At 51.2% G+C, this 269,416-nt stretch overlaps 9 protein-coding genes, 3 long non-coding RNA genes and 2 pseudogenes across 41 annotated transcripts; 10 read left to right on the plus strand and 4 right to left on the minus strand.

The window, feature by feature from the left end:
- Nucleotides 1–5,204: 5,204 nt before the first annotated feature.
- Nucleotides 5,205–9,798, plus strand: LOC105497396 (derlin 3). 3 transcript variants are annotated; one of them, XM_071080163.1, is made up of 7 exons: nt 5,205–5,440; nt 5,558–5,623; nt 5,735–5,808; nt 5,922–6,015; nt 6,515–6,710; nt 7,226–7,316; nt 9,357–9,798. In XM_071080163.1, the coding sequence occupies exons 1-7, from the start codon at nt 5,348–5,350 to the stop codon at nt 9,442–9,444; spliced, it is 702 nt and encodes a 233-aa protein (XP_070936264.1). In that variant the 5' UTR covers nt 5,205–5,347; the 3' UTR covers nt 9,445–9,798. The 3 variants fall into 3 exon arrangements, with proteins under 3 accessions (XP_070936264.1, XP_011766740.1, XP_011766739.1); XM_011768438.3 differs by lacking the exon at nt 9,357–9,798 and adding an exon at nt 7,405–7,636 and having other exon boundaries at nt 5,207–5,440; nt 5,561–5,623; XM_011768437.3 differs by lacking the exon at nt 9,357–9,798 and adding an exon at nt 7,405–7,636 and having other exon boundaries at nt 5,209–5,440.
- LOC105497395 (SWI/SNF related BAF chromatin remodeling complex subunit B1) lies at nt 9,794–52,589 on the minus strand. 3 transcript variants are annotated; one of them, XM_011768436.3, is made up of 9 exons: nt 52,316–52,587; nt 47,505–47,616; nt 45,695–45,824; nt 38,730–38,867; nt 36,379–36,506; nt 25,663–25,829; nt 18,909–19,099; nt 10,587–10,718; nt 9,794–10,154 (listed from the first exon to the last, which is right to left on the minus strand). In XM_011768436.3, the coding sequence occupies exons 1-9, from the start codon at nt 52,406–52,408 to the stop codon at nt 10,115–10,117; spliced, it is 1,131 nt and encodes a 376-aa protein (XP_011766738.1). In that variant the 5' UTR covers nt 52,409–52,587; the 3' UTR covers nt 9,794–10,114. The 3 variants fall into 3 exon arrangements, with proteins under 3 accessions (XP_011766738.1, XP_011766735.1, XP_011766736.1); XM_011768433.3 differs by having other exon boundaries at nt 47,478–47,616; nt 52,316–52,584; XM_011768434.3 differs by lacking the exons at nt 9,794–10,154; nt 10,587–10,718 and adding an exon at nt 14,181–17,819 and having other exon boundaries at nt 47,478–47,616; nt 52,316–52,589.
- Nucleotides 52,590–55,361: 2,772 nt separating this feature from the next.
- Nucleotides 55,362–67,175, minus strand: LOC105497394 (matrix metallopeptidase 11). Its single transcript, XM_011768432.3, has 8 exons — nt 67,046–67,175; nt 60,252–60,481; nt 59,166–59,309; nt 58,953–59,086; nt 58,568–58,809; nt 58,259–58,475; nt 57,196–57,453; nt 55,362–56,274 (listed from the first exon to the last, which is right to left on the minus strand). Exons 1-8 carry the CDS (start codon nt 67,151–67,153, stop codon nt 56,141–56,143), a joined length of 1,467 nt encoding a protein of 488 aa, XP_011766734.1. The 5' UTR covers nt 67,154–67,175; the 3' UTR covers nt 55,362–56,140.
- Nucleotides 67,176–72,340: 5,165 nt separating this feature from the next.
- Nucleotides 72,341–74,510, plus strand: LOC105497393 (coiled-coil-helix-coiled-coil-helix domain containing 10). Its single transcript, XM_011768431.2, has 4 exons — nt 72,341–72,489; nt 72,731–72,950; nt 74,069–74,216; nt 74,318–74,510. Exons 1-4 carry the CDS (start codon nt 72,449–72,451, stop codon nt 74,335–74,337), a joined length of 429 nt encoding a protein of 142 aa, XP_011766733.1. The 5' UTR covers nt 72,341–72,448; the 3' UTR covers nt 74,338–74,510.
- Nucleotides 74,483–77,355, minus strand: C15H22orf15 (chromosome 15 C22orf15 homolog). Of its 21 annotated transcripts, none has more exons than XM_071080175.1 (8): nt 77,015–77,278; nt 76,663–76,779; nt 76,172–76,258; nt 75,943–76,085; nt 75,632–75,706; nt 75,443–75,552; nt 74,888–75,056; nt 74,483–74,623 (listed from the first exon to the last, which is right to left on the minus strand). In XM_071080175.1, the coding sequence occupies exons 4-8, from the start codon at nt 76,000–76,002 to the stop codon at nt 74,612–74,614; spliced, it is 426 nt and encodes a 141-aa protein (XP_070936276.1). In that variant the 5' UTR covers nt 76,003–76,085; nt 76,172–76,258; nt 76,663–76,779; nt 77,015–77,278; the 3' UTR covers nt 74,483–74,611. The 21 variants fall into 21 exon arrangements, 19 of the variants coding, with proteins under 19 accessions (XP_070936276.1, XP_070936277.1, XP_070936268.1 ...); XM_071080176.1 differs by having other exon boundaries at nt 75,943–76,106; XR_011613951.1 differs by lacking the exon at nt 76,663–76,779 and having other exon boundaries at nt 75,948–76,106.
- Nucleotides 77,356–86,148: 8,793 nt separating this feature from the next.
- On the plus strand, nt 86,149–87,859 carry LOC105497390 (V-set pre-B cell surrogate light chain 3). The gene is made up of 2 exons (XM_011768404.2): nt 86,149–86,274; nt 87,404–87,859. Exons 1-2 carry the CDS (start codon nt 86,226–86,228, stop codon nt 87,724–87,726), a joined length of 372 nt encoding a protein of 123 aa, XP_011766706.1. The 5' UTR covers nt 86,149–86,225; the 3' UTR covers nt 87,727–87,859.
- Nucleotides 87,860–87,993: 134 nt separating this feature from the next.
- On the plus strand, nt 87,994–103,510 carry LOC105497388 (zinc finger protein 70). Of its 2 annotated transcripts, none has more exons than XM_071080181.1 (2): nt 87,994–88,127; nt 95,150–103,510. In XM_071080181.1, the coding sequence occupies exon 2, from the start codon at nt 95,229–95,231 to the stop codon at nt 96,567–96,569; it is 1,341 nt and encodes a 446-aa protein (XP_070936282.1). In that variant the 5' UTR covers nt 87,994–88,127; nt 95,150–95,228; the 3' UTR covers nt 96,570–103,510. The 2 variants fall into 2 exon arrangements, with proteins under 2 accessions (XP_070936282.1, XP_011766703.1); XM_011768401.3 differs by lacking the exon at nt 87,994–88,127 and adding an exon at nt 89,513–89,638.
- Nucleotides 103,511–107,434: 3,924 nt separating this feature from the next.
- On the plus strand, nt 107,435–128,384 carry LOC105497387 (immunoglobulin lambda constant 6-like; annotated as a pseudogene).
- A 2,767-nt stretch (nt 128,385–131,151) lies between these two features.
- Nucleotides 131,152–224,116, plus strand: LOC105497385 (aspartate rich 1). 2 transcript variants are annotated; one of them, XM_071080179.1, is made up of 26 exons: nt 131,152–131,298; nt 131,393–131,508; nt 134,608–134,730; nt 135,524–135,675; nt 140,771–140,838; nt 142,895–142,916; nt 145,538–145,623; nt 147,030–147,051; nt 150,367–150,461; nt 152,535–152,556; nt 154,334–154,449; nt 154,924–154,945; nt 155,248–155,289; nt 157,596–157,699; nt 158,171–158,192; nt 158,494–158,535; nt 213,583–213,674; nt 214,147–214,168; nt 214,471–214,512; nt 215,771–215,865; nt 216,333–216,354; nt 216,988–217,029; nt 218,290–218,384; nt 218,856–218,877; nt 219,506–219,547; nt 223,326–224,116. In XM_071080179.1, the coding sequence occupies exons 3-26, from the start codon at nt 134,642–134,644 to the stop codon at nt 223,328–223,330; spliced, it is 1,383 nt and encodes a 460-aa protein (XP_070936280.1). In that variant the 5' UTR covers nt 131,152–131,298; nt 131,393–131,508; nt 134,608–134,641; the 3' UTR covers nt 223,331–224,116. The 2 variants fall into 2 exon arrangements, with proteins under 2 accessions (XP_070936280.1, XP_070936281.1); XM_071080180.1 differs by lacking the exon at nt 131,393–131,508 and having other exon boundaries at nt 135,291–135,675.
- LOC139358689 (uncharacterized) lies at nt 158,542–162,979 on the plus strand. Its single transcript, XR_011613952.1, has 2 exons — nt 158,542–161,506; nt 162,200–162,979. It is a non-coding gene; the product is annotated as an uncharacterized lncRNA (long non-coding RNA).
- Nucleotides 172,312–179,066, plus strand: LOC105497384 (beta-glucuronidase-like; annotated as a pseudogene).
- LOC139358690 (uncharacterized) lies at nt 190,132–197,482 on the minus strand. The gene is made up of 3 exons (XR_011613955.1): nt 197,390–197,482; nt 195,656–195,756; nt 190,132–190,254 (listed from the first exon to the last, which is right to left on the minus strand). It is a non-coding gene; the product is annotated as an uncharacterized lncRNA (long non-coding RNA).
- A 6,459-nt stretch (nt 224,117–230,575) lies between the features above and the next one.
- LOC105497382 (uncharacterized) lies at nt 230,576–233,916 on the plus strand. Of its 2 annotated transcripts, XR_011613954.1 has the most exons (5): nt 230,576–231,713; nt 232,078–232,161; nt 232,334–232,486; nt 233,467–233,523; nt 233,663–233,916. It is a non-coding gene; the product is annotated as an uncharacterized lncRNA (long non-coding RNA). The 2 variants fall into 2 exon arrangements; XR_011613953.1 differs by having other exon boundaries at nt 230,576–232,486.
- A 13,570-nt stretch (nt 233,917–247,486) lies between these two features.
- Nucleotides 247,487–252,527, plus strand: LOC105497381 (immunoglobulin lambda like polypeptide 1). Of its 3 annotated transcripts, none has more exons than XM_011768388.2 (3): nt 247,487–248,181; nt 250,508–250,626; nt 251,982–252,520. In XM_011768388.2, exons 1-3 carry the CDS (start codon nt 247,976–247,978, stop codon nt 252,299–252,301), a joined length of 645 nt encoding a protein of 214 aa, XP_011766690.2. In that variant the 5' UTR covers nt 247,487–247,975; the 3' UTR covers nt 252,302–252,520. The 3 variants fall into 3 exon arrangements, with proteins under 3 accessions (XP_011766690.2, XP_011766691.2, XP_024653588.1); XM_011768389.2 differs by having other exon boundaries at nt 250,511–250,626; nt 251,982–252,519; XM_024797820.2 differs by lacking the exon at nt 250,508–250,626 and having other exon boundaries at nt 251,982–252,527.
- The last annotated feature ends 16,889 nt before the right edge of the window (nt 252,528–269,416 follow it).

The raw sequence follows: 269,416 nt of genomic DNA on the forward strand, positions 1-269,416 counted from the left end.
TGATTTTGCTTTTTAAAAAACATTTATTTTATTATTTTATTATTTTTATTATTTTTGAGACAGAGTCTGTTCTATCGCCCAGGCTGGAGTGCAGTGGCACGATCTTGGCTCACCGCAACCTCCGCCCCCGGGGTTCAGGTGATTCTCCTGCCTCAGCCTCCTGAGTAGCTGGGATTACAGGTGAGTGCCACTTCACTCAGCTAATTTTTGTATCTTTAATAGAGACGGGGTTTTACCATGTTGGCCAGGCCGGTCTCCAACTCCTTACCTCAGGTGATCTGCCTATCTTGGCCTCCCAAACTGCTGGGATTATAGGCATGAGCCAATGCACCCAGCCAGGAAACATATTTTTTTTTAAATGTATTTTTAAGAGTCAGGGTCTCAGTCTGTCACCCAGGCTGGAGTGCAGTGGTGCAATCTCTGCTCACTGCAGCCTCGACCTCCCTGGCTCAAGGATCCTCTCGCCTCAGCCCCCTGGCTCTCCCTGCCTTCCCAGTTGGGGCTACAGGCATGCACCACCACGTCTGGCTAATTTTTGTATTTTTTGTAGAGATGGGGTTTCTGTATGTTGCCCAGGCTAGTCTTGAACTCCTGAGCTCAGGCAATCCGCCTTCCTCAGCTTTCCAAAGTGCTAGGACTATAGGCATGAGCCATCACACCCAGCCTTCCTCCATTTTTTTTTTTTTTTTGTAACAGAATGAATAGTTCGGAGAGTTGGGACAGTATTAGAGGAGAGAACCAGAGGCCTGAATAAGAGTTAGTGGTGGTGATGAGGCATAGGAGAGAAGGGAAAGGCCTAGAGAGTTCCGTGGGAGTGTCAGGTGTGACATAGGGGGCCGGGCGTGGTGGCTCACGCCTGTAATCCCAGCGCTTTGGGAGTCCAAGGGACGATTGTTTGAGGACAGGGGTTTGAGACCAGCCTAAGCAACACAGTGAGACGCCATCTCTATAAAAAAAATTTAAAAATTAGCGGGACATGGTGGCATATGCCTGTTGTCCCAGCTACTCGGGAGGTTGAGGTGGGAGGATCACTTGAGAGCAGGAGGTTGAGGCTGCAGTGAGCTGTGATCACACCACCACTCTCCAGTCTGGGCAATAGAGCAAAGACCCTGTCTCTAGAAAAACAAAAAACAAAAAACAAAAAAACAAAAAAACATGCAACATGGGGCTTTGGGTACAGAGCTGACTCCAGGCTTGGGGGCTGAGGACGGCCCCTCCTAGTGTGTGAGGCCAGTGAGGGGGGAAGCTGGGTGGGGTGAGTATACAGAGGGCGCTCTCCTGTCTACAGACACTGAGAGGGCCTGGATAGGAGATCTAGGTGTCCTATGGGAGTCAGCAGGAAGGGTCACAATGCCAGGGAGGTGGCATGGGGAGCAGAGCCCATTGTTACCTTACCCCACAGGTCCCCAACCCATCCACCGTCCTCAGCACAGGAGAAAGAAGGCTGGCCCAGCCGGCAGGTCTGCCACCGTGATATTAGTGTAAGGCACTTCCTCACTAGGACCCTGGGAACTTGGGATACCCAGGGCTTCTCTCCATAAAGAATTATCTGGAGGGGCTCAAGGGTCCAAGGAGAAGTGGACCAAGTGTTTCCAGAGTGGCCTGTTCTGGGCGTCAGACTGGACAAAAAAGAATGGAGGTCTGCCCCAGGCCCTGTTCTGCTTCCTTATATGCCTTAGTTTCCCCATCTGAGGATATCCTGGGGCTCTGGAAAGGAAGCCTCTTCAGTGGACCCAGCCGCTGCTCCCTGGATGTCCTGCCATGCTCCCTCCCAGCCCTGGCTGGCCTCCCCCACCCACCCCAGGCTCCTGGCCTCCCAGGAATGTGCTTCTCAGCCCCCAATCTGGGCGCCTGTCTTATCGGCCCCCAATCGAAGGGGAGACAGACGCCCCGGTCGACAATGACGGCCCCTCCTGTTAGCCCCAGCCTGACCCTGAGTTGAGGGCCAGCCAGCGCCTGCTAAGTGCCTGGAGGAGGAATACCTCCCCTTCCCCACACTGACATGAAACCCGACCTGTACCGGCTCCTTTGTGCCCGCTGGGCGCCCGCGCCGGCGTCAGAGGCCCTGGGTCCCCACCCTGCCGCACACTGTGGCTGCCAGGGTGGGATTTGCTCTGCCTGGTATGCTTCCAACATGACCTTAGCCTGCTTTGCTGGAAAACCAAGGTTGTCTGCGGGGGTCCCCTCACCCTGCTCCCAGTCCCCAACCCCTCAGAGTCTTGGTTCAACCCCTGCTGTATGAGGCCAGACCTTCTCACATCCCTCCAGCAAATGCACATCCCTCCAGCACTCCAGGCCCTCCCCCTCCCCTCCAGAGCAGGGAGGAAGGCTCCTGAACCCACTCTCATCAGGCACTGGTCTCAGCCCACTCCCCAGGGAACCCCCCTCAGGGCGCTCGTGGGACCCTCATGCTCTTGGGATCCACCTGAGAACCTTCTCAGCCGGTTCTCCCTCTTGGCCAGTTCCAGTCTCATCGGGGGACCTCACAGCCCTGTCCAGAGCATCCCTCGTCTTCCACACTTCCCTCCAAGGCTGCACTCCCCTTGTTTGTGAAGGCACATCCATTTGTGTGCCTCCCTCTCCCTCCTGCCTGCCATTATCCTGGTTACCAGGAGCCTTAGCATGGCTGCAACTCAGTCCCTTCCCAGGCCACGTCTCCCTGGATTATCACTGCCTGGCTCCTGAAGCCCTTTCCTGGCTCAGCCTCCCTCGGCCTCCCAAGCTGGGGCTGCCTTCCCTCCCTCGCTACTGCAGGTCAGGCTACCCAGGCCTGGCCTCTTTTCTCCATCGACCCTTGCCCCTTGAGCATCTCACACATGCCCAAAGCTACACATACCATTGATCTACTACTGGATGACAGCACCCACATTAGGACTGTCTGCTCCAACCCCCACCCCAACACCACACTCAGATTGTTCCAAGCGATGTCACACAGAGGCCTCAAATTTGATGAGGCCAGAACAGGACCCTCTATCCCCCTCACCTTCTCCCCACGAGCCCTCCATCTCAACAAAGACGACCACCATCCATCCACTCTGCAGCTCAGGCCTCTGAATCCACCTGGACTCCCCTCTCTCAGCCCTGTCCCATCTGTGGACAAACCCGTATCCCACCCCGCCTCGTCCTCCAGATTCCACCCCCTCAAATAATCACTGTCCCTTAAAGCCTCCCCCTGCTCACGGATTCCTCTGGCAGTCCACTACCCTAAGAGCAAACACAGAGGGTTTTGTTTTGTTTTGTTTGTTTTAAGTTTAGTAACATATACATAACATAAAATTTGTCCAAACTATTTTTAAGTGTTCAGTTCAGTGGTATTAAACATTCTTATGCAACCATCCCCACCATCCATCTCCAGAACTTTTTCATTTTCCCAAACTGAAACTGCACTCATTAAACAATAACTCCCTGATCCTTCTCATATAAGTGGAACCATACAGTATTTGTCTTTTTGTGACTGCCTTTTTTTTTTTTTTTCCTGAGACAGAGTCTCACTCTGTTGCCCAGGCTGGAGTGCAGTGGCATAATCTTGGCTCACCGAAACCTCCATCTCCCGGGTTCAAGCGATTCTCCTGCCTCAGCCTCCCGAGTAGCTGGGATTACAGGCGCCTGCCACCACGCCCGGCTAATTTTTGTATTTTTAGTAGAGATGGGGTTTCACCGTGTTGGCCAGGCTGGTCTCAAACTCCTGACCTCAGGTGATCCACCTGCCTCGGCCTCCCAAGTGCTGGGATTACAGGTGTGAGCCACTGTGCCCAGGATTGTGACTGGTTTACGTTACTGAGCGTAATGTCTTCAAGGGTCATCCATGTTGCATCATGTGTCAGAATTTCATTCCTTTAAGGTTGAATGGTATTGTTTTGCATGTAGACACCACACTTCGTCTGTCTCATCGCTGGGTGAACCAATGTGAACCATTGTGAATAATGGGGCTATGAACATGGGTGTATGAATATCTGTTTAAGTCCCTGCTTTTGATTCTCTTGGATATGTACCCACAGGTAGCATTGCTGGATCATACGATAATTCTATTTTTAGTTTTTTGAGTCATGGTCATGTTGTTTTTCACAGCGGATGCACCATTTTATATTCCCACCAATGGTGCCCAAGGGTTCCAATTTCCCCATATCCTAGACAACACTTTATTGTTTTGCTTTTCACAGTTACCATCCTAATGGCCACAGGGATCCTTGTAAAGTGACAAACTTCACATCTTCCCAGAGGCATCCTAGGTTACCCCACCTAGCACTGCGGACCCCCACGTGTCCCCACCCCTCAGTTGGCAATACTCTCATCAAGTGTCAGCCCTAGCTTATTGTATTGACTGCCTCCTGGCTGGACATTAAGAGACAGTGTCTTTTACTGGATGCTGTATCCCCAGCATACAGTTGTTTAGTAAACGGAGGAAGGAAGGAAGGGAGGAAGGGAGGGAGGGAGGAAGGGAGGGAGGGAGGGAGGGGAAGGGAGGGAGGGAGGGAGGGAGGGAGGGAGGGAGGGGAAGGGAGGGAGGGAGGGAGGGGAAGGGAGGGAGGGAGGGAGGGAGGGAGGGAGGGAGGGGAAGGGAAAAAGGAAAGGAGGGAATGAGGGAGGAAATTTCTATTTTCCACCAAAATATTGAGGCTATCTCCTGCCTGTCCATTTGCTCTGGTGCGCCTCTCAACCCTCGGGCCCCACCTGGACTCAATCCCCCTGTCCAGCCTCTCCTTCCGTGGCCCCCGGGAAGAACTCCGACAGGGGCCAGCACATTTGAGTGGGGCCCTGGAGGTTTGGACACATTCCCGAATGCCTCCCTGCTGTGGATCCGGTGGGCCTGTCTCGGGTTCGCAGCGAGGAGAACGTTGTGGCTAGGTTGTCAGTGAGCTGGAAGTGAGCCAGCACTGTCTGAGCCGCCACACTCCCTGCGCCCCCCAAGCGCCCCGCTACGCGCCCGCCCCCACGCGCCCCGCCCCTTCCTGTTTTGCCTCGCCTGCTCGGGTCTTCGCTCCTCTAATCCTACGATCTTAGCCCCGCCCCCGTGGTGTCGTGGGTCCTCGCTACTGGTCCTCTCCTAGAAAGCCGCGAAGTGACCAGTTCCTCATTGGCCACACGTTCTCCCGCGCCACCACCGCAGCCACAACAACCGCCACGTGCTCAACCTTGGCGCCTGCCCATTGGCCACCAGCCTCTACCCGCCCACTCTCCCTTTCCGCCCCTAATTGCCCTCTTCCTCCTTCCATTGGCTGCCGGGCTCAGGGGCTCTCTTTTCAGCCGGGGCGCGCAGCGCCTCGGATGCGGATTGGTAGAAGGCGGGGCTGGGAGGCGGGTTAAAGAGCGCCTTGCTGGCTGGGCCACGCGTGCTTGAGAAGGTTCAATGGCGTGGCAGGGACTAGCGGCCGAGTTCCTGCAGGTGCCGGCGGTGACGCGGGCTTACACCGCAGCCTGTGTCCTCACCACTGCGGCGGTGGTAAGCGGCCGGGCGGACCGGACGTCGCCTTGGTTACAGCCTCTGGCGGGAGGGTGAGGGTCGCCATGGTTACGGCGTGGCTCCCTGGCAGCTCTTGACTGGCCCCTGGTTCTACAGCAGCTGGAGCTCCTCAGCCCGTTTCAACTCTACTTCAACCCGCACCTTGTGTTCCGGAAGTTCCAGGTGAGGCCGCCCCGCCCCGCGCACCTGTGGGCCCGGCCCGCCCACCCCGCACCTGACAGCCCACCCCGCACCTGACCGCCCACCCTGCACCTGACCACCCGTACTCCGCAGGTCTGGAGACTCGTCACCAACTTCCTCTTTTTCGGGCCCCTGGGATTCAGCTTCTTCTTCAACATACTCTTCGTGTATCCTGCGCCCTGCGGACATAGGCTGGGTGGAGGGCAGGCCCGCCGGGCTGGGAGAAACTGAGGGGAAACTGAGGCCCCACCTGGTGGCACTTCCTATACCGACGCCATAGGTTCCGCTATTGCCGCATGCTGGAAGAGGGCTCCTTCCGCGGCCGCACGGCCGACTTCGTCTTCATGTTTCTCTTCGGGGGCGTCCTTATGACCGTATCCTTCCCGCAGGCTCTGGAACCTCGGGCTAGGGCGCCTCGGGGTCCGGCCTGTGTTGGTCCTGGGGCTTGACGTGAACAGCCGTACCAGAAAGGGACACAGTCGCTCTCTCCAGCTTAGTGTGTTGAGGGTCGACTTTGTGCTCAGCTGCAGGGGCCAGGGCTAGATCTTCAGTGCTCTATGCAAAATACAAGGCGATGCACAAAAGAGCCAGGTGGGGTGTCAGGGCCACTAGCTGAGCCCTGAATGCGAGTAGCCGGGAGAAACTGGGGCAGGGACAGGCAGTGGTTGGACCCTGGGATGAGGCTGTAGGTGTGCAGGGCAGATCTCATGGGACCTGAAGCGGACTGTCTGTCGCCTTTATTGGACGGGCTCATCTTGATGAGGGAATAGCACAGAGGGGAGATGAAGGGAAGAATTCCGGGGGCTTGAGAAGTCAGAGGGGCCCTGAGCTTGGGCTGAGGCCTGCCACCGGAGCACCTTGACTCTGGCCCAGCTGCTGGGATTCCTGGGCAGCCTGTTCTTCCTGGGCCAGGCCCTCATGGCCATGTTGGTGTACGTGTGGAGCCGCCGCAGCCCTCGGGTGAGGGTCAACTTCTTCGGCCTGTTCACTTTCCAGGCGCCGTTCCTGCCTTGGGCACTCATGGGCTTCTCGCTGCTGCTGGGCAACTCCATCCTCGTGGACCTGCTGGGTGAGCCTCCTGGTACATCCAGTCCACCCCAGGCTGGCCACTCCCCTCAGGACACGCTGCTTGTGCCCTGAGGCCCCTCTCCCATCCGTGCTGGAGCTCTGCTCACATCTGGACCTCTCATCTGGCTCCATCCCCATCTTCCTGCCCTCCCCGCTGCTGTGCTCTTACAGCCCCTCAAGCCACCCGGCCCACATAATTTGCATCTTCAGGGCTGATCTGCTGATGCTTGCGTGGTCCTGATGGGGGTGGGGTTGGGCGGGTCAGGGTTCCTGCCCCATGGCTCCCACTCCTCCACTATTCTCAGGCCCTCCCCTCCCTGTGTCCTGTCTGCTTCTGGGCCCTTTAAGCTTGTCCTTCAGGGCCCACCCTGGGCTGACACTCTGCAAGATTTTGGGGAACTCATGCTCTGGGGCCTGCAGGGCCACCAGGCTGTGGATGGGGGCCTGGGGCAGGTTCTGCTGGTCTAGGACTCTGGGCTGTGGAGGGTGACCCTGCAGTCCGTGGCTGTCTCACAGGGATTGCCGTGGGCCACATCTACTACTTCCTGGAGGATGTCTTCCCCAACCAGCCTGGAGGCAAGAGGCTCCTGCTGACCCCTGGCTTCCTGTGAGTGTTGAGAGTCCTCCCTCCCTCTCCCTGCCCTCAGATGGAGGACCTGTGCTGGCCTCTGCTCAACACGGGCCCCTCCCCACAGAAAGCTGCTCCTGGATGCCCCTGCAGAAGACCCCAATTACCTGCCCCTTCCTGAGGAACAGCCAGGACCCCGTCTGCCACCCCCGCAGCAGTGACCCCCACTGAGGGCCAGGCCTAAGAGGCTTCTGGCAGCTTCCATCCTACCTGTGATCCCTACTTGGGGCAGAAAAAACCCATCCTAAAGGCTGGGTCCATGCAAGGGCCCACCCGAATAAACAGAATGACCTGCAGTCTCTCGGCCCACAGCACTGGCTTCCCCACCTCACCCAGCCACATCCTTCTCTGCCTGCCCCGTCCTCACTCAGTGTGGCCTCTCAGCCCAACTGTAGGTGGTAGGATAGGGGTGCCCATAGAGGCAAAGAAACTGCCCATGGTTGCCCGGCAGAGCTTTGAGCTCACAGGTGACAGGCTCAGGGTTTTCATCCTGGCCCTACCAGGGCTTTTGGGCAAGTCCCGCCCACCATAGGCCTCCGCTCCATGCCAGTCAGTGGGGAATTTCACCAGATTTCGGCTGCTGGGGCCAGGACAGGCCTCTCCTAGACTGTGCCGAGCCAGCCTACAGATAGATGTTCTGGCCAGTGGTGCCTTCAGGCTGATGCCGATCTAGCCTCTCCTGTTCCTCATCAGCCACCCTGACAGGTGGGCCTATAACTCATTTATCATCTGGTGACACCAAAGCCCCATGGAGTCAGGTGCAAAAGAGGGCCAGGACTGGGTCTTTCTTCTGCCCTTTCTATGACCCCAGAGCCTTAGTTTTCACCTTAGCAGAGTCCTGAGACTAGGTGAGGGAGGGACTTCTGGAAGGTTCTGTTCCTGCTCTTTTTAGCTGAGGACCTGTGTGAGCCTTATCTGACCCCTACGGCTCACTTTTCTCTTCTGACCTGGCAGCTTTCCTTGTTGCTCTAGGCCTGTCCATGTTGTGGTTTATTTCTGGATGCTCAGTGGCACGGGGCCTCCTCCAGCTACAGGTTGTCATTTTCATGGTAACAACACTGTTCTCTGTTGAATCTGCCCTCCATGTTGTAGCCAGACCTTGTGGAGCTGGCTCTGCGGCGGTGTGAACTGGCAGTCAGGAGGGAGGGCCCGGCCTCCCCCGGCACCTCCCAGCCAGGTGGCCCTGCCCGACCTGTGGGGTGAGGCAGCCAAGGTTCCTTCCATCCCACCAGTTGTGGAGGCACAGGGCTGCCTCACCCTTTCATTGCCAAGGTTCCTGCCTCATGGATGGAACAAACACCTCAGCAATGAAACCTGTTCATGTCCAAGAGCAGCTGGGCTGGGAATCTTCCCTTTTGTTCAAGGCCTTCCAGTAAGGCCCAGCTGTCCCCTTGCTGTGCGTGGGGCTCTGGGGAGTTCCACTCTTTGATGGAGGGCAGAGGCCCTGAGTGCAAACTTCCTCGGTAGAGTCTCATGCTAACATGTGCTCAAAGAAGCCCCCATCTCACATCCCAGCGACCAAGAACCTCAATCCCTAATCGGAGCTCTGCCTCTGCCCACATGGGGCCCTACCCCACTTCCAGGGAGCACGGCAATCTCTGACCCTAGCCCTGCCCTGGCAGCAAGGGACTTGCCAACAGCTGAGGGTGGCAGCAGTCTGTGCTGGGATCTGTGCCCACTCCCTTCAGTGAGGCTGGAGCTGTGAGCCAGTTTGCTGCCCTCCCAGATCCTATGTCCATTCTAAAGAGTGGGGACCCCTCCCTATTACAGATGAGAACACAGAGGGGACATGAACTCCTTGGAGGCAGGGCTGGGAAGGGACCTCGGGCTATGTCTCCTCCCTGCACCGTGTCAACCCCAAGAGCTGGCACCAGGCCGGGAGGGCTATTCCCATACTCCTCACAGCTGGCCTGTGAGGCAGGAACTGGCCCAGGCCACAGCACCTGCTGGGGTGGGAAAGGGCCCCAGTTGACCTGGCTATGGGTGCCACTGGAGCTAGAACAGCCCTCCTGCACCCAGGCTGGCGACAGCCCAGCAGTGCCCACACAGGACTGGGCCCTCCGCAGGGGACTTCAGAGCAGCAAGGCCCCAGCTGGCAGTAGCCTGACCATCTGAACACAGCAGAGCCAGGGCGGCCCAGGGACAGCAGGAGAGCTCACGGCACCTTTCTGAGGCCAAGCAAGCGGAGCAGAGTTAGGGCTGTTGCTGAAAGGCAGAGAACTCTGCCCTGAGCCTCGCAGCCACTCTTCTCAGCTCTCTGGGTCTGGAAGGAGAACAGGCTGAGGGGAGCTGAGGTGCTACCAGAAGCCCCATTCACCCTCACTCGCCCACCTGGGAATCTGAGGCAGAGGAGGGCGAGGCCTGTGTGCCAGCCTTGTTCACATGCCACCTTTGTCCCCCCAAGCCCCAGCCCCACTTCTGGCTCTCATTATTTTTATGCTAAAACTTTGAAGAAATTGAACATGACCTGTTGCCTTTTATTTAAAAACTGTTACTAGCCCTGCCTGGGGCTCCTATACAAAAACAAAACACAACCTAAAATAAGGTTTCTTCCTGACCCCAGAGACTGGGGAGGGGCGGGGAGGGTGGGGGGCAGGACTGGGACTCAGCAAATGGAATGTGTGCCGGGAAGGCACCCGGAAGCCCCCACTCCACCCCCACCCCGATCCTCAGGATGGCGCTGGGCTGTCCCCTCGCCTCTGTCCTTGCCAGAAGATGGAGGAGAGGCGGCCCAATCTTCTGAGATGCTCCGTGGGAGCCGCGTGCTGATGGGCTGGTTACCAGGCTGGGGCTGTGTTGGCGAGACGCCTCATCCGCCTGGAAGAGGAGTGGGGAGGGCAATGAGTCGGGAGGCCAGTTCCCAGCCTGGGTGCTGCCCTTCCCAAGGCTCCACAGGGCAGCCAGGTGTGGGGGTGGGAACAGAGGCAGGATATGGCCCCCAGCAGGTCTGGACCCAGCCTTCTCTCAGCCTCACCTGTCTGCCACTCAAGCCCTGCTCATCACTCCAGGGACCCCAAAACCTGAATCTGGGCTGTGGTCAGACCCTCAGCCTGAGGAATTGTGTTTGTTCCCTGCAGGGAAACATACTTTGGGGCTTGGATGGGGCCTCATCACCCAGAAGCCTGCCTGCCTCTAGCAACACTAGAGGTTCCCAAAGACCATGGGAGACTGGGAAAGGCAATGGCCCTGCCCCTGCCTGGAAAGCCAGGTGCCTGTAGGCAGAGCCCAGGACCACAGGGCCAGGGGTACCTCGTGTTCCTGTCCTGGTCGCGGATCTTCTTCTCCATCTCGGCGTCTGTCAGCGTCTCCAGCAGCGGGCACCACTGGTCCGCATCGCCCGTGTTCCGGATGGCAATCTCCACTGTGGGCAGAGGGTTCTCACTACGAGGAGGGGAGGCAGTGAAAGGAATGACTTTTCCAGCTACAGATGGAGAGTCCTCAGAAAGCTCTGGCCCCTGTCTGTGCCCTGTTCCTCCCAGCAGCACTGTTGGCAGGCAGGGGATGCTCCAGTCACCTGAACCCCAAGGGAGCTGCTGGAGGCGCCAGCGCCTCTCCAGAACAACAGTGTTGTCACCATGACCCCATGGGCTTCCCTTCAAAGTGAACTTTCAACAGGCCCTTTGCGCCCAGCATCTCTCTGTCTCTGAGATGGAGGAGGGGGCCATTGGCTGTGGAGGTGGTCGTCCTTGACAGGACAGCACAGGCTGGGCCACGCTGATGCCACAGTGCCACAGTCAGGAGGTGGAACCCATAGGAGCAGGAGGACTGTATGCTCCACCCAGTGTCCAGAGCCAGGGCCCACTGATCAGGGAAAAGGGATGGATGGTGAATGGGAGCAAAGGAGTCTCCCAGAAGTCCCCAGCGCCCCACTACTGAGGGCCACTGCACAGCCTGTTCCCTGCATGTTCTACACACTTGCCCCTCAGCCCACCTCCTGGCCAAACAAAACCCCCCGAGAGGCTGGTCTGTGCTTAGGATCAGACAGCTGGCTGGCAGGGAGCTGGACTGAAGCCATATCCCTGGACCACACTTTGCCCTGGGTCTCGTAAGGACCACCCGACTCTGCCCCAAGGTACCCTCCTCTTGCCAAGGGGATACAGCAGAGGAGGGGGCAGCAAGGGCACAGGCTACACAGGCATGGGGTGGACACAGGAGTGCTGGGGGAGGTGGGAGGGTGGCTGGCTGCCCCCTTTCTGGGCCTTGATTTGCAAGTCTGTGATAGGACGCTAAGGAGACCATAGCTGTGGATGCCACAGGGCCCGTGTGCCTCCCACATGCAGTGGCCCCTGTCACCCCCACCTCTGAGACAGCAGCTTTGGGTGCTGACAATGTTTCCCGGTTGAGTGACACCAGACCCCTGGCTTGGCAGAAGGCCTCAGACTGCGGTCCTAACCATGACTCTCCCACTTCCCCTCCCCTCTCCACGGTCCTTTCCTTTCTCCTCTACTTGGGCACCTCCACTTGGCTCTCCCTAGACTCAGCCTTGGGAGAAGGACACCCTGCCAGCCTGCAGCTCTGCAAAACACAGTGAGTTCTGGGAGGAGCAAGGACAGGCCGGGCTCAGGGGAAGCGCCAGGCGGACACTGATAGAGTAAGAGAGGACAGGTCCCTGCAAACCTCATCTGGAATATGGAAACATTTATTGCTGTGAAGGGCTTTTGAAAGATGACTGTTATTAAAGCAGCCAACACACATCCATTGAGGGAGCTTCCTAGGGGCCAGGGACCTTCTCACGGCCTCCCTGTAGCCGGCGCTCAAGGTTGTGGGACTGGTCCGCCTGCAGAGCGAGCCCCGGCTCCCTATATCCACACCAGTGAGCGTACACCCAGCACCGGGAGCCACGAGCCCGTTCCAGGTTGGGCTCGGTGCTGCTCTCCTCAGCCTGGGGTCTCAGGGACTGTGAGCACACAAGGCACAGCACAGGGCACTGGCTGCGGCTGGCTCTCCCTGCAGCAGGCCTGACCCCTCACAGCTGACGCTCAGCCCACCAGGTCCATGCCCATGAGTCCCAGAAGCTCGAGCTCATGCTGGTGACGCAGAGGCAGGGCCAGAGGCAGTGTCGGCACCCCCACCTGTGTGGGCCTCGGGCTAACCCATCCTCAGCAGCTCCTGACAGCTGGTCCCCGGCCAGCACGGGGGAGGAGGGCATTAGCAGTCTAGGGACCGCCCCAGCCCCAGCCCCAGACCCCAAACAGCATTCCTCACCGTGAGGGCTCCCAGCAGCCTTCCTTGGAGGGCAGACATGAAAGGCACCGAGCCCACACCGAGGGGAGCAAAACATGTTTTTCTCTTAAATAAGAGCTGATGAGTGGGTCCCAGAGACTCCTTTGTTTACCTCCCCTTGACACTGGGAAGATTCCACTCCAGTGGGTTTGTTCTAAAATAAATGCTCGCACCAACCACGTAAGAATGGGCCTAGAGCCAGCACTAGCCTGCCTTGGGTTTTGGGGGGCATATGGGCAGGGAGATGCTGTCCTGAGTTCCAAACAGTGCTGGGGACCCTGGAAGCCACCCTGCTCCCCACTCCTTCCGGGGAATTCTGGTTCATGGGCTTCGAAGCCACCAGGGACCCTAGACCTTCCTACCACCCAGAGTGTCCAGGTGGGACCAAGAGACCCAGGCAGGGATGGTCACGTCTGAGTTGACAGAGAGAGGCAGGACTGATGCCGGTCAAGTATCTTGAAGTTTACTTCCAATGTGATCTCACTTTCATGACCTCACGTGATGCAACAGACAAGTATTATCCCCACATTACAAATTACAAAATATAGATAGACTTCAAGGAAAACGACCTGCCCACAGCCACTCGACCAGGAAGGGGAGATGCCAAAACTTGGTGTCGCCCTTATGTTTGCAATCAACACCTCCGAGGCCACCAGGAGCCTCAGTTGATTTTTCCAAGGGTGTCAAGTCCACGCAATGAAGGAAGAGTAGTTTTTCAACATGGTGCTGGGGCAGCATGACTCTGCATTGACAATGGATTCTCAGATATGAAACCAAAAGCACTAGCAACAAACTACAAAAATAGATAAATTACCGGCCGGGCGCAGCGGCTCACACCTGTAATCCTAGCACTTTGGGAGGCTGAGGCAAGTGGATTATGAGGTCAAGGGATGGAGACCATCCTGGCCAACATGGTGAAACCCCGTCTCTACTAAAAATAAAAAATTAGCTAGGTATGGTGGCATACGCTGGTAATCCCAGCTACTTGGGAGGCTGAGGCAGGAGAACTGCTTGAACCCAGAAGGCGGAGGATGCAGTGAGCCGAGATCACAGCACTACACTCCAGCCTGGTGACAGAGCGAGACTCCATCTCAAAAAAAAAAAAAAAAAAAAAAAAAAAGATAAATTGGACTACATCAAAATGAAAACTTTTGTGCTTCAAAGAACACTATCAAGAAAGTGAAAAGGCAATCCCCCAAATGAGAGAAAATATCTGCAAATCATGCATCTGATGAGGGACTTGTATCTAGAACATATAAAGAACAATTATAACTCAACAATAAAAAGACACCCCAATTAAGAAACTAGCAAATCACTTTCTCCAAAGAAGATACACAAATGGGCCGGGCGCGGTGGCTCACGCCTGTAATCCCAGCACTTTGGGAGGCCGAGGCGGGCGGATCACAAGGTCAGGAGATCGAGACCACGGTGAAACCCCGTCTCTACTAAAAATACAAAAAATTAGCCGGCGCGGTTGTGGGCGCCTGTAGTCCCAGCTACTCGGGAGGCTGAGGCAGGAGAAATGGCGTGAACCCGGGAGGCGGAGCTTGCAGTGAGCCGAGATCGCGCCACTGCACTCCAGCCTGGGCGACAGAGCGAGACTCCGTCTCAAAAAAAAAAAAAAAAAAAGAGAGAAGATACACAAATGGCCAGAAATACAGGCAAAGATGCTCAATATCATCAGTCATTAGAAAAATGCAAATCAAAACCACAATTACTTCACACCTACTCAGATGGCTGTGATCAAAAAGAGAACAGCAAATGAATCGGCGGGATGCAGAGAAAACAGGAATCGCACACTTCTGGTGGGAATGCAAAATGGTGCAGCCACTTTGGAAAACAGTCTAGAAATTCTTCAAAATGCTAACCATTGAGTTGTCACGTGACCCAGCAATTGTACTCCTGGGTATATAGCCAAGAAAATTGAAAACAGATGTTCACACAAAAACTCGTACACCAAAGTTCTCAGCAGCAATACTCACAATAGCCGAAAAATGGAAACAACCCAAAAGTCAGTCCGCTGATGAATGAATAAAATGTGGTCTATCCACGCAATGAGATAATATTCAATCATAAAACAGAATGAAGTCCTGATAAAAGATGCTACAACATGGATAATCCTTGAAAACATTATGCTAAGAAGCCAGTCATAAAAGACCACCTATTAGATGGTTCCATTTCTATGAAGTACCCGGAATAGGCAAATCTACAGATAGAAAGTGGATGAGTGGACACCTATGGCTGAGAGACGGTGGGGAGGAACGGGACTGCCTGCTGCAGGGTGTGGCACTTCCTTTTGGGGTGATGAAAAAGTCCTAAAATTGACGGTGGTGATAGTTACACAGCTCTGTGCATATATCAAAAACCACTGCACTATATACTTTAAATTTGTGAATTGTATGATTTATGAATATCACAATAAAGCTGTTAAGAAAACAAATAAAACCTGACATCAGGCCAGGGCTGGTGGGCAGAGCTTCGGGAGGAACCTCTGAGGCTCACACTCAACCAGCACAACATGTCCCTGACATCCCCCAGCCTAATTCCTGATGCTGTGCCATCAGAGGGACACTGCCTCTCTGTCCCTCATGCAGGCCCAGCTACCAAGTTCCCTGACCCTTAGTCTCTCTTCATCCCCACCCTGTACGTGTAGGACTGCTAGTGTGCAGAGCCCCCTGGGGCAGACGCCCTGCCTGATCCACAGGGCCCACCTTCCTTCTCAAGCACCTGCCTGTCCCTGGCCTCCTCTCGATCCTTCCTCCTGCAGTCCCCCGTCAGCACCTGCCCTGGCCATCCTCACCCCAGGTTCTATGCCCTCCATTGCCCTTCCTCATGCCCACAGCCTCCAGTGCTTTCAGTGGCCATGGCACACTGATGGCCATGCACGTGAATCTGTCTCCTCTGCCAGACAAGGCACTGTCTCCTCCAGTCCCTGGCCAGGAACACAGGGCTGGCCCAGGGGAGGTGCCGGTAACTTTGCAGGATCAGCTCTCCTCAGAGGCTCTGCCTAGCCCAGCCTCCTTCCCCTTGAGCCCTGTCTCCTTCTGTCACTGGCCCTTCATCCTACTCCACTGGCTCTATGACGTCTGTGTCACTCTGGTCCCAGTCTGTCCTCTAGGAGCCTAGCGCTTCTGACCAGTTTGTCACATGCCCGTTTCCCCTTCATGCTTGTCTCCTGTCTGTCCCACTGCCAAAGGAAGCAGGCTGTACTGTCCCGGTTCCCCCAAGGTGTGGGCATAGTGGCCTTGCGCACACATGTCCTGTGGCCGGCAGTCGCCCCACTGTACCGTGGATCCAATGTCCCCATTGCCGAGGAGGGTATGGAAGCCAGGCACTGAACTCTGGCTGGGAGAGATGGAGGGATTGGCTCTAGGGGAATCAGCGAGTGCTTCCATTATGGGGTGACCTAGGCCCAGAGCTGAAAACCCTTTTTTTTTTTTTGAGATGGGGTCTAGCTCTGTTGCCCAGGCTGGAGCACAATGGCGCAATCTCAACTCACTACAATCTCCGCCTCCCGGATTCAAGCAATTCTCCCGCCTCAGCCTCCTGAGTAGCTGGGATTACAGGTGCCCACCACCACACCTGGCTAATTTTTCTACTTCTAGTAGAGACGGGGTTTTGCCACGTTGGCCAGGCTGGTCTCCAACTCCTGACCTCAGGTGATCTGCCCCCCTCGGCCTCCCAAAGTGCTGGATTATAAGCGTGAGCCACCACGCCCAGCCTGAAAACCCTTTTTAAGAAGTCATGTGACACAGCAGTTGCCAAGCTTTCTGCGTGGCAAAGACCAGGCCAGGACTCCTGGTCTAGCTCTCTGTGGGCTGACTGGTCCCTGGACCTGGGGACTCAGCAGCCCATCCTCCTTTCCCCAGGCAGGGCCAGGCAGGACTGACACTGGTCTCCCTGGGGACAGAGTTAAACAAAGTCCCTCCTAAGATCCCATGGGGTGGGGTGGTGCAGTGGGGGGAACGCGGGTTGGAGTCAGGGATGACAGTCCAACCCTAAGGCCCTGTCCTGTCATTGAGGCTGTCTTCTAGTATGGGAAGTGGGAAGACACACGCAGCCCTCCTGATGCTAAAAGGCCACTCAGGACACTTCCCAGGTCCCCAGGCAGGCCGCCCCTACCGCCTGGCTGCTGTGATAGGGACCTGTGCTCACCCTGGTCCCCCCTGCGGGATGGCCTTGCCTTTAACCCTAAAGATTTGAAACCTGCACACTCAGCATAAGAGACAGCAGGGGGTGGGGGGTCTGTGACGCCCCCAGGCCCCACAACTGGAATGCATTAAGTGGTCACTGAGATAAAGAGGGGATCCGTCTCTAAGTCCTGACCTGCCACCACCAGGGACTCCCCAGGGGGCCTGCTCTGGAGCCACTCTGCAAACTGCAGAGGGCCCAGAGTTTGGCAAGGAATTCAGGCTCAGGTCACCTTCGGGTCAGAGCAGGAGGGATGGTGCTGTGGTGGCTGAAAGAAAGGATGCTGCGAGGACCTGTCAAGAGGCCCCGGGGACTTCACCTCCTGAGCCCGGACTGTGGGCACGGTGGCTGCAGGGCTAGGTGAAGGTCAACACCGTAGGGGCCGGATGCTGGGGGCAGCTAGTCTGCCACCCATACCTGCGAGCCCAGAATGAGGGTTCTGACTGGATCAGCCTCTGGGGGAGGAGGTGCTCAGTGTTGATGCTTGCAACATCACTGCCTCCCGGGTCCTCGGACCCAGCTCTGGTGGAGTGAGGCCACCCTTGACTGACTCTCTGGCCATAGGGCTTGGCTCTGTGCAGGGTGAATGCACACTACAGCTGCACTCCCAGGCAACACCCCGCGGGAACAGGGAGGCATCAGACGCCAGACCCCCAGCCTCCTCTCTGAGCTGCCCTGTCTGAAGCAGAATCATGTGACTAGCAGGGCTGCTGGGGGGCAGGTCACAGGATCTCAGCACCACTGCGCTCAGGCAGGGGCTCAGCTGTTTCCCAGGCCCGGGGCCCCCGAGCCCCGTGGGTGGCTCTCATTCCTTCTTCCTTGCTCAGATTTACGGGAAGTCGTAGAAGCTGTCTCTTGGGATGTCTGGGAAAACAAGTTAGACACAAACCTAACGAGCTCCATTAATTGTCATGGCTTTGCAAAACAGACCTTCCTATTTGCTCCTCATGTAGCATTTTAAGCTGTCCTCCCTGAGTGATGACTGTAGATGTGGAAGATGATAGTCTGATGAGCAGATGAAAGCCAAACATCCTGTTTTGATGTAGGGATGCTTGCCGCACCCCCACCCTGTCCCAACACAGAAACCACAGGGCTTCCCAGTCCCAGAGTCCCGCTGAGCCGGGAGAGCTCGACCTCGCTATTTTTTTTTTTGGAGATGGGGTCTCACTCTGTCACCCAAGCTGGAGTGCTGTGGCATGATCTTGGCTCACTGCAGCCTCGACCTCCTGAGCTCAGGTGATCCTCCCACCTCAGCTTCCTGAGTAGCTGAAACTACAGGTGTGCACCAACATGCCTGGCTCATTCTGGTATTTTTTGTAGAGATGGGGTCTCCCCATGTTTTTCCCAGGCTGGTCTTGAACTACTGGGTTCTGGCGATCCACCTCAGCTCCCCGAAGTGCTGGGACTGCAGGTGTAAGCCACTGTGCTGGGCCCTGACCTCGCTTTTAACTCTAAGTCCTACCTCCTGCCAGGAACAGGAGGGCCTCTCCCAGGTCCATCCCCATCCCTAGCACAGAGGACACTGGACTGGAATATTCTGTTCACACCTCCACCACCATCTCAGCCAGCCCAAATGCTGCAGGCAGGGATCAAGGTGACCTGTCTCTATCTTCCAGGGCAGCCAGGATGGGTTCCAGCCCAGCATGGTACTCATCAAATGCTCTCTGACTGACCAAAGGCAGAGTTACTACAGTAAGAAGGAACTGCCAGGGACCCCTGACTCTTGAAAGCTGGGCGGGCCTTTGTGTTTCAGACAGAATTCAAGTTCAACAGATGAAGAACCCTGGGCAGGGGCCACCCTGACCAAAATAACAGTCTGGGCAAGAGCAGAGAGAGAAGGTGTGGGGCAGGATGACTGAATGGTGGATGGCGGGGGGCAGGCCCAGGGCTCCGTGGAGGTAAGGACTTGAGGTTCCTGACGGAACTCAAGTCTTTGCCAGCTATTGTGTTAAGTGCTTCTAACCCTACCTGGTACAGCGGAGCCCCGGTGAGACACACAGGGCAGGAGGGGGACACAGCAAACACACAGACCCCAGCCAGATGGTGCTGCGAAGCTTGAGAAAGCCTCAAAGGTATCACCACTCACACAGAGAAGTCTTTTTCTCAAAACAGTTTTGCAGGGAGATGAGGGAGGGAGAGACTCGTGCGCGATCCTACCTGAAGGCGTAGGTCTTCTGATGCCAGCTCAGCTGTCCCCGGATGCTGTATGCGATGGTGGTGACAAACTCCCCGCCCAACCCCAGCTCTGAGCACAGCTTCAGGGCAAACTTCTCTGGCGAGTTCTCCTTCTCTGACATGTCCCACTCAAACTGGTCCACCAGGGAAATGTTTCCCACGTGGATGTTCAGCTGTGACGACAACCAAAGGACATGAGTTAGAGCCTTTGGGACTGCCCCCAGCCCAGGGAGGCCGCGAGGAGCGGGGGCCTGCCAGGCCTGCGGCGCACCCTGCCCACCAGGGTCCACCGGCTGAGAACTGCAGGTGGCCCTTGTCCTTCCAGTTTCCCATCCCCAAAACAAGGCTGACCCCACAACCCTCCTGTCTGCCATGAGGGGCTCTGGCTCAGGGCCCAGCACAGTCACCCTCAAGAGGCCCTGAAGTGACCCCGGGGGCACCTGAGTCCCATCTTACCTTCATCCCATCCCCGCTGTGCCCTGTGCTGGTGGAGACCTTCCTTTCTGACCTTCGCTCCTGCTGCCATCGGTCTTACGTGACTACATCGGCCAGGCAGGCCTCAGCTAAGGCATCCCTAAGTCCTGTCTTAAGCCAATGTCTATGCCTTTACAGAGCTTGCCCCTCTCAGAAAACCCTGCCTAGCACATTCACAGATGCACCCCACTCTAGGCCAACACAGCGAGGCGACAGGGAAGCCTGTGGGGAGCACAGTGCTGGGCCAGCTCCTCCCACACTCCCCAGAGGACTCCCTGCAGCGCATGACTCACAGCCAGAGGGCCCAGGCCCTGGGTGTGCTGTCAGGGGGTTTTAACCAGTGGACACCTGGGAAGCCAGCACCCAGCCGGAGAAAACACAGACTGTACCCCAGGAGCTCCCACCTATGCCCGCCCCGCCTGGGGAAGCACCATTTTGACTTCTCACTCCTTGAGTAGGTATGGCTCTTCTGAATAAGATGGACCCTTCGGGGTCCAGTTTCATTCACTCTGCGTCATGCTTGCAAGACTCCTCCCACTAGAGTGTGGGGCTGGGGTCATCCCTCATTGCTGTCCAGTGCTCCACGGGGCAAGCAGGCCACAGGGCACCTGCCCATTCACCTTAGATTTTTTTTTTTTTTGGCGGAGTCTTGCTCCGTCGCCCAGGCTGGAGTGCAGTGGCGCGATCTCGGCTCACTGCAAGCTCTGCCTCCCGGGTTCATGCCATTCTCCTGCCTCAGCCTCCCGAGTAGCTGGGAATACAGGTGCCTGCCAACACGCCCAGCTAATTTTTTTGTATTTTTAGTAGAGACGGGGTTTCACCGTGTTAGCCAGGATGGTCTCGATCTTCTGACCTCGTGATCTGCCCGTCTCGGCCTCCCAAAGTGCTGGGATTACAGGCGTGAGCCACCGCGCCCGCCTGTCCTTAGGTTTTAAGTCAAGGATCAGGGTGGGCAGTTGCAGGAAGAACTCACCACTGCCTTGCAGCCCAGCCCTTCCGGGGACTTCTGCCCCCTTTTAGAGATGAGGGCACCCCAATCCCCAATCATGTTCATAAAGCCCTGTGCCTCAGAGCCCTGCACACCACCACCCACTTGCTAGCATGGTCTTCCCCTCACCTGGCAGGGCCAGCCTCTTCTTAGCATCCTGGTCTAAGCTAAAGTGCCAGCTCCTGAGAGCTCCCCTTCCCATCAGCCCCTTTCCACACCCTTCTCTCCATTTTCTCCCCCTTGGGAGACAGGATGTCACTCTGTCACTCAGGTTGGAGTGCAATGACATGATCATGACTCACTACAGCTTTGAACTGCTGGGCTCAAGGGACCCTCCTGCCTCAGCCTCCTGAGAAGCTGGGACTACGGACAGGCACTACCATGTCTGGCTAATTTGTTTTGTAGAGCCAAGGTCTCTACAAGGCCCAGGCAATATATCAAGTGTTTTGGGCAGAGAAGAGACCCTATGGTTGAGCCCTCTGCTCCCCGAGGCTTCCCTGCTGCCTCTCTGTGTTGGCCCAGGCTGGCCTCAAAAGATCCTCCCCCAACAGTCTCCTGAGTAGCTGGGACTATACATGCAGGCCACCATGCTGGCACCTCTCCTATTTTCTTCACAGCACTTAGGACTGTCTGAAACAATCTGAATCATTTGCCTCCAGGAATCCTAGCATAGGCAGGGTGTATTTGTTCTGGGAATGAAGGAATCCTCACGCAGAGGGAGGAAGCCAAGGGGCAGAGCTGCACCATCCTGTACATGGCATGCAGCCAGGCAATGGGGGCTGCAGTCAGGCCCCCATGTCCTTTGCTATCTCCACATATGCCTATGCCTGATGATGACCGGAACAGGAGGTACTAGCCCTTCCCAACTGGAATCTAATGCCAAGCAAACCATGTGGGTGCTGGGTCCGAAAAGAGCATGCAGCAGCAGACAGCCCAGGGAACCACCCAACAGGACTCCCTAGGACCGTGGGCACATGGCTCCCACCCAGCAAGCCCTCCCTGCCCTGGGCTCATGGATGGAGCTGCCTGTCCCCTGCCATTCAGTCACTAACACATTCATTTATTCCAAAGTCTAGACTGTGTGTCTACCAAGGAGAGGCACAAGAGAGACAAACATTCCAAAGGCTGCTCTGAGAAAGGTGAGGTGGTGCATGTCTGTCGTCTCAGTTACTCGGGAGGCTGAGGTGGGAAGATCACTGGAGCTCAGGTGTTCGAGTCCAGCCTGGACAACACAATGAGACTCTGTGTCAAAAACAAACAAACAAACAACAACAACAAAAAAAGCCATGCTGGTGGGGGCACTGACAGACACAAAGTAGGTGAAGTGAGCATGTGGTGTGCCAGACGGCACGGGAGTGCCAGGGAGAAAAGGGAGGGAGGGGCAGAAAGTCCGGGCTGGCCTCAGAAGTCAGGAGGCCAGGAAGGCTTCTAGGAGAGAGGCCTTTAGGAAGAAGTGAATGTACCCCAGGAGCAGGAATGTGGCTCCCTGGGGTAGAACAGTCCCAGGTGGGGAACACAGTGATGTAAAAGCCTGGGGAGCCAAGGTCTGGCACCCGGGTCGGCCCAGTGAGGGGAAAAGGGAGGAGATGAGGGTGGCGAGGGACTGGAGCAGAGGGCAGTTAGGGCCCTGAGGCCTTTGGAAGCGTTTGGCTTCCACAGAGGGATGTGGGACGCTTCTGCGGTATTTTGGGCAGAAAAGAGATACGGGCTGAGTTGCCATGCTGAGACCTCTACTGGAAGGCAGGGAAGGAGGGAGGGAGCCATCTGGCAGTGGCCTTGGTGGGGTAGTGAGGAGCGCTGGACTCCAGGTGGACTCACAGAGCCAAGGCAGGGCAAGGACTCCCAAGCAGGTGCATAGCAGGGCCAGGTCCCTGCCCACCTTCCCCAGCCCTGACTCACATCTTACCCCATGCACTCTCCTGACAGGGCCTGGACAGTGCCACTGGGTCTGATGGCTCAAATTTCAGCAGCACCATGTCCCCAGCTTCCTCCCCTACCCGCCAACCCCTGCTGGAACTGGGCAAAGCCGACCTGGGCCAAGTGCCCTGACAAGGGCAGCCAGGCCTGGGCTTTGGTCCCAGCATTGCCAAGAATATCTGTAAGAGGCCGCTCCAACCTAAGGCACTCTTTCTGAGGAGACAGATGGTCCTCACGTGCCATGGCTCCAAAGATCCCTCTTTTCCTTCAGTCATGTTCCAGGATCAAGACAAAGAAGGATGTCCTTACAGAAACACCCAGCTCTGGCCAGGCACGGTGGTTCATGTCTGTAATCCCAGCAGTTTGGGAGGCCAAGGTGGAAGGGCTTCTTGAGCCCAGGAGTTCAAGACCAGCTTGGGCAACCCAGTGAGACTCCATTTTCTTTTCTTTTTTTTTTTTTTTTTTTGAGACAGAGTCAGTGGGATGGGAAGAGCCTGTCGCCCAGGCTGGAGTGCAGTGGTGCAATCTTGGCTTACTGCAACCTCCACCTCCCGGGTTCAAGAAATTCTCATGCCTCAGCCTCCAGAGTAGCTGGGATTACAGGCGTGTGCCACCACACCCAGCTAATCTTTTGTATTTTTAGTAGAGACGGGGTTTCACCATGTTGGCCAGGCTGGTCTTGAACTCCTGAGCTCAGGCAATCTGCCCACCTCGGCTCTCCAAAGTCTTAGGATTACAGGTGTGAGCCACGGTGCCCAGCCGAGACTCCATTTTCTACAGAAAATTTAAAAATTAGTCAGGCATGGTGGTACGTGCTTACAGTTCCAAGTACTCAGGAGGCCAAGATGGGAGGATAACTTGAGCCCAGGAGGTCAAGGCCGCAGTGAGTCATGAAAAAAAAGGACGGAAGAAAGAAAGAAAGACCCAGCTCTTCTGAGTCCAAGTTATAGATGGGAAACCCTGGGTGTGACCTTCTATTCCTCTTAAGACAGGTCACTGTTCCCAGGGTCACGGTGCCCAGGAGGCCTCTGGCCTGAAAAACACAGTCTGTCCCACATAACACAGGCTTCCCCGGGCCAGCTGTGTCCACCCTGTGACATCCCGTCTGACCCAAAGGGCAGAGCAGGAAATCTGGCTGAGGGCGGTCTCTCAACCTGCCAGCTACCACCATCCTCCAGGTGGGAATCACAGGTAAGTCAGAGGGTCAATGGGGAAGCCTCTTCTGGTGGGGCAGGGGACAGTCCCAGGAGGATTACAGCTGCTGGGCAACTTTCTGTATGGCTCCTCCTCAGGCCCTGTCAGGATAACAACAACGAAAATGGGCTCAATTCTGAGAAAAACTAAGGGAAGCTGCCAGTCAGGCTTCATGAGGACCCTGTGTGTGACCAATCCCAGTCATCTGGAACCACACGGCTGGGTGGGTTAGCCTACATGGTCTCATCCTCAACATGTTTACAAGACAAAGAGGAGCACAGAGTGGAGCCCTCAGGGCTGTCCTCCAGAGCCAGCAGACCATACTCAGGACACAGGCCAGGTGCTTGCTGCCGCTCCCATCCTCACCCCACTTCTCTCCTACCATTGTCCCTTCTTTTCCTCCTAGCTGGCTATAATGTGAAACTGAAACAGGTTATGGGAAACAAATTTGTATTCTTCTCAAAAAGGTATTAACAAGTAAAGAGACTGAATCAATAACCCAAAACCTCCTGACAAAGAAAAGCCTTAGACCTGATTGCTTCATTGGTGAATTCTACCAAACATTGATTGATTGACTGAGTCACAGTCTCACTCTGTCGGCCAGGCTGGAGTGTAGTGGCACCATCTCGGCTCACTGCAACCTCTGCCTCCCGGGCTCAAGCAATTCTCTTGCCTCAGCCTCCCGAGTAGCTGGGATTACAGGCGTGTGCCACCACAACCGGCTAATTTTTGGATTTTTAGTAGAGACGGGGTTTCACCATGTTGGTCAGGCTGGTCTCTAACTCCTGACCAGAAGAGGCTGAGGTGATCCACCCGCCTCGGCCTCCCAAAGTGCTGGAATTACAGACGAGAGCCACCGCACCCAGTCATCTACCAAACATTTAAATAGGAGCTAATACCAATCCTTCTCAAACTATTCTTTAACTCATTGCCCTGATACTTAAATCAGACAAAAAATACTACAAGAAAGAAAAACTACAGACCAACACCCTTTATGAATGTTGATGCAAAAATCCTCAAAAAAATACTGGCAAACCAGCCGGGCACGGTGGCTCACGCCTGTAATCCTTTGGGAGGCCGAGGCGGGCAGATCACTTGTGGTCAGAAGTTCGAGACCAGCCTGGTCAATATGGTGAGACCCTGTCTCTACTAAAAATACAAAATTTAGCCAGGCTTGGTGGCATGTGCCTGTAGTTCCAGCTCTTCCTCGAGAGGCTTAATTAAGCAGGAGAATTGCTTGAACCCAGGAGGTGGAAGTTGCGGTGAGCCAAGATCATGCCACTGCACTCCAGCCTGGGTAACAGAGCGAGACTGTCTTAAAAAAAGAAAAGAAAAGGAAAACTAACAAGTGTCAGTGAGGATGTGGAGAAATTGGAACCCTTGTGCATTGCTGGTAGGAATATAAAAGGGTGCAGCCACTGAGAAAGGCAGTGCAGCGGTTCCGCAAAAAACTAAACACCGTACGATCCAGGAATTCCATTTCTAGGTATACACCCAAAAGAAATGAAAACTTTCATGTTTTTCTAAAATGGAAGCCAAAGGCACAGCATCAAATCAAACCAAACCACTGACCTTTTTAGAGTCATCACATGTGCCAGTTTCACCTACTTCTTATATCTTCCTATTTTCAAAGCTCCCCTCACCCTCAAGGCATAGTCTGGCAGTGGTGCCTCAGCACAGCAAGGACTATGCTATAGGCTCTGCAGGGTGCAGGCCTGCGTCCGATTGCCAGCCCCACCACTTCTCAGCTGACCAAACTTCCACAGGTGATCTCAGCTCTCCATGTACCTACCTCTTCACCTGTAATATGGCCACTAAGGCAGCATCTTATTGGGTTACTAGGTCGCCCTGAAGCGCTCAGCCTGGCCCAGCCAATCAGCTGCCTTCACCTTCTTTAGACCTCCCAGCTTTGCTCAGAGCCTGGCAGTGCCTCAGAGGCACCCGCTGAATGTGTCCAGAATGTAACACTTTACTATGAGAACTCAGCCTATGTCCTTCCTGGGGGATTGCAGGGATCTAAGCCAGGTGCTATGACTTTCCAGATGACATGGAACCCAAAAACGGGCTTCTGCTGAGGGAGGCCTTGTTGTACCCTCAGTGTTCTATGATGACACCCACCCTGAGGGCCAGGAAGGCTCCAGTGCTGGGTGAGAAGTCACCCACCTTGATGATGACGCGCTGGTCTGACTGGTCCTCCAGGATGCTGTCCGTGGGGTAGGACTCAATCTGCTGTCTGATGGCGGAGGCGATAGCTGGCACAAACGTCAGTGGGTTCAAATCCAGATCGTCACAGAGGATTTCTGAAAACATCTCAGGTGTCATCAACTTCTCTGAAATCAGGAGAGGGAAGGGATGCCAACAAATTGTACCATGCTTGGGCATGGACCGGCCTCCCTCACCCCTTCCTCTTCGAAGTCAAACATCTCAGGATGCAGAAGAGGAAAACCAGGGCACTGAGGGTGGCCTTCCTGGAAACTGGGAGTGGAAGGAGGAAGCACATGACTAGCTGGCCCCCAGCCCTCATGCTGCACAGACCTCCTGCTCCATACCCTGGGGATGGTCATGGCCATAAACACTCCCCCCATTCTGCTCATAGCTGGGTGGGCGCATGAGATTATCCTAACTAATGAGATGCTCCAGGCAAGGCCAGCAAAGGCACATCGAAGCTTGCGTGCCACCTCTCTACTCCCCTCTGTGCTGAACTGGTGACAGACGTGATGGCACAGAGGCTGGCCCAATACCAGGCCTCATGTGAGCAAAACACACTGTGCCAAGCCATAGCAATTTCCAGGCCTGTGACTGCAGTAGCAGCAGCAGGGCCTCAACAAGGTCACAAGTGTGGAGGTCCCCACAGATCCCGGATCGTGGAAAAGTAATTGTATCAGATGGGAGCTCACAGGGACCATCTGTGGCCAGCCAGACCTTAGCAATGTCCCCTCAGTCAACGTTCTCTCCCTGCTCCGCCCAGATCTTACTGACAAGACACCTTGCAGGGATAAGCTGAAAAGCCAGGAAAAATTCCCTCAGAGCAGACAGCAGGATTCCATCAAGAAGCAGGTCTGCCACAACCCCACTATTTCCTCCCTGCCCTAAAGACCCACTGGGGACTAGCATCCTAACAGCCCGCGGGGCAGCAACAGCAGGAACCTCAGGTGCACTGGGTAAACACCCAGTGAATACACTGCCCAGGGCATTTTAAAATTAAACTTTTTATTTTTAAGTAATTGCAGATGCAAGAAACAACACAGAGAAATTCCATGCACACTGTGCCCAGTTTTCTCCAAAAAAGTCAAGATATAGGACTGTATCTGTATCCAGTGATTCATCCAGGTTGTCATTTCCTTTTACTGCCAAGTGACGTTCTGTGGTATGAAGGGGCCACATTTTATTCACTCACTGAAGGCTGTCTAGGTCATTTCCAGTTTCTGGCTATTACAAATAAAGCTGCTATGAACATCCATGCGTAGGCTATTGTGTAAACATGTCTTCATTTTTCCAGGATAAATGCTTAGGTACACTGGTTGCGTGTTTAGTTTTTAACAGAAACTGCCAAACTGTTTTCCAGGGCAGTTTTCCAGCCACTTGACATTCCCACCAGCAGCTTATGAGTGACCCAGTTCCTCCACATCCTCACCAGCATCTGATGCTGTCACCACTTTTTATAGATGTGAAAAAATAGTGTAGTTTTAATCGGCATTTCCCTAAGGCTAAAAATGTGGAAAAGCTTTTCAAGGTATATTTGCCACCTGTATAACTTCTTTAATGTCTTTTGCCCTTTTTTTTTTTTTTTTTTTGAGATGGAGTTTCGCTCTTATTGCCCAGGCTGGAGTGCAGTGGTGTGATCTTGGCTCAGAGCAACCTCAGCCTCCCGGGTTTGAATGATTCTCCTGCCTCAGCCTCCCGAGTAGCTGGAGTTACAGGTATGCACCACCACGCCGAGCTAATTTTGTATTTTTAGTAGAGATGAGGTTTCTCCATGTTGGTCAAACTGGTCTCGAACTCCTGACCTCAGGTGATCCGCCCGCCTTGGCCTCCCAAAGTGCTGGGATTATAGGCGTGAGCACCACCCATGGCCTTTGTTTTGTTGCTTTGTGGGGACAGAGTTTTGCTCTTATTGCCCAGGTTGGAGTGCAGTGGTGTGATCTTGGCTCACGGCAACCTCCACCTACCAGGTTCAAGCGATTCTCCTGCCTCAGCCTCCCAAGTAGTTAGGATTACAGGCGTGCGCCACCACGCCCAGCTAATTGTGTATTTTTAGTAGAGACAGTTTCTTCTCTGTGTTGGTCAGGCTGGTCTCGAACTCACGACCTCAGGTGATCCGCCCGCCTTGGCCTCCCAAAGTGCTAGGATTACAGGCATAAGCCACTGCACCTAGCCTATTTGCCTATAATTGTCTAATTGCTACAGCGCCATTTTGTTGAATGAGCTGTCTTCCTCCATTGAATTACATTTGCATCTTTATAAAAATCAGGAGGGCACGTTTGTGTGGGTCTGTTCCATCACGGTATGTCACTCCACCAACACCACACAGTCTTGATTATCACAGCTATATAGTAAGCCTTGAGATTGGGTAGAATGATAACTCCCATTTTACTCTTTTTCAAAATTGCTATAATCCCAGCACTTTGGGAGGCCGAGACGGGTGGATTGCCTGAGTTCAGGAGTTCGAGACCAGCCTGGCCAACATGGTGAAACCCTGTCTCTACTAAAAACACAAAAATTAGCCGGGTATGGTGGCGGGCGCCTGTAATCCCACCTATTCGGGAGGCTGAGGCAGGAGAATCGCTTGAAACCGGAAGGCGGATGTTACAGTGAGCTGAGATCACGCCAGTGCACCTCAGCCTGGGCAAAAGAGCAAAACTCCGTCTCAAAAAAAAAAAAAAAAAAAAAAAATTGCTTTATCTATTATCTATTTTAGTTTCTTTGCCTTTCCATATAAATCTTAGAACAATCTTGTCTATATCTACAAAAAAAAGTCTTGCTGAGATTTTTCATAGAAATTGCATTAAATTTGTATCTCAATTTGGGGAAAACTGACATCATCTAGAGTCTTTTAATCCATGAATATGATATGTCTACTTATTTAGGTCTTCTTTAATTACTTTTATCAGTGTCTTACAGTTTTTGGTATGTAAGTCCTGTACATGTTTTATTAGATTAATACCGAAGTATTCCTTTTTTTATTGAGTGATGATACATGGTAATGTATTTTTAATTTGTGTCTAGGTACTCATTAATAGTATATAGAAATAAAATGGATTTCTGTATGTTTACCTTGTATCCCTTGCATCTTGTGACCTTGGGAACTGTTATTAGTTCTCCAAGTTTTCTGTAGAGCCCTGGGGATTTTCCATAAGGACAATCATGTCATCTGCAAATAGGATTTTATTTCTTCCTTTCCCATCTACATGTCTTTTATTTCCTTTTCTCGGCTTATTGGATTAGCTAGAACTTCCACTATGTTGAATAAGAATAGTGACAGCAGACATATTTCGCTTGTTCCTGATCTCTGGCAGAAAGCATGCAACCTTTCACTATTAAATGTTAGCGACAGAAGGCCGGGCGCGGTGGCTCACCCCTGTAATCCCAGCACTTTGGGAGGGCGAGGCGGGTGGATCACGTGGTCAGGAGATCGAGACCATCCTGGCTAACATGGTGAAATACAAAAAGTTTTAGCTACTAAAAATACAAAAAGTTAGCCGGGCGAGGTGGCGGACACCTGTAGTCCCAGCTACTAGGGAGGCTGAGGCAGGAGAAAGGCGTGAACCCAGGAGGCGGAGCTTGCAGTGAGCTGAGATCATGCCACTGCACTCCAGCCTGGGTGACAGAGCGATACTCTGTCTCAAAAAAAAAAAAAAAATTAGCGACAGGATTTTTGTACTAAATAGATGCTTTTATTAAATGGAGGAAGTTTCCTGCTATTACTTTTCTGAGCATTTTTATCATCAGGTGTTGAGCTCTACAAAATGCTTTTTCTGTATCAACTGATCTGATCCTGTGATTTTTCTTCATTAGTGTGTTAATACGGTGGATTACATTGATTGAGCTTCAAGTATTGACCCAGCCTTCCATCCTTGCAATAAATCCCACTTGGTCACAGTATATAATTATTTCTATATATTGCTGAATCCTATTTCCCAATATTTTGATAAGGAATTTGCATCTATAGTCATAAAGGATATTGGTTTGTATTTTTCTTTTTTTGGTACTGTCTTTAGGTTTGAGGAAGTACGCTCTCGTCTTCCATTTTCTGGAAGAAATTGTGTAGAATTTGTGTTAATTCATTTTTCAATATTTGATAGATAGAATTCTCCAGTGAAATCATATGGGCCCAGAGATTTTTTTGGGGGGAGAATTTTTTTCCTTTTTAAAAATAATGTTTTATATTTTAAAATTTAATTAGAGATGGGATCCTGCTAGCCCAGGCTGGTCTTGAACTCCTGGCCTCAAGGAATCCTCCCACCTCAGCCTCCCAAAGAGCTGGGATTACAGGTAAGAGCCACTGTGCCTGGCCATTTTTGGGGATTTTAAAATTACAAATTCTGTTTTCTTAATAGTTACAGGGCAACTCAAATTATCTATTTGATATTGGATGAGTTGTGCTAATTTGTGTTTTGCAAGGAATTTATCCATTTTGTGTAAGTTGTCAAACTTATAGAATTGTTTGCAGTATTGATATCTGCAGGGTCTGTGGTGACATCCCATTTCATTCCTGATATTGGTAAGTTACGTTCTTTTTGTCAGCCTTGCTAGAGGCAAAGATTAAGAAAACATCAGTTTTATTAATCTTTCAAAGACCCAGCTAGGTGTCATTAATTTTCTCTATCGTTTGATTTCTGTTTTCAATGTCATTGATTTCTGCTCTTCAAATGTCCTTCCTTCTGCTTAGTTTGGTTTTGTTTCTCTTTCTCTTGGTTCTTGAGATGACAGCTTAGATTATCAATTTGAGGAAAGCTTTTCCTGTCTTCTAATGTACGCACTGGTGCTACAGATAATCTGCATTGTTGTATTTAGCTTTATCCCACAAATTTTGATACGCTGCATTTTCATTTAGGTCCGTGTATTTTTTTTTTTTTTTTTTTTTTGAGACAGAGTCTCGCTCATCGCCCAGGCTGGAGTGCAGTGGCGTGATCTCTGCTCACTGCAACCTCCGCCTCCCAGGTTCAAGTGATTCTCCTGCCTCAGCCTCCCGAGTAGCTGGGATTGCAGGCACACACCACCACGCCCAGCTAATTGTTTTTGTATTTTTAGTAGAGACGGGGTTTCACCATGTTGGTCAGGCTGGCCTCCAACTCCTGACCTCGTGATCCGCCTGCCTCAGCCTCCAAAGTGCTGGGAATACAGGTGTCAGCTGCTGCACCCAGCACTTAGTTTTCTTTCATCTAAGAATGTGTTGACTAAGAATGTCCAATATCGCTCATTCCTGAACAATATTGTCACTGGGTACAGGATTCTAGATTAATAGTTCTTTTCTTTCAGTACTTGAAAAATATCATGCCACTTCCTCTAGCCTCCAGTTTCACATGAGAAATCTACCATCATTTGGCTGGGCGCAGTGGCTCATGCCTGTAATCCCAGCACTTTGGGAACCCGAGGTGGGCGGATCACGAGGTCAGGAGATCAAGACCATCTGGCTAACAAGGTGAAACCCCATCTCTACTAAAAAATACAAAAAAAATCAGCCAGACGTGGTGGCAGGCGCCTGTAGTCCCGGCTACTCGAAAGGCTGAGACAGGAGAATGGCGTGAACCCGGAAGGCGGAGCTTGCGGTGAGCCAAGATAGCGCCACTGCACTCCAGCCTGGGCAACACAGTGAGACTTCGTCTCAAAAAAAAAAAAAAAAAAAAAAGGAAATCTACCATTATTCTTACGGTCTTTTCCCTACAGGTAAGTTGTCCTTTTCTCTGATTGCTCTCAAGATTTTTTTCTTTGTGTTGAGTTTCCAGAAGTTTAATTATGATGTGTCTTTGCATGGATTGCTTTGGGTTAATCATAATGGGCTTCACTTGGCTTCTTGAATCTATCATTTGATTTTTTTTTAACTTAAAAAAAATGTTTTTGAGTCAGGGTCTCACTCCGTTGCCCAGGCTGGAGTGCAGTGGCTCAATCACGGCTCACTGAAGCCACAACCTCCTGGGCTCAAGCAATCCTCCCACCTCAGCCTCCCAAGTAGCTGAGATCACAGGCATGTGCCACCACATCTGGGGAATTTTTGTAGAAATGGGATTTCAATATGTCACCCAGGCTGGTCTTGAACTCCCGGGCAAAGTGATCTGCCCGCCTCAGTCTCAGGTGTGAGCAACTGTGCTCAGCCTCATTTAATTTTTTAGAGTCCAAAACAAGCATATGGATATAAATCCCTAAAAACTTGCCTTCTAGGCCGGGCGCGGTGGCTCACGCCTGTAATCCCAGCACTTTGGGAGGCCGAGGCGGGTGGATCATGAGGTCAGGAGATCAAGACCACAGTGAAACCCCGTCTCTACTAAAAATACAAAAAAATTAGCTGGGCGTGATGGTGGGCGCCTGTAGTCCCAGCTACTCGGGAGGCTGAGGCAGGAGAGTGGCGTGAACCTGGGAGGCAGAGCTTGCAGTGAGCCGAGACAGCGCCACTGCACTCCAGCCTGGGCAACAGAGCGAGACTCCGTCTCAAAAAAAAAAACCAAAAACAAACAAACAAAAAAAACAAAAAAACTTGCCTTCTATAGCCAAGTGTAGACACTCAGGACCCTAATCACTCCTTTGCCTGTGTGCCAAGACAGATTCCAAACCTCTTCCTGAGGTGATTCCCTTGTTCCCCTTCTGGGTGAAGATGGCATCTATGTCTGCATGTGTTCTGGTTAGGCAGCTCATCTTTTCTTTTTCTTTTTCTTTTTTTTTTTTTTTTTTTGAGGCGGAGTCTCGCTCTGTCGCCCAGGCTGGAGTGCAGTGGCGCGATCTCGGCTCACTGCAAGCTCCGCCTCCCGGGTTCCCGCCATTCTCCTGCTTCAGCCTCCCGAGTAGCTGGGACTACAGGCGCCCACCACCACGCCCGGCTAATTTTTTTGTATTTTTAGTGGAGACGGGGTTTCATTGTGTTAGCCAGGATGGTCTCGATCTCCTGACCTCGTGATCCGCCCGTCTCGGCCTCCCAAAGTGCTGGGATTACAGGCTTGAGCCACCGCGCCCGGCCGCAGCTCATCTTTTCTGGAGGATTTTAATGCTTCCCTTCTTCAGCAGACTGTTAAGGCAGGTGACACCATACTTCACCAGTGCTTCAGAGAAGCCCTACTTCAAGTCCTTTTCAGAGAAGATAACCTCAAACGCATCACAACACCTACCAGAAACCTGAGAAAACCCTGATTCCTTTTTTTGTTTTTTTTTTTTTTTTGAGACAGAGTCTCACTCTGTCGCCTGGGCTGAAGTGCAACGCCATGATCTCAGCTAACTGCAACCTCTGCCTCCGGGGTTCTAGCGATTCTTGTGCCTCAGCCTCCCAACTTGCTGGGACCACAGGCATGCACCACCACACCAGACTAATTTTTATATTTTTAGTACAAATGGGGTTTCGCCATCATGGCCAGGCTGGTCTCAAACTCCTGGCCTCAAGTGATCCTCCCACCTCACCCTCCCAAAGTGCTGGGATTACAGGTGTGAGCCACCACGCCTGGCCAATCCTGATTCTGAAGGTGGCCTGAAGAACATACACTTCATTCATGCTACTCCGGTAATGCTACTTTACATATTTAATCCCTCTGTGATAAAGACTCTCATGCCCACCTTTAAGATGATGTGAAATTTCAAAGCAAATCAGTAACAATTTTGGCACGGCCTTCTAACCACCAGTTAAGAATCACAGCTCTTCCAAACGCCAAATACCACCCAGAGCTGAGGAAGAGTTCACAGAACAACACTATTTTGGTTCTCCACCAGTTAAGACTGTGTTCTAAATTACTTTCAGTGGACATCGTATTTTACATGAGGACTCTTAGGAGGAACAGCCCAGTGAAACTCACTGTGGAGTTCATGGATGATCCTGGTCTTCCTTACTATACCGTGCCCTCTTCCTGAGGGCTGCAGGAAACCTCAGATTCCAGGACCACGTGTGATTCTACTTCTTCAGAGCCACAGGCTGCTGCTAACATTGACCACACTGAGTGTGCAAATGATCCTCACGTCTCACTCTGCCTGGTTCTAAAAAGGCCCAGAGCCACGCCCAATTCCCAGCAATGTTCACCAAACAAAATCTGAGTGCAAGCTCCCTCTTCAACTTGAACATTTCTTCTTTATCCAGTTTTTCCTAACCACTCCATTTGCATTTGCTTTAGTCATTTGGGCCCAGTGTACTTACGGTAAGCTTCCTTACATGCTTTTTGGAACAGGGTGGGGGTATAAACAAACTGGAACTTTCTATGTGTTGCCCAAAGAAACGTAACGAGACAGAGCATGGACTGATCCAATGTGAACAACTAAATTCCTATGCTGGGCTAGATGATATGTTAAGAGAAACAGCAGCCGGGCACAGTGGCTCACACCTGTAATCCTAGCACTCTGGGAGGCTGAGGCGGGCGGATCACCTGAGGTCAGGAGTTCAAGACCACTTTGACCAACATGGTGAAACCCCATCTCTACTAAAAATACAAGATTAGCCAGGCATGGTGGCACATGCCTGTAATCCCAGCTACTCGGGAGGCTGAGGCAGGAGAATCACTTGAACCTGGGAGGTGGAGGTTGTGGTGAGCTGAGATCGTGCCACTGCACTCCAGCCTGGGCAATAAGAGCGAAACTCCATCTCAAAAGAAAACGGCAATGAAAAACAAGGCCCCTGACCTTAAAAGGTTGAAATGGAGAGGGAGAGACAAGAATTAACAAATAACTCTGATGCGGGCCAGCAGAGATAAGCAGGCAGCTTGGCAGAGATAACAGGCATTGTGCAGCGCTGGTGGCCTGGTGCCCATGGGCTGTCCTGTCCCTGTTCTGGGGCATGACCAGTGAACTGTACCTGTCCCCATCTACACTCAATACAACCTCCTGGAGTCTCTTGCCAGTGTCCTCCCTCACCCATGTCTCCTCTCCCTGGCGTCCCCGCTCACCAGCTAACCTGTGGGACCTAGGGGACAGGCACCCGGCAGATGGCTCTCAGGCATTCTTCTCAGGGCTAAGCAGAAGCCTTTGGACTCAGGCCTGGCACTAGTGTGAGCAAGTGGTAGTCCTAGCACTCAGGCCTAGCATGCCGAGTGCCTGGGGATGACCAAAGGAAGCAGCCTAATCCTTCCAGAAAGCTCAAGGCAGCCACAACCACTCATACTCTCCTCCCTTAGGAAATCCCTTCGGAGAGAAAAATGTTGCAACTATGTTATCTGCCGTGCAGACGTCTACAGCAGAGGGTGTTTTAGCAAACAAAGGTACCTCGACCCAGTAGAAAATGCTGCACTGTTTGAAGATTAAAGAAATCAGAAAGAGGCTGGGTACAGTGGCTGACGCCTGTAATCCCAGCAGTGTGGGAGGCCATGGCAGGCGGATCACCTCAGGTCAGTTCAAGACCAGCCTGGCTAACATGGTGAAACGCCATCTCTACTAAAAATACAAAAATTAGCCAGGCATGGTGGCGGGTGCCTGTAGTTCCAGCTACTCAGGAGGCTGAGGCAGGAGAATCGCTTGAACTTAGGAGGTAGAGGTTGCAGTGAGCTGAGATCGTGCCACTGCACTCCAGCCTGGGCGACAGAGTGAGACTCCATCTCCTCCCACAAAAAAAGAGAAACCAGAAAGATACTTAGGACAAGTGAAGAAAAATAAAACAAGACTTGCTCTATAGTGACAACTGTGTTAAATATGTTTGCATGTGGAATTGACAGAGAGAAAAGGTAAAACTGAAAATATTATTCGGGTGGTGAGATTCTGATGATTTTAAACATTCACCCATTTAAAAATAACGCTCGGCACAGTGGAACATGCCTGTATTCCTAGCTGTTTGGCAGGCTGTGGCAGGAGGAATGCTTGAGCCCAGCAGTTCAAGATTACAGCGAGATATGAGAGTATCACTGCACTCCAGCCTGGGCAACAGAGTGAGACTCTGTCTCTTAAAAAAAAACAAAATAAAATAGGTAAAATAAAGATGATATTCACTGCATTTTGTCTTAATATAAAGAGTATGTTCATTATAAAAATTCAGCAGGATACAGACACTAAGTTAAAAAACAAAAAACAAAAAAACCTGGTATTCAACAAGATCTAAAAAAACAGTAATAATAAAATAAAATAACAAAAATACATTCTAACAGACTTAGAAAAAAATAGCAAAATAAATGCATGCATGATCCTCGCTCCCAGATGGGATAAGCAGTCTAGACACTTGGGATGCATACCCTTCTAACCTTTCTGTCTACATCTGCACAAAGACTGAGTTCTGTTCAGGCTTTGGAAGCCCAGGAAGAGCCAGAAGAGATGGCACCTGACCCAGGACTTACAGAGTGAGGATATCTAAAGAGATGACCAGTTAGGGGAGGAGAGAGGCACGGGGCACACATGCAGCCTCACACAGCAGAAACAGGGTGGTGGACAGGACCCAAGGCAGGTGTGTGCAGGGCTCGGGGGCTGAACTAGGTCTAAGTGGCATTGTCATCATCATCCATGCTATGCACACCAGCCACCTCCCATGCCAGGCCCCTTGGGCCCCCCAACCTCAGTATGGGGAAAGGAGTCCGAAGTTCACATGCCCAACCCACAGTGAACAGCAACAGAACCAGGGCTGAACCCAGAGCCCACACCCTCCAAAACTATGCCCCGATGTCACGCATGTCAGGTCCAGAATCTGCCTGACAGGCAGCTGGTAGGAAAGGGGACTGTTCCCACGTAACACACAGGGGCTGGGGCCAGGCCCAGCCAAGCCCGACTGCCTTGTACCATTCATGTTCCAGGTGAAGGCGTCTCGCAGTTTCTGCCCATCGATCTCCATGTCCAGCCGGATGGGGACCAGCACCTCGGGCTGAGATGCATTCTCGTGGATCACAGCTGGGTCGTGGTCATCAAAGCTGAAAGTGAAATGGAAGCAACAGTCAGTGAGGGTGCCAGGGCCCTAGGCATGCAAATTTTCAGCCTCCCTCTCTGCACAGCAGGCCTCTGCAAACCCATCTGGGGAACATGGTCACTTATCAGCTAACAGCTGAGGCAGCAGGGGTCCCAGGGCCATGGTCTAATGGGGACAGGTGGGTCCATAAATGACAAGCACCAGTCTGTCTGCAATAGGATCGACCCGGGCAGTGCTGGAACAAAACCCAGATGTCCTGTGAAGGGATATTTAAGCCTGAAATTTGGCAGGACTTTCACAGAAGGCTGTAGGCAAGCAGAATAGCATTTCTAGAAGAGGATATATTCCAGTAAGGCCAAAGCAGGTGAATGGAGGAACTGCTGAGGACGCACAAACAGACCACAGAGCACAGATTCCATGGGGGGCAGTGGTCAGGGATGCTGCAAAGCTAGCGGGTGTCGAAGCACCCACAGTTCTCCTCTCAGGCTACGCAAACTGGCCACTGCCCTGAGGGAGTCCCAGGAGGATTCCAAGCAATGGAGTTGAGTATTTTGGGAAGATAAAGAGGGAAGAGTTGGGCAGGCAGGTTGGTGAGATGGAGCTGGAGGACAGAGGACACCTAAGGGCGTCTGGGAGCATGGAGAGGGCTGAGAAGGGCCCCAGCGATCTTGGGAGGCAGATGGAAGAGAGAGAGAAATGAGCTGAGTGCCAGGCATGAATGCGCTGGGAAACAGACAGGGAAAGGGGTAGGGGTGCTGGAGGAAAGGGGTGGCCACTCTAAGGGAGAAGGGGACAGTCAACTAGGGATGGGAAGAGGAGATGGAGGGAAGGAAGAGAGAAGGAAAAGGAGGAGGGGGAAGGATGGGAAGGAGGGAAGGAGAAATGATGGAAGGAAAGAAAGAAGAAAGGAAAGAGGGGAGGAAGGAGAACGGGCTAAACCTTAGCAGAGGCAACTGCTGGGCAGAAGCTCTGGGAGGTCTGACAGCAGTGAGGGCGATCTCAGGTCTGAGGCAGAGTGAGTGGGGCAGAGTGTGGCAGTGGCAGCACCAGGCCAGGTTGGGCCTGGCACCCCAGTGAGAACTCCTCCTTCTGCTCCGAGGGTGATGGGGAGCCTGGAGGATTTTGCGTGGAGAGGTGACACGATATGCCTGGAGCAGAGGACACACCAGCTGCAGAGCTGAGAAGGCAACAGGGAGGGGAGGCAAGGGCTGCTAGAGACCCCAGGGAGAGCAGTGCGGGGCTGGCCAAGGCAGTCCCGGGTGGGACCTTGGAGAGACTGGACTTGCTGTGTGAGGAAAAGGCAGGCCTTGGGAAAGAAAGCTACAGCCTGAGCAAGGAGACGGCTGGATCTCCATGCGCCGAGATGGAGAAGTCTTCAGGCAGCATGAGGCTGAGGGGGTGAGGGCAGCTGAGGAAGTCTGGGCTGCAGAGGTAAAAAACAGACCCCGAAGACATCTACAGCCTAATCCCCAAAACCTATAACTGTCACCTCATATGGCCAAAAAAGGAGACTTTGCAGATGCGATTAAGTGAAAGATCCTGAGAGATTAACCAGAAGGGCCCTAAATTACATCACCAAGTGTCCTTCTAAGAGAGAGACAGGGAGATTTCACGCAGAGAAGGCCACATGACCACAGAGGCCGAGACTGAAGTGAGGCAGCCACAAGCCCAGGAATGTGGCAGCCCCCAAAGCCGGAAGCAGCAAGGACCGAATCGCCCCGAGGGCCTCTGGAGGGAGCACGGCCCTGTCTACACATGCATCTGGTCTAGTGAAACCAAATCTGGGCTCCTGGGCCCCCGAACTGTGAGGGAAGAACTGTGCACTGCTGGCAGCCACCAGTTTGTGGTGGTTTATTCCAGCAGCCTCTGGGAAGTGGTGGCGCAGTGGGAGTCACGTGGATGGCATGTGAACCGTCAGACTGGCTATGACCCACTCGTGTGAAACTGAGGGCAGAGAAAGGGCACAAGGACCGCGCCCCGAGTAACTCCACTTGAGGGGCCAGAGAGGTGAGGAGGACACGGCAAGGTGACAGCAGACAGAGCCAAAGAGGCTACAGACATGTTCTGGAGGTCAGGGAAACACAGTGGTTCAAAGAGGAGGAGGTACTGTAGCATTGTGGGGAGCACAAGGTCAAAGCAGTGTTTTTCTGGGGAGGAGGGGACTGAAATGTGCTGGAGAACTAAGGGAGAATCAGGGCAGAGGGTGAGCACAGCGACACATCCGCACCAAAGGGGGAAGGTTCTCTTCTTGTCCCGGCCCATGCGGTTCCTGTTGATGGTCGTGGAGCATGGCACGGCATCCAGGTGGTGGGAGCTGTTGGGCAGGGTGGGTACCCACTGGCTGTTCCTCTTGGCCTTCTGTTCCCTGGGGAGATACAAGAAAAGTCCCCCCAGTCAGTCTAGGAGCCTGATCCTGCCCACCAGGAATCAACTCATGCTCAGGGGATGCCCACTGTACCTCTGTCAGGCTCGAGGCTCCGGTGGGAGTTGTCTGTGCACCTGATTTTGCAGAAGCCTGCTCCCCAGGCTGTCATCAGATGCTAGAGGCACCTGAGCAAGGGCAAGGGTATGGAGGGGCACCAGACACAGCCCAGCACGCAGGTCAGTTGCTAACCCATGGCCATGGTGTACTGCACTATGAGCCAGGCATGGCTCCACAGAAGCACTTCCTGGAGATGCGGGAAGTGGTACAAGGGGGAGGCTTGTACAAGGGGTGGACAATAGAGCAGAGCCTTAGACACCAAGTCAGGGTTCACTGTGGGGAGGGGCACAGGCAGCAGCAGGGAGGAGAGACTGAGGGGCAGTCCAGGGAGGGGGCCCCCAGGGAGGGGACTGATCACAGGTCTCACATGCTCCGTGAGAAGATGACTTTACTCAGCAGATGGCTGGGAGTCCCCAGGGTTTTGAAGGAAGAGACGTGATCAGACTGTCATTTTAGACATACTAGCCATCCTGAGATGGACTAGGCAAGGCCTCTGGCCTCCAAGCTTCCAGAGCAGTAGAAGTCAGAAGATAGGTTGATAAACACCTTCCAGAGGTGACATCCAAAGTAATTTAAATAACCCATGTCCCGTGAAGAGTTTGATCTTCTCTCCCAAATTCCAGGTTACTTTTACCAAAAGCGCCAGGCGCAGCAGCTCATGCCTGTAACTCTGGCACTTTGGGAGGTCAAGGTGGGCAGACTACCTGAGGTCAAGAGTTCGAAACCAGGCCAGGCGCGGTGGCTCATACCTGTAATCCCAGCACTTTGGGAGGCCAAGGCGGGTGGATCACCTGAGCTCAGGAGATCGAGACCAGCCTGGCCAACATGGTGAAACCCTGTCTCTACTAAAATTACTAAAATTAGCCAGGTGTGGTAGCAGGCACCTGTAATCTCAGCTACTCAGGAGGCTGAGGCAGGAGAATCGCTTGAACCTGGGAGGCAGAAGTTGCAGTGAGCCGAGATCACGCCACTGCAGTCCAGCCTGGGCAACAAGAGCGAAACTCTGTCTCAAAAAAAAAAAAAAGGTGAGTTCAAAACCAGCCTGGCCAACATGGTGAAACCTCAACCCTACCCAAAATACAAAAATTAGCCAGGCATGTGGTGGCACACGTCTATAATTCAGCTACTCAGGAGGCTGAAGCATAAGAATCACTTGAACCCAGGAGGCGGAGGTTGCAGTGAGCCGAGATCAGCCACTGCACTCCAGCCTGGGTGAGATGGCAACACCCTATCTTTAATTTAAAAAAAAAAAAATAATAATACACACACACACACACACACACACACACACACACACACACTGAGATGGCAACACCCTATCTTTAATTTAAAAAAAAAATAATAATACACACACACACACACACACACACACACACACACACACACACACACACACCAAAAGCTATTTTAAACAAAGGCAAAGGCTCCAGGGCTGGGTGAGACAGATGAGAGCATTTGGGTGCCTGCTGTACTCTATGCGTTCCCATTTTCCCTGGCAAGGCTGTGAGCAGGAGCAGGCAGTGACTGCGTCACTTCCCTGTGTAACCCCAACACCTGCGCAACCACTTCCGCAATAACTATTCAACAGTTCAGAGCAAGTCATGACGAAGGTTTCTTTCTTTTTTCTTTTTTTTTTTGAGACGGAGTCGCGCTCTGTCACCCAGGCTGGAGCGCAGTGGCGCCATCTCGGCTCACTGCAAGGTCTGCCTCTCGGGTTCACGCCATTCTCCTGCCTCAGCCTCCTGAGTAGCTGGGACTACAGGCGCCTGCCACCTCGCCCGGCTAATTTTTTTGTATTTTTAGTAGAGACGGGGTTTCACCATGTTAGCCAGGATGGTCTCGATCTCCTGACCTCGTGATCCGCCTGCCTTGGTCTCCCAAAGTGCTGGGATTACAGGCATGAGCCGCTGCGCCCGGCCGACAAACATTTGACAGTGCCCTCTAAGGAGGGACCCGGGAAGACAGCACAAAGGTCCTTCTCCTTTCCAGAGGGTGGGGGGACAGAAGCAATATCCAAGACCTGCCTGGACTGTGGGCCCTTTAACTCTTTTCCCTTCTAAAGCGGAAGTCACTTACACGTCTGATGCTGAGACTAGGACTACCCCTTGATCGCTGGTAGGGGTAGGGAGGATTTTGTAGTACCCATTTTGGGGAACATGAAATCCGCTTGGGCAGGGACTAAGAGAGGGGACAGCAAGACAGGGGTCCCCTCTACAGCCTATCTGGGTCATGGTTCCTAATCCTGGCCGCTCGGACTCAGAGTGCAATTTTATTTTATTTTTTTTTAATAGAGATGGGGGTCTCACTATGTTGCCCAGTCTGGTCTCAAACTCCTGGGCTCAAGCAATCCTCCCACCTTGGCCTCCCAAAGTGCGGAGAGTACAGGTGTCAGCCACCACACCCGACCCCAGAATGCAAAATTTTAAGTAGCACATTCCTGAGCCCCACCCAGGTGAAGTGACTTCCCACCTCTGAGGAAGGGCCCAAGAAGATGGGTTCTTTGCAGCTTCCATGGATGATTCCCAGGCAGCTGAGCCTGTATTTGGAAACCACAGCTCTTGACCACCTCCTCCTTTCTGAATGGATATGTTAGAGCCTGGGCTGAGCCCCTGCCCCCTCATCCTGCCCTATCTCAGTAGCAAGTTCTCATTTCCAGGTCTAGCTACCAACCCAAGTGGATAATGCAAGTGTCACCAGACACAGTGAATGTGACTAACATGCTCAGCCATACACAGAATCTGCAAATCTAAGTTATTTTTTATTTTTTATTTTTTTTTGAGACGGAGTCTCACTCTGTCCCCCTTGCTGGAGTGCAGTGGCCGGATCTCAGCTCACTGCAAGCTCCGCCTCCCGGGTTCACGCCATTCTCCTGCCTCAGCCTCCCGAGTAGCTGGGACTACAGGCGCCCACCACCTCACCCGGCTAGTTTTTTTGTATTTTTTAGTAGAGACGGGGTTTCACTGTGTTAGCCAGGATGGTCTCGATCTCCTGACCTCGTGATCCACCCGTCTCGGCCTCCCAAAGTGCTGGGATTACAGGCTTGAGCCACCACGCCCGGCCTGAAATCTAAGTTATAAAAGTCAATCTTCCAGCCAGGTGTGGTGGCTCACATCTGTAATCCCAGCACTTTGGGAGGCCGAGGTGGACAGATCACCTGAGGTCAGGAGTTTGAGACCAGCCTGGCCAACATGGTGAAAGCCCTTCTCTACTAAAACTATGAAAATTTAGCTGGGTGTGGTGCCAGGTGCCTGTAATCCCAGCTACTAGGGAGGCTGAGGAAGGAGAATAACTTGAACCCAGGAGGTGGAGGTTGCAGTGAGCTGAGATCCCGCCACTTCACTCCAGCCTGGGTGACAAGCGAAACTCCATCTCAAAAACAAAACAAAACAAAAAAACACCCTTCCTTCTATTGCAATCCCAGGATCCGTGAGAGAGGGCACCCAGCCTCTGCTCAAATTGTCCAATGACAGGATGGGTAGGGTGCCCGTCCCCCTATTGGGCTGACTGAGTAATGTGGAGTCAGCCAAAGCTATTTCCTTCAAACCTCTGCCAACCCCCACCCCTAAAGACTTGACCTCCAGGGCAATGGAATTCCACTCCTGCAGCTGTTCCTCACGTCATGATCACCAAGAAACTGTTTTATCGCCCCATAAAAGATTCCCAGCTGACGTGTGCAGAATTAAAGTGCCATCCATATGCACACAATTTCCTTCTGCAACTTCCCTGGGAAGGCCAAGCCATCCTTATGTTCTTACCACATCCCTTGGGGGAAAAGAATCTGCAAAGCACACGCCTGTAACACTGGCCAGCCTGGAGGCGTGCCACCTTTCTTTGGGGGGAATCATAAAAAAGATTTTCCATAACCACATCACTCTGAACAATAATCCTTTTTCTTCCTTAATGCTCCTTGGGCTTTGTGCAGAGAAATGCATACTTTCTCGAGAGCTGAATGCACAAGGTAGATGGGTACAATCTTATATTCTGCACGTCTCACCCACAGGACCCGTCTCGGGTCACTGCAGAATCTACTTAATTACACCACATATGGGTCACATCTTTGTCTATTCAAGTAGCTGACCCGTCAGTAACCTAGGCTTTCCTTGAGGCTGGGTACTTAAATGACTCCATATTCTCCAGTATTATTCACAATGCTACAAAGAATCTCTGTACATATAGTGGGTTTATTGATTCATTTTGTTCTTTGAAAATATTTCTTTGGGACAAATTCCTAGGGGTGGTATTAGTGGGCCAGAGAACAAAAAAGTTTGATGTCAGGATGCTTTACAAAAAGGGCACTCCTGGCTGGGCACGGTGGCTCACACCTGTAATCCCAGCACCTCCAGCACACATGAGCGCAGCTCCATCACACCTTCCCCAATTCCTTACATTGCCAGTTTTTTGTTTTATGCTTGGAATTTTTATATTTATTTTATTTATTTATTTATTTATGAGACGGAGTCTCACTCTGTCGCCCAGGCTGGAGTGCAGTGGCGCAATCTTGACTCACTGCAAGCTCCGCCTCCCAGGTTCATGCCATTCTCCTGCCTCAGCCTCCTGAGTAGCTGGGACTATAGGCGCCCGCCACCACGCCCGGCTAATTTTTTTGTATTTTTAGTAGAAACAGGGTTTCACCATGTTAGTCAGGATGGTCTCGACCTCCTGACCTCGTGATCCACCCACCTCGGCCTCCCAAAGTGCTGGAATTACAAGTGTGAGCCACTGCGCCCAGCCTTATTTATTTATTTTTTTGAGATAGAGTTTCACTCTTGTTCCCCAGGCTGGAGAGCAATGGTGCGATCTCGGCTCACCGCAACCTCTGCCTCCTGGGTTCAAGCGATTCTCCTGCCTCAGCCTTCCTGAGTAGCTGGGATTACAGGCATGCGCCACCATGCCCGGCCAATTTTGTATGTTCAGTAGAGATGGGGCTTCACTGTGTTGGTCAGGCTGGTCTCAAACTCCTGACCTCAGGTGATCTGCCCGCCTCAGCCTCCCAAAGTGCTGGGATTACAGGCGTGAGCCACCATGCCTAGCCTTTTTTTTTTTTTTTTAAGAGACAGGGTATCGTTCTGTTACCCAGGCTAGAGGAGAGTGGTGTGATCACCACACCCAGCTAATTTTTTTAACCTTCAGTAGTGATAAGGTCTCACTATGTTGCTCAGGCTGGTCTCCTGGGCAACAGAGTCAAATCCTGGACTCAGGTGATCCTCCTGCCTTGACTTCCCAAAGTGCTGAGATTACAGGCATAAGCCACCATGCTCAGTCTTATGGTTGGAATTTTTGAAATTACACGAGGGCAAATTCTTTCCATGTTTGTTTACTCCCTTGTACTTCAAGGTATGGACCATCTTTTATCTATTTGTTGAGGTATCCAAGTTCGTTGTATAAATCTAGATGTATAGATTCTAGATATAACATTGTAACTTTCTAATTACTTGCTTTTTTAATTGTTACTATAAATACTCTTCTAAAGGTTCTAAGTTTTGTTTTGTTTTGTTTTGTTTGAGATGGAGTTTTGCTCTTGTTGCCCAGGCTGGAGTGCAATGGTGCGATCTTGGCTCACTGCAATCTCCACCTCTCGGGTTCAAGCAATTCTCCTGCCTCAGGCTCCTGAGTAGCTTAGATTACAGGCATGCGCCACCACACCTGGCTAATTCTGTATTTTTAGTAGAGACAGGGTTTCTCCATGTTGGTCAGGCTGGTCTCGAACTCCCGACCTCAGGTGATCTGCCCGCCTCCGTCTACCAAAGTGCTGGGATTATAGGCGTGAACCACCACTCCCAACCAGGTTCTAAGTTTTTATACATTCAAATCTATTGTTGTTTCTTTTGTGAGTTTATGTGAGTCACTAATTTTTCTGACAAATTGGTCCCACTTATTTGTTTTTTAAGAGATGAGGTCTTGCTGTGTTGCCCCAGGCTGGTTTTGAACTCCTGGCCTCAAGCAATGCCTCGGCCTCCCAAAGTGCTGGGATTACATGCGTAAGCCACTGTGCCTCGCAGAGTCCCGCTTTCCAAGCATTCATAACTGTTCCCTGGAATCCAGGACTTGGCTTACGTTTCTTACAAATTTCAATGATACAGAAGAAACTTAGAAATCTGGCTAAGAAAATGTATAAAAACAGAGGGAACGGTTAAAAAGTGTTTCAATCCAAAAATTAGGACCAGGCGTGGTGGCTCACACCTGTAATCCTAGCACTTTGGGAGGCCGAGGCGGGCGGATCACCTGAGGTCGGGTTCGAGAACAGCCTGACCAACATGGAGAGACCCCCATCTCTACCAAAAATACAAAATTAGCTGGGCATGGTGGCGTATGCTTATAATCTCAGCTATTCGGGAGGCTGAGGCAGGAGAATCGCTTCAACCCGGGAGGTGGAGGTTGCAGTGAGCTGAGATCATGCCACTGCACTCCAGCCTGGGCAACAAGAGTGAAACTCCATCTCAAAAAAAAAAAAATTAGCCAGGTGTGGTGGCAGGTACCTGTAATCCCAGCTACTCGGGAGGCTGAAGCAGGAGAATCATTTGAACCTGGGAGGCAGAGGTTGCAGTGAGCCGAGATCGTGCCACTGCACTCCAGCCTGGGCAACAAGAACAAGACTCCATTTCAAAAAAAAAAAAAAAGTGTTTCAATTTAACTTCAACCCAACCAGTTCTTGAGTCTGAGAAAAGACCCCACAGATGTCCCCAGAGATGCCTTGGCCAGGAACGCATTACCTGAGGTAGGTGGGGGGCTCTGTGCTGATGGACACAGCCTTGTACTTCTCATCGTTGCCGTCCAGAATCTCTTCCACTTCCGAGGCTTTTAACAGGGTCACACTGGTGGCTAGAGTTGTGTATCCGTGATCTGTAACAGACAGACATCACTGGGTCACTCTGCTGGTGGCGGTGGCACACAGCAGCCAGCCAAGTGGATGCAGCACATCAAGGTCCTCGCATGCGGGAGGTGGGAAAAGCAAGGTGTCAAACTCACTACTACCGAATGCTGGCCTCTTCCAAAAGGGCAATCTGGACTGAGTGCTTTACTTACAAGTCCTGCTGGGTAGAGCCTCCAAAGGGACTGATTTAGACTAATCTGCCCCAGGCGCATTGGCTCAGGGGCAGAGAGTAGTGCTCAGGGCAGCACCAGCAACTACAATACAGCACGACCAGCGGGGACACCTTGGTCCTCACTCGGGAAAAGAAAGGCCCCAGAGTAACACCCCAGTGGGAAGAGGTCTGACACCACCACAATCCACAACACGATGCGAGGTGGGGAGATGGAATGAGAGATGAAGAATGCTTTTCTTTTAAAACAAGAGCCCAGAGAGTTGGAAAGAGCTGCTTCACACCAAACCCGAATTTCTATCCCCGAGCCGGTCCAGATGGGCTGCCTGGAAAGCAGGACAGATTCTAGGCAGCTCGACCCCTCGCTCTTCCGGGGAACCTCCGTCAAGAGCTACCTGTCTGTGGGCCCAGTCTGGCTTCTCCTGGAGAAATCAATCACTTATGGGGAAGGTATCTCCCAAGACTTAGCCCAGGGACTTGCGGAGGGGGAAGCAAAGCTGGGGACTCACTGTGTTAGCGACTGATGCTCTGCTGGGGGAGGAGGGGGAACAAAAAGGAAACTGTTTTAAGCAAGTGAGTAGAAATGTCATAGCAGCGGATCAAAAAGAAGCTCCGGCTCCTGCATTAAAAGAACCACTACTTTCCCGCAGTGGACAAAACCACAGCAGCACCTACAGACACAAACAAACAGCGCAGACTACGAAGCATCGCGCACGTGCTCACAGACACACCCAGGCCCAGGGCAGCTCTCTACAAGGCGCCATTGCCACGTGGGAAGCAGTTTCACCACCTGCCAAAGGACATGCTGTGACCATACCCAAATGTCTCCATGGGAGTGTTTCCTGCAGAGCCCCCAGAGTGTCTGAAGAGCAACCTTTCACCCTGCACAGAGCTGCCGTGACCCAAAGCCCACTAGTTTCACTAGTGTTGGGCGGCTCAACTAGCAAGCCCCAGGCACACGCAGGCCACCAGGAGCAGGGACATGCACATGAGCTCTAGCACACTGGCTGCCAGGATGAAGTGCTATGGGATGGATGTGCTCTGGGAAGCAAGCGGTGAAAGCCCCAGAGGGGAGTGGGAGCTGGGACCACCACCCGCCACTCGGGCTGCATGGAAGATGATTATGGCGACACACCCACGGCAGATGGCAGAGCATCGCAGCATTCCTAAAACGTTTTGAGACCAACATGTCTTCACAGCACCTGCTAGTGTCCCGGCCCCGGCCCGCTCACGTACCCACTGGCCCTGCTGGAATACCTGACAGTGGACCACCAATGGCTCCCTGGAGCCGCTTCCTCGCCTGGAGTGCTCACAGGGCGGCCCACCCCTGGGATGCTCCCTGCCCGACTAAGGCCAAGGCTGCAGTGAAGACACTCTGGAGTGAAAACGTTTTATCTTCATGACATAAGCGAGTGGTTTCGAAACAGGTTTACAAACCCTCGTGAAGACGCACCCTTAGTGTTAGGTTTTGTTTTTTTACCATGTGACGATGCAACTATTTTCTTCCTCTCTTCCACAGTGGCTAGTCGCCTCCAGAGTGAGGGGTATCTCTTGTACAGAGAACCTCGGAACATACGGAGGTAGTTTCCCACCTATGAGTAAAGCAAGAAGGCTCATTATGAGGGTCGCAGCACCACAGGGAAGGGGAGGGTCCTGGTGCAGACTGCATCAAGCAACAGACAAACAGGCCTCGAGGTGGCCCCCAGGCGCCAGGCTTTCCGCAGCATTAAAACACATTCTGCTGATACGAAGGGTTCACCAGCAGTGCACATCTGGCCTGCATGTGTGCATCCTGACAACAGAACCAAGTTCCGAAACGCCTGGGCAGATGCCTGAGTGGGAGGCCCCCAGAGCTTAGCAAGCAACTTGTGGTGATTTTGATTTTGGACTAAGGATCTCTGGCACTTTCCAGAAATGCAAGGCCTCCTTGACCTTCTTTTATCTTAAGGACAAGACTTTGATATTTTTACGATGCAATAAACACCAAAAAGGTCTTTTAATTTTAGACAGATGCCAGATAATTTCCCCCATGGCCTGTGCTGCTTTGTTTAGTAACAAAACCCCAACCAGGGATACCAAAGGAATTTTCCAAAAGGTTTACAAGGCAATCACCAGATTATTGGCAATCACCAGACTGCTATATAAATCATCACTGACTCAAACAATGGCTTCAGTTTGCTTGTACCAAGTACTGAGAGTGTGACTTCCTTAAGGAAAATAAATCTAGTCCTAAAGATTTTATGAGGGTACCCTATTGTCTCACTAACTTTTCAAGTATGATCGCTTCGGAGTCACATTGCAGGGGATGGGCAGTAGACTGTGTGCTAGGTGCTGGCTCCATCTGTAACCTGGGATCACTTCCCATTTTCTGGGTCTCTTTACTCATCTGCCAAATGCTCAGCAACTCTGAACTTCACCCTATGAAGGACCACTTCCATTATTTTTCCCATTTTATCTACCCAACATAGTATATATTTTTAATTTTAAAATTTATTTTTAATTTTTATTATTATTTTTGAGACAGTGTCTCACTCTGTCACCCAGGCTCAAGTGCAGTGGTGTGATCATAGCTCACTACGGCCTCGAACTTCCGGGCTCAAGCGATCCTCCTGCCTCAGCCTCCTGAGAAGCTGGGACTATAGTTGCGCGCCACTACAACCGGCGAATTTTTGTATTTTTTGTAGAGACGGGGTTTCACCATGTTGCCCAGGCTGGTCTCAAACTCCTGGGCTCAAGCGATCTGCCCACCTCGGTCTCCCAAAGTGCTGGGATTATAGGTGTGAGCCACATACCTGGCCTAATTAAAAAAAATTAAAATAAAAATTTGTAGAGACAAGAGTCTCACTATGTTGCCCAGGCTGGTCTTAAACTCCTGGGCTCAAGTGATTCTCCTGCCTTGGCCTCCCAAAGTGCTGGGATCATAGGTATGAGACCCAGGCATAGTATTAAATGTTTCTCTATTTTCAGCAGTGACTATAATCAACAACCAGGGCTACTGAACACTGTGAGAGAAGAGCAGCCACAGCAACTCACTCGTTTTCCACACAGAAGGCACAGACCCCTCTGTGTTATTTGGCTTGTGTGTCAGTATCATCCAGTATCATGGTAAATGTACAGTTTCCATTCGGTTTTTTAAAAGAAATTGACAATACTCCCCACTATGACTATCTTGCAGGCCCTGCAGGGCTCTGAGACTCCTAGATGCCCCCCAAAGCCCCTTCAGAACTTAGGAAACTGGGCTGGCCTTCCTGGCTTTTCTCTGAACCAGCCTTCACCGTCTTGGGACCCAGGTTTCCTGAATATAAAATGAAGGTGCTGGATTGGGGATCTGTTACGGTCCTCAAAGCTTCGTGACTCTGGTTTGGTAAATACAGCTGTTAATGGCAGAACAGTGACACACACTCATAGTAAATGCAGATGCCCTCCCAAGACAGCATCACAGATGGCACATGGAGGCACTGAGGATGTTGCTCTGGCTGGCCCACCTCTCTGAATACAGTGCCTGTTTTCCACAGGGCAGTGTGCTGGGACCATCCATCCACCACTGTCACTGGAGCTACTGAATTTCAATAGACCTCTGACCTTGAACCCTTCCCTAAACTCTGAAGCTCTGCTGATTAAGTCAGGTCCAAAAAAACAAACTGCCTGTCCATCTGAGTCTCTTACAGGCTGGGTCTCAGGAAGATCATTCTTACTGGGAGGCCCAGGAGTGAACGGGCTGAAAGACAAGACTGTAATTAGCTTTCTAAAAACTACAATGTGTTTTGGGGAAGATCTTGGAGACCATCTAGTCTAAGCATTCACATTATACACGTGAGAAACGTGACACCAAGGCAGAGCAGGGCTGGAACCAGGCCTCCCAAGGTTCTTCCCACTTGGCCATGCCCAGCTTCTCAATTTGCTCCAACTAATAAATGAAAGCTTTCTTTTGAAGTGTCACCCACTCAGAGCCAAACTGATTACTTTTTTTTTAATTATTATACTTTAAGTTCTAGGGTACATGTGCACAACGTGCAGGTTTGTTACATATGTATACTTGTGCCATGTTGGTGTGCTGCACCCATCAACTCCTCATTTACATGAGGTATAACTCCCAATGCAATCCCTCCCCTCTCCCCTCCAAACTGATTACTTTTACACCCATTAGATTAGGTAAACAATTCGCCTAGTATTGAAATTCAACAGCCTTTTGCATTCTGCAGTTAGGCAGGTGCCTACCAGCCAATGAGGACCATTCTGAACTGTGGCAGATGGACAGGCACTGGCTCCACCTCCCCAGCACTGACATCTTTGAACAGCTGTAGTTTAAGTGACAACGTGAAAATTTTATTGCATCCTGCATTTTTTGTTTTACAAAAATTGATGGAGGCCAGGCACAGTGGCTCATGCCTATAATCCCAGCACTTTGGGAGGCCGAAGCAGCCAGATCACTTGAGCTCACAAGTTTAAGACCAGCCTGGACAATATGGTAAAACCCCATCTTTACTAAAAATACAAAAATTAGCCGGGTGTGGTGGTGTGAGCCTGTAGTCCCAGCTACTTGGGAGACTGAGGTGGGAGGAGGGCCTGCGCCTGGGAGGCAGAGGTTGCAGTGAGCCAAGATTGCACCACTACACTCCAGCCTGGGTGATAGAGTCAGACCTTGTCCGGAAAAAAAAAAAAAAAAAAAAAAAAAAAGGGTGGAAAATGCTAACACTAAAGTTCTGATGCTATTGACCTTAGTCTCAATCCATGGGACTCAGTGTGACCATCTTGAGGCTTCATTCATTCATGCTATGCTCAATTGTGAAAGAAAAAAAAACCCACAAGTTTAAAAAGTATGAATGCGCTGAGTGTGAGTGTGGTGGCTCACACCTGTAATTCCAGTACTTTCAGAGGCTGAGGTGCAAGGATCACTTGAGCCCAGGAATTCAAGACCAGCCTGGGTAACATGGCAAAACCCCGTCTCTACAAAAAATACAAAAATTAGTCGGGCATGGTGGTGCAAACCTCTAGTCCCAGCTACTTGGGAGGCTGAGGCAAGAGGATCGCTTGAGCCCAGGAGGTCAAGGCTGCAGTGAGCTGCGATCACACGACTGCACCAAAGCCTGGATAACAAAGTGAGACCTTTTTTCAAAAATAAAAATAAAACAAAATAAAGCATGAATACAATGCTGGAATATGATTCTAAAAACTGCTACAAGGAGAAGAAACTCATTGCATTTCATGACAGCTTTAATTCTCCAGGATTGGCACTTACTTCCTTACATGAGACTCCACTGCTTGACATTTGTACATCTGAACTGCATATCCATAATTTTTTTAAAAAGGTAACATATACTAGCTGGGGACTGCCTTTGGAGCAAAAAAGGCTAGTTTGAGACAATCTGGAAAAACCTAATATATGGCCGGGCGTGGTGGCTCATGCCTGTAATCCCAGCACTTTGGGAGACCCAGGCAGGCAGACTGCTTGAGCCCAGGAGTTGGACACCACCCTGGGCAACATAGCAAGACCCCGTCTTTATAAAAAACGAAAAACAAGAACCTAATATACTGGGAACAAACACCCATTAAAGGCCAGTTGTAGGGTTTTCCTAAAGTCAGTCATCCAGTTGATGCAACAAAATGCAGCCTCTCTAGTTAAGGGTTAAACATTTTTAGGCTCTTTCCGCTGTAACAATTCAGAATCAGTTCACAGATATGGAAAAAGTGTCAATTGCTTCAGAATTGCTGAAAGATCTGGCTTAGGCATGGGGCCCTTATTCACCCAAAAGCAAACACCCTCCAGTCTGTTTCTTCACTGGTAAAAAGGTCAAAACACCTCCAATGCCCACCTTAGAGGCAACAAACACAATGGGGATGAGCCCTCACTAAGTCCGGGGTTTCCAGTCTGCCATTTCAGGTTCCCACAAGTAGCAATAGGAGGAGGGGCGCATGTGAAATTTACAACATCTAAAAAGGGTCAAAGGCAGCAGTGCGGTCCCCCAAGCAACGCAGGAGCTAACTCAATATCTCGTTAATTTGCGTCTGGCTGGAAACCAACCCAGCGCGGAACCACTGGGGACCCTCTCGGCGCCAAAATCCTGGTAGCACTACAGATCGCGCACCTCGGCGAAATGGGTAAGGAAATCCCAGGTCGATGAGGGGGCGGGGGCCATGCCCGACACGCCCACTAGGCCACGCCCTGCAGCCCCGAGCGCGCGCGCGCCCGCCCGCCCCGATGAATGGAGACGCGCGCTCTCGGCGCATGGGCCTGCCCCAGGGCTTCCGCGGGGCCGAGCCCGGGGAGGGCGAGGACGCGCCGCGGGCTACCTCGGAGCCGATCATGTAGAACTCGCCGTCGTCCTCCAGCTGGAACTTCACGGGCTTCTGCCCGAAGGTCTTGCTCAGCGCCATCATCATCATTGCGGCGGCAGAGGCGGGCGGCTGGAGCCGGGCTGCGAGAGATCGGGAGGGCTGGGGCGGGGCCGGGGCGTGCCGGGCCGAGGGAAACCGAAGCCGGAAGGCAAAATGTGGACCGGGCCGGGTACTGGCGCCTCAGCCGGGCTCCTCAGCCGCAGCCGCCGCCGCAGACGACGACCAGGCCGCCCTCAGTGCGCAGGCGCTGGCGTTGACGCTGACGCGCGCGCCGCCGCTCAAACAAAAGGCCGGGCGCGCCTCCGCGGACCCCTTAAAGGAGCCACGACTAATTTCTCTTTCTCCCAGGCTGCTTCCCAAGTCGTGGTGTAGAGGACTTCTCCCGGACAAAAATAGCCACTGAGGTCCTGAGTCAAGCAGTGGCTTTCCAAGTCTTACAGCCAGGACTGGAACTGGCCCAGGGGAAAAGAAATGAAGTGAGACCTGAAGGAGGAGGACCTAGTATCTGGAAGCCTGAGTGGTCTTGGCATGCTTTGGGACCCCAGGCTCCTGCCTTAGCTTCCCCACCCCTAAAACGCAGTGCAGCTGAGCAGATAGGCAGGCCCCTAGGAACAGATATCCCAGTTCCGGGCCTATGGCTGTCCCTGCAGTTGTGGAGGTGGGCAAAATGACAACAGCAGATGAGGCTTGGCAATGTTCAAAGGCCCAGGTGGTATTTGGTTTGGCTGGTGCGTCAGATGAGCGAGAGTTGGAAGGGAGGGACACCTTCCACCTTCTCCATTCCCCTCTTAGCTTCACACTCTGCTTAACCCAGCCCTATGGTGGGGAGCGAAACCAGGCAGCCCAGTCCTTCGGCTCTGCCTCTTGGCTCTTACAGCCTGAAGCTAGTGAAACTAATGAAAGTCTCAAAGCAATCATGTAACTGATTGAATAATGCAGGGAGTAAAACAGTGGCCCACTACTGATGATTTCATACGGTTCAGTCTAATGAAATTGCAGCTGTGGCTGGGCTCAGCGGCTCATGCCTATAATCCCAACTCTTTAGGAGGCCAAAGCAGGGAGGATCACTTGAAGCCAGGAGTTTGAGACCAGACTGGACAAGACAGCAAGACCCTGTCTCTACAAAAATTTTAAAATAAATAAGCTGGTAGGCCGGGCGCGGTGGCTCACGCCTGTAATCCCAGCACTTTGGGAGGCCGAGGCGGGCGGATCACAAGGTCAGGAGATCGAGACCACGGTGAAACCCCGTCTCTACTAAAAATACAAAAAATTAGCCGGGCGCGGTTGTGGGCGCCTGTAGTCCCAGCTACTCAGGAGGCTGAGGCAGGAGAATGGCGTGAACCCGGGAGGCGGAGCTTGCAGTGAGCCGAGATCGCGCCACTGCACTCCAGCCTGGGCGACAGAGCGAGACTCCGTCTCAAAATAAATAAATAAATAAATAAATAAATAAATAAATAAATAAGCTGGGTGTAGCATGGTGGTGTGCACCTGTAGCCCCAGCTACTTGGGAAGTGGAGTGGGAAAGATCCCTTAAGCCCAGGAGTTCAAGGTTATAGTGAGCTGATTGCACCACTGCACTGCAGCCTGGGCAACAAAGGGAGACCCTGTCTCTTTTACAAAAAAAAAAAAAAAAAAATGCAACTATGATAAATGCTATTACAAAAACACACATGGGGCTGGAAGGTAGGGCAAGGAGACACTGGAGAGTTGGGAAGGGCAGTGACTGAAGTTGCTTTGTTCAGTATCCTCACAGTGGTGGGAAACCAAAGTACAGTAATCCCTCAGTATCCATGGGAATTGGTTCCAGGACCCCCTGCAGATAATAAAGTCCATAGATGCTCAAGTCCATTATATAAAATGGTGTCATACTTGCATATAACCTACACACATTTTCCTGTATACCTTAAATCACCTCTAGATTCCTTATACTACCTAATACAATGCAAATGATATATAAATAGTTGTTATACTATATTGTTAGGGAACAACGACAAGGAAAAAAGTCCATACATGTTCAGTACGGAGGTAACCATCCTTTATTTATTTATTTATTTATTTATTTATTTATTTATTTTTTGAGATGGAGTTTTGCTCTTATCACTCAGGCTGGAGTGCAATGTCACTATCTCGGCTCACTGTAACTTCCATCTCCCATGTTTAAGTGATTCTCCTGCCTCAGCCTCCCAAGTATCTGGGATTACAGGCTCCTGCCACCACACCCAGCTAATTTTTGTATTTTTAGTAGAATGGAGTTTCACCATGTTGGCCAGACTGGTCTTGAACTCCTGACCTCAGGTGATCCACCCACCTCAGCCTCCCAAAGAACTGGGATTACAGGCACGAGCCACTGCGCCCAGCCGTATCCTTTTTTTATTTTTTATTTTTTTGAGATGGAGTCTCACTCTGTCACCCAGGCTGGAGTGCAGTGGCGCAGTCTCGGCTCACTGCAAGCTCTGCCTTCCGGGTTCACGCCATTCTCCTGTCTCAGCCTCCCAAGTAGCTGGGACTACAGGTGCACACCACCATGCCCACCTAATTTTTTATATTTTTAGTAGAGATGGAGTTTCATCATGTTAGCCAGGATGGTCTCGATCTCCTGACTTCGTGATCCACCCACCTTGGCCTCCCAAAATGCTGGGATTACGGGTGTGAGCCACCACGCCCGGCCTTGCATCCTTTTTTTAAACATTTTTTTTCCTACCTGAGGTTAGTTAAGCCTATGGATGCAGAAACCACAGCTATGTATGGAAGGCTGGACTGTGGCATGAGCAGATAAAATGATCACCACCCTGGAGGATGAACAGAGGGGACAAGTAGGAAAGTGGGGAGCCAGTTAAGAAGTCACTATAACAAAATGTGATGTAGAAATGGAGCAGAAGGAGCCCTGAGCACTGTGCCCAGCCCCAAGGTTGGCGGACTTTGACCCTGGCTCCCAGGACAGGGCTGAACAGCGGCCAGGCCTCCCCATCTTAGCTGAACATTCACAAAAAGAGACCAAGCAGGCAGGTAGAAAACAACTGTGTTTAATGACAATCCTCAGTTTAAAAAAAAAAGAAAGAAGAAGCAGCTTTATACACACTGTACACACATTTACAATGGCTTTGGAGGATAGCAGTGCTGCAAAAAGGGCTTCAGGAGGATCCGGCCTGGGAAAGGATTGAGGTATGTTGCAGCCTCCAGGGCCCAGGGTCTCCTGCATGAAGAATCCCCCTCCCCAGTTGACTGTGAACTTTTTGGCCTGGATTCTGCAGAACAGATTTCCGGGATTGTCAGCCAGAAGGCAGACAGATGCAGGCACCTACCAAGACCTGACCTCAGGAAGTAGTCCTGCCCTACAGCCCAGTTGCTCAGCCAGGGCTGAAGGCCACGGGGCCCCAGCACCCTTGCTTCAGTGCCAGCCCCTGGAAGGAACCTCACAACAGGGATAGAGCAAGGACACTTCAGTTCCCCCAGCCCTGCCATGGTGCTACCCTGAGGGACAGGGATGGAGACAGGGCAGCCAGGTTTGCCAGGACCTGCATAGCTGGCCCAAGACTGCCCTTCCTCTTAAGTCATGCCAAAGCCTCCCTTCCCAGTCTGAGACAGTTGCTGGCAGGTGACCACGACCTGCGTGGCCCTCCCTGCAGTTGTCATGGTGGTTGTACCCCACCCCATCCCCCTGAGGAGACATGGGCTTAGTCCCATGCCTGGTGCCCACAGCCACAAAGATGACCATGGGTCTCTAGCCTGATATTCGTGGCCTGGCAGGGGTCAGCACCCCTGAGGGCATCCAAGCCATGGTCAGAGGAAAGTGTTGGCAGGCTCGGCACAGCCGAAGAAGTCGGGACCCACGAGACGGGGGAAGCCTTCCAGAGCCTTCACCTTCACAGGGTCAAACTTCCAGTAGAGGCGGCCGCGCAGGAAGTAGGCATAACCTGAGAAGAGAAGGTGGTCAAGCCTAGGCAAGTGGACACTGGGCCCTACTCCTGCCTGTCAGGCTATGCCCAGGGATGGGCACTAAGGGAGGGCTGGGTGAGCAGCCCTTGGCCACTGTTGAGTTCCTCGAGTCCTGCAGGATCCAGGGCCAGCCTTTTGGAACCTCTCTTCCCTCTAGGGAGCCCTTCTGCCTGCCGCGGAATCTGGGCTGGGCTAATACCCAGCCTGACAGGTACCCATAGCCTCAGAGGCCTGAGTCCCACCTCTCAGGAAAGCAAGTCCCGTTGCCCCTACCACCCTCCACATCACTCTCTCCTGCACCCATTAACCAGGCTGTTGACGGGCATCCGGAGTCCTGGAGCTGGAGGCTATCCTAGGATAGCTGTCCCAGTGGGTCCTGATGTGGGAGAAAGAACACAGAAGAGGAGCCCAGCAGGGGAGGGAGCACTGGACTGGCTCTAGCCCTCTGTGGTTGTGGGAGGCTGGGTGGGTCAGTGGTTAGGAGCAGGGACCATCAGGGTAGAGGTTGAGGTTAGGGGCCTCATTGCCTGAGCCTCTGTTTGCTCCTCTGGAAACTGGGTTCATAACAGGTGTTACATCAGGGGGCTGTTCTGAGAACTGGATGAGACCAGTAAGGAGCTTAGAGCATTGTTGGCCCTCAGTGTACGGCAGATTATTGTTCTACTGGCTGTGGCTGAGGAACCAGGGTAAGACCTTGCACTTCTCTGACCCTCAGTCTGCTCATCTGCAACATGGAATGCAGCACTAGCTGGCCACCGAGAGGAGGGCAGATGGCGCTGGGCAAAGGTCCTGTGAAGAGCCAGGCTTCCTGTTGCAGGCATGTAGGAGCCCAGCCACCACCAGGTTGGAGATGCGGCTGCTGTGCCCACCTCCTACCAGCTACCCCACCCCCAACGCACCATCAGCATCCTGGAAGGCAGCGTCGATCTCAGAGGGCACCCCTCGCCAGTCAGTGGCCCTGCGGGGCACGGGACTGTCTACACGCCGGGTGCTGGGGTGGAAACGCCAGTAGTCCCTGCCTCGGAAGAAGTAGATCTTGTTCTTCTCAGGACCCCAGACCAAGGCGGCATGGACCGGGAACCTCACCAGGCCCAGCTCAGTGAGGGGTGCGGGGCCCAGGACTGGCTTTTCACCGTCATACACCCAGTACTGAGCACCTGCCGGAGAGGGAAGAGGCTGCAAGGACCTGCCCAGCCACCACTGCCATGCCCAGCCACCGTGGACCTGCTTGACTCCCACCACAGACTCTCCCAGCCACAGTTTCCTCATTAGTAAAACATGCAGGCCAATAATGCCTGCTCAGCACCCCACCCGCAGAGAGAAGTGGGAGGCCTGGGATAAGCTGGGGCAGTGAATGCTCTGTAAACTAGCGCATGGGCGAGGTTACTCTCATCAGTGGAGGGCTGTCTGGGTGCCTGCTCCTTCCACTGGCATTTGGCCATGACAAATGCCTGCTGACCACTCCCTGGGCCCCTGCAGGGTGGGCTGCCCTGGAACCCATGCAGGTTTCCCATGCTGTGCCTTCATTTGTGAAGTCCCTGGCATCTGCAATGCTCCAGGCTCTCATCTCTGCCAGTTGAAGATGGAAATCCCAGCTCTAGGATGACAGACCTGTATCAATTCCCTGCCCTGCCTCTTCCCAGCTACACTCTTGGTGAGTCACTTCACTGCCTGGGAGCCCCAGAGGCCGCATCTCTAGAACCCTGCCCCATGGGGTGGCTATGAGAGTTGAATGCCCCACCGTGCAATCCCTTCCATGCTGCTCCTATCTCAAGAGCCATCTCCGGGAGCCTCCTACCTGTGCCTGAGGAGCAAACCACACTCTCTTCCTTGGCCCCCAGGCTTTGGGGCACCTCTCCCTGTCCACTGTGTCCCTGAGGATCCGTCTGTCTGTTCCTGCCTTTGGCCATAACATTCCTGGCTCTGGGAAGTCTCTTGAGCATATCCCCAACCCCCACTCACCTTGGAAGAACCAAATGTGGCCCCGGGCATCCTCAAAGGCAGCGTCCACAGGGCTGGGCAGTCCCTGCCAGTGGCGAGAGGCCAATGCTGGGTAGCCGGGTTGCAGCTGGCCCCCACGCAGGCGCCACACAAAGCCCGCTTTGAAGAAAAAGAGCTCGCCTCGGATGGTGGAGACCGCGTCAAAGGAGGCCTCGCAGGCATCTGGTGGGGCATCCGGCTGTGGGGGGAGAGAGGGACACATGCCGAGGGCATACGTTGCAGCCACAGCGGCCAGCAGAGGAGCAGGGGGACTGGCGGGCAGGGCCTCACCTCCAGCGATGCAATCTCATTGGTGTCTATCCCAGCCTGGGGGCCCAGGGCTGGGGTCCTGGAGGTAACAGTGGGCCGGGGCTGGCCATATAGGTGTTGAATGCCCCTGCGGTCATCTGGGCTGAGACTCAGCGGGTAGCGGAAGGTGTAGAAGGCAGACATCAGGGCCTTGGCGGCTGTTGTGTGCTGCAGCCCCAGTACGTGGCCAAATTCATGGGCTGCCACCTGCAGCAGGTCTGTGCCTGGAAAAGGGAGGTGGCTCAGCAACCCCCGAACCTCCTGCCCAGGACATCCAGCTCCAGACCCCAGCTCAGTGACCTTGGCGAGTCCCCATTCTTTATGATCTTCAGTTGCCCCATCTGGAAAATGGGTCCCCAGCCCATACCCTGGTCATCCCCGATAGTCCAGGTCTCATCATAGTCGAAGTGGACATCCCCTTCTCGGTGAGTCTTAGGGAAGAAGGCATGGGCCAGGATGCCCCCAGGCCCATCAAACGGCAGGTCGTCCCCATGCCAGTACCTACAGATGGGTGGGGGCGGGGTCAGTGGCTGCTGGCAGGTGAGGCTGTTCCCGGAGGGGTCCCAGGCCACCCATTCACCTGGCGAAGTCGATCATGATGTCAGCATGGCCCTCGTGCACCTCAGTGAAGGTGAGTGGCGTCACATCACTCCATACCTTTAAGGCCTCTGCCATCGTCTGCCGCACCTGCTCCTGCACCAGCTGCCATGGGAACCGAAGGATCCTGGAGGGAGAGGGAGGGGCCTGGGCCTCAGGGAAGGGCCAGCCCCCGATGGCTGCGGCACCAGGAGTTGCCCCTGGATGCTTGGTGGGTGTGTGAACACTGAGGACACAGGCCAGGTGTGCTCTGGGCCTCAGCTTCAGCGCACTGGTCTCCCTGGCCACACAGGCACATGTGTATGTGGTTTGCTCATACTTAGGCAAACACAAGTGTCTGCATTCAGTGGAAAGAACCAGGACTAGGGGTCCCGAGACCCCCATCCTAGACCTGACAGTGCCACTCACTGTGGGGAGATCTTTGTTCCTTGAGCCCCTGTTGGTTCCCAGACCCCCACTTAGGAAATTCTGAAGACCCCAGTCTCAGCTCCAATGCTGTGTGACACCAGCCCATTCTTCATTCCCAGGCTGGGTCCCCGCCCGCAGGATGTGTGAGTCCCAGCTTCCCCATCACCTGCCAAGGGTCCTCCCAGGTCACCCAGTGAGATGCCCACTATTGCCTCTCCCTGCTTACCACTGTCTCCACCTGCTCAAAGCCCAAGTTGTGATGGTAGAGTTGGACAATGACATGGCTGACACCCACCTCAGACTGAGGATGGGGCTATGTCTGCCTCATTCACCATGCAGTCCCAGAGCCTGGTCCTCACAGGTCTCTAGTAAAGGCTGTCTGAGTGACTGAACACCTGTCCGCAGGCATGTGCTGGGACTCTTTGCATGATGACAGAGGCACTGCCCCTCTGCTGAGGGAGGGTCTCCATATGTGTGTGTGTCTAAGTCGGGGTTTCAGGGTGTTTGCCCATAGATGGCCCCCTGGGGTTCAGCGGGCACACAGGGCTGTTAGACACAAAGATCTACCCCTGGCCTGTGTCTCAAGCCGCAGCTGTGAGGGAGGCTGGCTTACCCACGGACACACAGGTGGCTTTCTAGTGTCCTGCTCCCAGGCCCCTACCTGTAGGTGAGATCCGTCTTCTCCCAGCGCCCGCCAGACAGCACGAACCTCTTCTGTCGGTTGCGGGCACTCAGCCCATCAGGTGGGTCAGGCACGCCACAGCGGGGAGGCCTAAGGCCACTGGCAGGCCGGGGGGCCTCCTGCGTGGCAGGGGCAGGCGCCGGGCTACTGAGCAGGGCTGCACGCCAGGGCTGTGGCCCCCTCCTCTCGGCATGGCGGTGGTGGGTGTCCTAGGCAGGAGAGATGACACGAGGGTCTGGTCAGGCCTAAGGTCCACATGGCCCACAGTTAGAGGCGTGGCCCATCAGCAAACCCACATGCAACCCCAGCCCACTGTGTGGCAGGGCAAATGGGAGGAAAAGGGCACCAGCACGTGGCCAGGCCCTTTGGCATCGGCCTGGCTCTCTGGTTTCCTGACACCTTGTTCCAAGGCATCAAGCTGTCCCCCACAGCGTAGAGGGCCCTGGGCTGCCTGTCACCCACTCCAGCTACTTAGGCCAATGAGGTCTGGGGGTGGGGGCACACTGGGACTGGCTATGAGCCATACACTCCAGGAATGGACCCCAAAAATCTTCCTCCAAGGGAACACGAGGCAACCTCCGCCTGCTCCCCACAGAAATTCACTTCCACCTCCCTTTCTTTTTTTTTTTTTTTTTTTTTTTTTTTTTTGAGACGGAGTCTCACGCTGTTGCCCAGGCTGGAGTGCAGTGGCGCGATCTCGGCTCACTGCAAGCTCCGCCTCCGGGGTTCACGCCATTCTCCTGCCTCAGCCTCCTGAGTAGCTGGGACTACAGGCGCCCGCCACCGCGCCCGGCTAATTTTTTGTATTTTTAGTAGAGACGGGGTTTCACTGTGGTCTCGATCTCCTGACCTTGTGATCCGCCCACCTCGGCCTCCCAAAGTGCTGGGATTACAGGCCTGAGCCACCGCGCCCGGCCTTCCACCTCCCTTTCTTCCTGTGTCCACTAAGTTCAGACACACCTGGGTCACCCCCCATGCTGTCCCTGTCCTGTGAGCAGGCTCTGCCCTCTCTCCTGCCCAGGATTTCCCCCACCTCCTCCCCAGTGTGGAGCAGCTGTAGCCCTGTAGTGTGGCCTCAGTCAGTGTAATCTGACTGCTGGGGGTGACACTGATTTGTGGACTGGACAAGGTGAGGTACGTACAGCACCTAGCACAGGCCCAGCACACGGGAGGGCACCTGGCCACTGAGGCCTGGCTTCTAGCAGAGGCAGTTTTGGTCACACCCCACCAGGGCTAGGAGTAAGGTGGGAGCTGATCTGTGATCTGCCTGCCTTCTTCAAGCGGGGAGGGTGGGGACAGTTAATTACCAGGGGCCCAGCCCCACTCGCCAAAGCCCCAGGACCACAGATGGCTATTCAGACCTGAGCTACATCCTGCTACCCGTCTATAAGTCTCCAGGGCAGACGTTACAGTTCTTGTGCATGAGAAAAACAGAAGCTCAGAGAGGTTGGGGACCATGCAAAGTCACCCAGCAAGGGCAAGGCAAGGCCAGGCCAGGACCCTGGCAGCCCAGGGCTAAGGCTAAGGCCTGGTTCTGGATACCGCACAGAAGCCAAGTCTCCTTCCTGCACTGAAGGAGAGGGATGGAGCTGTGCTGTTTGCTGAGAGACTCAGCACCTGTCTGGTCCCGGCAACTGCAGCCTCTTCACAGCCATATTTGGGGCAGGAGCTCAGCCACTCAGGCCCCACCTCACCCTCAGCCTTTGGCAGCTCTCCCAGGCTCCAGACACCCCAGGGATCTGATCAGCGTCCCAACGCTCCCTGCTCCTGATCCCAGAGCTGAGGAGTCAAGAACACCCCACCATGAAGGGGGGCCTTCTGAACACAGAGGCTATGGAATGGTGTGAGGCTGTGCAGCAGCTTCCTCCCGTTTCCGAGCTTGCTTATTGCATGGTTACCTGGCACAGCGCAGCCTCACTGGGTTGTGGGTTCTGGCCGATTCTGGGCTTATTGGTTTTTTGTTTTGTTTTCTTGAGACGGAGTCTCGCTCTGTTGCCCAGGCTGGAGTGCAGTGGCGCAATCTCGGCTCACTACAACCTCCACCTCCCGGGTTCAAGCAGTTCTCTGCCTCAGCCTTCCGAGTAGCTGGGATTACAGGTGCCCACCACCACGCCTGGCTAATTTTTTTTTTTTTTGAGACAGAGTCTCACTCTGTTGCCCAGGCTGGAGTGCAGTGGCATGATCTTGGCTCACCACAAGCTCCGTCTCCCAGGTTCACTCCATTCTCCTGCCTCAGCCTCTCGAGTAGCTGGGACTACAGGCACATGCTGCCACGCCTGGCTAATTTTTTTGTATTTTCAGTAGAGACGGGGTTTCACCTTGTTAGCCAGGATGGTCTCGATCTCCTGACCTCGTGATCCGCCTGCCTCGGCCTCCCAAAGTGCTGGGATTACAGGCGTGAGCCACCGCACCTGGCCTCACACCTGGCTAATTTTTGTATTTTTTTTTTTTTGAGACGGAGTCTCGCTCTGTCGCCCAGGCTGGAGTGCAGTGGCCAGATCTCAGCTCACTGCAAGCTCCGCCTCCCGGGTTCACGCCATTCTCCTGCCTCAGCCTCCCGAGTAGCTGGGACTACAGGCGCCCGCCACCTCGCCCGGCTAGTTTTTTGTATATTTTTAGTAGAGACGGGGTTTCACCGGGTTAGCCAGGATGGTCTCAATCTCCTGACCTCGTGATCCGCCCGTCTCGGCCTCCCAAAGTGCTGGGATTACAGGCTTGAGCCACCATGCCCGGCCCAATTTTTGTATTTTTAATAGAGATAACGTTTCACCATCTTGGCCAGGCTGGTCTTGAACTCCTGACCTCATGATCCACCCTCCTCGGCCTCCCAAAGTACTGGGATTGCAGGCGTGAGCCACCGCACCCAGCCTGGGCTTACTGTTAATAAGTACTTATCACTGGTTGCAGGTTAGGACCTTGGCAACACTCCATGGACTTGCTCTTAGCCCCTGATGGAACCTCTCACCAACTCCACCATCATCACCCTCATTTCCAAGATGAGGAAATGCGCCCTGGAGGAGTTAAGCGGCTTGCTCAGATAAGAGCTGGCAGGCAGCGGACTGTCTGTGCTCACAGCCCACCCAGCTCCCTGCTACCTCTGTTCTGCAGGGGTTGAGTCACCCTTCCCCTGAAGGAGGGACCCAGGCTGGCCTCACCTTGGTGACAGAAGAGAAGGAACTCAAATTATTCAGCGCCTGCTATTTCCCGGGCATTTTGCAGGCAGGTTCGTTGGGCTTCCAATACCCACCAGGAAGGTGGAGATGCTACATGTCCAAGTTCTCCCATGGAGGATGTGGGCTGCCAGAGGGGCCTGCCTCCTCCTCCTGGCCACACTGCCTCCTTGACCTACAGGAGAAACAGATTCCTTTCCCCAGCCTGGCAGGGGTATGAAGACCCTCTCTGGAAAGGGCAGAGCTGTGCTGTCCCCTGGGAGCTCCAAACAACCCAGAGCCTAGCCTGCCAGCTCTATCTATGCCCATGGCCAGAAATCTCTTCCTCTGCCCTCCAGTGAGTCCTGGTGCAGACAGCCACAGAGGGAGAGCCATGGGCATGCCCCACCCCTTCCACTGTCCTTTCCTGTCCTTCTCTTATGAGGCACCCAGTCCATGCCCAAACCCCTGGATCATGACAATCTTAGTGTAGCAAAAAAAGCCAGTCATTGAGGTTCAGAAGGTCTAGTTCTATGACATGGAGACTCTAGACAAGTCATCTTCCTCTCTTAGCCTTAACTTTTCTATCTGTCAAATGGGGATGGTGCCACAGCAAAGGGCTACATGACATCCTTCTGTAATGCCTGCTGTAGCCTCTGGCACAGAGAAGCACCTCTTACCTGGCCCTGTTCCTTGTCCCTGTAGGCCCTCCCCTCCCTTGGGAATCTGCCCTTGCCAGTCCCTACAGCTCCCATCACCCACCTCCCCTCTAGCTTCCCAACCAAATCTCCAGGCTTCAAATGGTAAAATAGAAGCCACAGCTAGAAGGCAACTTTCAGACCTAGAAAAGAGAAGCGCCTTGTGCGGGGTCTTCCGGCATATCAAGGTCTCTTCTCCCTGTCCATGTCTCATTCATTGAATTCTTAGAAAGTGAGTGAGCAGGAGATGCTAGAAATGAGGCCTCCAGCTAGTGAGGTTGTTTTTAGAGCCCATGATTTTTTTAGAGCCCATGAGCTCTTGGCCTCAGTTTCCCCATGGCTGGGATAGGACACACACTCTCTGCCTCACTGTCCTCCCACACTTCATCTTTCCGAGTCCTTTCTGGCCTGGGGCCAGATGCCCTAACTACAAGGCGTGGCATCAAGCAGCTTGCTACTTGTGAGACAGGTGGGCTTGGCCTTCCCGGGACTCTTGGGATTCAGTGAGGTGAGGTGATAGACACAGGCTACCCCTGGCCTCAACTACACCCCTGGGGAATTTGAGGAACAAACAGCTCCCCCATTTCCCAGAGGATGAGATGAGACAGAGCCCAGAGAGGTTAAGGACTTTGCCTGGGATCACACAGCAAGTCATGCAAGAGCTGGGCCTAGACCTGGGGCTCAAGCCTCCCACATCCAGGGCTTCCCCCTGTCTCTCCATCTCTTGGCTTTTCTCCAAAACCTACTTTCCCAAGAAGCATTCCTGCTTCCAGTGCATTCCCTCTGTCTTGGCCAGTAGCCTCCCTTGGCCTGCCCTGTGGTGGGTTCTTAGCTCACTTAGCCCCACCCTCCTCTGGCAGGCACCAAACCTCAGCCTCAGACACATTCAAGGAATTTCTCAGCTGATCTAGTGTCCTGGCAGAGCTTACAGACTCAGAGTCACCCCCGCCCCGGAGTCAACTTGCAATCCAGAAAATGGGAGGCACCAGATAGAGGGGAGAAAGGGAGGACCCCAGGGTGCCAGGAAACCACTGCGGAAGATCGGGCTCATTGTGCCCCTTTCTGGGCCTCAGTTTGCAGTCGGTCTAGTGGGTATAATTAATTATAGCTATGCCTTCTGATGTCAGTGGGAGGTGAGCCTTCGAGGAAGGCACTTGTTAGGCTATGGAGGAAGACGGGAGCATCACCATGCAGGTATCATCATGACCCTCTGAGGCTCAGAGAGGTCAAGCAACCTGCCCAACCCGCACAGCCAGTTGGCAAGCAGGGATATCTTCTCCCTCAAGCCTTCACCTAATTTTCCTATTCTCACCCCTCTGCTGCTGGCTCTAGGAAGGACGGTAGCTTCATCCCGTCCATCGGACTGCAGGGCTTCCATCAACCCTGAAAACTGGGAACTGGGCTGGATAAATATTTACAGAGTTCTCCCAGCCCTGCTGAAGGCAGCCTAGGGATAAACACATCACAGGTGACCCCAAATGCTCCCTGCGTGTTTGCAGAATGACAGACCACAGTCCAGCTCAGACCCCACCCCAAGCTGGCCCCCAGCTCCAGCATTGACCATGCACAAGTGTCAAAGTGGCAGCTACAGGTAACAGTGTTTCTAGTGAGCCTGGCATCACCTCATTGCTCAGCAGTGGGCACAGCAGTAGGCACCATTGCCCCCTCCCACCCCCTAGAGATAGAGTAGGTAAGATTCTGAGGCATGGCAGGATTCACCCAGGGTTGCATGGTTCAAACCCAGATCTCTCCAGTTTCCAGACCTGTGGGTTCAATGGCTACCCACAGTGATTCCTGACTCTGTCCCAAGTCCTAGGGACCAAGAGGGGCTGGGAAGGAGGCAAGACTCCAGACTGAGATGCCCCCTGTGCGCTCTACCGCTCCCATCCCATCCCTTTCTGCTCCCATAGCCAGCACAGGACAAGGCTGCCCAGGGCAGAGCCAGAGTGGCTGGACAGAGGTTCCTAGCCTGGCCAGGCCTCCCTCCTCACCAAGCCAGTCCTGAGACTCCTGCCTGTCACCCTCTCCTGCTCCCTTCCCTGCCCGAGCTGTCTGGATGCCTCCGCTGTGGAGTGGAGTGGCCCACGCACCCAAGGAGCTGTGGACCCACAGTGGCCCAGGCTCTGGCCCCAGGCCGTGTGACTGGTGCCTGGAAGTGCCCCAGGGAAGGGTCAGTTTTTGGGACACATGCAAGCTGTCACACACACTTCCATGACAGTCCCTCCTCTCCTCACTCTGCCGTCCTCTCTTACCTGGGCTTTCTTCTCCTTTCCTAAGCACATAAATTCTCCCTTTCCTTTCTCTCCCTGCTTCTTTCTGACAGCCACCTCTCAGTCACACACACTGCACTCACACTATTTCATACTCATGTTCTCCTGGCTCCAAGCCTCCCGAAGCTGCTGCCGGCAGGTGCCCGCGAGGGACATCTCCAGGCTCAGACCCCATTTCCCGCAGCACAGCGCTGCCCTCCCCAGCTCTCCCTTTATCCTCATCGCACCGCACACCTGGAGGTGTACTAACTGCGGCCACACACCTGCAGGCTGACACCTGCCTGGGATCTGCTCGGCTTTGTCCCTGCGATGAACAGGGGGCCCTGTAACCACTCCCTCTGCTACTTCCTTCAACGCACACTCCAGCACCCGCTGCTGGAGCGCGAGAGGCAGGTCCCCACGCTGGGAGCAAGCCTGAGTCCAGCGTGGAGTCCCGTCCCACCAGCACGAGCGATGCCGGCGCCGGCTCCCCTTCACGCCCGCAGGGACTGGAAGCTCGCTGTCTATCACGCCTAGAGGGAACCAGAAACCGTTTCGGGTACCAGGCGCAGGAGGCCACCCGGGGCGCCCCCTTGGGTCCGGATCTGCCGCTGGGCCCAGCCAGCATGCCCGGAGACCCTTCGGCGAGGAGCGCCCGGCGAGTGGCGGGCACTCACCGGCGGCAGAGCCCGGGCCAGCAGCGGCGGCGGCTGGAGCAGCAGCAGCAGCATCGGGAGCAGGAGGGCGCGCGGGGCCGCGCTGCGGAGCCAGGCGGCCGGAGCCATCCGCCCCGGGGCTGCTGGGCTTGCTGGGCCGCGCCGGGCCGCCGCCCCTTATAGCTTCCGCCCCACCCCCGGCCCGCCCCGGCCCCGCCCCCCACCGCCTTTTGTTCTGAACTCTCCTAGCCAGCGCGGCCCGGGTGGGGGAGGTGAACGGGGAGGGGACGGCCCAGCGGGGTCGAGGGTCGGAGACAGGGTCTTTCCTCGGGGCTGGCCAAGTCCCTGTCTGGTGCTGGGTGACCCTGGCCAACCCGTGCCGCTCTGAGCCTCAGTTTCTCCGCTGGGTGGTGGCCGTCCAAAGTCTTAGACTTGGCTAGAGTCTGAGAGGAGTCGGGTTTCATGGGTCCCATCCGTACCCCCACCTTTGGAAGGCGATCCCACTGGGTATCCTTGGTGGCCTGACCTCTGACCTCTGCTAGCTTGTGACAGGTGGTCCTACCCACAAGCAAGTTCCCCCACCCCTCAGAGCCTCAATGGATCCTTCTAGAAGATGACACAATAGCCCCTCTGAGGAAAGGGATATTATTTTATTTATTATTATTATTTTCTTTTGAGACACAGTGTTTCTCTCTCTCCCAGGCAGGAGTGCAGGGACTTGATCTCCACTCACTGCAACCTCCGCCTCCCAGGTTCAAACGATTCTCCTGCCTCAGCCTCCCAAGTAACTGGGACCACAGACGTGTGCCACCGTGCTTGGCTAATTTTCGTATTTTTAGTAGAGATGGGGTTTCTCCATGTTTGCCAGGCTGGTCTCGAACTCCTGACCTCAAGTGATCTGCCCGCCTTGGCCTCCCAAAGTGCTTGGGATTACATGAGTGAGCCATTGCACCTGGTCAGGAATGGGATATTAAAATGTGTCCCAGGGGAAAGTGAGGCAAATGGCAGGGACTGGCCAGTCCTTCAGCTTGGGATAGACCAAAGCTTACAGATAGGGAAACTGAGGCTCTAAGAGGGAGGGGCCGGGCTTTTCCATGCCAGCAGACAAGTGGAGGGGTCAGGAGGTCCTCTAGCTGGTCAGCTGGGGGGAGGGTGCTGTCAGAAGGATGTGGGAGGTGTATGAGTGTAGTACTGGGCCCCCAGGGTGTCCCCTGGTCAAGGCCCAACAAGCCCCTGGGGACTTCTCCAGGCTAGCCACCTGAGACTTGAAAGAAAGGAGGTGAGAGGCCGGGGCACAGTGAGTCACACCTGTAATCCCAGCACTTTGGGAGGCTGAGGCAGGTGGATCACAAGGTCAGGAGTTGGAGACCAGCCTGACTAACGTGGTGAAACCCTATCTCTACTAAAAATACGAAAATTAGCCAGCCATGGTGGCACATGCCTGTAAACCCAGCTATTCAGGAGGCTGAGGCAGGAGAATCACTTGAACCCGGGAGGCGGAGGTTGCAGTAAGCCGAGATTGTGCCATTGCACTCCAGCGTGGGCAACAGAGTGAAACTCCATCTCAAAAAAAAAAAAAAAAAAAAGAAAGGAGGTTAGACTTAAAGAAGGGGGTGTGTCCACATTCTGGAAGGGATCCTCCAGTCTTATCCCTGATTTTTGGGGTTACCCAATCCTGCTGTACACCCCCTGAAATGATGAAGGGCCTCACCACCTCACCAGGCGACCTGTTCCATCATGGGTGGCCCTGCAGAGCCACAATCCAGGCAGTGGCTCCCATCCTGGCAGGCAGCGCTCTGAGCTGCTCTAAGGTGAAGCTGTGGTCAGGAAGCCTGGGCCAAGAAAGGGAAGCGGGTGGGGAAACGTTTCACAGCTTATTCAAGAAGACTCCACAGAGACTCCTAGAGGGCAAGGAGAAGTAAGACAGCAGTGATTTTTACAACCTAGACAGTTCATAATCTTTTCTTTTCTTTTTTTTTTTTTTTTTTTGAGACGGAGTCTCGCTCTGTCGCCCAGGCTGGAGTGCAGTGATGCAACCTGATGCAACCTCCGCCTCCTGGGTTCACGCCATTCTCCTGCCTTAGCCTCCTGAGTAGCTGGGACTACAGGCGCCCACCACCATGCCCGGCTAATAGTAGAGAGGGGGTTTCACCATGTTAGCCAGCGTGGTCTCGGTCTCCTAACTTCGTGATCCACCCGCCTCGGCCTCCCAAAGTGCTGGGATTACAGGTGTGAGCCTCCGCACCCAGTCTTTTTTTTTTTTTGAGACCGAGTTTCATTCTAGTAACCCAGGCTGAAGTGCAATGGTGCGGTCTCAGCTCACTGCAAGCTCCGCCTCCTGGGTTCAAGTGATTCTCTAGCCTCAGCCTCCCGTGTAGCTGAGATTACAGGTGCCCACCATCACACCCAGCTAATTTTTGTATTTTTAGTAGAGATGGGGTTTCACCATGTTGGCCAGGCTGGTCTTGAATTCTTGACCTCAGGTGATCCACACGCCTCAGCCTCCCAAAGTGCTGGGATTACAGGCATGAGCCACCACACCTGGCAGACAATCTTTTCTTTAAAGTCATTCACTTTTATTTATTTTTATTGTTTTGAGACAGGGTCTTGCTCAATGGTGTGATCTTGGCTCACTGAAACCTCCACCTTCCAGGCTCAAACGATCCTCCTGCCTCAGCCTCCCAAGTAGTTGGGACTACAGGTGTGCATCACTATGCCCTGCTAATTTTTGAATTTTTTGTAGAGACAGGGTTTCACCATGTTGGCCAGGCTGGTCTTGAACTCCTGGACTCAAGCAATCTGCCTGCCTGGGCCTCACAAAGTTCTGGGATATAGACATGAGCCACTGTTCCCCGCTAAAGTGCCTTATTTTTAAAAAGTAGGCATTTCAGGCCGGGCGTGGTGGCTCACGCCTGTAATCCTAGCACTTTGGGAGGCTGAGGCAGGTGGATTATGAGGTCAAGAGATCGAGACCATCCTAGTCAACATGGTGAAACCCCATCTCTACTAAAAATACAAAAAAATTAGCTGGGCGTGGTGGCATTCACCTGTAGTTCCAGCTACTTGGGAGGCTGAGGCAGGAGAATCACTTGAACCTGGGAGGTGGAGGTTGCAGTGAGCCGAGATCACACCACTGCACTCCAGCCTGGCAACAGAATGAGACTCCGTCTCAAACAAAACAAAACAAAACAACAACAAAACAAAAAATTAGCCGGGCATGGTGGCGTGCGCCTGTGGTCCCAGCTACTTGGGAGGCTGAAGCAGGAGAATCGCTTGAACCCAGGAGGCGGAAGTTGCAGTGAGTGGAGATCGCACCACAGCACTCCAGCCTGAGGGACAGAGCAAGACTCCGTCTCAAAAAAAAAAAAAAAAAAAAAAAGTTGGCATTTCAATGCCTGCTTCGATGTTATCCTTTTAGCCTCATTTTCATTTGTGTAACCCACTTAAGTGGTCTTGGGTGCCTCCGAGGTGCAAGGCCATGCCTTGTGGAACCTGCAGTCCATCAGCCATGGGAGCTGAAGGAACAACTCTACAGTTTAGGCCCAGGGGACCACCATGAGAAGTGTGCAGTTTGTTTGGTTTGACAAACAGGAACCAGGTGGCAGGGACTGCACGAGCAAGGGAGTAGCGGCTGGACCAGGCCTGGTGAGTCTGCCAGGAAAGAATGGCCCACCCTTTGTGTGCTCACCTCACTGGGAGGCCACCCTCAAAGTGGGTGGTCACCCCCCTTCAGAGAGGAGAAACTGAAGACGGGGTGGGGAAGGGCCCTGTTCACAGGCTGGCTGAAAGGACTGCAGTGTGTGAGAACACAGGGCTGCACCTGACTTCCATGGAGAGCATGCATGGCCGGGGACAACTGTGCACACACAGAACTGAGCAGGCCAGGCAGGGCCAAACGCCCCAGCCACCGCTCCCCTCGCCCCTCGACCTCCTCCTTCCTTACAGAGGGGCCCCCTCTCTTACTTGGTGACCCACACCCCTAATTCTGGGTGCTTTTGTTCTTGGTGTTGCACCCTGCCCACAATCCCGGTGCCAGGAGTCCTCTGTGGGCACAGCGAACAGTGATGAGGGACAGTCCCTGCCTTCCCCCACCTAGGAGTAATAATAACAACCACGGCAAAGTCACCCAGAAAAGACCATAAAAACCTCAAGTTCAGCCGGGCGCGATGGCTCATGCCTGTAATCCCAGCACTTTGGGAGGCTGAGGCGGGCGAATCACGAGGTCAGGAGTTCCAGACCAGCTTGGCCAACATGGTGAAACCCCGTCTCTACTAAAAATACAAAAATAGCCAGGTGTGGTGGCATGAGCCTGTAGTCCCACCTACTCAGGAGGCTGAGACAGGAGAATTGCTTGATTCTGGGAGGCAGAGGATGCAGTGAGCCGAGATCGCCACTGCACTCTAGCCTGGGCGACAGAGCAAGGCTCCATGTCATAAATAAATAAATAAATAAACCTCACGTTCCCGAAGAGCAGGAAAACGTTCTAAATCCGCGCTCCAGCTCACCTGGCCTGGAACCAAGCTGCTAAAATTGCGAGGCTACAGGCTTCAACTTGCGCTAGATTTGACTGAGCTGGGCAAATGCTCCTAGGCCTTTGGGATAGACACGCTGCCTGGATGTCGCGTAAAGGCCGTCAGTGTCGGAGACTGCACCCGCGGAGCCGGGGACTAGGTGGCGGGGCCGGCCCGGGGAATCCGGTGGGGTTGAGGACCGCGCTGGGGGCCTCATCTCATCCCCCGCGGGCGCTGCCTAAGGCTGCCGGCGTTGGCAGCGCATTTTGGCCCAGGCAGTCGAAGACGGGTTGGGACGCCCCCTCGTGGGAGTTCTGGGGATGGGTTGCTCTAAGCCTTCCCCAGGGTCGCGCTTCACTGCCCTAGGCCACCCGAGACCCCGAGGCCACGCGGTGGTCAGCAGACCCTGTCTGGTGGGAGGGGGCAGACAGCCGAGCCCGGAAGGGGGCAAAGAGCAGAGCCAGGCCTGGAACCTCGCGTCCCCTTCCCGGTTGGCCCCAGCCCGTCGCCTCCCCGTCTCCTCTCCCCTACAGGGCTCGCAACAACCCCCAACTCCGCTCCCTGCCCTCTGCGATGCTCCTAACAGAAGGAACCGTCCCCCTCCTTAAGCCCTCGGCGTTTTGCCACGCAGGCCCGTGTCCCCAGAACCCGCACAGCCTGCCAAGCCTAGGGAGGGAGCAAGGTCCCATTTCCAGCCGAGACCCGGAGCTGCTGGAAGGGAGAGGTCCAGAGGACGGGTGAAGGGGGACAGGCTTGGAGGGCAGTGCCACCTCCCCCTGGGGGCGTGTCCCTGAGGCCCCGCCCGGGGCCCCGCCTTTTTTGCGCCGGCTGTGACAAGCGCTGCGGCATTTGTCCCCGCGACAGAACCGCTGCCGCCGTCTCTTAAGGTCGCCCGGGTCCCGCCGCCGCCACCATGCCTCGGGGAAGCCGCAGCATGGCCTCCCGGCCAGCCAGGTGTGAGGGGGACAAGGGGCCTGTGGGGAGGGGGTTAGGGAAGCGTAGGTACTCCCCCAAGGGCGTCCGCAGAGTGACCTTGGCTGCTGCTGCGCCATCTTGGCGGGGGGAGGGGCAGGGGTGCAGCACCCACGTGTGGAGACAGGGGTCGTCCACCTCTATGGGGGTCGTTTCCAGGAGCTGCAGCACCCCCAGCCTGGGGTCTGGCCAGGATTAACCCTGCTTCCTCCCACCTCCGCAGCCGCCCCGCCGCGCCCTCTGCCCACCCGCCCGCGCACCCACCGCCCTCAGCAGCCGCCCCAGCACCCGCCCCTTCGGGCCAGCCGGGGCTCATGGCTCAGATGGCGACCACGGCCGCAGGGGTAGCCGTGGGCTCCGCTGTGGGACACGTCATGGGCAGCGCCCTGACCGGAGCCTTCAGCGGGGGGAGCTCGGAGCCTTCCCAGCCTGCTGCCCAGCAGGTGAGCATCGGGTCCAAGAGAAACTGAGGCAGGATTCTCTCAAGGCCACACAGGGAGCTGCCCAAGTGTCCAGTGAGGAGTGCCTGCGTGTACTCACCATTGCTTCAGCCCAGGATTCTTTGCCCAGGAAGGGTCCTAGTCCACTGGTCTTGAGTTCAGTGTCACTTAGAGGCAGGCTTCCCAGCCCCTCCCTTGAGGCCAGGGTCCCTAAGCTCCCAGGGAGAGACACCAACCAACCCTTTAAAGATGGGAAACCCAGGCCCTGAGGGCTCAGAGACTTGTCCAAGGTCAGCTCACCCTAGCAGAGTGGAGGGATGGTGGATTTCCTGAGCCCCTGTTCTCCCCGCACCCAGGTCTGCACATTGTGGCCGCTGGGCCCAAGGGTGAAGGGGAGCCACTTCCCTGATGACCTTTCCCCTGCTGGGGACCCCACTAGCCCTAAGCCAAATGTGGCTTTGTGGCTAGGTCAGGGGTCATGAGGATTAGTGTAGCTGAGCCAGGAAGGTGCTAAAACTTGTGGGGGTGGGGCTCATACTCTGAGAGTCCAGGCAGAGTACTGGGCTCTTCTAGAGCCTTCTCCTCCCTCCCCTGCACCCGCCCAAAGTGCCCATTAGAAGGCAGCAGAGGCCAGGCGCAGTGGCTCACGCCTGTAATCCCAGCACTTTGGGAGGCCAAGGCAGGTGGATCATGAGGTCAGGAGTTCAAGACCAGCCTGGCCAACATAGTGAAACCCCGTTTCTACTAAAAATACAAACATTTGTTGGGCATGGTGGCAGGCACCTGTAGTCCCAGCTACTTGGGAGGCTGAGGCAGGACAACCGCTTGAACCCAGGAGGCGGAGGTTGCAGTGAGCCGAGACTATGCCACTGCACTCCGCTCTAGGTGACAGAGTGAGACTCCATCTCAAAAAAAAAAAAAAAAAAAAAAAGGAAAGAAAAAGAAGGCAGCAGAAACACGCTGTCTGTAGCCGCCTCCACTGCTGGGTCACTCAGCCTGCCTAGGACCCTTGGGGCACCCAGGCTGGGGATGTGGGGAGGGGCAGGTGGCCCCAGCTTTGAAACGCACCTCCAGGTACCAACTCCAAGCTGATCCTGCAGCCTCTTGCACTGTACCCCCAGGTCCCCACCCCCACTGCCCCCCAGCACCTGGAGATGGGGCCCTGCGCCTATGAGATCAGGCAGTTCCTGGACTGTTCGACCACTCAGAGTGACCTGTCCCTGTGTGAGGGCTTCAGCGAGGCCCTGAAGCAGTGCAAGTACAACCATGGTGAGTGGGTGGACCCCGACCCAGGTGGGGATGGGGAGAGGCCTACCCTCCTCTTGCACCTGCAGGCTGACCACCAGCCTGTGCTGCTCCTCCCTTCACAGGTCTGAGCTCACTGCCCTGAAGAGGTTGGTGCAAACTTGGGGGCCAGTCCTGCACCCACCTCTACCCCTCGCCGACAGCCAGACCACAACACCAGATTGTACCCGGATAGCTGGGATTGGAAGTGAGGAGGTTTCTCACCCCACAGATAACCTAAGACACAAATGTGCAATTAAAAGTTTATTTTAGACCACAGCCTGTTGTGTGCCTCTCTCGATGGCCTGTCTTCAGGGAGCTCCCTGGCTGATGAGGTGGGGTCAGGATGGATGTCTCACTACAGTGTGCAATCCATCACCTTAATCAGGGCCCTGGGTGGGGAGGAGGAGCCCTGTTGCAATCTGCACTGTGGTTAGCACAGGACAGATACCTTGGGCAGTCTAGAGTGTGGTGGAGAGGCATTAGTAGGTGATCCCAAGGGCATCTGACTCTGAGGGTGGAATGCCAGGATGAACTCATGGTTCTCCCCCTTCTCAGGGATACCTGCCACCTCTACCCTTCTTGTCTCTGCCTCCGCATCCCATTCTCTGCACCCACAGCTTAGGTGCCCCCAGCAGCCTTAAATCCTGTCTGACCTTGCCCCTCTTGCTGATGCAACTTCTCAGCAATTCCAGATTCTGCAAGAGGAGTCGTGCTGGGTTGCTGTCTGTTTGCACCTGATCACACAAGGCAGAGGTCATGGCTAACCCCCTTGGGTCTGAGTCCAACTTGGCTAGTTGGCAGTAGTGTGCCAGGTCCCCGGGCCTGCCAGAATGGAAGAACAAGCCCTTCGAACCCAGTGTGGGCTGTGCCATCACACAACATGCTGCCGCCTTCGTTGAGTTCGTCCAGCAGTTGTGCACTGAGCTGCTACTGTGTGCCAGCCCCTATGCCACATCTGTGAAGCCTGAGGACATTCCAGCCCTTAGTGAGCTGGCATTCCAGTGGGGTGGTAGGGACCTGTCTCAGGGTACAGTGTGTTCCGTCTGGGGGTATAGGTGCGTGGAGTTGCTGTTGAGGGTCTGCCTCTCATCGTATGTGTCCCTCCCACAGGAAGGGGTCCCACTCTGGGTGTCTCCCTGGGTGTCCATATCTCCTCCGTACCTGGCTCCCGGTCCCAGCTAGCAACTCCTGGGTGGCAGGGAGCTCACCTTTCTGGGCCTCGAAGTGGGGCTTTGCTCATGGCGGCCACGCCGGGTGCCCATGCGCTTCCTCCAGTTGTGGCCCGCAGAGGAGAGGCCTGACAGCCTGCGCAGTTCCTCTGGAAGGCCCGGGAAGTCCTGCTGGTAGGGGCTAGGGAGAAGGTGTGCCCTCCCCCTGGGCTGTACCCTGACACTCACCTGCCAGCTCTGGGTAATGGTCATCCAGGTTCTCCAGTAGGGACTCATAGCGGGTGGGGACCATGTCCTCTCCCTCTGTGGCATGTGGAGAGAGGATGAAGGACACCTGACTGGCCTGATGGTCCCTACTCTGCCTCTCACTCTGGAACTGTTTGCTAGTCCAGGCTGGGGGCAGAGCATGGGGTAGGGATGGAATGGGGCTAGGTCCCCAGCTGAGGTGGGAGGCTGGACAGGGCCTTGGGTGGTCTATGGTCTGCTACGCTCCCCTCTTACATTCTAACATAGCTGCAGGGGAGAGAAGCTTGGGCCACCTTACTGATGGTTCGAACGAGGACATATATGGCTCGCTCCTTCAGCAGGGAGTTGCCCATGGTTTGGGTCCATGCAGCCCCTTCCTTCAGGTCCTCCTCCAGGCTCACTAGGTTGCCGTCCTCCGCCAGGAGAGCAATGGTCGCTGAGAGGACATGGAGAGAGGCTGGGCAGGGCTGGCACCCCTGCCTGGGACCCCTCAGCCCCTCCTTCTCCTCCCTGTCTCCTCACCATCTGGGGGCAACCCTGCTTTCTGCCTCAGGTGGGCGGTGAGGTTCACCAGCCTGCAAGAGGTGTTCACCAGCACGGAGCAGCCGGCTGTGGAGGAAGGGCAAAGGTGAGCATGTGGGATCTCTTACCTTCCTCCACATCTGGGGTCCTCTGTCTCTCCTTCCCATCTTTCCCTTTCCCAGAGCTGCGACTGGGCCTAGGGGGCTAGGACTGTGCCCCAGGCAAAACAGCTCCGACATCTGTTGCTTAAACTTCCTTGGAGACCCCTCCATCCATCTCCCGTGTGTGTTGACTTTTCTCCCATATAGGGTGACCCAAGTGTTGGTCTCTTGAGTCCTGCAAAGCATGAAGTGCGCGCCAGCCCAGCCTCCTCCCGGGCCGCCCCCCCTACGGGACCCAGCCCGTCCCCGCACTCCCTCCCCTACCAACTCCCCTCTTCCCCTCCACCACCGCACAGGGCCGACCCGCCTCCAGCCGGACGGACGGGGAACCTGCAACTGTGGCTAGAGTTTCAGGTGTCTGATGCACGCTGAAGCTTGAGGATCACGGATTGAATGGCGAAGAGATTGTGCGGTTTAAAAACCTGCTCCAGGGTGATGCGGCGGACGCTGGCCGAGAGGAGTCCTCGTGAATGAGCAGGACTCAGCTCGGGTTTTCCCTTTAAGGGACTTGCTCCAGGTGCTCGCTTTGCCTCCTCACAGAGCCGCTTCCCCGACCCCTGCCATCTGCACCACTCCCATCTTTCCCGCCATTACCTCCCCACCCTCCCCAAGGGCGGATGGAAGCAGCTTCTGAGTGTGCTCATCCCCCCACCCGCCTGCCAAGACAGGGGACCCCACTTACCCCCAAACATCACCTTGATAAACATAGCTGCAGCGGGGGAGGGAGATATGGGGGACTTTGATCCTCCAACTCCCGATTCCCCAACTAAGGAAAGGCCTGGAGCAGAGACCTGCTTCAGGGCAGGGCTCTGGAGGGAGAAGTGGGTGTGTGAGTGTGGCTGGGTGGCCCCAGGGCCAGACCCCTGCTCAGCCACCTCTGTGGTTCTGCTGCTTCAGCCTAGTTCAAACCCTGCAGCTAGTCCAAGACTCCTGGCCTCCTAGTCCTCCCCACTGAGCCCTGGGCCACAGCAGCTCCCCTAAGCTTCCAAGCTGGTCTCCATGGCAGTGGGGGCGGAGACATCTAGGCAGGAAATGCCTTCCTCCCTGTATCCGTTAACGGGACCCATGGGGGAGGGGTGGCAGAAGAAGTGGGCGCTGGCATTCCCTGAGGCGGGGAATGCCATCATTGGGACTGATTGTTTTTTTTTAGAGAGAGTCTCCCTATGTTGCCCAGGCTGGTCTCGAACTTCTGGGCTCAAGCAATTCTCCTGCCCCAGCTTCCCACAAGTGCTGGGATTGCAGTTGTGAACCACCTCCGCTGGATGAAGTGTCATTTACATACAGTACAGTAAAGTTCACCCTTTCTGGTGTTTTCAAATTTCGCCAACTCTCATATAACCACCACCACAGTGAAGATACAGAACATTTCCATTACCCCCAAATTCCAGGTCCATAGCAGGTCACAAGCACCTCCTTGTTAGCACTCGCCATTAGCTAGTCCCTCACACAGGCTCTCACCGTCATTTCCTGTCTTTTATTTATTTATTATGCTCATTAATTATTATTATTATTGTTTTGTTTTTTTTTTTTTTTTTGAGATGGAATCTCCCTCTGTCACCCAGGCTATAGTGCAGTGGCACGGTCTCGGCTCACTGCAACCTCCGCCTCCCGAGTTCAAGTGATTCTCCTGCCTCAGCCTCCCGAGTAACTGGGACTACAGGTGTGCACCACTACACCTGGCTAGTTTTTTGTTTGTTTGTTTGTTTTGAGACGGACTCTCACTCTGTCACCCAGGCTGGAATGCAGTGGTGCGATCTCGGCTCACTGCAAGCTCTGCCTCCTGGGTTCATGCCATTCTCCTGCCTCAGTCTCCTGAGTAGCTGAGACTACAGTTGCCCGCCACCATGGCCAGCTAATTTTTTTTGTATTTTCAGTAGAGATGGGGTTTCACCATGTTAGCCAGGATGGTCTCGATCTCCTGACCTCGTGATCCACCTGCCTCGGCCTCCCAAAGTGCTGGGATTACAGACATGAGCCACCGCGCCCGGCCTTTTTTTGTATTTTTAATAAAGATGGGGTTTCGCCATGTTGGTCAGGTTGGTCTCGAACTCCTGACCTCAAATAATCTGCCCACCTTGGCCTTCCAAAGTGCTGAGCCACCAAGCCTGACCTATTTATTTTTATTTTTTTGAGAAGGAGTCTCGCTCTGTCAGCCATGCTGGAGTGCAGTGGTGCAATCTTGGCTCACTGCAACCTCTGCCTTTTGGGTTCAAGCGATTCTCCTGCCTCAGCCTCCCGAGTAGCTGGTATTACAGGTGCCAGCCACCACGCCTGGCTAATTTTTATATTTTTAGTAGAGATGAGGAAGGTCAGGCTGGTCACGATATCCTGACCTCAGGTGATCCGCATGCCTTGGCCTCCCACAGTACTGAGATTATAGGAATGAGCCACCGCGCCCAGCCATTTCATGTATTTTGCATTTGTCTGCTTCTCCCAGTCTCTCCCCTTCTTGTTCCCCTCCTCTCTGTCTTCTTTTTCTTTCTGTCTAGATTTCACATTCTCTCTCCTCTCCCCTCCTCTCCCCCCGCCCCTTTCCCTTTCTTCCTTTTTTCCTTTCTCTTCCTCCCTCCCTCCCTTCCTTCCTTCCTTTCTTTTTTTGACGGAGTTTTGCTCTTGTTGCCCAGGCTGGAGTACAATGGTGCAATCTTGGCTCACCGCAACCTCCGCCTCCCCGGTTCAAGCGATTCTCCTGCCCTAGCCTCCCAAGCAGCTGGGATTACAGGCATGTGCCACCACACACAACTAATTTTGTATTTTTAGTAGAGACAGGGTTTCTCCATGTTGGTCAGGCTGGTCTCGAACTCCTGACCTCAGGTCATCCGCCCCCCTCGGCCTCCCAAAGTGCTGGGATTACAGGTGTGAGCCACTGCGCCTGGCTGGCTGGCTTGCTTTCCCTTCCTTTCTCTCTCTCTCTCTCTCTTTCTTTCTTTTCTTTCTTTCTTTCTTTCTTTCTTTCTTTCTTTCTTTCTTTCTTTCTTTCTTTCTTTCTTTCTTTCCTTCTCTTTCTTTTTTCTTTCTCTCTTTTTCTTTCTTTTCCTTCCTTCCTTTCTTCTTTTCTGTTCTCTTTTTTTTTTGAAACAGGGTCTTACTCTGTTGCCCAGGCTGCAGTGCAGTGGCACAATCACAGCTCACTGTAGCTTTGGCCTCCCTGGCTCAAGCAATCCTCCCACTTCAGCTTCCTGAGTAGCTGGGACTACAGGTGCATGCCACCATGCCTGTTGAAATTTTTTTTTTTAATTTTGTAGAGACGGAGTCTCCTTATGTTGCCTAGACTGGTCTTGAACTCCTGGGGTCAAGCGATCCTCTTGCCTTGGCCTCCCAAAGTGGTGGGATTATAGGTGCAAGCCACTGCTCCCGGCCTCACATTGTTTTTTTTGCCTCTCCGTGTTCATCCTTTCTTTGACTTTTTTTCTCCATGTCTCTTTTCATTATCCTTTCTCTTTCCATCCTGCTTACTGCCTCCCCTCTGTCTCTGTCTCTCCACTTCTGTCTCCTGCCCCCACCCCATGACCCTCCACCAGACCTCTCTAGCCAGGGCACCAGGTGGATGCCTGGAACAGCGCCTCCCTTTTCCCAGCTGCCTTACCCCAAAGTTTTAGAAGTGCTCCCAGCCCCCATGATTCAGCTGTGTCCTGCCCTTTGCAGGCAGAGTTCTGGACAGTGAGGGTGGAGGAAAACTGAGTCTTTCATGAAGCCTGCCATTGTCAGACTCTGGCTCTGGATAAGCGCTTTCCTTTGGACTGCCTTGGTGTTTCCATCTGTAAAAGAGGGGTGTGACCCATGACTTAGCAGGGCTGTGGTGAGGATTAAGTGTGATACATTTCAAAGAGCTGTCTCTGTGCTCAGCACCTTGATGTAATAAGCACTCCAATCAGTATTGCAGAAACAGGCAGCACTTCCCAAACTTATTTAAACATGGGGTGGCCAGGCGCAGTGGCTCATGCCTGTAATCCCAACACTTTGGGAGGCCGAGGCGGGCAGATCACTGGAAGTTGGGATCTCCCCAGCCTGGGCCAACATAGCAAGGCCTCATCTCTGTAAAAATAAAAACATTAGGCCGGGCGCGGTGGCTCACGCCTGTAATCCCAGCACTTTGGGAGGCTGAGGCGGATGGATCACAAGGTCAGGAGATCAAGACCATCCTGGCTAACACGGTGAAACCCTGTCTCTACTAAACAAATAAAAAAAATTAGCCGGGCGTGGTGGTGGGCGCCTGTAGTCCCAGCTACTCAGGAGGCTGAGGCAGGAGAATGGCGTGAACCCGGGAGGCAGAGGTTGCAGTGAGCCGAGATTGCGCCACTGCACTCCAGCCTGGGTGACATAGCGAGACTCCATCTCCAAAAAAAAAATAAAAAATAAAAAATAAAAACATTAGCTGGGCGTGGTGGCTCACACTTGTAGTCCCAGCTCCTCGGGGAGGCTGAGGTGGGAGGATCACTTGAGCCCAGTTGAAGGCAGAAATTAATTAAAATCATACCACTACGCTTCAGCCTGGGCGACACAGTGAGACTCTGACTAAAAAAAAAAGACAAAAAACAGTGCCCTCTTTTTAACTCACAGCCTCCAGAATTCCCTTGGGGAGGCTATATAGCCCCTTCCCAGGTCCCACTCCATTCTTGACACCTCCTCAGGGTATCTCCATGACAGTCAAGATAGAGTCTCTTGATTCACTTCTTGGTGGCGATGAAGAGGAGATCCTTGGATGGCAGATGGTGACTATCAGAGCTGAGGCTCCAGGCCTGGAGTGGCCTTTCCTTCCAGATTCGGGCTCCAGGCACTGGAGGATCCACACTTACAGTCTCCTGAGCTGTATTCTGCGGGATGTGGGTCCCCAGATATGGTTCTGTCCTGGGGAAAAGTGCCCCATGTTTGTTTGTTTGTTTGTTTTGAGACAGAGTCTCATTCTCGTCACCCAGACTGGAGTGCAATGGCACGATCTTGGCTCACTGCAACCTCCGCCTCCCGGGTTCAAGTGATTCTCCTGCCTCAGCCTCCTGAGTAGCTGGGATTACAGGCGCCCACTACCATGCCCAGCTAATTTTGTTTGTATTTTTAGTAGAGACAGGGTTTCACCATGTTGGCCAGGCTGGTCTTGAACTCCTGACCTTGTGATCCACCCACCTCAGCCTCCCAAAGTGCTGGGATTACAGGCACGGGCCACCTAGCCCCTCCCATGTTTTGTTTGTTTGTTTGTTTGTTTGTTTGTTTTGAGACGGAGTCTCACTCTGTCGCCCAGGTTGTAGTGCAACCTCAGCTCACTGCAGCCTCCGCCTCCCAGGTTCAAGCGATTCTTCCGCCTCAGCTTCCCTAGTAGCTGTGATTACAGGAGCACACCACCAAGCCTGGCTAATTTTTTGTGTTTTTCATAAAGACGGGCTATCATCATGTTGACCAGGCTGGTCTCGAATTCCTGAGCTCAAGTGATCCCCCCACCTCTGCCTCCCAAAGTGCTGAGATTATAAGCATGAGCCACTGCACCCAGCCTTATTATTATTTTTTGAGACAGAATCTCACTCTGTCACCCAGGCTGGAGTGCACTGGCACAAACATGGCTCACAGCAGCCTCAAACTCCTGTGCTCAAGTGATCCTCCCACCTCAGGCTCCTGAGTAGCTAAAACTACAGGTGTGAGCCACCACGCCTGGCCAATTAAAAAATTTTTTTTGTAGAGACAGGGTCTTGCTCTGTTGTTCAGGCTGGTCTCAAACTGCTGGCCTCAAACGATTTTCCTGCTTTGGCCTCTCAAAGTGCTAGGATAACAGGCATGAGCCACCATGCCCAGTGTCACAATTATTTTCTGATGTTAGCCTTACCTTACCTGAATAATAACAAAACCAATTAAAATGGTGCACTCTTGTAAGGCGTGGTGGCTTATGCCTGTTATCCTAGCACTTTGGGAGGCTGAAGCAGGAGGATCGTTTGAGGCTGGGAATTCAAGACCAGACTGGGCAATATAGTAAGACATATAAAAAATTTTTTTTTTTTTTTAAGACGGAGTCTCGCTCTGTCTCCCAGGCTGGAGTGCAGTGGCGCGATCTCAGCTCACTGCAAGCTCCGCCTCCTGGGTTCACACCATTCTCCTGCCTCAGCCTCCTGAGTAGCTGGGACTACTGGGACTACAGGCGCCTGCCACAACGCCCAGCTAATTTTTTGGTGTTTTTAGTAGAGACAGGGTTTCACCGTATTAGCCAGGATGGTCTCGATCTCCTGACTTTGTGATCCGCCCGCCTCGGCCTCCCAAAGTGCTGGGATTACAGGTATGAGCCACTGCGCCTGGCCTACAAAAAAATTTTTAAAATAATTAGCTGGACATGGTGGCTCACACCTGTAGTCCTAGCTTCTTGGGAGCCTGAGGTGGGAGGATCACTTGAGCACAGAAGTTTGCAGCTACAAATGAGCTAGGATCACACCATTCTACTCCAGCCTGGGCAACAGAGCAAGACTCTGTCTCAAAATAAGTACATCAATTAAATAAAAACAAAAGAATTAGTCAGGCATGGTGGCATGCACCTGTAGTCCTAGCTATTCGGGAGGCTAAGGCGAGAGGACTGCTTGAGCCCAGGAGTTCATGGCTGCAGTGAACTATGATCAGGCTGCTGTACTTCAGCTTGGGTGACAGAATGAGACCTTGTCTCAAAGAAAAAAGAAAAAGAAGGCTGGCCACGGTGGCTCACGCCTGTAATTCCAGCACTTTGGGAGATGGAGGCAGGAGGATCACGAGGTCAACATAGTGAAACTGCATCTCTACTAAAAATACAAAAATTAGCTGAGCATGGCGGTACGTGTCTGTAGTCCCAGGTACTCGGGAGGCTGAGGCAGGAGAATCGCATGAACCCAGGAGGCGGAGGTTGTGAGCCAAGCATTGCACCACTGCACTCCAGCCTGGGCAACAGAGCGAGACTCCGTCTCAAGAAAAACAAAAAGAAAAGAGAAAAGAAGAAAAGGAAAGGAAAGGAAAGGAGAGGAGAGGAGAGGAGAGGGAAGGGGAGGGGAGGGGAGGGGAGGGGAGAGGAGGGGGGAAAAGTGCCATTGACATAGTTTGTGGCCGGGCACGGTGGCTCACGCCTTTAATCCCAGCACTTTGGGAGACCCAGGCAGGTGGATGACAAGGTCAGGAGTTTGAGACCAGCCTGGCCAACATAGTGAAACTCCGTCCCTACTAAAAATACAAAAATTAGCTGGGCATGGCAGTGCATGCCTATAGTCCCAGGTACTCGGGAGGCTGAGGCAGGAGAATCACTTGAACCCAGGAGGCGAAGGTTGTGGTGAGCTGAGCATCGTGCCATTGTACTCCAGCCTGGGCAACAGAGCGAGACTGTCTCAAGAGAAACGAAAAGAAAAGAGAAGACAAGAAAGGCAAGGGAAGGGAAGGGGAGGGGTAGAGCAGGGGGAAAGTGCCATTGAAACATAGTTTGTGATCGGTCGCCTTCAATCCCAGCACTTTGGGAGGCAGAGCAGATCATGAGGTCGGGAGATCCAGACCAGCCTGACCAACATAGTGAAACTGACCAACGTGGTGAAACCCCGTCTCTACTAAAAAAAATACCAGCTACTTGGGAGGCTGAGGCAGGAGAATCACTTTGAACCTGGGAAGCGGAGGTTGCAGTGAACTGAGATCACACCACTGCACTCCAGCCTGGGCAACAAAGAGCTAAACTCCGAAACTCTGTCTCAAAAAAAAAAAAAAGAAAGAAAGAAAGAAAAGATAGTTTGTTACTCAAAGTTCCCCTAAAAAAGGGAGTACACCAAGGTGTGCCACACAGGAAGCAGAAGGAGTGGGAGGAACTGTGGGCAAGGGCCTCTATTGTGGTTTCCAAGGCTGGGCCGGCAGGTTTAGGACTGAATAATTAAAGTGGATTCTGGAGCATGGGCTGTCCCTAGTTGTCTGGTGCATAGACCTGGAGAGATTAGGGCAGGTGGAGTATAAGAGCAGATTAAGGAGGGAGTTGAGGGGGTTGGGATTAGTTGACTTGCGTTTGAAAAGCATGCTTTCAGAAGAGTTATTTACTCTCATGGCTGGGTGAGGTGGCTCATGCTTGTAATCCCAGCACGTTGAGAGCCCAAAGTAGGAGGAGACTGAGAGGAGACATCAGGAGACTGAGATCAGCTTGGCCAATGTGGTGAAATCCCATCTTTACTAAAAATACAAAAAGAATTAGCTGGGCTTGGTGGCGTATGCCTGTAATCCCAGGTACTTGGGAGGCTGAGGCAGGAAAATCGCTTGAACCCGGGAGGCAGAGGTTGCAGTTAGTGGAGATAGCGCCATTGCACTCCAGCCTGGGCGACAGAATGAGACTCTGTCTGACAAAAAAGAAAAAGAGTTATTTACTACCTATAGAGACTGGGTAACCCTGGGAGGGTCAGTCCCACAATGGTCAGCAAGGCTCCAGATTACAGAGCATTGTAATACAGAAAATAAATGACATGGTTAATCCACCCCCTGTGGCCAGCACTTAGCAAATAGGTCCCATCTTTGCATTTTCACAATCCTCAGGCTGGCATTATGCTTGACTTCATGTTCCAGATGAGAAAACTGAGGAACAGTGGGGGGAAGTAACTTGGCCGAAGTCATGCAGTTAAGAAGAGCAGGAGCTAGGATTCAAACCCAAGTTCAAAACCACCTCAGCTACTTGGAATCCTAGCAAATTAAAGGTTGTGATAATGTCAAGTGCTGGTGAGGATGCCAAGTCACTGTAAACTCTCTTACTCTGCTGGTGGAAGACCAGATTGGTACAAACACATGGGGAACCCTGGCAGACCTAGTAAAGCTAAATGTATTCTTTCCTTGCCGTCTGGCAGCTCCATTCCTGGGTGTGTCTCCGGCACAAATGAGTGCACCAAAAGACATGGACAGAGACATTCACAGAATTTTTATCTGTAACGGCCAAAGACTGGAGAGCATCCAAATGTCTAACAATAGGAGAATGGAGAAACTGATTACGGTGCATTCACACAATGGATTACACACAGCTATGGGCATGAATTAAATATTGCCGCACACACATGGATCACTCCCATCCTGTTCAACAAAAGAAGCGGCATAAAAGAGGGCACACTATCATTCCACTTATAGTTGAAGCTCTAGAGCAGGCAAAAACTAAAGTGATAGAAGTCAGAATGGTGATTCCCTTGAGGGTGCAGGTCATCATTAACTGAGGGGGCCTCAGGGGAGATGGAGATGTTCTTTTTTTCTTTTTGAGACAGAGTCTCGCTCTGTTACCCAGGCTGAAGTGCAGTGGTGCGATCTTGGCTCACTGCAACCTCCGTCTCCCGGGTTCAAGCGATTTTCCTGCCTCAGCCTCTGCAGTGGTTGGGACTACAGGCACCCGCCACCATGCCCAGCTAATTTTAGTATTTTTAGTAGAGATGGGATTTCACCATGTTGGCCAGGCTGGTCTTGAACTCCTGACCTCAAGTGATCCGCCTTCCTCTGCCTCCCAAAGTGCTGGGATTATAGGCGTAAGCCACCGCCCTCAACTGAGATTTTCTAAATCTTGATCTGGGTGGAGGTTGCAGGAGTGTGTGTGTGTGTGCACGCGTGTGTGTGCGCGCATACATACATATACATAAAATCATCAAGCTATACACTTAAGATTTATGCACTTTACTGTATGCTAGTTGTACCTCAATAAAAAAGTAGATTTCTACCTGCTATAACTGCACATGAGGACTTCTGGGCTCCTGTTCTTGGAAGGCCTCGTGGTGCCAGGACCCTGGCATTTGGGAAGATGGGGCTTGGCCATTGGGCTCCAGTCACCACCCCTCCTTCCTCAGTCAATAGGCTGATTTGCATGCTCTGTTGTGGTCCAGTGGCCTTCCCAGCCCTGTGCCCCAAAGCACCTGGAGCATATAGCCTTGCAGAACTTCTCCTTGCCTGCCTCCCTGTCTCTGGCCATGGCCTGCTGGTGCCTCAGCTTCCTTCTGATGGGGACCTTCCTGTCAGGTGAATCCTCCCTGGGCCTCACTCACCTGGGTGTGGGGTGGGGAACAGTACTGGCCCCAGAAGGCCCCTGCAAGGAGGCAAATTGATGGGGACAGTAAAGCAGGTCCTGGGAGGGTTTTTTTTTTTTTTTTTCTTTTTGAGACACAATTTTGCTCTTGTTGCCCAGGCTGGAGTGCAATGGTACAATCTCGGCTCAATGCACCTCCACCTCCCGGGTTCAAGTGATTCCCCTGCTTCAGCCTCCTGAGTAGCTGGGATTACAGGCATGCGCCAACACACCCGGCTAATTTTGTATTATTAGTAGAGACAGGGTTTCTCCATGTTGGTCAGGCTGGTCTCAAACTCCTGACCTCAGGTGATCTGCCCACCTCAGCCTCTCAAAGTGCTAGGATTACGGGCTTGAGCCACCGCGCCTGGTTGGGAGGGGTATTGAGGTAGAGGGGTGACCTGGCTTCAGGCAGCTCTGCCCTTGACCTGGGGCAAATCACTTTCCTGTGTGGGTCTTGATTTTCCCATTTGTGAACAACCAGATCACTAGAGCCCCGGACTCTGACTTTGGGTCTCCTTCTTAGTTTTTCACAGGGGAAGCTATTGTGGGCTGGTCCCTACCCCACAGGGCCTGAGGCAATCTAACCTCCCTGAGAGGGTCCCTGCAGCCAGTTGCTGGAGGCTGAGTAGATGTGTGGGACAGCCCAGGAGGTTCCTGGGGTTGGTTAGTCTGTATTCAGGGTTTGGAAGAGCTGAAGTGAAGTGGGCGGGGAAGTGGGGGAGGAGGGGTGCAGTTCTGCAGAGAAACGTGGATGGGTAGCAGAGGGACCTAGAGGCTGCTAGTCCAACCTTCTGAGCTCTGGGCCTTTAACTGAACACAGGTCCTTTAGGGGATGGCACTAATGGGGACTTGGGGGCTAACTCCAAATCCCTCACTCAAAAAGGGAGATGGAGGTCCAGAGAGGGCACCCTAAGTCACACAGAACCAGGCCTCCTGCACCCCATTCATTGCTAATCCCATAGCACTGGGCTATGAGCCCTTTGGAACTGGGAGTCTCCATGGAGTCCAACCAAGCTTTCACAGGGCAGGGGTGGGAGAGAAGGAGCTCAGGCTGGGCCTGAGTGTGTTTGTGTCTCTCAGTCTCCCAGACAGTCCTGGCCCAGCCGGATGCACTGCTGGTCTTCCCAGGCCAAGTGGCTCAACTCTCCTGCACGCTCAGCCCCCAGCACGTCACCATCAGGGACTATGGTGTGTCCTGGTACCAGCAGCGGGCAGGCAGTGCCCCTCGATATCTCCTCTACTACCGCTCGGAGGAGGATCACCACCGGCCCGCTGACATCCCTGATCGATTCTCCGCAGCCAAGGATGAGGCCCACAATGCCTGTGTCCTCACCATCAGTCCCGTGCAGCCTGAAGATGACGCAGATTACTACTGCTCAGTTGGCTACAGCTTTGGTCCCTAGGGGTGGGGTGTGAGAGGGGTGCCTCCCCTCTGCCTCCCGTTTCTGCCCCTGATCTTGGGTCCATTTTTAACTTTCTCTGAGCCTTGCTTCCCCTCTGTAAAATGGGTTAATAATATTCAACATGTCAACAACAGCTATTGTGAGGGTCATGAGATCCTGGCTGAAAAATGTTACTGTGGTGGGTTTGGGAGTTGAAGACCCACTCTCGGGATGGGGTGCAGTGTGCGGGGAAATGGGGATTCTGGGGACTGTTGTCAAAGAGGAAGCACCTGAGACTTGGGGCATGGCCCAGACTCCCCCCTGGCCCCCTGGGGACTCAAACTGGTAGCCTGACCTTCCTGTGACCTGAGGAGCTGGAGGGAGAAAAAGGAACCAGCCCTTGACGCCCCCAACTCTGCATGGTTGGTTATGGTCCAAGGGTTATGGCTCTAGGGTGGCTGGTCCCCATGAAGCTCAGGCTGTTGGCTTGGGGAGGGGCAGCCACTGCCTACCCCTTGGAGTCTGTGCCCAAGGCCTGACAGAGCACTGATGGGGCAGGAAGGCAGGTGTGTGTAGGTAGCATGGCCGGGGGGTGGGGGCACTCGAGCGCCATGGCTGAGGGTGCTGAAGGCAGGTGGGCAGATGGCTGGGGCAGAATCTCTTTTCTCAGGACAGTGTGTTCTCCTGATGTCCTGTGATTGGGCCAAGGTCTGCGGAGGGAAGCTCTCCCACAAGCTGGGCAGCTGCACCTGAGCTGGGGCAGGCATGGGCAGAACACCGGGTGGAGGAGTCAGTCTTGCCATTAGCAGCAAGGAGCGGGTGGAGATTTTTTTTTTTTTGAGATGAGTCTCGCTCTGTCGCCCAGCCTGGAGTGCAATGGCACTATCTTGGCTCACTGCAACCTCCGCCTTTCAGGGTCAAACGATTCTCCTGCCTCAGTAGCTGGGATTACAAGCGCGTGTCACCACTCCCGGCTAATTTTTAGTAGAGACAGGGTTTCACCATGTTGGTCAGGCTGAGTCTCGAACTCCTGACCTCGTGATCCAACCGCCTCGGCCTCCCAAAATGCTGGGATTAAAGGCGTGAGCCACTGCGCCCGGCCAGCGGGGCGGAGATTTCAATAACACATTCCTCTTCCCTCCCGGTGCGCCTGAGAGGCGGCGCTTCAGGTCGAAGTCAGCCCTGGGAAGCAGAGAGTTGCAGGGCTTAGGGTCCTGGGATGGTCCCGCAGACACTCCTAGCTCTTCGCCTGCCCCTTCTCATCTCTGTTTCTGTTGGGGGCGGGGAGGGCAGGCAGGACCAGGGCTACCCTTGAAACAGGTTGAGGGAAGGGGATCCTAACAGGACCCTGGTGCCTGTGTAGAGTGACAGGGTCGACAGCTCTGGGGCTCCACTCTCCTTTCCCTGAAGACCCCAGCTGCTTCAGTAGCTTCTGGCTTGCACCCAGCCCCAGCGCAGATGTCCCGAGTGCCCGGGGCTCGATGTCCGCCCGCCCGTCCCGACCTGTTTCCTCCTCTACTCTCCTGCCAACGCCTGCCCATCTCTTGTCTCCCGGACGGCCAGAGCCACCATGCCGACCGGAGAGGCTCTCCTGACTCGGGTCCTTATGTCCCAGGGCCTGGGGGCTACCTGCGGCGAACCCCGGCGCGGTGGGACCACCGAGACGCCGGGACCTCCGCGCGGCCTAGAGTGGTCCCGGAAGTGCCCGCGGGCCGGGGGCGGGGCTCTGGGCGCTCGGGCGGCCGCGGGCACCGCGTCAGCAGCTGCCGCGGAGCAAGGCAGCGTCGGCCGCGTCGGCCGCGGGTTGGAGCAGCTCTGGTGCGGCCCCGCCCCGCCCGCCTGCGGCCCCGCCCCGGCCCAGGTGAGCTGCCCCGCCCCGGCCCAGGTGAGCTGCCCCGCCCCGGCCCAGGTGAGCTGCCCCGCCCCGGACCAGGTGAGTGGCCCCGCGTCCGTCGGTGTGACCCGAGTCCGCCTGACCACCTGTCCCTCCGGTGGCCCTGGGTGCGCGTGTCCCCAATAGCGGGGAAGCCTGTAGGGGCGCCACGTCGCCGCCTGGGCAGCGTGTGCGGGTCCGTGGCCACTCTTGGGCCCCCAGCCAGGAAACCTTGACTGCACTAAGGGTTTGCAGGGTGCCCAGGCCCTAGGGAGTCTCTGGAGGATGGGATGACAGATGCAGAAGGACCCGGAGAAGGCCCCGACAGAGGTGGGAAGCATGGAGTTCCAGACCTTTGTATTTTCGGTCCAAAAACACTTAACATGTTGTGGGAGACAGATAAAGGGTTGCCAACTTTTTATCCTGAGTGGAGACTTCAGCGTGTAAGGGCCACATAGTGGGAATGGAAAACCTCTACGGAGGGAAGTTTGAGAACACCAGGATTTAACAGGTGGGCGGAGGAAGAGTTGCAATCTAAAGATATCAAGAAAGAGAATTTGGAAGGCATGAAAATTGGGAAGAGAGCGTTCAGAAGCCAAGGGAAGAAAGCGAGGGTGGGGATGGGGTTGGGGGGTAGCTCAAAGCTTTCATGCACCCAGGTAGGCAATGTAGGCGGGTGAAGGGGTATTGTCACATCTTCGTTTTTCAAGAGAAAGCCAGAAACCTAGTGAGTTTTAAATATTGGCAACTAAGGAAAATGAACAGGAAAAGCCGAACTCTTCGAGAGCCAAACATAACGTAGCAGGATCTCCAGGCTGCCAATTTGCAACCCCTGAAATGAAGGGTTTTGAGAAGGAGGTATTGGAGAGCAGTGCCAGATGGGGTGGGAAGGTGAGGACTGAGAAGAGAGGGACTTGGCAATGAGGAGGTCATCGGATGCCAGAGCTGAGGTTCCAGCTGAAATTGGAAACTCGAAATTTGTCGTGGTGCCATACATAGTTGTATGATTTTTCTTGGCAACATTTAACAACTTAGGAGGAACTGGTAGAGAAGGCTGGGACTTAGCCGCTAGTTGCAGCCGGACGAGGAGGTGAGGAGCATGGTGCTGGAGCGTGAGAGTTAAGTGACGCGCATAGCATAGAGAGAGTCTAAGCTGGATGGAGAAGGGGTGGAACTGGCAAAGGAGAACTAGAGTAAAAATGGCTTGGATTTCATGAGGTCGAAGAGCACAAATTGAGTGAGAGAGCTGGAAGGGTTGGAGATTGTGGGTTGCTGAAGAGGAGGGGGAGGGGGAGAGGAGTTGAAATGATCTAAGAATTTTTGAAAATACTTTAGGTCTGGGAGAGGGGGCTCATGCCTGTAATACCAGCACTTTAGGAGGCCGAGATGGGTGGATCGCGTGAGCTCAGGAATTCCAGACCAGCCTGCGGCAACATGGAGAAAACCCGTCTCTACAAAAAGTACAAAAATTAGACAGGTGTGGCACGTGCCTGTAGTCCCAGCTACTTTTCTTTTCTTTTTATTTTTATTTTTATTTTTTTAATTATTTTTTATTTTTTATTTTTTTTTTTTTTGAGACGGAGTCTCGCTCTGTCGCCCAGGCTGGAGTGCAGTGGCCGCATCTCAGCTCACTGCAAGCTCCGCCTCCCGGGTCTACGCCGTTCTCCTGCCTCAGCCTCCCGAGTAGCTGGGACTACAGGCGCCCGCCACCTCGCCCGGCTAGTTTTTTGTATTTTTTAGTAGAGACGGGGTTTCACCGTATTAGCCAGGCTGGTCTCGATCTCCTGACCTTGTGATCCGCCCGTCTCGGCCTCCCAAAGTGCTGGGATTACAGGCTTGAGCCACCGCGCCCGGCCCTATTTTTATTTTTATTTTTGAGACAGAGTCTCGTACTGTCGCCCAGGCTGGAGTGCAGTGGCGCGATCTCGGCTCACTGCAAGCTCCGCCTCCTGGGTTCACGCCATTTTCCTGCCTCAGCCTCCCAAGTGGCTGGGACTACAGGTGCCCGCCACCCAGCCCGGCTAATTTTTTTGTATTTTTAGTAGAGACGGGGTTCACTGTGTTAGCCAGGATAGTGTCCCAGCTACTTAGGAGGCTGAGATAGGAGAATCACTTGTGCCCGGGAGCCAGAGGTTCCAGTGAGCTGTAATCACACCCCTGCACTCTGTCCTGGAGAAAGAAAATACTTTAGTTCAGTCCTTTTTAAAAAATATATCCAGTCTTTATATTGGCTGAAAAATCTTTTTAAAAAATCATTTCTGGGCCGGGCGTGGTGGCTCACGCCTGTAATCCCCGCACTTTGGGATGCCAAGGCGGGTGGATCACCTGAGGTCAGGAGTTTGAGACCAGCCTGGCCAACATGGTAAAACCCCGTCTCTACTAAAAATACACAAATTATCCGGGCCTGGTGGCGAGTGCCTGTAATCCCAGCTATTCAGGAGGCTGAGGCAGGAGAATTGCTTGAACTCAGGAGGCGGAGGTTGCAGTGAGCCGAGATTGCGCCATTGCACTCCAGGCTGGGCAACAAGAGTGAGACTCCATCTCAAAAAAAAAAAAATCATTTCTGCTGGGCATGGTGGCTCATGCCTGAAATCCAGCACTTTGGGAGGCGGAGGTGGGAGGATTGCTTGAGCCCAGGAGTTCAAGACTAGCCTGGGCAACATAATATTATCTCATCTCTACAGAAAAATTTAAAAATTAGCTGGGTGTGGTGACATGCCCCTGTAGTCCCAGCTACTTGAGAGGCTGAGGTGGGAGAATCAGTTGAGCCTGGGAGGTCAAGGCTGCAGTGAGCGGTGATTCCACTCCTGCACTCCAGCCTGGGTGACAGAGTGAGACCCTGTCTCAACAACAACAAAAAATTTTTTTCAAGTAGAAATGAGTTCGGACTATTCTGGTTAATTTAGTATATATGTATTTTTAAGGCAGTTACTCCCTAGATTCAGTATAAGGATAATAGTACCTTCGTATAGAGTTGTGAAGATTAAATGAGGTGCCATGAAGGACCTATTAATGCCTAGCACATAGTAGGTGCTCAGTGAATATGAGCTGTTGCTATCGATATTGTGTCACCTGAAGACTTTGCCTTTATCTAGCACAGAATTTTCTGAATAGAGCTCTTTGGGGCTTCTTCAGGGGCCACAGCTGGGAGGGGGAGTGCTGAGTGGGCTGTTCTAGCTTCCTTCATTGTTCCTGCTAAGGCGTCCTCCTTCAACTGGAGCAGCTCTGCTTTTGTCTGTTTTATTTACTTATATCTCCTAGACCAGTGATCCCCAACGTTTTTGGCATCAGGGACCAGTTTTGCGGAAGACAATTTTTCCCTGAATGGGTGGGGGACATGGGGGATGGTTTTGAGATGAAACTGTTCCACCTCAGATCATCAGGTGTTAGATTCTCACAAGGAGTGCACAACCTAGATACCTCATATGCACAGTTCACAATAGGGTACGAGTTCCTATGAGAATCTAATGCTGCTGCTGATCTGATAGGAGGCAGAGCTCAGGCTGTAATGCTCGCTCACCTTCCGCTCACCTTCTGCTATGCGGCCCGGTTCCTAACAGGCCACAGACCGGTGCCTGTCCCCCACCCTGGGAGTTGGGGACCCCTGTCCTAGACAGTTGGCTTATTTGACTAAAGTGTTCTTTGACCCAAAAAAATGACAGTTCTAGCACAAAAACAAATGGCTTTTCCTCCATTTGATCAGTTATTCAACAACTGTGTACATTGGAATTGTGCTTTTGTGCTGGGGGCTGGAGCTTCTGAAATGAAGGAGCGCGGTATTTGCCCTTAGAGAATTTTCAAGCTAATGGTGGGGGCCTGAGATGGTGAACAACCTGAGGGTGCAAAGAAAAGGGGACGTTTGGACAAGTCCTGAAGGATGAGCAAGTGGCAGTCTGAGAATAGTCCTTACCTGTTAGGACCAGACAACAGGAGTGCAAATTAGTCATCGAGCTGGAAAATTGGAATTGTTGGAGGGACCAGCCTGGGCAGTACAGTGAGACCTCATCTCTACAAAAAGAAATAATTTAAAAAATTAGCAGAGTGTGGTGGCTTACACCTGTAGTCCCAGCTATTCAGGAGGCTGAGGTGGGAGGATCACTTGAGCCTGGGAGGCAGAGGTTTCAGTGAGCCAAGATCACACCACTATACCCCAGCCTGGGCAATAGGGCGAGAGCCTATCTCAAATAAAAAAGAAGAAGTGTATAGGAGAGACAGGCAGGAGGTGGATTGGAAGGGCCAGGTGTGAAGGAGTTGGGCTGTCACAAGATCCTAAGAAGAGAACCACCAGGCCGGGCACGGTGGCTCACACCTGTAATCCCAGTACTTTGGGAGGCGGAGGCAGGCAGATCACTTGAGGTCAGAAGTTTGAGACCAGCCTGGCCAACATGGTGAAACCCAGTCTCTACTAAAAATACAAAAATTAGCCAGGCATGGTGGCGGGCACCTGTAATCCCAGCTACTTGGGAGGCTAAGGCAGGAGAATCACTTGAAATTGGAAGGCAGAGGTTGCAGTGAGCCAAGATCGCGCCACTGTACTCCAGCCTGGGCGAAAGAGTGAAACTCCATCTCAAAAAAAACAAAGAAAAGAAGGGAACCACCATAATCCATAATCAGGCTTGCATTTTAGATATTTGACTCTATTCTTAGCGTAGGGCATGCACCAGAGGGAGAGGTGGAAACCGGAGGTCAGCAGCTAGTTTGGAGGTGAGCACTAAAAAGATCCCAGGAGGTAGCACTGAAGCCTGAGCTGCAGAGTGGCAGTGAGGACTGAGAGACAGAGATGCTGCTCGTGCAGCCTCAGGAAGTAGATAGGAGGGGACCAGTTGGGTGAGAATAACAGCAGCTATGCTGACTCCTAGGCTGGGGCACTTGGCTGGAGGGAGTGCAGCTGAACTAGGGTAGGGGAAGAGCTCTCTTTCTCTTTCCCAGTAAAACCTGCCCCCAATGTCACCCAGTAGCTGGAGTCTTGCTCCTTTTCTGCAGTGGCCCCACTTCCTGGTTGTTGTTGTTGTTGTTGTTGTTTGAGACAGAGTCTCATTTTGTCACCCACGTTGGAGTGCAGTGGGGTGATCTCCGCTCACTGCAGTCTTTGCCTCCCAGGTTCAAGTGAGTCTCCTGCCTCACCCTCCCTAGTAGCTGGGATTACAGGCATCCACCACCACACCCGGCTAATTGTTTTGTGTTTTTAGCGGAGATGAGGGTTTCACCATGTGACCAGGCTGGTCACTCCTAACCTCTAGTGATCTGCCAGCCACGGCCTCCCAAAGTGTTAGGATTATAGGTGTGAGCCACCGCGCCCAGCCCCCACTTCCTGTTTTAGCTCACCTTTCTGAACACCTTCAGCCCGTAGAGTCTAGACACCATGATGTGGCACTTGATTGTGTCTGTCTGTCTGCCTTCAATTGTCTGTGGTAAGCAAAACTTGCCTCTAACTCATTTGGGATCATCTTCAGGGCAAGATTGTGTCTTATGCATATTTGGTTATTTCTAGATTCTAGGACAGGAAGCAGGCATTCTAGGACATGAGCTGCTTGACTTGTCGACTTGACAGCGTTCCTGTTTTCTTTTCAGATTGTCAGAACAGTAAGTGTGGCCCAAAGAAGAACATTTTTAAAGAAATACAACCATTGGGGATGATAGCAGATTCACAATGGAGGTTCCTCCAGCAACCAAGTTTGGCGAGACCTTTGCATTTGAGAACAGGTTAGAGTCACAACGAGGACTTTTCCCAGGGGAGGACCTGGGGGACCCTTTTCTTCAGGAAAGAGGTTTGGAGCAAATGGCTGTGATCTACAAGGAGATCCCTCTTGGTGAGCAAGATGAAGAACATGATGATTATGAGGGGAATTTCAGTTTGTGCTCAAGCCCTGTTCAGCATCACAGTATCCCCCCAGGAACCAGACCCCAGGATGATGAGCTCTTCGGACAAACCTTCCTCCAGAAATCCGACCTCAGCGTGTGTCAGATAATCCACAGTGAAGAACCCAGTCCATGCGATTGTGCAGAAACAGACAGAGGGGACTCAGGACCTAACACGCTTCACAGAACCCCACAACCAGCCAAGCCCTATGCGTGTCGAGAATGTGGGAAGGCCTTCAGCCAGAGCTCGCACCTGCTCCGACACCTGGTGATCCACACCGGGGAGAAGCCCTATGAGTGCTGTGAGTGCGGGAAGGCCTTCAGCCAGAGCTCCCACCTGCTCAGGCACCAGATCATCCACACCGGGGAGAAGCCCTATGAGTGCCGGGAGTGTGGGAAGGCCTTCCGCCAGAGCTCAGCCCTCACGCAGCACCAAAAGATCCACACGGGAAAGAGGCCCTACGAATGCAGGGAATGCGGGAAGGATTTCAGCCGGAGCTCCAGCCTCAGGAAACACGAGAGGATTCATACAGGAGAGAGACCTTATCAGTGTAAGGAATGTGGGAAATCCTTCAACCAGAGCTCAGGCCTGAGCCAGCATCGGAAGATCCACACCCTAAAGAAGCCTCATGAGTGCGATCTCTGTGGGAAAGCCTTTTGTCACAGGTCACACCTCATCCGACACCAGCGGATCCACACTGGGAAGAAACCATACAAATGCGATGAGTGTGGGAAGGCCTTCAGCCAGAGCTCCAACCTCATTGAGCACCGCAAGACCCACACCGGCGAGAAGCCCTACAAATGCCAGAAGTGCGGGAAGGCCTTCAGCCAGAGCTCCTCCCTCATCGAGCACCAGCGCATCCACACCGGTGAGAAGCCCTACGAGTGCTGTCAGTGTGGCAAGGCCTTTTGCCACAGCTCTGCGCTGATCCAGCACCAGAGGATCCACACTGGCAAGAAGCCCTACACCTGCGAGTGTGGCAAAGCCTTCCGACACCGGTCCGCCCTCATCGAGCACTATAAAACCCACACCAGAGAGAAGCCCTACGTGTGCAATCTGTGCGGCAAGTCCTTCCGGGGGAGCTCGCACCTGATTCGCCATCAGAAGATTCATTCTGGGGAGAAGCTATAGAAAGAGGAGCCCACACAAAGCTTGAAAGCCTGTGCTAGATGGAGCCCTTATTCCACGTCGCATGGTCTCCAAGACCCTACCTACCTCCCTGATGCTGAATGGAAACCCTCCAACCCAAGCGCTCTTGAACATCCCACTAGCAGGAAGGCCCCACGTGGCCCCCGGCCAAGCATGCCAGCTCTCAGCAGGTTTTCTGCATGGAAGGGAAGGCGGGGCGATAGGGAGGGCAGCTGGAAAAGAGAGCTGGCCTTCAGTTTCTCCTTCTTGCATTTGACTCCCAAGCCTACAGGATTTCATTTTACCCTGTCTTCGCTTTTCCCAGAATCCAGAAGAAGAATAAATGCCAAGAGGGAGAAAGTTGAGTTAAACCCAGGAAAATATCAAATGAACTCTTTAAATCAGGCTGCAGTCTGGCACTTTTAGAAGACAGAAACCACACTCACAGTCCAAATCAGTGGAAGAAAAATGAATTCAAAAGTAGAAGTGTCAGCAGCAAAGTGTAATTTTCTCGCTGGGTTGGGCATTGGTGGGGACAACCAAAACAGGTCTGCAGGACAAAGGCAGGTCTGAAGGGTGGGTCTTGGGATTGGGGGTACGGGTGGTGAGCCCCTGGGCATGGTCTCTTAACCCTCTCCTTAGCCCTAGGGCAGTTTGCCTCAGAGAACTCTGTTATAGGAGGATAGAGATTTGATCCTGTTGGCCGGAGGATGTTTGACACCCGGCTGTGACTCAGCCTGGGCACTGGATGTGACTGCCCTCCAGGAATAAGCCCTCCCTGAGACAGTGTCCCCAAGACCACAGTGTGCCTTGGACATTAGCAGGGCCTGGGTCTGGTCTGGTCTGACAATGACGCAGCCCTCCTGCCCCAGCGTCAGGGGACCTGGGAAGCTGGGTGGCTTGTTGGAGGAGGCCGTGTTCTAATCAGAAGGTCTGGGTTCAAGTCCTAGTTCCACCCCCTCCTACCTGTGTGAACTTGAACAGGTTCTGTAACCTCCCCAGGCTCCATTTCCCCATCCAAGAGTTGGGGTAATGGGAACTGGCCACGTGCCTCTAAGGGTTGGTGCCAGGCTGCCATTCAGAATGCGGCCATGGTGAAAGTGCTTTGGCAACTGTGAGCAGTCATGGTGACTGAGGACTGATTCCCAGAGTGACCCCTGCCCCACCCCTGTGCATTTCCGCGGACTGGAGAGATGTTCCCATCTGGTTTGTGAGCGGTGGGACCTCTTATTGAAGAGAGCTTTCCCTCCCTCCGCCCCTTGCAGCCTGGGCTGTGTATGCCTGCGGATGCACTGTCCCACACAAGGACACTTCCTCTTGGACGCCATCCTGAGCCTCCTGTAGCAGCAGTGTCATTCCGCACTTCCATATTCTGTCTTCCCCGCCTGCCAACTGGGAGTTCACGTGGGGCTTGTTTAAACACTACCATTGCCTGTGTCCCACCCGGCCCAGTTCAATCAGCCCCAGTGGTGGCAGGTTTTAAAGCTCCCCAGGTGATTATAACTTCCTAGTGTGCAGCCAGGCTGTGGGCCCTGTGCTGGGCTTTTTTTTGTTTTTTTGAGATGGAGTTTTGCTGTGTCTCCAGGCTAGAGTATAGTGGCGTGATCTCTGCTCACTGCAATCTCCGACTCCTGGGTTCAAGCGATTCCCCTGCCTCAGCCTCCTGAGTAGCTGGGACTACAGGCGCGTGCCACCATGCCTGGGTAATTTTTTGTATTTTTAGAACAGACGGGGTTTCGCCATGTTGGCCAGGATGGTCTTGATTTCCTGACCTCATGATCTGCCTGCCTGGGCCTCCCAAAGTGCTGGGATTACAGGCATGAGCCACCGCGCCCGGCCTGTGCTGGGCTTTTATGCATCGCTTGAGAGCTTCCAATGTCAGCCTGCTGGCTTTGGCTGAGCAGAGCTTGAAGGCCATTCTGTCTCAGTGCCCCCACTCCCTGTTCCCTGTACCCGGAGCCTCAGGGATGGGCTCAGGCAGTGATGGTCAGTTGAGCGCTTGGAAAGTATTTGTCTGGAGCCTCGAGGATCTCTTTAGTTCTGACTTCCCTCGGGCTCCTCAGAGCTAGTGGGGAAGGAGGCAGTCTAGGCTGTTTTGAAGTTTCCTAAACATTTATGGCTGGGCTAACATAACTTCGTCATGGTAACACTGGCTATTTCAGCTGATCAGAAGCTCAGCATGGCCATTATGCCTAGTTTTGATGAATAAACATGGGAAAGCCATAATTAAGTTGGGCTTGATAGGCCAGAGATTTCCAAATGACAGATATGATGGGCTGGAGAGGTCATGGTGGGAGTTCCGGTCATGCCTCTGTCCAGCCCCTGTCTTTGCTACGTATGTGAAACATTTAACATTTAACCAGCACTCCATCGTCCACCAGAACCGTCTGTGTGACCAGTTGGACCAACTGGGTGGTGCCCTGGGCATTGCCTGCAAGTGGCCTCATTTCAGGTGTGTCTCTATCAAGAGTGAAGAGAGAATGCTAGGATGCAGTTGGGACAGCATGACATTAAGCAGGGGCCCCGAAAGATCTACCTCCTCTTTACCCCGCCCCTCTCCCCCACCGTTATCATCTGGCAAATGTCTGTTACCTACCTTTGGTCTCTCCCTCCCCATCCTTCCTGCACACCCCAGCCAAACTGATTTTTTTTTTTTTTTTTTTTTTTTGTTGAGACGGAGTCTCACGCTGTTGCCCAGGCTGGAGTGCAGTGGCGCGATCTCGGCTCACTGCAAGCTCCGCCTCCCGGGTTCCCGCCATTCTCCTGCCTCAGCCTCCTGAGTAGCTGGGACTACAGGCGCCCGCCACCGCGCCCGGCTATTTTTTTTGTATTTTTGGTAGAGACGGGGTTTCACTGTGGTCTCGATCTCCTGACCTTGTGATCCGCCCGCCTCGGCCTCCCAAAGTGCTGGGATTACAGGCTTGAGCCACCGCGCCCGGCCCAAACTGATTTTTAAAGCATCACTTTGCACAAGTCACCACTCTCCTTAAAACCAACTTTCAGGAGCTTTTCGGCACATAAAGCCTCGTTTCGGCCAACCTGCTTTACCCACTCTGAGCAAGCCACATGGAGTTCAGGCCGCCCCTGCTCACCTCAGCATCACTCCCAGCTCATAATTCTGTGCTGTTCTTGCATTTTGAAATATGCACTTTCTCCTCCTCTCCCTCCCTCTCTTTTTCTAATTTTTGTGTAACATGGAGATGAAGATCCCCCTCTCCCCCAGGGGTCAACAGATAAACATGATAAGACCAGGTACTTTTCTTTTTTGGAAGTATGACCAGAGCCCCAGAGGCTCATTCCCTCTGTTCAAATTCTTTCCTTGTTTTACAGGTTTTTTTTTTTTTTTTTTTTTTAGACAGAGTCTCACTGTCGCCTAGGCTGGAGTACAGTGGTGCTGTCTCAGCTCACTGCAACTTCTGCCTCCTGGGTTCAAGTGATTCTCCTTCCTCAGCTTCCTGAGTAGCTGGGATTACAGGCATGCACCACCATGCCTGGCTAACTTTTGTGTTTTTAGTAGAGATGGGGTTTCACCATGTTGGTCAGGCTGGTCTCAAACTCCTGACCTCCTGATCTGCCTGCCTTGGCCTCCTAAAGTGTTGGGATTACAGGCGTGAGCCATGGCGCCTGGCCGGCTTATTAGATATTTATTTAAAACCCTCTCATTCTATTTAGATTCTCAAACAGTGTGAAGTTATAAAAGATCATCCCTGGCAATATTTTAATCAGTTATCTTTTAATTTAGTTGTTCTTTGTTTTTGTTTTTGTTTTCCTTTTTTTTTCTTTTTGTGGCAGTGGTTTACTTAGATGTTGTTGAGTAGTACAAAACTCCAACTCTTGCTTTTATTTACTACTCTCTTTGTTTTGTCAGCATATATGTGTTCTCTCTCCTTTTTGTTTGTTTTTTTCTTTATAATTCCAAGATTACTTGGATATAATTAATCATATTTTAAATATTTGTAGTAAATGTAGGTACTTTGGTCTATGATTTTTGTTTTGTTTTATTTTTAGAGGGAGTCTCGCTCTGTTGCCCAGGCTGCAGTGCAGTGGCATGATCTCAGCTCACTGCAAGCTCTGCCTCCTGGGTTCACGCCATTCTCCTGCCTCAGCCTCCCGAGTAGCTGGTACTACAGGCGCCCACCACCATGCCCAGCTAATTTTTTGTAGTAGAGACGGGGTTTCACCGTGTTAGCCAGGATGGTCTCGCTTTCCTGACCTTGTGATCCGCCCATCTTGGCCTCCGAAAGTGCTGGGATTACAGGCGTGAGCCTCCGCCCCCGGCCATTTTTTTTTTCCTTCTTCTTAGACAGCTTTGTCCGCACTCATTAAGTTTTGATATGTGGTGTTTTTTGTTAGAGTATTAAGAATTTCCTTTTGCCCAAGTGTTATTATTTAAAAATATTTCTAAGTGGGCCGGGCGTGGTGACTCACACCTGTAATCCCAGAGGCTATAACTTGAGGAATGGGCTCAGAGCAGATCCTGGCACCAAACCCAACTGTGACAAGAAAAGAGACAAGTGGGCCCAATGACAGACCTATAGTCTATCCAGAAATGACACTCCACATATGGTTAATAACTCGTAGAGATGGGAAAAATACAAAAAATTAGCTGGGCATGGTGGTGTGTGCCTGTAATCCCACTTTGGGAGGCTGAGGTGGGTGGATCACGAGGTCAGGAGTTTGAGACCGGCCTGGCCAACATGGTGAAACCCTATCTCTACTAAAAATACAAAAATTAGCTGGGCACAGTGGCAGGCGCCTGTAATCCCAGCTACTGGGGAGGCTGAGGCAGGAGAATCGCTTGAACCTGGGAGGCAGAGGTTGCAGTGAGCCGAGATTGTGCTATTGCCCTCCAGCCCGGGTGACAGAGCAAGACTCCATCTCTGGGAAAACAACAACAAAAACAAAAAATAGCCAGGCGCGGTGGCTCACGCCTGTAATCTCAGCACTTTGGGAGGCTGAGGCGGGTGGATCACGAGGTCAGGAGATCATCCTGGCTAACACGGTGAAACCCCGTCTCTACTAAAAATGCAAAAAATTAGCTGGGCGTGGTGGCGGGCACCTGTAATCCCAGCTACTCTGGAGGCTGAAGCAGGAAAATGGTGTGAATCCCGGAGGCAGAGCTTGCAGTGAGCCGAGATCACGCCACTGCACTCCAGCCTGGGCGAAAGAGCGAGACTCTGTCTCCATAAATATATATATATTTCTAAGTGATGAATGCTTAGGGTATTGCTGCTTATCTCTTATTGTATGTGGTGTCAACATTTCTAAGTGTCCATAGACTTCTTTGGGCCTGGATATATTATCAATTTTTATAAAAGCATTTGTGTAATCTCAAAATGTTTCTGTTCTACCATTTCTTTTTTTTTTTTTTTTTTTTTTTTGAGACGGAGTCTCACTCTGTCGCCCAGGCTGGAGTGCAGTGGCCGGATCTCAGCTCACTGCAAGCTCCGCCTCCCGGGTTCACGCCATTCTCCTGCCTCAGCCTCCCGAGTAGCTGGGACTACAGGCGCCCGCCACCTCGCCCGGCTAGTTTTTTGTACTTTTTAGTAGAGACGGGGTTTCACCGTGTTAGCCAGGATGGTCTCGATCTCCCGACCTCGTGATCCGCCCGTCTCGGCCTCCCAAAGTGCTGGGATTACAGGCTTGAGCCACCGCGCCCGGCCTGTTCTACCATTTCTATTTGTTAACTCCATTTTTTCATTGTTTTGTTCAAATCCATACTTTTCTCTGACTTTCATTTGCTTTAGAGTTCTTAACCTGGGGTCCATGGCCTGCCTAGGAGTCTTTAGCATGTAGGGGTTTATTGGTTGTAGACCCCTAGGAATTGAACAAAGCTGGATATGTGCATGAAGGAATTTTGCTGGAACAAAGATCTGTAGTATTTACTATATTTTTAAATGCCTCTGTGACACCAAAATAGTTCAGAACACTCATTTACCTGATCTAATCATAGTTTGATTTTTGTGTGTTATATCTTTATGTATTCCTGTTTCACTTTTAATTTCTGTATGTGTATTGTCGCTATGTTGTGCTGTTTTTCTCAAGTCATTTTTGAGAAATAGGCAGGGTATAAATTATCAATAAATAAGTATCATGTTTGGGGCATATATATTTAATAGTGATATATTGAAAAACTCGGCCGGGCACAGTGGCTCGCGCCTGTAATCCTAGCACTTTGGGAGGCCAAGGTGGGCGGATCACTTGAGGTCAGGAGTTCTTTTTTTTTTTTTTTTTTTTTTTGAGACGGAGTCTCACGCTGTTGCCCAGGCTGGAGTGCAGTGTCGCGATCTCGGCTCACTGCAAGCTCCGCCTCCCGGGTTCCCGCCATTCTCCTGCCTCAGCCTCCTGAGTAGCTGGGACTACAGGCGCCCACCACCGCGCCCGGCTAATTTTTTGTATTTTTAGTAGAGACGGGGTTTCACTGTGGTCTCGATCTCCTGACCTTGTGATCCGCCCGCCTCGGCCTCCCAAAGTGCTGGGATTACAGGCTTGAGCCACCGCGCCCGGCCGAGGTCAGGAGTTCTAAATGAGCTTGGCCATAATGGTGAAACCCCATCTCTAGTAAAAATACAAAAAATTAGCTGGGCATGGTGGTGTGTGCCTGTAATCCCAGCTACTTGGGAGGCTGGGGCAGGAGAATCACTTGAACCCGGGAGGCAGAAGTTGCAGTGAGCCGAGATTGTGCTACCACTCTCCAGCCTGGGTGACAGAGCAAGACTCTGTCTCAAAAAAAAAAAAAAAAAAAAAAAACGAGAAAAACGATGCCTTTTAGTACCCTCTTTGCCTCTTTTAATATTTCTAGCTTAAACTTGTCTTTTCCGAATATTATAATTGAAGCCCTTTGCTTTTCTTGAATTTGCATGGTAGAGTTTAGCTCAGCATTTTATTTTTTAAATTTGTGTATATATTTTGCTATACCTCTGTACATAAATAACAAATCTTTAGAGTTTGTTTTCTGGTTCTTTCTGTAATTTCTTTTTATACAAGAAATTCTATCATTAATACTATTGAGCAAGGCATAATTTATTTTCATCTTAATATTTTAATATATATTAACTAATCTAACCTCAAAAGGCCATGCTCACCCCTCACTCCCATCTCTAGGAGTTATTAACCATATGTGGAGTGTCATTTCTGGATAGACTATAGGTCTGCCATTGGGCCCACCTGTCTCTCTTCTTATCACATTTGGGTTTGGTGCCGGGATCTGCCCTGAGCCCATTCGTCAAGTTACAGCCTCTGACCTCAGGGTCCTCAGCTGTAACGGGGGAATGATGCCACTCACAGCCTTGGAGGGCTCAGAGGTATAAGGAATGCAAACGTGCTTAGCAAACTATGAGGTGCAGTTGATTATTACACTATTAGTATTTTGAAGTATTTTTTTCTTTTTCTTTTTTTTTTTTTTTTTTTAGATGAAGTCTCACTCTGTAGCCCAGGCTGGAGTGCAGTGGTGCGATCTCAGCTCACTGCAACCAGGATCAAGTGACTCTCCTGCCTCAGCCTCCCGAGTACCTGAGATTACAGGTGCACGCCATTGCACCTGGCTAATTTTTTTGGGGGGACGGAGTCTTACTCTGTTGCCAGGCTAGAGTGCAGTGGCGTGATCTTGGCTCGCTGCAACCTCCACCTCCCAGGTTCAAGCGATTCTCCTGCCTTGGCCTCCTGAGTAGCTGGGCTAACAGGTGTGTACCACCACGCCCAGCTAATCTAATTTTTGTATTTTTAGTAGAGGCATGGTTTCCCCACGTTTGCCAGGCCAGTCTCGATCTCCTGACCTCAGGTGATCCACCTGCCTTGGCCTCCCAAAGTGCTGGGATTACAGGCATGAGCCACTGTGCCTGGGACTCTTATGAGTCTTTAATACCAAGGATGCTTCCTCAAGATAAAGGCTCAAGTCCATTTCAGTGTCGACTGTCAGGGACTCAGCTGCAGACTCTTTTGATTTGTCTGCTTTTTGTTTGTTTTTGATTTTTTTGTTTTTTGCAAGCCTTTATGCTGCTTTCCTGTCTTTCTCCTCTTCCTGAGTTCCCTTCCGCATACCTACAGCGTGACCTCCACCAAGCTTGCAAGCTTGCTGTTTGCTGCAAAGAAACCTGGACTGACAATCTCTCTTCTGTCATCTGGGCAGCCAGACTGAGTGTCCCCTTCTACCTGTGTACATGTCCTCTAACACCTAACCCTTTGCAGCTTCTGTTTTTTTTTTTCTTTTGGAGACAGAGTTTTGCTGTTGTTGTCCAGGCTGGAGTGCAATGGCAAGATCTCGGCTCACCACAACCTCTGCCTCCTGAGTTCAAGTGATTCTCTTGCCTCGGCCTCCTGAGTAGCTGGGGTTATAGGCATGCGCCATCACACCTGGCTTATTTTGTATTTTTATTAGAGACGGGGTTTCTCTGTGTTGGTCAGGCTGGTCTCAAACTCCCTACCTCAGGTGATCCACCTGCCTCGGCCTCCCAAAGTGCTGGGATTACAGGTATGAGTCACTATGCCCGGCCGGCTTCTGTTTCTTTATCTATAAACAGTACTGTCATGAAGATGCAATCAGATGGATTTTAGCTCAGAGCCTGCCACCTGGTGACTTACCCATATTAGGTATTGTGGTTACAGCCCTGCTGTCAAACCACTTCTCCGACTCTCTAGCCTCAATTCATTTGTCAAAGCGTATGGCCCCGGTATTTTGCTGCATATTCAGAAGTATGACCTCACGTCTGCAGAATGCCACTGGCTTTCACAGGAAGCCTCCCAGAAAGGGATGCCAGGCCTCAACACTGGCTGGTGGATCTCAGGACTTGCCACTCCATTTTCGCATTTTTCAGGACCACATGGCATACAGTTGGTCTCACAGTCTTTCCTGTCTTCCCAGTGGTCAGCTGCAGCCCAGTTCTAGGGCTTCTGTGGGGGAAGACAGGAGAGGGCTGGGAGTCAGGGCACTAAAATGTGTCAGATGAAGCTTTGCTTGCAAGGAGCTTACCACTTGGATGGTGGAGAAGGCCCAGAAGGCACTACTACAGTGCTTCCAAATCAGGAAAATGTTGCTAAATGCCCATACTACTCATGATCACATGGGAGCCCAGAGTTGGACACCTGGATCGACCTGACATTGATGATGTTTGGCTAGAATACTGATGGATGAATGGGAGATAGCAAGACCGACACTGAGGGAAGGGCATCCCAGGCACAGGGAAGAGCATTTAGGAAGACTTGAAACAGTCGGATATATTCTGAGAATTCCAAATAATTCCACTCTTAAGTTGAGCCAGGGCATAAAGTCTTTAAACTATAACACATTCCAGCCATTGGTCTCTTTTTCTCCCTCTATTCCATCCCATATAGCTCAATACTATAGCTAGATTTATCTTTCTTCCTTCCTTTCTTTCTTTTTTAAGATGGGGTTTTGACTGGGAGCAGTGGCTCACACCTGTAATCCCAGCACTTTAGGAGGCTGAGGGGGGGTAGATCACCTGAGGTCAGGAGTTCGAGACCAGCCTGAACAACATTGAGAAACCTCATCTTTACTAAAAATACAAAATTAGCCGGGCATGGTGTTGCATGCCTGTAATCCCAGCTACTTGGGAGGCTGAGACAGGAGAATCGCTTGAACCTGGGAGGCAGAAGTTGTGGTGAGCCGGGACCATGCCATTGCACTCCAGCCTGGGCAACAAGAGCGAAACTCCATCTCAAAAAATAAATAAAAATAAAACAAAATAAAATAAATTTGGCTCCTCTGATTTTAAAATTGATTGGGGCTCCCTATGACCTAAAGAACCAAGATCAAACTCCCTGTTTTGACCTTCAAAACTCTTCACAGCCTTCCTCCAAACTCCTTCATGTCTCCTCCCTACCTTTTCTTTTTCTTTCTTTTTTTTTTTTTTTTTTTTTTTTTTTTTTTTTTTTTTTTTTTTTTTTTTTGAGACGGAGTCTCGCTCTGTCGCCCAGCCCAGGCTGGAGTGCAGTGGCGCGATCTCGGCTCACTGCAAGCTCCGCCTCCCGGGTTCACGCCATTCTCCTGCCTCAGCCTCCCGAGTAGCTGGGACTACAGGCGCCCACAGTCGCGCCCGGCTAATTTTTTGTATTTTTAGTAGAGACGGGGTTTCACCGTGGTCTCGATCTCCTGACCTTGTGATCCGCCCGCCTCGGCCTCCCAAAGTGCTGGGATTACAGGCGTGAGCCACCGCGCCCGGCCAACCTACCTTTTCTTATAGCCACTTGGATGACTTCCTGTTCTCCAAGCAGGCCAGTCACCCTTTTTGTCCAGACTTCTCCCTCTGCCTGGAATGTTCTTCTCCCCTTCTTCCTTGGGCAAATTCCCCCTATCTTCCAAGACCCAATGCAGAGGACGGTTTACTGGAAGCCCCTTCAGGGTACTCCCAGTGCCTAGAATCCAGCCTGTCATTTTGGTTGAATCAGATCAAGGACATCTTCCCTGAGTACCCAACAGAGACGCCCCCCTACACCCACCCCCTTGTGCTCCCTGCACTCCTGCTCCATGCTATGTTGGAACTTCTTGAAGTCAGGCTTCATTTCTTTTCTGTTTCATTTCTTTCTTTCTTTCTTTTTTTTTTTGAAACAGAGTCTCACTCTGTCGCCCAGGCTGGAGTGCAGTGGCGCGATCTCGGCTCACTGCAACCTCTGCTTCCCAGGTTCAAGCCATTCTCCTGCCTCAGCCTCCTGAGTAGCTGGGACTACAGGCGCTCACCACCACACCCAGTTAATAGAGACGGAGTTTCATCATGTTAGCCAGGCTGGTCTCAAATTCCTGACCTCAGGTGATCCGCCCACCTCAGCCTCCCAAAATGCTGGGATTACAGGCATGAGCCACCGTGCCCAGCCTCATTTCTTTTCTTTTTTAGAGGAGTCAGGCTGGAGTGCAGTGGCACAATAGCTCACTGTAGCCTCCAACTCTTGGGCTCAAGTTCTCCTGCCTCAGCCTCCTGAGTAGCTAGGGGACTGCAGGGGTGCACCACCACGCCCGGCTATTTTCTTTTTTTAATTAAATTTTTGTAGAGATGAGGTCTTGTTATATTGCCCAGGCTGGTCTCCAACTCATAGCCTCAAGCGATCCTCCCACCTCTGCTTCCCAAAGTGCTGGGATTACAGCTGTGAGCCTCCGCGCCTGGCACAGGCTTTATTTCTTATGCTCCTTCCTTTTTCCTGGATGCCTTTCTAACTCTGTATCTGGCACATAGAGGTGCTCCCTACGTGTTTGTTGAATGAATGAATGAATGAATGAGCGAACATGCCATTTCATCTTATGTATCTCTTGAACCCGCCAGGCCCAGGCCTGATGTCATAGCCTCTACCCATGGCCAGAGTCTCCAGTCCCCTGCATGTCTGCTGGCCACAGCGCGAACGCCGAGGCACCACCCTTCCCAACCCCAGCTCCGTCCCCTTCCCTGCCGGGGTGCCCCTGACCCTTTCCCCGCCGGCTTCGCGGTCCCGGGACCGCCAGTCTACAGCTCAGCCGGGGGTGTCCCCACCCACAGCCAGGATTGGAGGACGGAGGCAACGCCCACCCCGCCAGGCGGCCTCCTATTGGCACGGCTGCCTCCAGGGGCGGGGACAGGGCCGGGCGCCAGCAGATGCCATCCAGGCCCGAAAAGCTCAGGCCAGTGGCGGGCGCGACACTGTCCGCGCGGCCAGGCGGAGGTGAGTGCGCCGCGGCCGGAGGGGCGGGACGGGCGCGGAGGACGCCAAGAACCGTGGCGCGCGCTCAGTCCTCAACGCCCTGAGCTCGTAGTCGGTCCGGCCCGGGGACCTTGCTGGCCGAGGAGGTCGTCAGTCAACTCTTGTCTTCCAGACGTGGAGGACCCAAGCTTCCGGACGACGAGGACCCGCCCAACATGGCCTCGGAGGTGAGTGGGACCTCGGGGACGCCGGTCCTCCCAGCCTCGAAAAGAGAGGGTGGGGGCGCCAGACCTGCCTCGGCCACCCTGCTGGGAATCCGCCTTCAGGAAGCCTTCACCCCCAGCACTCCCAGGCGCATCTTCTGGAGCTCAGCAGTCACCTTTACGGGGACTAATCACTGTCCCCAGGCAGCCCTTATGGCAAACCCACCAACCCACGCTACTAGGGGTAGAGTGGCTCTGCGCTGACCTCACAGTGATGCCTGCCTGGCCAGGAAAACTGCTCCCACGTCTTCAGACCCCCACCTCTTCATTCCTTCTTCCCACATGTCCTGTCAGGTCCCACCCCGTACCACACCCTTTCTGCTACAGCAATTGTCCCTGTTTGTAGAATAAGTCTCAGCCCCTAAAGTATTATTGTCCTGAACTGTGGCATGTGGAAAGAGCCAGGAAAAAGGGGACGTCGCCCCGTGGCTCCAGCAACCCCGGTGCCTGATCCCTTCCTGTCTCACTGGACGCTGCTCCTTAGGATCAGCGACTCCTGGCTTCTCTTCCCGACCACTGAGATGTGGGAGTCCCAGGCACAGGTTTCCTTCCTTGGGCCTCAGTTGATTTATCTGGCAGTGGGGGGTAATAATAGCTGTCGGCCTCCCTCCGAAAGGCACTAGATTATGAGGCCATTGCTTTGGACCCTTCAGGTTAAAGAAGCTGTTTGATGCTTGATGAAGGGAACTCCGGGAAGCAGGAGCTCTGGGTTCCAGCACTTTCTGGCCCTCATTAGCTAGCAATTCATTTCCTCTTTCTCAGTGCCCTTCAAGCTTCTGGGTCATGGGAGAGGGCAGGGGGGCAGGGCCTGGACTTTGGAGCCAAACAGACTCGGTTTCTGTACCAGTAACTTGAGCCCTCTGAACCTCTTTCCTCATTTGTGAAATAGGCGTGATATTGTGATATTGCTCACTTCATAGAAGGCTGTAATAACATACATCGAATCCCTAGCACAGGACTGAGCAACAGTAGGCGCTCAATAAATGGTGGCTAATCACAACAGTACTGATATTTCTACTTTGGGAGGCTGAGGCGGGAAGGTTGCTGAAACCCAGGAATTCCAGGTCAGCCTGGGCAACATAGTGAGACCCTGTTTCTACAAAAATATTTGAGGCTGGGTGCGGTGGCTCACGCCTGTAATCCCAGCACTTTGGGAGGCCAAGGTGGGCAGATCACGAGGTCAGGAGATCAAGACTATCCTGGCTATCCCGGTGAAACCCCATCTCTACTAAAAGTACAATAAAATTAGCCAGGCACCGTGGCGGGTGCCTGTAGTCCCAGCTACTCAGGAGGCTGAGCCAGGAGAATGGCGTGAACCGGGGAGGCAGAACTTGCAGTGAGCCGAGATGGCGCCACTGCACTCCAGCCTGGGCAACAGAGCAAGACTCCGTCTCAAAAAAAAAAAAAAAATTGAAAATTACCCAGGTGTGGTCATGTACACCTAGAGGCCTCTAGAGGCAGGAGGATCGCTTGAGCCGAGGAGTTTGAGACTGCAGTGTGCATGATCTCACTACTGCACTCCAGCCCAGGCAATCTCAAAAAACAAAAAACAAAAAACAAAAAAACCCGCCAGGTGTGGTGGGTCATGCCTATAATCCCAGCACTTTGGGATGCCAAGGTGGGTGGACCACCTAAGGTCAGGAGTTTGAGACCAGCCTGGCCAACATGGTGAAACTCCATCTCTACTAAAAATAGAAAAATTAGCCGGGCGTGGTGGGGCATGCCTGTATTCCCATCTACTCGGGATGCTGAGGCAGAAGAATCACTTGAATCTAGGAGGTGGAGGTTGCACTGAGCTGAGATTGCGCCACTGCACTCCAGCCTGGGTGACGGAGTGAGACTGTTCCAAAAAACAAAACAAAACAACAACAATAAAACCACAGTGATCTCCTAAAAAACAGAAAAGAAAAAAGCATGGTGTGATGGTGCATGCCTATAATCCCAGCTACTCAGGAGGCTAAGCCAGGATTGCTTGAGGCTAGGAGTTCAAGACCTACCTGGGCAACATCGTGAGTCTCTGTCTCATTGGGGGGTGGGGGAAAATGACCTCCTGCCTTGGGTGTCATTGGCAGGACGGGTGGGACCTGATGGGCATGGGTGGTCCTGTCAGTCGCTGTCCATCTCCCTTCCTTCCCAGCGTCCCCTGGGCTCCCCCTGCCCTCATTCACCCCTTGCTGAACCTACCTTTTCCTGGACCATTCAGGCACCATCACGGGGTATTACTCAGCTGAGGCCTGTACCAGTGCTGCAAGGGTGACCTATGCCCTCCTAAGGGGCATGGTGTATGGAGTGATAAAGTCAGTCACCCAGCTAGTATGTGATGCCAGGCACTGGGTTAGATACCTCCTCCACCCTAGAGAGTGACGTACAGATAAATTCCCCCACACTGACCTTGAGGGGAGGGTGACTGGGATGTAGGGCCTGGAGGGGACCTGCCCTGTGCTGCAGTCAAGGGAGGCATGGCCACACCAAGCCTGCAGAAGGCCGTGAGGCCAGGCTGGGCACACAGCGAGTGTTTAGTAGAGAGCCCGTGGTAACACAGAGACCTCTCCTACATAAATCTCACCAAACTCCTGACAAGAGGGGTCTGACATTAAAGGCCAAGTACGGTGGTTTACGCATGTAATCCCAACACTTGGGAGGCCAAGGTAGGAGGATCACTTGAAGCCAGGAGTCAGTTCAAAACCAACCTGGGCAACATAGCAAGATCCCAGCTACCACATTAAAAAAAAAAAAAGAAAAAGAAACAAGCCAAGCCGGGTGCAGTGGCTCACACCTGTAATCCCAGCACTGTGGGAGGCTGAGGCGAGTGGATCACTTGACGCCAGGAGTTTGAGACCAGCCTGGCCAACATGGTGGAACTCCATCTCTAATAAAAATACAAAAATTAGCCAGGTATGGTGGCACATGCCTGTAATGCAGCTACTCGGGAGGCTGAGGCAGGAAAATCGCTTGAACCTGGCAGGTGGAGGTTGCCGTGAGCTGAGAGGGTGCTGCCGCACTCCAACCTGGGCGACAGAGCAGGACTCTATCTAAAAAACAAGCAAAAAACTAGCCGGTTGTAGTGGTGTGTGCCTATAGTCCCAGCTACTTGGAAGGCTGATGCGGGAGGATCGCTTGAGCCCAGCAGCGGGAGGCTGCAGTGAGCTGTGGTGGCACCACTGCACTCCAACCTGGGTAAAAGCAAGACCCTGTCCCTAAAAGAAAAACGAAATGTTTGAAACTTACATTTTAATAACAACAAGGATAAAGAAGCTCAACTCAAGGAAGAATGAATAAGCCCTACGAGGTGATTTGGGAGCAATGACAGATTTTGTTAACTAAAGAAGCAAACTCCTGCAGTGAGGACGTGACACCAAATCCCCAAAAGGGTCAAAGCTCTGGGTCACAGATAAAATCTTCCAGAGTAGTTGTTCCCAGACTGCCATTCTTGGCCATCATAATTATTGCCCAGGAACTTGCTGGAAATGGAAACTTTTGGCTGGTCGCGGTGGCTGACACCTGTAATCCCAGCACTTTGCGATGCCGAGGCGGGCGGATCATCTGAGGTCAGGAGTTTGAGACCAGCCTGACCTACATGAAGAAACCCCCGTCTCTACTAAAAATACAAAAAATTAGCTGGGCGTGGTGGCAGACACCTATAGTCCCAGCTACTTGGGTGACCGGAGGCAGGAGAATTGCCGACCACAGGCATTCAGAGAAATAAACAAAGTAATTTCTTTCTTTCTTTTTTCTTTTTATTTTGAGACAGAGTCTCACTCGGGCGCCCAGGCTGGAGTGCAGTGATGTGATCTCGGCTTACTGCAGCCTCAATCTGGGCGCAAGATCCTTGTGCCTCAGTCTCTTAAGTAGCTGGGACCACAGGTGTGTACCAGCACTCTTGGCTGGTTTTTGTATTTTTTTTTTTTTGTAGAGATGGGATCTTGCTATGCTGCCCAGGCTACAGTTAGAAATTTATATCAGGGGCCGGGCGCGGTGGCTCACGCCTGTAATCCCAGCACTTTGGGAGGCCGAGGCGGGCGGATCACAAGGTCAGGAGATCGAGACCACGGTGAAACCACGTCTCTACTAAAAATACAAAAAATTAGCCGGGTGCGGTGGCGGGCGCCTGTAGTCCCAGCTACTCAGGAGGCTGAGGCAGGAGAATGGCGTAAACCCAGGAGGCGGAGCCTGCAGTGAGCCGAGATCGCGCCACTGCACTCCAGCCTGGGCGACAGAGCGAGACTCCGTCTCAAAAAACAAAAAAACAAACAAACAAACAAAAAAAAAAAAAAAAAGAAATTTATATCAGGCAGAACCAAGAAACACATTATATGTCCCTCATTCCACCTGTTTAAAATTCCCTTCTTGCCTTTTCCCTTTTCATATGTTAGGTTTTGAGCTCCTTGGCCTTCTTTTTCTTTTTCTTTTTGCAGCTTATGGAAAATTGATACTGAGCTTGATAATGTTGTGAGAGAAAAGGAATTTCAGGAAAACAAGAAAGGCCAGGTGTGGTGACTCACACCTGTAATCCCAGCACTCTGGGAGGCTGAGGCGGGTGGATCACCTGAGATCAGGAATTTGAGATCAGCCTGGTCAACATGGTGAAAACCTGTCTCTACTAGAAATACAAAAATTATCCAGCAGGCATGGTGGGGCACACCTGTAGTCCCAGCTACTCAGGAGGCTGTGGCAGTAGAATCGCTTGAATCCAGGAAGTGGAGGTTGTGGTGAGCCGAGATCGTCCCATTGCACGTGAGGATGTGTCTCTTCTTTTCAGCAGCTGCAAAGTGGTAGACACCATTTCATGTCATAAAATTGATTCAAAGATTCTTGCCCGAATAAGGAGTGTAATTGATATACTCATGAAATTTGTTCTGTTTCCTGTTGCTAAAAGTGATACTTGGGAACAAGATACTAAAACATGCAGAAAATGGATGAATCTCAAAAACATGCTGTGTGGAAGAAGCTAGACCCAAAAGAGCATCCCATATAATTCTATTGATGTGAAATTCTGGAAACACCAGATCTAATCCATAGTGACACAGAGCAGATCAGTGGTTGCCTGGGTCAGGGCTGGAAGGTGGATTGCCTGGAAGGGGTCAGAGGGAACTCCCTGGAGTAATGAGAAAGTTCTTTTTTTTTTTTTTTGAGACAGGGTCTCACTTTATCACCCAGGCTGGAGTGCAGTGGCTCGATTTCGGCTCACTACAACCTCTGCCTCCCAGGTTCAACCAATTCTCCTGCCTCAGCCTCCCGAATAGCTGGGATTACAGGCATGCACCGTGACACCGAACTGGTTTTTATATTTTTAGTAGAGACAGGGTTTCACCATGTAGTACAGGCTGGTCTTGAACTCCTGACCTCAGGTGATCAGCCTGCCTTGGCCTCCCAAAGTGCTGGGATTACAGGCATGAGCCACCGCACCGACCTAGGGAAAGTTCTTTTTTGTTGATTTGTTTTTGTTTTGAGACAGGTTCTCACTGTGTTGCTCAGGCTGGAGTGCAGTGGTGCTGCCTCAACTCACAACAGCCTTCCTGACCTGAACCTAGGTGATCCTTCCACCTCAGCCTCCCACGTAGCCGGGACCACAGGCCTTTGCCAACACGCTTGGCTAAATTTTTAAATATTCTTTGTAGAGATGATATATCACTATATTGCCCAGGCTGGTCTGGAACTCCTGGGGTCAAGCAATGCTCCTACCTTGGCTTCTCAAAGTGTTGGGAATACAGACATGAGCCATCGCACCTGGCCTTAATTTTTTTTTTTTTTTTTTTTTTTTGTGTGTGACAGCGTCTTGCTCTGTCACCCAGGCTGGAGTGCAGTATTGTGGTCATAGCTCACTGCTGCCTCCAATTCCTGGCTCAAGTGATCCTCCTGCCTCAGCCTCCTAAGAAGCTGGGACCACAGGTGCATGCCACTATGCCCGGCTAATTTAAAAAAAAAAATTGTAGCCAGGTATCTCCTATGTTGCTGAGGCTGTCCTGGAAGTACTGGCCTCAAGCAATTCTCCCGGTTCAGCCTCCCAAAGTTGGGACTACAGGCATGAGCCACTGCACCCAGCAGAAAGTTCTATATCTTTTTTTTTTTTTTTTTTGAGACAGAGTCTCGCTCTGTTGCCCGGGCTGGAGCGCAGTGGCCGGATCTCAGCTCACAGCAAGCTCCGCCTCCCGGGTTCACGCCATTCTCCTGCCTCAGCCTCCCGAGTAGCTGGGACTACAGGCGCCCGCCACCTCACCCGGCTAGTTTTTTGTATTTTTTTAGTAGAGACGGGGTTTCACCGTGTTAGCCAGGATGGTCTCCATCTCTTGACCTCATGATCCGCCCGTCTCGGCCTCCCAAAGTGCTGGGATTACAGGTTTGAGCCACCGCGCCCAGCCGGAAAGTTCTATATCTTGATAGTGGCAGTGAGTATTCAGATATATCCATTTGCTAAGCCTCATCAAACTGTACAGTTAAAGCAAGACCCTGTCTCAAAAAAACCTATACACTTAAAATAAGTGCATTGTATTGTATGCAAACTATACTTAAATAAAGTTTATTTTAGGTAATAAAACAACTGTCTATGAAAGTATTTATGCAAAGGGGAGGGAGTCTTTGAAGACACTCAGAATTCAGAGATTATTTTTAGGTCTTGTCAAAAAAAAAACAAAACAAAACCCAAAAACAAAAACCTTTAACCTCAAAAACCACACAAGAGGGCGGCTGAGGTGGGAGATCAGAAATGCCTGTTATTCTAATTGGATGTTGTATTTGATAATTGTTGTCATGATATTGATATTAAAATATTAAAGTAACAATTAAAATATCAAGTGACATCTCTGTAGACATAAAGATACAAACACTTGTATTTATTTACATATGGGCTGAGCATGGTGCCTCACACCTGTCATCCTAGCACTTTGAGAGGCAGAGACGAGAGGATCACTTCAGGCCAGGAGTTCGAGACCAGCCTGGTCAATATAGCAACATCCCATCTCTATTAAAAAAAAAAAAAATCTGATGGGGAGCAGTGGCTCACACCTGTAATCCTAGCACTTTGGGAGGCTGAGGAGGGTGGATCATGAGGTCAGGAGTTCGAGACCAGCCTGGCCAACATGGTGATATCCTGTCTCTACTAAAAATACAAAAATTGGCTGGGCATGGTGGCTGCCGCCTGTAATCCCAGATACTTGGGAGGCTGAGGCAGAATTGCTTGAACCCAGGAGGTGAAGGTTGCAGTGAGCCGAGATCGCACCACTGCACTCCAGCGTGGGCAACAGAGCGAGACTCTACATCAAAAATAAAATAAAATAAAATGGAGGAGGAAGAGGAGGAAAAAGAAGAAGAAACAGCTAGGAGTGGTGGCTCATGCCTGTAATCCCAGCAATTTGAGAGGTGGAGGAGGAGAGGAAGAGGAAAGGAGGAGGAAAGGGAAACAGCCAGGCCAGTCGTGGTGGCTCGTGCCTGTGAGGAGGAGGAAGAGGGGGAAAAAATGGAGGAGGAGAAAAAGAAATGGAGGAGGAGGAGGAGCAAAAAGAAACAGAGGAGATGGAGGAAAAAGAAATGGAGGAGGAGGAGTTGGAGGAGGTGGAGGAGGAGAAGAAAAAGAAATGGAGGAGCACGAGGAGGAAAAAGAAACAGGAGGAGGAGGAAGAAATTGAGGAGCAGGAAAAAGAAATGGAGGAGGATAAAAAGAAACGGAGGAGGAGGAAAAAGAAATGGAGGAGGAGGAAAAAGAAATGGAGGAGGAGGAGGAAAAACGGAGGAGGAGAAAGAAACAGAGGAGGAGGAGGAAAAAATGGAGGAGAAGGAGTTGGAGGAGAAGGAGTTGGAGGAGAAGGAGTTGGAGGAGGAGGAGTTGGAGGAGGAGGTGGAGCAGGAGGAGGTGTTGGAGGAGGAGAAGGAGGTGTTGGAGGAGGAGGAGGTGTTGGAGGAGGAGGAGGTGGAGGTGTTGGAGGAGGAGGAGGTGGAGGTGTTGGAGGAGAAGGAGTGGAGGTGGAGGTGGAGGAAGAGGAGAAGGAGGTGGAGGAAGAGGTGAAGGAGGTGGAGGTGGAGGTGGAGGAGGAGAAGGAGGTAGAGGAGGAGGAGAAAGAGGTGGAGGAGGAGGGAAGGAGGAGGTGGAGGAGGTGGAGGTGGTGGAGGAGGAGGAGGTGGAGGTGGAGGAGGAAGTGGAGGGAGGTGTGAGGTGGAGGAGGAGGTGGAGAGGAGGTGGAGGAGGAGGTGGAGGAGGAGGTGGAGGAGGTGGAGGAGGAGGAGGTGGAGGTGGAGGAGGAAGTGGAGGAGGTGGAGGTGGAGGAGGAGGTGGAGGTGGAGGAGGAGGTGGAGGAGGAGGTGGAGGAGGAGGTGGAGGAGGAAGAGGAGGAGGTGGAGGTGGTGGAGGTGGAGGAGGAGGAGGTGGAGGTGGAGGAGGAGGAGGAGGTGGAGGAGGAGGTGGAGGTGAGGTAGAGGAGGTGTTTGAGGAGAAAGAGGAGGTGTTGGAGGAGGAGGAGGAGGTGTTGGAGGAGGAGGAGGAGGTGGAGATGGAGGAGGATGTGGAGGAGGAGAAAGAAACAGCTAGGCTGGTGCGAGGTCTTATGCCTGTGAGGAGGAGGAGTAGGAAAAAAAGATGCAGGGGAGGGGGAGGAGGAAAAGAAATAGAGGAGAAGGAGGAGGAGGAGGAAGAAAAAGAAAGTAAGGAGGAAAAAGAAACAACCAGGCCAGCAAGGTGGCTGATGCCCGTGAGGAGGAGAAGGAGGAAAAGGAAATGGAGGAGGAGGAAGAAACAGCCAGGCCAGGTGAGGTGGCTCATGCCTGTGAGGAAGAGGAGGGGGAAAAAGAAACAGGAGGAAGAGGAGGAGGAGGACAAAGAAACTGCCGGCTCACACCTGTAGTCCCAGCTACTGGGGAGGCTGAGGTAGAAGAATCGTTTCAACCCAGGAGGCAGAGGTTGCAGTGGGCTGAGATCGTGGCACTGCATTCTAGCCTGGAGACAGAGGGAGACTCCATCTCATCTCAGAAAAAAAAAAAAAAAAAAAATTAACCGCCAGGTGCGGTGGCTCAGGCCTGTAATTCCAGCAATTTGGGAGGCAATGAGAATTACTGAAATGCAATAAGAATTACCAAGAATGAACCAAGACAGGAAGTGAGCATGTGCCGTTGGAAAAATGGCACAAATACACTAGCTCAACACAGGGTTGCCACAATCCTGTAATATGTCAAAAAAAAAAAAAAAAATTGGACCAGGCAAGGGGCCGGGAGGAGTGACTCACATCTGTAACTTCAGCACTTTGGGAGGCCGAGGCAGGCGGATCACCTGAGGTCAGGAGTTCCACACCAGCCTGGCCAACGTGGTAAAACCCCGTCTCTACCAAAAATACAAAAATTGGCTGGGGGTGGTGGCAGGTGCCTGTAATCCCAGCTACTAGGTAGGCTGAGGCAGGAGAATCACTTGAACCCGGCAGGTGGAGGTTACAGGGAGCCAAGATTGTGCCATGGCACTCCAGCCTGGGTCACAAGAGCAAAACTTCGTCTCAAAAGAAAAAAGAAAAGAAAAGAAAAGAAAAGAAAAGAAAAAACGGGCCAGATGGGCTGGGTGCAGTGGCTCATTCCTGTAATTCCAGCACCTTTGGGAGGCCGAGGTGGGCGGATCATGAGGTCAGAAGTTTGAGACCAGCCTGGTCGACATGGTGAAACTGCGTCTCTACTAAAAATAGAAAAATTATCCTGGCATGTTGGCAAGAGCTTGTAATCCCAACTACTAGGGAGGTTGAGGCTGGAGAATCACTTGAACCTGGGAGGTGGAGGTTGTAGTGAGTGAAGATTGTGCCATTGCACTCCAGCCTGGGCGATAGCCAGACTCCATCTCAAAAAAAAAACAACAAAACAAACAAAAACCCCAAAACCAAAATTGATATTTCCCATGTACATTCGACCTTGACTGTTGCTCATTCAACCCAGCCCAGCTCAGTGCCCCACCCCTGGCCCTGAAGAGACCATTCTGGCCCAGATATGTCCTGGTTCGGAGTAGCACCTTCTGCTACCACACTGGGCCTCCCCTCTCAGTGCCCAAGGGGAGGCACCTCACTCTGATTTCCCCATGGGATCCTATTATGCCTGCCAGTAAGGATAGGCACTTGGTCCTAGAGCAGAGTGATCTGCAGTCGGACCAGCCCAGCACTCCAGGTGACCTCAGCCTGCCCCAGGCTTTCCTCTAGGTTGGTACTAATTGGTTTGGCTGCAGTCCCATGTATTAAGCAGTTGTTTTTATTACTAACAACCCAGGCAGGGTGGCCCGGGAGCCCGCTGGGGGAGGTGGTGCCAGGCTCCCAGCTGAGGGGCAGGCTGGGTCCAATTCTGACTGGCTGGCCCTAGTGATCAGATCCAGGGCCCCACCTGGTGCTGTGCGGGAGATCTAGGCTTGGTGGGGCAGCTGGGGCGTGATGAGCAGGACCAGTTCAAAAGATGGGGTGGGGGCGGAGGCTCTCTCTGCAGGGCAAAGTCCTTTGGCAGCTGGGGCTGTTGGGCATGGAGGGGTCAGCTCACAGCTCGGGGCCAGAGCATGGTAGAGGTCTCTGGGGTGCACATAGGAACCAGGAGTGGAGCTAAAGCATGTCCTATCCCCTGCGAGCCCTCCCTTGGTAACCGCTGGATTTCCAATTCCTTCCTGAGCACCAGGAATATGTATTATGCATATTATGTATGCAATTTGCAAATATTTTATCTGACTGAATGCTCAAAACAAGGGTATCACAGGTACTGTATTATTTTTAAGGAGTCTTGCTGTGTCCCCGGGGCTAGAGTGCAGTGGCACCATCTCTGTTCACTGCAACGTCCTCCTCCAGGGTTCAAGTGAATCTCCTGCTTCAGACTTTCAAGTAGCTGGGACTACAGCTGCCTGCCACTGCGCCTGGCTAATTTTTGTATTTTCAGTAAATACGGGGTTTCCCCATGTTGGCCGGACTGGTCTCAAACTCCTGACCTCAAGGGATCCACCCACCTGGGCTTCCCAACCCTGGGTTTTTATAATAGGCCCCAGGCTAGGTGGTTAACAGAGGTCTGGGGCATTGCAGGGGGACAGAGGAAGACATATGTCCCCATTGGCCATTGTAGAGTCGCATCCACAAAAAGGACATCAGTGAAGTGATGTGCCCACCTCCACCCCACCCTCCTCCCAGTCCTGGGCACTAGGGCTGCTTCTCAGGTACTCTGTACCCCTCCCCGATCTGTCCCGTTCCCTGGCCTCTGCCTGCTTTTAAAACATAGATGTGGCCGGCCCCTTGGCTCATGCGTATAATCCCAGCACTTTCAGAAGCTGTAGGATTGCTTGAGCCCAGGAGTTCAAGACCAGCCTGGGCAACATAGATCCTGTCTCAACATATTTTCTACAATTTTTTTTTTTTTTTTCTGAGACAGAGTCTTCCTCTGTCACCCAGGCTGGAGTGCAGTGGCACTGTCTTGGCTCACTGCAACCTCTGCCTCTCGGGTTCAAGTGGTTCTCCTGTCAAGCCTCCTGAGTAGCTGGGACTACAGGCGAGCACCACCATGCCCAGCTAATTTTTGTGTTTTTAGTAGAGACAGGATTTCACCATGTTGGCCAGCATGGTCTTGATCTCCCCACCTCGTGATCCATCTGTCTCGGCCTCCCAAAGTGCTGGGATTACAGGTGTGAGCCACTGCGCCCAGCCCTACAAAATGTTTCAGAAATGTCTAGGTGTGGTGGCACATGCTTGTAGTCCCAACTACTGGGGAGGCTGAGACAGGAGGATTGGTTGAGCCCAGGAGTTTGAGGCGGCAGTGAACTATGATGGTATCTCTGCACTCCAGCCTGGGTAACAGAGTGAGACCCTGTCTCTAAAAAAGAATTTAAAAAAAGTTTTTTAAATGACAAAATGGGCTGGGCTCGGTGGCTCATGCCTGTAATCCCACCACTTTAGGAGGCTGAGGTGTGTGGATCATCTGAGGACAGGAGTTCGAGACCAGTCTGGCCAACATGGTGAAACCCCATCTCTACTAAAAATACAAAGCTCAGCCAGGTGTGGTGGCACATGCCTGTAATTCCAGCTACTTGGGAGGCTGAGACAGGAGAATCAGGCTTGAACCTAGGACACGGAGGTTGCAGTGAGCCAAGATCGTGCCACTGCACTCCAGCCTGGGTGACAGAGTGAGACTCTGTCTCAAAAATAAGAACAAAATGTGGATGCTACGTGCCATCTCTCTGCCCTTGGCTCCTGGGAGTAAGGGGTCACCCAGTGACCTCCTAGAAGGCCAGGGACAATGGGGGGTGTCAGGGTGCTCTTCAGAGCCAAGGGAGCAGTAGGAATTGGGATCTTAGTCTGACTCCAAGCTGTGAGGGAGAGAGTTGCAGGGCACTTAGGGTTGGTGGAGACCGTCAGTGCCTCTTTGCCTGCCCCTGCAGCAGAAGTTCAGGACACCAGAGCCAAGACCAGAGGCCCTGGTGGAACAGCAGTGAAGAGCATGGGTTCTGACTTCAGACTGCTGGGCTGCAGCCCTGGCTCTCCCACCCCAGGTAAGGACAGGCTGCATGCCTCCCTGTGCCTCAGTTTCCCCTTCTGCATAGTGGAGTTGTATTGATGCCTACCCCAGAGGGTTGTGTCATCAATTAGGATGGCACCTGGCACCTTGGTCAGTGGCAGGAAAGGTTCTAGAAGCTCGGCTCTGGTCCCGGGGTGCCTGAGGCCCTGCCACCATCTCCTTGGGGTGGTGCCATGTGGTGGGAAAGACCCCAACTTCAAGCCCAGACTCAGTCACTCATGCCTGTAATACAAACACTCTCAGAGGCCGAGGCGGGAGGATCACCTGAGGTCAGGAATTCAAGACCAGCCTGGCCCACATGGTCAAACCCCTCTCTACTAATGATCCAAAAATTACCCGGGTGTGGTGGTGCGTGTCTGTAATCCCAGCTACTTGGGATGCTGAGGCAGGAGAATCTCATGAACCCAGGAGGCGGAGGTTGCAGTGAGCCGAGGTCACGCCACTGTACTCCAGCCTGGCTCTGTCTTGGTGTTCAGCCACGTGGCCGTGCTCACTCCCAGGGTGACTCTGGGAAGGTCTGAGCCTCCTTGTCTTCCCAGTTAGAATGATCTGATGCCCCTGCAGCCATCAGACTTGGTGAGTTTCCCGAGGACTCTGCAAGAGGCGCTGTTCTGGAGGGTGGAGGTGAGACTAATTGTTCCTGCTCTCCTGGCCAGAGTGACCCAGCAGGGCTTCTCACCAAGGCCGAGATGGACGGTTTTACATTGAACTAATTATATACACAAGTGCTGTTTAACTGTGTGCCTTGATGGCCACCTCACTCCTTTAATGACCCTGTGGCCCACATGGCTCATGGGTAAAGGTGTGCTGGGCCCGAGATGCCCCCTCCCAGGGTGTACTTCCAGGACTCATCTCCTGGACAGGGACAGTCAGTCATCAGGGATAGGATGGGACCGGGGCAGGGGCTCTCGGCTGCTGATGCCTGCTCACCTGACCCCTGGCATTGCTGCTACCTGCTCTAGGTGGCTGAGGAGTGGGCCCAGGGCACCTTCAAACTCAACCCCAATGATGAGGATATCTACACAGCCAATGAGCGCCACCTGAAGATATAACCTCCTGGCCTCCCCCTCCACCTTGTCCGGGGCCACTTTGAGCATTAGCACCGTCATTCTGTGATCATTGGTGAAACCTCAGGGAAGCCACACACACGAGACAGAGCCGGAATGGCCAGGTGTCTCTAGCCCCTCCGCCCCTCTTCAGGCCTAGGTCCTCCCGCACCTGCCCCCAAATAAAATGAGTGTGAGAGGAGGCTGCTGCGTGTTTCCTGCCCCAGCCTGGCTCCCTCGTTGCTGGGCTTTCTGGGCCTGGCCTGTGGGGACGGTCAGGGACTGGAGAGGCAGAGCAGGGTCACCTGTAATCCCAGCACTTTGGAAGCGCAAGGTGTGAGGATGCTTGAGGCCAGGAGTTCGAGACAAGCCTGGTCAACAGGAGACCCTGTCTCTACCCAATAATAAATAACTAGCACAGCGTGGTGGCCCATGCACATCATCTCAGTTGCTTGTAAGGCTGAGGCGAGAAGATCACTTGTGCCTAGGAATGGAGGCTGCAGTGAGCTATGATCATACCACTGTATTCCAGCCTGGACAACAGAGCGAGACTCTGTCTCTAAGAAACTAAAAAAATTTAAATAACTGGAATTGGAGAAAACTGGGCAAGGGCAGTGACAGTCATAGATGGGAAGGGAAGAGGGGGCTCCCATCACAGCCTCTGCCCTGTCCAGGCCCCATCCCCTTCAAACAGGGTATCACAGTGACCTCCTAGGCCAGGAACGGAGTGGTGGCTCATACCTGTAATCCTAGCACTTTGGGAGGCCTGGACAGCATAGCAAGACCCCAGCTACTGCATTAAAAAAACAAAAACAAAAAAAACTAGCCAAGCTGGGCAGATGGCTCACACCTGTAATCCAGCACTTTGGGAGGCTGAGGTGGGTGGATGACCTGAGGCCAGCAGTTTTGAGACCAGCCCGGTGAAACCCCATCTCAAACTCCGTCCCCCCCGGCCAAAAAAAAAAAAAAAAAAAAAAGCAGTGTGTGGTGGCACACACCTGTAATCCCAGCTACTTGGGAGGCTGAGGCAGGAGAATTGTTTGAACCCAGGAGGCAGAGGTTACAGTGAGCCAAAATTGCCCCACTGCACTCCAGCCTGGGCGACAGAGGGAGACTCCCTCTCAAAACAAAACAAAACACAACAAAAAAACACACACAAAAAAACAAACAAATTAGCTGGGCATGGTGGCAGGTGCCTGTAATCCCAGCAACTTGGGAGGCTGAGGCAGGAGAATCGCTTGAACTCAGTGGTCGGAGGTTGCAGTGAGCCGAGATGGAGTCACTGCACTCCAGCAATCCTGAGGAGACTTAAGAACTAAACATAGTATGGTCCCCTGGATGAGATCCTGGGACAGGAAAAGGACATTAGGGGAAATAGTAAAGAAATCTGAATCAAGTTGAACCTTAGTTAATAACAGTGTATCAGTATTGGTTTATTGGGGCTGGGCATGGTGGCTCACATCCTAGCACTTTGGGAGGCTAAGGTGGGGAGATCCTGAGGTCAGGAGTTCGGGACTAGCCTGGGCAACATAGCGAGACCACATCTTTCTAAAATTTTTTTTTTTTTTTTTTTAGTTAGCATGGTGGTATACACTTATAGTCCCAGCTGCTAGGAAGGCTGAGGAGGGAGAATTGCTTGAGCCCTGGAGTTTGAGGCTGCAGTGAGCTGTGACTATGCCACTGTGCTCCCACCTGGTCAATAGGGCAAGACCCCATCTCTCCAAAATTTTTTTCATTAAAAAAAATTTGTTTTTTTGAGATGGAGTTTTGCTCTTGATGCCCAGGCTGGAGTGCAATGGTGATATCTTGGCTCACCACAACCTCTGCCTCCTGGTTTCAAGCGATTCTCCTGCATCGGCCTCCCGAGTAGCTGGGATTACAGGCATGAGCCACCACATCTGGCTAATTTTGTATTTTTTTTTTTTTTTTTTTTTTTTTGAGACGGAGTCTCACGCTGTTGCCCAGGCTGGAGTGCAGTGGCGCGATCTCGGCTCACTGCAAGCTCCGCCTCCCGGGTTCCCGCCATTCTCCTGCCTCAGCCTCCTGAGTAGCTGGGACTACAGGCGCCCACCACCGCGCCCGGCTAATTTTTTTTTTGTATTTTTAGTAGAGACGGGGTTTCACTGTGGTCTCGATCTCCTGACCTTGTGATCCGCCCGCCTCGGCCTCCCAAAGTGCTGGGATTACAGGCTTGAGCCACCGCGCCCGGCCTAATTTTGTATTTTTAATAGAGATGGGGTTTCTCCATGTTGGTCAGGCTGGTGTTGAACTCCCAACCTCAGGTGATCGGCCTGCCTTGGCCTCCCAAAGTGCTGGGATCATAGGTGTGAGCCACCATGCCTGGCCTTAAATGTTTTTTTAACTGAAACATGGTTTCACTATATTGCCCAGGCTAGTCTTGAACTCCAAGACTCAAGTAATCCTCCCACTTTGGCTTTCCGAAGTGCTGGGATCATAGGCGTGAGGTACCATGCCCAGCCAGGTTTTTACCTGTAGCAATTTACCATACTAATTTAAGATGTTCATAAGAAGGAAGCCAGGTACAAGGGTATGTGTGAACTCTCTGCTGTCTTGGCAATTTGTCTGTAATTCTAAAACTTTCAAAATTAAAAGTGTACTCAACTTCTCAATGTGCTGCTAAAGAAAAAAGTAATTAAAAAATTAGAAGTGTTTTATTTTAAAAATCTTTCTTATTTATTTTTTTGAGACAGGGTCTCGCTCTGTCACCCAGGCTGGAGTGCAGTGGCACGATCTTGGCTCACTGCAACCTCTGCCTCCCAGGTTCAAGCAATTCTTCCACCTCAGCCTACCGAGCAGCTGGGATTACAGGCATGCGCCACCACACCCGGCTGACTTTTTAATTTTTAGTAGGGTTGGAGTTTCACCATGTTGGTCAGACTGGTCTTGAACTGGCTTCAAGTGGTCCACCCGCCTTGGCCTCCAATGTGCTGGGAATACAGGCGTGAGCCACCCTGCCCGGACTTTTTTTTTTTTTTGAGATGGAATCTCGCTCTGTCACCCAGGCTGGAGTGCAGTGGCGAGATCTCAGCTTACTGCAAGCTCCACCTCCCAGGTTCACACCATTCTTCTGCCTCAGCCTCCTGAGTAGCTGGGACTACAGGCATCCTCCACCACACCTGGTTAATTTTTTGTATGTTTAGTAGAGACAGAGTTTCACCGTGTTAGCCAGGATGATCTCAATTTCCTGACCTCGTGATCCACCCGCCTTGGCCTCCCAACGTGCTGGGATTACAGGCGTGAACCACCGTGCCCGGCCTATTTTTTAAATCTTTTTTAGAACCAAGGTCTTGTTATGCTGCTCAGGCTAGATTCTAACTCCTGAGCTCAAGCAATTCTCCTGCCTCAACCTCCTGAGCAACTGAGACTACAGCACGTGCCACCACACCCAGCCAAAAAGTTTATATATTTTTTTAAAAAAGAGAGGGCTTAGGAATTCCTGGAGCACAGACGTCAAATAGCAGCCGAGTCCACAATTGTGCTCCCTTCCCTCTGGATCTTTCTTCCTGAGTGCCTGTGAAAAGCAAGCTTTGGCCCTGCCTGTGTGGCTCCAGCCCGCCGGTGATTGTCGTTTCCTGACGGCCAGTTCTGCGGGCTCTGGGCTTGCTTAGCCAACCTCACAAATGCAGAAGCCAAGCTTTTACCAGTACATCTATCTGTGTAGATGTATGTCTCTATATAGCTTGTTTGTTTGTTCGTTCGTTTGAGACGGAGTCTAGCTTTGTTATCCAGGCTGGAGTGCAGTGGCACAATCTTGGCTCACTGCAACCTCTGCCTCCCAGGTTCCAGCGATTCTCCTGCCTCAGCCTCCCGAGTTGCTGGAACTACAGACATGCACCACCACGCCTGGCTAATTTTTGTATTTTTAGTAGAGACAGAGTTTCATCATGTTGGCCAGGCTGGTCTCAAACTCCTGACCTCAGGTGTGAGCCACTGTGCCTGGCCAGAAGCCAACCTTTTATTAATAAATCTATCTATGCAGATGTGTGTCTCTATATGTTAATCTATATCTGAATCTGTGTATCCTACTGGTTCTGCTTCTCTGGTTTGAAACCTAACACAACTAGTTTTTTTTTTTTTTTTTTTTTTTTTTGAGTTGGAGTCTTGCTCTGTCACCCAGGCTGGAGTGCCGTGGTGTGATCTCTGCCCATTGCAACCTCCACCTCCTGGGCACAACTAGTATTTTATAATCTGTTAGGAATTCATATGTTTTTCAAAAGATCAAACTAAATATTTAAATACATTTCAAATACAAATTTTTAAAATCATATTATGAAGCATTCAGTAAGATTCTACATTATTAGGCCAGGGACAGTGGTTTATGCCTATAATCCCAGCACTTTGGGAAACCAAGGCGGGCAGATTGCTTGAGCTCAGGAGTTTGAGACCAGCCTGGGCAACATAGCAAGACCCTGTCTCTACAAAAAATAGAAAAATTAGCTGGGCATGGTGGTGTGTGCCTGTAGTCCCAGCTGCTCAGGAGGCTGAGGTGGGAGGATCACTTGAACTCAGGAATTTGAGGCTGCAGGGAAACGTGATTGAGCCATTGCACCCCAGCCTGGGTGACAGAGTGAGACCCTGTCCCACCCCCCCCCAAAAAAGTGCATTATATAATTCTATTGTAAACTATTAGCAAATAAAATGAAAGAAAATTATTATTTAAAAATGGGCCAGGTGCAGCACTTTGGGAGGGCACAGCAGGTGGATCACTTAAGACCAGGTATTTGACACCAGCCTGGCCAACATCGTGAAACCCCATTTCTACTAAAAATGCAAAAGTTCGCGGTGTGATGACACGTGCTTGTAATCCCAGCTACTCAGAAGGCTGAGGCAGGACGATCTCTTGAACCCGGGGGTGGGAGGTTGCAGTGAGCTAAGATGGCGCCACTGCACTGCAGCTGGGGCAAAGGGGCGAGACTGTCTCAAATAAATAAATAAATAAATAAATAGCTAAACAATGGGTTCGAATGGACATAAAGATGGAAATAACAGACACTGGGAACTCCACAGGTGGGGAGGGCAGGAGGGAAAATGTTGAAAAACTACCTGTTGGGTACTATGGTCAGTGTTTGGGTGATGGGTTCACTAGAAGCCCACACCTTAGCATTTTGCAGTGTACTCATGGAACACACCTGCACATGTACCTCATGAACCTAAAGTTTAATAAAATAAAAATAATAAACTTAGTGCAATAAACAATTATAGACGTTTACTCATAAGACACTGAAGATAAAATAGCACTGATGGTCTCAAAAAAAAAAAAAAAAATCTCATTCTGTCACCCAAGCTGGAGTGCAGTGGTGAGATCTCAGCTCACTGCAACCTGTGTCTCTTTGAAAAGCAATTCTCGTGCCTCAGCCTCCCCAGTAACTGGGATTACAGGCGCACACTCTCCGCCTCCTGGGTTCAAGAGATTCTCTTGCCTCAGTCTCCTGAGTAGTTGCGATTACAGGCACCCGCCACCATGCCTGGCTAATTTTTGTATGGTTAGTGGAGACAGGGTTTCATCATGTTGGCCAGGCTAGTCTTGAACTCCTGACCTCGGGTGATCCACCAGCCTCGGCCTCCCAAAGTGCTGAAATTGCAAGCATGAATCACTGTGCCAGGCCAAATATTTTTGTTTGGAAGGAGGGAGCACAGCCTGCCCTGGGTACACATGGGGAAACTGAGACTGCAGAGGAAAGAGCTGGACCAGGACGCCTGGGAAAGGTGACTTGGGAAGGCCCCTAGGAAGGTGCAGGGCTGTCTGCTCTCCAGAGGGCTCCAGTGGAAAAGAGGGGAATGAGGTGGGAAGGAGAGGCCTTGGGTGGACCAGACGGCCACACCATGAACCCTCCCAGAGACTAGACAGAGAGAGGCGCTCCACAACACCCCACTCTCCCTCTGCCATCTCTCACCCCCTCCTCTGTCCACACAGGTCGGCCCAAGGACAACCCCTCGGTCACTCTGTTCCTGTTGTCCTCTGAGGAGCTCCAAGCCAACAAGGCCACACTGGTGTGTCTCATGAGTGACTTCTATCCAGGAATCTTGACGGTGACCTGGAAGGCAGATGGTACCTCCATCACCCAGGGCATGGAGATGACCACGCCCTCCAAACAGAGAACAACAAGTACGCGGCCAGCAGCTACCTGAGCCTGACACCTGAGCAGTGGAGGTCCCACAGAAGCTATGGCTACCAGGTCACCCATGAAGGGAACACCGTGGTTAAGACAGTGTCCCCTGCAGAATGTTCATAGGTTCCCAACCCTCACCCCACCCACAGGGTCCTGGAGCTGCACGATCCCAGGGGAGGGGTCTCTCTTTGGATCCGAAGCCATCTAGCCCTTCTCCCTGTACCCAGTAAACCCTCAATAAATATCCTCTTGGTCAACCAGAAATCCTGTTCCCTCTCTTCATTTCTTATCTCTCATATGATTTGATGCTTCTCCTGGGCTCTCAGTGTGGCGTTGGGGGAATCCTGACACCAGTGGGAAAGTAACCTGGAGGAGAGGATCACAGTCTCCCAGGTGTGTCCCCTGGGGAAATAGGCCAGGATAGGAGGAGTCGGCTCACTGAACACCGGTCCATCCATTCTCTCCCTCCTCCCCTTCCTTCTTGTAGCTCACCCCCCACTCACTGCCTGCTTTCTGGAGGGAGCTATTTGTGGCTGAACCTCCAAATACACCCTCTGTCCCTGTCCTGGTCTGGATCCTCTACCCACCCACGGCCTGTCTTTCCTCAGCCTGGAAATCCTACTCTGGGCCTGGAGTCCCTCTGCTTCTGGCCCTGGCTCCTGGAATGCCCTCCTTCCTCTCTGCCCAACTCCCCACCCCCAAGGGCTGGATTGTCCAGGACACTCCCACACCATCAAATTCATGAGCTCTTAAATTTTGGGCCCGTCTCGATTTTTCACCTGACAGCAGGTTCAGAGGTGTGAGAAAAATAGGAGGAAGCCAGGAAGGAAACACACATGAAAGGCCTGCAAGAGGCTCAGGACACTTGCAAAAGATAGGCTCTGAGCTCCCCAGGAACCAGTGCAAGAGGGGTGATAGCTCCATCATTTCTTTCTTTCCTTTTTTTTTTTTCTTTCAGATGGAGTCTCGCTCTGTCACCCAGGCTGGAGTGCAATGGCATGATCTCAACTCGCTGTAACCTCTGCTTCCCGGGTTCAACCGATTCTCCTGCCTCAGCCTCCTGAGTAGCTGGGATTACAGGTAGTGCCACAATGCCCGGCCAATTTTTGTATTTTTATTAGAGACAGGGTTTCACCATGTTGTTCAGGCTGGTGTGCTCCATCATTTCTAAGAGACTAAACAAGTCTTTGCTTGAGGGAAGTTGGTGTTTTCAATGCTGAGGCCAGGCATCTCATCATAATTAAAAGTGGGGATGTGTTTTTTTGTTTTGTTTTGTTTTTTTGAGACGGAGTCTTGCTCTGTCGCCCAGGCTGGAGTGCAGTGGCCGGATCTCAGCTCACTGCAAGCTCCGCCTCCGGGTTTTACGCCATTCTCCTGCCTCAGCCTCCCAAGTAGCTGGGACTACAGGCGCCCGCCACCTCACCCGGCTAGTTTTTTGTATTTTTTAGTAGAGACAGGGTTTCACCGTGTTGGCCAGGATGGTCTCGATCTCCTGAGCTCATGATCCGCCCGTCTCGGCCTCCCAAAGTGCTGGGATTACAGGCTTGAGCCACCACGCCTGGCCAGTGGGGATGTGTTTTACTCAAGGCCTCACTATTGATGGGATTTGGGCTCCGACATGTGCACAGGTGACTGCCTGGCAGCCCTAGGACATGGAGATTTTCTCAGATGTTTGGCACAGAAAGTCACTGGCCATCTTTGGAGCAAGCATCATTTTTGGGAAACACTTCTCCATTGGATCCTGAGCCTCAGGTGGAAAACCACGTCCTGTGTTGGGAATTTCTCTGGGAGGCTCCCTGGGTCTGGGGCTCCAGCTGCTCTCTGAGAAGAAGGTGTGAGGGGAGAGAACATGGCCCAGCCACACTCAGCCCCTCCTGCATGGTTCCTGCTGAGCGGGGTGTTAGAGGGGTGGGGGCACCAGCAGTGGTCAGGCCTGTGTTTCTGCGGGTGGGGCCAGGGAGGGACCCTCGGGGCATCCTAGGGAGTCTCTCCCATGGCTCCCGTTTGACTTTGCTGTGGCTGCTGCTGTCACAAATGACCCCTAATTTAGAGGCTTAAAAAATCGCACTTTGATTCCCTGGTCTGGAGTCAGACGTCCAAAATGAATCCTAGAGTGCTAAAATTAGGGTGCCAGCCCAGCCAGGCTCCTTTTGAGGGCTCTGGGGAGAATAGATTTCCAGGATTTTTCCAGCTTTTAGAGGACACCCTGGGCTCCTGTCCCCGTCCTCCTACTTTAAAGTCAGAGCTCAGCATCTTCAAATCTCTCTCCCACTCTTCTTTCTCTCTCCCCACCCCCCACCGTCTTCTCTCACCCTCCCTCCTTCTCTTCTTTTCTTTTTCTCCAGCCCTACACCTGCTCTCACTCTGACCCTCCTGCCTTTCTTTCCCTTATAAGGACCCCACCTTGGACCCACCCAGATAACCCAGGATCATCTTCCACCTCAAGCTCCTTCACATCCTCACATCTGTAAAGTCCCTGTGGCCACACAACACAGCACATGGACAGGTCCCGGGACTGGGACACAGCCATCCCTGGGCCCTAATTCAGCCACCCACAGCTCCTTTCCCTCCTTCCTCTCTCCTCCGGGTATAAGAAGGGAATGCAGAGAGGTTGGTTAATGAATACACACAGTTAGATGCAAGGGATGTGTTCTAATGTTGGATCGCAGAGTAGGGTGACTATGGTTAGCAATAACGTATTGTATATTTTAAAATAGCTACTAGAGAGAACTTGAAATACACTCAACACATGTAAATGATAAATACTCAAGGCCATACCCCAAATATCCTGACTTGATGATGACATGTTGGATGCACGGAACCAAACAGCACATGCACCTCATAGAAATGTCCAATATTATGTATCAGTATAATATTTTCTATGAATAAGAAAGGCAAAAAAAGAAGTTAAGCATAAATTAGGCATTTGACTTAGCAATTCCAGCCCTAGGAATTTATCTAGAAGAAATGAAAGCATGTGTTCCAAAACGAGGTGTACATAAATGTTCTCAGCAGCCTCATTCACTACAGGCAACAACTGGAAACAACCCAAGTATCCGTCAGCTAGAGAATGGATAGACCCATGTGGTCTGTGCATACAGCGGAGTGCTGCTCAGTTATACAAAGAAAAGAAACTATGGATACAGGCCACAGGAGGGATGAACTTCAAAACATTACAGTAAGTGAAAGAAGTAAAACTCCATGAGGGAAGTTGGTGGGTATGGACATATTTTTGAACTGGCTGAATTTTACTGTGTTCATTGGGGTATTAGGTATTGAGTCCCTGTTGACCAGGTGCTGTGGTAGGTACGGCCATTAGAGAAATGAGAAGCAGACGCCATCTCCATTGTGATGAGACTCACCCCATCAGCCGTTTCTGAACACTCAGGTACCTCAACTCTCACTGCTCACATTTGCAGGCTTTACTTAATGCCACTTAAATCTCCCTATTCCCCAAGTCTTCTTTCTTTTTTTCTTTTTTTTGAGACGGAGTCTTGCTCTGTCGCCCAGGCTGGAGTGCAGTGGCCGGATCTCAGCTCACTGCAAGCTCCGCCTCCCAGCTTTATGCCATTCTCCTGCCTCAGCCTCCTGAGTAGCTGGGACTACAGGGGCCCGCCACCACGCCCAGCTAGTTTTTTGTATTTTTTTAGTAGAGATGGGGTTTCACCATGTTAGCCAGGATGGTCTCGATCTCCTGACCTCGTGATCCACCCGTCTCGGCCTCCCAAAGTGCTGGGATTACAGGCTTGAGCCACTGCGCCCGGCCTCTTTTTTTTCTTTTTTTTTGTTTTAGACAGAGTCTTGCTCTGTCACCCAGGCTCCAGTACAGTGGCACCATCTCGGCTCATTGCAACATCCGTGTCCTGGGTTCAAGCAATTCTCCTGCCTCAGCCTCCCAAATAGCTTGGATTACAAGTGCCCACCACCAAGCCTGGCTTATTTTTGTATTTTTAGTAGAGACAGGGTTTTGCCATGTTGACCAGGCTGGTCTCGAACTCCTCCGGACCTCAAGTGATCTGCCCGCTTAGTCCTCCCAAAGCATTGGGATTACAGGCAAGAGCCACCACGCCCGGCCCCCAAGTCTCCTTTCTTTCCAACTCCCCTTATAAGGCACATCTTTTTAAAGCAATCCCTGCCATATCCATGCCTTCAATTGTTTTTTATGTGCTCTGATGACAGACAATAAAATTTAAATGTTGTTTTTATATAACAGCTTTATTTTACATGACACCTCATTCACGACGATCGTAAATTCAAAGTTACTCTAAGAAAGTAGTAACTAATAGGTTGTCATAAGAAAATGATGACTAAAATTTAGTATGTAAATTTTAGGAAATTTCATAAATGGTGTGTATTTTTTAAAACATGAGTTGTGATGTCACAGAATGGACTTAGCCTATAGAAGTTTCTATCCAACTTTCTACCAGAGAACTCCATTTCAATGTAATACTTAAGAGTCCAAAACTATCTTTTTTTTTTTTTTTGAGATGGAATCTTGTGCTTTCGGCCAGGCTAGAGTGCAGTGGCACGATCTCGCTCACTGCAAACTCCACCCCCCAGGTTTAAGTGATTTTCCTGCATCAGTCTCCCGAGTAGTTGAGATTACAGGCGCCCGTCATTGCCCCCAGCTAATTTTTTATAATTTTAGTACAGATGGGGGTTCACCATGTTGGCCAGGCTGGTCTCAAATTCCTGACCTCATAATCCACCCAGCTCGGCCTCCCAAAGTGCTGGGATTACAGGCATAAGTCATTGTGCCCAGCTGAAAACTATCTTATTCCCCATATCGCTTCCTCTTCCTACATTCTCTGTGTAGGAGAAAGTCGCTGTTATTTACCCAGTCCTTCCAACTAGAGCCTTAGCAGCCTGTTTTTCCTTTTACTTCCCCTGTTCTTCCACATCTAATCAGCTAACACTTCCTGTTCTGTCTCCCAAATGATCACAAAACTTTTCCATCCACTTCAGTCACTTCCACTGCCTTTAGCCTTATCTGTTCTCCCAGATGAACATAATGTCTCTCTTTTTTTTTTGAGACAGAATCTCTCTCTGTTGCCCAGGCTGGAGTTCAATGGTGTGATCTTGGCTCACTGCAACCTCCACCTCCTGGGTTCAAGTGATTCTCCTGCCTTAGCCTCTCGAGTAGATGGGACTACAGGCACCCGCCACCACGCCAGGCTAATTTTTGTATTTTTAGTAGAGATGGGGTTTCACCATGTTGGCCAGGCTGGTCTCGAACTCCTGACCTCAAATGATCCAGCCACCTTGGCCTCCCAACATAATGTCTCTTAATTGGTCCCATTGCTTCCATCAGTCCTTCTCTATTGTGCAGAGACTTCACTGCAAACACGTCTGATAGAGACTCCTCACTTCTGTGTGGTACAGTGACTCTCATGTTTCCGGAACAAAATTTAAACTCTATTTAAACTCTAGTGCTGGACAGTGAATGAGCCTTTGTATTCCAGGTTCATCCACTGTCCAGCAGTGTAGCCTCAGACAACTGAATTCTAAGCCTTTGTTTGCTCATCTGCCTGAACTCACTGAGCGGTTGTGGGACCTTGGGGAAGTTACTTGACTTTTCCAAAATGTGTACAATGGGACTGTTTCTGAGGGTTAAATGAGTATGCCACAGTTGGAACACTGTCAGGTACATAATACTTGCCAGATGTTGACTGTTCATCTTTATCCTATGAGGCCAATGGTACCCCACTGTGGGGTTCTCAATTTTGCATAAGAAAATAAAACTTTATGATTTGTTAGTGAAAGAAATATCTGAGGCCAGAGGTGGTGGCTCATGCCTATAATCCCAGCACTTTGGGAGGCCACGGTGGGCCGGTCATCTGAGGTCAGGAGATCAAGACTAACCTGATCAACATGATGAAACCCTCATCTCTACTGAAAATACAAAAATCAGCCAGATGTGATGGCATGCACCTGTAGTCCCAGCTACTCGGGAGGCTGGTGCTGGAGAATCGTTTGAACCTGGGAGGTGGAGGTTGCAATGAGCTGAGATCATGCCACTGCACTCTAGCCTGGTGGACAGTGCAACACTCCATCTCAAAAAATAAATAAGTAAATAAAAGAAATATCTGAGTACCCCTGTCATGGAAAGAAGAAGCAGAGGGAGAAAAGGGAGTTGGTAGGTCCTAGCATTACAGAGCTGGGAAGGATGTGTTCAGTCCCTATTTTATAGACCAGGAGGGGAAAGTGTGATGTGTCCCAGGCTTTCATTCAGGATACACAGCCATGACTCTCTATTGAGAGTGGGACCAGGGCCCTGGGGGTAGCTATGATCAAGTTGCAGACAAGAACTAACACTTGTAGGATGGAAGAGAAGCATTTAATTAGAAAAGCAGTCAAAAATTTGTGTATAACTGCATTTGGTACAAATGAAAGCTGTCAAACTCAGAAAAACAGAAATGCTGGTGGAACTGACTTTAGTAACTGAGGTTTTCTTTATTTTGTTTTTTTGTTTTGTTTTGTTTTTCAGACAGTTTCACCTTTGTCACCCAGGCTGGAGTGCAATGGTGCGATCTTGGCTCACTGTACAACCTCCACCTCCTGGATTCAAGCAATTCTCCTGCCTCAGCCTCCTGAGTAGCTGGGATTACAGGTGCCCACCACCAAACTGAGCTAATGTTTTGTATTTTTAGTAGAGATGGGGCTTCACCATGTTGGCCAGGCTGGTCTCGAATTCCTGACCTCAGGTGATCCACCCCCCTCAGCCTCCCAAAGTACTAGGATTATAGGCGTGAGCCACCACTCCTGGCTGTACCAGGGTTTTCTATTGAGTTTATTGCTAAGGGTGACTTCCAATAGCAACCCCCCTGCACTTTTCTCAGGACTGGAAAGCTCAGGCAGCCCAGGGTGAATAAAAGCCTGAGTAGTGCAGTCAGCACAGAGGGGCAGGGTGGCCACAAGATGGGCAGCAGCAGGGATGAGCATTGTGAGGCCTTGGGTGGGGCTGTGGGGCTGGACATTGTGAGTCACTAGCCTGGCCTGGCTGTTTCCTGGTAACCAGGTGACATAGGAAGCTTTGTGGGTTATAGGCATCAGCCAGGGCCAGCAGCCCTCAGTCGGAAGCGGGTAGTAGTAGTAGTAGGAGGAGCTCCGACCGTGCTGTGTTCCAGCAGTTTTTGTGCCTCTCGGCACTTGTGTTCATTTATTTTTCAGAGAAGATAGTAGGTCCCTGACCTCGTAGACCAGGCAGTTTGGGAGGTCGTGACTGAGGCCCCAGATCTGCCTGGAGTCAGGCTGCTTCTACAAGTGCTGTGCCAGCCTCAGTACTGTGGCTCCTCGGGCAGCACCGTTTCAGTTTCATCAAAGGCTCCGGCAGGAGTGGAGTGTGGGTGCCCGATGGGGTGTATACTGACCTGTTGCATCGAATCCACCTGTGGCTGCTGCAGGGGGGAGGAGGAAACCTGTTATGGATCTGATACTTATGAGGCTGTGGCTGCTGCAACATCAGAATCCACTACTGTAGAGCCTGGCAAGCTGGATGTGGGAGCCACGGAGGGCCACGACCTGCAGCACATCAGCAACCAAAAGATGCTCACAGGTAAAAAAGCCATGGGTGCCATTTACTCTCTGGCACACTGTGGCTACCCTCACCCCCTTCCCATACCGTTATCCCCAGAGACATCCTCAGCTTCCAGCTCCCTCCTGCCCATAGCCAGCTCTCCCAGACCTGGGACATGGGGGCAAAGGCTGACTCTGCCTCTTGTCTTTGTCGTTGAGGCTTTTTGATCTAGAAAAGGGAGAGCCCTTTTCTCAATGAAAATTCAAATACCCCAATCCCCATCCCATTCTCTAGCCGACCTATCCAGCCAGTTTGGTACCTAAATGAAGGAACCAGGTAAGGGTCAGATTGTTTCTTTTCTTCCATCCCTTAAGGTAGCTTATTTTTATTTTATTTATTTATTTAATTAATTTATTTAGATGGAGTCTCGCTCTGTTGCCCAAGCTGTAGTGCAGTGGTGCGATCTCAGCTCACTGCAACCTCTGCCTCCTGGGATCAAGCGATTCTCCTGCCTCAGCCTCCGCAGTAGGGACGACAGGCGCCCGCCACCACGCCTGGCTAATTTTTTATATTTTTAGTAGAGACGGGGTTTCACCATGTTAGCCAGGGCAGTCTCTATCTCCTAGCCTCGTGATCCACCTGCCTCAGCCTCCCAAAGTGCTGGGATTACAGGCACGAGCCACCGCACCCAGCCCCTAATTTAATTTTTTTTTTTTTTAAGTTCTGAGATACATGTGAGGATGTACAGTTTTGTTACATGGGTAAAAGTATGTCATGGTGGTTTGCTGCACCTGTCAACCCTTCACCTAGGTATGAAGCCCTGCGTGCATTAGCTGTTTATCCAGATGCTCTCCCTTCCCCTGGCTCCTGACAGGCCCCAGTGTGTGTTGTTCTCCTCTCTAACGCTATTCATATTCTAAGACCACTCCCTTGCTGATGACAAATCTAAGTGATAGGTCGCGGGGGAGTCTCTTGCCTGTTTTTGTCTGGAGAGCCTGCCTGGCTTCTGGTTCCTGATAAGAGTGAGGACCTGGAGTGCAGTGTGAGGAACAGATGGCTCAGTGAAGAACTGTGATCATCCACTGGAGACCCTGGAAACAGCCGTATCATTTAGATGGTGTGGGTTTGTGTGCAGGAGGGTTGGGAGGTAGCTAGGGGTGAATCCATGCGTAGTGAGTGTGAGTGTGTTTGTAAATGTGTGTTTTCCCCAAAAAATGTGGCCCCCATGCCCAGCACAGTACAAGTGTCACTTTTCTTGAATTCCTGGCCTATGTGGTCCTCTCACCTCAGCCTTCAGAGTCATGTTTTCTAATAAAAAGGAAGAAAAACTTCAGCACCACCATACACTTTACATAAATGACCTCTTTCCTCCCTCACCACAGCTGTACCTGAAGGTCAGTTTAATATCCCTACTCCTTAGATGGAGAGAGTGCAGAAAGGAGTGAACCCAGATTCTGACCTCCTGAATGGAGGAGGCAAAAGTGAACCCAGAAATGGGTCCCAGTGTTGATGGTCTGTATTACTCAACTGTGTCATCACTCAGGCTTGGTGACAGGACCCCACACCAGGGAGTTCCAGCACCTATGTGTGCCCCTGGAACTGTGTAGCCTATAAGCTGCCAAACTTTGCCCATCATCAAATGGGGCCCCAGTGGTCACAAAACCCAGGGTAGCAAAAGGTACACGGAACAACAGACGTTGGCATGGACATTAGTGTGAAATACACATAGAAAGCCCACAGGCTTCTGGTCAGTTCACAGATTCTGAGAAGTGTAAGGGTTCACATAGAACAGTGCAGGTCAACATCTGTCAGTGCTGGGCTCATTCCTCAGCACTTGGTCAAAGCAGGGAAGGATCAGGAAGATACTGCATTGTATTTAATAACAGGACTACCTCAAGCCTTAGAAATGCTCCAATCCATGGCCGGGTGCGGTGGCTCATGCCTGTAATCCCAGCACTTTGGGAGGTCGAGGTGGGTGGATTGCCTGAGGTTAGGAGTTCGAGACCAGCCTGACCAACCTGGTGAAACGTTGTCTCTACTTAAAATACAAAAATTAGCTGGGTGTGGTGGCAGGTTCCTGTAATCCCAGCTACTTGGGAGGCTGAGAGGAGAATCTCTTGAACCCAAGAGGCGGAAGTTGCAGTGAGCCGAGATCGAGCCATTGCACTCCTGCCTGAATGACTGAGTGAGACTCCATCTCAAAAAGAAGAATAAAAGAGAAGAGCAGAGGAGAAATAGCTAACAAGGTTAGTACTCATATCTCTGAGAACCCTTCTGAGTAGGAGTGAGCAGGATCTGGCCTTCCTGTCTGCCGAGAGCATGGTGTGGACGTCATCCTGAATGCCTCAAGAATGGAGTTTCATTGCTTTCTCTTGTCTCCTCCATCTCTGTGTGACGATGGCAGTGACACCAGCAGAAATTGGTGAGGAGGCAGAACAGGAATCAGGTCCCCACTTCTCTGACACAGAGCAGACAGGACACAAGTCAGGACAGACACAGACAGGTCCCAGGCCTGATCTTTCTGGGCATAGGACAGATGAGTTTTTCCTTTTCACCTCTCCTGGAAGTCACTTGAGGAATGGTCCTTGAGGAGACAGTATTGGCCAAGGGTTGTCTGGCCTAGAAATGTGTTTTTTTTTGTTTTTTTTTTTTTTGAGAGGGACCCTCACTGTGTTACCCAGGCTGGAGTGCAGTGGTGCGATCTCAGCTCACTGTAACGTCCACCTCCCAAGTTCAAGTGATTCTCCTGCCTCAGCCTGTCGAGTAGCTGGAATTACAGGCATGCACCACCATGCCCAGCTAATTTTTGTATTTGCAGTAGAGATGGGGTTTCTCCATGTTGGCTAGGCTGGTCTCAAACTCCTGACATCAGGCGATCTGCCCACCTCGGCCTCCCAAAGTGCTGGGATTACCGGCGTGAGCCCCCATGCCTGGCTGACATGTGTTTCAACTGGACAAAGCCCCTTAGCACTAGTACCAGGGGAGGTGGGGAGGGACATGAGTTCCAGTGCACCAGGAGCCAGCAAAGGGATGGGGACTGATTCCAGAGTCCAGCTCATCCTTGCAACTCTTCTGTGGAATCCAGAACACGTCAATTTCCACTTATTTTATAGAAGGTTTGGAATCTTCAGTGTCAAACTCTATCTGTGTTGTGTCTTCCCACAGGGTGGATAGAGGAACCCTGGCTACGGGTGTTTCCTGCCAGGGCAGTGACTGTGTCTTCCTCATTAGTCCTTACCCCAGAGCTCAGTCCTGGGGAGAACATGTTAGGCCCCATGGGCATTGTAGTGAACACATCCCTGGGATGAGTTCTAGGTCAGCCCTGGGCTGGGATCTAGCGCACATGTGGAAATGTTCCCTTCTCAGCCTGTCCAGCCTGTTGAGCCCTACACCAACCCTGGAGCCTGCCCCAGCTTCTGAGTCAGGGTCCCTGGAGATGAGGTTGAGCTCCTGAGGACAGTGAGGTGCCCCTGCCCCTCGGCTCCTGCTGCTCTGATCCGGTCTAGACAGGGAGTGCAGGGCCACGGTCTTCCCCTGTGTGCACATGCGCCCCCTGCTGGAATCCCTCTGGACCTGGATGTTGTCCTCATTGTTGTCATATCCTCAGCCCCACACAGTGACTGGGCCTTGTGCACAGGCCCAGGAAGTTACCATAAATGTATGGTGGGAGCACAGCTGTAAACCATTTCGCAAGGAAACACCAGGGGAGGGGGTCATGTCTTCCTCATGTCTGGATTTCCTGTGTCATTTATTGTGGTTGTCAGTCATATATGTGCCTCCTCATATTTCAATACATTTAAATATTTACAAGTAAAAGTTCAGGGCCTGGCATGGTGGCTCACACCTGTAATTCCAGCACTTTAGGAGGCCGGGGCGGGTGGATCACCTGAGGTCAGGAGTTAGAGACCAGGCTGGCCATCATGGTGAAACCCCATCTCTACTAAAAATGCAAAAATTAGCCGTGTATGGTGTTGCATGTCTGTCATCCCAGCTACTCAGGAGACTGAGGCAGGAGAATCGCCTGAACCCGGGAGGCAGAGGTTGCAGTGAGCTGAGTTCATGCCATTGTACTCCAGCCTGGGCAGCAAGAGTGAACCTTTGTCTCAAAAAATTAAAAAAAAAAAAAAAAAAAAAAAGAACCTCATCGCGACAGCCACCGTGCAATGGCCCAACAGAATGCTCTTTCACATCTGCTGTGAGCCTGGCTGAGGGGCTGATTGTTGAACTCCTGTAACTCAAAGCGTGCACATCAAAGTGGGAATCTCAGGGCTGTGAGATTGGAGGTGAGACCTATAATGGGCCAGTGGAAGGAAAAAGTTGAAACATGGTTCCTTCAGTTCTTCTTTCTCAGTTAAAGGCTGGCAAGTGTGAGCGATGCCTTTCTAGAGACCTCTGACTCCCCAGAGCCCAGGGAGAGTCTGACAACACCGAGGGAGGGGCAGAGTGATCTCGTGTAACCCAGTGTGGCCTCACCTGGAGTAGGAGGGTGGGCGAGTTGCTCTCTGGAATAATTTCTTGTGGAGTTTTTGTCTCTAAAGATTGGCCAATGGACACCGTCCATGAGGGCAGCTGCAGTGAGGCAGATCTGCAGGTAGAGAATGATACTCTAGGAGGATCTCTGGGAGCAGTTGGGTGACACCTGTTTCTTTGGAACCTAGGAAAAGGGCGAGAAAGTCAGAACCAAAGGAGATATGTGTAGAAGTCTGACTTATTCCTTTTGTATTTTAATAAGATAGAGAGGAGACGATTAGTGTCCATGGGCTTTGTGTGCTGTAACCATTTTTTTTAACCATTTTGTAACCATTTTTTTCCTTGCTCTGATTTTAGTAATTACCTTTTCCAGAAGACCAGTTTTTCCTTTCTATGTTACAGCAAACATCAAAGCCTTGAGTTTTGATTGGTTAATATCTTCTGGGACTTGGGAATGCAAGAGTCTTATTAGGTCCAGGCACTGACTAAGATGCGAGGTATCTGGTGAGACTCCCTCATGCTCACTACTTGAACATATTTGTTTCTCTGAGATGGTCTCAGAATCTTCAGTCCCACGCTCCATATGCCGCATCCAGCAAAGCTCCCTGAGGGACTCACAGTCTCCAACCACCAGGGCACTGACATTAACTCTGTGTCCTTTCAGGTCCCCCTGAGGACAGCCTGAATTTAAAATCTCTACCACCAAGTGAGGAAGACAATCATGATGCCCAGGTAAGACCCCCTTTCTTTTCCTTCTGAGGAAATGTTGCTTTCCTGATGTGAGAAACAAACTCACCCATCCACACCCAAAGAATGGACTCAGAGGCCCGCAGAACAGAGAAAGTGAGACTTTTAATGATAGTCTTGCAAGATCGGGTGTCTGATGGGCAGACACACCCAGCACAGTTTCTTTGTTTTTTTGTTTTTTGTTTTTTTTTTTTTTTTTTTTTTTTTGAGACAGAGTTTTGCTCTTCCGCTCAGGCTGGAATTCAGTGGCATGATCCTGGCTCACCACAACCTCTACCTCTTGGGTTCAAGCAGTTCTCCTGCCTCAGCCTCCTGAGTGGCTGAGATTACAGGCGCTTGCCACCACACCCAGCTAATTTTTTTATAGTTTTAGTAGACATGAGGGTTTTACCATGTTGACCAGGCTGGTTTTGAACTCCTGACCTCAAGTGATCTGCCTGCCTCGGCCTCCCAAAGTGCTAGGATTACATGCGTGAGCTACCATGCCCGGTCCCACCCAGAAGAGTTTCAACAACCAATTTATCCCCTAGTGTGCAGGTCCCTCCCCTGGTTCCTCATAGGCTGAGTACTATGAGGTCACAATCTTCCCAGGTGTCACATATTGATTGACGTGTAGGGGCTTTAGGTATTTTTTTTTATGGTTGTCTTACTGCATTTTGTTGAAGCCCACAATGCATTGCCATCCTAGTCAGCTCAGGGGCTCTTCAAGTATTTGACTTATGACCTAAGTAGCTGGGCAGGCTGATAAGAACAAACAAAGTGAGCTATTTTGCAGGCTAGTGAACTTTCAACTTAGACTAAACTTATTTGTTAAAGTGAGGACAACTAAGCAGGGTGGAAGGGGGACCCAACAAGCAGGCATTGCCTATCCAACCAGGAGCCTAGGATTTCTTCTGTCCTTTGCTGACCTAAACAGGTTCAAGGCACTTTCTCTTAAAAATGAACCGCTGTGTGGCCGGCCACGGTGGCTCACGCTTGTAATCCCAGCATTTTGGGAAGCCGAGGCGGGCGGATCACGAGGTCAGGAGATCGAGACCATCCTGGCTAACACGGTGAAACCCTGTCTCTACTAAAAATACAAAAAATTAGCCGGGTGTGGTGGTGGGCGCCTGTAGTACCAGCTACTCGGGAGGCTAAGGCAGGAGAATGGCGTGAACCCGGGAGGTGGAGCTTGCAGTGAACCGAGATCGTGCCACTGCACTCCAGCCTGGGCAACAAAGCGAGACTCCGTCTCAAAAAAAAAAAAAAAAACACAACAATGGACTGCTGTGGTCCAGTGCGGTGGCTCATGCCTGTAATCCCAGCACTTTGGGAGGCCAAGGTGGGCAGATCACAAGGTCAGGAGGAGATCGAGACCATCCTGGCCAACATGGTGAAACCCCATCTCTACTAAAAATACAAAAATTAGCTAGGTGTGGTGGCGCATGCCTGTAATCCCAGCTCCTCAGGAGGCTGAGGCAGGAGAATAGCTTGAACCTGGGAGGTGGAGGTTGCAGTGAGCTGAGATTGCACCACTGCACTCCAGCCTGGCGATAAAGCTAGACTCCATCTCAAAAAATAAAAATAAAAAATAAAAAGACCACTGTATGTATTATTTCCTTCACCTGATTTCTTTCCTTCTCAATTAATTTTGATGTAAGAATATGACGAGGCACATTATGTACAACATACACAATAGTCCTTCTTGGGGTAGAGTTCAGTGGGAACGTCTTCCCATCTAATACATGACACGCTAGGATGTTTTTAATCACAGCATCCATCGTCAACTGTAATGCAGAGGGATTTTCCTCCACGCCAGTTTTCCTCTTTGAATTACGCATTGTGAGTTTACCAATCTAAATCAACTTCAAAGAAACTCCGTGGGAAAATCTCTTGTCTTTTCCACACATGTCCTCTATGCTAGAGTGTTTTGTCTTTGACATGGACTCAACCACTGTTTCAAAAATAGTTTTGTGAAGTCATCAAGAGACTAACAGATCTGTGTAAGGGGTGCAGCAGAATTGATCTAATCCTCATGGCATCTTCTTTTGTCTCGTTGCAGATTTTACCATCACCTGTGCAGGGTACGTACCTTGAACTAACTCACTTTCTGAGAAACAACCTTGCTGGCTTTAATATATAGAAACCTTAATCTGGGTTCCTGTTAAGAATATTGGGGATCTGGTGAGAGCAAATGATTTTGCAAGTGTATAGCTCTGACCAGAGGGGCTGTAGAAATGTATGTGAACTCAGAGGACCAACCAGGAGATTTTGTGTGAGCCAGTGTGTCTTCACCTGGAGTAGGAGAAGTGAGTGCACCTCTCACTGACTTATCCTGATGTTAGTGGTTCTAAAGTGTGGATTCTGGAGAATCTCAGCAGGGAAGAGGATACCTTTCCAGGTAGGCAACAAGACATCAGATGGGGTCTAATAAAACAGCATTTCCAGGAACATTCATGTTATACCCGCTGCTTGGGAGGCTGAGGGATGGTGTAGAAAGAGAAAAAGAAAAAGTAAATATAAGCCGAGTTTGTTATTTTCCGAGTTTAATGTCTTCATGGTGAGAAGTACTATGTTTATGGGCTTTTGAGTATCCTGTGTTTTCGATCATCTCTTCTTGCTTTATTATTTAAAGATTATTTTTCTGAGAACATCTGCTCTTTTCTGTCTGTGCCACTGCAAAATATCAGAGCCTTTGGTTTGGGACACAGTTCTGTCACAGGCAGTTACTTAATCCTGGAGACAGAATTCTTCTGTGATGTGCCCAGATGCATAGGGGAAGTAGATCCTCACCTTATGAACTGTTAGGTTTCATGTCAGCACAGACACATGACATTCATTTGTCTGTCCTTGCCTTTTACCTCTGGTGTCAAGAGCTCTTCCTGGGTGTGGAGGATAGAATGAAAATTCACTCTGGGTTCACTGCAGAAGCTCCAATGTCTTGGAAATGGAGGGAGAAGCACAACCTTGAGCACACTGTCAGCATTCCATTTCTTCATTTGAATGAGAATATGCAGTTTTACCGTCATTTGTGGAAGAGACTTTCCTTTCCCCATTGTGTATTCTTGGTACCTTTGTGAAGATCAGCTGACTCTGTATGTGTGCATTTAATTCTGGGCTCTCAATTGTATATCTGTGATACTTATGTGTGCCCCCATGCTAGAAGCATGCTGTCTGAATTTCTCTGTTTTTTTTGTAGATTTCAATCTCATGAATGTGCGTCCTCCAACACTATTCTTTTTCAATGTTACCATGGTTATTTGAGGCACACAAAAGTTCACTAAAGTCTTAGGATTAACTTTTCCATTTCTGCACAGATGGCTGTTGCCAGTTTGATAGCAGTTGTTGTGGGTCTGTAGATCATGTGTGTAGTATTGTGTGTTAGTCATGCTTAGTCTTCCTATCCATGAATACAGGATGCCTTTCCACTTATTTGCATGTTCTTTACTTTCTAGAATCTTTATGTTGACAGCTGATTAGTTAGATTTAAAATGACCGATAGAAATTTGTGATTTCTTTTTTTTTTTTTTTTTTTGAGACAGAGTCTCACTCTGTCACCATACTGGGGTGCAGTGATGTGATTTCTCCTCACTGCCGCCTTCGCTTCCCGGATTCAAGTGATTCTCCTGCCTTATCCTCCCAAGTAGCTTGGAATACAGGCATGTACCACCACACCCAGCTAATTTTTATATTTTTGGTAGAGTCATGGTTTTACCATGTTGGCCAGGATGGTCATGATCTCTTGACCTCATGATCCGCCCACCTCGGCCTCCCAAAGTGCTGGGATTACAGGCGTGAGCCACCGCGCCTGGCCAAATTTGTGATTTCTTATACCAATATTTTGTATTTCTGAATGAATAGGCATCAAATTAAAAAAAAATTATGTAAAGTAGTTAACCAAAAAATCACCCTTGTCCTCACGGACATTTTTTCATGAATTTGTTCATTAGTATACATTTCCTCATTTCAGTAGATCATGTATATTTGAACCTGGAAACTTATCCTCATGTGAGCTTGGCCTGTATGAATGAAGCCTGACCTTTAGGGACTCTCCTCAGGGAGAGTGACATAGGAGCTGATGAAGCCCCTGATCACAGGAGCCCAAAAGGTTGTGTGCACACACCCTTATTCCAGAAGACTTACAAAGAGGAAATCATGATTGTTTTTAATTGTAGTATTTTAGTATTACTTTTTAAATGATCTGTGTGAAAAAGAATGTGTGATTAATAGAATAGAGTAATTTGGGTAAAATTGAGTCCATTTCACCAATAAAACAGGCTTTTACTTCAGTAATAAATCCTTTGAAATAGATGTTAGAGGTAGTACCAGCATAATTGGGTCCTAGTGTGCTTACACGGTCTTGAATACGTTAAGCAAATGCTGTTTGTTTTGAAGAATTTCAAAACATGTGAGAGGGAGGAAGGCACTCTTCCGTTGACCCTTAGTGTGTGCTTTAGTTCCATTTGGGATTGACTGTTTTGTGTTACTGCATGATGCCTCTAGTACAAGGCCAAGGCCTCCATGTCTCATGTCTTTCCTGCTCCCCTTCTCTGCCATCCCTCTTCCACTCAGGGGAATAGCCCAGCATCAACGCAGTCCATGCTTGTTAATCAACCACCTCCATACACCACATCCAGCAAAGCTCCCTGAATGACTCACAGTCACAAACACCCAGGGCACTGATCTTTCCTCTGTGTCCTTCCAGGTTCTGAGGACAACCTGAGTTTATTAAGCCTACCACGAAGTGAAGATTATGATGGTGATCATGATGATGATGATGATGATGCCCAGGTAAGACCACCATTCTTTGTCTTCTAAGGAGGTGCTGGTTTTCTGATGTGAGAAACAAAGTCACCAGTCCAAACCCGAGGAATGGACTCAGGGAGCTTAAAAATAGCAGAAGTGAGATTTTCTTTCCTTTTTTTTTTTTTTTTCTTTTTTTCTTTTTGAGACAGAGTCTCGCTCAGTTGGCCAGGCTGGAGTGCAGTGGTGCAATCTTGGCTCCCTGTAACCTCCATCTGCTGGGCTCAATGAATTCTCCTGCCTCAGCCTCCTGAGTAGCTGGGATTACAGGCATGTGTCCCCATGCCCAGCTAATTTTTGTATTCTTAGTAGAGACGGGGTTTCACCATGTTGACCAGGCTGGTCTCAAACTCCTGACCTCAGGTAATCCACTCACCTCAGCCTCCCAAAGTGCTGGGATTACAGGCATGAGCCACCCCACCTGGCTGAAAGTGAAACTTTTAATGACAGTGTTGCAAGATCCGGTGTCTGATGGGCAGGCACACCCAGCACAGTTTCAATAAGCAATTTATCCCCTAGTGTGCAGGTCCCTCTCCTGGTTCCTCATAGGCTGAGTACTGTGGAGTCACAATCTTCCCAGGTGTTGCCTATTGATTTTGGGGAGGGGGTTTTAGGTATTTTTCTAGGGTTGTCTTACTACATTGTGTTGCAGCCCACAATGCATTACCATCCTAGTCAGCTCAGAGGCTCTTCAAGTATTTGACTTATGACCTAAGTAGCTGGGCAGGCTGATAAGAACAGACAAAATGAGCTATTTTTCAGGCTACTAAACTTTCATCTTAGACTAATCTTCTTTGGTTGAAGTGAGGGCAACTAAGAGGGGAAGAGGGGGGCCCAAGAAGCAGGCATTGCCCATCCAAGCAGGAGCTTGGCATATCCTACTTCTTCTGTCCTTTGCTGACCTAAACTGGTTCAAGGCACTTTGTTAAAAATGGACCACTGTATACATTATTTTCTTCACCTGATTTCTTTCCTTCTCAATTAATTTTGATATAAAAATATGACAAGGCACATTATGTACAACATATACAATTCTCTTTGTGAGGGTGGAGTTCAGTCTGAGTTTCTTTTCATCTCATACATGACACACTAGGGTGGTTTTGAAGGACAGCATCCATCACCAGCTGTAATGCAGAGGCGTTTTCCTCCACACCAGTTTTTCTCCTTGGATGAGGCATTGTGCATTTACCAATCTAAATCAACCTCAAAGATTAATTCTGTGGGAAAAGCTCTTGTCTTTTCCACAGGTGTCCTCTATGCTAGAATGTTTGGCCTTTGACTCACCACTGTTTCACAAGTAGTTTTGTGAAGTCATCAGGAGACTAACAGATCTGTGTAAGGGGTGCAGCAGAGTTGATCTAATCCTCATGGCATCTTCTTTTGTTTCATTGCAGATTTCACCGTCATCTGTCCTGGGTATGTACCTTGAACTAACTCACTTTCTGAGAAACAACCTTGCTGGCTTTAATATATAGAAACCTTAATCTGGGTTCCTGTTAAAAATATTGAGGGTGTGGTGAGAGGAAATGATTTTGCAAGTGTATAACTGTGACCAGCGGGGCTGTAGAAATGTGTGTGAACTCAGAGGACCAACCAGGAGCTTTTGTGTGAGCCAGTGTGTCTTCACCTGGAGTAGAAGTGAGTGCACCTCTCACTGACTTATCCTGATGTTGGTGGTTCTAAAGAGTGGATTCTGGAGAATCTCAGCAGGGAAGAGGATGCCTTTCCAGGTAGGCAACAAGATTTCAGATGGGATCTAATAAAACAGCATTTCCAGGAACCTTCATGTTATACCTGCTGCTTGGGAGGCTGAGGGAGGGTGTAGAAAGAGAAAAATAAAAAGTAAATATAAGCTGAGTTTGTTATTTTCCGAGTTTAACGTCATCTTGGTGAGAAGTACTATGTTTATGGGCTTTTGAGTATCCTGTGTTTTCGATCATCTCTTCTTGCTTTATTATTTAAAGATGATTTTTCTGAGAACACCTGCTCTTTTCTGCCTGTGTCACTGCAAAATATCAGAGCCTTTGGTTTGGGACACAGTTCTGTCACAGGCAGTTACTTAATCCTGGATATAAAATTCTGCGGTGTGCCCAGATGCATAGGAAAAATGGATATTCACCTTTATGAACTGTTAGCTTTCATGGCAGCACATTCATTTGTCTGTCCTTGCTGTTTACCTCTGGTATGAAGACATCTCCCTGGGCATGGAGGACAGAATGAAAATTCACTCTGGGCTCATTGCAAAAGCTCCAGTGTCTTGGAAATGGAAGGAGTAGCACAGCCTTGAGCACACTGTCAGCATTCAATTTTTCCTTTGAATGAGCATGTGCAGTTTAACCATCATTTGCGGAAGAGGCTTTCCTTCCCCGTTGTGTATTCTTGGCACCTCTGTTGAAGATCAGCTGACTCTGTATGTGTGCATTTAATTCTGGGCTCTCGATTCTATATCTGTGATACTTATGGGTGCCCTCATGCTAGAAGCATGCTGTCTGAATTTCTCTGTTTTTTGTAGATTTCAGTCCATGAATGTGCTTCCTCTAACACTATTCTTTTTCAATGTTACCATGGCTATTTGAGGCACATAAAAATCCATTAAAGTCTTAGGATTATCTTTTCCATTTCTGCACAGATGGCTGCTGCCAGTTTAATAGCAGTTGTTGTGAGTCTGCAGATCATTTGTGTAGTATTGTGTGTTAGTCATGCTTAGTCTTTCTATCCACGAATACGGCATACCTTTCAAGTTATTTGTAAGTTCTTTACTTTCTAGAATCTTTATGTTGACAGCTGATTAGTTAGATTTAACATGACTGATATACATTTGTGATTTTTTTTTTTTTTTTTTTGAGTAGAGTCTCACTCTGTCACCATACTGGGTGCAATGATGTGATCTCCGCTCACTGCCACCTCTGCCTTCCGGGTTCAAGTGATTCTCTTGCCTTAGCCTCCCGAGTAACTGGGACTACAGGTGCATGCCACCACATCCAGCTAATTTTTGTATTTTTAGTAGAGATGTGGTTTCACCATGTTGACTGGGATGGTCTCGATCTCTTGACCTTGTGATCCACCCACCTCGGACTCCCAAAGTGCTGGAATTACAGGGATGAGCCACCATGCCTGGCCAAACTTGTGACATCTTATACCAATATTTTGTATGTCTGAATGAATAGGCCTCAAATGAAAAATGTTATATAAGCTAGTTAACCAAAAATCACCCCCATACTCATGGACATTTGTTCATGGATGTGTTCATTTGTGTTGGTATACATTTCCTCATTTCAGTAGATCATGTATATTTGAACCTGGAAATTTATCCTAATGGCAGAAAGTATTGAGAGTCACGACTCTCAACTTCACTGGTGTAGGTTGCGCAGGCTGTGTGAGTTTGGCCTGTTAGAATGAAGCCTGATTTTTAGGGAATCTCCTCAGGGAGAGTGACACAGAGCTGCTGAAGCCCCTGATCACAGGGGCCCAAAAGGTTGTGTGCACACACCCTGGTTCCAGAAGAAGACTTACAAGGAGGAAATCATGACTATTTTTAATTGTAGCATTTTAATATTTCATTTTTTATTTTTTATTTTTATTTATTTATTTATTTATTTTTTTTTTTGAGACGGAGTCTCGCTCTGTCGCCCAGGCTGGAGTGCAGTGGCCGGATCTCAGCTCACTGCAAGCTCCGCCTCCCGGGTTCACGCCATTCTCCTGCCTCAGCCTCCCGAGTAGCTGGGACTACAGGCGCCGCCACCTCGCCCGGCTAGTTTTTTGTATTTTTTAAAGTAGAGACGGGGTTTCACCGTGTCAGCCAGGATGGTCTCGATCTCCTGACCTCGTGATCCGCCCGTCTCGGCCTCCCAAAGTGCTGGGATTACAGGCTTGAGCCACCGCGCCCGGCCTATTTCATTTTTTAAATGACCTCTATGAAAAAGAAATTGTGATCAGCCTGGTGCGGTGGCTCATGCCTGTAATCCCATCACTTTGGGAGGCCGAAGTGGGCGAATCAGGAGGTCAGGAGATCCAGACCATCCTGGCTAATATGGTGAAACCCTGTCTCTACTAAAAATACAAAAAAATTAGCCGAGTGTGGCAGTGGGTGACTGTAGTCCCAGTTACTCGGGAGGCTGAGGCAGGAGAATGGTGTGAACACAGAAGGTGGAGCTTGCAGTGAGCCAAGATCATGCCACTGCACTCCAGCCTGGGGAACAGAGGGAGACTCTGTCTCAAAAAAAAAAAAGAAAAAAAAATTATATATATATATATATATGTGATCAGTAGAATAGAGTAATTTGGGTAAAATTGAATCCATTTCACTATTAATTAAGTAATTAATCCTTTAAAATAGATGTTAGATGTAGTACCAGCATAATTGGGTCCTAGTGTACTTGCACGGTCTTGAATACGTTAAGAAAATGCTGTGTGTTTTGAAGAGTTTTAAAACATTTGAGAGGGAGGAAGGCACTCTTCCATTGACCCTTAGTGTGTGCTTTAGTTCCATTTTGGATTGACTGTTTTGTGTTACTGCATGATGCCTCTAGTACAAGGCCAAGGCCTCCATGTCTCATGTCTTTCCTGCTCCCCTTCTCTGCCATCCCTCTTCCACTCAGGGGAATAGCCCAGGATCAACTCAGTCCAGGCTTGTTAATCAACCACTTCCACATGGCACATCCAGCAGAGCTCCCTGAGTGACTCACAGTCACAAACACCCAGGGCACTGATCTTTCTTCTGTGTCCTTCCAGGTTCTTCTGAGGACAACCTGAGTTTAGTAAGCCTACCACGAAGTGAAATTAATGATTGGGATGATGATGATGACAATGATGATGATGATTTCCGGGTAAGACCACCTTTCTTTGTCTTCTAAGGAAATGTTGGTTTTCTGATATGAGAAACAAACTCACCCATTGAAACCCAAAGAATGGACTCAGGGAGCTGAAAAACAGCAAAAGTGAGATTTTCCCTTACCTCCCCTCCCCCCCCCTCCCCTCCCCTCCCCCTCCCTCCCCTCCCCTCTCCTTTCCTTTCTTTTTTTTTTTTTTTTTTTTTTTTTTTTTGAGACGGAGTCTCGCTCTGTCGCCCAGGCTGGAGTGCAGTGGCGCAATCTCGGCTCACTGCAAGCTCCGCCTCCCGGGTTCACGCCATTCTCCTGCCTCAGCCTCCCGAGGAGCTGGGACTACAGGCGCCCGCCCCTGCGCCCGGCTAATTTTTTCTATTTTTAGTAGAGACGGGGTTTCACCATGGTCTTGATCTCCTGACCTTGTGATCCGCCCACCTCGGCCTCCCAAAGTGCTGGGATTACAGGCGTGAGCCACCACGCCCGGCCTCCTTTCTTTTTTTTTGAGACAGAGTCTCGCTCAGTTGCCCAGGCTGGAGTGCAGTGGTACAGTCTTGGCTCCATCTCCTGGGCTCAGTGTATTATCCTGCCTCAGCCTCCCGAGTAGCTGGGATTACAGGCATGTGTCCCCATGCCCAGCTAATTTTTGTATTCTTAGTAGAGACAGTGTTTCAGCATGTTGGCCAGGCTAGTCTTGAACTCCTGACCTCAGGTAATCCACCCACCTCAGCCTCCCAAAGTGCTGGGATTACAGGCATGAGCCACCCCACCTGGCTGAAAGTGAGACTTTTCATGACAATGTTGCAAGATCGGGTGTCTGATGGGCAGACACACCCAGCACAGTTTCAATAAGCAATTCATCCCCTAGTGTGCAGGTCCCTCTCGTGGTTCCTCATAGGCTGAGTACTGTGGAGTCACAATCTTCCCAGGTGTTGCCTATTGATTTTGGGGGAGGAGTTTAGGTATTTTTCTAGGGTTGTCTTACTGCATTTTGTTGCAGCCCATAATGCATTGCCATCCTAGTCAGTTCAGGGGCTCTTCAAGTATTTGACTTATGACCTAAGTAGCTGGGCAGGCTGATAAGAACAGACAAAGTGAGCTATTTTTCAGGCTACTAAACTTTCATCTTAGACTAATCTTCTTTGGTTGAAGTGAGGGCAACTAAGTGGGGAGGAGGGGGGCCCAAGAAGCAGGCATTGCCCATCCAAGCAGGAGTCTGGCATATCCTATTTCTTCTGTCCTTTGCTGACCTAGACTGGTTCAAAGCACTTTGTGTTAAAAATGGACCACTGTATACATTATTTCCTTCACCTGATTTCTTTCCTTCTCAATTAATTTTGACATAAAAATATGACAAGGCAGATTATATACAACATACACAATTCTCTTTTTTTTTTTTTTTTTTTGAGACGGAGTCTCGCTCTGTCGCCCAGGCTGGAGTGCAGTGGCCGGATCTCAGCTCACTGCAAGCTCCGCCTCCAGGGTTCACGCCATTCTCCTGCCTCAGCCTCCCGAGTAGCTGGGACTACAGGCGCCCGCCACCTCGCCCGGCTAGTTTTTTTTTTTTTTTGTATTTTTTTTTAGTAGAGACGGAGTTTCACCGTGTTAGCCAGGATGGTCTCGATCTCCTGACCTCGTGATCCGCCCGTCTCGGCCTCCCAAAGTGCTGGGATTACAGGCTTGAGCCACCGCGCCCGGCCTCATACACAATTCTCTTTGTGAGGATGGAGTTCAGTGGGAGTTTCTTTTCATCTCATACATGACACACTAGGATGGTTTTGAAGGACAGCATCCATCATCAGCTGTAATGCAGAGGCGTTTTCCTCCACACCAGTTTTTCTCCTTGGATTGGGCATTATGCATTTACCAATCTAAATCAATCTCAAAGAAATTCTGTGGGAAAAGCTCTTGTCTTTTCCACACGTGTCCTCTATGCTAGAATGTTTGGCCTTTGATCTTGACTCACCACTGTTTCACAAGTAGTTCTGTGAAGTCATCAGGAGACTAACAGATCTGTGTAAGGGGTGCAGCAGAGTTGATCTAATCCTCATGGCATCTTCTTTTGTCTCGTTGCAGATTTTACCATTGCCTGACCAGGGTACGTACCTTGAACTAACTCACTTTCTGAGAAACAACCTTGCTGGCTTTAATATATAGAAACCTTAATCTGGGTTCCTGTTAAAAATATTGAGGGTGTGGTGAGAACAAATGATTTTGTAAGTGTATAACTATGACCAGAGGGGCTGTAGAAATGTGTGTGAACCCAGAGGACCAACCAGGAGCTTTTGTGTGAGCCAGTGTGTCTTCACCTGGAGTAGGAGAAGTGAGTGCACCTCTCACTGACTTATCCTGATGTTGGTGGTTCTAAAGAGTGGATTCTGGAGAATCTCAGCAGGGAAGAGGATGCCTTTCCAGGTAGGCAACAAGACATCAGATGGGGTCTAATAAAACAGCATTTCCAGGAACCTTCATGTTATACCTGCTGCTTGGGAGGCTGAGGGATGGTGTAGAAATAGAAAAAGAAAAGGTAAATATAAGTGAAGTTTGTTCTTTTTAGAGTTTAATGTCATCTTGGTGAGAAGTACTATGTTTATGGGCTTTTGAGTATCCTGTGTTTTCAATCACCTCTTCTTATTTATTATTTAAAGATGATCTTTCTAGAACACCTGCTCTTTTCTGCCTCTGCCACTGCAAAATCTCAAAGTCTTTTGTTTGGGATGCAATTCTGTCACAGGCAGTTACTTACTCTGGAGACAGAATTCTTCTGTGATGTGCCCAGATGCATAGGAGAGATTAATCCTCACCTTATGAACTGTTAGGTTTCCTGGCAGCACACTCATTTGTCTGTTTTTCCTGCTTACTTCTGGTGTCAAGAGCTCTTCCTGGGTGTGGAGGACAGAATGAAAATTCACTCTGGGCTCCCTGCAAAAGCTCCAGTGTCTTGGAAATGGAGGGAGAAGTATAACCTTGAGCACATTGTCAGCATTCTGTCTTTATTTGAATGAGAATATGGAGTTTTACCATCATTTGTTGAAGAGGCTGTCCTTTCCCCATTGTGTGTTTTTGACACCTTTGTTGAAGATCAGTTTACTGTATATGTATGCATTCAATTCTGGGCTCTCTATACTTGTGAAACTTATGCGTGCTGGAACCATGCTGTCTGAATTTTTGTATTTTGTGTGTGTGTGGATTTTAATCTCGTGAATGTGTATTCTCTAACACTGTTTTTTTGACATCATCATGGTTACTTGAAGCACATAAAATTCATTAAAATAGTAGGATTATCTTTTCCATTTCTGCACAGATAGCTGTTACCAGTTTGACAGTAATTGTTGTGAGTGTGTAGATCATTATGTAGTATTGTGTGTTAGTCAGGTTTGGTCTTCCTATCCATGAATACAGGATGCCTTTCCACTTATTTGTACCTTCTTTACTTCCTAGGATCTTCATGTTGACAGCTGATAAGTTAGATCTAACATGACTGACAGAAATTTTTGATTTTTTACACCAATATTTTGTATGTCTGAAAAAATAGGCATCAAATATATATATATATAGGTATATATACACACACAAATATGAGAGGGAGGAAGGCACTCTTCCATTGACCCTCAGTGTGCATTTTAGTTCCATTTTGGATTGACTGTTTTGTGTTGCTGCCTGATGCCTCTAGTACAAGACCAAGGCCTCCATGTCTCATGTCTTTCCTGCTCCCCTTCTCTGCCATCCCTCTTCCACTCAGGGGTACAGCCCAGCATCAACTCAGTCCATACTTGTTAATCAACCACCTCCATACACCACATCCAGCAAAGCTCTCTGAGTGACTCACAGTCACTACCCACCGGTGCACTGACCTTTCCTCTGTGTCCTTCCAGCTCGTCCTGAACACGACCTGTTTTTAAGTTGCTCACCACAATACAAAGACGAAGATGATGATGATGATGACGTTGATTGTGATGTTGATTGTGATGATGATGATGATGATGTCCAGGTAAGACCCACTGTTTTTGTCTTCTACAGCAATGTTGCTTTCCTGATTGCTTTACTTCTCAATTAATTTTGATATGAAAATCTGGCAGTGCACATTATGTACACTGTACACTATTCTCTTTGTGGGGCTGGAATTCAGTAGGCGTGTCTTCCCAACTGATACATGGTCCGCTAGTGTGCTTTTCAATGACGGCATCCAGTATGCCTGGAATGCTGAGACATTTTCCACAATACCACTTTTCCTCCTTAGATTAAGCATTGTGCATTTGCATATAAAATTAAATTTAAAGGTAAATTCTGCTAATAAAGGTCTTGTTTTTCTATAGCTATCCTCTGTGCTAGGCTTTGGGGACTTTGACCTATGGCTCAATCACTGTACCGCCTTCTGGTTTTTTATTGTTGTCCAGAGAATAACAGATCTGTGTGAAGCGCACAGCAGAATCTGATTCTCATGTTTTCTTTTATATAATTGCAGATAACAGCTTGGAAAGAAAACGGTATGTACCATGAAATAACTCACTTCCTGAGGGAAAAACTTGCTAGCATCAGTGTATAGAAACCTGATTCTGGGTTCCTGCTGGGAAAGAGGCTTGGGGTTCTCATGAAAGTGATTTTGCCAGTATAGAACTCTGGTCCAAGAAGCTGTAGGAAGGTTTGCCAACCCAGAAGAAAGATGAGGGGATCATGTATGAAGCAGCGTGGGGTGGGAGAATAGCTCATCATTCAGCTTCAGCTAAAGTGGGAGGAGTGGGTGAGTCACTCTGTCTAATGACTTATCCTGGTGTTTTTCTTTCTAAAGACTTGATGCTGGAGAGTCTAAGTGAAGAGGAGATTCATCCAGGTAGGGAACTACGTGCCAGGAAAAACCCAATGGGAAAAGGTTCCCAGGAGCCTCCAGGTTATCCCTGCTGCTTGTGAGGAGGGGCTGAAGGAGGGGGTATGAAATCAGAAAGATAATGGAAATATGTGTGAGGTCTGGCTTATTGTTTTCAGTTTTTTGGCATCATGGTAAGAACTGTCTCTATGGGTTTTGGGGGTGCCACGTTCATGAGAGATTCTCTTTGCAGTCCACCTGCTCTTTTCTGCCTATGGAACATCAGAGCCTTTGGTTTGGATTAGTCAGCACTCCTAGGGATTGTGCACAAGGGTGTAGGCTTAAGCACTGGGTGTCATCTGTGATGAAGGGAATCTGGGGGACACAGCTCTCTCACAGGCATTTCCTGGAACCTAGAGAAACAGTTCTTCTGCTGTGTGCCAAGGGGAAATCGAGAATCACCCTCTGAACTTTCAGGACTTGTTAGTGCATATTCATGTTTCTGTCCTCACTGTGCGCTCCTGGTTTAAAGGGATCTCCTGGGGTGGATGGCAGACTGAATATTCACGCTGGGCTCACTGGTAAAACTCCAGTCTCCTTTGAAGGGAGGAGGAATGTTTGACCTTGAGCATATTTCCAGCCTCCAGTTCCAACCCAGTCACAGATTCTGAGATGAGGTTTCTTTCTCCCCAGTTCTCTAATTTTTGGAGAAGCCAATAGTTCCTTCCCACAAAAGATAGTATCACACTATTTCCTATCTTCAAAACTTTGGCTTCAATTTTGTTCCCTAAGTTGATATTCATCACTTAAGTTCTAGACTTTTTCTTTTTTTATTTTTTTTTCTGAGACAAAGTCTCGCTCTCTCGCCCAGGCTGGAGTGCAGTGGTATGATCTCAGCTCACTGCAAGCTCTGCCTCCCGGGTTCGCGCCATTCTTCTGCCTCAGCCTCCCGAGTAGCTGGGACTACGGGCGCCCACCACCACGCTTGGCTAATTTTTTTGTGTTTTTGATAGAGACAGGGTTTCACCATGTTGGCCAGGCTGGTCGTGAACTGTTGACATCAGGTCATCCGCCCACCTCAGCCTCCCAAAGTGCTGGAATTACAGGTGTGAGCCAGAGTGCTCAGCCAAAAAAATAATTTTTACGTAAGCTAGTTAACCAAAAATCACCCCCGTACTCATGAACATTTTTTCATGAATTCATTCATTTCTATTGGTATACATTTCCTCATTTCAGTAGATAAGGTGTATTTGAACCTGGAAGCTTATCCTCATGGCAGAAAGTGTTCAGAGTCATGTCTCTCAGCTTCACTGGTGTAGGTAGAGCAGGCTGTGTGAGATTGGCCTGTTTGAAGGAAGCCTGATTTTTAGGGAATCTCCTCAGGGAGAGTCGTCACACAGGAGCTGCTGGAGCGCCTGATCACAGGGGTCCAAAAGGGTGTGTAGAAGTGGTTCCAGAAGAAGACTTACAAAGAGGAAATCATGACTATTTTTTTTTTTTTTTTGAGACGGAGTCTCGCTGTGTCTCCCAGGCTGGAGTGCAGTGGTGTGATCTCGGCTCACTGCAAGCTCCGCCTCCCGGGTTCACGCCATTCTCCCGCCTCAGCCTCCCAAGTAGCTGAGACTACAGGCGCCCGCCACCGCGCCCGGCTAGTTTTTTGTGTTTTTAGTAGAGACGGGGTTTCACCATGTTAGCCAGGATAGTCTCGATCTCCTGACCTCGTGATCCACCCGCCTCGGCCTCCCAAAGTGCTGGGATTACAGGCTTGAGCCACCGCGCCCGGCCATCATGACTATTTTTAATTGCAGCATTTTAACATTGAATTTTTAAATGATCTCTATGAAAAAGAATGTGCGATTAATAGAATAGAGTAATTTGGGTAAAATTGAGTCCATTTTACCATAAAATTGGCTTTTAATCAAGTAATAAATCCTTTAAAACAGATGCTAAATGTGGTATCAGCATAATTAGATCCTAGTGTACTGAAGTGGTCTTGAATACGTTAAGAAAATGCTGTTTGTTTTGAAGAGTTTCAAAACATTTGAGAGGGAGAAAGGACTCTTCCACTGACCCTCAGTATGCATTTTAGATCCATTTGGGGTTGTATGTTTTGTGTTGCTGCCTGATGCCTCTAGTACTTGGCCAACACCTTCATGTCTCGTGTCTTTCCTGCTCCCCTTCTCTGCCATCCCTCTCCCACTCAGGGGAATAGCCCAGCATCAACTCAGTTCACGCTTGTCAACCACCTCCATACACCACATCCAGCAAAGCTCCCTGAGTGACTCACAGTCACCAACCACCAGTGCACTGATCTTTCCTCTGTGTCCTTCCAGTTTGTCCTGAGGATGGCCTGTTTTTAAGAGGCTCACCACAACGCAAAGATGAAGAACAAAAAGATGATGATGATGATGATGATGATGATGATGTTGATGTCCAGGTAAGATCCCCCTTTTTTGTCTTTTACAGCAGTGCTGCTTTCCTGATTCTTTACTTCTCAGTTAATTTTGATATGAAAATCTGGCAGTGCACTTTATGTACACTGTACACTATTCTCTTTGTGGGGCTGGAATTCAGTAGGCGTGTCTTCCCAACTGATACATGGTCCACTAGGGTGCTTTTCAATGACAGCGTCCAGTATCAACTGGAATACCGAGGCATTTTCCACAATACCACTTTTCCTCCTTGGATTAAGCATTGTGCATTTGAATATAAAATTAAAGGTAAATTCTGTGAATTAAGGTATTATTTTTCTATAGCTATCCTCTGTGCTAGGCTTTGGGGACTTTGACCTATGGTTCAATCACTGTACTGCCTTCTGGTTTTTTATCGTTGTCCAGAGAATAACAGATCTGTGTGAAGCGCACAGCAGAATCTGATTCTCATGATGTTTTCTTTTATATAATTGCAGATAACAGCTTGGAAAGACAGTGGTATGTACCATGAAATAACTCACTTCCCCGGGGAAAATCTTGCTAGCTTCAGTGTATAGAAACCAATTCTGGGTTCCTGCTGGGAAAGAGGCTTAGGGTTCTCATGAAAGTGCATCTGCCAGTATAGAACTCTGGCCCAAGAAGCTGTAGGGAGGTTTGTCAACCCAGAAGAAAGATGAGGGGATCATGTATGAAGCAGCGTGGGGTGGGAGAATAGCTCATCATTCAGCTTCAGCTAAAGTGGGAGGAGTGGGTGAGTCACTCTGTCTAATGACTTATCCTGGTGTTTTTCTTTCTAAAGACTTGATGCTGGAGAGTCTAAGTGATGAGGAGACTTATCCAGGTAGGGAACTACGTGCCAGGAAAAACCCAATGGGAAAAGGTTCCCAGGAGCCTCCAGGTTATCCCTGCTGCTTGTGAGGAGGGGCTGAAGGAGGGGGTATGAAATCAGAAAGATAATGGAAATATGTGTGAGGTCTGGCTTATTGTTTTCAGTTTTTTGGCATCATGGTAAGAACTGTCTCTATGGGTTTTGGGGGTGCCACGTTCATGAGAGATTCTCTTTGCAGTCCACCTGCTCTTTTCTGCCTATGGAACATCAGAGCCTTTGGTTTGGATTAGTCAGCACTCCTAGGGATTGTGCACAAGGGTGTAGGCTTAAGCACTGGGTGTCATCTGTGATGAAGGGAATCTGGGGGACACAGCTCTCTCACAGGCATTTCCTGGAACCTAGAGAAACAGTTCTTCTGCTGTGTGCCAAGGGGAAATCGAGAATCACCCTGTGAACTTTCAGGACTTGTTAGTGCACTTTCATGTTTCTGTCCTTGCTCTGCGCTCCTGGTTTAAAGGGATCTCCCGGGGTGGATGGCGGGGTGAATATTGACTCTGGGCTCACTGGTAACACTCCAGTCTCCTTTGAAAGGAGGAAGAAAGTTTAACCTTGAGCACATTTCCAGCCTCCACTTCCCAACCCAATCACAGATTCTGAGATGATGCTTCTTTCTCCCTGGTTCTCTAATTTTTGGGGAAGCCAAGAGTTCCTTCCCACAAAAGATAGTAGTACACTATTTCCTCTCTTCAAACTTTGGCTTCAATTTTGTTCTTTAAGTTGATATTCATCTCTTAAGGGCTAGATTTCTTTTTTTTTTTTTTTTTTGACGGAGTCTCACCCTGTCGCTAGACCAGAGTGCAGTGGCATGATTTCTGCTCACTGCAACCTCCCCCTCCCGCGTTCAAGCGATTCTCCTGCCTCAGCCTCCTGAGTAGCTAGGATTACAGGCGCCTACCAGCACATCCGGCTAAGTTTTGTATTTTTAGTAGAGACTGGGTTTCACTATGTTGACCAGGCTGGTCACGAACTCCTGACTTCAGGTGATTTGCCTGCCTCAGCCTCCCAAAATGCTGGGATTACAGGTGTGAGCCACCACGCCTGGCCAGGGTTATTTTTAATATGATTGTGTCTATCTCAAGTAATGGCGCTTTAAGTGTTTTTGTCAATGGTTTTGGAATAGCACCAGCACTCACTTCTGTGGAGCAGACTATTAGAAGGAGGCATATCTTTCATTGTCATAACTAATGCCAAACTTTTTCCAAAATGATGACACCAATTCATGCTCCTCTAACAGCATATGTGAATAGCCGTTTCTCCAAATCCTCATAGACTCTTAGTTTTATCTCTTTCTAAAAATTCCATCACTGTGGTTAGTCTTTCATTTGTATAACGTATTACTTAAAATCTTTACCAAAAAGAAATGTTGTTCGACTCTAATGATGCAGCACAGTAGATTTGTTTACACCGCCTCACCACAGACACGTAAGTAACGCACTGCGCTGACATTCCAACAGTTACGACTTTACTAGGCAAAGGGAAATTTTCAGCTTTGTTATAATCTTATGGGAGCACTGTCATACATGTGGTCTGTCATTGACCAAAATGTCATTCTGCCACATATGACTGTAGTTAATAAGCAGGTGCTTAAGTTATAAGAATGAACATAATAACAGATATAAATTGAGTATCAGATACTATATGGGCACTTCTCTATGTTGCCTCCTTCAAGTATCACAATCACTTTGAGACAGAATTAGTTTTGTTATAGTCATTATACAGTTGAGGAATGTGAGTCTCAGTTAAGTAAATTACTCATGAGACACACCAAGAGCGGGATCTCTTTAACACCAAAGGCTAATCTAGAAACTAACATGCTACACCGCCTGTAGTGGCAAAGTAGACTTACCATAAAATGAAATGTGCTTCCACAGCTGGGTGTGTGAGCTTAGTGAGGCTGGCGTTACCCATTGCTCCATGGCTCAGAAATTGGTCTTGCTGAAACTCGGATGGAGAAGCTCTTGGCTCAGGGAGTGAAAAGTTACTGACAGGTTGTATGAGTGCAATTGAAGGATTATGCTTCCATAGAGCATGTGGTTGTTCTCATGGAATGAGAACAGAGACAATCAAAGAGAATCACCTAGAGCGAGACTCTGTCTCAAAAAAAAAAAAAAAAAAAAATTGCCCATGTAATAGGTTAAACATTAGATACAGTCAATCAAACTGGGTCTTACCATATTAAAAAAAAATGTGTTTTTAGACAGTGATAGGAAAGAAGAAAAAAATTAAAATAGTTGATGTGGGGTCAGACACAGTGCTCATGCCTACAATCCCGGCACTTTGGGAGGCCCAGGTGGGCAGATCATGAGGTCAGGAGATCCAGACCATCCTGGCTCACATGGTGAAACCCCGTCTCTACTAAAAATACAAAAAATCAGCCAGGCATGGTGGCGGGCCCCTGTACTCCCAGCTACTTGGGAGGTGGAGGCAGGAGAATGGCGTGAACCCGGGAGGTGGAGCTTGCAGTGAGCCAAGATCATGCCACTGCACTCCAGCCTGGGTGACAGAGCAAGACTCTGTCTAAAAAAAAAAAAAAAAAGTTGATGTTTTCTGTGTGGGACTGTGAGTAAACTGGTTTTAAATAGAATTTTGTATGAAGTTCTTTAGGCAATAAGTAAAAATGGAAGGGTAACCTGATGGCAGAGAGCAGCCAGGACCACAGTTGCCTGTGGATGCAGAGACTGTGGTGGAGCCTGGAATGCACCAAAGACCATGAGTGCCCCCGCGCAGTCAGTTCAGTGACAGCACCGCTCATTATCTGATCTGCAGGCACCCCAGTAGCACATGGAGAGAACAGGGAGGCCTAAGATGAGTCCGGGCCATGGCAGATCTCCAGTGAGGGGATTGTGGAAGATGTGAAAAGCATCCTGGTGGGGAAGGTAGCCCTGCAGTTTAGCGGTCCAGTTTCCCTCACTGGTCTGACATGGTATGGCATAGACAGGCTCACACAGCAGCCCCCAGTATCCTCCCACTTCCCTAAAGGCTTAAACATACCATGGTGTGTATCAGTTTCTTAAAGAGCACAATAACACGTTACTGAACAACCAAAATTGCAGAGAAGTGGCCTTGTTTCCTGGAAGTGTTTCAGGGAGGAGAGGTGGTGAGGCTCCACTGGGGAAATGCTCATGACCGAAGAAAGATGAGGCCTGAGGTCAGATAGTTGGGCTCAGCCAAATGGAGACCACCTTGTGCCCTACCAAAACAATCTGGTGGTATGTCCAGCCTCAGCTGTCTGGGGTGGCAGTTTGTGCCTTTGGGCTACAGTTGAAGACCAGTTGCCTCATCTAGGCTGGCTCCCATACCTCTCCTGGCAACAGCTTCTTAAATCCCGGAAGCTGATAATGGTGTGGTAAATGGGCCTTGGAGAATGGAGGCAAGGGTGTGGTGCTCAGGACTTCTAGGTCCTAACATAGGCTGTGTTCCTGGCCCTCCCCTTGTAACAGAGGCACCTCTGTCCCTGGCTGATGAGTTCCCACATCTCTAATTTCTCCTCAGCCTGGACTGCAGAGGCGGGAGCCCAGGAGATGCTGGCGTGGAGGCTGCTTAGTGGGATGATGTCATAGTGCACAAAGCTGGGAGCCTGCTCTCACTGAAAAGGGGTTGTCTCTTCTTCATCCAGGGTGAAGGCCTTCCGAGGAGCTGACCAGGGTGCTGACCCAGAGGGCAGGCCAGCGCATGCTACAGGGACATCTGAGGGAGGCTCAAGTTCTGCAGTCAGGCGTTTTCCCAGGCTTGGCGTAAAGAAGTGATGGAGACTTTCGTGTGATTCCTAGGCTCCCCTCCTGGACAGCACCAGGAATGTGCCTTCGAGGTGGCTGGGCTTCAGGCCAGCCTGGGGGCGTGCTTGGGTGACTGAAGAATGCAGCTATTTGCTGGGAAGATCTTAAGGAGGAAACCAGAACCTCTCCCTCTCCCAAGCTCTCATCCTTGGGGGAGCTTGTCATCCTCAGTCAAAAGACAGAGTCATCCTCAGTCAAAAGAACCTGCATCGGGTTTCACCTTTTGCCTTCCTTTCTGCCACCCAGGGTGGTGAGGGGGCAGACCTGGCTGAGCAGAGCCACACCCAGCCACACACCCCATGGGTCAATCACTGGAGCTTCTGAAACCTGCAGCTGGGTTCCTTCCTTCCCCCAGCCCAAGTTCCTGCCCCCAGCTTTGTCCCCGGAAGTCTCAATCCTGCTCTCTACATTCTGAGGGGAACTCTTGGCCCCAGCAGACAGTAAAACTCCAAGGCCACCTCCCATCCACCCCCAGCACTGGGTTTGGCCTTTACCACCCAGGACCTGGTGCTTCTAGGCCTGGCATTTCCCCTTTGGCAAGAGAGTGGGAAGAGACATAACTGTGCTCCAGGAACAAAAAGTGCCATTCCGACTTGAAATAAAGAGTCTGAGCGCATTGATTCAGGTGCGGAGGTGGCTGATCAGATCTGACCCAATGAGGGGCTCAGGGCTTCCACTCAATGACATCGATGGCGATCTGGGTCGCCTGTCATAAGGTCTTGCCCTCGTAAGCCTTGTTGTAAGAGTCCTCCTCAGGGACATGGAAGGTGTGCATGTGGGCCTGCCTGCAGGACCTTGCAGTCCTCGGGGGCCTCTGGCAGCATGGTGAGGGCCTTGGTGGCCTTCAGGCACACACTGCCCATGGGTGAGTACAGCAGCTCCAGGAGCAGGCTAATGGCTTGTGCGTCCAGGGCCACGTACTTCCCAGCAGGCCACCAACACAGGGCATTCCTAACAGCCTGAGTGGGCCTCTTTTCACCCCCTCACAACCTAGCCCTCAAGGGGAGGTGCCACCCTGTCCCCACCCTGCAGTGATTCACTGATTCATTCACACAGCAAGACGCTGAGGCAAGAGCTGGGCTTTCCCATCTCAGCACTCTTTTGGGCCAGGTGATTTTCAACTTGGAGCCAAAGCTCTCCTACTGCGACCTTTGGGTCTGGAGCAGCAAACAGAGCAAAGCTTTGTCCTCTGGAGCTCCCCTTGGGGATGACAGAAAGTGATGGCAAGGATGGTGGTCACAGTGGACACAGGAGGATGCGGGGAGGCTGGGGAGGCCACAGTTTCAGAGAGAAAGCTCTCTCCTGGAAAGCCACTCTCCAGGTCCCACGGAAAGGGACCTCTGTGCAAACCTAAGATGACGGGGCAGGGGTGGGGCCTGGGAACCTGCATTTCCACAGACCACCCAGGGTCTGGTTCAGGGGCCACACTTGGAGAAATACCCGGGCCTCTAATGAGACTCTCAGAAGAAAGAGAAACCAGGACTTAGGGAAGGCAAGAGGTACACCCCAGCAAAGGGACGTGACCACAGCCAAGGCAGGGACTCTGTGTGTTGGTGACCGGCCCATCCTCACAATGAAGGGCCCAGTGTAGGAACACCCCCCAACCACCACAAGCTCTGAGTGTTTGTGCTCCCCCAGTTTTGAGGCCAGGATGTAAACTGTGATCCTGTGTGGCCTGGGGTGAGAGACAAGACACTGCGCCTCCGTTTCCTCACCTGTGGAGGCAGACATCGCCTCGCTGGAGGGTTTTCTAAATGTGAGGTTTGGAGACAATGCCTGGCACACAGGAGGCTCAGTGACCACTGGGTGTCAGGATCATCATCAGTGCTTCTCCTGTTCTCACCTTCCTCATGGGGAGGAGGTGCCAGACCCTCTCCTGCATCCTCCTGCAGGCAGGGGCCAGCGGGTCCAGGATGAGCTCCCGGAGCTGCTCCTTCCTCTGCAGCTTCCACATCAGTGAGTGGATCAGACCCTTGCCTTTTTTTTTTTTTTTTTTTTTTTTTTGAGACGGAGTCTCACTCTGTCGCCGGGCTGGAGTGCAGTGGCCGGACCTCAGCTCACTGCAAGCTCCGCCTCCCGGGTTCCCGCCATTCTCCTGCCTCAGCCTCCCAAGTAGCTGGGACCACAGGCGCCCGCCACCTCGCCCGGCTAGTTTTTTTTTTTGTATTTTTTTTTTTAGTAGAGACGGGGTTTCACCGTATTAGCCAGGATGGTCTCGATCTCCTGACCTCGTGATCCGCCCGTCTCGGCCTCCCAAAGTGCTGGGATTACAGGCTTGAGCCACCGCGCCCGGCCCATCAGACCCTTGCTGATGACACCGTGGGACCCTACATGACAGGAAAGGGCACTGAGGGTGGACTGGCCACTCCCCCTCCCGTGCTGGTTGGCCTCAGGGCTCAGGAAGGATTTTGCAGAGCAACTGGGTGGGTTTGAAAAGAGAACTTGCAGCCAGGCACGGTGGCTCACACCTGTAATCCCAGCTCTACTGGGAGGCCGAGGCAGGTGGATAACGAGGTCAGGAGATCGAGACCATCCTGGCTAACACAGTGAAACCCCATCTCTACTAAAAAATACAAAAAATTAGCTGGGCGTAGTGGTGGGCGCCTGTAGTGCCAGCTACTCAGGAGGCTGAGGCAGGAGAATGGCGTGAACCCAGGAGGCGGAATTTGCAGTGAGCTGAGATTCAGCCACTGCACTCCATCACTCCAGCCTGGGCGACACAGCGAGACTCTATCTCAAAAAAACAAAACAAAACAAAACAAAAAAACGAAAAAGAAAAGAGAACTTGCAAGTTCCCCATCACCCCCTGAACCTGCCTGGCCAGGAGCCTGAGAAGCCAGCAGGAGGCTATGGGTGAAGCCATGTGAGGGGCTGAGAGGGCAGGTGCAGAGGACCCAGGAAGGGCCAGTCTTTGGTCACTGGCATCTCAGGGAGCATCTGCCATAGCAGCGCACACTGGCCTGAGAGGCAGCAGCCGCCCCTGGGAGATCTGGCAGCTCACTGCTGCGGGGCCAAGGCACACCAGGAGACCCTCCACTCTTCCCTACCACCGCCCCAGAGTAGGGGAGCCAACAAAGCTCGCCCTTCCCATCCTAAATATTTCAAAGGGGTTGGAGACTCACGCCTGCTAAGACCAGCCCTTGAGAAGAGCTTGGGTTCGACTCTGAGATGGAAGACCTAGAGTGTAGGCCGGTGTCTCACACACCAAAAAGAGCTGTGCCCCAACTAAGGGCGACAGGAAGCCATAGGCTCTGGCCAAGGGGTCTTGAAGGGACCTGGGGCTTTGTGGGAAGGGGGCTCCACATGGCACAGCTGGGGTGCAAGTACTGGGAGAAGTACAATGAGGCAAGCCTCCACCATAAACAGACCCCACCTGGCTCCTCCCAGCTGGAGCTGGAAGCCTGGGAGGGAAGTGGTCGGTCCAGCCCCAAGAGCCTGTGGGGCAGGTAAGGGGCGAGAGCTTTTGTGGGATGTGGAGGCCTGTGGAGGAGACAAGCCAGAGGGGTGAGGAGTTACATTGTCCCAGCCTGAGCAAAGGACAATTCCGAGCTCGGGGGCACAGGAGTGTGCTCAGCAGGACTGGGCGGACAGGCCCTTTGTTGGGAAGGTGAAGAGTACAGCCTTCCAGGAGCAGGTGCCTGAGGCTTCCAGACAGGCTTCTTTGGGAGGTGATCAGAGGAGATGCCTGTTTTCCGGGGCAGGAATTGGAGGGCGCGCCCAGGCTGGAGAGGTTGAGCCAGGCTGTCACAAGGTTTTGAAACTTCCCATATGAAAGCCTGGCTGTTGGAGAGCGTGGGTTTGGAACTTGAGGCTAGGGGGTTCTGTTCAGTCCGGTGCCAGGCACAGCCTTCGGATGGGCAGAGCAATGATCAGGTGAGGGTGTAAAAGAAAAGTACTGAGGAAAGAGAAGAGGAAACCCGGCTTTAACAACAGTCTAGGCTGGGTGTGGTGGCTCACACCTGTAATCCCAGCACTTTGGGAGGCCGAGGTGGGTGGATCACCTGAGCTCAGGGGTTTGAGACCAGCCTGGTCAACAGATGGTGAAACCCTGTCTCTACTAAAAATACAAAAATTAGCCGTGCGTGGTGGTGGATGCCTGTAATCCCAGCCACTTGAGAGGCTGAGGCAGTAGAATTGCCTCAGGCGAAGCGGGAGGCAGAGGTTGCAGTGAGCTGAGATAACACCACTGCACTCCAGCCTGGGCTACAGAGTGAGACTCCGTCTCTTAAAAAAACAAATACAATCTGTACCGTGGAGGCCTTGGGCAGGTGTCATGAGCTCTGAGCACAGACTGTTCCCTCTGTTGGGAGCTTCTTCCCTTCATCCCTCCTGGTTAACTGGACTCGGCATAAAGGCCGTTTCTTCTAAGAGCCTGTCCCTGACTCTCCAATCCAGGATATGTTTATTGTCTGAGAGCGCCCGATTCCTGCTACCAATTGTCATTTCTATTCACAACATTTCTTTCATTGTTTTTTTTTTCAGAGTTGGGGTCTCACTCTGTCGCCCAGGCTGGAGTGCAGTGGTGCAATCACAGCTCGTTGCCACCTCCACCTCCTGGGCATAAGCGATCCTCCCCACTCAGCCTCCCAAATAGCTGGGACCACAGACATGCACTGCCATGCCAGGCTAACTTTTAATTTTTTTTTCCCCCGATTCGGAGTCTTGCTCTGTCGCCCGGGCTGGAGAGCAGTGGTGTGATCTTGGCTCACTGCAACCTCTGTCTCCTGGGTTCCAGCAATTCTCCTGCCTCATCCTCCTGAGTAGCTGGGATTACAGGCACACACCACCATGCCCGGCTAGTCTTTTTCTTCATTTTTCGTTAAGATGGGGTTTCAGTATGTTGGCCAGGCTGGTCTCGAACTCTTGACCTCATGATTCACCCGCTTCGGCCTCCCAAAGTGCTGACAGGCTCTGTGATTTTTTGTTTGTTTGTTTGTTTTGAAACAGGGTCTTGGTCTGTGGCCCAGGCTGGAGTGCAGTGGTGCAGTCTTGGCTCACTGCAGCCTCCACCTCCCAGGTTCAAGTGATTCTTGTACATCAGACTCCGTAGTAGCTGGAGTTACAGATGTGTGCTACCATACTCAGCTAATTTTTGTATTTTTAGTAGAGATGGGGTTTCGCCATGTTGGACAGGCTGTTCTTGAACTCCTGATCTCAGTGATCTGCCCACTTCAGCCTCCCAAAGTGCTGGTGTGAGCCATCGTGCCTGGTCCCAGTTGTGTTCTTGCGGGGGAGATGGGACAGAGAGGATGAGAGGGTGTCTGAGCCTTTCCCGCACTGATGGAGCCTGTGTCATCTGCCTTTTGTGGACAGGAGGTGATCTCTCACACCAAAGCCTCAGACCCCTCCCACCCTGTGACCTTTGTGACCAGCTCCACCTATGGAGCAGACAAGGGGGTGAGCCTGCGGGTCCCCACCCATTTCTCCCCGCCTTTGCCTGGGCTTGTCCTGAAGCCTGCTCATGTTAACAGCTAGAAAGAACCATGCACTGCCAGTCTGAGTTTATTTTGTTTTTTTACTTAGAAAGATAGAGACTGGGTGTTGTCATGTTGCCCAGACTGGTCTCGAACTCCTGGGCTCAAGGGATCCTCCTGCCTCGGCCTCCCAAAATGCTGGGGTTACAGGCATGCACCACCACATCTGGCCGCAGCTAGTCTGTCTTCAGAGATGGTCTTTGGGTTAATGACAATTCTCTCTCTGCTTAGTTGCCAGGCAGTGTGGCTTTCTGAATCCAAGGAGGCTGGGCTGAGGGAGATGGGATTTGTTTGCTCAGTTTGGACTCAGCATTTGTTGCACTCGATTTAATAGACTCATAAAATGTCAAAGGTTTAAGGGACCTTAGAGTTCATCTGGCCCAAACCTGGCTGATCAGAATCTCCAGGGGAAGTTTTTATGAAATGCCAGATTTCTGCGTTCTGAGATCCTGATTTAGTAACTCCAGGATTGGAATCTGAGTTTTTCTTTTTTTCCTTTTTTTTTATAGAGGCAAGGTCTTGCTCTGTTGCTCTGGCTGGGGTACAGTGGTGCGATCACAGCTCACTGCAGCCTTGAATTCCTGGGTAGAAGTGATCCTTCTGCCTCAGCCTTCCAAGTAGTTGGGACTCCAAGTGTGCACAACTGTGCCCGGCTAATTTTAAATTTTTTTGTAGAGATGGGATCTCACTATGTTGCCCAGGCCGATCTCAAACTCTTGAGCTCAAGTGATCCTCCTGCCTTGGCCTCCCAAAGTGCTGGGATTACAGGCATGAACCGCTGTGCCTGGCTGACACTAGCATTTTTTTTTTTTTTGAGATAGAGTCTTGCTCTGTTGCCCAGGCTGGAGTGCAATGGCCCAATCTCGGCTCACTGCAACCTCCACCTCATGGGTTCATGCAATTCTCCTGCCTCAGCCTCCCAATTAGCTGGGATTACAGGCGCTCACCACTACACCTGGCTAATTTTTGTCATTTTTTGTAGAGACAGGGTTTTGCCATGTTGGTCAGGCTGGTCGCAAACATCTGACCTCAGGTGATTTGCCCACACCAGCCTCCCAAAGTGCTGGGATTAGAAGCATGAGCCACCATGTCCGGCCAGCATTCTTACTAGAAAGAAGTGTGTTCAGGAGGCATTAGAAACTAGCCAGTTGGACACAGAAGCCTTTGCTGCTCAGGTCTCAGCACCGCTTTGCTGAAGTTTGGGGCGGTCCTATGCAGTCATCTCTGCCCTCCTCCTAGGAAGGACTCTTCCAGACCCTCTTCAGCCCACAGTGCTGCCTCGTGAAAGCTGCCTCAAGATTCTCTGTGACGGCTGGGCATGGTGGCTGATGCCTGTAATCCCAGCACTTTGGGAGGCCAAGGTGGGTGGGTCACGAAGTCAAGAGTTCAAGTCCAGCCTGACCAACATGGTGAAACCTCATCTCTACTTAAAAAAAAAAAAAAAAAAAATTAGGTGAAACATGGTGAAACCTCATCTCTACTAAGAAAACACAAAAATTAGCTGGATGTGGTGGCATGTGCCTGTAATCCTAGCTTCTTAGGAAGCTGAAGCAGGAGAATTGCTTGAACTGGGGAGGCGGAGGTTGCAGTGAGCCAAGATCATGCCATTGCACTCAAACCTGGGTGACAGGGTGAGACTCCGTCTCAAAAAAATAAGAAAAATAAAAAAGTGAAATTAGTTGGTTATGGTTGTGTTTGCCCGTAGTCCCAGCTACTTGGGAGGCTGAGGTGGGAGGATTGTTTGAGTCCAGTAGGTCAAAGCTGCAGTCCTCGTTGATTGTACCACTGTACGCCCACCTGGGGGACAGAGTGAGACCTTGTTTCAAAAAAGAACCCTTGCAGTGATGGAAATGCCCCATATCTGCACTGTCTGCAATGGTAGCCATTAGCTACATGTGGCTATTGAGGTCTTGATATATGACTAGGATAACTTAATAAATGTATTTAGTTTAATTAAGTAAAATAACTAAATAAATTTATTTTGTTTAATTAAAAAAAAATTTTTTTGAGACAGCCTCACTCTGTTGCCCAGGCTGGAGTGCAGTGGCGTAATCACAGCTCACTGCTCAACCTCCTGGGCTCAAATGATCCTCCCTCCTCAGCCCCCCAAATAGCTGGAACCACAGGTATGCGCCACCACACCTGGCTAATATTTAGACTTTTTGTAGAGACTGGGTCTCACTGTGTTGTCTAGGCTGGTCTTGAACTCTTGGGCTCATCCTCCTGCTTTGACCTCCCAAAGTGCTGGGATTACAGACCTGAGCTGCCATGCCCAGCCTGGTTTAATTTCACTTTACATACATACACACATGTATTTATTTATTTATTTAAGATAGGGTCTCGCTCTGTCACCCAGGCTGGAGTGCAGTGAAATTCTTTCTTCTGAGGAGGCAAGAATTGAGGTTGTTATAGATGTGTATGGATTCACCACCGGGTACTCGGATACCTTCTACCGGTAACAGGTCGAGGATGCTAGGTGAAAATCTATGGAAGCCGCATGCTTTTTACAAATGTAGTGGTTCTCATGTCCAGCCACAGCCACTGCACCTGTGTGAACGTCCCCTCAATAAACCTATGTCTTTTTTACTGTCTCCAGATCTCTTCCTCTACCCTTCCACACGGTGCCTTCCCTACTGCAGTAAAGTGGGGTCCCGCAGGGCACCCTTTCCCTGAAAAAAAATTTTTTTTTTTAGATAGAGTCTTGCTCTGTTGCCCAGGCTGGAAGGCATTGGTGTGACCTTGGCTCATTGCAACCTTTGCCTCCCAGATTCAAGCGATTCTCCAGCCTCAGCCTCCCGAGTAGCTGGGATTACAGGCGTCTGCTACCATGTCCGGGTCCTTTTTTTTTTTTTGTATTTTTAGTAGAGATGGGGTTTCGCCATGTTGGCCAGGCTGGTCTCGAACTCCTGGCCTCAAGTGATCCACCCACCTCAAGCGTCCCAAAGTGCTGGGATTACAGGCTTGAACCATTGAACTTGGCCTCTCTGCGTCTTCATGTGTCTTCAACGCCAAGAGGGAGCCTCTGGCCCCTTAGGGTCGGGGTCCCAGAGGCCCAGGGTCAAGGCTATGGCCGACTCCCAAGGACGTGCATCCCTGCAAGAGGCTGCATCCAACAGTCAAGGAAGAGGCTCCGCTGGGGCCTGCTGGGGAAAGCAAGTGGAGGTGCCCCTTGAAGAAACGGGGATCCCACTAATCTCAGTGGTTCTGTCCTGGTCTGCCGCCCTGCATCATCCAGCCTCTGCTGGGATGGGGAGCAGACGACGCCCTTCTTGGCTGGCTCTGAGGGTGGGGGGGGGTCACGCTTCCCCAAAGGCCTAGCGGGCGGTTCCAGTCACAGGCCCCACTGGGCAGCGCCTGGCGCCGCCCCGCCTCTCCAGCCTTGGCACTCGCTCTCAACAAAGATGGCGCGGAGGACCTCATGCGCGTCACGCGACCCTCCCGCATGACTCCTCCCGCGCCGCTCTTATCCCCGCACACGGCGGCCGAGAGGGGGAGCAGGAAGCATGGACTGGCGGGCGGCTGTGGCCCGGGAGGCTCTCGGGCCGCTGTTGTGTGGCTGCGCGCTGGCGCTGCCGGGCGGGTGCTGTACCCCCGAGAGAGCCTGTCGCAAGAGCGCCAGGAGCTGGACGGCCTCTGGAGCTTCCACGCCGACTTCTCCGACAACCGACGCAGAGGCTTCGAGGAACAGAGGTACCGGCGACCGTTGCGGGAGGCGCGGGCTCAGGGCAGGGCCGGGAGGCGCCCGGAAGCCCGGCGGTGGGAATGGGGTGAGCCCCGGCGCCCTGCAGTCGCCTTCACCTGAGCGCCCCGGAGGAGGTTAAAAGTCAACGGGCTTGGGGGCGCGGGGTTGGAGGACGGGGGAACTAAGGGGACCCGGGAGGGCCCGGGCGGAGGAGGCGGGAGGAGGAGGAAGCGCTCCTGTTGAGCCCCGTCGAGGCGAAGGCCGAGCCCGTGCAGTGTCCTTTGTAATGAATGTTTACTTCTAATTTTTGAAACGTTTTTGAGAGTGGGTTTGGTCCTGCCGCCCAGGTTGGAGCGGAGTGGCGCAAACCTAACTTCTGAGCTCAAGCGATATTCCGCCCCAGCCTTGCAAGTTAGCTGGGGCCACCATGCCTGGCTAATTAAAATAAAAACAAAAACAAAACTTGGTCTGGCTCGGTGGCTCACGCCTGTAATCCCAGCACTTTGGGAGGCCGAGGTGGGCCAATCGCCTGGGGCCAGGAGTTCACGACCAGCCTGGCCAACGTAGTGAAACCCCAACTCACTAAAAATACAAAAATTAGCCGGGCGTGGTGGCAAACGCCTGTAATCCCAGCTACTTGGGAGGCTGAGGCAGGAGAATTGCTTGAACCAGGGAGGCGGAGGTTGCAGTGAGCCGAGATCAGGCCACTGCACTCTAGCCTGGGCGACCGAGTCAGACTCCGTCTCAAAACAAAAACACAGTTAAGTTTTTTGTTTTGTTTTGTTTTTTAAGATACTGGGTCTGACTACGTTAACCAGTCTGGTCTGGAACTCCTGGCCTGAAGCCATCCTCCCACGTTGACCTCCCACAGCGCTGATTACAGTCATGAGCCACCAGACACTCCTCAGGCCTGAGCGGCAGGCGCTGCCCAGAGCTGGGTCCGGGATCGGGAGGAGGGGACAGTTTGGACATTCTGAGGTCAGCTCTGCGCAGGTAGGAAGGTGCCTTGGTTTTCAAGGTTCAGATAGAGGACAGAATGTGACATCAGGCTGAGGACGCCACTACTGTTCCGCTCCTGACTTGGAAGTGGTCAGCAGAGAAGTGGGATCCAGTGAGGTCTGGTCTGCGTTTGTCTGGTCTACATCCTTTTTCTTTTTCTTCTTCTTTTTTTTTTTTTTTTTTTTTTGAGACGGAGTCTTGCTCTGTCACCCAGGCTGGAGTGCAATGGCACGATCTTGGCTCAGTGCAGCCTCCATCTCCTGGGTTCAAGCGATTCTCCTGCCTCAGCCTCCCGAGTAGCTGGGACTACAGATGCCTGCCACCACACCCACTAATTTTTGTATTTTTAGTGGAGATGGGGTTTCACCATACTGGCCAGGCTGGTCTTCAACTCCTGTCCTTGTGATCTGCGTGCCTCCGCCTCCCGAAGTGCTGGGATTACAGGTGTGAACCACCGTGCCCAGCCTACATCCTCTGTTTCTGACTTTGTGGTATTCAGTACAAGAGAAAGAGAGGAGAGGGCTGGCTGCCAGCGTGGGCCTCACTCACAGTGTCCTAAGCAAAGTTCCCCCATCCCCCTAACCAGCCTTCCTCCCTGTGACAGGCAGTGGGTCATTTGCATCTTAGTCACAGGTCTGAACCTTCTTGCCTCGGGCTGGGATGTGCCCCTGGGTTCTCCCCTGTCTCGGGAGATGCTGGGTCCCATCCGCTCCAACAAGGATCTCCGGGCCCCACTGGCCCAGATGCACAGACCGTCCTGGCAGTGGACCTGTCATCAGCAAGTTATCTGTCTTTTCCGCCAAGAGTCCCCGCCATGTGTCAGGGCTTGTGCTAGGCCTGGGGGCACAGCTGTGCAGCACACTGGTCCCAGATCCCTTTGGGGGCCTAGGAGCTGAGCCCGGCCCTTCTCTTCACAGTCGGGCCCCACCTTGGACATACCGGTTCCCTCCATCTTGATCGACATCAGCCAGGACTGGCGGCTGTGGTGTTTTGTCAGCTGGGTGTGTTATGAACGGGAGGTGACCCTGCTGGAGCGATGGATCGAGGACCTGCGCACAAGAGTGGTGCTGAGGATTGGCAGTGCCCACTTCTATGCCATCGTGGTCAGTGCGGCCAGGAGCAGGTAGGGCGGGTGGGTGGGCACAGCTGCTGAACAGCATGGGACCCTTGGATGCCACCCACAGCCTGTCTCCTGGGGTGTGACGGTGGAGGCCTTACCCTGCCCTGGGGGCTGTGCCCTGTGTAGGGGGATAGGTGGCCTGATCTACCCCATTGGAATGTCATTCTTCCCGTCTGGCTGGCAGGGCCCTGAGCCCCATGCTGCAGGTTATGTGAGGGAGTGCCCGATAGCAGAGCCCCTCCTCATGCCCCGACCTGCCCCCGCCCCATGCATATCTCCTATGTCTGCAGTGGGTGAATGGGGTTGACACGCTAGAGCATGAAAGGGGCTACCTCCCCTTCGAGACCAACATCAGCAGCCTGTTTCCGGTGGGGCCCCTGCCCCGCCTCTGCGTCACTGTCGCCATCAACAGCACGCTCAGCCCCCCACCCTGCCACCAGGGACCATCCGTACATGACCGACACCTCCAAGTGGGTACCATCCTGCCTCCACTGCACGCACCCACCTTCCCACCCCACCCTGTGGTCTTCCTGCCAGGGACAGGGTGGCCTTCGCAGAGAGGAGGCCCTGATCTGGGGAGGCAAGTGAACTGAGGGCAAAAGACCCATGGCAAGGGCCCAGTGAACCACAGTCCTCCCGCCCTAGGTATCCCAAGGGTTACTTTGTCCAGAACACAGACTTTGACTTCTTCAACTATGCGGGACTGCAGCGGTCTGTGCTTCTGTACACGACACCAACTACATACATCGATGACATCATCGTCACCACCCGTGTGGAGCGAGACAGTGATGAGAGCTTCTGGTAGGATCCTCCCTCAGCGGGGCCCCGAGTGGCTCTGTTTGTTCCCTATTTGGAAAGCTCTCCCAGGAAAAAGGTTCTCCCAGCATCTCTAAACCTTCATAGGTTCCCAACCACCTATGAAGCTAAAATCCAGGCTGTCTGAGCGGGCACGGGCTCCTGAGATCACTCATGTGGCTGATCTCACTTGGAGAAGAGGGGTTTGGTCTAACGTCACACAGCTCAGGGTGGCAGTCCTGTCCCTTCTCCACGGTGCTGCTCTCACTCTAGCTCCCCTTGCTACACATCGTGTTCAAGGAACAGGCAGCTTCGGGGGGCCGGGTGCAGTGGCTCACGCCTGTCATCCCAGCTCTTTGTAAGGAGGACTTGGTAGGAGGATCACTTCAGGCCAAGAGTTCAAGACCAGGGTGGGCAACATAGCAAGACCATCAGCACAAAAAATTTAAAAATTCGCCAGGCATAGTGATACGTGCCGGTAGTCCCAGCTACTGAGGCAGGAGAATCAGTTGAGCCTGGGAGGTCAAGGGTGCAGTGAGCTGTGACCGCGTCACTGCACTCTGGTCTGGGCAACAGAGGGAGACCCTGTCTTTTTTATTTTTATTTGTTTTTGAGCTGGAGTCTCACTCTGTAGGAGCCCAGACTGGAGAACACTAGTGCAATCTTGGGCTCACTGCAACCTCCACCTCCCAAGTTCAAGTGATTCTCCTGCCTCAGCTTCCCAAGTAGCTGGGATTACAGGCACCTTCCACCACATCCAGCTAATATTTTTATGTTTTTTAATAGAGATGGGGTTTCACCATGTTGGCCTGGTTGGTCTTGAACTCCTGACCTCAGATGATCCACCCACCTCGGCCTCCCAAAGTGCAAGGATTACAGGTGTGAGCCACTGTGCATGGCTGGGATACCCTTTGTTTAAGAAAAATTTTAAAAAAAGTTTTTTTTTTTAATATATCTTTTTTCTTTTGTGAGAGGAGGCCTTGCACTGTCGCCCAGGTTGGATGGCAGTGGTGTGATGATTGACAGCTGTTGTGGGGCCACAGTTGTAAGTTTCAAAGAATTTAGGCTGGGTGTGGTGGCTAATGCCTGTCATCCCAGCACTTTGGGAGGCCAAGGTGGGTGGATCACTTGAGCTCAAAGTTCAAGACCAGCCTGGGCAACATAGTAAGACCCTGTCTCAAAAAGAATAAATAATTAAAATAAAAAAGAATTTAAATGAGAATCACACAGCAAAGATGATGCAGCAGAGAGCAATTTATTGTAAAGGGAAAAGTATTTTGCAAGTTAAGTGAAGAATAGCCCGGGCACAGAGGCTCATGCCTGTAATCCCAGCATTTTGGGAGGCCGAGGCGGGTGGATCACTTGCGCTCAGGAGTTCAAACCAGCCTGGACGGCATTAGCTGGGTGTGGTGGCGTGTGCCTGTAATCCCAGCTACTAGGGAGGCTGAGATGGGAGAACTGCTTGAACCCGGGAGGTGGAGGTTGCAGTGAGCTGAGATTGCAACACTCAATTATATAATCCCAGGTACTCGGGAGTCTGAGACAGCCTGGATGACAGAGCGAGACCCCATCTCAAAAAACATAGTGAAGTGCAAAATACACGGTTCACCCTGAAAGAGAGAATTCAGGGCAGGCTGCTTGTAAGGATGAGAGAGCGCTGGGTATTAGTGGGAAAACTCCCTTTCTAGGAGGCTTCCATGATGAATTCCTAAGGAGCTGGGAAGAGGTGTTACTCTAAGCACGTTCTGGGTCATCCTCTGGGTGCACATGGCTGTAGCTGTACATGCTTGTTCACACATCACACGTCTCAGTGCCGTGGTTGGCACGTCTGAAGGACACGGTTGCTTCCTTGACTACCTACTCTGCCTCAAGATCATAGCTCACTGCAGGTGTGAACCATCGTGCCCAGCCTACATCCTCTGTTTCTGACTTTGTGGCTCAAGCAGTCCTGGCTCAAGCAGTCCTCGCACTTCAGCCTCCCAAGTACCTGGGGCTGCTGGGATTGCAGGCAAGCACCACCATGCCCAGCTAATTTTTGTTATTTTTAGGGAAGATGTGGTTTCCCTATGTTACCCAGGCTGTCTTGAACTACTGGACTCAAGTGATCCTCCCACCTCAGCCTCCCCTGTGTTGGTGTGTTGGGATTACAGGTGTGACCACTGTGCCTGGCCAAAAAAAAGATTTTTTTTTTTTTTTTTTGGAGACAAAATCTTGGTCTTGTCACCCAGGATGGAGTGGTGCAATGGCACGATCTTGGCTCACTGCAACCTCCACCTCCGAGGTGCAAGCTTTTCTCCTGCCTCAGCCTCCCAAGTAGCTGGGATTACAGGCATGTGCCACCACGCCCGGCTAATTTTTGTATTTTTAATAGAGATAGGGTTTCACCGTGATGACCAGGCTGGTCTTGAACTCCTGACCTCAGGTGATCCACCCCTCTCGGCCTCCCAAAGTACTGGGATTATAGGCATGAGCTACCACACCCGGCCCAAAAAAAGTTTTTTTAAATTAAAAAAAACGCGCCAGGCGCAGTGGCTCATGCCTGTAATCCCAGCACCTTGGGAGGCTGAGATAGGTGGATCATGTAGGATCAGGAGTTCGAGACCAGCCTGGCCAACATGGCAAAACCTGTCTCTACTAAAAATACAAAAATTCACCAGGCATGGTTGTGCATGTCTATAATCCCAGGTACTCAGGAGGCTGAGGCAGGAGAATCAACTGAACTCCAAAGGTAGAGGTTGCAGTGAGCCGAGATCACGGCACTACAGTCCAGCCTGGGTGACAGAGCGAGACTCTGTCTCAAAAAAAAAAAAAAAAAAGCAACAGAAGCAAATGGCTGCCTGGGAGTGGCCGCTGTGGGGCATTCCCATTTGTGTGACCCAGGTCGTGTCCCTCCCTAAGTCCTGGTCTCTCTTGCCTCCTCCAGGGCTGGTGAATTACCAGATCTCCATCAAGTGCAGTGACCAGTTCGAGTTGGAAGTGCGTCTTTTGGATGCAGAAAACATTTGGATGCAGAAGTCGTGGCCAACGGGGCTGGGACCCAGGGCCAGCTGAAGGTGCCAGGTGCCAGCCTCTGGTGGCCAGACCTGATGCACGAACACTCCGCCTACCTGTACTCATGGGAGGTAATGGTGGTTCGGGACTTGTTTAAGGGAGGTCTTTTGCCCCCTCTGGCAGCCCTGGCTTCAGCAGGAGCCCAGGACAGGTGAACGGGCAGGCGCGGTCCTCTGAGCTCTCTGATGTTTCCCACCTTTGGTGGGGGGCCCAAAGGTTTTTTTTTGGGTTTTTTTTTGTTTTTTTTTGAGATGGTCTCTGTCACCTAGGTTGTAGTGCGCTGGCCTGATCACAGCTCACTGCAGCCTTGAGCTCCCAGGCAGCAGCAGTCTTCCTACTTTGGCTTCCTGAGTTGCTGGGACTATAGGCACATGCTACCATGCCTGGCTAATTAAAACAATTTTATCTGTAGACCAGGCATGGTGGCTCACATCTGTAATCCCAGCCCTTTGGGAGGCTGAAGCGGGCAGATCACTTGAGGCCAGGAGCTCAAGACCCGCCTGGCCAACATGGTGAAACACTGTCTCTACTAAAATACGCAGATTTGCTGGGCATCTGTAATCCCAGCTACTCGGGAGGCTGAGGTGGGAGAATTGCTTGCACCTGGGAGGCAGAGGCTGCGGTGAGTTGAGATCACGCCACTGCACTTCATCCTGGGCGACAGAGTGAGATTGTCTCAGAACAAAATCTTTTTTATAGAGTTGGGGTCTCATTCTGTTGCCCAGGCTGGTCTTGAACTCCTGGTCTCAAGTGATCCTCCTGCCTTAGCCTCCCAAAGCGTGGGGATTCCAGGCATGAGCCACCTCGTCTGGTCAAGGAGAAGGCCCAATTTTGAAGGGCAGGTCCCAAGGTCAGCCAGGAAAGGGCAGAGCCTCTGATTGCTGCTTCTCTGCTTGCAGGCCCCGAGGCGGCTGCTGGGGTGCACTGGGGGTCTTCCTGCTGCAGGCCAGGCCAGGCCAGATGGGGCTCAGGCTGTCGGGGTGCTCACACCTGGCGCTTTGGCTGTCGTAGGTGTGGCTGACTGCACAGACATCACTGGGGCCTTTTTCTGACTTCTACACACTCCCTGTGGCGATCCGCACTGTGGCTGTCACCGAGAGCCAGTTCCTCATCAATGGGAAACCTTTCTATTTCCACAGTGTCAACAAGCATGAGGATGCAGGCGTGCATTGGGGCTCCTGGGTCCTCGTGGGGGCTGCTGCTGGTCACCTTCCATTTTCGCCTTCCCTGTGTCCCATAGCTGAGGGCAGCCCAGGGCAATGAGGCAAATGGCTCCAAACCACCCCGCTGCGGAGCTGGTGCTTGGGCTGGAGAGGGGGCTCATAGGGTGGCTCTCCAGAGTCCTGCCATTGGAGGAAGTGCAGCTTTGACAGGGACAGGGATCACTAGGCTCTGCTGTCCTCTAGATCCGAGGGAAGGACTTCGACTGTCTGCTGCTGGTGAAGGACTTCAACCTGCTTCGCTGGCTTGGCACCAACACCTTCTGCACCAGCCACTGTCCCTATGCAGAGATGCTGCAGATGTGTGACTGATACGGAATTGTGGTTATTGATGAGTGTCCCGCTGTGGGCCTGGTGCTGCCATGAGTCCCTGCTGTGCATCTGCTCCTCCTGGCCAGCCCATGGGCCACACCGTGCCTCCGTCCCTTCCCTCCTGGCCCCCAGCAGCTCTTCAACAACGTGTCTGTACATCACTACATGTGGGTGATGGAAAAACTGGTGCACAGAGACAAGAATCACCCTGCCGTGGTGATGTGGTCTGGCCAGGAGCCTGCATCCTACCTAGAATCTGCTGGCTACTACATCAAGTGAGTGCCCCTGGCATGCCCTGGGCTGGATCAGGAAGGAGACCCTGGCAGGTGGCAGATGGGTGGACGTGTGCTATCCGAGATCAGCGTCCCATCCCAATCCAATGGGAGGGCCGTCCATACCCGGACAGTTCAGGGAACCGGATATCTACTTACCCAAATTGTGGTTTTATTTTTCTCTGTTTTTGCGACGGAGTTTTGCTGTGTCGCCCAGGCTGGAGTGCAGTGGTGAGATCTTGGCTCACTACACCCTTGGCCTCTTGGGTTCAAGTGATTCTTCTGCCTCAGCCTCCTGAGTAGCTGGGATTACAGGCACGCATGAGTGTATGCACTTGGCCTGTTTTGTTTTTGAAACGGGGTCTCACTCGGTTGCCCAGGCTGGAGTACAGTGGCATGATCTTGGTTCACTGCAGCCTCGACTTCCCAGGCTCAGGTGACCTTTCTACCTCAGCCTCCCAAGTAGCTGGGATTATAGATGTGTGCCACCACCACACTCAGCTAACTTTTGCTTTTTTTTTTTTTTTTTAAAGGAAGTCTTGCTGTGTTCCCCAGGCTGGAGTGCAGTGGCGTGATCTCAGCTCACTGCAACCTTAACCTCCCAGGTTCAAGCGATTTTCCTGCCTCAGCCTCCCAAGTAGCTGGGATTACAGATGCATGCCACCACACCTGGCTAATTTCTAGTAGAGGTGGGGTTTCACCATGTTGGCCAGGATGGTCCCCATCTCTTGACCTTGTGATGTGCCCACCTCGATCTTCCAAAGTGCTGGGATTACAGGTGTGAGCTACCGTGGCCAGCCAACTTGCATTTTTTTAAGTAAAGACAGGGTTTCACCATGTTGGCCAGGCTGGTCTTAGAGTCCTGACCTCAGGTGCCTGCCTCGGCCTCCCAGAGTGCTGGGATTATAGGCTAACCAACTGTGCCCAGCTAATTTTTATATTTTCGGTAGAGACGGAATTTCACCATGTTGGCCAAGCTGGCCTCGAACTCCTGGCCTTCAGTGATCCGCCTGCCTCAGCCTCCCGAAGTGCTGGGATTATAGGTGTGAGCTGCAATGCCCACCCCCTTTTCTTCCTTACAATCATGCAGTTCTCATTCAGCGTTCAGAGGTGGAGTTTTTTGCGGTAGAGGCAACAGAGGTTGTAGAAATGCTCCTTGAGGCAGATGCCACAATTTCATGGAGTGCTTTAAGCTGAGCCAAGTCTGCAGCAGGCGGAAGGCTCTGAGATGTCATCCCAGCCTGAGCAACGGACAGTTCAGGGCCCAGGGGCACAGGAGTGTGCTTAGCAGGACTGGGTGGACAGGCCCTTTGTTGGGAAGGTGAAGAGTACAGCCTTCCAGGAGCGGGTGCCTGAGGCTTCTGGACAGGCTTCTTTGGGAGGTGGCCTGAGGAGATGTCTGTTTTCAGGGGCAGGAATTGGAGGGGGCGCCCAGGCTGGAGAGGTTCAGCCAGGCTGTCACAAGGCTTTGAAGCTTCCCATATGAAAGCCTGGCTGTTGGAGAGCGTGGGTTTGGAACTTGAGGCTAGGGGGTTCTGTTCATTCCGGTGCCAGGCACAGCCTTCGGATGGGCAGAGCAATGATTGGGGGAGGTTGTAAAAGAAAAGAAATGAAGTGAGGAACGAGAAGAGGAAAACAGGCTTCAGCAACAGTCTAGGCCGAGCGCAGTGGCTCACGCCTGCAATCCCAGCACTTTGGGAGGCCGAGGTAGGTGGATCACATGAGCTCAGGGTTCGAGACCAGCCTGGTCGACAGATAGTGAAACCCTGTCTCTACTATACAAAAACTAGCTGGGCGTGGTGGCAGATGCCTGTAATCCCAGCTACTTGGGAGGCTGAGGCGGGAGAATCTTGAACCTGGGAGATGGAAGTTGCAGTGAGTCAAGATCGCACCCTTGCACTTCAGCCTTGGCAACAAGAGTGAAACGCCATCTCAAAAACAACAAAAAACAGGCCAGGTGTGGTGGTTCACATTTGTAATCCCAGCCCTTTGGAAGGCCAAAGCAGGAGGATTGCTTGAACCCAGGAGTTTCAGACCACCCTGGGCAATATAGCAAGACCCTATTTTTACAAAAAATTAAAAATTAGCTGGACATAGTGGCATGTCCCTGTAGTCCCAGCTACTGAGGAGGCTTAGGCAGGAGGATCTCTTGAGCCCAGGAGATCGAGGCGGCAGTGAGCTATGATCGAGAATGAGACCTTGTCTCTAAAAACAAAAAACAGTAAGAGAACAGGACCATCACTCACAGCACCTCTGCCTCTGCCCTCTCTACTTGAATGAGGAGCAGGGCGTCTGCTCAGAGCAGCCCTTGAATGAGCCCCAGCTATTTCTGGGGTCCTCAGATGAAACCTCCCATGGCCAAGTCATACCCAACACGGGCCTCCTCCCCTGTTCTGGCCCCCGCTCGGAGATGCTGAATGACAGAGGCTCGGGCTTTGGGTGTTCCTGGCAAAGCCTCACCCCCGAGGCCCCACAGCTCAGACCCAGTCCTTGGTTCACACGGCCCCACATCCGGCCTCTTTTTCTCTTAAGACTGATTTCTCCTGGAAGATCACTGGATCCCTCATTCAGGTGGAGTGCTGCAGGACAACACTTTTTCCAGGGGTGACCCAGGCCTGCAGGGTCCCAGTGTCACAGGCAGACCTTGCCTGAGCCTCCACCTGAGCCCCTGCTCCTCCTCTCCGTCAGGGAGGTGGAGGTTGCAGTGAGGTGAGTTCACGCCACTGCCCTCCAGCCTGGGCAACAGAACGAGACTTTGTATCAAACAAAAAAAAAAAGCCAGGGGCGCAGGCCCTGGAGGAAGATCAGGGCATGGACGAAGCTGCCTCAGTGCCACTTTCCTGCCCGGCACTCAGATGCCTTTCCACAGGGCCCATGAGGCCTCCAGGGAAAGCCATGTTCATAGCCGAGACCAAGGGGTTTGCCCTCAACCAGCTGTCACTGCAGGAGCTGCAGACCATTGGGCAGGCCACCCCCTTCCCCATGCCATCTCCTAGGAGGTGAGTCCAGGGCCTGGGGCCCTGGCCCACCCCTTCCTCTCTTCAGCCTCCTGTTCTCAGGCAACATGAGCTGTGTGTGGAACTACAGGCACAGCGTGGAGTAGTATGGTGACCTGGATGGCACTGGACACTCCAGCATCGACTGGCAGATCAGGTGCAGGCATTACTGCATACACAGCAGGCCTAAGTCCTCCCACGCCTGCCCCCAAAAAAATGGGCGCGAGAGGAGGTTGCTGCGTGTTTCCTGTCCTAGCCTGGCTCCCTCATTGCTGGGCTTTTTGGGGCTGGCCTATGGGGATGGTCAGGGACTGGAGAGGCAGAGCGGGGTCGCCTGTAATCCCAGCACTTTGGAAGGGCAAGGTGCGAGGATGCTTGAGACCAGGAGTTTGAGAAGAGTCTGGGCAACCGAAGGAGACCCTGTCTCTACCCAATTAATAAATAACTAGCACAGCGTGGTGGCCCATGCACATCATCTCAGCTGCTTGTAAGGCTGAGGTGAGAGGATCACTTGCGCCTAGGAATGGAGTCTGCAGTGAGCTATGATCACACCACTGTATTCCAGCCTGGACAACAGACTGAGACCCTGTCTCTAAAAAAATAAAATTTAAAACTTAAACTGGAAGCATAGAAAACTGGGTAAGGGCAGTGAGAGTCATAGATGGGAAGGGAAGAGGGGCCTCCCATCACAGCCTCTGCCCTGTCCAGGCCCCATCCCCTTCAAACAGGGTATCACAGTGACCTCCTAGGCCAGGAGTGGTGGCTCACGCCTGTAATCCTAGCACTTTGGGAGGCTGAGGTGGGTGGATGACCTGAGGCCAGGAGTTCGAGACCAGCCTGGCCAACGTGGTGAAACCCCATCTCAAACTCCGTCTCAAAAAAAATAAAACCAGTGTGTGGTGGCACACACCTGTAATCCCAGCTACTCAGGAGGCTGAGGCAGGAGAATCGTTTGAACCCAGGAAGCGGAGGTTGCAGTGAGCCAAGATTACCCCACTACACTCCAGCCTGGGCGACAGGGAGACTCCCTCTCAAAAAACAAACAAATTAGCCGGGCATGGTGGCAGGAGCCTGTAATCCCAGCAACTTGGGAGGCTGAGGCAGGAGAATCGCTTGAACTCAGAGGTCGGAAGTTGCAATGAGCTAAGATGGAGTCACTGCACTCCAGCAATCCTGAGGAGACTTAAAAACTAAACATAGTATGGTCTGCTGGATGAGATCTTGGGACAGGAAAAGGACATTAGGGGAAATAGTAAAGAATAGTAAAGATGAACCTTAGTTGATGATAATGTATAATAATGTATCGGTATTGGTTTATTGGGGCCGGGGATGGTGGCTCACATCCTAGTACTTTGGGAGGCTAAAGTGGGAAGATCCTGAGGTCAGGAGTGTGAGACTAGCCTGGGCAACATAGTGAGACTACATCTCTCTAAGATTTTTTTTTTTTCTTTTGGTTAGTCAGCATGGTGGTATGCACTTACAGTCCAAGCTGCTAGGGAGGTTGAGGAGGGAGAATTGCTTGAGCCCAGGAGTTTGAGGCTGCAGTGAGCTGTGACTGTGCCACTGTGCTCCAGCCTGGTCAACAGGGCAAGACCCCATCTCTCCAAAAATTTTTTCGTTAAAAATTTTTTTTTTGAGACGGAGTTTTGCTCTTCTTGGCCAGGCTGGAGTGCAGTGGTAAGATCTCAGCTCACTGCAGCCTCTGCCTCCTGGTTTCAAGCGATTCTTCTGCATTAGCCTCCCGAGTAGCTAGGATTACAGGCGCGTGCCACCATGTCTGGCTAATTTTGTATTTTTAATAGAGACGACGTTTCTCCATGTTGGTCAGGCTGGTCTCTAACTCCCGACCTCAGGTCATCTGCCCGCCTTGGCCTCCCAAAGTGCTGGGATTATAGGTGTGAGCCACCGCGCCCGGCCTTAAATTTTTTTTTAAACTGAAACAAGGTTTCACTGTATTTCCCAGGCTAGTCTTGAATTCCAAGACTCAAGTAATCCTCCCACTTTGGCTTCCCAAAGTGCTGGGATCATAGGTGTGAGGTACCATGCCCAGCCAGGTTTTTACCTGTAGCAATTTACCATACTAATTTAAGATGTTCATAAGAAGGAAGCCAGGTACAAGGGTATGTGTGAACTCTGCTGTCTTGGCAATTTGTCTGTAATTCTAAAACTGTTTTAAAAAGTGTACTCAACTTCTCAATGTGCTGCTAAAGAAAAAATAATTAAGAAATTAAAAGTGTTTTATTTTTAAAATCTTTTGTATTTATTTTTTTGAGACAGGGTCTTGCTCTGTCACCCAGGCTGGAATGCAGCAGTGTGATCTTGGCTCACTGCAACCTCTGCCTCCCAGGTTCAAGCAATTCTTCCAACTCAGCCTACCGAGCAGCTAGGATTACAGGCATGCACCACTGCGCCCGGCTGATTTTTGTATTTTTAGTAGAGATGGGGTTTCACTGTGTTGGCCAGGCTGGTCTTGAACTCTTGGCTTCAAGCAGTTCACCCACCTTGGCCTCCCAACGTGCTGGGACTACAAGCGTAAGCCACCGCGGCCAGACTATTTTTTAAATACTTTTTAGAACCCAAGTCTTGTTATGCTGCTCAGGCTAGATTCTAACTCCTGAGCTCAAGCAATTCTCCTGCCCCAACCTCCTGAGCAGCTGAGACTACAGCACGTGCCACCACACCCAGCCAAAAAGTTTATGTTTTTTTTAAAAAGAGAGGGCTTAGGACTTCCTGGAGCACAGACTTCATATAGCAGCCGAGTCCACAATTGTGCTCCCTTCCCTCTGGATCTTTCTTCCTGAGTGCCTGTGAAAAGCAAGCTTTGGCCCTGCCTGTGTGGCTCCAGCCCGCCGGTGATTGTCATTTCCTGACGGCCAGTCCTGCGGGCTCTGGGCTTGCTTAGCCAACCCCACAAATGCAGAAGCCAAGCTTTTACTAATCTATCTATCTATCTAGATGTATGTCTGTATATAGCTTTTTTGTTTGTTTGAGACGGAGTCTAGTTTTGTCACCCAGGCTGGAGTGCAGTGGCACAATCTTGGCTCACTGTAACCTCCGCCTCCCGGGTTCAAGCAATTCTGCCTCAGCCTCCCGATTTGCTGGAACTACAGGCATGCACCACCACGCCTGGCTAATTTTTGTATTTTTAGTAGAGACAGAGTTTCATCGTGTTGGCCAGGCTGGTCTCAAACTCCTGACCTCAGGTGATCTGCCTGCCTCGGCCTCCCAAAGTGCGGGGATTACAGGCGTGAGCCACTGTGCCTGGCCAGAAGACAACCTTTTATAAATCTACGCAGATGTGTGTCCCTATATGTTTATCTATGTCTGGATCTGTGTATCCTACTGGTTCTGCTTCTCTGGTTTGCACCCTAACACAACTAGTTTTTTTTTTTGAGTTGGAGTTTTGCTCTGTCACCCAGGCTGGAGTGCAGTGGTGCAATCTCTGCTCATTGCAACCTCCACCTCCTGGGCACAACTAGTATTTTGTAATCTGTTAGGAATTCATATGTTTTTCAAAAGATCAAACTAAATATTTAAATACATTTCAAATACAAACTTTTAAAATCATATTATGAAGCATTCAGTAAGATCCTACATAATTAGGCCAGGGACAGTGGTTTATGCCTATAATCCCAGCACTTTGGGAAGCCAAGGTGGGTAGATTGCTTGAGCTCAGTAGTTTGAGACCAGCCTAGGCAACATAGCAAGACCCTGTCTCCACAAAAAATAGAAAAATTAGCTGGGCATGGTGGTGCGTGCCTGTAGCCCCAGCTGCTCGGTAGGCTGAGGTGGGAGGATCACTTGAGCTCAGGAATTTGAGGCTGCAGGGAAGCATGATTGAGCCATTGCACTCCAGCCTGGGTGACAGAGTGAGACCCTGTCCCACCCCCCCCTCCACAAAAAGTATTTAAAAATAGGCCAGGTGCAGTGGCTCATGCCTATAATCCCAGTACTTTGGGAGGGTAGAGCAGGTGGATCAGTTGAGGCCAGGAGTTCGGTACCAACCTGGTCAACATGGTGAAACCCCATTTCTACTAAAATTGCAAAAGTTCACCTGGTGTGGTGGTGCATGCCTGTAATCGCAGCTACTCAAGGCTGAGGCAGGACAATCTCTTGAACCCGGGAGGGGGAGGTTGCAGTGAGCTGAGATGCAGCCACTGCCTTCCAGCCAGGGTGAAGGAGCGAGACTGCCTCAAAAAATAAATAAATAAATAGCTAAACAATGGGTTCAAATGGACATAAAGATGGAAATAACAGACACTGGGAACTCCACATGTGGGGAGGGAAGGAGGGAAAAGGGTTGAAAAACTACTTATTGGGTACTATGGTCAGTGTTTGGGTGATGGGTTCACTAGAAGCCCAAACCTTAGCATTTTACAGTGTACTCATGGAACACACCCGCACATGTGCCCCATGAATCTAAAGTTTAATAAAAATAAAAATAATAAACAGTGCAGTAGACAATTATAGATGTTTAATCATAAAACACTTAAGATAAAATAGCACTGAATAATTTTTTTTTTTTTTTTTTTTTTTTTGAGGCAGAGTCTTATTCTGTCACCCAGGCTGGAGTGCAGTGGTGAGATCTCAGTTGACTGCAACCTCCGTCTACCAGACTCAAGCAATTCTCATGCCTCAGCCTCCCCAGTAACTGGGATTACAGGCGCACACCCTCCGCCTCCTGGGTTCAAGCGATTCTCTTGCCTCAGCCTCTGGAGTAGCTGGGATTACAGGCACCCGCCACCATGCCCGGCTAATTTTTGTATGTTTAGTGGAGACAGGATTTCTTCGTGTTGGCCAGGCTGGTCTTGAATTCCTGACCTCAGGTGATCCAGCAGCCTCAGCCTCCCAAAGTGCTGGGATTACAAGTGTGAGTCACCATGCCTGGCCAAATAATTTTCTTTAAGTCCTTCATCTTTAAATAATCCCATTTTATTTTGATAACTTTGAGATTATCTGACAGAATTCTTGGGGGAAAGGTTAGGACTGTAATCTTTTTATTGACAGCAAGCAGTGTGTTTTGCTCCAAAAAAATCGTTCTGCTTTCTTTTGATCTTTCAGTTTCATAATGTATGAGTTGGGATTTTTTTTTTTTTTTTTTTTGAGACAGGGTTGCCCAGGCTAGAGTGCAGGTGTGATCGTGGCTCACTGCAACCTCCTCCACCTGGGTTCAAGTGATCCTCGTGGCTCAGCCTCCTGAGTAGCTGGGATTACAGGTGCACACCAACACGCCCAGCAAATTTTTGTATTTTTAGTAGAGATGGGATTTCACCATGTTTGCTGGGCTGGTCTCGAACTGCTGACCTCAAGTGATCCACCTGTCTTGGCCTCTCAAAGTGCTGGGATTACAGGTGTGAGCCATCATGCCTGACCTAGATACAGATTTTAATCAATTCCCCAAATCAGTTTTGATTCTGTCATGCTCATTATCTGCTTCTTCAAAAAGTCTTTGAACCAGTGTTAAGAATATTATTTTTGCATCAGTAGCTGGGCATGGTAGCTCATGTCTGTAATCCCAGTCCTTTGTGAGGCTGAGGCAGGTGGATCACCTGAGGTCAGGAGTTCGTAATCAGCCTGGCCAACATGGCGAAAACCCGTCTCTACTAAAAATACAAAAATTGACTGAGTGTGGTGGCGGGCGCATCACTTCAGCTACTCAGGGAAGCTGAGAATCGCTTGAACCCGGGAGGCAGAGGTTGCAGTGAGTCGAGTTTGTGCCACTGCACTCCTGCCTGGGTGACAGAGGGAGACTCCACTTCATCTCAAAAAAAAAATAATATTTTTGCATCAGATGCTTTGCTTTGTTGGTGTTATCTTCTGACTCTTGGAGATAGTAAAGTATAGAAGTGTGACATAATAATAATAATTGTTGTTATTATTATTATATTATTATTATATAATATAATAAAATGTTCCTGGGTAGCTAACGGAAGAAAGAGGAAGCAAGTTAGACAGGTTAAGCTTTTCTGAATATTAGTTTGGAAGGTGTTGGCCCACCTGAGTTCAAGTAATTCTCCCACTTCAGCCTTCCGAGTAACTGGAATTACAGTCATACGCCACCACACTTGGGTAATTTTTGTATTTTTAGTAGAGGCTGGATTTTGCCATGTTGGCCAGGTTGGTCTTGAACTTCAGACCTCAAATGATTCAACTGCCTTGGTCTCCCAAAGTGCTGGGATTACAGGTGTGAGCCACTGCACCCGGCCTGGAAAAATTATTTTTAAATTAATTAAATGTATCCTTGTTCAATTTGGAATTTTAGTGAATCAAAAAACTCCATGAATAGTCTCAATACAAAATAATTCAGATTTCAGACTCAGGCCAAAACAATAGTATTACACCAACAAAAATACCAGTATTTCCATATTTAAAGTGAGCACAGCAGGCTGTGTGCAGTGGCTCATGCCTGTAATCCCAGGACTTTGGGAGGCAGTGGTGGATGGATCACTTAGGGCCAGGAGTTTGAGACCAGCCTAGCTGGTTTCACCATGGTGAGACCTCATGTCTACTAAGAATGCAAAAATTAGATGGGCGTGTTGGCATGTGCTTATAATACCAGCTACTCAGGAGGCTGAAACTTGAGAATCACTTGAATCCGGGAGGCGGAGGGTGCAGTGAGCTGTGAGCTGCGATGGCACCACTGCACTCCAGCCTCAGAGACAGAGTGAGACTCTGTCTCAAAAAACAAAAAAAGCGTAGTGCCCAAGGATACTGGAAAACCAGGATGCTGAAGACCAAGGTAGAAGGAGTAGGGTGGAACATGAACAGAATACATTCTCAGTGAATGCTTCTTGAATAACTCCATGATATTTTATACAATTACGCCATCTGCCCTAAAACAGACCTAAAGCTAATGAGTGAGTTTCCTTGCTCTATCAGTGAACTAATTAATGTTTTTTTCCTGAGAGCTACTGTGTGGCCAAATGGGCATTCCTGAGTGAAAACTAGCTATGGGCAGCATTCTGCTAGGGTTTTGTTGTTTCTTTCTTTTTTTGTTTTTTGTTTTTTGGTTTGTTTTGTTTGTTTGTTTTGAGATGGAGTCTTGCTCTGTCACCCAGGCTGGAGTGCAGTGGTACGATCTCGGCTCACTGCAAGCTCCGCCTCCCAGGTTCACGCCATTCTCCTGCCTCAGCCTCCCGAGTAGCTGGGACTACAGGTGCCCACCACCATGCCTGGATAATTTTTTATATTTTTAGTAGAGACGGGGTTTCACCGTGTTAGCCAGGATGATCTCGATCTTCTGACCTCATGATCTGCCCGCCTCATCCTCCCAAAGTGCTGGGATTACAGGCATGAGCCACCGCGCCCAGCCAGATAAGATGATCCATTTCTTACTGACTTCAAGATGTTATAAAAGGCTTCGAACAGTGGCTTATACCTGTAATCCCAACACTGGGAGGCCAAAGTGGGAGGATCACTTGAGGTCAAGAATTGGAGAACAGTCCAGGCAACATGGCAGGAGCTTGTTTCTGCAGAAAAAGTTAAAATAAAATTTTAAAAAATTAGCTGGGCATGATGATACACACCTGTAGCCCCAGCTATCCAGGAGGCTGAGGCAGGAAGATTATTTGAGCCCAAGAGTTCAAGGCTGTAGTGCACTGTGTTTACACCACTGCATTCCAGTGTGGGCAACATAGTTAGACCCGTCTCTGGGAAAAAAAAAATTAAGAAAGAACAAAACCCAGTCAGGCACGGTGGCTCACACCTGTAATCCCAACACTTTGGGAGGCCGAGAGGTGGGTAGGGTTGTTGATTGAGAGAACACCCATGGCAATGTCGGTTTGGCATTACTTGCCTTCTAAAGGCTGTTTCTGCTCCTTACTTCGTTTTTCTAGGTTGCCAGATTATCATGTGAACTTGTCCTATGTCCAGTGCTGATTGATTCAGGGGAAGGCACCTGTCCCAGGCCAGTCCAATAAATGTCCTTACACAGATATTTGGAACGGAGACTGAAAGACAGATGAACCAGGCTCTCTGCAAAATATAAAATTTAGAAGCTCCCTGTAACCATGCTTCAGATTATGTGAACTAGAGGATTGGGGGAATTGCTGAGAAATAAGGACAAATCTCAGAGAGACAGAGTGGTGTTTGAGTCTCTGACTCCAGTTCTTAAGGCCAGTGAGTTCTGAGAGATAGAACTATCTTGTTTATGAATTCCATGAGACAGTCCATAAACCTGTCTCTAGGCTTAAGCTAGTTTGAGTTGGGTTTCTGTCACTTGCAACAAGAGTCCTGACTACTGCAGTTGACTAGAGTTAAAAGGTATAGCCTCAATAGGTGAGCTAGCTCTGGCTTTAAAAGGCTTCCAGTTTGAATTACACTCCATTCCCTCTGGTGCCCCTAGAAAGACCCCTCTCTAACACAGGCCAGCAGCTGGCAGACACGCTTCTGTCTTTTTTCTCTGCAGGAATTTTACTGCCTTGATTTGAGACAGATTATCAGAGGTGGGCACCGTTATCCTCTCTTTCATGCAGGATTTATCACATGTAAGTATTTGTCTTGTGTTTGGATGCTACATTTTGGTTAGAATATAACGATCATATCTCTCATCAAGGTTACCCACATGATCACTCTAAGGCTGTTGTAAGCCTAACTGACAAGTATTCCATATGTCAAGATGTCAAGTGCAACCCAAAATAAGATGCAGGCACCAAACTGGACTGAGAGAGAAATGCTAGGAATCTTCGCCCTTCCTGCCTTTCTTGATAATGACCATGCATCCTGTGAGGGAAATAGTGTTATAGTGATAGAAGGGTAAGGTTCCGAAATTTGAAGAGATGGGAGGCCAGGTGTGGTGGTTCATGCCTGTAATCTCAGCACTTTGGGAGGCCAAGGTGGGTGGATTGCTTGTACCCAGGAGTTCCAGATGAGCTGGGCAACATTGTGGGACCCCATCTCTTCCATCTTCCCAAACAGAAACTCTAAACCCACTAACTACAGTCCCCCATTCTTCCTTCCCCCTCGCCCTGATAACCTCTTCTACTTTTCATCTGTGTGAATTTGCCGATTCTAGGTACCTCATAAAAGTGGATTCAAATGACATTTGTCCTTTTGTGTCTGGCTTATTTCACTAAGTATAATGTCTTCAAGTTTCATCCATGTTGTAGAAGCTTTTTGAAATTAATTTACAAATAATTAACAATCAAAACCTATTAAGACCTATTCAAAGTAGTACAGCTGGGCGCGGAGGCTCAGCCTGTAATCCCAGCACAGTGGGAGGCCGAGGCGGGGGGACCACAAGGCCAGGAGATCGAGACCATCCTGGCTAACACAGTGAAACCCCGCCTTTATTAAATATGCAAGGCCGGGCACGATGGCTCAAGCCTGTAATCCCAGCACTTTGGGAGGCTGAGACGGGCGGATCACGAGGTCAGGAGATCGAGACCATCCTGGCTAACACGGGACCCAGCTCACTGTTTTAGGTACGTGGCTCTCACAGCCTGTCCCACCCTCTCCTGTCTCTGGAAAAATCTGTTTTCTTTTTCTGGGGCTTCTTCTCCTCTGTCCTCCAAGCCTTAAGCATGGAACCTTTCTCCATGGGGTCTGGGGGAAGCGGGCTGGTCTCAGGGTAACTGGCAGGAAGGGCTCCCACAGTGGGAGCAGCCGCCTTCAGGTTCCAGCAGCGGGACACAGCCTGGTCCTGGGGCCTGTGTTGGAATTGGGCAGGGTCAGGGCTCCTCCCCTCTCCCAGGGCACAAGTCTGAGTGAAGGACAGAGGCCGGTTCTGATGAGGGGCCCTGCAGTAGCCTTAGAGACAGTCACTGGGACCCCAGGGTCTAGGCTGAGGCGGGATGCCCATCCAGCCTGGGAGGGCTACCCGGGGGCCTGGGGACACAGGGGTTACTCCAAGGGGAGTCCCAATGGAGGGCACAGAGAGGGTTCTGGGTCTAGGCTGCAGCTCTGTGGCCTATGCTGGGTCGTGAGGACATGGGGACACAGAGAGATAGGTGAGACTGGGTGAGGTCGAAGATCCCAGCTCTCCCAGGACAGTCACAAGAAGGGAGAGGGTCTCTTAGGGCAGAGATGTGTCTGTCCCTGGAGCCCCGTCACCTCTGGGGCCCGGTCTCTCTTCACGGGTCGACCTCCCGCCTTCATTTGAGGAAGAGCACCTTAGAAGGTGACTAGCGGGGAGGAAACAGGGGTACAGAGAACTCCATGGCCACCAGGTGAAGTCCAGGGGCATCAGAGGCTGCTGGGGTGGGCATGGGGGCTGCGGTGCCCCGAAGTCAGGGGGAGCAGCCCCAAGAACCCAGCCAATGTGAAGAGTCCTGTGGTCGGGCTGGTGGGGACAGGGGCGACGGCAGAGCCCCAGGGTTTGTCTGAGTAGAGCCCCTGCTTCACCAGGAGAGCTGAGTGGGTCAGGTTGGGACATAGCCTGGTGTTCCCGGGGACAGGAAGCTCCAGGCCATGCCAGGCTCGGGCCTCCCCACACCCTGCCAGGACGGTTTTGTGTGCTGTGGGAGAGATACTTAGATTCCAAACTCAGACTCCAGAAACCAGGAAGGAGGGAGCACAGCCTGCCCTGGACATGGGGAAACCGAGGCTGCAGAGGAAATGACTGGGCCAGGACGCCTGGGAAAGGTGACTTGGGAAGGCCCCTAGGAAGGTGCAGGGCTGTCTGCTCTCCAGAGGGCTCCAGTGGAAAGGAGGGAAAGAAGAGGGAGGGAGAGGCCCTGGGTGGACCAGACGGCCACACCATGAACCCTCCCAGAGACTTTAGATAGAGAGAGGCGCTCCACAACACCCCACTCTCCCTCTGCCGTCTCTCACCCCTCCTCTGTCCACACAGGTCAGCCCAAGGCCACCTCCTCAGTCACTCTGTTCCCGCCATCCTTTGAGGAGCTCCAAGCCAACAAGGCCACGCTGGTGTGTCACAAGAGTGACTTATATCCGGGAATCTTGATGGTGACCTGGAAGGCAGATGGTACCCCCATCACCCAGGGCATGGAGATGACCACGCCCTCCAAACAGCAAGAAGTACGCAGCCAGCAGCTACCTGAGCCTGACTCCTGAGCAGTGGAGGTCCCACAGAAGCTACAGCTGCCAGATCATGCATGAAGGGAGCACCGTGGAGAAGACAGTGACCCCTGCAGAATGTTCGTAGGTTCCCAACCCTCACCCCAGCCACAGGGGCCTGGAGCTGCAGGATCCCAGGGGAGGGGTCTCTCTGCATCCCAAGCCATCCAGCCCTTCTCCCTGTACCCAGTAAACCCTCAATTAATATCCTTCGTCAACCAGAAATCCTGCTCCCTCTCTTCATATCTCTCATACAATTTGATGCTTCTCCTGGGCTCTCAGTGTGGCGTTGGGGGAATCCTGGCACCAGTGGGAAAGTAACCTGGAGGGGAGGATCACAGCCTCCCAGGGGTGACCCTGGGGAAATAGGCCAGGATAGGAGGAGTCGGCTCACTGAACACCAGTCCCTCCATTCTCTCCCTCCTCCCCTTCCTCCTTACAGCTCAACCCCCAACTCACTGCCTGTTTTCTGGAGGGAGCTATTTGTGGCTGATACATCCTCTGTCCTAGATACACCCTCTGTCCCTGTCCTGGTCTGGACCCTCTACCCACCCACAGCCTGTCTTTCCTCAGCCTGGAAATCCTACTCTGGACCTGGAGTCCCTGTGCTTCTGGCCCTGTCCCCTGGAATGCCCTCCTTCCTCTCTGCCCAACTCCCCAGCCCTGAGGGTTGGACTGTCCAGGACACTCCAACACCACCAAATTCATGAGCTCTTAAGTTTTGGGCCCACCTTGATTTTTCACCTGACAGCAAGTTCAAAGGTGTGAGAAAAATAGGAGGAAGCCGGGAAGGAAACTCATGAAAGGCTTGCAAGAGGCTCAGGACACTTGCAAAAGATAGGCTCCGAGTCCCCCAGGAACCAGTGCAATAAGGGTAATTGATGCTCCATTCTTTCTTTTTTTTTTAAATGGAGTCTTGCTCTGTTGCCTAGGCTGGAGTGCAATGGCACAATCTCGGCTCACCATAACCTCTGCCTCCCAGGTTCAACCGGTTCTCCTGCCTCCGCCTCCTGAGTAGCTGGGATTACAGGTACATGCCACAATGCCTGGCTAATTTTTGTATTTTTATTACAGACAGCGTTTCACCAGTTGTTCAGGCTGGTGTGCTCCATCATTTCTAAGAGATTAAACAAGTCTGCTGTAGAGAAATTGGTGTTCTCAGTGCTGAGGCCAGGCAGCTCATCATAATTAAAAGTGGGGATATGTTTTACCCAAGGCCTCACTGTTGATGGGATTTGGGCTCCGACATGTGCACAGGTGACTGCCTGGCAGCTCTAGGACATGGAGATTTTCTCAGATGCTTGGTGCAGAAAGTCACTGGCCATCTTTGGAGGAAGCATCATTTTTGGGAAGCACTTCTCCATTGGATCCTGAGCCTCAGGTGGAAAACCACATCCTGTGTTGGGAATTTCTCTGGGAGGCTCCCTGGGTCTGGGGCTCCAGCTGCTCTCTGAGAAGAAGGTGTGAGGGGAGAGAACATGGCCCAGCCACACCCAGCCCCTCCTGCATGGTTCCTGCTGAGCGGGGTGTTAGAGGGGTGGGGGCACCAGCAGTGGTCAGGCCTGTGTTTCTGCGGGTGGGGCCAGGGAGGGACCCTCGGGGCATCCTAGGGAGTCTCTCCCATGGCTCCTGTTTGACTTTGCTGTGGCTGCTGCTGTCACAAATGACCCCTAATTTAGAGGCTTAAAACATCACACATTGATTCCCTGGTCTGGAGTCAGACGTCCAAAATAAATCCCAGAGTGCTAAAATCAGGGTGCCAGCCGGGCCAGGCTCCTTCTGAGGGCTCTGTGGAGAATCCATTTCCAGGATTTTTCCACCTTCTAGAGGATGCCCTGGGGTCCTGGCACCTTCCTCCAACTTCACAGCCAGAGCTCAGCATCTTCAAATCTCTCTCCCACTTCTCTCTCTCTCTCTCTCTCTCTCCCCCTCCTTCCCTCCCTCCCTCCCTCCTGCCTCCTTCTTTCCCTTATAAAGACCCCACCTTGGACCCACCCAGATAACCCAGATTCATCTTCCACCTCAGGCGCCTTCACATCCTCACATCTGTAAAGTCCCTGTGGCCACACAACACAGCACATGGACAGGTCCCGGGACTGGGGCACAGCCATCCCTGGACCTAATTCAGCCACCCACAGCTCCTTTCCCTCCTTCCTCTCTCCTCTGGGTATAAGAAGGGAATGCAGAGAGGTTGGTCAATGAATACACACAGTTAGATGCAAGGAGTATGTTCTAATGTTGGATAGCAGAATAGGGTGACTATGGTTAGCAATAATGTATTGTATATTTCAAAATAGCTACAAGAGAGAACTTCAAATAACACTCAATACATATAAATGATAAATACTCAAGGCCATACCCCAAATACCCTGACTTGATGATGACATGTTGGATGCACGGAACCAAACAGCACATGCGCCTCATAGAAATGTCCAATATTATGTATCGGTATAATATTTTCTATGAATAAGAAAGGCAAAAAAAGAAGCTAAGCATAAACTAGCTATTTGACCTAGCAATTCCAGCCCTAGGAATTTTATATAGAAGAAATGAAAGCATGTGTTCAAAAAGACATATACATAAATGTTCTCAGCAGCCTCATTCACTACAGGCAACAACTGGAAACAACCCAAGTGTCCGTCAGCTAGAGAATGGATAGACCCATGTGGTCTGTGCATACAGTGGAGTGTTGCTCAGTTATACAAAGAAAAGAAACTATGGATACAGGCCACAGGAGGGATGAACTTCAAAACATTACAGTAAGTGAAAGAAGTAAAACTCCATGAGGGAAGTTGGTGAGTGTGGACATGTTTTTGAACTGGCAGAATTTTACTGTGTTCATTGAGGTATTAGGTATTGAGTCCCTGTTGACCAGCTACTGTGCTAGGTACGGCCATTAGAGAAATGAGAAGCAGACGCCATCTCCATTGTAATGAGACTCACCCTATCAGCCATTTCTGATGAACACTCAGGTACCCTGACTGTCACTGCTAACATTTGCAGGCTTTACTTAATGCCACTTAAACCTCCCTATTCCCCAAGTCTTCTTTCTTTTCTATTTTGTTTTTTAGACAGAGTCTTGCTCTGTCACCCAGGCTGAAGTGCAGTGGCACCATCTCGGCTCACTGCAATGTCCATCTTCTGGGTTCAAGCAATTCTCCTGCCTCAGCCTCCTGAATTGCTGGGATTGCAGGTGCCCACCACCACACCTGGCTTATTTTTGTATTTTTAGTAGAGATGGCGTTTGGCCATGTTGGCCAGGCTGGTCTTGAACTCCTCCGGACCTCCGGTGATCCTCCCACTTAGGCCTCCCAAAGTGTTGGGATTACAGGCATGAGCCACCGCGCCCGGCCCCCAAGTCTCCTTTCTTTCCAACTCCTCTTATGAGGCACAGCTTTTTAAAGCAATCCCTGCCATACCCATGGCTTCAATTGTCTTCTCTATGCTCTGATGACAATAAAATTTAAATGTTGTTTTTATGTAACAGCTTTATTTTACATGTCACCTCATTCACTACGATTGTAAATTCAAAGTTGCTCTAAGAAAGTAATAACTAAAAAGTTCTTATATTTTAATATGTAAATTTTAGGATATTTCCTTAATGATTTGACTTTGTATGTGTATTTTTTAAAACATGAGTTGTGATGTCACAGAATGGATTTAGCCTACAGAGGTTTCTATCCAATTTTCTACCAGAGAGCTCCATTTCAATGCAATACTTAAGAGTCCAAAACTATCTTTTTTTTTTTTTTTTGAGACGGAGTTTCACGCTGTTGCCCAGGCTAGAGTGCAGTGGCACTATCTTGGCTCGTTGCAAACTCTGCCCACCAGGTTTAAACGATTCTCCTGTCTCAGTCTCCCAAGTAGCTGGGATTATAGGCGCCTATCATTGCGCCCAGCTAATTTTTGTAATTTTAATAGAAATGGGGTTTCACCATGTTGGCCAAGCTGGTCTCGAACTCCTGACCTCAAATGATCCAGCCACCTTGGCCTCCCAACATAATGTCTCTTAATTGGTCCCATTGCTTCTGTCAGCCCTTCTCTATTGTGCAGAGAGACCTCACTGCAAACACATCTGATAGAGACTCCTCACCTCTGTGTGGTTCAGTGACTCTCATGTTTCCGGAACAAAATTTAAACTCTACTTCAACTCTAGTGCTGGACAGTGAATGAGCCTTTGTATTCCAGGTTCATCCACTGTCCAGCAGTGGAGCCTCAGACAGCTGAACTCTAAGCCTTTGTTTGCTCATCCGCCTAAACTCACTGAGCAGTCATGGGACCTTGGGGAAGTTACTTGATTTTTCCATCTAGATTTATGCTGTAAAATGTGTACAATGGGACTGTTTCTGAGGGTTAAATGAGTATGCCACAGTTGGAACACTGTCAGGCACATAATACTTGCCAGATGTTGACTGTTCATCTTTATCCTATGAGGCCAATGGTACCGCACTGTGGGGTTCTCAATTTTGTATAAGAAACTATTGCTTTGTGATTTGTTAGTGAAAGAAATATCTGAGGCCGGGCGTTATGGCTCACGCCTGTAATCCCAGCACTTTGGGAGGCCGAGACAGGCAGATCACCTGAGGTCAGGCGTTCAAGACCAGCCTAACCAACATGGTGAAACTCTCGTCCCTACTAAAAATACAAAAATTAGCCAGATGTGATGGCGTGTGCCTGTAGTCCCAGATACTCGGGAGGCTGGTGCTGGAGAATCGCTTGAATCTGGGAGGTGGAGGTTGCAGTGAGCCGAGATTGTTCCACTGCACTCTAGCCTGGTGGACAGAGCAACACTCCATCTCAAAAGATAATAAATAAGTAAATAAAAGAAATATCTGAATACCCCTGTCGTGGAAAGAAGAAACAGAGGGAGAAAAGGGAGTTGGTAGGTCCTAGCATTACAGAGCTGAGAAGGATGTGTTCAGTCCCTATTTTATAGACCAGGAGGGGAAAGTGTGATGTGTCCCAGGCTTTCATTCAGGATACACAGCCATGACTCTCTATTGAGAGTGGGACCAGGGCCCTGGGCGTAGCTATGGTCAAGTTGCAGACAAGAACTAACTCTTGTAGGACAGGAGAGAAGCATTTAGTTAGAAAAGCAGTCAAAAATTTGTGTATAACTACATTTGGTGAGCAAATGAAAGCTGTCAGACTCTGAAAAACAGAAATGCTGGTGGAAATGACTTTAGTAACTGAGGTTTTCTTTCTTTCTTTCTTTTTTTTTTTTTTTTCTGAGACACCCTTGTCACCCAGGCTGGAGTGCAATGGTGCAATCTTGGCTCACTGTGCAACCTCTGCCTCCTGGATTCAAGCAGTTATCCTGCCTCAGCCTCCTGTGTAGCTAGGATAGCAGGTGCCCGCCACCACGCTGAGCTAATGTTTTGTATTTTTAGTAGAGGTGGGATTTCACCATGTTGGCCAGGCTGGTCTCGAATTCCTGACCTCGGGTGATCCACCCCCCTCAGCCTCCCAAAGTGCTAGGATTACAGGCGTGAGCCACCGCTCCCGGCTGTACCAGGGTTTTCTATTGAGTTTCTTGCCAAGGGTGACTTCCAACCACCCTGCACTTTTCTCAGGACTGGAAAGCTCAGGCAGCCCAGGGTGAATAAAAGCCTGAGTAGTGCAGTCAGCACAGAGGGGCAGGGTGGCCACAAGGTGGGCAGCAGCAGGGATGGGCATTGTGAGGCCTTGGGTGGGGCTGTGGGGCTGGACATTGTGAGTCACTAGCCTGACCTGGCTGTTTCCTGGTAACCAGGTGACATAGGAACCTTTGTGGGTTATAGGCATCAGCCAGGGCCAGCAGCCCTCAGTCAGTAGCTAGGAGGAGGAGGAGGAAGAGCTCTGACTGTGCTGTGTCCCAGCAGTTTTTGTGCCTCTCGGCGCTTGTTGTGTTGATTTATTTTTCAGAGAAGACAGCAGGTCCCCGACATCATAGACCAGCCACTTTAGGAAGTGTTTTCAGAGTAAGGGCTGAGGCCCCAGATCTGCCTGGGATCAGGCTGCTTCTACAAGTGCTGTGCCAGCCTCAGTAGTTTGGCTACTAGGGCAGCACCGTTTCAGTTTCACCAAAGGCTCCGGCAGGAGTGGAGTGTGGGTGCCCGATGGGGTGTATACTGACCTGTTGTATCGAATCCACCTGTGGCTGCTGCAGGGGAGAGGAGGAACCCTGTTATGAATCTGATACTTACGAGGCTGTGGCTGCTGCAACATCAGAATCCACTACTGTAGAGCCTGGCAAGCTGGATGTGGGAGCCACGGAGGGCCACGACCTGCAGCACATCAGCAACCAAAAGATGCTCACAGGTAAAAAAGCCATGGATGTCGTTTACTCTCTGGCACACTGTGGCCACCCTCACCCCCTTCCCATAGCCTCATCCCCAGAGACATCCTCGGCTTCCAGCTCCCTCCTGCCCATAGCCAGCTCTCCCAGACCTGGGACATGGGGGCAAAGGCTGACTCTGCCTCTTGTGTTTGTCGTTGAGGCTTTTTTGATCTAGAAAAGGGAGAGCCCTCTTCTCAATGAAATTTCAAAACCCCAATTTTGGAGTCCCCGTCCCATTCTCTAGCCTTACCTAGCCAGTCAGTTTGGTACCTAAATGGAGGAACCAGGTAAGAGTCAGATTGTTTCTTCCATCCCTTAAGGTAGCTTATTATTATTTTTTTTAAATTATTTATTTATTTATTTATTTATTTATTTATATGGAATCTCACTCTGTTGCTCAGGCTGGAGTGCAGTGGTGCGATCTCAGCTCACTGAGCTCACTGCAACCTCTGCCTCCTGGGTTCAAGCAATTCTCTAGCCTCAGCCTCCGGAGTAGGGACTACACGTGCAAGCCACCACACCCGGCTAATTTTTTGTATTTTTAGTAGAGATGGGGTTTCACCATGTTAGCCAGGACGGTGTCTATCTCCTGACCTCGTGATCCACCCACCTCAGCCTCCCAAAGTGCTGGGATTACAGGCATGAACCACCACGCCCAGCCTGTAATTTAATTTTTTTTAAAGTTCTGAGATACATGTGCAGGATGTACAGTTTTGTTACATGGGTAAAAGTGTGCCATGGTGGTTTGCTGCACCTGTCAACCCATCACGTAGGTATGAAGCCCTGCGTGCGTTAGCTGTTTATCCAGATGCTCTCCCTTCACCTGTCCCCTGACAGGCCCTAGTGTGTGTTGTTCCCCTCTCTAACACTATTCGTATTCTAAGACCACTCCCTTGCTGATGACAAATCTAAGTGATGGGTCGCGGGGGACTCTCTTGCCTGTTTTTGTCTGGAGAGCCTGCCTGGCTTCTGGTTCTTGATAAGAGTGAGGACCTGGAGTGCAGTGTGAGGAGCAGATGGCTCAGTGAAGAACTGTGATCATCCACTGGAGACCCTGGAAACAGCCGTATCATTTAAATGGTGTGGGTTTGTGTGCAGGAGGGTTGGGAGGTAGCTAGGGGTGAATCCATGCGTAGTGAGTGTGAGTGTGTTTGTAAATGTGTGTTTTCCCCAAAAATTGTGGCCCTGCATGCCCAGCACAGTACAAGTGTCACTTTTCTTGAATTCCTGGCCTATGTGGTCCTCTTACCTCAGCCTCCAGAGTCATGTTTTCTAATAAAAAGGAAGAAAAACTTCAGCACCACCATACACTTTACATAAATGACCTCTTTCCTCCCTCACCACAGCTGTACCTGAAGGTCAGTTTAATATCCCTACTCCTTAGCTGGAGAGAGTGCAGAAAGGAGTGAACCCAGATTCTGACCTCCTGAATGGAGGAGGCAAAAGTGAACCCAGAAATGGGTCCCAGTGTTGATGGTCTGTATTACTCAACTGTGTCATCACTCAGGCTTGGTGACAGGACCCCACACCAGGGAGTTCCAGCACCTATGTGTACACCTGGAACTGTGTAGCCTATAAGCTGCCAAACTTTGCCCATCATCAAATGGGGCCCCAGTGGTCACATAACCCTGGGTAGCAAAGGTACACGGAACAACAGACGTTGGCATGGACATTAGTGTGAAATACACATAGAAAGCCCACAGGCTTCTGGGCAGCTCACAGATTCTGAGAAGTGTAAGGGTTCACATAGAACAGTGCAGGTCAACATCTGTCAGTGCTGGGCTCATTCCTCAACACTTGGTCAAAGCAGGGAAGATCAGGAAGATACTGCATTGTATTTAATAACAGGACTACCTCAAGCCTTAGAAATGCTCCAATCCATGGCTGGGCGTGGTGGTTCATGCCTGTAATCCCAGCACTTTGGGAGGCCAAGGCAGCAGATCACCTGAGGTCAGGAGTTTGAGACCAGCCTGGCTAATGTGGTGAAAGCCTGTCTCTACTAAAAATACAAAAATTAGCGGGCATAGTGGCCCATACCTGTAATCCCAGCTATTTGGGAGGCTGAGGCTGGAGAATCACTTGAACCTGGGAGGTGGAGGTTGCAGTGAGCCGAGATTGAGCCACTGCACACTCCAGCCTGGGTGACAGAGTGAGACTCTGTCTCAGAAAAATAAAGAAATAGATAAAAAGAGATGCTCCAATCCATAGCAGACAGACAAGGGCCAGTGCCACATCAGAACTCAGGACAACATTATCATTAGCCTAGTGCCCATCACCCTCACTGGAGACCTCCTGCACAGCTAGGTGAGTGAGGCTCAGCACTCACCAGGTACTGATCCCCAGGGTGGACTGTCCCACTGTCGGGGGCTGGGGCGAGCATCAGCAGCCACTGACTCAGTGGACGCACACACAGTGTAAAGAAACGGAAGGCATGGGCTGGGTGTGGTGGCTCATACCTGTCATCCCAGCACTTTGGGAGGTCGAGGTGAGTGGATTGCCTGAGGTTAGGAGTTCGAGACCAGCCTGACCAACCTGGTGAAACCCTGTCTCTACTGAAAATACAAAAATTAGCTGGGTATAGTGGCGGGTACCTGTAATCCCAGCTACTCAGGAGACTGACGCGGAGAATCACTTGAACCCAAGAGGCGGAGGTTGCAGTGAGCTGAGATCCAGCCATTGCACTCCAGCCGGAGTGACTGAGCAAGACTCCATCTCAAAAAAAAGGAAAAAAGAGAAGAGCAGAGGAGAAATGTCTAACAGGGTTAGTACACATATCTCTGAGACCCCTTCTGAATAGGAGTGAGCAGGACCTGGCCTTCCTGTGTGCCGAGAGCATGGTGTGGACGTCATCCTGAATGCCTCAAGAATGGAGTTTCATTGCTTTCTCTTGTCTTCTCCATCTCTGTGCGATGATGACAGTGACACCAGCAGAAATTGGTGAGGAGGCAGAACAGGAATCAGGTCCCCACTTCTCTGACACAGAGCAGACAGGACACAAGTCAGGACAGACACAGACAGGTCCCAGGCCTGATCTTCCTGGGGCTGGGACAGATGAGTTTTTCTTTTTCAGCTCTTCTGGAAGCCACTTGAGGAATGGTCCTTGAGGAGACACTATTGGCTAAGGGTTGTCTGGCCACAAATGTGTGTTTTTTTTTTTTTTTTTTTTTTTTTTTTTTTTTTGAGATGGAATCTCACTCTGTTGCCCAGGCTGGGGTAGTGCAGTGATGTGATCTCAGTTCACTGCAACGTTCAACTCCCAAGTTCAAGTGATTCTCCTGCCTCAGCCGGCGGAGTAGCTGGAATTACAGGGATACGACACCACGCCCAGCTAAGTTTTGTATTTGTAGTACAGACGGGGTTTCTCCATGTTGGCCAGGCTGGTCTCGAACTCCTGATATCAGGAGATGCGCCCACCTCGGCCTACCAAAGTGGTGGGATTACAGGTGTGAGCCACCATGCCTGGCTGACATGTGTTTCAACTAGACAGACCCCCTAGCACTGGGCCTGTAGCTGCAGCACTCCTGAGTAGCAGGGGAGGTGGGGAGGGACACGAGTTCCAGTGCACCAGGAGCTCAGCAAAGGGATGGGGACTGATTCCAGAGTCCAGCTCATCCTTGCAACTCTTCTGTGGAATCCAGAACACATCAGTTTCCACTTATTTTATAGAATGTTTGGAATCTTCAGTGTCAAACTCTGTCTGCGTTGTATCTTCCCACAGGTTGGATACAGGAACCCTGGCTATGGGTGTTTCCTGCCAGGGCAGTGACTGTGTCTTCCTCATTAGTCCTTACCCCAGAGCTCAGTCCTGGGGAGAACATGTTAGGCCTCATGGGCACTGTAGTGAACACATCCCTGGGGTGAGTTGTAGGTCAGCCCTGGGCTGGGATCTAGCACACATGTGGAAATGTTCCCTTCTCAGCCTGTCCAGCCTGTTGAGCCCTACACCAATCCTGGAGCCTGCCCCAGCTTCTGAGTCAGGGTCCCTGGAGATGAGGTTGAGCTCCTGAGGACAGTGAGGTGCCCCTGCCCCTCGGCTCCTGCTTCTCTGATGGTGTCTAGACAGGGAGTGCAGGGGCACGGTCTTCCCCTGTGTGCACATGCGCCCCCTGCTGGAATCCCTCTGGATCTGGATGTTGTCCTCGTTGTCATATCCCCAGCCCCACACAGTGACTGGCCCTTGTGCACTTGCCCAGGAAGTAACCATAAATGTATGGTGGGAGCACAGCTGTAAACCATTTCACAAGAAAACACCAGGGGAGGGGGTCATGTCTTCCTCGTGTCTGGATTTCCTGTGCTGTCTAGTGTGGTTATCAGTCATATATGTGCCTCTTTATATTTAAATACATTTAAGTATTTACAAGTAAAAGTTCAGGGCCTGGCATGGTGGCTCACACCTGTAATTCCAGCACTTTGGGAGGCCAGGGCGGGTGAATCACCCACCAGCCTGGCCAACATGGTGAGACCAGCCTGGCCAACATGGTGAAACCCCATCTCTACTAAAAATGCAAAAATTAGCTGTGTGTGGTGGTGCGTGCCTGTAATCCCAGCTACTCGGGAAACAGGCAGGAGCTGAACCCGGGAGGCAGACGTTGCAGTGAGCCGAGTTCATGCCATTGTACTCCAGCCTGGGCAGCAAGAGTGATCCTCCGTCTCAAAAAATTTAAAAAAAAAAAAAAAAGAACCTCATCACAACAGCCACCGTGCAATGGCCCAACAGAATGCTCTTTCACATCTGCTGTGAGCCTGGCTGAAGGATTGATTATTGAACTCCTCTAACTCAAAGCATGCACATCAAAGTGGGAATCTCAGGGCTGTAAGATTGGAGGTGAGACCTATAATGGGCCAGTGGAAGAAAAAAGTTGAAACGTGGTTCCTTCAGTTCCTCTTTCTCACTCGAAGGTTGGCAAGTGTGAGCGATGAGTTTCTAGAGACCTCTGACTCCCCAGAGCCCAGGGAGAGTCTGACAACACCGAGGGAAGGGGAGAGTGATCTCTTGTAACCCAGTGTGGCCTCACCTGGAGTAGGAGGGTGGGCGAGTTGCTCTCTGGAATAAGTTCTTGTGGAGTTTTTGTCTCTAAAAATTGGCCAGTGGACCCCATCCATGAGGGCAGCTGCAGTGAGGCAGATCTGCAGGTAGAGAATGATACTCTAGGAGGATCTCTGGGAGCAGTTGGGTGACACCTGTTGCTTTGGAATGTAGGAAAAGAGCAATGAAGACAGAACGAAAGGAAATATGTGTAGAAGCCTGACATGTTCCTTTTGTATTTTAATAAGATAGAGATGAGACAATTTATGTCCATGGGCTTTGTGTGCTGTGTTTGTAACCATTTTTTTCTTGCTCTGGTGTTTAATGGTTATCTTTCCAAAAGACCAGTTTGTCTTGTCTATGTCACAGCAAACATCAAAGCCTTGATCTTTGACTTGGGAATGCAGAGTCTTATTAGGTCCAGGCACTGACTAAGATGCGAGGTATCTGGTGAGACTCCCTCATGCTCACCACTTGAACATAGTTGTTTCTCTGAGATGGTCTCAGAATCTTCAGTCCCACGCTCCATATGCCGCATCCAGCAAAGCTCCCTGAGGGACTCACAGTCTCCAACCACCAGGGCACTGACATTAACTCTGTGTCCTTTTAGGTTCCCCTGAGGACAGCCTGAGTTTAAAATCTCTACCACCAAGTGAGGAAGACAATGATGATGCCCAGGTAAGACCCCCTTTCTTTGCCTTCTAAGGAAATGCAACTTTCCTGATGTGAGAAACAAACTCACCCATCCACACCCAAAGAATGGACTCAGAGGCCTGCAGAACAGAGAAAGTGAGACTTTTAATGATGGTCTTGCAAGATCGGGTGTCTGATGGGCAGACACACCCAGCACAGTTTCAACAAGCAATCCACAATGCATTGCTATCCTAGTCAGCTCAGGGGCTCTTCAAGTATTTGACTTATGACCTAAGTAGCTGGGTAGGCTGATAAGAACAGACAAAGAGCTATTTTGCAGGCTAGTAAACTTTCAACTTAGACTAAACTTCTTTGTTAAAATGAGGACAACTAAGTGGGGTGGAAGCGGGGAGCCAAAAAGCCGGCATTGCCTATCCAACCAGGAGCCTAGTGTTTCTTCTGTCCTTTGCTGACCTAAACATGTTCAAGGCACTTTGCCTTAAAAATGGACCACTGTATATATTATTTCCTTCACCTGATTTCTTTCCTTCTCAATTAATGTTGATATAAGAATATGATGAGGCACATTATGTACAACATACACAATAGTCCTTCTTGGGGTGGAGTTCAGTGGGAATGTCTTCCCATCTAATACATGACACGCTAGGATGTTTTTAAATGACAGCATCCATCATCAACTGTAATGCAGAGGCATTTTCCTCCACACCAGTTTTCCTCTTTGAATTACGCATTGTACTAATTTACCAATCTAAATCAACTTCAAAGAAATTCTGTGGGAAAAGCTCTTGTATTTTCCACACATGTCCTCTATGCTAGAATGCTTTGTCTTTGACATGGACTCAACCACTGTTTTACAACTAGTTTTCTGAAGTCATGAAGAAACTAACAGGTCTGTGTAAGGGGTGTAGCAGAATTGATCTGATCCTCATAGCATCTTCTTTTCTCTCGTTGCAGATTTTACCATCACCCATCCAGGGTACGTACCTTGAATTAACTCACTTTCTGAGAAACAAACTTGTTGGCTTTAATATACAGAAACCTTAATCTGGGTTCCTGTTAAAAACTATTGGGGATCTGGTGAGAGCAAATGATTTTGCAAGTGTATAGCTGTGAGTAGAGGGGCTGTAGAAATGTGTGTGAACCCAGAGGACCAACCAGGAGATTTTGTGTGAGTCAGTGTGTCTTCACCTGGAGTAGGAGAAGTGAGTGCCCCTCTCACTGACTTATCCTGATGTTGGTGGCTCTAAAGAGTGGATTCTGGAGAATCTCATCAGGGAAGAGGATGCCTTTCCAGGTAGGTAAGGTTTCAGGTGGGATCTAATAAAACAGCATTTCCAGGAACGTTCATGTTATGCCTGCTGCTTGGGAGGCTGAGGTAGGGTGTAGAAAGAGAAAAAAAAATAGTAAATATAAGCCACATTTGTTCTTTTCAAAGTTTAATGTCATCATGGTGGGAAGTGTTATGTTTATGGGCTTTTGCGTATCCTGTGTTTTCGATCACCTCTTCTTGCTTTATTATTTAAAGATGATTTTTCTGAGAATACCTGCTCTTTTCTGTCTCTGCCACTACAAAATCTCAGAGCCTGTGGTTTGGGACACAGTTCTACCACAGGCAGTTACTTCATCCTGGATATAAAATTATTCTGCAGTGTGCCCAAATGCTTAGGAGAAATTGATCCTCACCTTACGAACTGTTAAGTTTCATGACCACACATTCCTTTGTCTGTCCTTGCTGTTTATCTCTGGTATCAAGCCATCTCCCTGGGCATGGAGGACAGAATGAAAATTCACTCTGGGCTCACTGCAAAAGCTCCAGTGTGTTGGAAATGCAGGAAGAAGGAGAACCTTGAGCACACTGTCAGCATTCCATTTCTTCATTTGAATGAGAATATGCAGTTTTACCATCATTTGTGGAAGAGGCTTTCCTTTCCCCATTGTGTATTCTTGGCATCTTTGTTGAAGATCAGCTGACTCTGTGTGTGCATTTAATTCTGGGCTTTCGATTCTATATCTGTGATACTTATGTGTGCCCCCACACTAGAAGTAGGCTGTCTGAATTTCTCTGTTTTTTGTAGATTTCAGTCTCATGAATGTGCTTCCTCCAACACAATTCTTTTTCAACGTTACCATGGTTATTTGAGGCAGATAAAAATCCATTAAAGTCTTAGGATTAATTTTCCATTTCTGCACAGATGGCTGTTGTCAGTTTGCTAGCAGCTTTTGTGAGTCTGTAGATCATGTGTGTATTATGTGTTAGTCAGGTTTACTCTTCTGATCCATGAATATGGGAAGCCTTTCAACTTATTTGTATGTTCTTTACTTACTAGAATCTTTATGTTGACAGCTGATTAGTTAGATTTAACATGATCGATATAAATTTGTGAGTTCTTTTTTTTTCTTTTTTTTTTTTTTTTTTTGAGACAGAGTCTCACTCTGTCACTATATTGGGGTGCAGTGATGTGATCTCCGCTCACTGCCACCTCCACCTCCAGGGTTCAAGTGATTCTCCTGCCTTATCATCCCAAGTAGCTGAGACTACAAGTGCATGCCACCACACCCAGCTGATTTTTGTATTTCTAGTAGAGGCGTGGTTTTACCATGTTGGCCAGGATGGTCTCAATCTCTTGACCTTGTGATCCGCCTGCCTCAGCCTCCCAACATGCTGGGATTACAGGCATGAGTCACCCCTCCCGACCAAATTTGTGATTTGTTATACCAATATTTTGTATGTCTGAATGAATAGGCATCAAATAAAAAAATTTATGTAAACTCGTTAACCAAAAATCAGCCCCGTACTCATGGACATTTTTTCATGAATTTGTTCATTAGTATACATTTCCTTATTTCAGTAGATCATGTATATTTGAACCTGGAAACTTATTCTCATGGCAGAAAGTGTTCAGAGTCACGTCTCTCAGCTTCACTGGTGTAGGTTGCACAGGCTCAGTGAGCTTGGTCTGTTTGAATGAAGCCTGATCTTCAGGGAATCTCCTGAGGGAGAATGACACAGAGTTGCTGAAGCCCCTGATCACAGGGGTCCAAAAGGTTGTGTGCACACACCATGGTTCCAGAAGAAGACTTACAAGGAGGAAATCATGACTATTTTAAATTGTAGCATTTTAATATATTTTTTTAATGATCTCTATTGGCTCACGCCTGTAATCCCAGCACTTTGGGAGGCCAAGGTGGGTGAATCACGAGGTCAGGAGATCCAGACCATCCTGGCTAACATGGTGAAACCCTGTCTCTACTAAAAATACAAAAAATTAGCCAGGCGTGGTGGCGGACGCCTGTAGTCCCAGCTACTCGGGAGGCTGAGGCAGGAGAATGGCATGAACCCGGGAGGCAGAGCTTGCAGTGAGTAGAGATTGCACGACTGCACTCCAGCCTGGGCGACAGAGTGAGACTCCGTCTCAAAAAAAAAAAAAAAAAAAAAAAAAAGCTGTTTGTTTAGAAGAGTTTCAAAACATTTGAGAGGGAGAAAGGCATTCTTCCATTGACCCTTCGTGTGTGCTTTAGTTCCATTTGGGGTTGACTGTTTTGTGTTGCTGCATGATGCCTCTAGTACAAGGCCAAGGCCTCCATGTCTCATGTCTTTCCTGCTCCCCTTGTCTGCCATCCCTCTTCCACTAGGGGAATAGCCCAGCATCAACTCAGTCCATGGTTGTTAATCAACCACCTCCATATATCACATCCAGCAAAGCTCCCTGAGTAACTCACAGTCACAAACACCCAGGACACTGATATTTCCTCTGTGTCCTTCCAGGTTCTTCTGAGGAAAACCTGAATTTAGTATGCCCACCACCAAGTGAGGCTGATGATTGGGATGATGAGGATGATTATATCATTGAGGTAAGACCACCTTTCTTTGTCTTCTAAGAAAATGTTGGTTTTCTGATGTGAGAAACAAATTCACTAGTCCAAACCCAGAGAATGGACTCAGGGAGCTGAAAAATAGAAAAAGTGAGATTTTCTTTCCTTTTTTTCCTTTTTCTTTTTCTTTTTTTTTTTTTAAGAAAGAGTCTGGTTCAGTTGGCCAGGCTGCAGTGCAGTGGTGCAATCTCGGCTCCATCTCCTGGGCTCAATGAATTGTCCTGCCTCAGCCTCCTGAGTAGCTGGGATTACAGGCATGTGTCCCCATGCCTAGCTAATTTTTGTATTCTTAGTAGAGATGGTGTTTCAGCATGTTGGCCAGGCTGGTCTCGAACTCCTGACCTCAGTAATCTGCCCACCTCAGCTTCCCAAAGTGCTGGGATTACAGGCGTGAGCCACCCTGCCTGGCCGAAAGTGAGACTTTTCATGACAGTGTTTCAAGATCCAGTATCTTATGGGCAGACACACCCAGCACAGTTTCCACAAGCAATTTATCCCCTAGTGTGCAGGTCCCTCCCCTGGTTCCTCATAGGCTGAGTACTATGGGGTCACAATCTTCCCAGGTGTTGCCTATTGACTTTTGGGGAGGGGGTTTAGGTATTTTTCTAGGGTTGTCTTACTGCATTTTGTTGCAGCCCACAATGCATTGCCGTCCTAGTCAGCTGTAGCTGGGCAGGCTGATAAGAACAGACAAAGCGAGCTATTTTGCAGTCTAGTAAACTTTTATCTTCATCTTCTTTGGTTGAAGTGAGGGCAACTAAGTGGGGAGGAGGTGGGGCCAACAAGCAGGCATTGCCCATCCAAGCAGGAGCCTGGCATATCCTATTTCTTCTGTCCTTTGCTGACCTAAACCGGTACAAGACACTTTGTGTTAGAAATGGACCACTGTATACATTATTTCCTTCACCTGATTTCTTTCCTTCTCAATTAATTTTGATATAAAAATATGACAAGGCACATTATGTACAACATACACAATTCTCTTTGTGAGAATGGAGTTCAGTCTGAGTTTCTTTTCATCTAATACATGACACACTAGGATGGTCTTGAAGGACAGCATCCATCACCAGCTGTAATGCAGAGGCGTTTTCCTCCACACCAGTTTTTCCCCTTGGATTAGGCCGTGTACATTTACCAACTTAAATCACCTTCAGAGAAATTCTGTGGGAAAAGCTCTTGTCTTTTCCACACGTGTCCTCTATGCTAGAATGTTTGGCCTTTGACCTTGACTCACCAGTGTTTCGCAAGTAGTTTTGTGAAGTCATCAAGAGACTAACAGATCTGTGTAAGGGGTGCAGCAGAATTGATCTAATCCTCATGGCATCTTCTTTTGTCTCATTGCAGATTTTACCATTGTCTGCCCAGGGTACGTACCTTGAACTAACTCACTTTCTGAGAAACAAACTTTGTGGCTTTAACATTTAGAAACCTTAATCTGGGTAAAAATATTGAGGGTGCGGCGAGAGCAAATGATTTTGTAAGCGTATAGCTATGAGCAGAGGGGCTGTAGAAATGTGTGTGAACCCAGAGGACCAACCAGGAGATTTTGTGTGAGCCAGTGTGTCTTCACCTGGAGTAGGAGAAGTGAGTGCAGCTCTCACTGACTTATCCTGATGTTGGTGGCTCTAAAGAGTGGATTCTGGAGAATCTCATCAGGGAAGAGGATGCCTTTCCAGGTAGGTAAGAAGATTGCAGGTGGGATCTAATAAAACAGCATTTCCAGGAACCTTCATGTTATACCTGCTACTTGGCAGGGCTAGGGAGGGTGTAGAAAGAGAAAAAGAAAAGGTAATATAAGTGAACTTTGTTATTTTCGGAGTTTAATGTCATCATGGTGAGAAGTGTCATGTTTATGAGCTTTTGAGTATCCTGTGTTTTCAATCACCTCTTCTTACTTTATCGTTTAAAGATGATCTTTCTAAAACACCTGCTGTTTTCTGCCTCTGCCACTGCAAAATCTCAAAACCTTTGGTTTAGGACAGAGTTCTGTCACAGGCAGTTACTTAATGCTGGAGACAAAATTTTTCTGTGGTGTGCCCAGATGCATAGGAGAAATTAATCCTCACCTTATAAACTGTTAGGTTTCCTGGCAGCACACTCATTCGTCTGTTTTTCCTGCTTACCTCTGGTATCAAGAGCTCTTCCTGGGCATGAAGGACAGAATGAAAATGCACTCTGGGCTCACTGCAAAAGCTCCAGTGTCTTGGAAATGGAGAGAGAAGCATAACCTTGAGCACACTGTCAGCATTCTATGTCTTTATTTGAATGAGAATATGCAGTTTTACCATCATTTGTGGAAGAGGCTGTCCTTTCCCCATTGTGTATTTTTGACACCTTTGTTGAAGATCAGTTTACTGTATATGTGTGCATTTAATTCTGGGCTCTCTATATCTGTGAAACTTAACTTATGGGTGCCCCCTCGCTAGAACCATGCTGTCTGAATTTCTGCATTTTTTTGTATGTGTGGATTTCTTTTTTTTTTTTTTTTTTGAGACGGAGTCTCGCTGTGTCTCCCAGGCTGGAGTGCAGTGGCGTGATCTCGGCTCACTGCAAGCTCCGCCTCCCGGGTTCACGCCATTCTCCCGCCTCAGCCTCCCAAGTAGCTGAGACTACAGGCGCCCGCCACCACGCCCGGCTAGTTTTTTTTTTGTATTTTTAGTAGAGACGGGGTTTCACCATGTTAGCCAGGATAGTCTCGAACTCCTGACCTCGTGATCCACCCGCCTCGGCCTCCCAAAGTGCTGGGATTACAGGCTTGAGCCACCGCGCCCGGCGTATGTGTGGATTTCAATCTCATGAATGTGTATTCTCTAACACTATTTCTTTTTAAACATCATCATGGTTACTTGAGGCACAGAAAATTCATTAAAATAGTAGGATTGTCTTTTCCATTTCTGCACAGATAGCTGTTACCAGTTTGATAGTAATTGTTGTGAGTCTGTAGATCATGTGTGTAGTATTGTGTGTTAGTCAGGTTTGGTCTTCCTATCCATGAATACAGGATGCCTTTCCACTTATTTGTACCTTCTTTACTTCCTAGGATCTTCATGTTGACAGCTGATAAGTTAGATTTAACATGACTGATAAAAATTTATGATTCCTTATACCAATATTTAGTATGTCTGAATGAATAGGCATCATATATATATATATATATATATGAAGATATATATATATATATATATGAAGAGAGAGAGAGAGACAGAGAGAGAGAGAGAGAGAGAGAGATGGAGAGAGATGGAGTTTCGCTCTTCTTGCCCAGGCTGGAGTGCAATGGCGAGATCTTGGTTCACTGCAACCTCTGCCTCCCAGATTCAAGGGATTCTCCTGCCTCAACCTCCTGAGTAGCTGGGATTACAGGTGCTCACCAGCATGCCTGGCCAATTTTTTGTATTTTTAGTAGAGACAGGGTTTCACCATGTTGGCCAGGCTGGTCGTGAACTCTTGACATCAGGTCATCCGCCCACCTCAGCCTCCCAAACTGCTGGAATTACAGGTGTGAGCCAGAGTGCTCAGCCAAAAAAATAATTTTTACGTAAGCTAGTTAACCAAAAATCACCCCCGTACTCATGAACATTTTTTCATGAATTCATTCATTTCTATTGGTATACATTTCCTCATTTCAGTAGATAAGGTGTATTTGAACCTGGAAGCTTATCCTCATGGCAGAAAGTGTTCAGAGTCATGTCTCTCAGCTTCACTGGTGTAGGTAGAGCAGGCTGTGTGAGATTGGCCTGTTTGAAGGAAGCCTGATTTTTAGGGAATCTCCTCAGGGAGAGTCGTCACACAGGAGCTGCTGGAGCGCCTGATCACAGGGGTCCAAAAGGGTGTGTAGAAGTGGTTCCAGAAGAAGACTTACAAAGAGGAAATCATGACTATTTTTAATTGCAGCATTTTAACATTGAATTTTTAAATGATCTCTGTGAAAAAGAATGTGCGATTAATAGAATAGAGTAATTTGGGTAAAATTGAGTCCATTTCACCATAATTGGCTTTTAATCAAGTAATAAATCCTTTAAAACAGATGCTAAATGTGGTATCAGCATAATTAGATCCTAGTGTACTGAAGTGGTCTTGAATACGTTAAGAAAATGCTGTTTGTTTTGAAGAGTTTCAAAACATTTGAGCAGGAGAAAGGACTCTTCCATTGACCCTCAGTATGCATTTTAGATCCATTTGGGGTTGTATGTTTTGTGTTGCTGCCTGATGCCTCTAGTACGAGGCCGACGCCTTCATGTCTCGTGTCTTTCCTGCTCCCCTCTTCTGCCATCCCTCTCCCACTCAGGGGAATAGCCCAGCATCAACTCAGTTCACGCTTGTCAACCACCTCCATACACCACATCCAGCAAAGCTCCCTGAGTGACTCACAGTCACCAACCACCAGTGCACTGATCTTTCCTCTGTGTCCTTCCAGTTTGTCCTGAGGATGGCCTGTTTTTAAGAGGCTCACCACAACGCAAAGATGAAGAAGAAGAAAAAGAAGAAGATGATGATGATGATGTCCAGGTAAGACTCCCCCTTTTTGTCTTTTACAGCATTGTTGCTTTCCTGATTGCTTTACTTCTCAGTTAATTTTGATATGAAAATCTGGCAGTGCACTTTATGTACACTGTACACTATTCTCTTTGTGGGGCTGGAATTCAGTAGGCGTGTCTTCCCAACTGATACATGGTCCACTAGGGTGCTTTTCAATGACAGCATCCAGTATCAACTGGAATACCAAGGCATTTTCCACAATACCACTTTTCCTCCTTGGATTAAGCATTGTGCATTTGAATATAAAATTAAAGGTAAATTCTGTGAATTAAGGTATTGTTTTTCTATAGCTATTCTCTGTGCTAGGCTTTGGGGACTTTGACCTATTGTTCAATCGCTGTACCACCTTCTGGTTTTTTATCGTTGTCCAGAGAATAACAGATCTGTGTGAAGCACACAGCAGAATCTGATTCTCACGATGTTTTCTTTTATATAATTGCAGATAACAGCTTGGAATGAAAACGGTATGTACCATGAAATAACTCACTTCCTGAGTGAAAAACTTGCTAGCTTCAGTGTATAGAAACCTGATTCTGGGTTCCTGCTAGGAAAGAGGCTTGGGGTTCTCATGAAAGTGATTTTGCCAGTATAGAACTCTGGCCCGAGGAGCTGTAGGGAGGTTTGTCAACCCAGAAGAAAGATGAGGGGATCATGTATGAAGCAGTGGGGGGTGGGAGAATAGCCCATCATTCAGCTTCAGCTAAAGTAGGAGGAACGGGTGAGTCACTCTCTCTAATGACTTATCCTGGTGTTTTTCTTTCTAAAGACTTGACGCTGGAGAGTATAAGTGACGAGGAGACTCATCCAGGTAGGGAACTACGTGCCAGGAAAAACCCAATGGGAAAAGGTTCCCAGGAGCCTCTAGGTTATCCCTGCTGATTGTGAGGAGGGGCTGAAGGAGGGGGTATGAAATCAGAAAGAAAATGGAAATATGTGTGAGGTCTGGCTTATTGTTTTCAGTTTCTTGGCATCATGGTAGGAACTGTCTCTATGGGCTTTGGGGGTGCTGCGTTCATGAGAGATTCTCTTTGCAGTCCACCTGCTCTTTTCTGCCTGTGGAACGTGAGAGCCTTTGGTTTGGATTAGTCAGCACTCCTAGGGATTGTGCAGAAGGGTGTAGGCTTAAGCACTGGGTGTCATCTGTGATGAAGGGACTCTGGGGGACACAGCTCTCTCACAGGCATTTCCTGGAACCTAGAGAAACAGTTCTTCTGCTGTGTGCCAAGGGGAAATCGAGAATCACCCTCTGAGCTTTCAGGACTTGTTAGTGCATATTCATGTTTCTGTCCTCACTGTGCGCTCCTGGTTTAAAGGAATCTCTTGGGGTAGATGGCGGAGTGAATACTCACGCTGGGCTCACTGGTAAAACTCCAGTCTCCTTTGAAGGGAGGAGGAATGTTTGACCTTGAGCATATTTCCAGCCTCCAGTTCCAACCCAGTCACAGATTCTGAGATGAGGTTTCTTTCTCCCCAGTTCTCTAATTTTTGGAGAAGGCAATAGTTCCTTCCCACAAAAGATAGTATCACACTATTTCCTATCTTCAAAACTTTGGCTTTGGTTTTGTTCTCTAAGTTGATATTCATCACTTAAGTTCAGAATAGAGTAATTTGGGTAAAATTGAGTCCATTTCACCATAAAATTGGCTTTTAATCAAGTAATAAATCCTTTAAAACAGATGCTAAATGTGGTATCAGCATAATTAGATCCTAGTGTACTGAAGTGGTCTTGAATATGTTAAGAAAATGCTGTTTGTTTTGAAGAGTTTCAAAACATTTGAGAGGGAGAAAGGACTCTTCCACTGACCCTCAGTATGCATTTTAGATCCATTTGGGGTTGTATGTTTTGTGTTGCTGCCTGATGCCTCTAGTACGTGACCAACACCTTCATGTCTCGTGTCTTTCCTGCTCCCCTCTTCTGCCATCCCTCTCCCACTCAGGGGAATAGCCCAGCATCAACTCAGTTCACGCTTGTCAACCACCTCCATACACCACATCCAGCAAAGCTCCCTGAGTGACTCACAGTCACCAGCCACCAGTGCACTGATCTTTCCTCTGTGTCCTTCCAGTTTGTCCTGAGGATGGCCTGTTTTTAAGAGGCTCACCACAACGCAAAGATGAAGAAGAAGAAAAAGAAGATGATGATGATAATAATGATGTCCAGGTAAGACTCCCCCTTTTTGTCTTTTACAGCAGTGTTGCTTTCCTGATTCTTTACTTCTCAGTTAATTTTGATATGAAAATCTGGCAGTGCACATTATGTACACTGTACACTATTCTCTTTGTGGGGCTGGAATTCAGTAGGCGTGTCTTCCCAACTGATACATGGTCCACTAGGGTGCTTTTCAATGACAGCATCCAGTATCAACTGGAATACTGAGGCATTTTCCACAGCAGTTTTCCTCCTTGGATAAGCATTGTGCATTTGAATATAAAATTAAAGGTAAATTCTGTGAATTAAGGTATTATTTTTCTATAGCTATCCTCTGTGCTAGGCTTTGGGGACTTTGACCTATTGTTCAATCGCTGTACCACCTTCTGGTTTTTTATCGTTGTCCAGAGAATAACAGATCTGTGTGAAGCGCACAGCAGAATCTGATTCTCACGATGTTTTCTTTTATATAATTGCAGATAACAGCTTGGAATGAAAACGGTATGTACCATGAAATAACTCACTTCCTGAGTGAAAAACTTGCTAGCTTCAGTGTATAGAAACCTGATTCTGGGTTCCTGCTGGGAAAGAGGCTTGGGGTTCTCATGAAAGTGATTCTGCCAGTATAGAACTCTGGCCCGAGGCCGGGCGCGGTGGCTCAAGCCTGTAATCCCAGCACTTTGGGAGGCCGAGACGGGTGGATCACGAGGTCAGGAGATCGAGACCATCCTGGTGAACATGGTGAAACCCCATCTCTACTAAAAAAAAAAAATACAAAAAACTAGCCGGGTGAGGTGGTGGCGCCTGTAGTCCCAGCTACTCGGGAGGCTGAGGCAGGAGAATGGCGTGAACCCGGGAGGCGGAGCTTGCAGTGAGCTGAGGTCCGGCCACTGCACTCCAGCCTGGGCGACAGAGCCAGACTCAGTCTCAAAAAAAAAAAAAAAAAAAAAAAAAAAAAAGAACTCTGGCCCAAGAAGCTGTAGGGCAGTTTGTCAACCCAGAAGAAAGATGAGGGGATCATGTATGAAGCAGCGTGGGGTGGGAGAATAGCCCATCAAACAGCTTCAGCTAAAGTAGGAGGAGCGGGTGAGTCACTCTGTCTAATGACTTATCCTGGTGTTTTTCTTTCTAAAGACTTGACGCTGGAGAGCATAAGTGACGAGGAGACTTATCCAGGTAGGGAACTACGTGCCAGGAAAAACCCAATGGGAAAAGGTTCCCAGGAGCCTCCAGGTTATCCCTGCTGCTTGTGAGGAGGGGCTGAAAGAGGGGGTATGAAATCAGAAGGAAAATGGAAATATGTGTGAGGTCTGGCTTGTTGTTTCCAGAGTTTCTTGGCATCATGGTAAGAACTGTCTCTATGGGCTATGGGGGTGCCACGTTCATGAGAGATTCTCTTTGCAGTCCACCTGCTCTTTTCTGCCTGTGGAACATGAGAGCCTTTGGTTTGGATTAGTCAGCACTCCTAGGGATTGTACAGAAGGGTGTAGGCTTAAGCACTGGGTGTCATCTGTGATGAAGGGACTCTGGGGGACACAGCTCTCTCACAGGCATTTCCTGGAACCTAGAGAAACAGTTCTTCTGCTGTGTGCCAAGGGGAAATCGAGAATCACCCTCTGAGCTTTCAGGACTTGTTAGTGCATATTCATGTTTCTGTCCTCACTGTGCGCTCCTGGTTTAAAGGAATCTCCTGGGGTAGATGGCGGAGTGAATACTCACGCTGGGCTCACTGGTAAAACTCCAGTCTCCTTTGAAGGGAGGAGGAATGTTTGACCTTGAGCATATTTCCAGCCTCCAGTTCCAACCCAGTCACAGATTCTGAGATGAGGTTTCTTTCTCCTCAGTTCTCTAATTTTTGGAGAAGCCAATAGTTCCTTCCCACAAAAGATAGTATCACACTATTTCCTATCTTCAAAACTTTGGCTTTGGTTTTGTTCTCTAAGTTGATATTCATCACTTAAGTTCAGAATAGAGTAATTTGGGTAAAATTGAGTCCATTTCACCATAAAATTGGCTTTTAATCAAGTAATAAATCCTTTAAAACAGATGCTAAATGTGGTATCAGCATAATTAGATCCTAGTGTACTGAAGTGGTCTTGAATATGTTAAGAAAATGCTGTTTGTTTTGAAGAGTTTCAAAACATTTGAGAGGGAGAAAGGACTCTTCCACTGACCCTCAGTATGCATTTTAGATCCATTTGGGGTTGTATGTTTTGTGTTGCTGCCTGATGCCTCTAGTACGTGGCCAACACCTTCATGTCTCGTGTCTTTCCTGCTCCCCTCTTCTGCCATCCCTCTCCCACTCAGGGGAATAGCCCAGCATCAACTCAGTTCACGCTTGTCAACCACCTCCATACACCACATCCAGCAAAGCTCCCTGAGTGACTCACAGTCACCAACCACCAGTGCACTGATCTTTCCTCTGTGTCCTTCCAGTTTGTCCTGAGGATGGCCTGTTTTTAAGAGGCTCACCACAACGCAAAGATGAAGAAGAAGAAAAAGAAGATGATGATGATAATAATGATGTCCAGGTAAGACTCCCCCTTTTTGTCTTTTACAGCAGTGTTGCTTTCCTGATTGCTTTACTTCTCAGTTAATTTTGATATGAAAATCTGGCAGTGCACTTTATGTACACTGTACACTATTCTCTTTGTGGGGCTGGAATTCAGTAGGCGTGTCTTCCCAACTGATACATGGTCCACTAGGGTGCTTTTCAATGACAGCATCCAGTATCAACTGGAATACTGAGACATTTTCCACACCAGTTTTCCTCCTTGGATAAGCATTGTGCATTTGAATATAAAATTAAAGGTAAATTCTGTGAATTAAGGTATTGTTTTTCTATAGCTATCCTCTGTGCTAGGCTTTGGGGACTTTGACCTATTATTGTTCAATCGCTGTACCACCTTCTGGTTTTTTATCGTTGTCCAGAGAATAACAGATCTGTGTGAAGCGCACAGCAGAATCTGATTCTCACGATGTTTTCTTTTATATAATTGCAGATAACAGCTTGGAATGAAAACGGTATGTACCATGAAATAACTCACTTCCTGAGGGAAAAACTTGCTAGCTTCAGTGTATAGAAACCTGATTCTGGGTTCCTGCTGGGAAAGAGGCTTGGGGTTCTCATGAAAGTGATTCTGCCAGTATAGAACTCTGGCCCGAGGCCGGGCGCGGTGGCTCAAGCCTGTAATCCCAGCACTTTGGGAGGCCGAGACGGGTGGATCACGAGGTCAGGAGATCAAGACCATCCTGGTGAACATGGTGAAACCCCATCTCTACTAAAAAAAAAAAATACAAAAAACTAGCCGGGTGAGGTGGTGGCGCCTGTAGTCCCAGCTACTCGGGAGGCTGAGGCAGGAGAATGGCGTGAACCCGGGAGGCGGAGCTTGCAGTGAGCTGAGGTCCGGCCACTGCACTCCAGCCTGGGCGACAGAGCCAGACTCAGTCTCAAAAAAAAAAAAAAAAAAAAAAAAAGAACTCTGGCCCAAGAAGCTGTAGGGCAGTTTGTCAACCCAGAAGAAAGATGAGGGGATCATGTATGAAGCAGCGTGGGGTGGGAGAATAGCCCATCAATCAGCTTCAGCTAAAGTAGGAGGAGCGGGTGAGTCACTCTGTCTAATGACTTATCCTGGTGTTTTTCTTTCTAAAGACTTGACGCTGGAGAGCATAAGTGACGAGGAGACTTATCCAGGTAGGGAACTACGTGCCAGGAAAAACCCAATGGGAAAAGGTTCCCAGGAGCCTCCAGGTTATCCCTGCTGCTTGTGAGGAGGGGCTGAAAGAGGGGGTATGAAATCAGAAGGAAAATGGAAATATGTGTGAGGTCTGGCTTGTTGTTTCCAGAGTTTCTTGGCATCATGGTAAGAACTGTCTCTATGGGCTATGGGGGTGCCACGTTCATGAGAGATTCTCTTTGCAGTCCACCTGCTCTTTTCTGCCTGTGGAACATGAGAGCCTTTGGTTTGGATTAGTCAGCACTCCTAGGGATTGTGCAGAAGGGTGTAGGCTTAAGCACTGGGTGTCATCTGTGATGAAGGGACTCTGGGGGACACAGCTCTCTCACAGGCATTTCCTGGAACCTAGAGAAACAGTTCTTCTGCTGTGTGCCAAGGGGAAATCGAGAATCACCCTCTGAGCTTTCAGGACTTGTTAGTGCATATTCATGTTTCTGTCCTCACTGTGCGCTCCTGGTTTAAAGGAATCTCCTGGGGTAGATGGCGGAGTGAATACTCACGCTGGGCTCACTGGTAAAACTCCAGTCTCCTTTGAAGGGAGGAGGAATGTTTGACCTTGAGCATATTTCCAGCCTCCAGTTCCAACCCAGTCACAGATTCTGAGATGAGGTTTCTTTCTCCCCAGTTCTCTAATTTTTGGAGAAGCCAATAGTTCCTTCCCACAAAAGATAGTATCACACTATTTCCTATCTTCAAAACTTTGGCTTTGGTTTTGTTCTCTAAGTTGATATTCATCACTTAAGTTCTAAACTTTTTCTTTTTTTCTTTTTTTTTTCTGAGACAGTCTCGCTCTCTCGCCCAGGCTGGAGTGCAGTGGTATGATCTCAGCTCACTGCAAGCTCTGCCTCCCGGGTTCGCGCCATTCTTCTGCCCCAGCCTCTTCAGTAGCTGGGACTACAGGCGCCCACCACCACGCTTGGCTAATTTTTTTGTATTTTTGATAGAGACAGGGTTTCACCATGTTGGTCAGGCTGGTCACGCACTCCTGACCTCAGGCAATCTGCACACCTCAGCCTCCCAAAGTGCTCAGATTATAGGCATGAGCCACTGTACCTGGCCAGAGTTACTTTTAATATAATTGTGACTATCTCAAGTAATGGTGCTTTGAGTATTTTTGTCAATGGTTTTGGAATAGCACCAGCACGCACTTCTGTGGAGTAGACTGTTAGAAGGGGGCTTATCTTTCATTATCATAAATAATGCCAAACTTTTTCCAAAATGATGACACCAATTCATGCTCCTCTAACATCATATGTGAATAGCCGTTTCTCCAAATCCTCATGGACTCTTAGTTTATCTGTTTCTAAAAATTCCATCACTGTGGTTAGTCTTTCATTTGTATAACATATTACTTAAAATCTTTACCAAAAAGAAATGTTGTTTGACTCTAATGATGCAGCACAGTAGGTTTGTTTACACCGCCTTACCACAGACACGTAAGTAACACACTGCGCCGACATTCCAACAGTTACGACTTTACTAGGCAAAGGGAAATTTTCAGCTTTGTTATAATCTTATGGGAGCACTGTCATACATGTGGTCTGTCATTGACCAAAATGTCATTCTGCCACATATGACTGTAGTTAATAAGCAGGTGCTTAAGTTATAAGAATGAAAATAATAACAGATATAAATTGAGTATATGGGCACTTCTCTATGTTGCCTCCTTCAAGTGTCACAATCAGTTTGAGACAGAATTAGTTTTGTTATAGTCATTATATACATGAGGAATGTGAGTCTCAGCTAAGAGCTAAGAGTTTGCTCACTGCAGACTCCACCTCCTTGGTTCATGCCATTCTCTTGCCTCAGCCTCCTGAGTAGCTGGGACTACAGGCGCCCGCCACCACACCTGGCTAATGTTTTGTATTTTTAGTAGAGACGAGGTTTTACTGTGTTAGCCAGGATGGTCTCCATCTCCTGACCTCATGATCTGCCCACCTCGGCCTCCCAAAGAGCTGGGATTACAGGCATGCGCCACTGCACCCGGCCTAAACTGGTTTTAAATAGAATTTTGTATGAAGTTCTTTAGGCAATAAGTAAAAATGGAAGGGTAACCTGATGGCAGAGAGCAGCCAGGACCACAGTTGTCTGTGGATGCAGAGTCTGTGGTGGAGCCTGGAATGCACCAAAGACCACGAGTCTCCGCGGGCAGTCAGTTCAGTGACAGCACCGCTCATTATCTGATCGGCAGGCACCCCAGTAGCACATGGAGAGAACAGGGAGGCCTAAGATGAGTCCGGGCCGTGGAAGGTCTCCAGTGAGGGGATCGTGGAAGATGTGAAAAGCATCCTGGAGGAGGAGGTAGTCATGCAGCTTAGCAGTCCTGTTTCCCTCACATGGAGACCACATGGTGCTCTACAAGAGCAATCTGGTGGTGTGGTGCTGGGGAGGGGAGAGGGCCAGGACCACAGAGCCTGTGCAGGGATTCCGAACCAGAGGGCTCCTCAGAACAGGCACAGGAGATGGTCTGTAAGGACCTGTTCGATTCCAGTGAGGGCATGAGGGGCAGGCAGGGAGGAAAGCAGCCCCACATAGGAGGATGCCCAGGGTGGGGAAGCAGGTCTCTGGAGAGCTAGGTTTCAGTCTAAGCAAGAAAGGGAAGAATGTTCCAGGGAGTGGCTGAGGCCCTGGGGCCTCCAGAGGGCTTGGAAAAAAGGTTTCAGCAGATGGAGTAAGAAAAGGAGTATTCAAGGCCATGAAGGGGAGGTGACCTGAGCTTCTTGCAGCCCCTGATGCAAACAGAGATGAAGGACATAGTGAGATTAGTCCTGAGTCTGAGGCAGAGAGTGGTGAGGAGGCTGTGAGTTTGGGAAAGGGAGGGAAGGGCCTGGCTGGGAGAAGGCAGGGTTCTGGGCCCTCTACAGTCCTGCCAGGGAAGGTCAGAGCCCAGAGAAGCCCAGGGGTCCCTCCTGACACCTGCACAAACAGGCGTACCCCTGGTCAGGGGGTGCTGTGTAGACTGCTGTGGGGTGAGGGGGCAGCTTCTCCTGGGCGTAGGACCCCGGGCACCTGCAGGATGCAGGACTCCAGGCCCCCTCAGATGCCTGCTGATGAGTTTCCTCTGAGGGGCTGTAAGCTGGCTTCCTGGGTACCCACAATGTACAAGGCACTTGTTTTCAGTATGATGCACCTGGCACTGCCAAAATCATACCCACTTATGATAGGGACAATTACTATCCCCATTTTAGAACTAGGAAAACTGAGGCACTGAGCAGTTAATCAACTTGCCCCAGGCAAGATAAACAGTCAGTGTAGAGCTGGGGTCTCAACACAGGTGGCTCCCTCCACACTGTGGGCTTATAGCCACTGGCTGTCCCACTGCCCTTATCCAGCCTTGGCTGTCTGGGGTGGCAGTTTGTGCCTTTGGGCTACAGTTGAACTACCAATTGCCTCTTCTAGGCTGGCTCCCATACCTCTCCCAGCAGCAGCTTCTTAAATCCTGGAAGCTGATAACGGTGTGGTAAATGGGCCTTGGAGAATGGAGGCAAGGGTGTGGTGCTCAGGACTTCTAGGTCCCAACATAGGCTGTGTTGTAACAGAGGCCCTCCCCTTGTAACAGAGGCACCTCTGTCCCTGGCTGATGAGTTCCCACATCTCTGATTTCTTCTCAGCCTGGACTGCAGAGGCAGGAGCCCAGGAGATGCTGGCGTGGAGGCTGCTTAGTGGGATGATGTCACAGTGCACAAAGCTGGGAGCCTGCTCTCACTGAAAAGGGGTTGTCTCTTCTTCATCCAGGGTGAAGGCCTTCCGAGGAGCTGACCAGGGTGCTGACCCAGAGGGCAGGCCAGTGCGTGCTGCAGTGACATCTGAGGGAGGCTCAAGTTCTGCAGTCAGGTGTTTTCCCAGGCTTGGCGTAAAGAAGTGATGGAGACTTTCGTGTGATTCCTAGGCTCCCCTCCTGGACAGCACCAGGAATGTGCCTTTGAGGTGGCTGGGCTTCAGGCCAGCCTGAGGGCGCGCTTGGGTGACTGAAGAATGCAGCTATTTGCTGGGAAGATCTTAAGGAGAAAACCAGAACCTCTCCCTCTCCCAAGCTCTCATCCTTGGGGGAGCTTGTCATCCTCAGTCAAAAGACAGAGTCATCCTCAGTCAAAAGAACCTGCATCGGGTTTCACCTTTTGCCTTCTTTCCTGCCACCCAGGGTGGGAACAGGCAAACCTGGCTGAGGAGAGTGACACCCAGCCACACCCCATGGGTCAATCACTGGAGCTTCTGAAACCTGGGTGGTGGCTGCTGCAGCTGGGTTCCTTCCTTCCCCCAGCCCAAGTTCCTGCCCCCAGCTTTGTCCCTGGAAGTCTCAATCCTGCTCTCTACATTCTGAGGGGAACTCTTGGCCCCAGCAGACAGTAAAACTCCAAGGCCACCTCCCACCCACCCCCAGCACTGGGTTTGGCCTTTACCACCCAGGACCTGGTGCTTCTGGGCCTGGCATTTCCCCTTTGGCAAGAGAGTGAGAAGAGACGTCACTGTGCTCCAGGAACAAAAAGTGCCATTCCGACTTGAAATAAAGAGTCTGAGCGCATTGATTCAGGTGCGGAGGTGGCTGATCAGATCTGACCCAATGAGGGGCTCAGGGCTTCCACTCAATGACATCGATGGCGATCTGGGTCGCCTGTCATAAGGTCTTGCCCTCGTAAGCCTTGTTGTAAGAGTCCTCCTCAGGGACATGGAAGGTGTGCATGTGGGCCTGCCTGCAGGACCTTGCAGTCCTCGGGGGCCTCTGGCAGCATGGTGAGGGCCTTGGTGGCCTTCAGGCACACCCTGCCCATGGGTGAGTACAGCAGCTCCAGGAGCAGGCTAATGGCTTGTGCGTCCAGGGCCACGTACTTCCCAGCAGGCCACCAACACAGGGCATTCCTAACAGCCTGAGTGGGCCTCTTTTCACCCCCTTACAACCTAGCCCTCAAGGGGAGGTGCCACCCTGTCCCCACCCTGCAGTGATTCACTGATTCATTCACACAGCAAGACGCTGAGGCAAGAGCTGGGCTTTCCCATCTCAGCGCTCTTTTGGGCCAAGTGATTTTCAACTTGGAGCTAAAGCTCTCCTACTGTGACCTTTGGGTCTGGAGCAGCAAACAGCAAAGCCTTGTCTTCTGGAGCTCCCCTTGGGGATGACAGAAAGTGATGGCAAGGATGGTGGTCACAGTGGACACAGGAGGATGCGGGGAGGCTGGGGAGGCCACAGTTTCAGAGAGAAAGCTCTCTCCTGGAAAGCCACTCTCCAGGTCCCACGGAAAGGGACCTCTGTGCAAACCTAAGATGACGGGGCTGGGGTGGGGTCTGGGAACTTGCATTTCCACAGACCACCCGGGGTTTGGTTCAGTGGCCACACTTGGAGAAATACTCACCCAGGCCTCTAATGAGACTCTCAGAAGAAAGAGAAGCCAGGACTTAGGGAAGGCAAGAGGGCCCCCCTAGCAAGGGGACATGGCCATGGCCAAGGCAGGGACTCTGGGGGTCGGTGACCGGCCCATCCTCACAATGAGGGGCTCAGTGTGGGAACATCCCCCAACCACAGCAAGCTCTGAGTCTTTGTGCTCCCCCAGTTTTGAGGCCAGGATGTAGACTGTGATCCCATGTGACCTGGGGTGAGAGACAAGACACTGCGCCTCCGTTTCCTCACCTGTGAAGGCAGACATCGCCTCGCTGGAGGGTTGTCTAAATGTGAGGTTTGGAGACAATGCCTGGCACACAGGAGGCTCAGTGACCACTGGGTGTCAGGATCATCATCAGTGCTTCTCCTGTTCTCACCTTCCTCATGGGGAGGAGGTGCCAGACCCTCTCCTGCATCCTCCTGCAGGCAGGGGCCAGCGGGTCCAGGATGAGCTCCCGGAGCTGCTCCTTCCTCTGCAGCTTCCACACCAGTGAGCGGATCAGACCCTTGCTGATGACACCGTGGGACCCTGCATGACAGGAAAGGGCAATGAGGGTGGACCGGCCACTCCCCTTCCCATGCTGGTTGGCCTCAGGGCTCAGGAAGGATTTTGCAGAGCAACTGGGTGGGTTTGAAAAGAGAACTTGCAAGTTCCCTGTCACCCCCTGAAGCTGCCTGGCCAGGGGCCTGAGAAGCCAGCAGGAGGCTGTGGGTGAAGCCATGTGAGGGGCTGAGAGGCCAGGCACAGAGGACCCAGGAAGGGCCAACCTTTGGTCACTGGCATCTCAGGGGGCATCTGCCATAGCAGGGCACAGTGGCCTGAGAGGCAGCAGCCACCCCTGGGAGATCTGGCAGCTCACTGCTGTGGGGTTCAGGCACACCAGGAGACCCTCCACTCTTCCCTACCACCACCCCAGAGTAGGGGAGCCAACAAAGCTCGCCCTTCCCATCCTAAATATTTCAAAGGGGTTGGAGACTCACGCCTGGTCAGACCAGCCCTTGAGAAGAGCTTGGGTTCGACTCTGAGATGGAAGAGCTAGAGTGTAGGCCGGTGTCTCACACACCAAAAAGAGCTGTGCCCCAACTAAGGGTGACAGGAAGCCATAGGCTCTGGCCAAGGGGTCTTGAAGGGACCTCGGGCTCTGTGGGAAGGGGACTCCACATGGCACAGCTGGGGTGCAGGTACTGGGAGAAGTTACCATGAGGCAAGCCTCCCCCATAAACAGACCCCACCTGGCTCCTCCCATCTGGAGCTGGAAGCCAGAGGGGTGAGGAGTTACATTGTCCCAGCCTGAGCAAAGGACAATTCCGAGCTCGGGGGCACAGGAGTGTGCTCAGCAGGACTGGGCGGACAGGCCCTTTGTTGTGAAGGTGAAGAGTGCAGCCTTCCAGGAGCAGGTGCCTGAGGCTTCCAGACAGGCTTCTTTGGGAGGTGATCAGAGGAGATGCCTGTTTTCCGGGGCAGGAATTGGAGGGAACATCCAGGCTGGAGAGGTTGAGCCAGGCTGTCACAAGGCTTTGAAACTTCCCATATGAAAGCCTGGCTGTTGGAGAGCGTGGGTTTGGAACTTGAGGCTAGGGGGTTCTGTTCAGTCCGGTGCCAGCCACAGCCTTCAGATGGGCAGAGCAATGATCGGGTGAGGGTGTAAAAGAAAAGTACTGAGGAAAGAGAAGAGGAAAACCGGCTTTAACAACAGTCTAGGCTGGGTGTGGTGGCTCACACCTGTAATTCCAGCACTTTGGGAGGCCGAGGTGGGTGGATCACCTGAATTCAGGAGTTTGAGACCAGCCTGGTCAACAGATGGTGAAACCCTGTCTCTACTAAAAATACAAAAATTAGCCGTGCGTGGTGGTGGATGCCTGTAATCCCAGCTACTTGAGAGGCTGAGGCAGGAGAATTGCCTCAGGCGAAGCGGGAGGCAGAGGTTGCAGTGAGCTGAGATAACACCACTGCACTCCAGCCTGGGCTACAGAGTGAGACTCCGTCTCTTAAAAAAACTAATCCCAGCACTTTGGGAGGCCAAGGCGGGTGGATCACAAGGTCAGGAGATCGAGACCATGGTGAAACCCCGTCTCTACTAAAAATAGAAAAAAAAAATTAGCCGGGCGCGGTGGCGGGCTCCTGTAGTCCCAGCTACTCGGGAGGCTGAGGCAGGAGAATGGCGGGAACCCGGGAGGCGGAGCTTGCAGTGAGCTGAGATTGCACCACTGCACTCCAGCCTGGGCGACAGACCGAGACTCCGTCTCAAAAAAAAAAAAAAAAAAAATACAATCTGTACCGTGGAGGCCTTGGGCAGGTGTCATGAGCTCTAAGCACGGACTGTTCCCTCTGTTGGGAGCTTACTCACTTCATCCCTCCCGGTTGACTCAACTCGGCATAAAGGCCGTTTCTTCTAAGAGCCTGTCCCTGACTCTCCAATCCAGGATATGTTTATTGTCTGAGAGCGCCCAATTCCTGTCACCACTTGTCATTTCCATTCACAACATTGGTTTCATTTTTTTTTTTCAGAGTCGGGGTCTCGCTCTGTTGCCCAGGCTGGAGTGCAGTGGTGCAATCACAGCTCGTTGCCACCTCGACCTCCTGGGCATAAGCGATCCTCCCCACTCAGCCTCCCAAATAGCTGGGACCACAGACGTGCACTGCCATGCCAGGCTGTTTTAAGTGTTTTTTCTTATCCGAGTTGGAATCTTGCTCTGTCACCCAGCTTGGAGAGCAGTGGTGCGATGTTGGCTCACTGCAACCTCTGTCTCCTGTGTTCCAGCAATTCTCCTGCCTCACCCTCCTGAGTCACCACCATGCCCAGCACTGCAGAGGTTCTGTGAGTGCTGACCTAGACTCTCTTGATAGTTTCTTAAGAATTCAGAACTGGGGCCAGGCACAGTGGCTCATGCCTGTAATCCCAGCACTTTGGGAGGCCAAGGCGGGTGGATCACTTGTTGAGGTCAAAAGTTCAAGACTAGCGTGACCAACATGGTGAAACCTTATCTCTAATAAAAATGGAAATTTAGGGCCAGGCATGGTGGCTCATGCCTGTAATCCAACCCCTTTTAGGAGGCCGAGGTGGGCAGATCATTTGGTCAGGATATCGAGACCATCCTGGCTAACACAGTGAAACTCCATCTCTATTAAAAATACAAAAAATTAGCCTGGCGTGGTGGCGGGTGCCTGTAGTCCCAGCTGCTCGGGAGGCTGAAGCAGGAGAATGGCATGAACCCGGGACATGGAGCTTGCAGTGAGCCGAGATCACACTACTGCACTCCAGCCTGGGCAACAGAGCGAGACTCTGTCTCAAAAAAAAAAAAAAAATTAGGTGGATGTGGTGATGGGCACCTGTAATCCAAGCTACTTGGGAGGCTGATGCAGGCGAACTGCTTGAACCTGGGAAGGGGAGGTAGCAGTGAGTCAAGATTGTGCCGCTGCAGTCCAGCCTGGACGACAAGAGTGAAACTCTGTCTCAAAGAAAAAAGAATTCAGAGCTGGTTACCTTTTCAAAGGGGATGAGCAAGGGTGCATATCCACGAGCCACTTCCCCCTACTTGACAAGTTTGCAGAAGTGGCATTCTGTAAGCACAATAAATTTAAGGGTGCAAACAGAACAGCACAGTCCACTGTGGGTGGCTGTTCTCTGTGTGTCAACAGGAGTCCCAGGAGCTGTGACAAATGAGTGTGAGCTGGCTGGGGAGCCACTAGCTCAACACAGTGTTGCCACAATGCTTTAATATGTTTTTTTTAAAAAAAAAAAGAAGGGCCAGGCAAGGGGCTGGGAGCGGTGGCTCACGCCTGTAAGCTCAGCACTTTGGGAGGCTGAGGCAAGCAGATCACCTGAGGTCAGGAATTCAAGAACAGACTGGCCAACATGGTGAAACCCCATCTCTACTAAAAATACAAAAATTAGTTGCGCATGGTGGTGGGAGTCTGTAATCCCAGCTACTCTGGAGGCTGAGGCAGGAGAATCGCTTAAACCCAGGAGGTGGAGGTTGCAGTGAACCAAGATTGCGCCATTGCACTCCAGCCTAGGCGACAAGAGCAAAACTCTTGTCTCTAAAAAAAAGAAAGAAATAAAAAGAAATGGGCCAGGTGGGCTGGGTGCAGTGGCTCACGCCTGTAATCTCAACACTTTGGGAGGCTGACGTGGGCCGATCACAAGGTTGGAAGTTTGAGACCAGCCTGGCCAACATGGTGAAACCCCATCTCTACTAAAAATACAAAAATTGGCTGGGTTTGGTGGCAGATGCCTGTAATCCCAGCTACTTTGGAGGCTGAGGCAGAATTGCTTGAATCCAGGAGGCAGAGGTTGCAATGAGCTGAAATTGTGCCACTGCACTTCATCCTGAGTGACAGAGCGAGACTCTATAAAAATAAAATAAAATAAAATGAAGAAGGAGGAGGAGGAAAAAGAAGAAGAAACAGCCAGTTGTGGTGGCTCACACCTGTAATCCCAGCAATTTGGGAGGCAGAGGAGGAGCAGCAGGAGGAGCAGGGGGAGGAGGAGCAGGAGAGGAAGAAGGAGGGGAAGAAGGAGGGGAAGGAGGAGGAGGAAGAGGTGAGGAGGAGGGTGAGGAGGAAGGTAAGGAGGAGGGGGAGGAAAAAGAAATGGAGGAGGAGGAGAAAGAAACAGCAGGCCAGGGGCAGTGGCTCATGCCTGTGAGGAGGCGGAGGAGGAACAAAGAAACGGAGGAGGAGGAGAAAGAAACAACCCAGGAGGCAGAGGTTGTACTGAGTTGAGATCATGCCACTGCACTCCAGCCTGGGAGACAGAGCGAAACTGTGTCTCAATAATAATAATAATAATAATAATAATATTAATAATAACAGCCAGGGTGCCACAGTGCTCACGCCTGTAATCCCAGCAATTTGGGAGGCTGAGGCGGGAACATTGCTCGAAACCCAGGAGTCTGAGACCAGTCTGGGCAACATAGTGAGACCCTGTTTCTACAAAAAAATTAAAAATTAGCAGGAATAGTGGCACAAGCCCAACTACAAGCCCAGCTACTCAGAAGGCTGAGGCAGGAGGATGACTTGAGCCCAGGAGGTCGAGGCTGCTGTGAGCTCTGGTTGAACCACTGCACTCACGCCTGGGCAGTGGAGTAAGACTTTGTCTGAAAAATATAATAACAAAGTTTGAAATACAATAAGAATTACTGAAATGTGACACAAAGACACCAAGTGAGCACGTGCTGTTGGAAAAAATGGTGCCAATCCACTAGGTCAACACAGGGTTACCACAATCCTGTAATATATTGAAAAAAATGGGCCAGGCAAGGGGCCAGGTGGGGTGGCTTACGCCTGTAATCTCAGCACTTTGGGTGGCCGAGGCGGGTGGATCACCTGAGGTCAGGAGTTCAAGACCAGCCTGGCCAACATGGTGAAACCCTGTCTCTATAAAAGATACAAAAATCAGTTGGGTGTGGTGGCACGTGTCTGTAATTCCAGCTACTTGGGAGGCTGAGGCAGGAGAATCGGCTTGATCCCGGGAGGCGGACGTTGCAGCGAGCCGAGATCACGCCACTGCACTCCAGCCTGGGTGGCAGAGTGAGACTCAGTCTCAAAAAAAGAACAAAATGTGGATGCTACGTGCCATCTCTCTGCCCTCGGCTCCTGGGAGTAAGGGGTCACCCAGTGACCTCCTAGAAGGCCAGGGACAATGGGGGGTGTCAGTGTGCTCTTCAGAGCCAAGGAAGCGGTAGGAATTGGGATCTTAGTCTGACTCCAAGCTGTGAGGGAGAGAGTTGCAGGGCACTTAGGGTTGGTGGAGACCGTCAGTGCCTCTTTGCCTGCCCCTGCAGCAGAAGTTCAGGACACCAGAGCCAAGACCAGAGACCCTGGTGGAACAGCAGTGAAGAGCATGGGTTCTGACTTCAGACTGCTGGGCTGCAGCCCTGGCTCTCCCACCTCAGGTAAGGACACGCTGCATGCCTCCCTGTGCCTCAGTTTCCCCTTCTGCATAGTGGAGTTGTATTGATGCCTACCCCAGAGGGTTGTGTCATCAATTAGGATGGCACCTGGCACCTTGGTCAGTGGCAGGAAAGGTTCTAGAAGCTCGGCTCTGGTCCCAGGGGTGCCTGAGGCCCTGCCACCATCTCCTTGGGGTGGTGCCATGTGGTAGGAAAGACCCCAACTTCAAGCCCAGACTCAGTCACTCATGCCTGTAATACCAACACTTTCAGAGGCCGAGGCGGGAGGATCACCTGAGGTCAGGAATTCAAGACCAGCCTGGCCCACATGGTGAAACCCTGTCTACCAATGATCCAAAAATTAGCCGGGTGTGGTGGTGCATGTGTGTAATCCCAGCTACTCCGGAGGCTGAGGCAGAAGAATCTCTCGAACCCAGGAGGCAGAGGTTGCAGAGAGCCGAGGTCGTGCCACTGCACTCCAGCCTGGCTCTGTCTTGGTGTTCAGCCACGTGGCCGTGCTCACTCCCAGGGTGACTCTGGGAAGGTCTGAGCCTCCTTGTCTTCCCAGTTAGAATGATCCGATGCCCCTGCTGCCATCAGACGTGGTAAGTTTCCTGAGGACTCTGCAAGAGGCGCTGTTCTGGAGGGTGGAGGTGAGACTAATTGTTCCTGCTCTCCTGGCCAGAGTGGGCACAGTGGATCCCGTCATGGAGAAGTTCCACACATCCATCACCTACGACCGGCACCTGTGGGAGGTGGATGTTCAAGGCAGCAGAGGCTACAGCAGGGGCCTGGAGAAGGCAGGGCTCCTCACCAAGGCCTAGATGGACCAGATACTCCATGGCCTAGACAAGGTTCTTGCCATGGCCCATGCCCCACCGGAGTCCCCCTCCCTGTGGCCCCAGGCTCCCACCAAATCCCTGAGCAATTAGCACATTGTTGCCTGTCTGTGGTTTCACATTGAACTAATCATATACTCAAGTGCTGTTTAACTGTGTGCCTTGATGGCCGCCTCGCTCCTTTAATGACCCTGTGGCCCGCATGGCTCATGGGTAAAGGTGTGCTAGGCCCGAGATGCCCCCTCCCAGGGTGCACTTCCAGGACTCAGCTCCTGGACAGGGACAGTCAGTCATCAGGGATAGGATGGGACCAGGGCAGGGGCTCTCGGCTGCTGATGCCTGCTCACCTGACCCCTGGCATTGCTGCTACCTGCTCTAGGTGGCTGAGGAGTGGGCCCAGGGCACCTTCAAACTCAGCCCCAATGATGCTGACATCCACACAGCCAACAAGCACCGCCTGAAGGTATGACCTCTGCAGCCCTGTAGGGAGACCCCCTGAAACTATTGCTATGGAATAAAAGATGAAATGCTCCTGATTATTGTAAATAGAAAATCGCACACAGGATTGTGTAAAGACAATGCCAGGTTGGACCGCCAGAATGAGCCAACAGCGTGTGATGTGCTTCCCCCTGCAGAGAGCCTATGAATGGATGTGCAGTCAGGGAAGTTTCACATCACCAAGATTCCTATCCCAGAAAAGCAGATGTTCATAGCTCCGGGAATGGAATGCGAACCTTGTTGAGAGCCTATAAATGGACGCATGGGGTGCGCCTGTCCATATGGATAAGGTAGGGCTATAAACGCCCTCATCTTGCCACGGCTCTTCTAGGCCTCTTTAGGGTTAAGGCATACTCCCTTCTGAGAATTTCTGGTCTAATGGGTTGTCTAGCTTCACGTCCTGTTTCTATGGATTGTTTGTAACCAATTTTTGCTGCAGCTGTTACTGCTGATTAATATCTTGCTAATCATAGGTTATGGAAAGACTGTGTTTCTGTTTTAAGGCTCTGTTAGAAATTACTGATGCACACACTACATTGTAAATTCTTATCTGTACACTGTACTCCTGCATACAGATGTTATGTTAAAGAACTACTTCATCCCCATGTCACCATCTCACCTCATAATCAAACGACCCTAAATCCCTCACTAACCTACTTCTGCCCTCACTAAACTTAATAATAAATGCTGGTATATCCAGTGCATTGGCAGCACTATGGGACCAGAGGTGGTGACCCCCCTGGACCCAGCTTTCACTATCTTGTGTCTATTATTTCTCGACCTGTCGATCCACCTGGGAACAAAGAGAGAGCCCCATTGCATTGCGGGCTGCTGGCCAGATCCGGCAATACAGCCCCACCACTTTCCTGGCCTTCCCTCACCACCTTGCCTGGGGCCGTGTTGAGCATTAGCGCCATCATTCTGTTTGCTTCGCCATTGGCAGACAGCAGGTGAGACCACAGGACATGGGCCAGGCGCAGTGGCTCATGCCTATAATCCTAGCACTTTGGGAGGCTGAGGTAGGAGGATCGCTTGAGGCCAGGAGTTTCAGACCTGACTGGGCAATAACAATGTGGTCCTGTAACTACAAAAAAAAAAAAAAAAAGAAAAAAAAGAACAAAAGGCCTCAACAAAGATGGTGAGAGATTTGGGCAGGACCTGGGGCCCTGGGGTAGGGAGGGAGGTTGGCAGGGTTGATGGGGAACCCTACCTTGCCTGGGCTGACCCCTCGGGATATAGACCGTGACCTTGGGCCTCCCTTCACCTCCAGGAGCTCACTGGTGAAACCGCAGGGAAGCCACACACGGGACGGAGCTGGAACAACCAGGTGCCTCTAGCCCTCCGCCCCCCTGCTCTGTGCTGTCCCAACCTTGGGGAGCCCATGGGGCAGTCAGCTCAGCAGTGGTCCTGGATCCCCAGGGAAGCAACACGTCGGCCTCCCTGAGCACCACCTCCTCCTTGCACAGGTGGTCACGGACCTCAGGTTGTAGATGCGCAGACCTGCTTCACACTCTCAGGGCTCCTCTGGGAGCTCATCAGGACCGTGGTGGATCAGGCAGAGGTGTGAGTCCCCGAGGGATGCCCAGGGGGCAGAGAGAGGTGTGATGGCAACCTGAAGAGCAGACCTAGGTGGCAGGGGTGAACAGGGTAGGAGTGCCAGGCCCTGGGGGACAGGGACATCCCAGAATTCCAGGGTCGAGGCAAAGCAGCCAAGAGTGGGACATTTCCTGCAGACCCCAATACTCCCATGGCAGTCTAGCTCAGCCAACAGGGAAAGCTCACCCTTCATGGGGCTGGGTGCGGGGGTTCATGCCTGTAATCCCAGTACTTTAGGAGGCCGAAGGGGGTGGGTCACGTGAGGTCAGGAGTTTCAGACCAGCCTGACCAACATGGTGAAACTCTATGTCTACTAAAAATATAAAAATTAGGCAGGTGTGGTGGTGGGCGCCTATAATCCCAGCTACTCGGGAGGCTGAGGCAGGACCAACTGCTTGAACCCAGGAGGCAGAGGTTGCAGTGAGCCGAGATCGCGCCACTGAACTCCAGCCTGGGCGACGGAACGAAACTCCATCTCAAAAAAATAAAAGGCAAGGGTGGGGGCACATGTTCTCAGGATCTCCTGAGGGCTGTGTCATGGGTCTTAGTCACTAAAAAATTAAATTAAAAATTAAAAAAAATAAGCAAGGGACTTGAGTAGACATTTCTCCAAAGAAGATATATGTATTGGTTGAAACGTACATGAAAAGATGGCCGGGCGCGGTGGCTCAAGCCTGTAATCCCAGCACTTTGGGAGGCCGAGACGGGTGGATCACAAGGTCAGGAGATCGAGACCATCCTGGCTAACACGGTGAAACCCTGTCTCTACTAAAAAATACAAAAACCTAGCCGGGCGAGGTGGCGGGCGTCTGTAGTCCCAGCTACTCAGGAGGCTGAGGCAGGAGAATGGCGTGAACCCGGGAGGCGGAGCTTGCAGTGAGCTGAGATCCGGCCACTGCACTCCAGTCTGGGCGACAAAGCGAGACTCTGTCTCAACAAAAAAAAAAAAAAAAAAAAAAAAGAAAAGATACTGAATATCATGAATCATTTGGGAGCTGCAAATCAAAACCACAGTGACATGCCCCTTCACTCCCATTTGGATGACTGATATTAAAAACAAACGAAAAAAGAAAATGAAAAATAACAAGGCTTGGCAAGGATGTGGAGAAATGGGAACCACATTGTGCATTGCTGGTAGCAATATAAAATGGTGCAGCTACTGTGGAAAACAGTTTGGCAGTTCCTCAAAAAGCTAAATTACTAAGCAATTCAGTCATTCCACCCCTATATACATACTCAGGAGATCAGAAAGCAGGGACTCAGATACTTGCATGCCTGTGTCCGCAGCAGCATTATCTGTAATAGCCAAACGTTGGAAACAAGCTGACTGTGCGTCCGCAGATGAATGGATAAACAAAATGCAGGATCCACACAATGGACTCTTATTCAGCTGTAAAAAGGCATTAGGTTGGCCAGGCACGGTGGCTCACACCTGTAATCCCAACACTTTGGGAGGCCGAGGCAGGTAGATGGCTTGAGGCTAGGAGTTCGAGACCAGCCTGGCCAATATGGTGAATTTCCGTCTCTACTAAACACACAACAATTAGCTGGGCGTAGTGGCGCATGCCTTTAAACCCAGCTACTAGGAAGGCTGAGGCAGGAGAATCACTTGATCCCAGGAGACAGGTTGCAGTGAGCTGAGATCACACCACTGCACTCCAGCCTGGGTGACAAAGTGAGACTCGGTCTCAAAAAAAAAAAAAAAGTACATGATGAGACTGGCAGTCTTGCCATACCAGGTCACAAGGAAGCTCTCGAAGACGTCGATGGCTATGTCAAAAGGACTCAAGAGCTGCCTTTGAAGAGGCCCCCAGTAGCCCGAGGACAATTTGAGCTGCACTAGGAACAATACTTGCATGGATTGAATCCATTAGTCATTTTAATAATGAGACTTCAAATGAACAAACAAAACTAACCAATCACCTTTGGAGGATGATTAGAAGCCAATTTATGGCCAGGCACGGTGGCTCACGCCTGTAATCCTAGTACTTTGGGAGGCCAAGGCGGGCAGATTGCTAGAGTCCAGGAGTTGGAGACCAGCCTGGGCAACATGGCAAAACCCTGTCTCTACTAAAAATGCAAAAAATTAGCCAGCGTGGTGGCGCATGCCTGTAGTCCCAGCTACTCGGGAGGCTGAAGTGGGAGGATCAACTGGGTCAGGGAAGTCGAGGCTGCAGTGAGCTGTGATTGCAACACTGCACTCCAGCCTGGGCAACAAGAGTAAGACCCTGTCTCAAAAAAAGAGAAGCCAATTCCTTACCTTGAAAATAGGCAAAAAAAAAAAGGGAAAGAATCTAAACATTGATCTTGCCTGCCCTATACGAACTTTATCTTGCAGCGTAAGTCGCAAAGACGCCTTACGTCCCTCCTGAGGAAAGATCACAGTACCACCTATGGTGTAGCCAAAGGGATCAGATGTGGATCTGACCGAGCTTACAGATCCCGCTGCTCACTTGCTGGAAAAACAGAAGACAGAGAACAAGTTGAACTGCAATGAAAGTAAACCATCAGCAAAATCCAGGACTGCAGAATTCTACAGGTCAAACTTTTGGGCTCTTCATCATGAAACTGTAAGAATAAAAAGGGATGAGGCTGAAGCAGAAGGATCGCTTGAGGCCAGGGGTTCAAGACCAGTCTGGGCAGCATAGCAAGATTCTGTCTCTACAAAAAATACTAAAATAAAATAAAGAAAAAAGAAAGGAATTGAGGGTGATCCTCTAGATAAAGAGTCTTTTTTTTTTTTTTTTTTTTTTTGAGATGGAGTCTTGCTTTGTCTCCTAGGCTGCAGGGCAATTGCAGGGCAATGGCCCAGTCTCGGCTCACTGCACCCTCCACCTCCCAGGTTCAAGCAATTGTCCCGTCTCAGCCTCCTGAGTAGCTGGGATTACAGGCACCTGCCCAGCTAAGTTTTGTATTTTTGTAGAGATGGGGTTTCACCATGTTGGCCAGGCTGGTCTTGAACTCCTGGCCTCAGGTGATTGGCCCGCCTCGGCCTCCCAAAGTTCTAGGATTACAGGCGTAAGCCACTGTGCCTGGCCAAAGAGTCTTAAAAGACATGTTAAAGTCAACAGAAGTGCAAGAGAAAACTATCATGGTAAGGGATAGGAATAAAACTGTGAAGAAGCCAAAGAAGTGGTTTCTGCGAAGTCAGAATTGTGCGTACTTGAAGCAGGAGGAAGGTCATTGTATTTGAGACAGGACAAAAGGGAAGTTTCTGTAGTGGCTGGAAAAGAGTTCTTTTCTTTTTCTTTTTTGGAGATACAGTCATGTTCTGTTGCCCAGGCTGGAATGCAGTGGCGCCATCATAGCTCACTGCAGCCTCAAACTCCTGGGCTCAAGCGATCCTCCCACCTCAGCCTCCCAAGTAGCTGGAACTACAGCTGCATGCCACCATACCCAGCTAATTGTTGGCATTTTTTTTTTTTCGTAGAGGCGGTATCCTGCTGTGTTGCTCAGGCTGGTCTCAAACTCCTGGCCTCAAGCAATCCTCCCACCTCAGCCTCCCAAAGTGCTGGGATTCTAGGTATAGGCCACCACAGCCAGTCTACTTCTTGACTTGAGTGGTGGTTACAATGATAAGCTCTCCTTACAATTCATACAGCTATGAATTATAATCAACACATTTTATTTATAATTGTCTCCTTAGGCCGGGTGCAGGGGCTCATGCCTGTAATCCTAACACTGACACAGGAGTCCAGGGGTTCAAGGCTGCAGATGAGCTATGATTGTGCCACTGCACTACAGCTGGAGGTGGCAGAGTGAGACCCTATCTCTAAAAAATAACAATAACAATGATAATAGTAATAATAATTATTATCTCCTTATAGTTCATGATTTTTTTTGTTTGTTTCATTTTTTGGTTTTTTTGAGATGGAGTCTTGCTCTGTTGCCCAGGCTTGAGTGCAGTGACCCTATCTCGGCTCACTGCAACCTCCACCTCCCGGGTTCAAGTGATTCTCCTGCCTCAGCCTCCTGAGTAGCTGGGATTACAGGTGCCTGCAACCAAGCCCAGCTAATTTCTGTATTTGTAGTAGAGACAGAGTTTTGCCATGTTGGCCGGGCTGGTCTTGAACTCCTGACATCAGGTGATGTGCGCACCTCAGCCTCCCAAAGTGCTGGGATTACAGGTGTGAGCCACCACGGCCTGGCCAGTTCTCATGCTTTTTTTGTGTGTGTTTTCTTTTTTTTTTTTTTTTTTTTTGTATCTGTGTTTATCATAAAATTAAAAAATTAAGTTTATTTCAAAACCAAATCCTCTAATTTTTTTTCCCCAGGAAATCCTGCAAGGGCATAAAACTGAAGTAAATGGATTGGATGGAACTGGAGTCAAGGGTGACTCCTGGATTTACATAACAGGGTAAGGCGAGAATCACAAAAACATCACAAGGCCATGTATAGCTTATAACAAATAACTAACAGTCTCCTGCAATGTATTGCAAGGTTACAGCACTTTGTAAGATGATGAGGATGACTTTCCAGAGAAGGCAGGATAGGAGCCAAACCTTTTTGTTGTTGTTGAGACGGAGCCTCAGTCTGTCACCCAGGCTGGAGTGCAGTGGCACGATCTTGGCTCACTGCAACCTCTGCCTCCCGGGTTCAAGGGATTCTCCTGCCTCAGCCTCCTGCGTAGCTGAGACTGCAGGCACATGCCACCATCACCAGCTGATTTGTTTATTTTTGTAGAGATGAAGTTTGACCATGTCTCCCAGGCTGGTCTGGAACTTCTGGGTTCAAGTGATCCTCCCACCTTGGCCTCCCAAAGTGCTGGGATCACAGGCGTGAGCCACCTCACCCAGCCTTAACCATTTTTAAGTGTACAGTCCAGTGATATTAAAGATACTTAAAATGTTGTAAGCCATCACTACCATCGATCTCCATAACTCTTTTCATCTCATAAAACAAAAATTATGTACCTATTCAACAATAACTTCCAGTCCGCTCTCCACCCCTCCCCTGGAGACCACCATTTTGCTTTCTGTCTCTGTGATTTTGACTTTGCTAAGTACCTTGTATAAGTGGAATCATAAGGTATTTTTTGTGTGTAACTGGCTTATTACATCTAGCATAATATCCCTAAGGGTCATCCATATTGCAGTGTCTGAACTTTTTTTGCTTTTTAAGGCTAAATAATATTCCATGGTATGTATATGCTGCATTTGGCTTATCCATTTATCCATCGATGAACACGGATTGTTTGCTTATTGTGTGTGTGTGGGGGCGGTGGGGGTTGGAGACAGAATCTCACTCTGTTGCCCAGGCTGGAGTGCAGTGGTGCAATCTCTGCTCACTGCAAACTCCACCTCCTGGGTTCAAGCGATTCTCCTGCCTCAGCTTCCCGAGTAGCTGGGAGTACAGGCATGCAGCACCACGCTGGGCTAATTTTTGTTGTTGTTGTTGTTGTTGTTGTTGTTTTGATAGAGACAGAGTTTCACCATGTTGGCCAGGCTGGTCTCGAATTCCTGACCTCAAGTGATCTACCTGCCTCGGCCTCCCAGAGCGCTGGGATGACTGGTGTGAGTCACTGCGCCCAGTCTGTTTCCATGTTTTTCCTACCATGAATAATACCGCTGTGAACATGGTGTATAAATATCTTTTCAAGACCCTGCTTTCAATTATTTTGTGTACATAGTCTTCCCTCAGTATCCACAGGGGATTGGTTCTAGGACACACTGAGGATACCATAATCCACAGATACTCAAGTCCTTGATTTAAAATGAGGTGGTATTTGCATATAATCTGTGCACATCCTCTTGTATACTTTAAATCATCTCTAGATTCCTTATAATATGCAGTACAATGTAAATGCTGTATAAATAGTTGTTATACTGTATTGTTTAGGGAATAATGATAGAAAAGAAAGTGTGCACATGTTCAGAACAGACACAGACATCATAGGGCTAACTACAATTTCCATGTGCAGTTGGTGGAATTAACATGCAGAACCCATGGATACAGGCCGGGCACTGTGGCTCACGCCTGTAATCCCAGCACTTTGGGAGGCTGAGGTGGGTGGATCACCTGAGGTCAGGACAGCCTGTCCATCATGGTGAAACCCCATCTCTACTAAAAATACAAATTAGCCTGGCATGGTGGTGCACTTCTGTAATCCCAGCTATGCGGGAGGCTGAGGTACAAGAGTTTCTAGAACCCAGGAGGCAGAGGTTGCAGTGAGCCAAGATCCTGCAACTGCACTCCAGCCTGGGCAAAAAACAAGAACAACAACAACAACAAAACCGTTGGATACAGAGGGCCAGCTATATACAAAGATATGGAACTGCTACATCGTATAATAATTCTGTTTTTAATTTTTTGAGGAATTGCCACACTGTTCTTAGTAGCTGTGCCATTTTAAATTGCCAGTAACCGTGCACAAGGGTTCCAGTTTCTCCATATCCTCTCCAGCACTTGTTATTTCTGGGATCTTAGTTTGTTTTTAATAGGAACCAAAGGACACTTTTTTACGTGTGTAGAATTCGCAGTTGACAGGCTTGTTTTTTTTCCCCCAGCATGCTAAATCTATCACCCCACTCCCTTCTCGACTCCTTAGTTTCTGCTGAGAAATCAATTAACAATCTCACTGAGGAATGCTTGTACATGACAAGCACTCTTTTTTTGTTGTTGTTTTTTAAGACGAAGTTTCACTGTTGCCCACGCTGGAGTGCAGTGGTGCAATCTCAGCTCACTGCTATCTCTGTCTCCCGGGTTCAAGCAATTCTCCTGCCTCAGCCTCCCAAGTAGCTGGGATTACAGGCACTTGCCACAACACCTGGCTAATTTTTTGTATTTTTTGTAGAGATGGGGTTTTGCCATGTTGACCATAAGTTTGCTCTTTTCTTTTTCTTTTTTTGAGATGGAGTCTTGCTCTGTTGCCCAGGCTAGAGTGCAATGGTGACATGTCGGCTAACTGCAACCTCCGCCTCCCGGGTTCAAGCGATTCTCCTGCCTCAGCCTCCAGAGTAGCTGGGATTACAGGTATGCACCACCATGCCTGGCTAATTTTTTTGTTTTTGTTTTTGTATTTTTTTGAGATGGAGTCTTGCTCTATCATCAGGCTGGAGTGCAGTGGCGCGATCTTGGCTCACTGCAACCTCCGCCTCCTGGGTTCAAGCAGTTCTCCTGCCTCAGCCTCCTAGGTAGCTGGGACTACAGGCGTGTGCCACCATGCCCAGCTGATTTTTATATTTTTAGTAGAGATGGGATTTCACCATATTTGCCAGGATGGTCTCGATCTCTTCACCTTGTGATCCGCCTGCCTCGGCCTCCCAAAGTGCAGGGATTACAGGCATGAGCCACCACTCCTGGCCTAATTTTGTATTTTTAATAGAGATGGGATTTCACTATGTTGGCCAGGCTGATCTCGAACTTCTGACCTCAGATGATCTGCCCACCTTGGCCTCCTAGAGTGCTGGGATTACAGGCATGAGCCAGGGCACCCGGCCTGTTTGCTCTTTTCTCTTTGCTCCTCAGACAAAGTAATTTCAAATGTACTTTCTTCAAGTTCGTTCATTCTCTCTTCTATCTGCTTGAACCTTCCATTGACTTCTACTGAATTTTTCAATTTAGTTGTATTTTTCAGCTGTAGAATTTTTGTTTGGGTTCTTTTTATATCTCTTTATTGATATTCTCATTTTGTTAATGTATAATTTTGCTGATTTCCTTTAGTTCTTTGTCCATGTTTTCCTTTAACTATTTGAGCATATTTAAGATGGTTTTGTTTTAAGGTCTTTGTCTAGCAAGTCTGATACCTGTGCTTCTTGAGGAATACTTTCTTTTTTTCCTTTTTTGAGATGGAGCATCACTCTGTTGCCAGGCTGGAGTGCAGTGATGTGATCGTGACTCGCTGCAACCTCCACCTCCTGGGTTCAAGCAATTCTCCTGCCTCAGCCTCCCTAGTAGCTGGGATTACAGGTGCTTGCCATCACGCCAGCTAATTTTGTGTGTGTGTGTGTATTTTTAATAGAGATGGGGTTTCACCATGTTGGCCAGGCTGATCTCAAACTCCTGACCTCAGGTGATCTGCCTGCCTCAGGCTCCCAAAGTGCTGGGATTATAGGTGTGAGCCACTGCACCTAGCTGGAAGTCTTATCTTAAAGCTTGAAGCCTCTGCTTTCTATCAGTGGCCCGCCCCAGAGGTGCCCAATATCAGCCTCTCGCTGCCCATCTTCTTTTCCCACTGTGCAGACTCAGCCCTGGAGGGTTGGGCTCTGCCCCTGAAGAGGCTGTGGAGCAGGCCTCCCAGTAGCACTTGCTGTGTGAACAAGTGACTTTCTCTCACCTGTTGTGCCTACTGATGGTGCTTCTCAGTCCTCTCTCTACTTCCTGTCTTTCCTCCCCTTAAGCCTGGAATCAACCCCCTCACTTCTCTACCTTCTAATTCATGGAGCCCCCCAAATCCTGCTCCTCGATGTCACTGGATGCCACCTCCTCTCTGATTACTCTGCCTTACCTGAGGCTGCTGCCATCCCTCTGCTGGCCCAGTGCACAGCCTCCTGACCTGACTGCCCTTGTATTCGTTCTGCCTTTGGCAGCCAGAGTGCTTTCTACCGTGCTAGCCTGATGGGGTCATTCCCTTCTTCAAACACCCCCATTGAGTCCCATGTAAAACGAAGAGTCAAGGCTAGCCTGCAGGCCCTTCCTGATCTGGCTCCCCTCTCTGGACCCTCCATGCTCCAGCCGCATTGAGTTCCTGTGCTCCCTAAACATGCCTTCCACTGGAGGGAAGGACGTCCTTTGGGAAACACCCCTCCCACAGCCACAGAAGGAGCCTGGGCTGGAGGTTTGGGGGAGTCCTGTTCCCATGTTAGTTACTCTAACATGGGAAGCAGAGGGCCTGCTCCCCCTCCACACCCCTCCCCAGCCTTGTGCTGTATTCTGGATGTCGGGTGCAGCTGAACCAGGGAAGAAGGCCAAATTTGGGGTCAGAGCCAGCCCTTTGGTTAGTGGAAAAGGAGACAATAGGGTCCAACCATAACCATTTTCTTTTTTTTTTTTTTTTTTTTTTTTTTGAGACGGAGTCTCGCTGTGTCGCCCAGGCTGGAGTGCAGTGGTGCGATCTCGGCTCACTGCAAGCTCCGCCTCCCGGGTTTACACCATTCTCCCGCCTCAGCCTCCGAGTAGCTGGGACTACAGGCGCCCGCCACCACGCCCGGCTAGTTTTTTGTATTTTTAGTAGAGACGGGGTTTCACCATGTTAGCCAGGATGGTCTCGATCTCCTGACCTCGTGATCCACCCGCCTCGGCCTCCCAAAGTGCTGGGATTACAGGCTTGAGCCACCGCGCCCGGCCACCATTTTCTTCTTGCGTCTCACTGTTGTTTTCATGTCACCTTAACGCCTGGCGTATTTACGTGTTTCCTAAAAACAATGATTTCATAAGCACCCCAGCCGTGATTTTCCCTGAGCCCATGTGCTCCACAACCTAGCTCCTGACCAGGACCCCCCAGGCCTCAGATAGACCCTCACAATGGCTGAGGCACAACCTGCCCTTGGTTTCTTCCCTGTTTCATGGATGGGGTCAGCAGAAATTGTGAGGGAAGCTCAGTTCATAGAAGAGTGAAGCGGGAAGCTAGCGCTTGGCGTATTTCAAGATCTCAACAGGAGACCTTGTCATTTCACGTCCTCAGACAGCGAGAAGGCTGGCAGGAGCCCATGTCCTTATAGTCGGTGGAGAAAGGGGAGTCACAGGGAGGGAGAGGAAGAGACCTGACCCATCCAGCAAGAACAGGGCCTGGAAACAGTGCCCTCCTTGTCTGAAGCTCCAGTGCAGTCCTTGAGGGTGTAAGTGTGTGACCTGCAGCAAGAGGCCACCAGGGGGTGCTGTGAGACTGGCCCAGGCTGAGCTGGGGGAGGAGGACCCCATATCTCTGCTTGGGACTCCGTGTCTTTTTCTTCCTTTTGCCTCAACCATTCTGCAGGCCTGAAGGCCAGACCTGTCTAGGGGATCCGCGTTCCAGCTGTGGGATGCCTATAGATGTAGAGGTGCTCCCAGATTCTTATACATCTCTGTAATTAGTGGAATAAATGGGCCATGAGTGAGAAAGGCTAGAGAAGGTTTGAGAAAGACAGTAGACAGCCTTAGGCCATCCACAGAGCAGAGCGTGCTCCGAGTGCAGGACACAGTCTTTTCAAGCAGATATGGAACAAAAGCGTACATATGCCAGGCTATAAAGAACGTGTCCCCTGCTGGGCCTGGTGGTTTCACGCCTGTAGTCCTAGCACTTTGGGAAGCCGAGGCGAGCGGATCACTTGAGGTCAGGAGTTCGAGACCAGCCGGCCAACATGGTGAAACTCCATCGCTCTCTCTCACTATATATGTATATATATGTGTGTGTGTGTATATATATATATATATATATATATATATATATATATATGAATGAAGCTAGGCATGGTGGTGCACACCTGTAATCCCAGCTACTTGGGAGGCTGAGGCGGGTGAATCACTTGAACCTGGGAGGCAGAGGTTGCAGTGAGCTGAGATCGTGCCACTGCACTCCCGCCTGGGTGACAGAACGAGACTCCGTCTCAAAAAAAGAAAAAAGAATATGTCCCCAAATATCAAAGGGCTGGCTGGGTGCAGTGGCTCACATCTGTAATTCCATCACTTTGGGAGGCCAAGGCAGGCAGATCACTTTGAGCTCAGGAGTTTGAGACCAGCCTAGGCAACATGGCAAAACCCCATCCTACTAAAAGTACAAAAATTAGCCACGTGTGGTGGTGCACACCTGTAATCCCAGCTACTTGTGAGGCTGAGGCAGGAGAATTGCTTGAACCCAAGAAATGGAGATTGCAGTGTGCTGAGATCACACCACTGCACTTCAGCCTGGGTGGCTGAGCAACAGTCTGTCTCAAAAAAAAAAAAGTGCTGAAATACAGGTTATGCTTTTGTAGTACAATGCAACGATGCTAGAAATCATCACTAAAATGCAACCAGAAAGCCATTATATGGCATTACTTCACCCCTAGCCAGGATTCATGGCTCTGGAAATCAACAAACAGAAGGTGCTTCCCATCCACACAGCTCTGGGCTCTGCTGTTTTAGAGGCTTTAATTCCCAAGACAGGAAACCTTCTACCAATTCCACAAGAGGCTGCCCCCCGGCCACTGTGGGCTCCTTATGCCAGAGAACAATAGACATACAGGGATCGAGCCAAACTCTCAGGGTATCGGGGCACTGCTACACAGAGAGTGATGAGGGGAGGATATCTCTGGGTCACTGAAAGCCTCGGGGTCCCTTCATGTCCTGCGGTAACATTTTCTGCAAACTACAGCCATGTGATTCAGGCAGGAGCGCGAATGGCCCAGACCCTCAGGAATAAAGGTTTGAGTCACCCCGCCAAACAGGTAACAGCAAGGTATCTGCTGAGGGCACAGAGAATACACATGGGTAGTGGAAACAGTCAGCACCAGCTGTGGCCATGTGAGAGTGACAGAAAGGAGGACTCTCATAGTGAGGATGTTTCTTCTTTGTTTGGATATGACTGTATTTGCATTTATCCTAACACTAGTAACACTTTCTTTCTTCCCCTCATTTCCCTGTGATTAATACATCGTATGTTAATAAATGACCTACTTTTAAAATTTTTATTATATATGAACATTTATATATTTTTTATTTTATACACACACACACACACAGAGATATATACACACACACATACATACATACTTTTTTTTTTTTTTAATGAGACAGTGTTGCTCTGTCGCCCAGGCTGGAGTGCACTGGCACCATCATAGCTCACTGCATCTTCGAGCTTCTGGGCTCAGGTGATTCTTCCACCTCAACCTCCCAAGTAGCTGGGACTACAGGTGTAGGCCACCATGCCTGGCTCATTTTTGTATTTTTTGTAGAGACAAAGTTTCACCATGTTGCCCAGGCTGGTCTTGAACTCCTGGGCTCAAGAGATCTGCCCACCTTGGCCTCCCAACGTGCTGGGATTATAGGCCTGAGCCACCTTGCCTGGCTGGTAATCTATTTTGATATCTAAGTTACAGAATATCAAAGGTGTGTGTGTGGCGTGGTGTGTGTGTGTGTGTGTGTGTGTGTGTGTGTGCGTGTGTGTGAGTCAGCTGGGAGAATAATAAACGTCACCTGAAGATGGATGGAGCGATCTGTAGACCTGAGTCCTTCTGTGGGAGGGTTAGCCTGTTTGGGTTATATGAGTGTAGTTGCATCATGTTCGGCAGAAGCATGGTGTTGCTATTGGCTTTATTTGGAGGTTAACCTGGTTAGAGGAAGTTTGCAGAAATGCCACAGTGACAAAGGTGGGCTGGAGTGGTTTTGCCCTGTGTCTACCTGGCTAAACCAGGACTAAGTTTCCCACAGTCCCCTTCTCCATATGATCTGGGGCCGGAATTGGCTAAAAAAATTTGTGAGATACCTGGGTGGCAGAAAGGAAGCGACAGCCATCACTCATTACAGCCTGCTCGCTTGGAGGCCATAAGGCAGATGCAGAGGTGCTGGGCCTGCCCAGGACCAGAGTGAGGGGAGCAGGCACCTGTGTGAGTACAGGGTCAGCACCTGAGACTCAGCACCCTCTTAAATGGTGGCCCTAGGCACCTGCTGGGCACACAGTAGGGCCCCTGCCTGGAAGCTCTCTTTGTTCTCAGGAGGAGGGCAGCTCAGGTGCGACCCGCAAGAAGGAAGAGATTCTGAATAGACTTCTCTGCTGTGGGCTGAACCCTCCTACTGAGCGCCTTCCCAACTTGTTACAGAAAACCAGAGCTGGGGCTGGGCGCGGTGGCTCACGCCTGTAATCCCAGCACTTTGGGAAGCCAAGGCAGGTGGATCACCTGAGGCCAGGAGTTCGGGACCAGCCTGGCCAACATGGCAAAACTCCGTCTCTACTAAAAATACAAAAAAAATTAGCCAGGTGTGGCCATGGGTACCTGTGATCCCAGCTACTTGGGAAACTGAGGCGGGAGAATTGCTTGAACCTGGGAGGCGGAGGTTGCAGTGAGCCGAGATTGCGCCGCTGCACTCCAGCTTGGGTGACAGAGCAGGACTCTGTCTCAAAAAATAAAAAAAATAAAAAAATAAAATAAAATAAAATAAATAAAATAAAATAAAATAGAAAACCACAGCTGGACAGTAGCAAATGGGTCAAAACAGATTTTATCAGGAACTACTGCAGTGGGGAAGAGGCCTCGGTATGAGATGGGTTCCATGCAAATACAGCATGGGCAAGTGGGGATTTATAGCCCTGGAGTAGGGTTAATAAATGTATACTGGAAAATTGCTAAGATTAGATCTTCCGTGTTCTCACTGCAAAAGCGTAAGTATGTGAGGAGATGGACGTGTGAGTCAGCTTGATTTAATCATTTTACAGTGTGGCAAAGCATCACATTGTAGGTGGTCAATATATACAGTTTTGTCAATTACACCTTCAGGAAGCTGGGGTGGGGAGTGTGTGTGTGTGTCTGTGTGTCTCTGTGTCTGTGTGTCTGTGTGATGTGAGGTCTGTGAGGCGCTGAACGTGGCACATTAAACGGCATTTTCGTTCTTACCTCATGATTCCTGGACTTGAGCCGTTGAGTGACTTCTGGCTAACCCCAAACCTGTTTCCTCCTCTCTAACCACACCTCCCTCCAGGGCTGGTTGGAGGAGCCTCAGCCCAGCCCCCTGAGCTCAAGCCCTGGGGGACTCCTGCTGGGCGGCTCTCTGGACCGCAGTGAGATGCTCCACAGACCCAGGGCGCCCTGGGGGAAGGAGGGAAGTCAGGCGCATGACCTCCTGGGACCAGCCCCGAGGGGACTCAAACCCATCCAGGGTGCAGGTTCCTCCAAAGGAAAGCCCCAGGGGAGGGTCTTGGGGGGCCATGGTGCAGCCCACCTCCCTGTGTGACCTCAGCCCTTGCCGACCCTCTGTCTGTGGTGGGAGGTCCCCGAACAAAGCACCCAGGGCCCCAGGGGCAAGGCCAAGCTGACAGGTGTGGGAGGCAGTTGAGCCCTGGATCCTGACCACAGCAGGGCAGTTGGCAGATGTGCCTCCGGGACAGAACCCCAGGGGTAACGGCCATGGATGCTGGAAGGGGCCTGGCTGGGGGCAGGGACCAGAGGATGAGGATGGGGCCACATGGACTGGGGTGACCTGGGACAGCTGCTGCCAGCGAGAGACCGGGGCACCACTCTCCAGGGAGCCCACGCTGCAAGTCAGGCCACAAGGGCCTCCGACCCTGAGGGCGGATGAGGCCAGGGACAGGCCAGCCGGGCCGTGAGGCCCCTGGTGAGCCAGGCCCCAACCTCAGGCAGCGCTGGCCCCTGCTGCTGCTGGGTCTGGCGCTGGTAACCCATGGCCTGGTGCACCCAACGGCTGCACCGCAGAGCAGAGCCCTGGGCCCTGGAGCCCCTGGAGGAAGCAGCCGGTCCAGCCTGAGGAGCCGGTGGGGCAGGTAAGGGGTGAGAGATTCCTGGGGATGTGGGGGTCTGGCGGCAGAGGCGGGAAAGGATGACCAAGGGGAGACAAGCCAGAGGGGGGAGGAGGAAGGTTAATCCCTGGAGGGGAGCCAGACACACACTGACTTTAACTGAAGTGTTAATATTTTTCCATCATGGATTTGTTTGAATTAATTTTTATTGCTTAATGTCATATTAAAATATTATTTATCTTGATTCCTGAGATTTTTGCCCCCACCCCTTACATTTGGCCCCAAGGTCAATGTCTCCCTTACCTCCCCCTAGTACTTGGGGTAGGGCAGGACCGGAGGCAGGGGCAGGACGTCCACAGGGTGGTGGCCACTATCCCTGAAGGGTGCCCAGGCCTCCCCCTCCTCCCCCTCTTCCTTCTCCTCTTCTCCCTCCTCCTCCTCCCCCTTTCCCCTGGCCTATGTCGCCTGTCCACTCCCACCCTCACTGGGCAGGGGCCACTCCCTGGAGCTCCAGCTGATGTGTGAGGGCGTTTCCTGGAGTCCCTGGGTCACTAGACCTCAGCCAGCATCGCCTCCTGAAACCAGCCCCTAGGAGACCCAAGCTTATCCACGGTGCAGGTGCCTCCAAAGAAGAAGCCCAGGAGAGGGTCTAGGGAGGCCACAACTCCCTGTGTGACCTCAGCCCTCGCCACCACTCTGCATGTGGTGGGAGGTCCCCGGACAAAGCACCAAGCATCTGGGTCCATTTATGACTATTTGGGACACAACAGCCTGGTCATCGCTGGTGCACGTTGTACCCACAGGCGATCATGTTGTACCCACAGGCGATCACGTACCCACAGGCGATCATCATTTCAGGGGCAGAACCTCCCTCTTGCTGGCCCCATAGGCAGGTTCCGCTATGATTCCGGCACTTTGGGAGGCTGAGGTGGGTGGATCACTTGAGGTCAGGAGTTCGAGACCAGTCTGTCCAACATGGTGAAACTGTTTCTATAAAAAATAGAAAAGTTAGCTGGGTGTGGTGGTGCACGCCTGTAGTCCCAGCTACTTGGGAGGCTGAGGCATGAGAATCGTTTAACCAGGAACTCAGGAGGCGGAGGTTGCAGTGGGCCAAGATCACGCCACTGCACTCCAGCCTGGGCAACATAGCGAGACTCTGTCTCAAAAGAAAAAAAAAAAAGACTGTCTAGATGCAGTAGCTAAGTACACAAAAGCCATTTCAATGTGGGAGGCGAGGTGACTGAGTCCAGGGACTCCAGGTTTCTGGCTGAGGGGTTGAGACCACCCATGGTCATTGTGATGAGATGAAGATGGAAAATGAGCTGGGCTGGGGGAAGGTGGTCATCTCCTCTGGATGTGATTAGTTTTAGACTCCTGTTGGGTAGCTCACTGGACATGGTCAGTTGAGTTGGCAATTGAGGTGGAGCTGAAGGTTTGAAGCTGGGATAGGCTCCAGCCTCGCCATGTGGGCAATAGTGGGGGAGTCAGCAGCCAGGCACGGGCCATGGAGAAACAGATGCCAGGGGAAGAGGAAAGGGGAGTCAGACCCCAAGGGGAAAAGAGTCACTGGAAAGAGGGGCCAGCCCCGTGTCACATCCAGCAGAGACACCAGGTACAGCAGAAGGACCTTGGACATGACCATGAGGAGGGCCTTGTTGGCCATGACCTGGGAGAGATGGGGGTGAGAGTCTGGGGGACCACACCAGGTCCCCAGCACACAACACAGTGCCTGGTAGACAGGATGGATCTATGGATGGATCTATGGACAAGTAGATGGGTGGATGAACTGTTAGATGACAGATAGATGCAAAGACAGATGAATAAATGGACAGATGCATAGATGGACAGGTGGATGGACGGATGGATGGACAGATGGAATGAATGATCAGAAAAGGCTCCATGAACAAAGTGAGACTGAGCTGCATCTCCATGGATAGATATAAAAGCAGAGGACTCTCCTCTTGAGTCAAGAATGACCCAGTGTCCTGGTCCAGGGAGGAAGTCAGCCTGGCTTGACTGGCGACACTTGTGGCGGACTTCAGAGGCCCTTGAAAAGAGGCCAAGTGAGGTTGGGCAGGTCCGAGCCAGCTCAGGACTCCTGAGCCACACCGCACAGCTGCCTGAGGGGATGCGTCACTCAGAGAGTTGCTGGGACCCACTGGGCCAGCGTTGCCATCAGCACCAACAGCTTCAGAGACTGGGACACAGGCTGGGGTGGCTCCAAGGCTGTGGGTGACACCTGCCTCAGAGAAGGGACAGGCACAGAGACACTACTGGGATACTGGCCACCCCCCTGCCCTGTGCCTAGGTCCCAGCCTACACACTGCAGCCCTGTGCCCCTCACACCCAGCAGGTTCCTGCTCCAGCACGGCTCCTGGACTGGCCCCAGGTGCTGGCCCCGGGAGTTTCAGTCCAGGCATAATTCACTGAGGCATGTGTTTGGCAGCGGGACCCAGCTCACTGTTTTAGGTATGTGGCTCTCACAACCTTTCCCAGCCTGTCCCACCCTCTCCTATCTTTGGAAATCTGTTTTCTCTCTCTGGGGCTTCTTCCCCTCTGCCCTCCCAGCCTTAAGCACTGACCCCTACCTTTCTCCATGGGGCCTGGACGAGGTGCGTTAGTCTCGGGGTAACCGGCAGGAAGGGCCCCCACAGTGGGAGCAGCCACCTTCAGGTTCCAACAGCGGGACACAGCCTGGTCCCGGGCCCCGGGCTGGGATTGGGCAGGGTCAGGGCTCCTCCCCTCTCCCAGGGCAGATGTCTGAGTGAGGGACAGAGGCCGGTAGAGACAGTCCCCGGGACCCCGGGGTCTAGGCTGAGGGCTGGGTGCCCATCCAGCCTGGGAGGGCCACATGGGGGCCTGGGGACACAGGGGTCACCTCGAGGGGAGGCCAATGGCGGGCACAGAGAGGGCTCTGGGTCTAGGCTGCAGCTCTGTGGCCTGTGCTGGGTCGTGAGGACATGGGGACACAAAGGGATGGGTGAGACTGGGTGAGGTCCCAGAGCCCAGCCCTCCCAGGACAGTTACCAGAAAGGAGAGGGTCTCTTAGGGCAGAGATGTGTCTGTCTCTGGAGCCCCGTCACCTCTGGGGCCCGGTGTCTCTCTGTTCACAGGTGGACCTCCCACCTTCATTTGAGGAGGGCACTTTAGACTCAGGAGGTGACTAGCGGGGAGTAAACGGGGGTGCACATAACTCCACGGCCACCAGGTGAATCAGAGGCTGCTGGGGTGGGCATGGGGGCTGCGGTCCCCCGAAATCTGGGGAAGCAGCTCCAAGAACCCAGCCGATGTGAAGGGTCCTGTGGTCGGGCTGGTGGAGACAGGGGTGATGGCAGAGCCCCAGGGTGTGTCTGGGTGGAGCCCCTGCTTCACCAGGAGAACTGAGTGGGCCAGGCTGGGGCACAGCCTGGTGTCCCAGGGGATAGGAAGCTCCAGGCCATGCCAGGTTTGGGCCTCCCCACACCCTGCCAGGATGGTTTTGTGTGCTGTGGGGGAGACCCCTAGATTCCAAACTCAGACTCCAGAAACCAGGAAGGAGGGAGTGCAGCCTGCCCTGGGTACACACGGGGAAACTGAGGCTGCAGAGGAAATGACTGGGCCAGGACGCCTGGGAAAGGTGACTTGGGAAGGCCCCTAGAAAGGTGCAGGGCTGTCTGCTCTCCAGAGGGCTCCAGTGGAAAGGAGGGAATGAAGAGGGAAGGAGAGGCCCTGGGTGGACCAGACGGCCACACCATGAACCCTCCCAGAGACTTTAGATAGAGAGAGGCGCTCCACAACACCCCACTCTCCCTCTGCCATCTCTCACCCCTCCTCTGTCCACACAGGTCAGCCCAAGGCCACCCCCTCGGTCACTCTGTTCCCGCCGTCCTCTGAGGAGCTCCAAGCCAACAAGGCCACGCTGGTGTGTCTCATGAGTGACTTCTATCCGGGAATCTTGACGGTGACCTGGAAGGCAGATGGTACCCCCATCACCCAGGGCATGGAGATGACCACGCCCTCCAAACAAAGCAACAACAAGTACGCGGCCAGCAGCTACCTGAGCCTGACTCCCGAGCAGTGGAGGTCCCGCAGAAGCTACAGCTGCCAGGTCACGCATGAAGGGAGCACCGTGGAGAAGACAGTGACCTATGCACAATGTTCGTAGGTTCCTAACCCTCACCCCACCCACAGGGGCCTGGAGCTGCAGAATCCCAGGGGAGGGATCTCTCTGCATCCCAAGCCATCCAGCCCTTCTCCCTGTACCCAGTAAACTCTCAATAAATATCCTTCGTCAACCAGAAATCCTGCTCCCTCTCTTCTTTTCTTATCTCTCATACAATTTGGTGCGTCTCCTGGGTTCTCAGTATGGCGTTGGGGGAATCCTGGCACCAGTGGGAAAGTAGCCTGGAGGGGAGGATCACAATCTCCTAGGCGTGTCCCCTGGGGAAATAGGCCAGGATAGGAGGAGTCGGCTCACTGAACACCGGTCCCTCCATTCTCTCCCTCCTCCCCTTCCTTCTTGCAGCTCAACCCCCGACTTGCTGCCTACTTTCTGGAGGGAGGTATTTCTGGCTGAGTCTCCAGATACACCCTCTGTCACTGTTCTGTTCTGGATCCTCTACCCAGCCACGGCCTGTCTTTCCTCAGCCTGGAAATCCTACTCTAGGACTGGAGTCCCTCTACTTCTGGCCCTGTCCCCTGGAATGCCCTCCTTCCTCTCTGCCCAACTCCCCACCCCTGAGAGCTGGACTGGCGGGACACTCCAACACCATGAAATTCATGAACTCTTAAATTTTGGGCCCACCTTGATTTTTCACCCAACGGCAGGTTCAGAGGTGTGATAAAAATAGGAGGAAGCCAGGAAGGAAACACACATGAAAGGCCTGCAAGAGGCTCAGGACATTTGCATAAGATAGGCTCTGAGCTCCCCAGGAACCAGTGCAAGAAGGGTAAAAGGTGCTCCATCATTTCTTTCTTTTTCTTTTTTTCTTTTCTCTCTTTTTTTTTTTGAGACGGAGTCTCATTCTGTCACATAGGCTGGAGTGCAATGGCGCAATCTCAGCTCACCGTAACTTCCACCTCCCAGGTTCAACCGATTCTCCTGCCTCAGCCTCCCCAGAGTTGGAGATGGGGACTGGTGGGAGGTGTTTGGTTTGGTTGGTGGTGGATCCCTCATGGCTTGGTGCTGTCTTCCTGATAGTGAGTGGGTTCTCATGGGATCTGGTTGTTTAAAAGTGTGTGGCACATCCCTGTCAACTGTTTTGCTCCTGCTCTGGCCATGTAAGACACCTGTTCCCCCTTCACCTTCCGTCATGACTGGAAGCTTCCTAAGGCCTCCCCAGAAGCTGAGCAGATGCCAGCATGCTTCCTGTACAGCCTGCAGACCCGTGAGCCAAGCAAACCTCTTTTCTTTATAAATTACCTGGTCTCAGGTGTTTATTTACAGAAATTCAAGAATGGACTGATACAGACACTAATCTTATTCATAAGGGCAGAGCCTCTCACCTCCCCAAAGCCACCACCTCATAATACCATCACATTGGAGATTAGGTTCCAACCTGAATTTTGGTGGCATGCAAACATTCAGACCATAGTACCCTATTTCCAAACACAGACACATTCTGAGGACCTGGGGTTAGGACTTCAACGTATGAATCTGGAGGAGCACAATTCAGCCTGGAACATCTGCTTTGGTTTGGGCTCCCCTGCAAGCAGGCCTCAAAGAAAGGCTCTTGTACTTGGAGCTTGTTTGGGACGAGTACTCCCAGGGGCGAGAGTGAGGGATGGGGATGGGGAGAGCAAAACAGGAGCAGCAAGAAAAGCAGTGCAAAGGCCAGGCACAGTGGTTCACACCTGTAATCCCAGCACTTTGGGAGGCCGAGGCGGGTGGATCACTTGGGGTCAAGAGTTAGAGACCAACCTGGCCAACAAGGCAAAACCCCGTCTCTACTAAAGATACAAAAATTACCAGCCTGGCCAACATGGTGAAACCCTATCTCTACTAAAAATACATAAATTAGCCAGGTGTGGTGGCGGGTGCCAGTAATCCCAGCTACTTGGGAGGCTGAGGCAGGAGAATCACTTGAACCTGGGAGGCAGAGGTTGCAGTGAGTCAAGATTGTGCCATTGCACTCCAGCTTGGGTGACAGAGTGAGACTCTGTCTCAAAAAAAAAAAAAAAAAAAAAAGCCAGATGTGATCGCATGCGCCTGTAGTCCCAGCTACTCAGGAGGCTGAGGTAGGAGAATCACTTGAACCTGGGAGATGGAGGTTGCAGTGAGCCGAGATTACACCACTGCACTCCAGCCTGGGTGACAGAGCAAGACTCTGGCTCAAAAAAAAAAAAAAAAAAAAAAGCCAATGCAAACGTGCATTGCTGAGTTCACCATTACGGAAGCCGGGGTGCCAGATCCCCCAGGATCACCAGAGCTGTCTTACACAATGCATCTCAGAACCATCCGCCCAGGGAAGAAAGGAGGGAGCATTGCTTCCAGGGCTCTGCTGCCTTTGAGGAAGCGTTAGCCTGTAGGGTGTTCACGCCTTTGCACTAGCCGTTGAGCGTGCGTAACTGCTGAGTGGGTTACTGTGGAGAGGCAGAGGTGAGGGGATCCCACACTGTGGCATCAGCAAAGCCCCGAGCTGGAAGCGAGAGGCAAGCACAGGGGTCTAGGGCAGGCCATTGTCAGCTTACGGCAGCATGGAGATTGTCACGGCCTGGGAGGTCTATTTACTGCAGCTGGGCCTGGATTAGGAGGTGAAGCCAAGAGGTCTGAAGCCATTCAGGCGAGCTACTCAACACAGTCCCGCCCTGCAGCATCCAGCCCCACCCCTGTCCCCCACGGGGTCCTCCCGTCAGAGTTCCCTTTGAGGTGCTGGCATCTGCAATACCTGCAAAGACTTCATGCTAGAGGGTTACCGAGAAGGGCTTAGAACCCACCCTGAGTGGGAACCCCTTTCTTTACATGTTGGCCCTGGTCCCTGGCACAAAGGCCCCAGTGTGACAGATATAGTCAAAGGTTTGAGTTCAATGAGATCCATGCTGTGCCCAGTGGAGCCCTCCCCTACTTCCCTTCTTCCCTGCCCCTTTCCCCTCTCCCGTGTCCCAGGTAGCTGGGGCCTCTCGTCTGACAAACCTAAAGTTGCAGGGACAAGAAGCACAAATCCACAAGGAGGTCACTGGGGCATGGTGGGGGGGGGGGGCAATCCTATTTCTACAACTTGTCCCTGGACCATGTGTTCCAGCTCCTGGGGATGCAGCACCTGGGACTGGCTGTTGGCTCTGTGCTCGGGGTGTGGCACAAGCTGGCTGCCCCTATGTTCCATCAGGCCCAGGCTCCAGGGTGAGACTGGTGGGCATCGCGCTCATGTGCCCACTGGGATCCTCCCTCACCATAAATGTGTCCCTTGGTCTGGGGGCTGGGTGGGCAGGACCCCACATCTCCAGACGGGGCATTCAGAGCTGCATTCTGGATGCAGTGGAGGCATGGAGATCTGTCAGGTGGCGCAGAACCGCTGCCGTGGCTGGACTCTGAGGTGAGGACTAGAGGAACGAAGGTTATGGAAGAGGGGGGTGCTGCTACAGAGAGGGGTGCAGATACAGAGAGGGCTCAGCACAGGATCTAGCACAGCGGGTCTACGGAATTGTCACTATGCCCATTTTACAGATGGGAAGACTGAGGCTCAGGGGAGGAGGCAGCTTGCCCACGGGCCCAGTGCTAGCAGGCAGCAGAGCTGGGTTGGGGACCAGCCTTAGAAAACCTGTGCTCATAGCTGTGAGGCTGTCCTCCCTGCCTCACTGCTGACCCAGTGAGTATACGTCTCTTTACAAAAGGAGGCTTGTTCTGTGCCTGTGCTGGCCCAGGGAACATTGAGGAGGCTGAGGTCACCCTGCATGGCCTTCTGGGGCAGCTGCTTCTCTGACCGACAGAAGCCTTTCTGAGACGGCTGGTGGTCAAAGCCACTAACTGAGGGGCAGGGCAAGGGGACTCTGAGCACCTTAGTCCCTATCCCTCATCCCGGCTTCTATCCAGGATCTGAGAGTTTCTCCCGACGGGCACTCCTTCCCCTCCAGCTCAGACAAGCGGGCAGGGCTCTGGGGCCAGACAGACCTGAGCTCTGCCCTCTTCCCCTCCTGGCTATAGGGTCCTGCGTGAGTCTTGGTCTCTATTCCTTCATCTCACTTTATGGGGACTGAACGAGAACCAGGGGTGAGGCCCCCAGCCCAGAGCTGCTGTTAATCCAGGGCTCTCCTCTCTCAGGAAGGACACAGAGTCCACTAATGACCATTGGTCCACCAAGGTACAGAGAAGGCAAGGTGCCTGCCTAGGTCACCAGCGAGCCTGAGTCTAGTCCTGACTCCCAGTCCAGTCCTCCTGTGACCATAACCCAAAAGAAAATGAAGGTGGAGACATGCGGGTTGTGGGGAGAGGAAGGAGATGGGGAAGAGGGGGGACCTAACACCCACTCCCCTCCATAGTGCCTCATACATAGTTGGTGTTCACTAAATATTTGCTGAACGATGAGTAAATGTTAGGTGGTTGGATAGATGGGGCCACAGGCGGGTGAGACCTAACTATGCGCTGTTCGGAATCCCAGCTCACTGCGTCCTGCTAGTCCTCCTGCTAACCTCATTTGGTTACTAGCAGTAGCCTTCAGTATCTGCTGAGTCACTACTCTCAACCCAGACGTGGGGCTGGGCATGCCAGAAATTTGGAGGGAAGAAAGACTGACAGAACCTCAGCACTTCACCACCAGCTCCATTTTTTTTTTTTTTTTTTTTTTGAGATGGATTCTCTTTCTGTCACCCAGGCTGGAGTGCGGTGGCACGATCTCGGCTCACTGCAACCTCCACCTACTGGCTTCAAGCAATTCTCCTGCCTCAGCCTCCTGAGTAGCTGGGATTACAAGCGTGCACCACCACACCCGGCTAATTTTTGCTTTTTTTTTTTTTTTTTTTTGAGACGGAGTCTCGCTCTGTCGCCCAGGCTGGAGTGTAGTGGCCAGATCTCAGCTCACTGCAAGCTCCACCTCCCGGGTTTACGCCATTCTCCCGCCTCAGCCTCCCGAGTAGCTGGGACTACAGGCGCCCGCCACCTCGCCCGGCTAAGTTTTTGTATTTTTTAGTAGAGACGGGGTTTCACAGTGTCAGCCAGGATGGTCTCGATCTCCTGACCTCGTGATCCGCCCGTCTCAGCCTCCCAAAGTGCTGGGATTACAGGCTTGAGCCACCGCGCCCGGCCTTATTTTTGCATTTTTTAGTAGAGACGGGGTTTCAACATGTTGGCCGGGCTGGTCTTGATATCTTGACCTCGTGATCCGCTTGCCTCAGCCTCCCAAAGTGCTGGGATTACAGGCGTGAGCCACCGCGCCCAGCCCCACCAGCTCCATTTTTAAGATGAAGAAACCGAGGTAGGGGGAGAGTCGGGAGTTTTGCTCAGCCCTGGAACACCCCACTTCCCCAGCAGCCTTGGGTTGCCACCCCTGCCCGGCTTACCCACCTTTGTTGGGAAGCCTCTGTCATTCTGGCAGGTGGGGGTGGGGGACTGGGGAACAGAATGCATTCCCCAGGGCCCTTTAAGTCATGCTGAATCCTGTAGAAGTCCCAGCACCACCCATGGAGCTCCCAGGAAGCTTTGGCTGGCCTCTGGAAAGCACACTGGGGCTTCTGGCCCCTCTAAACAGAGAATGGCACCCCTGCTCCATGAGTCTCTTTCCTCCTTTCCTCTCTGGACCCTCTTGCCCTTTTCTGTGCCTGGTGGCAGGATCTAGGAGCCCATCTCTGTCCCCCATACGTACTGTGGCCTTGGGCAAGTCCTTGCCCTTCTCTGGGCCTCACTGGCCCAGCTGGAGCCCAGCCAGCAGCACAAGTCTCTCTTGACCTGACCCTCCAGGACACCGTGGACGCTGGAGCTCCGTCCATACCCCCTCTCCCCTGGCACCCTCCAGCCCTCAGCCCTCTCTCTCTCTCTGGCCCTCTTATGGACTGTCCCAGAGGGACAGTACCCATCCCACCTCCTGGCTTCTCCTTCCTCTTGCTCTCCCTCCTCCTGCCCACTCCGCTTGGAGAATGCCAAGTCTGCAGGTTTCCCATGGCCTTGAACAACCAGTAGCTTGGAAGTGAGCAGCTCAGAGCTTTGCAAGGAGGGCCTGCAGCGAGGCCCACCCTGGGTCCTGGGGGCTGCATTGCCTTTGCACCGCATGCCCTGTCCTGCCAACCTTGCTTCATTTTTCTCCGTGGCATGTGCCGTTTTCTCACTGCTTACTTGGGTACTGTACGTCCATGGCCTCAGTAGAATGTCACTGCCACAAGGGTAGGGGTGTTGTCAGCTGTGGCCACTGTTCGGTCCCCACCCCCACGGCCTAGAACGGTGCCTGGCCCACAGGGGGCCTCCATGAGTGCTGAGGAAGGAGGATTTCCTCCAAGCCACCCTGTGGGGAGCATTTCCTTGAGGGCACCTCGTTACCTCGGATCCACCATCTGCCTGGCTAGGATATGCCAGGCCCCTTTCGGAAGATGGGGAAACTGAGGCTCAGAGAGGAAGAGACGAAGGGAAGGAACGGATGCAACCTCCCACAGTGGTCCGTGGTGGGAGTCCAGAGTCGAACTCACGCGTCCAGGCCGCGGCGCCTGACTTAGCCCTTCCTCCCACCAGCCAGTCCGCCACCCCAACAGCTGAGAGGGGCCGGGACAGCCTCACCCGCACCCCAGGTCCCTGAGGCCTTCGGTCATGCCCCTGTGGTAGAGTGAAGAAACTGAGGCACCCCGCCTCCTCGGATTCCCCGCAAGCCTCCTTCCCAAACCCGCGTCCGCGCCCCCTCCCCGGGCCCTGCCCTCCCTTCCCGCTCTTGGCAGAGCTCAGCCCGCGCCCCACCCGGAGGAGTCGGGGAGAGAAAGAAAATTGAGTTTTCCTGCCGCCCGGTGATGGTGTCAATCGATCGGTGCGGGAGGCGCGCCGGGCTGGGGGCCTCGCTCGCAGCTGCAGGCGCGCAATTATCGGGGGAAAACTGGGGCGGCTGCCGCAGTGAAATTAGTTATCGATACCTTGGCGGGGCCGCGGGGCCGCGCTTGGCGCTGACCGGGGCAGACCCGGCCCGGCCCGCTGGGTGGGCGGGCGGGGACCGGGGGCGGGGGCGGGGCGGGGACCGGGGGCGGGGGCGGGGACCGGGGCGGGGGCGGGGGGCGGGGACCGGGGTGGGGGCGGGGGCGGGGACCGGGGTGGGGGCGGGGACGAGGGTGAGGACGGGGGCGGGGACCGGGGTGGGGCGGGGGCGGGGGCGGGGGCGGGGGCGGGGGCGGGCCCTCCCTCTGCTCCGGCCTCTTCCTTCTCCTCCCCTCCTCCCTCCCCCTCAGGCCGCGCAGCCCTCTCCCATTCATCTCTCCGCTGTATCCACCCGCGGCAGACCCCACGCGGCCAGGCGCCCCCGCCCGCTGCCCTCTCCTCTCCCAGACCGGCCTCCCCGGCGGGGGCTGTCACCGAGCGTCTGCCACGGCCGGACCCTGCCCCGGGGGAGGAGAGACCAGGGCCGGGGGCGGGAGCCACCCTTGTGCTCGCAGGCCTGGGTTCGAAGCCCAGCTTCCGGGAATGGTCTCCAGATCTCCCTGAGTTTCAGTTTCCTCATCTGTAAACGGGGTGGTGGTGGCTTCGTCCCCCTCTTTGAGAGGACAGCAGGAGAGGCGTCCTGAGAAGTGAGTTCGCCTGGAAGCTGCTGGGCTGTCGTTTGCGTTGATACCACCGATCTTCCCAGTCACTCTAGGAGACAGGTCATATTCCCGTTTTATAAACGAGGAAACTAACTCCGCGAGGGGAGACGCTGTGTCCAGGGACACGCAGTAAGCAGGTGGCCCAGGAGGACCCCAGAACCCGGCTGGAGGTGGCTTGGTGGAGTGGGGGGAGGGGAGGGGGGAGGTTGCCTGCGGAAAGGGAGGGACAGGAGCAGCGGGAGGTCAGCGCTGGCACCTGCAGCCCTGTCAGCCTGCTGGGGGTGCAGAGGTTTGGGAGGTCTTAGCAGAGTGGTGCTGACAGATCGCAGAGCCTGGGTGGAGGGAGGAGGGGGTCAGGTCTGGGCTCCCCAGCCCTCCCTGAGCCATTGGCTTGGCAGCCTCCTGGTTGGAGAGGAAGAGTGGGGAGAGGCAGGGGAAAGAGATGGATGCAAAGAGGAGAAGGTGAGGGTCTTTGCTCAGAGCCAGCCTGCCACCCTCTCCTTTCCCAGCACTAGGCTGCATTTGGGAGGGAGGCACCAGGCTGGAGAGTGGGGGATTTGAGTTCCAATCCTGAGGCTCCACTAGGTGGTGTGTGACCTTGAGGGAGGCCCTGGCCCTCCCCGGGCCTCCTATAATGATGGTATTGGGTCTTATGTCCCTCGAGGCTCCTTTGGGCTCCCCTCTGCCTGCCACAGCCTCATGCATCTCAGAGTCTCAGAATATTGTTTTTTTTTTTTTTTTTTTTTTTTTTTTTTTTTTTTTTTTTTTTTGAGAAAGAGCCACTCTGTCACCCAGACTGGAGTGCAGTGGTGTGATCTCAGCTCACTGGAACCTCCACCTCCTGGGTTCAAGTGATTCTCCCACCTCAACCTCCTGAGTAGCTGAGATTACAGGTGTGCACCACCACCATGCCAGACTAATGTTTTTTGTGTTTTAGCAGAGATGGGGTTTCACCGTGTTGCCCAGGCTGGTCTCTAACTCCTGAGCTCAGGCAACCTTCCCGCCTCAGCCTCCCAAAGTGCTAGAATTACAGGCGTGAGCCACCGTGCCCAGCCCTCAGCGCATCTTCATCCAGCACCTACTGTGTGCCAGGACTGTGCTGGGCACAGCAGATACAGTTGAGGACAAGACAGCCCCTGTCCCAGTTCTCTCGGAGCTAGATGGGTATTAAGCAAACCATTGTATGCCCGTGCACTTACACCCCAGCTGGAGGCCAGTGCTGGGGGTCACTGCTTCTACCTCTTCCCCTCTGGACTCCCCTTGCTGGCTGCAAGGGAACACAGAAAATGGCAGAGGGACAAGCTGGCCTGTTGGCTGCCTTATGTCCTGTAAAAACTGGTCCTCCCCTGGCTTCTGGGGAGCACGCTATATTCTATTCTTGATTTGGAGATGGGTATTACAGATGAGTTCACTTTGTAAAGTTCACAGAACTGAACACCTGGGATGCATTTCTGTGTATGTGTCACATTTCAACAAAAAGTGCCACTGGAGTGGCTTATGCCTGTAATCCCAACACTTTGGGAGGCTGAGGTAGGCGGATCGCATAAGGTCAGGAGTTCAAGACCAGCCTGGCCAACATGGTGAAACCCCATCCCTACTACAAATACTCTGTTGCTCCAGCCTGGGCAACAGAGCAAGACTTCATCTCAAAAAAAAAAAAAGAAAGAAAGAAAGAAAGAAAGAAAGAAAGAAAGAAAGAAAGAAAGAAAGAAAAAAGTGCCACTGGCTCCCTTCTCTGACCTGCTCGTGCTTCACAGGCAGCAGACTGTGAGGTAGGAGCAAACATCCCACTTTGCAGAAGATAAGAGTGAGGCCCTGGGGAACTGAGCCCTCATCTGACTGCAGTGGGACCAGAGGGAGCCCACACATGTGCCCGCTGGAGAGGATTCTGTCTCCAGCTCCCCCAGGTCTGGCTGGTTTCTGGGATTCCTGTGACTATAGAATGCGCCTGCTAACAGGGGCCACTGAGAGAGAATTAACCATGGCACCTCAGGATAAAAACCCTCTGGTCAGCCGGGTGCCGTGGCTCACGCCTGTACACTTTGGGGGGTTGAGAAGGGGCAGATCACTTGAGGTCAGGAGTTCAAAACCAGCCTGGCCAACATAGTGAAACCCTGTCTCTACTAAAAACACAACAAAATTAGCTGGGTGTCATGGTGGGCGCCTGTAATCCCAGCTACTTGGGAGGCTGAGGCAGGAGAATCCTTGAACCTGGGAGAAAGAGGTTGCAGTGAGTTGAGGTTGCACCACTGCACTCCAGCCTGGGTGACAGAGCAAGACTCTGTCTCAAAAAAATAAAATAAAATAAAATAAATAAATAATAAATAAATAAAAAGATTTTGGCTGGGCGCAGTGGCTCAAGCCTGTAATCCCAGCACTTTGGGAGGCCGAGATGGGCGGATCACGAGGTCAGGAGATCGAGACCATCCTGGCTAACACGGTGAAACTCTGTCTCTACTAAAAAATACAAAAAACTAGCCGGGCGAGGTGGCGGGTGCCTGTAGTCCCAGCTACTCCAGAGGCTGAGGCAGGAGAATGGCGTAAACCCGGGAGGCGGAGCTTGCAGTGAGCTGAGATCCAGCCACTGCACTCCAGCCTGGGCGACAGAGTGAGACTCCATCTCAAAAAAAAAAAAAAAAAAAAAAAAAAAGATTTTTAGGGGAATTTGATGGGCTCAAAGAACATCCCATGGTCTGTGACAAAGTCTATTCAGCCTGCAGAGCAGACAATCGTTTGCGACAAAACTCTGTCCAGGTTCATTGACAGACTGTGTCTTCCTTCCTGTGATATGGGTTTAGTTACCGAAAACTCAGAGAAGGGCCCAGAGGTCTTTGTCTTCTTCTTTGGTAGGTCCGGACTCTAGGCAGAGAAGGGAGCCTCAGCCTGTGCTTTGGGGGAGGTGGAAGATTGAGAGACAGGAGCAGGGTGGGCGGGGGGACAATTGTTCTCAGTGGATCTGTCTGGTCTTTAAGCAGAGAGGGGAAAAGTCTCTTCTAGCAGCTATTGATCTCTAAGAGCCTTTAATTCGAAGCACTCATGATACCAGGGAGCTGTATTTGGGGATAAAGTTCCCTGCACTCCTTCGCTGTGTCTGTGTAATGCTGACTCTGTGTGTACAGATGTAGAAACACGAATGGCTCCATACATGCACAACCATGTATATGTTCGCGTGCATGTGAGCATTTATATGTGCATCTTTGTGGATGTTTGTATGAGCATCTTCCTTTTCCCCTTGTCTATCCATTTGGACTTGGTTTTCAGTGCACATTTGTGAGCGGGTGAACATTTCTGTGAATGTTTATAAGCACACGGAACGGGCATCTTTGTGGCTGCGGGAGTTGCACGGGTGCGTCTGTAATGGCTGTATGTACATCTGTACATTTGATGTGTATTTGCATGCATGAGTGCCATGCACAATCTCTGTGCACACCTTTGTGGTTTCTTTGAATATGCATGTAATTCCCCTTCACACGTGTGTGTCTGTGTATCTTCCCCTGATCGAATGAACATTTCTGTGGGTGCTTGTGCCTCTATGCATGTTCTGAGAGGTGCCCTGGATGTATGCAAGGGCACACTCATTAGGGATCACTGCCTGCCATGGGGAGGAGCGTGCTTTTCTGGGTTTGCTGGAGGACAGAGAGAATGGGGTGGGGCTGGGCTGCTGGTTGCCTGGTGGGGGATGCTGAGGAGGGAGGCAGAAGCCATCCAGCACCACCCCGCTGCCCCTCACCCCGGCCTTCCCACTGCCCAACTGGGATTCAGGAAAATGGCCTCCTCCTGCTCCCCACAGGCCTCCAGGGCTAGTAGAGGCAGGAGCCTGCGGCAGCCTCCAGCAGGCTGAGATCTTCCTGGCCCCTTGCCAAAGGAGCCTCTCCTGCGCCTCTGAGCTTACTGAGCCGTGCTACGCTGGTGTGTCCACTGTGTGTGTCCCTCGCAGCTGCACCAGGGCCTCTCTGCTGAGAGTGCTGTGCTCCAGTGGCCAGGCTGTGGATCCTGGCTCATCCTTTTTCTCTGACCTGCTCACCCTTGCCCTTGGCGAATGGGAGAGCTGGGGAGGCAGAGGCAGGTCTCATCTGAGGCCTTCCTGGAGGAGGGGACTGTGCATGATGGGGCACGTGTGCGGGAACAGAGCTGAGAGGGTTTCAGGGCGGGGTGGCAGGAGGCTAACAGAGGGGAATGGGGTCTGGTTTCCTGTCTTTCTAGATCTCACTCTGTTGCTTCCCCATTCCCTGGGTTTGCACCTCCAGGTACGGTGGGGCTGAGGGCCAGCCGCTTGGCCAGCTGGGCAGGCACTTTCCTCCCTACAGATGAGGTAAGGCAGGGCTCCCCTCCCACTGTCTGAATCCCCAGCGCACCCTGTGCCATGCCAGGCCTGGGCCAGCCACGTGTCAGTGGGTGAGAGGTCAGTTTCCTGGTCAAGGCCTGGACATGAGGGAGCGGGCACAGGTTTACAGGGGGCCCAAGAGGGGCAGGGGCAGCTTGGCAGCTCATCAGGTCCACCAGAGAGTGTCCCAGACAAGGACAACCCCGGAACTGAGGTCAAGAAACAGGTTGGATTCTCAGAGCTCTGATTGGTTGGACAAGGTGTTCTGGGTAGAGGAACAATCTATGCAAAGGCTCAGAGGAAGTGCAGTCGTATCTGCGGAATGGCAGGGGTGGGGGCCAGCCAAGGCCACCCCTGCCAGGCCAAGGCAGTTAGACTTCATCCTAAGAGCAAAGTGTGGCCTGCCTCGGGCTCCCCCACCCCCACCAATCTCCCTCCAGGATGGGCCCTTGGTCTGACCCCACACCTCCCCTTTCCAGCAGGAGAAAGGGTGCCTTGTCTGTGGCCCTAGTCCCAGACATCAGATGTTCCCAGTGACAGGGGCACGCCAGCCTGGGAAGCCCCATCACCTGCCAGGGGCTTTTCCTGGGGCCTGAAAGAGACAGAGGCAGGGCCTGTGCAAAGGCGGAAGACCTGGAGCCGGTGCAGACTCTCTAGAGACATCAAAGGCGGTGACCTCCGCCTCAGGGGGATGGTCTCCCAAACAGCAGCCCAGGGCTTGCAGGACGGGCAGCCATGGGAGCTTGCGGGTGGTTCACGGTGGGGTTGAAATGACAGAGTATCAGAGTCACCCAGTGGCCTGTACCGTCGTGGTGGTACCAATCTGAGTGGGGCAGATGGTAACCCAGGGCTTTGGAAACACAGGTGATGAGAGAGCTGGGGGGTGTAACAGGAGCTGATGAGGTCCCTGCAGGAGCCCAAGACCCACCTTGGGCAGAAGGGCAAAGGGAGGAAGGAGTGTGCTATGGGAGCCAGGTCCAGGTCCCCGTGGAAGTGGGCGTCACACAGGCCTGTGGGCCGAGGGGAGTCACAGAGGTGACAGCCCAGCTGCGGGTCCCCCGTTGGCTAGAGCAGGGAAGCCCCACTTCTCTGTGCCCCCTGCCCTCCAGCCTCCCACTAGGTCTCTTATTGGCTGAGCACAGTGGGTGCGGCTGACCTGGGGGCCAGGATCTGACTCAGTACAGTACAGTACAGTACAGCCACAGCTGGGGAGCGAGGGACCCCCCTCCTCTGCCACGCTGCTTCCTTCTGCAAGCCCCAGGGTGGCCGAGTGCCTGCTGTGGGCCAGACCTCCGCTAGGCCCATCAGGACCCCCCTGTCCTCAGGGTCCAGTGCTGCTAAGGAGGAGGGAGGGGTCGGTGCAGCGCATTGTAGGAGTGGGAAGTCAGGGAGGCATCCTGGAGGAGTCCGGCTTCCCACAGGCCCCCTCCAGGCTTTCGCCAGCTCCCTTTGTTGCAAGGATGTAAGGATGACTGACTTTGGAAGCCATGCCAACCAAGTCCCTGCTGACCTGATCTCCCACCACTACTGTTCCAGGACCAGGAAATACATTTCTTTTGTGATTAAGCCTTAATGTGTCCAATTAAGCCTTAATATGGACCATTTGTTCAAGCAGTTGGTTGGTCCTGAGAAAGGAAAGAAACTTCTCTTTGGTGAGACAGGGTCTCACTCTGTCACCCAGGCTGGAGTGCAGTGGTGCGATCATAGCTCATGGCCGCCTCAACCTCCCAGGCTCAGGTGATCCTCCTGCCTCAGCTCACAAGTAGCTGGGGCCACAGGCACGCCCAGGCTGGTCTTGAACTCCTGGGGTCAAGCAATCCTCCTGCCTCAGCCTCCCAAAATGCTGGGATTACAGGCACGATCCACTGCACCCGGCCAAAAATAAACTTTTTACCTGAGGAATGAGTGCCCCCTTTAATTACAGGCCCAGAGAGGCATTGAAATGTGACGGGGTGTCACAGCAGTCGTGCCTCACTCCCACCTTGATGCCACTTGCTAGGTGGGTTCTGGACTAACCGATGTCAAGTAGCCATAAAATGCCATGTGCTGGACACCATGATGTAGGGGCCACAGGAAAACTTCCCCTTCACCCTCTGAAGGTTCAAGGAAAAATCAGCTCACAAAAGGCAGATTAATTGGAAAACAAGCCATACAAATTTATTAGCATGCATTGGGGAGAATCATAGAGTCATTGCCGAATATCCCAATGGGATAAAGATGCTTATATACCCCGCTTCTTAGGGGAAAGGGAGATGGGAATCTCTCCTTTGATACTCAGCTGCAGCCAGACTCCTGCAGGAAGCCCCCCTGACCTCCCACTCCTACAACGCACTACACTGGCCACTCCCTCCTCCTCGGCAGCACTGGACCCTGAGGGGAGGGGTCTCCTGATGGCCCACAGCAGGCATTTGATCACCCCGGGCTGGCAGGAGATGGGAATTGTGGATGATTTTAGGACAGTACATGATTTGGGGTGGGGAGGACTTTTTGTTTGTTGTGTTTTAAGACGGAGTCTACCTCTGTCACCCAGGCTGGAGTGCAGTGGTGCAATCTTGGCTTATTGCAACCTCTACCTCCCAGGTTCAAATGATTCTCCTGCCTCAGCCTCCTGAGTAACTGGGACCACAGGCTCTTGTCACCACGCCCCGTTAATTTTTGTATTTTTAATAGAGATGAGGTTTCACTATGTTGGCCAGGCTGGTCTTGATCTCTTGACCTCAAATGATCCATGCGCCTTGGCCTCCCAAAGTGCTGGGATTACAGACATGAGCCACTGCCCCTGGCCTGGGTGGGGAGGATTTAATGGGTTGAAAGAACATACAGTGGGCCTGGCTCGGTGGCTCATGCCTGTAATCCTAGCACTTCTGGGAGGGTCAGGCAGGTGGATTACGAGATCAAGATATCGAGACCATCCTGGCCAACATAGTGAAACCCCATCTTTACCAAAAATACAAAAATTAGCTGGGCGTGGTGGCACACACCTGTAATCCCAGCTACTTGGGAGGCTGAGGCACTAGAATTGCTTGAACCGCAGAGGCAGAGTTTGCAGTTAGCAAACTCTGCACTCCAGACTAGGCAATAGAGTGAGACCCTGTCTCAAAAGAAAGAAAGAAAAAAAATTAAAGAAACCATGAACTCAGTAGCAGATACTCCGTTTCTCCTAGCAGCTCTGCCCACCTCCAGGGTGACAATTCATGTAGCCTTGTTTTCCCCCAGGTCTGTGAAACAGGGGTCACAAGGAGTTGAGGAATAGAAGGGGTCTCTGACAACCCATGGAGACTCCTCAGCAGCTCCTCCTCCAGGTCTGCAAGCAACAAATCCAGTCCCAAAGACACCAGGTGAAAGCCTGGGATGAGGCCAGCAGGAGGCAGCCTTTGGCTCTGCCTTTTGCCAGATGGGCTGGGTGGGGATATGGAGCATGGGATGGGAGACGTGGGGCACAGTCAGGGTGGCAGGTGACTCTGGCTGCTCCAGGCACAGCCAAGCTAGTGCCTTAGCTTCCTGCCCTCAAATCCGCAAAGGGTGAGCTTTCTTTCTTTTTTCTTTTTACTTTTTTTTATTTTTGAGAGAAGAGTCTGGCTCTGTCGCCCAGGCTGGAGTGCAGTGGTGCGATCTCAGTTCACTGCAACCTCCGCCTGCTGGGCTGAAGCATTCTTCTGCCTCAGCTTCCTGAGTAGCTGGGACTACAGGTGTGAGCCACAGTGCTCGGCCTGGCCATTTCTTTCTCCTCATCCTCCATTTATTTTTCCTCCTTCTCTTTCTTCTCCTCCTCCATTTATTTTTCCTCCTTCTCTTTCTTCTCCTCCTCCTCCTCCCCCTCACAGGCATGAGCAACTGCACCGGCCTGGCTGTTTCTTTCTCCTCCTCCAACTCCTCCATTTCTTTTTCTTTTTATTTTTCCTCTTCCTCTTCCTTCCTCCTCGAAGGCATGAGCCACTGTGCCTGGCCTGGCTGTTTCTTTCTCCTCCTCCTCCTTGTCCTCAGTTTCTTTTTCCTCCTCCTCCTCCCCTCCTCCTCCCCTCCCCTCCTCCTCCCCTACTCGTCCTCCTGTCCTCCTCCTCCTCATCCTCCACTTTCCAAATTGCTGGGATTACAGGCATGAGCCACCACACGTAGCTGTTTCTATTTTTTTTTTTTTTTGAGACGGAGTCTCGCTCTGTCGCCCAGGCTGGAGTGCAGTGGTGCAATCTTGGCTCACTGCAAGCTCTGCCTCCCGGGTTCAAGCCATTCTCCTGCCTCAGCCTCCCAAGTAGCTGGGACTACAGGCACCTGCCACCACACCTGGCTAATTTTTTGTATTTTGTTTAGCAGAGACGGGGTTTCACCTTGTTAGCCAGGATAGTCTCAATCTCTTGACCTCGTGATCTGCCTGCCTCAGCCTCACAAAGTGCTGGGATTACAGGTGTGAGCCACCGCGCCCAGCCCACACCTGGCTATTTCTTCTTATTTTTCCTCCTCTTCCTCCTCCTTCTTCTTATATTTTATTTTATTTTTATTTTTATTTTTTATAGAGTCTTGCTCTGTTACCCAGGCTGAAGTGCAGTGGCGCAATTTCAGCTCATTGCAACCTCCGCCTCTTGCGTTCTAGCAATTCTGCCTCGGCCTGCCAAGTAGCTGGGATTACAGGCATCCACCACCACGCTCAGCCAATTTTTCTATTTTTAGTAGAGATGGAGTTTCACCATGTTGGCCAGGCTGGTCTCAAACTCCTGACTTTGTGATCCGCCCACCTCGGCCTCCCAAGGCGCTGAGATTACAGGTGTGAGCCATAGCACATGGCCCACCTGGCCCATTTCTTTTCCTTTCTCTCTTTCTTTTTTTAGAGACGGAGTTTCGCTCTTGTCACCCAGGCTGGAGTGCAGTGGCGCAATCTTGGCTCACTGCAACCTCCACCTCCTGGGTTCAAGCAATTCTCCTGCATCAGCCTCCCAAGTAGCTGAGATTACAGGTGCCTGCCACCACACCCAGCTAATTTTTGTAGTTTTAGTAGAGATGGGGTTTCACCATGTTGGCCAGGCTGGTCTCGAACTCCAGGCCTCAGGTGATCTGCCCGCCTTGGCCTCTCAAAATGCTGAGATTACAGGCATGAGCCACCGTGCCCGGCCACTGGAATTCTTTTTTTTTTTTTTTTTTTTTTTGAGACAGAGTCTCGCTCTGTTGCCCAGGCTGGAGTGCAGTGGCCGGATCTCAGCTCACTGCAAGCTCTGCCTCCCGGGTTTACGCCATTCTCCTGCCTCAGCCTCCCGAGTAGCTGGG

The sequence above is a fragment of the Macaca nemestrina genome, chromosome 15, assembly GCF_043159975.1.
Source record: "Macaca nemestrina isolate mMacNem1 chromosome 15, mMacNem.hap1, whole genome shotgun sequence".
In the NCBI taxonomy this organism is placed as follows: Eukaryota; Metazoa; Chordata; class Mammalia; order Primates; family Cercopithecidae; genus Macaca; species Macaca nemestrina.

Bases quoted from the DNA above. Each gene is read 5' to 3' on its own strand.
- LOC105497396 (XM_011768437.3), top strand. From the start codon at position 5,348: ATGGCGTGGCAGGGACTAGCGGCCGAGTTCCTGCAGGTGCCGGCGGTG. The intron at 6,016-6,514 runs GTATCCTTCCCG...ACTCTGGCCCAG, and splicing joins TCGGGGGCGTCCTTATGACC to CTGCTGGGATTCCTGGGCAG. The intron at 6,711-7,225 runs GTGAGCCTCCTG...GCTGTCTCACAG, and splicing joins CATCCTCGTGGACCTGCTGG to GGATTGCCGTGGGCCACATC.
- LOC105497395 (XM_011768433.3), bottom strand. From the start codon at position 52,408: ATGATGATGATGGCGCTGAGCAAGACCTTCGGGCAGAAGCCCGTGAAG. The intron at 38,868-45,694 runs GTAATGCGTTCC...GTATCTCCCCAG, and splicing joins GAGCCCCCCACCTACCTCAG to GGAACAGAAGGCCAAGAGGA. The intron at 25,830-36,378 runs GTACAAGGCAGT...TCCTGATTTCAG, and splicing joins CTTCACCTGGAACATGAATG to AGAAGTTGATGACACCTGAG.
- LOC105497394 (XM_011768432.3), bottom strand. From the start codon at position 67,153: ATGGCTCCGGCCGCCTGGCTCCGCAGCGCGGCCCCGCGCGCCCTCCTG. The intron at 59,087-59,165 runs GTGAATGGGTGG...ACCCATCTGTAG, and splicing joins ATCATGATCGACTTCGCCAG to GTACTGGCATGGGGACGACC. The intron at 57,454-58,258 runs GTGAGTGGGGGT...CCTCTCCGGCAG, and splicing joins CCACATTTGGTTCTTCCAAG to GTGCTCAGTACTGGGTGTAT.
- LOC105497393 (XM_011768431.2), top strand. From the start codon at position 72,449: ATGCCTCGGGGAAGCCGCAGCATGGCCTCCCGGCCAGCCAG. The intron at 72,490-72,730 runs GTGTGAGGGGGA...CCACCTCCGCAG, and splicing joins ATGGCCTCCCGGCCAGCCAG to CCGCCCCGCCGCGCCCTCTG. The intron at 74,217-74,317 runs GTGAGTGGGTGG...CTCCCTTCACAG, and splicing joins GCAGTGCAAGTACAACCATG to GTCTGAGCTCACTGCCCTGA.
- C15H22orf15 (XM_071080165.1), bottom strand. From the start codon at position 77,039: ATGTTTATCAAGGTGATGTTTGGGG. The intron at 76,259-77,014 runs GTAAGTGGGGTC...CTTCCTCCACAG, and splicing joins TATCAAGGTGATGTTTGGGG to CCGGCTGCTCCGTGCTGGTG. The intron at 75,057-75,442 runs GTGAGCTCCCTG...CCATTCTGGCAG, and splicing joins CCACTTCGAGGCCCAGAAAG to GCCCGGGGACCTGGCACACT.
- LOC105497390 (XM_011768404.2), top strand. From the start codon at position 86,226: ATGGCCTGCTGGTGCCTCAGCTTCCTTCTGATGGGGACCTTCCTGTCA. The intron at 86,275-87,403 runs GTGAATCCTCCC...TGTGTCTCTCAG, and splicing joins GATGGGGACCTTCCTGTCAG to TCTCCCAGACAGTCCTGGCC.
- LOC105497388 (XM_071080181.1), top strand. From the start codon at position 95,229: ATGGAGGTTCCTCCAGCAACCAAGTTTGGCGAGACCTTTGCATTTGAG.
- LOC105497385 (XM_071080179.1), top strand. From the start codon at position 134,642: ATGGTGCGATCTTGGCTCACTGTACAACCTCCACCTCCTGGATTCAAG. The intron at 135,676-140,770 runs GTAAAAAAGCCA...GTGTCCTTTCAG, and splicing joins CAACCAAAAGATGCTCACAG to GTCCCCCTGAGGACAGCCTG. The intron at 152,557-154,333 runs GTACGTACCTTG...GTGTCCTTCCAG, and splicing joins TTTACCATTGCCTGACCAGG to CTCGTCCTGAACACGACCTG.
- LOC105497381 (XM_011768388.2), top strand. From the start codon at position 247,976: ATGAGGCCAGGGACAGGCCAGCCGGGCCGTGAGGCCCCTGGTGAGCCA. The intron at 248,182-250,507 runs GTAAGGGGTGAG...CCTCACACCCAG, and splicing joins CTGAGGAGCCGGTGGGGCAG to CAGGTTCCTGCTCCAGCACG. The intron at 250,627-251,981 runs GTATGTGGCTCT...CTGTCCACACAG, and splicing joins GACCCAGCTCACTGTTTTAG to GTCAGCCCAAGGCCACCCCC.